The sequence below is a fragment of the Tenrec ecaudatus genome, chromosome 1 (assembly GCF_050624435.1).
Source record: "Tenrec ecaudatus isolate mTenEca1 chromosome 1, mTenEca1.hap1, whole genome shotgun sequence".
Lineage (NCBI taxonomy): Eukaryota > Metazoa > Chordata > Mammalia > Afrosoricida > Tenrecidae > Tenrec > Tenrec ecaudatus.
The window spans coordinates 143,120,709-143,376,678 of record NC_134530.1 but is presented as its reverse complement, the minus strand read 5'-3'; the positions used below and the strand labels follow the sequence as shown (position 1 = coordinate 143,376,678).

The following is a 255,970-nucleotide window of genomic DNA, read 5'->3' as shown; positions in this document are numbered from 1 at the left end:
AGGCACTGCACGCATGTACCGTAAGATGCGCAATAAAAACCACTTTAATGTGCATGAGATCGAGACATGTCCCTTATAGCTGACTCAGTAAGGAAGCATGGTGTTAGTCACAGCTTAGTGGAGAGAGTGCTTTCTTTCTTGGTGTAATGTGAAAATAGTGTGTCGGGACGGATGCATCCAGACAAGCTGATGCTTGGTCAGCTTGGTGCATCTCTATCTCTGGTTTCAGAAAGCTGCTGTTGTTCGGTGCGGTTGAGTTGCTCTGACCCCTAGCGACCCCATGTACAGCAGAAGGGAATGCCACCCGGGCCTGCGCCACCTCGCAGTGGTTCCTATGCCTGAGCCCATGAGTGCAGCCACCGTGCCAATCCATCATGCCCACAGCCTTCCTCTTTGTCGCTGCCCCTCCACATTACCAAGCACGATGTCCTTTTCCAGGGACTGGACTGTGCTTATAAAGGAACAATCTGAGAGCTCTGCTTTTGGTTGTTCCCTTTACTTTAGGGGCTTGTCAAGCGCACGTGGAATGTCCGCCACTTGGAGGGACTAGGTGTTGTTCTCTGTAGGGCTCTGGATAAGCCAGACGCACCATCCTAGAGCCAATTCCTAGTGACTCTTGATGACAGGGTACAACTGTCCCGTTGGTTTCTGAGACTATAGCTCTTTACAGGAGGAAAACGGCCTTTCTCAATCCCGAGGAGTGGCTGGTGGTTTCAAACTGCTGACCTTGTAGTTAGTAGCCTAACTCTACCACGCCCCAGGGATCCTGATGGCTAGGGGGTCTTTCCCTAAGCCACAGAAGGGAGAGCTTGGGGCATGTGAGCCTGACTTCTAGGAAGGAGTCCCTGTGTGGTGAAAGCAGTTAAAATGCCTAGCTGCCAGTGAAAAGGTCAGGGGTTCGAGCCTACCCGGGAGCCTGGGAAGCCAGGCCCGGCGAGGCACTCCGGTGAAATCAACCACAGAAAGCCCCATGAAGCACAGCTCTATGGGACACGCGTGGGTTCCCACATCGGGTTGGGGTCTTTTTGTACCCTGGGCTGCCAACTGTCTAGCCTAGTTTTTCTCCAAATCCCTGCCTTTTTAGTATCTCAGAAGGCTCTGCAGCTAAAGAAGGCAAGCTGACCCCAGTGTAAAGAGCATGTCAGTTCCCGGGTCAGGAGGATACTCTTCAAAGGGTCCTGTGAAACAATGAAAGGTCAACATGTACAATCTGTACATGAAATGGAGAATGGAGTGACCACGGCGGAAGGGAGGCCGTGTCCTGCCTGTGAGCATAATTACGCATGGAGCGTTTACAGTCCCCCAGCCCCATCTCAGTGGGTCTTCCCAACGCGCCGAGAGGAAAGCAGAGCAGAAGCTGTTCCTTTGGTTGCTCGGATAAGAAAATGGGAGAGTGACTTGTCCACGGTCTCCAGAGGCTAAGTCACTGAGTCAGCACCAGGTCCCAGCACGTGGCGTCCTCCTCCACCCCCCGACAGCCAATCCAACACACAGCCTCACACTGGGCCAAATCTAGCAGTCAAACCTAAAATTTAAATATGACAGTGCTCATTGTCTGCCAGCAGCCAGGCCCACGTGCGAGGCCTGAGGATTGGCACTAAAACAGCTATTCTGTTTGATCCGATGATTTCAGTTCAATAGCTAGACAGGCTATTGGAGGCGCATGGACCAAGTTCATTTCCTTTCATCTTTGTTCATTGGTGGGAGGTCCGCTGGGAACATGGTGGCTCCCAGTGTTAGAAAAGCCCCGTTTGAATGTGTGTTTATTTCCCCCGGCATCTGGGGATGCAGTCCTCGGCAGCTGGCTCGGGCAGCAGTTTCCGATCAGAACTACCCTCTTAGGTCTCACTGCATCAGACCTAAGCGTCCAGAGATGGTGAAATCAGATACAACCTCCAGGCATACTGAACTAGACTCAGGGTTCTCCAGCAGAACCGAGAGCGAGCACAGTGGCTGCTCTTTGGAAGGGTGTGGCTGTGTGGTACCCAGGGTCGCTGTAAGCTGAGCCTGCAGGTCACTGGAGTCTGCAGGTATGACCACGCCTCACTCTGTTGCGCCCGCTCCATCACTGGCAGCCGATATCTCGGCCTTGTTTGCTTGTTTTCCACAAACTGTGATGTGTGGCCACCCTGGCTGGAGCATGTTCACCAGCGCCACTTTCCCCAATAACACGCATTCACTTTGTGGCTCTGTGGCACATTTCTGGTCATTCTCAAAAATATTTAAAGCTTTTTAACAATGCGATTGCACAATTTTTCAAAAGGCAGCCTGAGAAGACAGAGGCGAAGCTTTCTAACGATACATGCAAAGACCTGGAGTTAAGACAACCCCAAGGGAAGAATGCACCGTGTGGATGGTGCAGGACCCAGCAGGGCTACCATCTGCTGAGCAGAAGGTCACTGGGAGCCCCAACCGACTCCGTACCCTCAGCAATGACATTCCCTCCTCACAGTACATGGTCTTGGTGGGAGTGCCAAGGGAGGAGGCCCAGGCTTCTCTGCCACGGGATGGATACACAGCCCACGGTCGGCCAAGCAGTTGTTCTCTCTGGATAAGTAGGGGCATTTAAGGATTAGGGAGGAGTGGGGCAGCAAGCTGGAAGATCTGGGGAATACACCCCCTTCCTTGGCAGCTCAACCTACCTGTCACACCACACCAACCCAAATCATAGGACTAATAAAAATGAAGGCGATAACTTAACAAGAAGACAAACAACCCACAAAAATCGTGGGTGAAAGACCTGCGCAGTCACTTCACCAAGGAGGATGTTCAAATGACTAACATGCACGAGTGATGGTCCGAAGCACTAGGCTGTAAAGCAATCTACATGCACCGCCACCAGCTGGTTTGGGCTTGCAACCACTCTCCAGGGCTGACAGGAGCAGAGAGCCTCGTCTTCCTCCCTCGGAGCAGCTTTGGACATTGGACAATGGCATTTAGACCTTGGACATGGTGGACATGTTCTCAGGAGGGACCTGTCCCTGGAGAAGGACACCATGCTTGGTAAACTAGAGGGGCAGCGGAAAAGAGGAAGGCTTTCGACGAGGCGGACTGACACAGCGGCGCCAACAAGGGGCTCACACGTGAGGACACTTGGAGGATGGCGCAGGACCGGCGGTGCTTTGCTCTGTTGCACATTCGGTCGATAGGAGGTGGGACCTACCTGAGAGCGCCTAACAACAACTAACAAATGAAACCAGGACAATGAAGGGTGACCAGAAAAGGGAGAGAGGAGAGGGAAGGACATTAGTTCCTCAGAGGGAACTTTTTATGAATGGTGGCAAGCATAGGGAAGGTAACCAATCGCTACATTATATCTACCAGTTGTTGAAAATATGAATGTTGCACCGTGTGATTTTTATCACCCTACAATAACAACAAATCAGTTATCCCACAAGTCCTGGAGAACATGTCCCATCTCTGAGTTCTCCTATCAGTATTTCAGACAGAAACTTAATGATCGTGGAGTATACACTTCAGAAAACGCTCCAAAATGGATTTCCCCCCACGTGCATTCTGTATTTTTATGCAAGTAACATAACACATGCATTCTACATACTTTTATCAACCTTCTCCTCTCCTCCACTCACACACTCCGACCACCTCTGTAGGTATTCTCACAAACACGCCATGCTAATTATTTTTACAGCAGCAAATTTTAAAACTAGGATAGTGCTATTACTAAAATACCTGGAAACGGGAGGGCAGAGTTGGCTCAATAAGCAGAGCCTGCACATCATTTGCATAAAAAGCATGATGTGCGTTTTCAATCTCTGATCCGGCGGATTGGTGACTGGGTTCCGGAGCCCCTGCTCCACAGGGGAGAGGAGGGGGTGGATGGGGGGTCAGGGCAGTCTCCCGGGTGTGTGCTGTTTAGATGATCTTCCTGTCTTTGCTATTAACAGCTGTCTGAAAGCCCTGAATTGCAGTTGTACAAATACGGATTAAGTACTAAAATTTTTCTCCAAATAGTTTTCTCCTTGGAGATAAAAATGCTTAAACTCTGGACATATCGTTAACTCAGATCACATGAGATCTTCTACATCCTAAGTAAATGATCTTCACTCTGTAATTAGCATTTGTGGAGGGCCCATTATTTAGGAGCCCTGGTGTGGGGGTCAGCAGTTCAAATCCACCAGCCACTCCTCGGGAGAAAGATGCGTCTTTCTACTCCCATAAAAGAGTTACAGTCTCAGAAACCCAGAGGCAGTTCTACTCTGTCCCATAAGGTCCCTGAAGAGTTACTATGAGTTAGACTAAAGTCAGTGGTGGTGAATTTTTGTTTTGTATTATCTGCTTCTTTAAAGATTAAAACAAAACATAAAAAGCCACCCCTAAAGCTCACCGCTATCAAATCGACTGTGACTCATAGACCCCTTACAGGAGCAGAGAGACCCCGCTTTCTTCCAAATAGGGGCTAGTGGGTGTGAACCACGGACTGTGGTTAGCAGTTCAATGCTTACCTGGCAGGGCCACCAGGTCTCCTCCTAGATCACTTAACCACTGCCGCCAAGAATGCCCTGAGGGGTTCAGTCTGCTCTGTACTGCAGGGGTCACCATGAGTTGGGTGGCCATGGACTTGGGGGGCTGGTTTACTGTAGGCTAGTTCTGGTGAAGCAGTGGTGTCTGGGACCAAGTGCCAGCTCTCCAGGAGCTTCCAGGTGTATGTGGGTGAGGGAGGGACTAGTAGAGGGGAGGGCCAGGGTTATTGGTCAGCATACTAACCAACAGCCAGAGTGGACTCTGACGCAATGTCTTTCAGGGTAGAACTGAGCTCCACTGGGCTTTCCAGTGGGCTTTTTGGGGGGAGGGGGATCACCAGGTCTTTCTTCTACCTTCTCTTTGTGCGGACTTGGACCACCATCCCTTTTGTCAGCTGCCAAGCACCTCCCTGTTTGCCAAATCTAGAAGTGGCATGGAGGAGGCAGATCTTAAACACACCACAAACAGACCCCTAGCTGCTGGTCCACGGTTTTCAACTTGTCGCTGTCAGGTGGTACTCCACCCCGTTTCCATGGACCGTCCTCATGTCTAAGGGCTCTCTCCTGACACCCATCCTCCAACTGCCCTGTTTCTCTTCAAAGCTTGTGTTCAGGGTTGTTGAGGGGACACACAGACTCCGCAGTTTCTACAGGAACAATGCGGCGACGCTGATTCTGCCCCCGCCAATTATGCAGCCATTCTTGCCCTCCTTCCCTGGATCACTCCGCTGCCGTTCACGTAAATTTGCTGCCCCCACATTTCATACCGTTGTCAATCGATCATCGCAAACAAACAGTTCTCGAAAGGGTGAGATGCTCAGGAGAATTGGCCTGTGTCTATTTCAACTGGTAGTTGTTTGAGGGCTGCAATAAACCAGTCCCCACAGACACTGAGCCGGGTTTCTTGGAAGTAACTTCGGCAGCAGCAGGGCTGAGACAGACAGACAGCTGGCCAGAGCGATCTCACGGAAAAGCACTGCGTGATCATGTGGCATAGCCTGGTATTGTCCCTCAGGCCTGTCCCTGCCATTTCTCCAGCCCAACTAGCAGATGACGTTGACAGCAGGTGGCCCCGACTGGCAAGGGAGTCAAAGGGCTGCTCCCCAGTTGGCGTCTCTGGAGCGACCATGGTTACCCCCGGGTTGCAAAGGATCTTGGGAGCAATGAGGGCTCAGGGGGCTCTGAAAGGAGCAACCTAGGAGACAGGGGGAGGAGTGGGAAGAACTCCTGCCCTCCGGACCACTCAACTTCTTTGGATCTCAGTCTTCTCGTTTATAAAACCAGAGTTGGACATAACAAAAAATCAAACAAACTCACTGCCATCGAGTCGATGGTGGCTCATAGCAACCCGCTAGGACAGGGGAGAACTGCCCCTGTGAGCCTCCCAGGTTGTAATTCTTTCAAAATAGCCTGGTGTAGTTTTGCTTTAAACCGTAGAAAAGATGGGACCTGCTTAGAACAAAGAAGCAAGGGCAGAGCTGACTGCGTCCGTTAGCAAAGATCACTGCTAACATGCTGATGGGTTCCCTCCAGGTTCTTTCCACGTGTGCACACACATGTCTAAGGACAAAGGGACGATCGTGGGCAGATACAGTTTTACAGCCTGACTTTTCTCTCCTTTCCTTCATGTGAAGCCCTCCCCCCGTCCATGTGAAGCCTTCCTTCATGTGAAGCCTTCCTTAAATTAACAAATCATTTTATTGGGGGCTCTTACAGCTCTTCTAACAATCCACACATTTGTACATATGTGGCCATCATCATTTTCAAAACATTTTCTTCCTGCTTGAGCCCTTGGTATCAGCTTTTTCCCCCTCCCCGCCCCCCAACCTCGTGGACCCGATAAATTATAAATTATTGTTATTTTCATCTCTTACACCATCTGCGGTCTCCCTTTGCCCACGTTTCTGTTGTTCCTCCCTGGTGTGTGTGTGTGTGTGTGTGTGTGTGTGTGTGTGTGTGTGTGTGTGTGTGTGTGAGATATCCATCATTGCAGTCGGTTCCCTGTTTCTCCCCCTTCTCCCCCGCACCTTCCCCCTACCCTCATGGAATCACTACTCTCATTACTGTGCCTGAGGGGTTTATCTTTCCTGGATTCCATGGTGTCCAGATCTCTTATCTGTAGCATTAGACATACTCTGGTCTAGTCAGATTTGTAATGTGGAACTGGGGTCTTGTTAGTTGAGCAGGGGGGGCGGGAAGGAGGCACAAAAGAACTAGAGAAATGTATGTTCCTTTGGTGATATGCTGCACCCTGGCTGACTCCTTCCTTCTTTGTGATCCTTCTGTGAGGGAATGTCCAATTGTCTACAGATGGGCTTTGGGTTTCCACTCCGACCCCCCATCATTTGCATCTCTGTATGTGTTTGTTTGGAGTCTTCTGATGCCTGAAACCTGATGCCTTGGGCACCTCGTGATCACACAGGCTGGTGTGCTTTTTCCATGTGGGCTTTGTTGCTTCCCTGCTAGATGGCTGCTTATTTAACTTCAAGCCTTTAAGACCCCAGATTCTGTATCTTTTAAAACTTCCAGGCACCATCAACTTTCCTCACCACATTTGCTTATGCACCCATTTTGACTTCAGCGATGTGTCAGGAAGGTGAGCATCTCAAAATGTCAGGTTATTAGAACAAAGTGTGCTTGCGCTGAGGGAGGACTTGAGTAGAGACCCACTGCCCTTCTGCCACCTTAATACATAGCATTTATATATATGTACATAGACTTATATCCCTATCATTATATATTAATATATTTACAAGTGTGTATGCCTGTGTTTATACCTCCATAAATCTTTTGTTTCCTAGTTTTTCCCTCTATTTCTTTTTACTTACCTCCTGTCCCATCATCATGTTCGAACTTCCTCCGACTCTCAGCACTTTCTCTCAGCTACCTTGCACTTTATCAAACCCCACCAGGCATTCTACACACTCCTTGCCATCGGTTTTAGATCTCTTGTTGTTCCCTTGTCTCTGGGTTTGTCATCTCAGTTTCTTTAGCCATTCTCCAGTTGTTAGCCATTGAGTTCCATCCAGTGTTTTGTTTTTTTTAATTTTAACTCGCACAGTGATAAAGCTTTCTGTGTACCTCTGATAACTTCCTCTGGATGGAGTCCCAGAAGTGGAATTTCTAAGTTAAAGACAAAGGTTCTTTTTTGTTTTGAATTCTTGGTCATCAAGAAAGATTTGGGAGAGAAAATCTTACATTGTGGAATTGGTTCTGACTCTTAGTGACCCTATAAACCAGAGTAGAACTGTCCCATAAGGTTTCCAAGGCTGTAAATCGTTATGGAAATAAATCACCACATCTTTCGCCTGTGGAGCGGCTGCAGGGTTTGAACCACTGACCTTTGGGTTAGCAGCCAAATGTTTAACCTCTGAACCACTGAGGCATGAGATGGCAAAACAAAATGCCCCTAAGTGCTTTCCCCCAAGTTACAGGAAATTCCATATATATAAAACAGAATAGTACAGTGAACCCCCAAACGCCCATCACCCCACTTCATTGCTTAACCACTTCAGCCATTCTTGTTTCATATCCTTCTCACCCCTCTCCTCAAATTATTTGATACTTCTTTACCTTTAGATTAAAAAGATATACATTGTTGAAATGCACAAATCTTCACTGTACAATTTTGACCGATGTTTATACTGAGTAAACCACTCACAGGGAGGTGGGGAGAATTAGTGCCCAGAGGCTGTTGGTGGGCGGGGGGTTAATCCTCCCCCCATGCTGTCCAGAGAAAGCCAAGCAGGTGTCTCAGTTCTGAGCCCTAAAATCCCTGAGGCTCCACGGCACCATGTCACAGCCACCCAAGGAAAACGTGCTGGTTTGTCTTGGCTGGGGCTTGGCCTGTGTCAAGAAACAGGTTCTTGGGTAAACTTGGATTTGGACTACAGACCGCGGGGTCTGCGGAAGGGTCTTCCTGTTCCTGCCAGCCCGCAGGCTCAGCCTGCTCTCCTGGGGAGGCTGTCAGAATGGAGGCAGCACAGCTGGGCTCCCTGAGGCTGGTGCCATACGGTCAGGAGGTATGTGTGGCTCCGTAGCACAGCTTCTCTGCTGGGGATGCCCCTGACTCGGCCTGACTCCTCCCAAACTGTCAGCAAAGCAGGGGCCAGCTCCGCTCAGGAAGGCGCATGGAGAACCCACCCAGAATCTGAACCACCACCAGCCCACATGAACAGAACAAACTGGTTTGGGGTTTATTTGATGTGTCCCCGCACAGGCTTTGGGTGGCTGACCGTGGAGACCCAGGGGCATAGCGACCTTACCCCATCATGAAGGATGGTCAGGAGGTACAGGAACTTCCTGACTATTCTCCTCTGGGCGGTCAGCAGGGCCCCTTCCTTCCCTCCCCAAGCTGCCCTCCTGGAGTACAGACCCCCATCGCTGTCTCCTGGTCCTAGGGCCTGGACTTAGCAGGCCTAGACCTCGGGTGCAGACCTTGTTCACGGTCTAAGGGTCTAAACTGCCTGGCTTTAGGAAGGGGTGTGTGCCTGTTTGAGGCGATGGGGACCTGGCAGCCCTGCTGGGTGGTCATTGACTGATAGACACCGTTGAGTTGACCCTACGTCGTTGCACTATGTACACTTCACAACCACAACAATGATTTTAAAACCATCTGGAGGTGTCGGGGGAGGTCAGACACTTTCAGACATCCTCCCTGAGGGCAGTTAGTCACCAGACTATAGGGTGGACAATAAATGATTTCTCCCTAAGGCCTGCGACCAAGCGTTCACACCCTACCAATAATGGTCTCTATCAGTTGAGCCAGGGAACAGGCCAAACTGGCTCTGTGACATCCAAAGTTAAGTTGCCATCCTAAATCTAGGATCTGCCCATCTTGCCACATGTATACCCCCAATCCCTCCTCTTCCTATTACATGGATACCCCTATTTCACCCCCTCCCATTACTGTATTACCTATAGCACAGCCCCTTCCTGTGTCGTATGTCCTCACCTGTAATGAGGGGGCTTGCATGTCCCCAGAGAAGATAAAAGCCTGGGTTAGCATTAAACTCTCTCTCCCTCCACGTGACCACCAAGTGGGACTGAGGTGAGCATGCTACCATGAATTGTGTCTGACTCAATTTATTTCTCTTCTATCGCTCATGCTCTCTATAGCTTTACTATGATCTTTACTTATTATCGCTGTACAATTGTGCCTACCGGACCCGTAATGATGTGTTAGGGGCTGGCTTCCCCTGACATGGCGGTCCTGTCAAAAACAGGCATTCCGGGGATTTCCTCTGGCTCTTTTTCTCCCCTTCCTCCTCTCAGAAAATGCTCTCCTGTCCCAGGTGAAAAACTATCCCACAAGCATCAGGGCTACTGGCCTCCTTGTCGATTCCGATTCACAGCCACCCCACGTCAAGGAGAAGACAGTTTTATGGACTGACATCTTACAGAACCAGATCACCAGGTCCTTGCTTCCATGGAGCCAAAGGGAGGTTCGAACCGAGAACCTGTGGGTTAGCCCCTAGTGCTTTACCATTTACACCTTCCCGCTGCCACCCACTGCACTCGGATCCATAAACCAAGGCCCCTCCCACAGGGCAGGGGGTCATTAACCAATACTCCGATGACCACCAAGTCAAAGGGGTCCACTTCTAAACAGGGGGCTGAAACAGTGATTTTCGAATTATGTTCCAGAGGCCATAGGTTTACAAACCCCTGGGAGGGACAGTGGGGATGCTGCTTCCAAGGGAGTTTTAGATTTTGGTGGGCTTTAAAAAAAATACTTTTATTGGGGGCTCTTACATCTCTTATCACAATCCATACATTCATCCAGTGTGTCGAGCACATTTGCACATATGCCGCCATCATCATTTTCAAAGCATTCTCTTCCCACTTGAGCCCGATATCAGCTCCCCATTTCCTCCCCCTCCTTCCCCACTCGCCCTCCTTCACGACCCCTTGACAAGTTATAGATTATTATTTTCATACCTTACATTGTCCTCCGTCGCCCCTCACTCACTTTTCTATTATTTGTCCCCTGAGAGGGGGTTATAGGTTGATCCTTGTGATCCATTCTCCCACTCCCTGCCCCATTCTCCCCTAATCCTCCTGGTATCTCTACTCTCATTGTCGGCCCTGGGGGGTTTATCTTGGGCTTTGTTTATGAAGTTATGAAGGTGTTTGCTTGAACCAACAGCTTCATACACGCAACGCTGCCAAGTCCCGGACATTCCTCTAGAGGTGACACTGCGGGCACTGAGGCTGGCTAGTGGCGCCCAGGATGTCTTTTCAATCACCCAGGCAGTCAGCTGGTGCAGAGGGCTCAGTGCTGGGCTGCTGGCCATAGAGCCGGTGGCCCCAGCCCGCCAGCACCTCTGGGGTGAGAGAGATCAGGCTGTCTGCCCCTGTGAGGCTCTACATTCTCAGAGACCCGAGTGGGCAGTTCTGCTATGTCCGACAGGGTCACTAGGAGTCAGAATGGACTCGAAGGTGTTGAGTTTTAATCATCCCCAATAGTCAGTTCCCTCCTCTATCTACAAGTAGATCTCCTCTCTCCCCAAGCAGGCACCAGAGCCAGCAGCAGCTAAAGAAAACAGAACCCCAGCAGGCTTGGCCCTTGCTGGCAGGCCTCTGCCTGTTGCCTAGCAACATGGGGACAGCAGAGCTGGGGCTCCCCATGTGTAGGCCAGTGGGGAGCCCTGGCCTCAACAGGATCCCTTCTTTCTGCATTTTCCAATTCTATCCTGGGCTTCCAGTTTGTATTTGATCAAAACAACAAGGTGGTGCCTTGGTTATCCCAACAAGGTCCAGATCTGCCAGTTTGGTTACAGCCACATCACACAAAACAGACTCAGGGTCCCCTGTGGGGACAGTCTGTGCCATGAGGCTCTGGGTCAGGCAGCACCCTGCCCCTGCTGCCCAGCCTGTTTATAAGTCAAGCTGCCTGTTCTTTGAGGCAGAGTCTTGAACTGCAGGCTGCGACCAGACACTGGCCAGCCTGAGGGGGAGCTTGTAATAAACACCACTGCCATTAGTGAGCACCCATGGGTACCCAAAGGAGTCCTGGTGGTGCAGCGGGATACTAGGTGGGCTACTAACCAGAAGGGCAGCAGTTTGAAACAACCAGCTTCTCCTTGGGAGAAAGATGAGGCGTTATACTTGTAAAAAGTTCCAGTCTTATGATGCCCCTCAGTGACTAAGGGTGATACAGGGGACAGCACCGGAGACACAGTGTGGGAATTGCACCTGACCTGATCCCACCACACCGAGGCAAAGCACTGGGGGAGTGCAGTGGAACAGCAAATGAATGGAGTGACAAGGTCCCCAGGGAATGCTGAAAGTGGACTTTGGGGCCAGGGCGTGGTGCCCCAACAGACTGGATTGGAAAACGCTCCTAAGGGCCAGCAAACAATCCTTGAACGAACTACAAGCCTTTCTTTTGTGAAGTGTTTTGTTTTGTTCTTTGTCAGTGGTTTGTTTTTGTTGTTTTATTGTCTGGTTGTATACTGTTGCTTTGTTTTCCTCTGTCTTGTTTTCGTGCATGTTAGTGTCTCCACAGGTCTGTCTGAATAGGACAGGCTGGATGAACTATCTGGAGGAAAAACAATAGGACAGACAGTTCAGGGAGGACAGACAGATCCGGGTGGGGGAGGGGGAGGAGGGTAAGGAAGTGGTGTTAATAAACACAGGGACAAGGGACAACATGGGACCCAAAATGGTAGCGAGGGGGGAGTGACAGGCCTGATGGGAAATGATCAAGGGTAAGGTTGCGTAGAGAAGAGGTATAGCTATAGCCCAGGTGGGGACGGAGCATGGTGGTGGGGCAGAAGGAAAGTCAAGGGAGAGGGAGGAAGGAGCTGGGAGTCAAGGGGCATTTATGGAGGTCTAGACAAAGACGTGTACATGCAAACATATATATGAGGATGGGGAAATAGATCTAATTGTCTACATTTATAGGTTTAATATTAAGGTGGCGGAAGGACCTTGGGCCTCTACTCAAGCACTCCCTCAATGCATGAATACTTTCGTTTATTAAATTGGTACTCTATGATGCTCACTCTCCTGACACAACTGCTGAAGCCAAAGTGGGTGAACAAGTAAATGTGGTGAAGAAAGCTGATGGTGCCCGGCTATCAAAAGAGATAGTGACTGGGGTCTTAAAGGCTTGAAGATAAACAAGCGCCCATCTAGCTCAGAAGCAAAAAAGCCCACATGGAAGAAGCACACCAGCCAGTGCGATCATGAGGTGCCAAAGGGACAAGGTGTAAGGCATCATGCAAAAAAAAAAAAAGAATATGAGTGTGTGTGTGTATATATATGTGTGTGTGTGTGTGTGTGTATGTATATGTGTATATATATATACCACATTGAATGAAGGGGGAAGTGCAGAGTGGAGACCCAAGGCCCAAGTGTCGGCCACTGGAGATCCCCTCATAGAGGGGTTTAGGAGAGGAGATGGGTCAGTCAGGGTGCAAGGTAGTACCGACGAAGAGCACAGCTTTCCCCCAGATCCTGGATGCTTCCTCCCCCCAACTACCATGATCCGAATTCTACCTTGCAGGGCTGGATAGGGCAGAGGTTGTACACTGGTACATATGAGGGCTGGAGGCACAGGGAATCCAGGGTGGATGATACCTTCAGGACCAAGGGTGTGAGGGACGATGCTGGGAGAGTGGAGGGTGAGTGGGTTGGAAAGGGGGAACTGATTACAGGGATCCACAGGTGACCTCCTCCCTGGGAGAGGGACGGCAGAGAAGGGGGGGAAGGGAGACTCCGGATAGAGCAAGATATGACAAAATAACGATGTATAAATTACAAAGGGCACATGAGGGAGGCGGGAGCGGGGAGGGAGGGGAAAAAAAAGAGGACCTGATGCAAAGGGCTTAAGTGGAGAGCAAATGCTTTGAGAATGATTGGGGTGGGGAATGTATGGATGTGCTTTATACAATTGATGTATGTATATGTATGGATTGTGATAAGAGTTGTATGAGTCCCTAATAAAATGTAAAAAAAGAAAAGGGGGAAAAAAAAGAAAGAAAGAAAAGAAAATGATTAGGGCAAAGAATGTATAGATGTGCTTTATACAATTGATGTATGTATATGTATGGACTGTGATAAGAGTTGTATGAGCCCCTAATAAAACGTTAAAAAAAAAAAAAGTTCCAGTCTTGGCAATCTACAAGGGCCAGTGCTACCAGGGTCCCTGTGAGATGAAATCGACTCCATGGCAGCGAGGTGAGTACCCACGTGCTGGGTGCTTTCCTTGCATCTCCCTCCTGTTCTCTGACCTTCGACTTCACAAGCATGATGTTCTTCAGGGACTGATCCCTCCTGATAACATGTCCAAAGTATGTAAAACGAAGTCTCACCGTCAGCAAGCAGCAATGGAGAGTTGTCGAAAGAATGAATGAACGAATGAATGGCGAAAAGACTAGAACAGCTCTGGATTGTGCAAAATCGTCTGGATTGGAGCCTAAAGAACTAGACTCAAATCTTGCCCTGCCACCATCGAGCTGTATGATCCAAAACACACAGCCATCGAGTTAATTTGACTCTTGGTGACCCTGCAGAATGGGGTACAACTGCCCCTTTGGATTTCTGAGATTGTAACTGGTTTTTTTAATAGTTTACTTAGATATAATGTACCTACCATACAATGCAACAGGTCAATCATATTAAGAAGAGTTGGGCAACCCTCACCACAGTCCACTTTAGACCATTTTCTTCTTTCCTGTACTCATTACTGCTGACTCCGCTTCCCTCCAACCCCCTCCGCTATGCAACTAAGAAACTACTAACCTGGTCACTGCCTCCATAGATTTACCCATCCTGAACTCCCCAGCCTCCACAGAAGAACACAAACAGAGGCAAACACCCAAAAGGGGCCCAACAAGAACAAAACAAAACAGAGCACACCTTCAATCAAGAAGGGAGATGATCAAATGTGCTTTGTTACAATGGATGTCTGGGATCTATAAGTGCTGTACGAGCCCCAATAAAACGACTTAAATAAATAAATATTTAAAATAAAAAACTGAAATATTAAAAAAACTGGAATAAATTTAAAACGGTCAAAAGGGAGATCTAGTGATAAGGTGCTACATTTTAGTCTAATACATCTACCCAAACCACTTTACATTGCTCTGCCTAATAGTAAGGAGTACGCTCATTGGAGACTGAGTCCACGTAGGGACCTTGAAAATGAATAATTGGCTTCCACGACCATCCATAGTTTTACGTAAACACAAACCGGGTCTTTAGAATTTAACCTGTAATACCGTTCCCTCCTCTGGATTTGGATTTTATTATTTAACTCTTTGGATCACACGGGCTGGCGTGCTTCTTCCATGTGGTCTTAGTTGGCTCCTCTCTTAGATGACCGCTTGTTTTGAGACAAGCCTTTAAGACCCCAGTCACTATTATTTTTTGGTAGTCAGGCACCATCTGGTTTCTTCATCATTGTTTGCTATAGTACCCACATCTTCAGTGATGTCTTCACAGGGTTGATACCCGGTAGGGCCATTCGACAGTAACTCTTTACAGGAGTAGGAAGCCCCACTTTTCTCTCACACAGCAGCTGCTGGTGATTTTGAACTCCTCTCCTTGAGGCTAGCAACTACGCATAAGACACTATGCCACCAGGCCTCCTGATCACGGCTCAGCTATTAAATCTGTTTTCTTATCTGGGGTGATTGCACCCCAGTAAGATGATTAAACAGATGCCCCTGCCCCTGAAAACTTAGTAATACCAGCCTCTTAGGATAATTCGTAGATTATGTTCAGGAAGTTCTTTATATGCTAGGAAGCATAGCACTAGGCAGACCCTGCCCAGAGCTGGGTGGAGGGGGCTCATGGTCCTTGGTGACATTTCTGACCTTTCAGCAATAATGACTACAGTGCTGATCCTCCTCCTCCTCCTCTCCCTCCTTGATGTTTACTGGGCGTCCTGACACACCCTCTTCTCTGATCCCCGTCTTCTCATCTCTATGGAACGACATCTGTCTTTTCTCCCCCAGCAACTCGCCCCTCCGCCTCTCCGCTGATCTCTCAAAGAGGAAGGCTAGTCATAGACATTTATGATATTCATTAACTGTATAACTGCGGACAGTTCACCAGGTACAGAGGGTTTCTTTGTGTTGTTTTTTTGCTTAGTATTGACTGTAAATATTCATTGAAATGGCTTTGTCACTAGGATACAAAATACCCTTTCAGTCCCTTTCTAATAGGTGAGAGTTAAGTGCACACATCTGTCTGTAAGGCAGGACTTGAGATCACATTTCAAAGATATAAGCCTCTGGCCTTTTTATGAGATTGAATTGTTCCAGTAAGTAGTTTTGCCTGAGCCTTTAGTCGGACTTATCAGAACCAAGTCAACTAGGCTGGCTTATGCAGAACTCCTCAAGGATCTGAGTTCACGGTGATGGCTGGGCATGTTACCATTGTGGTGGGACACTTGAACCTGTAGGGTGGACATACAGCCTGGAGAAGCGAGGCACCAGACAGGGCTTCTGCCTCTCCACTGGAGCAGACGGAACATAAACGCTGCACCACAATCCTCTAGGACACGGTCCCTCAAATTGGGGCCCGTGACCACTGAGGGTCGCTCATGTGCTCAAGGGCCCTCGAGTTCTCTAGGAGAAGTCTCAGTGTTGGCTTTAATTCTGATGCAATCCTAAGAAGAGGAGACGAGTCAGTCAGGGTGCAGTGGAGCAACGATGAAACATACAACTTTCCTCTAGTTCCTAAATGCTTCCTCCCCACCCCCTATCATGATCCCAATTCTACCTTATAAATCTGGCTAGACCAGAGGATGGACACTGGTACAGATAGGAACTGCAAACACAGGGAATCCAGGACAGATGCTCCCTTCATGACCAGTGCTGAGAGTGGTGATACCGAGAGGGTGGAGGAAGGTGGGGTAGAAAGGGGGAACTGATAATAAGCATCTACATATAACTTCCTCCCTGGGAATGGACAACAGAAAAGTGGGTGAAGGGAGATGTCAGACAGTGTAAGATATGACAATATAATAATAATTTATAAATTATCAAGGGTTCTTGAGGGAAGGGGGGCGGGGAAGGAGTGGAAAAATGAGGAGCTGTTACCGAGGGCTCAAGTAGAAAGCAAATGCTTTGAGAATGATGATGACAACAAATGTACAAATGTGCTTGACACAATGGATGGATGGATTGTGATAAACATTGTACAAGCCCCCAATAAAATTATTTTTAAAATAGCAATAGCAAAAATATATAATAATAAAAGAGGAATTTAGAGTTCTCCCTGATGGCCATTTTCCCTCAAGAGCAACCACAAGATATCGGTGCTTTTGTGTATCTGTGTCGACAATTTACGCCTCCTTCTGTGAGGCTGCAAATTCTTTCACATTGCTTCCTTTGACAGACAAAGGGTAGAGCTGCTGCCTGGAATAGCTGTGGTATGGTGGCCGCTTGGCTGGGCCAGGATTCTCAGTGGTTTGACAGTTAGGACCCAGTACCCCCCATGACAGATCTCCTTGGGGGTGTGGCCTGCTTCCAACCTAAATAGACGGTGTAGAAAAACATGCTGACCTTTGGTTCTTTAGACTTGAGACAACAGCCTGTTGTATTGCAAGCCAATACTGGGGGTCAGCAGCAGCCTGCCAGCTCATCTGCCGACCTTGGATTCATTGACCTCTACAAACACAATCTGGTAGGTTTCTTGCCAATCTTGGGTCCATCAGCCTCTACAGCTACATGAGTCAGGAGAAGCCTCCCACCTCACATCTGACCCACCGGACTTAGAACCTGTCCGCTTCTACAACTGGATGAGACGTTTTCTTGATAAACCTCTCTGTGCTTATACATTTAAAAGCTTCACTGACTTTGCCTCTCTAGAGGATCCAGCCTGAAGACACTGGCTACTCAGAAGCTGGGCAAAAATGTGACTGTCAATAGATGTGGTAAAACTAATACCTTGTAACTTGCAAGGCAAGGTCTCAGAGGGCCACAAAGCTCCCACATCTAAGCATAAACTTATTATTATTTCTGTTTTACCTAGCTAGCTGAGATTCTTGATTTTTCAATCTGCTGATTCATCTCTCCTTGTTTCTGAAAATATCTATGACTTTTTCCCTTAAAAAAATGCCCCTTTCCAGGTTTTATGATTCCTTCTCTCTGGAAGTATCATTGGCTATTAGTTAAATCATCCCCTTCTATTTTCATTTTCTGAGTCTTTGAATTTTTTTAATCCTGTTATTGGGGGCCCGTAAACTCTTATCACAATCCATCCATCCAACCATTGTGTCAAGCACATTTTTACATTTGTTGCCCTCATCATTCTCAAAACATTCACTTTCTACTTGAGCCCTTGGTATCAGCTCATTTTCCCCCTCCCTTCACCATGCTCCCTCCCTCCCCCTTGACAATTTATAGATTATTATTGTGGCATGTCTTACCCTGTCCGATGTCTCTATTCACCCACTAGTCTTTTGACTTTAAAACACGTTTCCCTACATTTGTCTTCCGTGCTGCATTCCAAGAAAATTTCCATTTCTTTAATTCCTTCTTCATCCCTGTCAAATCTGCAATCTAACTTAATGATCAATTGTACGTTTCAGTGATCACACACACACACACACAAACACACACACACACACACACCAATTTAGTATTGGTTGTTTATTTCCAGAAATTGTTTGGTCTTAAAGAAAACCAGAGAAAAGACAAACTATCATTAAAAGTACTAAATGAGACAGGCAGTAGACTTGCCGTGCTGTGAATTGCTTCTAGCTATAGTGTTTGTAATCCTATCAGCTAATATCTAAATGTGAGGTGGCTGTGGCCTTCCAAGAGCACCAGGCAGCTCGCTAATCGTGTAAATCGGTCGGGGCATCCCTGTGTGTGTGCCATCGGGGAGACATGCAGATAAGGTGTGTGGAGCCCTGAAGGAGGAACCAAGTCACGTTTGCCATCACACTAGGCTGAAAATGAGTCACCCCAGGGGCGAAAAGGGGGCTCTCACTGATATCAAGAAAGAAGACTCAGAACCGATCACAAGGATCTACATATACTCCCTCCCCGGGGGACGAACAACAGAAAAGTGTGTAAAGGGAGACATCGGTCAGTGTAAGACATGAAATAATAATAATCTATAAGTTATCAAGGGTTCATGAGGGAGGGGGGAGGGAGAGGAAAAGTGAGGAGCTGATACTCACTTGGCTCAAGTAGAAACAAAATGTTTTAAAATGATGACAGCAACAAATGTATACATGTGATCCACACCGTAGATGCATGGATGTACTTTGATAAGAGCTGTACGAGTCCCCTGTAAAATGATTTCTTTTAAAAAGAAGACTCAGAAGTGGAGCACATCCTTTGGACCCAAGAACCCTTTGCTGAACCTCCTCAGCCTAGGAGCCGGAGGGAGAGATGTGGCACGAGAAACCGCCGGAGACTGTGCGAAGCAGACGCTGCTGCGGAGACAGCAGCAGCAGCGGAGCCCAGGAGGAGACAGCGCGGCGGGCTCTCTACAGAACAAGAAAGGTAAGTGCTTCCACAGCAGGCCTGTTGGGGGCGTGGTGTGACAATGGGTACTTGGCTGGGGAGGGACGAGTGCCCACCCACAGAACTAAAGCTGAGCACCTGCTGGCTGAGGCCCAAGGGTGCAAGAGAGAGTACCTCTCAGCACCTAACTGACAGAACTGAGAGAGCTCTGGGACACTTGCCAAGCAGGGCTGAGGCCAGGGGGGATGATGCGTGGTTGAGGAGCCACTGGCCAGAGAGAGGCGTGGCTTTGGACTGAACTGAGCCTTTCTGATCCTAAATTGTATCCCTGAGCATCTCTGATGCTAAATTGTAACCTGATAACTTCCCTAATAAACCCCATTATGACAAGTCGTCTGTGAGTTCTGTGTGGAGAGCAGAGGGTGCTGTGGGAGGGACAGGTGGAGTTAGGAGTCGGGCAAAGCTCAGAGGGGTGCTGACCTCTGCTTCACCGGAATCAGCCTAGGACTGATGCTGACGGTGCCGCTGCTCCCCTTGAAGCTAGAGGAGGCCAGACACTTGGTGACACCCCCACACCACGTGTACAAATCGTTCCCAGGATACAAGTGCATTCAGTGGACAATGGAAAACGTCCTCAGCCTTAGCGCTCCATCCCCAGAGACACTTGGTCAAGAATGAGAGCAGCACAGGGGCGTTCCGGCTTCAGCGCTTTCCCCACCTTTCTTCCTTCGATTCTTCAGCCATTGCTGATTTAACGTTCCCCTCCCTCAAAGATACTTACTAGACCCAAATGCCCTCAAGGTTAAGTCCTCACTTGACAGCAAGCTGAATCTCACTTTGTTATTATTCTTTTAATTGAGGAATAATCCATACACTACAACACTCACTCTTAAAATGTCCAAGTCAGTGGGGTTCTTTTTATACGCTCACAAGATTGCACAACCCGCACTGCTACCTGACTCCAGGCCACCGGGCGAGCCAGGAACCAGCCCCGAAGGCCAAGGCCGCCTCGGCTCAACCGGATCTGGAGGCAAACAGAAGTCCTGCTTGTGTGTGAGCTGGCTCTGCTGTGGCCCGAATCTGAAGCCTGCCCTTGGGCAGGCGGCTGCAGAAAAGACTCCCAGCAATTGACAAAGTTTCTGAGCCGGAGGAATCCTGTCCCTGATCCATACAGCTGGAATACAGCCTTGCCGGGCCTCGGCCGGTTCGGCCTTCATTCTAGGAACAGCTAAGAAATCATCGAAGTATGAACCTTTGTGGAAAAGAATGCAAATTTCTCTCATATCTGCCCCCCCACCCCGCTCATTGAGTTCAATGACCCCTTCTGAATGGTATGGGTTTACAGTTGATCCTTTAAGGAAAAAGATCAGAAGAAACCACTTGTGCGCTCCAGAGAATGCCCACCTGATCCTCGTCACACTTCACATCTCCTGCCAGGCGGTCCTTTCCCGAAACCATTCTGGATCCTTCTAAAGGAGGGTGAGCAGGCCCTCCTCCACACCCCTCACTGGACAGTGACCACAGACTGCCTTGTTCTGTAAGGCAATTTCCCAGTGCTCTGGGTCCCCAGTCAGTTCTCTGACTCCTATGTCTGTGTTACAGCCCTAGCTCAGCGGTTCTCAACCTTCCTCATGCCGTGACCCTTTCATACGGTCCCTCAGGTTGTGGTGACAACACCCCAACTCTAAAATTACTTTTGTTGCTACTTCATCATTGCATTTTTGCTATTGTTATGAATCAGACGACCCTGTGAAAGGGTCGTTCAATCCCAAAGGGGTCTCTACCCACAGGTTGAGAACCGCTGCCCTAGATGGTGAGCTGGGTTTTGCCTGTCGCAGACCCACCGCAGATACTGTGGGGACCGTCAGTGTTTTAGAACTGGAGTGGGCTCTGCGGGTCCAAATTCTGAGTCGCTGTGGACTTCTTAAATAGGGCAGACAGATGGTTAGAGATGCTGGTTAACTAAGAGATTAAAAATAGCGAGTGGCACAGAAGTTCAATCTTTTCAGGGGATCGAGCAGGAATTATACGTACACTTAAAAATGTTTAAATTAGAAAGATGTTCATTAAACATGTAACCAATAAAGAGATGAATGGGTCCTGAAGGTGCCAGGTTAGTAACATGATGCTAAAACTCAGAGCAGGTGTCCCCAGGGGGCACAGATGCTCAAACCAAATGGTTGGCGGTTCGAATCCACCCGCAACTTGATGATCTACTTCTGAAGGTCACAGCCTTGACACCCCAGGGAGCAGGTCTATTCCGCACACACGGGGTATTCATGGGCTGCAATCGATTAAATGGCAACGGGTTTGAGTTTTGCTGCTGTTGGTATACAGCACTGCGCAGTGCCCACGCTTCAAAGTGTCTATCCAGGTAAGAAAAGAGTCATAACCACTATCAGCTCTCTGGCTGTGAAGTTTGAGAGCAGCTTTTTGGATCATATATATATATATGCACCAGGATCACGTGGCTGCCCGTCAGAAAAGAGAGCAGACGTTTGGGGTATCTCGCTTAGGCTCTGGTTCTGCACACTCTGCATCATGTAGCCTTCACGCTCATCTGCGGTCTGACGGTAGGGAAGCTTGGCCGTCACCCTCCTCCTGCTTAGATCCTGGTGCTGCAACCCTCACACAATTATCTGTACAAGCCATGAACGCTGGGGAGGGCAGGGTGAGTATCGTTTCTTCCTTTCTAAGGATGAAGAAACCCAGTCTGAGAGGTTCACTGGAAAACGTGGCCTCAAACCCCAGCCTGCTTTTCTTCAAAGCTCTTGCCTTTCCAGTGAACTTAAACCAGCGGTTCTCGGAGTACGATCCCAGGACTGTCTGACAGCTCTAGCAGCACCGAGGAACGTGTTAGAAGACGCTTGCTCGGAGGCCACTTGACCGACCCACTGACAGCAGAAGTTCTGGGGTGGGGGCCAGAAATCCTGGGCTGAACAAAGCCTGCAGGAAATACCTGTGATCACTCCCATTTAGGTATGTAACAAACCATGCTGGCTCAGAAAGCTGCCCAGGAGAAGTCCAGCGGGCCTGAGGATCAGGAAGTTGGGTGTGAGGTTGGTGGATTGAAGTTGCAGAAGTCTTGGGTGTTGCACGTGGCTAACATTCTTGGTTGGTAACTAAATGGTTGGGGATTTGAGTCTACCCAGAGGCACCATGGAAGTAAGGCCTGGCCATCCACTTCCTAGGAAACCAGCCCTGAAACCCCATGGAGACCATCCTCTGACCTTACGACTGGAAAGAGCATGTGAGCTGGGTCACTTGCAAGTCCTGGGCAGGTCTTGTGTGGTTGGAGTTATTTGGGAAGACGCTTGTTTTCCCCAGCGGCTTTTATGCTGGACTAGAGGCTGACTGTAGGCAACTGGAATTCAGCTCAGGACGGAGTGCTCTACAGATTCACCTCTGAGAGGCAGTCTCCATTCAGGCACATTACCTCTTAGATGCTAGTGGGCAAGACATTGGGGATGGCTTACACGCTGTTAGAAGACAGAACCAGAGCTTCCAACCTGGAAGGAGAAAGTTGGGGCCTGGACTTACGAAGGCCACTTGTAAATGCAAAGGGACACTGAACCAACACAACACTCATCTCCTCCTCCTCCTCCTGAGGAGGATTTAAACCACGTTAAACCCCACTGCCATCGAGTCCAGGCCGACACATAGCCACCCTACAGGACAGGGAAGATTCGCCCCTGTGAGTTTGGGAGACTGTGACTCTTCCAATGCTCCGGAAAAGCAGCTGGTGGTTTTGAACTGCTGACCTTGAAGCTCGCATCCCATTGCTTAACCATTGTGCCACCAGGGGTCCTTGAAATCACATTAGAATGCTAAAAGGAAGAATGGCCTCATTCTCTGGCCTAGACATCACTATCAGAGAGACGGATGGGAAAGCCAAGTCAGAAGAGGGGAAAGGGAGCAGACATGTCTGGGAGAACACACATGCATGTCTGTCGGTAGAATAAAGGAGACCAACTTCTAAGTGGGGAGGGGAGGAAAAAAAAAGACTTAACAATACTTTTAAGGGCCCTAAGTAGGGGAGTATGCGTGGTAATATGCACAAATAATCCATACTGACCCAAGTTTCTGTACACACCCTGGGGACCCGGGCCAAGTGCCATAGAACACTGGGGCACTGAGTCCTGGATCTTCAAGGCACACAACATGCTCTAAAGGCCACACCAGAGGGATCTGATGTGTCAACCTCACTGGGTGAACTGACCTCTACCTCAAACACACCTGTCACCTCAGGACTTAACACTAAAAGTCATGGTGTTTGAAGAAGCAGAAGCCGGAGATACTCAGGAGTATTGAACAATGTTTTGTGAACAAACAGTGACTTAATACATAAATGCCCCACTTGCTGTATTAAGATACGTATTACTCCAGCAGACCTGAGATCGTCTGTGAATACTACTGTAAATTTTGCTCAACAACCAACACCCATGGTATGCATAAACAGTGTTCGGCCATGTAGGGACTTACTGTGTACAGGTGAATAATTCAGGTATTGCGATATGTAGTTAGTAATATCCTTCCCTCAGCAGTTAAAAATTAGTTCCAGAGGTTAATCGATGACACTATTAACGCAAGATCCTTGTGTTCCAGGGAGAAGATTGATGAGACTCTCCACCATAAATTAACAATGAGGTCTCTAAGGGGAGTCAAAGGCAGGTTAAAAAACATAGATCCAGGAGGGAGTCAAGATGGCGTCCAGGTAGAATCACCTACCTGGTGCTCCTGCTGTCAGACCAGAAAACTAAGAGCATTGGGAGTGTGCCTGCAGACCTCACCACGGTGCACCAAACCTCGAGGGCAATGGAGCCAACATGGTGTAGCGCACGAACAGAGTGGGCCACAGGGCCAGCCCCAACCAGAGCCAAAATGACCCCCTCCCTAGACGTATGTGCTACAGAGAACAACACGAAACCTACAGGTCCGGGTGAGGGGTCGACATGCCACGCCACACGGAAGCAAACCAAGAAGAAAAAAGAGAGGCACAGTGTAGACCTCCTATCTATCGACACACCAAGCCCGGAGAACAACATCCCTGCATGGACCTGCTAAGGGACAGAAGACTGTGGGGGGACAACGGCTCAGACGTGAGTCCCTCACTGGAGCGCACCTCGACAGAGGACAACACTGGAGACACATGGTGGGAAGTTAGTCTAGTCTGAGCCCCACACAATGGAGCGAACCAAGGAGGGAACATAACAGATCAGCAAAGGGAGTAAAGCCCCTGAAAAGCCCCCAAAATAGATTTCAAGCTAGGATGGGCAGTTTCCAGAATTCCCCCAGGAGCAGTGAGGAGATAGTAAAAGGTCAGCGGCAGGCCTGGAATTGTGTATGCTTTGTTTGTTTGCTAGTTATTATTACCTTTATTTTTTCTTTTCTCTTTTTATGCAATCTTTTTGTCTGGTCTCTTTATTGATGATTTGCATGGGAAGCAAGCTTGAAAAGAACGCAGCAGGATCAACGGTTCTGGAGGGACGCAGGAGAAGGAGGAGGCAGGGGAAGGGAGCGGTGACCAAACACCACCATAGACAGGAAAATAAATCAACGACAAGGAGGAGGTAGAGATCCTGGGGATGTTGGAGCAAGAGCAATCTAGATGAGAGGCATTACTAAGAGGCGGAAAAAGGGTGAGCGTGATGGTGGGACAGGAGGAAGCTAAAGGGAAACAAAGGAAAGATCTAGGAAGCAAAGCTATGGATAAGGTGTAAGCATAGGTGTGCACATATGTAAATGCGTTAATTCATAAAAACAGCGGTATGGGCCTGTGTACAAATATGTATGAGGCAATACACTGAGGTAGCAGACAGACTTTGGGCCTCTTTCTGCTCAAGCCCAGCCATCAGAATAGCATCTGGGTCCGAAAGGCGTGTCTCCAAGCAGCCAGCTACGTGAGATGTCACTCAGTCCACATGGACGAAGCACACCAACATCTGTGACCCAAGGGTTGTAAATCTTATCATCCGAAGCCAACAGAGGCAATAATATGAGAGCCTAGATTGTAAGAATCTGTTTGCAGGAGGTTATGGTTGACAGTGGGAGCCCAGCATACATTTGCGAGATCCACACAGGAACTAAGCCCCTGTGGGTTCCCTCTATCTATCACACAGGGCTGGGAATGAACAGGTTACCAGACAGAGTGCATTGGAGGGAGCAAATGATCATAGGAAATCAGAATGATAAATCTGACTTGAAGGGTTAAAACCTTGTCACTGGATCTCCCCGCCACCCCCTTGCCCCCACCCCCTGGCTGCTGCTGATACACTTTGGGCCTGATCAGGTTTTCAATACTTCTTATGAGGTTTTTTTGTTTGTTTCATACTGGGGTTTATCTCTGATGTGTTTTGTCATTGTGGGCAGCCTCCTTGAATTGTTCTTCTGTTGTCAGCATATGAAACTCAGGATTGATGAAGTAGAATTAAGGGCTCCTGAGCTGGGGGTAGGGGTGGGTGGGTAAAGGGGACCGATGTCAAAGGGTCCCAGAAGGAAGGAAATGCTTTGAAACTGCTGCTGGGAACAATCGGACGACATGGCCTGCTGTGGTTGAACAATGGGCCGGATGATGTCTGGGTGTGCTCCCAATAAAAAGGTCTATTGGGGAAAGAAAGGGAGACCCAGGTCAAACCCTGGCGAGCATGATTCCCGCGAGGCGACTGGTTTGCTTTGGTTTATGCACTTGCCAGGTTTCCAGTGACCTGGCCTTTTCTTCCCAGCACTGTCCCGTTTTTCCAAATGCTGAAAGATTACCTGACCCCCCCCTGTGCTCAGAAGGCAGGGAGGAAGGAGCGCCCAGAGGTCATTACTCAATTCTGAAGGCTTCTTTCCCCTGCTGGGAATGACGAGACCCCCCTGGGGAAGCAGCCCGGGGACCAAGTTCACCTTCAGCGTGCTCCCCCGGAAGAGAGAGCTGCCGGTCCTCTCCAGGACTCGGCTGGCAAGATGCTCTGGAAGACGTCAAAGATGTCATCAGGCAACCAGAACAGTCACCTTCATGAAAGGAAAGAGCTGCAGGTGTGAGAGCCGACTCCTGGGCCAGCCCCTTCCTATCAGTGAACCAGCAGGGGCGGTCAGACCTACAGGGTGTTCTCTGCGCAGTTTGCTCTCTACTACACAGAGCGCCCATACTTGGGAAGCCCTGCAGGTTCTACAGGAGTCCCTTTTGTTCCAGATGGTGGGGGTGGGGGAGAAGGGTGTCAGCTGCCCAGGGCCTTGTGGGGTCAAGGAGGCCTGCGCAAGACCCAACCCAGGGCGTCCACCTGTTACTGGTTCAAAGAGACCTTCTTCACTGTCTCCACACGGAGCCCTGGTGGCAGAGCGGGTGACTCGTTGGGCTGCTAACCGCAAGGTCAGCTGTTCAAAAGCACCAGCTGCTCAGCGGGACAAAAATGAGGCTTTCTGCTCCTGTAAAGATTTGCAGCCTTGGAACCCACAGGGGCAGCCCTACTTGGCTCTGTGAGGTCACAATGAGTCGGAATCGAGTGGGTGGGTTTGAGTTTCTTGGTGCCCACAATGTCCTCCGCAGGTACTGGGAGATGATTCCCACCAAAAGGCAGTCTCAGAAACTGCTCGCAGTCGTCAGTGACTCCCCCTGGAACCCCTTCCTCTGACGGCCCTCTCATGCCACAGCGAGCCCCTCCGACTGTCCTTCCATCCCATGTGGCCCCTAAAGGATTTCCCCTCTGTCCCTGTGCTTCATGGGCTCTGCCTGGAGAAGGCCACTGAGGCTTCGAAGAGTAGACCCTGGAAAATCCCTAACTCGAAGGCCACTGGAGGCAACGAGGGCCCCGCTGGGCCTGCCACGTGCTCTTTAGGGACCTAACACTGTCCACTCTGCCCTGGACCGGGGCAGGAAAAGGACCCGGAGCAGAGAGTTCAACTTCCGTTCTCAAACAGCTTCGCCTACAAGGCAGGAGACACAACGCTCCCTCACATGAAACTAAAACTGGTACCACTGCTGCCCTGGGCTCTTTTACACCCGCCCCCTGCCCCATGGCCAGGAACCTGCCAGGGCCGGGGGCCCCAGGCAACCAAGGCCTCACATGACCCTCCTGCTTCTGCAGTCACAGAGGGAACGGGGCACTTTCCCCCAACTCTTATTTTTGTACCTACTGATAAACAAGCCACCTCATCTCTCCCTCCCACCCTGAGCAGTGCCAGGCTCTAATAACAGATAGTAATTAAACATCATGTCCCCTGCTGTTTCAGTTGGAGACGAAAGGAAATTACTTCGGCTTTAAAAATAAGTCCGATTCCGTGTGTGTGTGTGTGTGTGTGTGTGTGTGTGTGTGTGTGTGTGAAAGAGAGAGAGAGAGAGAGAGAGAGAGAGAGAGAGAGAGAGAGAGAATGAGAGGCAAACGATCTGTGATCAGCTAAACATTGGAGGCTCAACGTCACCCAGCAGTAAGTTCGAGAAAGACCGGCAATCTTTATCTGTGAAGAAGAAAGTCAAACCTGTTGCCAGGGAGTCAATTCTCACACACAGGGACCCTGTTGGACAGACTAAACTGTCTGATAGGGGTTTTAAAATTGTAATCCTTTTCAATGCAAGCAGACTGCCGCCTCACATCTTTTCCTATGGAATGGCTGGTGGGTCTAACACCCCACCCCACCCCTTCCAGTTAACAGCTGAGTGCTTGATCACTATGCCACCTTAGCTCCTGATTGTCCGGTAAAACCAGAAAAAACTATGGTCATGGAGCCAAGTCTGGCTCACAGTGACTCTATCGGACAGAGGAGAACTGCTCCCAGGGGTTTCTGAGATGGTAAAGTATCCCTGGAGCAGATCGCCTCGTCTTACTTCCGAGGAGCGGCTTGTGGGTTTGAACTGCAGACCTTGCAGTTAGCAGCCTGGTGCTTAATCCACTGTGGGACCAGGACTTCTCGGCCGTCGAATTGAAACAATAGAAATGCACTACCATCGAGCTGATTCCGACTCATAGCAACCTATATAGGGTTTCCGAGGCTGTTGACCTCTACAGGCGTAGATAACATTGTCTGACAGCCATCTAAAACTCACCATGTCTAATACTTGTTAATATTCCTACAAGGGGTAAAAGCAGCAAGGGCTTAACGAGGACAAAATGAATGCCAGAAAATGAGACTTCTGGGAGATCCTTTACGTTGTTTAACTGGTAAATGGTTTTATGTCTCAGAAGCAAAGATATATCCTTTCTCTGAATCAAAAATGTGGAAACTAGAGACCTTTGGGGGGTTTACACAACCCCTTCCACTCAACTGAGGATAATGTCTATCTGTGGGGTTTAAAAAGATGTCTGGTTCCACAGTGTAACAGTTACACGTCCTACTGCGACCTGAAAGATCAGCAGTTTGAAACCATCAGCCGCTCCTTGGGAGAAAGCGGAGGCATTCTACTCCTGTACAGAGGCTCAGTCTTGGAAACTCACAAGGGCAGCTCTACCCTGTCCTATAGGGTGACTATGAGTCAGCATTGTCTTGATGGCACTGGGTTTGATTTGCTTTGGTTTGGGTTATAAAAAACCATAATCTTTAAAGACACCGTTCTAGTGTCTTAAGGCTGCCTGGTGGTGCCGTGGTTATGCTCTGGGCTGCCATCCACAAGGTCGACAGTTCGAACCACCAGCAGCTCCTCGGGAGAAAGATGGGGCTTTTGACCCCAGTAACTAGTTACAGTCTTGGAAATTCACAAGGGCTAGTCCACCCTGTCCTTGGGGTCACTGTGAGTCGGTATTGACTGGATGGCAGTGTTTGCTTTTGTTTTTTTCCTCGTGTCTTACAGCGTTCACCCTGAGGCCTCAGGAAAATGACCCCCCAAACTTCATCTTATATTACTTTCTTAAATGCACCCCAAATTAAGCTTCAAGGAAGGTTTCCCTGAATGTTCAACGTCTAGATTGTAGGCCTGCCAAGCCTTTGAGAGACTGGTACTGCTCATATTGCACAGGTTGGGAAATCAAACCCCATGGGGTGATGCGTTGGTCTCGGCAACAGGCATCGGGCTGGCTAAGGGTGGACCGCAGGGCCTCCCTCGGACACGACTCAGACTGGCTCATTCTGAAGCAAGTGACATCTGAGAAGGGATGGTGAGTTTGGGTTGAACACACTGAAGAATTCCATAATGATTACAGTCTTTCAAAAACACGCACACCAAGTTTTCCTCCCAATGGCAAGGATGGCCTTTCTCTCACTGCCACTGAGTCAATTCTGACTCATAGCCTCCTATAGGGCAGAGTAGAACAGCCCACAGGCTGGAACTCTGGGAGTATGAAGCCCCATCTTATTCTCACAGACAGGCTTTGAAGGTTTTGAACTACTGACCTTGGGGTTAGCAGCCCAGTGTGTAACCACTATGCCACAGAAATCCTAGGGGTGGCCTTTAGGAATCATGAACGTCTCATTACAAGTTCAGGCTCAGCTGAGATTAAGCATTCGCCTAGGTATTGTAAGGATTAGTGAAGATGGCTTGAGATTTTTGACCACGAACATTTACAGTGTTATGGATTGAACTGGGCCTCCCCACCTCACCCCACCCCACCCCACCCAAAAGTTATAATCCTAACCCCTATCCCAGTAATTCATTTAGGAATAGAATTTCTTGCGTTTATGTTAACTGGCTATATCAATATGCAGTATGTGCTAGACCTAATCCCTTCGGAGCGACATGAGAAGTATCATAGACACAGGACAGAACACGGCAAGGTGGGCGCTATCTCATGAGGACAGAGGTGGATTCACCTACAGGTCCAGGAACACCAAGGACTGCCCACGGCTAGAGTGATGCTGCTGGTGAGTGTGGACTGCTGACTGCAAGGTGGGAGCTTTAACCCAAGCATTGCTCCTGGGGAGGAAGTCAGGCTGTCTGCTCCTGTAAAGACCCATCATCTCAGAAACCTATACAGGGGTCGGCTGAAAGGCGTGGTTTTAGATGCTGAAATAGAAGAGGAAAGCCACACTTCCTAGGGCCACACTCTGAATTTGAACTTCTAGTCTCCTGAACTGTAAGAAACTGAATTTCTGGTTTTTCAAAGCCAACCTATCAGTGGGAGCTCTGATGGCGTAGTGGTTACATGTTGGACTGCGATCCCCATGGTCAGCAGTTTGAAACCACCAGTAGCTCCAAGGGGGAAAGACTGAGGCTTTCTACTCCTGTACACAGTTACAGTCTCAGAAACCCACAGGGGGTACTATGAGTCAGCGCTGACTCAGTGGCAGGCAGTAAGGCTTTTGGTCATCGGTGGTGTGAGAGCCCGGGTGACTTGTCAGGTAAGCATTAACCTAGCAGCTGTTCATATCCAGGCTGCTCTGGGGGAGACAGTTGAGGCTGTCTGTCCCCATAACAATCTGTACTGCCTCATACACACTAGCTAGGGCCCCTATGAGTGAGAATCGACGCAATGGCAGTGAGTGTGGGTGTGGCTCCTGGTGAAAAACTCTAATCACAATTGTGTATCGGAGCACAAAGCGGTTCATTTTCCCTGGCCTCAGCTGCCTCCGCTCTCGAGATTTTACTAAGAACGGGAGGATGGTAAGGACTGCATAGGCCTTCGATGTTGTTGATCTCACACTGTCAAGTCCATGTGGACTCATGGTGACCCGACAGCACAGGGTAGAACTGACCCTTGTGGGTTTCAGAGAAGCTGACTCTTGCCGGGAGTAGAAAGCCTCCTCTCCCTGGTGGCTTCGAATCGCTGACCTTGTGGTTACAGCCGTGTGGTTACACACGTAACCCGCTGCGCCACCAGGGTCCTCCTTAGACAGCTGAGGCGTGTAACAGGGAAGAGACGTCCTGGACAGCGGTCTTCTCTTGCAGAGGCCCCCGGGTGGCACACACAGGGTGTGCTCAGCTGCTCATCTAAGGGCTGGAAGTTCAAACACACCCACGGGCTCATAGCAAAAGGCCCAATGATCATGTCTGTAGCAATCTGGCCAAGAAAACCCTGCAGGGCAGTTCTGTTCCACAGTACACGGAGTCAGAAATGACTTGAAGGCAGTGTGTTCGGCTTTTGTTTCTTCTCTTGTAGAGAAGCTTGTGGGAATTTCTTTGCACACTCCCAATGGTACCACCTTTATCTGCTTACACTCAGTCATGCCAAGTCCCCCACTAAATGATAATTCATCATCTCACGAAAATGGAAATGTGTAAGCAATGGCCTGAATTAAAGGCAGCCAACCACCCTGGCCATATTCACAAAGTCCCTCAAAGTCTTACATCAATCTATCGCAACACGGGAGAAGGTAACTGGGGAATACAAGAATTAGAGGGAACCAATCACAGTGATCGACACCTAACAACCCCCTCCCACCCAAAGGGGATGAACAACAGAAATGTGGGTGAAGAGAGACAGCAGTTAGTGTAAGATATAAAAATAACAATAATTTATAATTTATCAAAGGGTAATGAGGGTGGGAGGGGTGGAGGAAGGAGGGAAAAAAGAGGAGCTGATACCAAGGGCTCAAGTAGAAAGTAAATGTTTAGAAAATGGTGATGGCAACATATGCACAAATGTGCTCGATGCAACTGATGTATGGAATGCTATCAGACAAGTGGGCTTGACACAATCGATGTATGAACGGACTGTGGTAAGAGCTGCATGAGCCCCCAATAAAGTGATTTTTAAAAAGAGTTGTAAGGGCCCCCAATGACAGAGGACAATGTAAGACATGAAAATAATAATCTGTAACTTATCAAGGGCGCATAAGGGAGGGGGGCGGGAGAGGGAGAGGGAAAAAGTGAGGAGCTGATACCAGGGGCTCAAGTAGAAAGAAAATGCTTTAAAAATGATGATGGCAGCAAGGATGTTTAAGGGTCTCAGGAGCGGTGGGTGGCAAGCCTAAGAGGCCCCCTGCCATCAAGTAGACACTGACTCTCAGCAGCTCAAGAGCATGGGCTGGAAGTTTCCCGCTGGTTTTCTGAGACCGAAAGTCTTTACAGGAGTACAAGTCCCATCCTTCCCTCACGGAGCGGCTGGTGTTTTCAAACTGCTGACCTTGAGGTAGGCAGCCCAATGCATAACCACTACGCCACCAGGGACCCCTAATTCTCTTTTTCCCCTCTGTTTTCTTCCTCTTTTAAATCATTTTTCAAATTAAATACTTTTATTGGAGGCTCTTCCATCTCTTATCACAATCCATACATTCATCCTCTGCGCCAAGCACATTTGCACATATGCTGCCCTTTACTTTTTCACAGCAGTTCCTGATGTCCTCGTTCAGATTTGATATGGGCCCGGCCCCTCCACAGAGCACGTGCACAGCTTTATTACTGTTGGTGGGTGGAGGCTCTCACGTTAAGCTTTGACATGATTTTTACCAGGAAAATGACTTATCAAGCCAAAATCTTATTGAGCACCTGCTTATGGGCCCGAGCCTGACAAACCTGACTTTTTTCCTGGGCTGTTTTGCGCCAGAAGCACCCGTATGGACCCGCTGGGTCTCAGAGCCCTCGGGGCAGCGGCAGGCCCAGCAAGGTGAGGTGCGCAGAGAGACCGGATGCTCTCTGGTATCTTCTTCTCTGGGCTGCATACTAGCCACCTTGTTAGTTTCGCCTTATTGGGGTGGGAGGTGGGGGTAATCAAATTTGAAGTGGAAAATGAGCTGATTTCCATCCCCTTTCTAGTTCAGAGACAGCCTTCCTTCATTGTTGTGCCGGGTGAGGAGGGGCGGTCCAGTGAGCGCACGGGCTCACCCCATTACAGTGCAGCGCCCTCAGTCCCGCCTCTGCCTTCACTGGAGGAACCGCACTCGAGGCCTGGGAAGCACTGCATATCCAGGTTTTCATGCGGCATAGCTCTGTGGGTCTTCCGAAATGCCTGTCATGACTCATGACAGACCCAAGGTAGGCAGGAAATGCTAAGCTCCTATCAGGCTTTTCAGACTTAAAGGAATTTGGGGGAGTGGGGCAACGTAGAACCCAGGAAACACGAAAAACATTTCCTTTCGGCCCCTGTCAAGCATGAATTCTTAACGATCTGTTTGTCCTGTGTCCGGTCGGACGGAGAGATACTGAGAAAGACGCGAGACAAGCTGCACAGTTTGGATCACTTCCTGGAGGAACCAGACCAGCAAAGGAAGAGCGGGCCGTCTGAGCAGCCGGCTTTCGGGCGATCGGCAGAAGTAACCGCCAGGTCTGTCTGCCCTGACTCAGGCTGCAACCCAAGAGACCCGGGCTGTCCTTCAGCCGCCTTGCCTCTCTGGATCCCAAGGTTTCCACAGCCCCCAGGCCACAGGCTGCCCACGCCTGGGAGCTGCTTACAGGCGGAGAAGCCCGCCGCTGTGACACCCCGGAGGCTGAGCACGCTCGGCAAAATTTTAAAGTGGGGTTGCTCTTCATTCCCAAAACAGTGATACAAGGGGACTCCAGGAAGCTCGTGGGAGAATGGAGTTGAAAGGTCCTGCGCCTTTTCCCACAGGGCTTTGAAGTCTCCGCGCCTGTGTACATTGTGAAGGCCACCACAGAGCCACGGCCACATCGAGGGCCTTGTGCTCGTGACCCAGCTGCTGTCCAGCAGTCACTGAACTCCCAGCGCGGTGTCGGAGCATGGGGAGCTCCCTGGGTGTCTGCCAGCATTCCCAGGGAGGACTCACGGCCGCTTAGTCAATTTGGCCCCACAGGAAACCCATTTGCCCTTTGCCTTGGCCCTCCCGAGCAAACTGCCTTTTAAAGAGAGAGTCCCCGGTGTGAGGAAGGCCACCAGGTCTGTGCCCAGTTCATACTGGCTAACAAGGGTCCCTTGGCCCATTTCCTGGACCATCTCCTCTAAAAACAGGGATCTCACCCGGGGCATCAACTCAGTGCAGACCTAGTCTTTCACCAGGAGGATTATTAACTGCAGGCACCAGACACGATGCTTCTATTCAGGGCCTGGTCTTCCATCTTTAGGAGTCCACGCTTCCCACCAAGCAGCATCTGTGGAAGTGGTCAACACTTACACTCTCTAGCCCTTTCCTTCTAGCTGTAAAGAATTGGAGAATCCAATATGTCTGCGCCTGTAAAGACGTCAGTCTAGAAAACCCCAGGGACAGTTCTACTCTGTCAGATGGGGGCGCTGAGCCCCAAGAGAGCAAAGCAAAATAGAACCAAAACCCTGCCGCTGCCGACTCAGGGCTCACGCGTTATCTCCTTAACCACAATGCTTCACCATGATTCCACCGGGGCTCCTTACATTGTTCTCCCAGTCACTGTCACCAAGTCAATTCTGACTCACAGCCACCCTAATAGGGCAGAACGGAACCGCCCCTCTGCATCCCCAAGAGGAGAAAACCTCCTTTCTCTCCCTCACAACGACGGTGGCTTTGAACCGACAACTTTAGCAATCCAACGCTTAACTCACTAGACCACCAGCGCTCCTCTACAGCATTCTGGGTGGAATAAGCTCTGCTGCTTGGAAAATCAACTCCAGGGCACCTAGTCACAACAGCAAGACCATCGTGCACGTGTGCTGTGTTGCGGTTAGAGCCAGCGTTGGCTGTTTGGTGCATACATATGAATTCTTAGAACCCTGCGAAATGCTCAATTGTATATTCAAGTTGGTGCAAGGGAAAGGGCTTTGAACACAAGAAAGCAGAGGCAGGGGACGTGGAGGCAGCAAGTGACGCGGGATGCAGGGATTGCTTCCGAAAGCTACCTGAGGTCACGTAGAAGCACTAGGCAGGGTCCCTGTTGAAGTACATGAGGGCCCTCAGCTATGAACTCGGCTGAAATGAGAAGGGCGGTGGATGGGGCAGGCATTCACTTGTCAAAGTATTAAAAGACGGATGGCGCTGACAAGACTGGGAGGGAAGATGAGGAAAAGCAAGGCTAATTGAAAATAATATTGACAAATAATATGGAGTGAAGTGAAATAAACTATGAATGCCCTTAGAGCAAGCAATCCCCATTTGTAGGGACATACTTTATGGTGTTGACAGGACAATAGCCGAGCAAGTGCTTAATCATGTGCAGAGAGGTTCACTGTGGCACTGTGTATACTAACAGACGTGGGAGACTCTCTGAATTGGCTCAGCACATACATTAGATTATGTACAGGCTAAGTATTCCATGTAGTCTCGAAAATGAAGATAAAATGTGTTAACATAGAGAAATACCTCTGCATACTATGCTGTGAAAAGAACCGGTCACAAAACAGCATGTGCAGTATGCGCTCTTGATGAAGAATGATACAGGTGTCCATATATATCTACATATGTGCCTTTGAATTATGGTGGAAAAGATGGAAAGGTTGGGGGGTTGAACCCACCAGCTGCTTTGCTTCTCTAGATAATCCAGCCTAAGACTCCAACAACAAAAAGTCATTTAAAATCTACATGTTTTGCAAACTATTTCCAGAAAGCTCAGGAGTCCCAAATAGTCTCTAGATGAACCCACTTCCCTGTGGGATCCAAATATCAAATGGCATGTCAGAACCAAGTACAGGAGGTCATCTAAGAGTCTAGAAACCTTGGTGACACAGTGAAGCAGTGAGTCAGTCTTGGGATTTTTCCCACTTAGTACATGGGCAGGAACCTATATGGTGTATGTGTTAGGAATTAGGTTGCTAACCTCAAGGTTGGTGATTCAAAACCAGCCACTCCTTGGGAGAAAGATGAGGCTTTTTGTTCCCCTAAAGATTTAGAGTTTCAGAAACATACAGGGGGCAGTTTTACCCTGTCCCATGGGATCACTATGAGTCAGCATCAACTCCAAGACAGTGATTGTCTCTGCCTTTGTTTTTAGTACAGGGTGGCTCACAAGGAAGTAGGAGCTGCCCCCTAGAGCTCTGCTCTTGGCTAGAAGCTCCTCCTACTCTAAGATCCTTCACCTACACCCACTCAGTGCAAAATGTCCTGAGCTCTACCTTCAGCCCATTTGTCGTATCTATGTCTATGAAATTGTCGAGATTTCATTTTACTGGGATCCATAATCAATATGCATCAGTGAAAAAAACCAATGACTTACTACATTGGGAAAATCTGCTGCATAAGACTACTTTAAAGTGCTGAAAAGCTACTTTAAGGACTAAGGTGTGTGTACCTGACCCAAGCCAAGGTATTTTTAATCACCACATATACATATCAAAGGGAAGAGTGAAAAAGAATCATCGATGCATCTGAATTGCCGAAGAACCAGCACCTCTGTCTTGGAGGAAGTGCAGCCAGAGTGCCCCTCAGAAGTGAGAGAATTTGATACCAGTGATCGACGCATAAACACACAGGGGGATGAACAGCAGAAACCGTGGGGGAGGGAGACAGCGGTCAGTGAAGATATGAAAATAATAATAATGTACACTTTATCAAGGGACCACACGGGTGGGTGGGAGGGAGGAGGGAGGGAAAAGAAAAGAGCTGATACCAAGGGCTGGAATACAAAGTAAATGTTCACAAAATTATGATGGCAACATACATACAAACATGCTTGATACAATTGATGTCTGGATTGTTGCAAGAGCTGTAAGCCCCCAATAAAATGATCTTTTCATTTAAAAAAAGTAAAGTTAATGAGACTTCAAGGACCATAGACTTTCAAGGGCTTTGGACCTGTGGTTAGGAGAGACCCGTCTCTGGAAAAGGACATGCAAAATAGAGGAAGCCCCTTAAGGAGCTGGGTTGATTCAGTGGCTGCAACAATGGGCTCCAGCATAGCAACAGTGGCACCGGACGGGGCAGGGTGCCACACTCTACGTATGGGGACTGGTCGCTGGGGGCCAGAGCAGATGCAATGGCACCCAGCAATAACAACATGCTATCCCATTCGCCCACCAATGCGGCCCTTGTTAACATCCTCCTTGATCTCAGTGAAATCTAGCCTGGCTCCTAGCTTTCATTTGGCCCATCTCAACCAAGTTCAAGGCAGTCCACTCTGCGCAGGCCGCTGTCTCTGCCAGAAATTTGCGGAAGGCTCTCCCTTTGTGTTCTAGCTCCCAGCCGTATCTTCCATTTTACCCTACACTAACTCTACATTTCAGCCAACAGGGCGCCTTGCAGGTGTCCTCGTGGCATAGCAAGTCGGGCTGCTAACCTCAGGTCAGCAGTTTGAGGGTGAGCATGATGGTGGGACAGGAGGAAGGTGGAAGGAAATAGAGGAAAGAAATAGGAGGCAAAAGCTATGTATACAGGTATAGCTATAGGCATGTGTATATATGCACATTTATTAATTATAATGAAAGGGATAGAGGCCAATATACATATATTTATATGTTAAGTACTAAGATAGTAGACAGACTTTGGGACTCTATTCAAGGCCTCCCTAAACACAAGAACACTTTGTTCTGATAACCTGGCACTCTTTGATATTCACCTTCCCATCACGATTGCTGAAGACAAAAAGGGTACATTAGCAAATATGGTGAAGAAAGCAGATGGTGCCTGGCTATCAAAAGATATAGCATCTGGGGTCTTAAAGACTTAAAATTAAACAAGAAGCCATCTAGCAGGGAAGCAAATAAGCCCACATAGGAAAAGCACACCAGCCTGTGTGATCATGAGGTGTCAACAGGATCAGGTATCAGGTATCAACAGATCCAAAACAAACAATTATGTCGATATAAAAGAGGGGAGTTGGAGTGGAGACCCAAAGCCCAAACATAGACAATTGGACATCCCCCCACAAAAGGATTACGAGGAAGGGACAATTCAACCAGGGTGCAGTAGAGCACTGACGAAACACAGCATTCTTCGAGTCCCTGAATACTCCCCATCCCCACTACCAGGACCCAGTCCTACCTTACAAATCCAGCTAGACCAGAGTACACACATTGGTACAGACAAGAACTCTGGACACATGGAATTCAGGATAGATAAAACCCTCAGGAATAGTAATGGGAGTAGCGCTATAATGAGGTTAGGGGGATGGAGTAGGTGGGGGGAGGAGGGGGAGAAAGGTTGGATATATAGCCCCCAGGGGGACAAATAACAGAAATGTGGGTGAAGGGAGACAAAGAAAAGTGTAAGACACTAAATAACAGTACAAATCTGTCATTGATCAAGGATTCGTGAAGGAGGGAGGGTGGGCGGGGGAGGGAGGGAAAAAAGAGGAGCTGGTACCAAGGGCTCAAGTAGAAATAAAATGTTTTAGAAACATTGATGGCGACATATGTACAAATGTGCTTAATACAATTGAATGATGGATCGTTATAAGATTTGTAAGAGCCCCCCAATAAAATGATTAATAACAATTAAAAAGATTGACAGCCTTGAAAACCCCCAGGGGTAGTTCTTCTCTGTCCTAATGGACTCGAGGGCAGAACTGGGTGTTGCTTTGTGCTTTGGTCGACTTGCAGTCCACAGGACCCTTTGCACCGTTCCACCTGCGAACCTTTCCTCAGGTCCCTCCCTCCATCAGCAGAGCATCCTTCCTCCATCTCTGCGCAGCGAGATTCTGCTGATTATTCCAGAAGCAGGTCAAATGCCGACTGTTCAAATAAGGTTTCCTCCTGCTTGTCCTACCAGTGCCTACCCTGCCCTCCTGCTTAGTTTCCCCCATGCCGACTCATCTCCCATCCCTTTGCCGGCCTTTTCTGTCTATCAGCATCTCTGAAGTACCTAGGATATGCCACATGGACATAGTCGTCACTTTACACGGGCCATTTAGTTTAACCCTCATAACGCCCTGTGAGTCATTGGAGGGGGAAAGACCACCCTCCCCAGGCGGAGTCACCCAGCGGCTGCAACAATCGGCTCAAACACAGTGGGGCCACCGGCGAGGAAACGCAGGGCTGGGCAGCACGTCCATCTGCTGTACACAGGGAGGCTGACTTGACGGGACCCAACCACAATCTCCATTCGACAGACCCCAAAATCTGGGGCTGGCAGAGGTTAATGAACTCGCACAGAGCAGCACCCTTAGGAAGTGGCAGATCATCATTCGTTCAGTACATTCTATCCCAGGCCACATCTGCCAGATTACAAAGCTTTTCAATACAGACTAAGGGGTCCCTCCGGGGCCATTAGCAGGGGGCCACAGGTCAGGGCAGCTCGCTGAAAGGCAGTTTTCTGCTCGGCTCTTGTTTGATTTAGACTCTTTGTGCTTTGGAACTAACTCCTTCGGCACTTCACCTGGGCTAGCGAGGGGGCTGAAGAAATGATTCATGAAGACAATCACCATGCAGGATGTTTGGTTCTACTGGCGGCACCGGCACTGACTATTCCAAGACTGAAAGGAAAACCAAGCCCTAGCCAGCACGGAGCCAGGGATCTAGAACTCCCAGGTTCTCCCCACCTCACTGGATGCTTCAGGCTAAATCATTGTTTCAGAGTTGGATCCAGAGGGGTGGCTCAGCTTTCAAAAGCAAGGTGAAGCTCTGTGTCCTCACCACCAGGCAGGAACAGCTCTGCTGTCATTGGGGACAGCCTTGGCCTGATAACAGTCTCCACCCTTAATAGAGGCTCACAAGAAAGTAAATTTAGGGTTGGAGTGTCAGCAATTCACACAAGCAAATGAGGGGTATGCTAATAGTGAGGCTAATCTCTTCCTTATTGTTTCTGAGTTCAAGGGTTTCCAGCAGCCACTGTTTGTTCAAGGAAGAGTAAACAGGCCGCCAGGGGCCCATGATCTTTCCCTGAAGAAGTTATTTGCACCCTGGGGTGGGGTGTGGAGCTAATGGTGCAGATGCTGAGGAGGAAAAGGGTCAGGCAATTCTATTTTGTGTTCTCTTTGTCTTTCTTTCAGTCCTCAGCGCAATCCTTTTGGGGCAAGTATTCCTATAGTGCCCTGTTGAAGTAAGCACTTGACTGCTAACTGAAAGGTTGACAGTTCAAACCCACCCAGCAACCCTTTGGGGGAAAAACCTGGTGACCTGCTCCTGTAAAGATTATCATCTAGGAACCCTACGGGCAGCTTGACCCCATCACCCGGGATCGCTAGGATGCAGCACTGACCGGACAACACCCAACAGCCGTGGTCTGATTGTAATAGTCGTCATCCAGATCCAAGCGCCGGATGACATGGCCGCTAAGCATATCGGACTTCTCCGTTCCCCCTGCCCTCTGCTTGGGCAAATGTTGGTCACTGAGATAGCTCTAACGGCAAAATCGGCAAGCAACTTAGAGCTCTCAAATATCAATCTGACTTTCTCTCTTCAAGCCAGGATGAAACTAAGCAAGGCTTCCGTTTCTTAAATCTCGCCTCACATTTTCTGTAGGTGACAAAGGGTCTCTTTTTTAAAAAAAACATTTTATTAGGGGCTCATACAACTCCTATCACAATCCATACATATACATACATCCATTGTATAAAGCACATCTGTACATTCTTTGCCCTCATCATTTTCAAAGCATTTGCTCTCCACTTAAGCATCAGGTCCTCTTTTTTCCCCCTCCCTCCCGGCTCCCTCCTCCCTCATGAGCCCTTGATAATTTATAGATTATTATTTTGTCATATCTTGCCCTATCCGGTGTCTCCCTTCACCCTCTTCTCTGTTGTCTGTCCCCCAGGGAGGAGGTCACATGTAGATCCTTGTAATCAGTCCCCCCTTTCCAAACCACTCACCCCCTACTCTCCCAGTATCGCCCCTCACCCCCTGGTCCTGAACGTATCATCCACCCTGGATTCCCTGTGCCTCCAGCTCCTATATGCACCAGTGTACAACCTCTACTCTATCCAGACTTGCAAGGTAGAAGTCGGATCATGGTAGTTGGGGGGCGGGGGGGGGAGGGACAAAGGTTCTCAATGAGAATTCCTGGTTGGGCTGCCAGAGCCTTCCTTCCCACTCAGGAGACATCCACATTTATTCTCAGGCAAGTGGACCTGCCTGGACTGGCCAGATCCCAGGCCACCGAAGAAGCCAGTGAGCCTCCTCCACCAACAAATCACCCTCTTAAGGCAGGTCATAAAGTGTGTGAGTGGGCATGCTAAATGACCCAGGGCAGGTCCTCATCAGCACCAATAAAAGTTAGCAAATGTCCCAGGATGGGGGGTGGAGGGGGCACTTGTGTCACATTCATGAATGAAGTCATTCACACAAAAACTCTCTGCCTCTCCTTGCCCGCTTCTTCATCCTTTGCCTTGTTGTGGGCCCCCACCCCATGGGTAGAACACTTTCAAAATCACACAGCTCCCTGTGCCATGGGGTTGTTTTCACCGCCCCACGCCCCCAGTTACCACGTTTGCCATTTGGGGTTACTTTCCCTGTCCCAGGCTCTTGATGTATTATGAAGTCTCGAATTTCAGAGGTAAGAACACAGTGTTTGTGTTGCCTTCCTCAATGCAGTTCTTGTAAATAGTTTATAGCTGCCTCTGCCATATGGTTCCAAAGAAGTCACCCCAGCACAACCCAGAGCAACGCGTGGAGTAGTCTCTCTGATACCAGACGACTGAGATTTGTCCCTCCTGGTACCTTTGTAATGTCCCTCCAAAAAGAAGGTGCGAAAAGGCATTTTCCTTTGGAAGACGCTCACTTCCTATTGCCTGTGTCATGTCGCCAACAGAGTAGAAACACCTTAAAAAGAAGACTTGCGGCCTATGCCAGCCACAGGTCCAGAAGGAGAGTGGAGATTGGCAAAAATGAGGTGCTATGAGAGAGTGTGGAGAAAGATGGGCGGTGGGCCGCCAGGTGCACTCAGAAGTGTTCAGGAGGGAGGTGAAGCTATAAAGAGGGTCTACATCTGGCAGGCTGCAGGGGAACTCAGCGTCCAAGACGAATGACGGGCTCCTGAAGTTCCTCTCTCACCCCGCTGAGCCCGGGACGCCAGTCGCTGAAGGCGAGGGAAAGCCCACCAAGCACCCCACTTCTTTCGATGACCTGCCTAACTCCTTTCTGATCCCGCTTCTCCCCTCACTCGTTTTCTATGCTGGCCCCTCTGTGCTTCGTCTTTGGTTGGAACCACTTTTAAGGTCCTTTCCCCTCAGCTGGAAAAGAGCACCTTGTCTTCCACCCTCGTTCTCCCCCAAGCCCAGGTCCCTCCTCTCCTTGGGGCAACGCTCGCTCTGAGCCCTGAGGATGAGCTGTCTCTGGAGTCCTCCAGTGGGCTGGCCCTCCATGACGCCAGCCGGCTCCTCTGCCCTGCCCCCACCCCCCAAAGAATCCCAAACTCTGCGACCTCGCAAACTGTCAGCGCCCGGCTCCCCAAGATCCTCGCCCACAGTCAAGATTGTTCTGACCCAAGCCGAGGCAGGTCGTGGGGGACGTACCTCTTTGCAGGCGTGAAGCTCCGGTCCCGTTCCCTGGGTCACCTGGAAGGCGGTCCCAGCCCAGAGCAGCAGCCGGAGAAGCCGGGGTGCGCGCCGGGCAGGTGGTGCCCTGCCCCTGGCAGAGGGACGGGGGCTGCGCCCGGGCTCAGCCATAGCGCTGTCCTGGGCGAGCGGCGACAGCGGCTCAGGTGCCGCGGCTGCCCCTGCTGCTGGCAGAAGGCGGAAAAAAAATGGGGAGGGAGGTACACAGGGGGAGGATGCAAGGGGCTGGGCTCGCTTCAGTCACCTCCCCGCGGCTACGCCAAGGCCGCCCATCCTTCCTCCTCCCTTCTCCCTCTTCTCCTCCTACCCACGTCGCCTAGGCAACCGCCTCTTCTTCCCGTTCGCGCGGGTGGGGCTAGGACCACGCGCGCCTATGCCGCTCACCTGCCGGTCGCCATGGCAGCCGCCACCGCCGGCGCGCGCGCTGGTGGAAATGCGCGCGCCCGAGGCCGCAACCCGCCCACCAGATAGGGGAGGGGACCCCCCAGTCTGCGCCCTGGCTACCAAACCCAGGCTGCTCACTGCCCTTTAGGGCCTTGGGCTATTTGCTAGCATCTCGTTTTGCAAAGGGAGCCCGCTAACGATGCAAAGGTTACGCGCCAGGCTGCTGGCACACTCAGCAGCCCGGCGGGAGAAAGAGCTGGCGGTCTGCTTCCGGAAAGATTTTAGCCTTGAAAACCCTGTGGGGCAGTTCTGCTCTGTCACATGGGGTCCCTAGGAGTCAGCAATCGACTGGGTGACACCTAGCAAAAATGGTACTTATACAGCCCTGGGCAACCACTTCGGTAAGCAGCTCGTGTGTGGAGCGACAGCCTTCTAGGCGGCTCGGCCTACGAGAGCCGTTTGCCCAGGCTTGACACCTAGCCCACCGCCTCCGTCCGTCCGTACTTCGGCAGCCTCCGCGGGTTCAGCGCGCGGCCTCGCGGTTCCTGGAGGAAAACCGAGTTTAGACCACGGGAGTTGGCCTTCGCCAGCAGTTCCAGGCACCAACACGCCGGGTATTCCGTCTCGTTCTCCGCTGCTTTGAAAAGCGGAAAGCCTTTTTCTAGGCAAGAGGGAGAAAGAAACCCCCAAGTTCAAGGCCTTCTCTCCTCAGCGGACGCCCTTAGCGAGGTCCGGTTCCCGAGCGCGGGCGGTCGCCGCGCTGCCAGGACGGCCCCGCGGCGCCTCGCTCTGCGTTCCCTCCGCTCCCGCGCGCCTTCGCCGCCAGGGGGCGCCCTCCGCAAAGGGCATTCACCGCGGTCATAAATGGGGGCGCGGTTGCCTGGCAACCGGAGCCGGGCGTTCCAAACAATTGAGACCAGAGACCCGCCGCGAGCTAAGGTTGCGCGCGGCTGCGGAGGTCTCCCGTTCCTCTAAAGAGCGTCTCACTCGGCCTTTAGCCATGCCTCCCACCCGGGACCACTTTCCGCCCCCTCTGTTGGATAACGATAACTCCTACTTGGGAAAACGGCAGGCTTCCCAGGTATAATACTGCTTGGTTAGAGACGTTCTCTAATGAGATCACTTGAATCAGAGCAGTCCGCTTGCTCGGTGGTTCCAGGTTCCCACGTTCAGGTCGTTTTCAGCGGTGCTTTTGAGCAGAGGGACGCGGAGCCCACGTTTACAAGAGCAAGGCATTCTTGCATCCTAATCATGTAATGAATGTCTGTGTGCACACCATCTCTAGCTTCCAATTAATCCCAGGATGTGTCCGCGTGTGTGCCTGTACATGTGTTGCGTGAGTTTGGTCAAGGAGCTGGGATGTTAGACTACTTTTTTCCCCTCTGGTATAAGTGTTTCGATGTTTGAAGTGCAAAATAAGCTGGATGAAATAGTCGTTATTTATTTGACTTAAGAAAGTAAAAGAGTTTTCATATATTGAATAAACATTTCCTATATGTCATTCTGCAAAGCACTAGGCTATTTAGATAAATACAGCGTCTGACTTTAAGAGGAACCCTGATGGTGTAGTGGTTAAGCATTGGGCTTTGAACTGCAAGGTCAGGTCAGCAGTTCTAAACCAAATTCTACTCCTTGGAAGAAAGATGAGACTTTCTACTCTCGTAAAGTTACTGTCATATCAGAAACCCACAGGGGCAGTTCTATCCTATCCTATAGGGGCTATACATTTGGAATAGATTCAGTGGCAATGAATTTTTTTTCTGCTATCAAAGAACTCTAGTAGAAAAGATGAACCAACAACAGGGTCAGCAAAAATGTTTACAATAGCTCATGTGTGGTAGCCATAGCTCATGTGTGGTAGCAATAGCTCATGTGTGGTAGCAGAGTTGTACCAGTGGTGCCATGAGAGCCAGGACTTTCGAGGAAAAGCTTCCTTTCCCAAAGCAGGTGACGTCTCACATCTAAATATGAGCTGACTGGACCAGGTGAGCAAGAGGGTGAGATGTGAGTTAGGAGGAACAAGACATTCAAGGTAAAAGCAGCAGCAGGTGCATGTACATGCAGAGGGAGAGCAGGAGGCAGAATGGCTGAGGTGCAGGCCTGACGTGGAGAGAGTGAGGCTGGAGAAATGAGCTGAGGCTGCACCTTGGCAGGCTGGCTGCGCTGTGTATACCAGGCTAGTGAACTAGCCTTTCCTCCTGGGTGTGCTGGGGGACCCTGGGCCATTTTGAACGCTGGTGTGACTCCATGAGCTGAGTGCTTTAGAAAGCGCAGTGGCTTGAGTGGAATGGGAGTCAAGCCAGCAGGATCCACAAGCTCCAGGAAGAAGAATAAAAGCAGTGGCAGGGGTGGTGACAACAAGGAGTCAATAGAGAAACATGCACAGGGGAGGATGGTCTGATTGGATATGGACCTGAGGGAGAGGTAAGTCGAGGTAACTTACAAATATCTGAAGACCTGATGAGTAAGAGTCACTGAATTGAGGCATCCAAGGAAGAGTGGGGGTAGGAAAAACAAGCCAGAATACAGAAGAATGCCTCTTCTCCTCTGTTCTCGCTCTCTCTCTCACACACACATACACACTGGAGCACAGAAAGAAAGCAGAACTAAGAGGGCAGCTGAAAAGGAACACCGGAGGAAAACCGAGAGGAGCTGGATCCACAGAGGAGGGAGAGGGCAAGTGAGAGCTCCCCAGGCCACATCAAAAGATAGTCGAGCCAATGCGTACACGTCATCAGGATGGGAGGAAGGCTCATTAATAATCTGCAATGTGCTGGTGACACACGCTTTTTTGTAGAAACAGAACTTGAAGCACTTACTGCTGAAGACCAGAGTTCAGCCTTCAGTATGGATGGCAACTCAATGCAAAGCAAACAAAAATCCTCAAAGCTGGAACAATAGTTCACATCATGAGAAATGGAGAAAAGCCTGACGTGGTCAAGGATTTAATTTTACTTGGGTCCACACTTAATGATCATGGAAGCAGGAGTCTAGAGATCAAGTGACTTATTGTATTGGGACAATCTGCTGCACAAGACCTCTTTAACGTGTTAAAGAGCAAAGATGTCATTCTGCGGTGTGTGCCATTGTCTTTTCAATCCCCTCATATGCACACAAAAGCTGGCAACGTGTCAGGGAGACTGAAGAACGGAGACCTCTGAATGATGATGATGGTGACGGAAGTACCATGGACGCCCAGAGCAACCTAATGTTCTTGGAGGAAGTCAGCCAGAAGGCTGCTTAGAGGTTGAGACTTCGTCTTACATACTTTGGACTTGCTACCGGGTGAGACGAGGAAAAGGACATTATGCTTAAGAGAGGGACAGCAAAAAAGAGGGAGATGCTCAATGTGACCACCTGGCATAGTGGTACAACAATGATGCAGAAATGGTGCAGTGGGCACATCTGACTACACCAGGGAAGAGACCCCAGCTCCACATCTGTCCAAGGCAGAAATCTGACATCTCTCCACCTTCCAATTCGGACATGATATGCTACTTTTCTGTTGGGTTTGAGAATTCACTGCAATGGTCACACAGAACTCACAGACAATACGCACAGTTAAGGGGGTTTATTAGGGAAGCTAACAGGGTTTTACATATCAGGATCAGTAACAGTAAGGATACAGCCATTGGTCCACAGCAACACCTCTCCTCAGCCAGTAGACAAATCTCTGGTCTTCAGCTTCTTCACTATGTGGTCCCTTGGTCTCTGTCTCCATGTGCCAGAAAGCCAGCCTGGCCAGAAAGCCAGGGAGCACACACTCATTGTCTCATAGTGTGGTGGTTACATAATCTGTTGTCAATTTGAGATTTTAGAGTCTCAAGGGGTAGAGTTTAGCCTGTCAATCAGGTCGTAGCTTGATGACCTCATTTGGAGGCGCTAAAAAGATAAATAGCTCGCTGGAGGCGGGACACACACTCACTCCCTGAGAGACATTACTGATGATGAGCCTCATGGAGCTACACTGATGCAGCCAGAGCCTGGAGCTTGAGCAGCTACATGGAGACCCATCCCAGCACTGAGATGCTTCTACCACCACTGGATCCACAAGACTTCCCACCCACTGGCCTATGATCTTTTTGCATTCAGCATCATTGCATGTGTTGCGTTAGTCTGAAAAGAATTTATAGACTGGTATGGGACATATGGACTAATATTGGACTTATGAACTTGAACTGGACTGGGCTGAGATGCTTTCTTAATATACAATTACTCTTTTATATAAAACTCTTTCTTTTACACGTGAGTGTCCATGAATTTGTCTATAGTCTACCCAGACTAACACACACAGTCATGGTACTGTTCCTCTGTTTTATCTCATGGTCTCTATGCCTAAGCCGCTGGTCTTGGCCTGGCTTATTTGATCTGTCCTGTGGTCTCTGTGCTGCAGCATCTAGTGACATTGGTCTCAGCCTCCACCACTTCAGAGAGCTTCAATGTGCTCTGCTGGTGATTCTTCCGATGGTCCTGGGACTTCTGCTTTCAAGATGGCATTTATGAACAGAGGAATAACTTTGATACAGGTATAGTTTTTGTCTTTCAGTAGACCATATGGCCAAGGGAACAAAGGGTGATGACGTGGCTCACACCTTAGTGAGGTACAGACTCAACACATCCCATCTTAATCCTGCCTATTAGCATAGTGGAGAACTCCCTCTAAAATGGGATCATAACCACAGGCATGTTGTTGCTGTCAGGTGCCACAGAGCCAGCTCCAACCCATATTGACTCTATGCACAACAGAATGAAACACTGCAGGGTCGTGCGCCCTCCTCACAATGGTTCCTGTGCCTGAGCCCACTGATGTAGCCACGAGGTGAATCCATGTCATTAAGGGCTCTCCCCTTTTTCTTCTGCCTTACCAAACATGATGACCTTCTCTTGACAACATGTCCAAAGTATGTAACACAAAGCCTCGCTATCCTTGTGTCTAAGGATCACTCTGGCCGGCCTTCTTTCAATACAGTTTGGTTTGTCGTTTAAGCAGTCCATGGTACTTCTACTATTCTTCTCCAGCACCACAATTCAAGTGCATTGATTCTTCGTCAGTCTTCCTTATTCGATGTCCAACTTTTGCAAGCATATGATGTAATGAAGAATTCCAGGTGCAGCTTAGTCCTGAAAGGAACGTCCTTGCTCTTCAATACTCCAAAGAGGTCTTTTGCAGCAAATTTACCTTATACAATGCATCTTTTGATCTCTTGACTGCTGCTTCCGTGAGCATTGATTGTGATTCCAACTAAGACCAAATCCTTGACAACTTCAACCTTTTCTCCATTTATCATGAAGTTACCTATTGGTAACATGGTGAGGATTTTGGTTTTTCTTACACTGAGTTGTACGCTGACGGCTGCAATCCTTGATCTTCAGCAGCAAGTGCTTCAGATCCTCCTCGCCTGCAGCCAGCAAGCTTGTGTCATCTGCAGTCGCAGGTTGTTAAGAAGCCTTCTTCTAATCCTGATGCCACATTCTTCACGTAGTCCAGCTTCTCTGATGGTTTGTCCAGCACACAGATCGAGCTAGTATGGCGAGAAGTTACAACCCTGACGCACACCTTTCCTGATTTTAAACCATGCACTCTGTCCCAATTCTCTTCACATAACTGCCTGCTGGTCCATGTGCAAGTTCCTCATGAGGACAATGAAGTGTTCTGGATTTCCCGTTCTTCTCAAGGTCATCCATAGTTTATTATGGTCCACACCTATCTTTCTGGTATTCTCTGCTTTCAGCCAAGACCTATCTGACATCCGCAATGATATCTTTTGTTCCACATCTTCTTCTGAATCTGACTTGAACTTATGGCAGTTCCCTGTCAATGTACTGCTGCAAGTGTTGTTGGATGATCATAAGTAAAATGTTACTTGCATGTGAGTATCAATGATATTGTTCTATAGTTTCAGCATTGTTTTGGGGCACCTTTCTTTGGAATGGGCACACATATGGATCTCTTCAGCAGTCTTCCAAATTCCCTGGCAGAGCCGAGTGTGTTCTTCCAGTGCTTCTTCAGCTTGCTGGCACATTTCAGTGGGTAGTCTGTCAATTCCTGGAGTCTTGTTTGTGGCTAATAATCTCAGTGTAGTTTGAACTTCTGCCTTCAGCAACATTGGTTCTTGCTCATATGCTACCTTTGGAAATGACGGACTGTCCACTATTGCTTTTTGGTACATGGCTCTGTGCATTCTTTCCATCTTCTCATTATGCTTCCTGCATAATTCCATATTTTGCCTACAAAATCTTTCAAGATTGCAACTCAAGGCTTGGATTTTTTTCTTGAATTTTTTTTTCAATTTTAGATATGCTAGGTCCTTGCACATTTTCTTAAAATATTTGGCTTTGTCTTCTCAAGCTGTCCTTTAAAGTCTTCTATTCAGCTCCTTGACTTCATTCTTTCTTTCATTTGTTTTGGCTACTCTACTATTAAGAGCAAGTTTCAGAATCTCTTCTGACATCCACGTTGATATTTTCTTTCTTTCCTTTTTAATGACCTTTTCCTTCATGAATGATGATCAAACATGCAATCAAGACACACTGATAGTTACTGGTGATTAGAACGCAAAAGTTGGAAACAAAGAGGAAGGAACAATAGTTGGGAAATATAGACTTGGTGATAGAAATGGAGCTGGAGATCACAGGATAGAATTTTGCAAAACCAATGACTTGTTCATAGCAAACACCTCTTTTCAACAACAGAAAATACACATGGACTCTCCAGAGGGAATTCACAGAAATCAAATTGATTACATTTGTGGGAAGGCACAAAGGAGAAGCTCATTATCAGCAGCTAAAACGAGACCAGGTGCTGACTGTTGAACAGACCATCAATTACTCATTTGCAAGTTCATGTTAAAGAAAAGTAAAGCAAATCCACAAGAGCCAAACTATGACCTTGCGCCTATCCCACCTGAATGTCCAGAACATCGCAAGAACAGCTTTGATACACTGAACACTTGTGACAGAAGACCTAAATAGCTGTGGGAGGACATGAAGACTAATTTCTGATGGAAGTTGTTGGTAGAATTCAGTTGGGCCACAAGCAGAGACAAGAATTCACATCACATCAAGACTGAGGCCTGAAGGGCCAAACCGACTACAGCTGTAAAGGGCTCCAGCACAATTGTAAGGACCGGGCAAGGCCAGGCAGTGCTTTATTCCACCAGAGCTAATAGGTTTGTATTTGTTATTTTGGTTTAATTTTTTTCGTTTCTCATCTTCCTTGGTGACTAGCAGTGTCTGGCAGGTCTGGTTCAATTAAACAGTGAGTTGAATCACACCCAGCATTTTGCCATCTTTGGGTTACAATATTGGATAAGGTTGAGATTTCTGCTAGGTTGTAATTCTACTCTCTGGAATTCAGCCATTGATTGAATCAATATTTCGATTTTAACACATCCCCGTGCTAGGCCATGGTGTGAAGCACTGGGGAGACAGTGGCGAACCACCTGGCATTTTGAGTGTAATGAAGAAATCTATGTGCCTTCCCCACTCATGCTTGTGGGATTTAGACTTTTTAGTCCTGTGGATGATTTTCTTGGACTTTCCTGCTTTCTTTAATGACCTGCTGAATGAAATTCTCTTTCTCTATTCTGACATTGCGCTCTCCTAATCCTCCGGTCTCTGCCTGCCCCTTTTTGGAAATCCTCTCCCTTCCCCTCCCACCCCCAAGTATAATATGGCGCAATCCCTACAAACTAACTCTTCCCTTCTAGTCAAACTTGGCTATGGCATCCTGGGAACGGCCCTCGGGCCGAATGACTTGTTCTGGTTTTCCCCTAACAAGGCATCTCCTTCCAGCTTTCTCACTCAGTTGCAGCGGGACGTCTCCTCTTTACTTCTCAGCTGGTCTATCTGTTCCCCAAGGCATCAGCGTTCCTCCCTGCCCCTCTGCCCTGCCCCATGCAGCCCCTTTCCCTGTAGTCATTGCCAATTCAAAGACTGCAAACGCAGGATAATCAAAGGATTGGTGAGTGGTACCCACAGCTTGTTTCTCCTTGCAGGTCTCCCTCTGAGAATAAATCAAGTCAGATGAAGTAGAAGTGGACGTGACTGAGGTTACTGGATCAGCAAACCCTCTGGTAACCAGGTCTTGGATGTGATTCCTCTTTTGCAGAAATCCCCACATAAGACCCCGACTCACCTTGCTCAGCAACAGGAACCCTGGAGCCACCTCAGTTCAACTCCCACAGTCAGCTCCATAAGGCGGGACGTCTATTTTTATGATCCCAAGGTACCTAGCCTTGAAGTGTTGTCCATTTCCCCTACACTTAGGACCCAGTGATATCTTTTCTTGAAAGGTAGCCCATCCCTGACTGCTTTGGGATCTTTCGTCCCCACCATAATCCAAGATCCTACCAAATCCAATTCATCTGGCCTCTGGGAAGTCAGGAGCTTTAGGATTCGCTCCAGGCAGTTACCTGGCAAATTACTTCCTGGGCTGAACATAACTATCAGTGAGGTGAGATCTGTGAGCCCAAGTCAGGGGCAGTATGATTCCAGCGAGAGCTCCCCCCCCCCCCCTCCACCCTTAGCCCAGGAGAGAGACAACTCTGGATGGACACGTCCTCGTGTGAAAGCACGCGAGTAGCTCAGGGCTCCCTCTGCTTTGGGGGAGCGTAGAGTCCAACACCTGGCTAGAGCGGCGCAGAGGGCCAGCCCTCTGAGAAATCCTGCATGGAGTAGACAAGACTTAGGCCTGGTGAGTTACACCATGAGCTGCTCACCAGTCCGTGCTTTGAACGCACCCAGGTGCTCCTTGGGAGAAAGAGGACGCTGTGGTGATTTAAAGTCTCAGGAACCCAAAGAGGCTGCTGTTCCCTGTCTTCTAGGGTCCACTGAGTCTGAACGGAGCCCATAGCAGTGGGTTGGGTTTGGGTCATTCTAGCGTACCCACAGGTCCCTGGAAAGCTACCTCTGAGAAATGAGCTGCTGAAACCCCTGAGCACACCTCTAGTTTGACGCAAATGAGGCTGGCCTAAGTTGGACTCGACTCCATGGCGACTGGTTGGGTTTTTGGTTTGGCAGATACCAAAGGATGACCTGGATTTCCGCCTAACAGCCTTGTACAACCACCACACCGGGTCGTTCAAGAATAAGAGTGAGGTCCTGCTGCACCAGGAGACCACTCAGGAGACCCGCAGGTAAGTGCTGAGACCGGCGTTTTCCACCAAGAGCACAAAAGGTAAAGTGTTAGCCAGAGGCAGAAAATGGCAGTAAGTAGACAGGAGTTTGTATGCGAACTTTCATATATATTTTTTAAAACATCTATTTTCATTGCTTACCATCAGCAAAAATCCTCCAGTCATGCGTAGTGGTCGAAACAAATAAAACCTCCAATTCTTTCCAAAAAGGAGGGGAAAAGCCCCTTTGGCTCCTTTACTTTTGAGGTATCACAAGCAACTACCTTTCCTCCTCACCTTTCTGATGGATTCCTCCCAACCATCTTCTAGAACCTCCAAGATCGCAGAAGACTTCTTACGTTCTCCCCCACAGCCCCCGCCCACATCCATGATGAACATCAGACAGTGGATCAGCCCTAAGAAGGAGTCCATCTACAGCACTCAGGGTTCCATAGGTAAGCGTTTGTTAGCAGACTGGCTGGGCAGATGGGGGGACAAATGCTTTTAACTAGACCCCGGAGCTTGGGAGTTGAGGCCACCAGCTGGGATGGAGGAGCTTGTAACAATGGTGACTACACTGGAGTACCTAATACCAGAGAGTAGCAGAGCTAGGAAGTGGATCAGATGTTTCCGAGGCTTCTAACAAATTAGCCTTATGTCTAGGGGTCTAAAACTTCCAACAAGGGCAGACAAGGGCAGAAACTAGTGAGGGGAAGACCTACCGCCACCTCCTGTCCGTTTTATGAAGCCTTCCCAGAACCCTCTCTGTGGTGCCCCCAAATGGCAGTGATTAGTTTCCCGAAAAAGACTAAGGGTCTTTACTGCTTTCTCCTTTCTCCAGTGTCCCCCCATACCGCAGCCACCAATGGAGGCTACTCCCGAAAGAACGATGGGGGCTTCTTCTCTACCTAGCTTGGAGGCTTCTGGCGAATCCTAGTGGCACACCCTGCCTGCTGCCCCCCTCCATTAAACAGACTGGTGCAAGATGAGGCCTACTGTGTCTGTTAGCCCTGGACGAGTTGCCACTTGATTATCCTTTAAAATGTCAGGGAAATGTCTCAACTTCTAGAAACTAGTACTGTTGAGCCTGTTTGCACTTGGAAAGCTATAGTGCTAAGAATCGGGATGTAGTGCCATCTTTCCACCACTTTGACTGTCCGTTTGCCTTGTACCCTGGTGGTGTGTTGCTGATGACCATTTGCATGGCGTTTTGTATTTTGAAATAAGAGGATGAACGTTCACAGTCATACATTCACCAGTTGATACCAGTCTGATTCATCTACTGCAGTCTCCTCAGCGCTGCTGGCAATTAAGGGCCCTGCACGGGAGGAGTATCAGGAGGAAACTCGGCTGAATTAGCAATGCATAGGCGGCCCAAACTTCTTTAGAAGTAGGAATCCCTTGAACTGTCACTGGTATTTCAAATATAAGCAGAACCACCCAAAGGGGAAAAGATTTCAGCAGAGCTTACACACTAAGAACAGACTTCAAAGAACTTGGCTCCCCAAGTTTAGAGCTGCTCTAAACCTTGGCAGGAGACCTTTTGTAAAATGGAGCACTCTGTTGCTGTTGGAAAGGCCGGCAGTTCTAACCCACCAGCTGCTCCAGGGGAGCCGGCTTTCATCAAGGTTCACAGCCTTGGTACCACTATGATGCTCTTCAGTTCTTTCCTCCAGGGCCGCGGAGTCAGAGCAGATTGGGATTTGGGTCAGCTCAGATGGCAGGAATTGTGGTCTGAAACTGCATTTGCTTGCAACAAGGACTTAAACAAGAAGCTCATCAATATTCAAGTCTTTTAAGTCATATATTTCAAGTTTATAAAATGTTAAAATTACATCTCCTCAGAAGAGAAGACCTTAAATGATTTGAGAGGGGCAGGACTTTTTTTCCTTGTTTCACCAGATATTCCAAACCAGTTAGCTGGTCTCACGCCGAGAGCAGCTTTAGTCCTCTCAGGATGTCAAATACAAGCAGAAGCACACCCTTCAAACTCACCCGCGAGCAGAACAGCTAGTGCATTTGGACCACTGATCTTGTGGTTACTTCCCTTTCCCAGCTCAACACCAAAATGACAGGACTGAGAAAAGCCAAGGAAACAATTACCAAGTCATTATTTTATACTAACAAAAATATCCAAGCTCCACTGTAATCTCTTGAAAGCTGAAGGACAGAGCAGCACTGCCCCTGGGGGTTTCCATGGCTGTCCATCTCTAAGGGACGTGGACTGCCCCTAACAGCCTGTGTGTATGAACCACTCATCCTGTGCCCGCTGTGCCACTAGGGCTTCTTCCGAAGGAACCTTAAAGGCAATGCATTAATGGCGTTTGTAAGTCTAAAACCTGTGGTTAAAAAGAGAGGGGGGGTTGTTGGTAAAAAATGGCAGACCCTAATATTGTTCAACAAATTCCTATTTCTAATGAAGTTTGGGCAGGCAACACTGAGGAGACTGCAGTAGATGAACTACTAAATGTACAACTGTGATCTGCTCTGTGAAAGTTCACCCTCTTATTTCAAAATATAAAATGCCATGCAAATAGTTATCAGCTGCCAAGCAGCAATATGAAGTTGCAGTTCTTAGAATAGCTGAGGGTCACAGACTGACACTTGTATCAGTGCAATCTAAATCTCTAGACTTAAACAGGGGCGGGTCTATGGAGAACCAGGCCCAGCTCCCGCAGGCCGTGGACACTCGCTCGTCGACCTCTCCCGTCGTCGTCGGTTGGTGCCCAAGGCCGCAGGACATGGCCAGCGCGGCCCAGCCACCTGCACCCCGGCACCGTATCCTAGGGTCGGGCTCAGATCAGAATCGCCTCGATAATCAGCGGCCCAGGACAAGCCCGGCCTCGTCTATCTGATCAATTCATCATCTCTGAGCGCCGGGCCCGTCGGACCAGCTCCGGGACCTCGGGGACCACAGCGTTGCCGCCGCCCAACAGGCCTCGCTGCACAGCGCCCCGGAGGGCTTCGCAGGAGGGGATCATTTCATTTCGGGTGGGCCCGGCGGGGCTGGGGTCCGGCCCGATCAAATAAGATCAAGGTGTAGGTGGGGAGAGGGGCGCGGGGGCGGGCTCACACTCGTCTGGCACTCCCCACACGCGCCCACTCACACACAGACACACGCACACACTCGGGCCACACACGCCTTCCACGAGACACACACACAAACCCGACCCCGCGCCACTCTCCCGCTAAAGAGGGAGCGGAAATCCGCCCTTTCTTTTAAACCCTCCGCCCCTCCTCCACCTCGGAGGATTCTGGGAGGAACCACCGAGAGCTGGAGGGTGACTCCCACCAGGCCTGGAGGAGTGTGTGCTTTGCTGCCCCCTCGTGGACCGGAGGGGAACCCAGATTCCAGGGACTCAAGGAACAAATTCCCATAATCTTGAATCTCTGTGGTTGTCTTTGGATTTTCGGAACAGTTACAGATTTGTATTTATGTACATAATTTCCAAATCTTAATTTTGTTTTTATTTGTCTTAAATTAAATATATATAGATAGAGAGTCTGGTCCGAGATCGTTCAATCTCAAGTAGTTTATATGTGATTGGCTCCCTCTCCCTGGAAACTAGTAAACCTGCTAATACCAGGAAGAGCATCCGTTTTGGAGTTCCAGCTTGCGAGGGCGAACACAAACATCATTTTACCAAAGGGATAGGTAAGGGATGGATTATTTAACGCCAAGCGTAGGTATCAGGCTATTGGTGAAATGGGTAAAAGTAGGCAAGCATGCCCCCAAATAAAGAGTCAAAAATAATAAGCATATAGTGATTGCCTGTCACAGTAGCCAACACAGCATTAATATCACGGTTCCTTCAAACTTCTTTTTCAAGGGGCATAGGAATGCCTTAAACCAAACCCACTGCTGTGGAATCGATCCAAACTTATAGGCACCCGCTAGGACACGGTGAACTGCCCTATAGGGATCCCATCTTTATGGAAGCAGACCTTACAGCTTCATCCTTGTCTCATAGATCAGCGGGTGGGTTTGAACTTCCACCTTTGGGTTAGTAGTCAGTCCTTAACCATCGTCCCACCAGGCCAACTTGAAATAGGAGCAAACCAAACGCACTGCCGTTGAATTGGTTCGGTCCACAGCAACCCTATGGGGCAGGGTAGAACAGTCCCAGTGGGTCTCTGAGGCTGCACATGTTCGCAGGACCAGGAAGCCTCATCTTTTTCCCAAGTAGCTGATCCGAGTTTCAACTGTCAGCCTTGTGGTTAGTAGTCCCAAAAGAACTCAACACCAGAGCTCCTATTTAGGAAGAGGGGGAATGAATAAGAAGGAATAGGGAAAATTAGAAAATTTGTCCTGCTTTTCAGATTACAGGTATTTCTCATTTTATTGTATTGCACAGATTTGTTTGTTTAGCAAATTGAAGGTTTGTGGTGACCCTGAGCCAAACCTATTGGTGCAGTCTTCCAATATTGTATACTCACTTCATGTGTCTGGGACACATTTTAATAATACTCACAATATCTCAAACTTTTCATAATGCGATTGCACACTTTATTGCACAGTACAAACAAGAAACCCACTGCCTTCGAGTAGATTCCAACTAACGCGACCTTACTCCATTGGGTTCCAATACTGCAGATCTTTTCAGGAGCACACAGTGTCTTTCTCCAGCTGGGTGACTGGGGGGTTTGAACGCTGACCTTTTCGTTAGCATCCCAATGCTTAACCCAATGCACCCACCAGACCTCTGTTAATAGACGGCAGTATGGCACACACACACTTTATTTGCACTGGGAAATAAAAAACTGACGCACTGTATTGTGATATTTGCTTTATAGTGGTGACTTGGAACTTAACCCTCAGTATCTCTGGTGTTCTTGCACTAGAAAATGACTTTTGAAAGTGTAATCAGTAGTTGTGCCAGTGCCACTGGGTGTGCAGAATAGAGAAGGGAAAAGACCTGTTGATCAGGACAGACGTCCCATTGGCCCAAGGCTGCTCTGGCCCTGTTGGTGTCAGAGAGACTGACAACATAGTGGTAACTCCTTGGGCTGCTAACTACAAGGTCAGCCATTTGAAACCAGCTGCTCCTTGGGAGGAAAAGGGTTTCTACTCGTATAACGAGTTACAGTCTTGAAGACGCTGCCCTGAGTACATGAGTGTAAATGCCTGAAGCTAGGAACAGCATGCTAACCCCCGGAGGCGTGCAGACCACCCTGCAGCTGAACACTGTGGGACTGCTGCCTATTCGGTTAGGGACACACAGATGCCCGATCACTGCAACCACAGCCAGTAACATCTGGGCTGCCTATGACCGCATTGGGGACCAAGCGTTTAACAAAGACAGCCTCAAATTCATCCTCCCGGACTGCATGGAGGGTTGTGTGGCCATCACCCAAGAGGCCAACCTTCTGCCTCCGTGTGTATGCCAAGGAGAGAGTGGGCTTCGGCACGTTTCAGGACAAGACCCAGGTGTGGTGTGGTACCTGGAGAAGCGCCTCACCCAAGTAGTGGCTTCCTAATGGTAAAGGTGGAAGCTGGGGTCAGAAGAGAGAGGCCCATTTGAAGGGGCAGAGCCCCTAGGGAAGACCTTCCTGGGCTGTGCGGAGAGGATGAGGGTTGATTTTCCCAGAATAAACGTAAACTAACGTGAAAAAAATGAAAGAGTTACAGTCTCAGAAACCCGTTTTATCCTATCCTACCGACTCACTGTGAGAATTGGCTCAACAATGAGTTGTATCGACTTGCAGTGAGTTTGGTTTTTGGGTGTGGATAACCTGAAAGCCTCACTGGAATGAAGTTTATGGCTACCGATGGCAGATGATATTTGTGGTAATCATATTGGGAGGTGTTAATAGTAATGACAGGTAAAATACTTATTTAATAGGCCTAAAAACATCATTTATCACATGTAATATATTCAAGGTATCTTCAAGAAGTTATGGAAAATGTGTATTAAGAAAAAAAACTATGCATGAATTTCAACTTTTTTGCACCCAAATAAACTCATATCCGTGTACTTCATATTATACTCAATCTCTATCCTGAGTGAGTAATCTGAGCAGCTGGACAAGCTCGCAGCATGAGAATTCGAGGGAAGCCTATTAACAACCTGCAACATGCAGATGACACAAACTTGCTTGCTGAAAGAGAGGAGGATTTAAAGCACTTGATCATGAAAATAAAAAACTGTAGCTTTTAGTACGGATTGCAGCTAACTATAAAAAACACAAGGGAAAAAATCCTTACAACTAGATCAATAGACAACATCACGATAAACAGAAAGGATTGAGGGTGTCTAGGACTTCATTTTGCTTGGGTCTGTAATCCAGGCTCATGGAAGTGGAAGTCAAGAAATCAAATGACCCTGCTCGGAGCAGCCAGTGCACAGAGAGGACCGTGAGCCCTACCATGAGACGTGAAGTTCCCTCCCTGACCCACAGCGGTATGTGAACAGCACGGGAGACACTGCGGAAAGTGTGCCCGGTCTGCCACACACACAGTGGGTGAAACACGAAGGGAGTGCAACAGGGCAGCAAAGGGAGCAACGTAACTAACCAAGTCCCCAAGGAATCCTGAAAACAGACTTCAGACTCGGGGACAGGGCCTGGCACCTCATCAAACCCACTTGGAAAACACTCGTAAGGGTCAGCAGACAGACCTGGAACTATCATTTTGGCTTTTGTTTCTTTCGCCCTATGTCTATCTCTAAGAGAGGCAGCACAAACAATCCAGAGGAGAAAACAAGGGGACCGGTGGCCCTGGGGGGGAAATGGACAAGGACTAGGTGGGGAGGGGGAGAGGAGAGCCAACAAACTCAGGGATGAGGGAACAACAAGAGATCTAAAAATGATGATGAGGAGGCCTGGTGGGGTTTGATCAAGTGCAATGTATCCAAGAGGAATGACTAAGAACCTAGTGGAGGGTGAGCATGATAATGGGACAGAGGAAGTGAAAGGAAATAGAGGAAAGAAGTCAGAAGTAAAAGCTATTTATAGAGATCGCTATAGGCATGTATATTTGCAAACATTAATTTATACTAAAAGGGATAGAGGCTAATTTACATACATTTAGATGTTGAGTATTAAGATAGCAGACAAACTTTGGGCCCCTACTCAAGGCCTCCCTAAACACAAGAAAACTTTGTTCTAATAACCTGGTACTCTTTGATACCTTCCCAATGCGATCACTGGAAACAAAGTGGGTGCATAAGCAAATGTGGATGGTACCGGCTATCAAAAGATACAGCGTGTGGGGGTCTGAAAGGCTTGAAGGTGAACACGCAGTAGTCTAGCAGGGAAGCAAATAAGCCCACATGGAAGAAGCACACCAGCCTGTGTGACCACCAGGTGTTGGGTATCAGGTATCAGGTGCCAAGTATCAAAAGATCTAAAACAATTACATTGATGAGAATGAGGGGAGTAGGAGTGGTTCATTCCTCTAGTCCTGAAGGCTCCGCCCACTACCATGACCCAGTTCTACCTTACAAATCTGACTAGACCAGAGTACACACTTTGGTACAGATAAGAGCTTTCAACACATGCAGTTCAGGACAAACCCTCAGGAATAGGAGTACGGGGGCGGGGGTGGGGGAGGTGTCACCCATCACAAGGTTGGATATATAGCCCACCCCCCAGGGGGAAAAATAATAGAAATGTGGGTGAAGGGAGACAACGGACAGGGCAAGACATGAAATAACAATATGTAATAGATCAAGGACTCACCGGGGTGGGAAGGTGGAGAGGGAGAGGAAAAAGAGGAGCTGATGCTAAGGGCTCAAGCAGAAAGAACATGTTTTGAACTGTTGATGGCAACACATGTACAAGTGTGCTGAATATAATTGAATGATGGATTGTCATGAGATTTGTAATCCAATACAAGGATTAATAAAAAATAAAGAAATAAAATGACATCACACTGGAAAAATCTGCGGCACATGACCTCTTTAAAGTGTTGAAGAGCACAGAGGTCATTTTGAAGACTAAGGTGCACCTGGCTCCAGCTATGGCCTTTCCAGTGGCCTCGTAGGCATGGGAAAGCTGGATTTCCGATAAGGATGCCTGTAGAAGAATTAACTGAAGCCTCTGATGGTGCTGGTGGAAAATATTGAAAGTACTCTAAACTGCCAGAAGAACAAGCGAATCTGTGTTGGAAGAAGTACAGCCAAAATGCTTCTGGAATGGAGGGAAGAACTCATCTCACAGACTTTGGACATGTCGGGAGAGTCCTGGAAAAGGACCTCATGCTTGGAGAAGAAGGTCAGTGGAAAAGAGGCTGCCCTCGGAGACATGTACTGGCGGTGACTGCAACAATAGGCTCAAACATACAAGTGTGAGAAGGACACAAAAGAGCTCTGTTAGGGTAGTGTGTACACATCGAGCTGCTCACAAGATCAGCAGTTCGAAATCACCAGCCACTCAACGGAGGAAGTCGAGGTTTTTGAAGCCTGTAGAGTGTTAATTTTGGAAACCCACAGGGGCAGTTCCACGCTGTCCAGGAAGGTGACTGTCAGAATTGACACAATGACCGGGAGTCCGTGACCTGCTGTGTGTATAGGATGGCTAGAAGTATGGGCCACCCCATGGCACCTACAACTTGTTATAGCATGCATGAGCAGGGCTTGGTTGGAAGCATTACGAAAGCGAAGGCATCAGTTTGAGAAGAGGCCCTCTTAGAGCAACATAGGTTCTGCTAAAAGTGAAGCAGAAACAAACATCAAGTATATGGTGAAGCTTGGCTGTAAAAACGGTGGAGTCACTGGTGGTTTCTGAACAGTCTATGAGGCCAATGCGCCAAAGAAACCAGCAGCTTACAAGTGGCTGATTCTCTGAAAGAAGGGCTAGACGAAGCTGGTGCGGAAGCCCTCGTTAGCAGGCCATCTACACTGATTTTTGAGGGAACAATTGTTTCTACCCTCACCAAAGTGAATCAAGGATTAACAGCAGAAACAATGCCACCACCATGGATATCTCACTTGATTCCATTTATACAATTCCAACTGAAAAATTAAAGTTCAGCAAATGTTCTGCCTGATAGATGCTGCAAAACTGTTGGCCCTAGATCAGTTGCCACTGAGTGTAGAGCGTTCGATGGACATTTTAAACAAACGAGATCAAGATCCGAAGCATTTATGAATTGTAACAGGGGAAGCATGGTCTCTCCAACATAACCCTGAAGACAAAGCACAAAGGAGTCTGGCAAAAGCAAAACTGTTATGAGCAAAGGTCATGGTCTTGTTTTTTTAATCCTCAAGGAATTTAACTAGTTGGCCTTGTGGAGGGTCAAAGAAATGTTACCATGTGTTTGAGAGCGTTTTGAGCTAGTTAGCCAAGCTTTAGCAGGTAAGTGCCCAGGAAAAGATTCACCCAGTCTTCCTCTACCTACTCCTGCTTAGTCTCTCATCCAACAAGAGTGATTTGTAGTGTCGACTACGGGAATCACTAGGCCTCCACCTTGTAACCTGAAACTTGGCTTCGTGTGTCCTAATCTTGAACAATCTTAAAGGGCACCCCTTTTTCTTCAATTAATGATGTCAAGGACTGCTTTGACAGGGTTACATTGTCAGGCTCCTCAGTTCTTTACAGAACTACATGGTTGCTCTCGTTGCTTACAAGAGTGTTTTGACTTTACAGAGCTTATGCTGAGGAAAAGTTTATATTTTTACCTTTGAATTCCATTTCCCCCAGAACTTTTGGAAGACCCCTTGAATGTGTGTGTATAGACAAGAAGGCAAAAGCCAGGCCTCACGATGGTGACCCATATAATGTTTCTCAGGACCACACAGGGGACTGAAATGACAGGGTGCATGCAGAACCACGGGGCTATTCACCAGGGTTGTGACAAATAAAATGGACAAAGACTGTAGGGAAAGAAATTTTATTTTCAAGGATCTGTGCAGACAATGGCGAATAAAAAACTGTACCCGAACTACAAAAAAGGAGCTGACTTCAACCTACCCTGGCACACAGGGTTTGTGGTGAGGCCTGTTGGCTCTTCAGGCAATATTGCTGTGCCCATTCCTTCACCTCGGAAAGACTCCCCCAGAACAACATCCTACAACTGATCGTCAGAATTGCCTCAGACACATCCACCAAAGGGGCACAGTCGACACGTTGCTGCTTATCTGCTGACAAGAATCAACTGGCGGTTTCTTGCTGCAAGTTATCTTCACCCTGTGCACTTTCTGGTACTTCTGATATGAGAACATTTCAAAACAAACAAAAACAACTCAAGCGTGTAGGTCAGGATGCCCCATCCAGAAGGCTGTGGAAGCTGCTCTGACTAGAACTGTGCAATGAACCAAAATATGACGCCGTTCCAAGGGCCAACTCAGAGACGTCAGCCTTTAAGAGAACACCAGTCATTAAAGCTGCAAAATAACAAGTGCAAAATATGCTGAACCTGTTTCCAGAGCGACGTGCCCTTCGGTCAACAGGTTCCCAGCTCACACCCTCAAGGTGTAACTCTTCTTTCCAGTTCCACGAGATCTCAGCACTCAAATGGAAGGTCCTCAGAAATGACCATGGAAAACAAACAGAAATTTACCCTGTGGCCCAATTTCTGAACAGCCAAACTTCCGAGATGAGTACACATGTAGTGTTTACTTGATGGCTTTCGACTACTACAAGTCCTACATGGCCTATTTCAGAACTTAAAATTCCTAGCAGCTTTACTTCTTCTGGGAGGACAGAAGACAGAACTCCGCGCCACACAGGGGTCGACTACAGCTAAGTTGTCCACAGATCATCGGGGGATATCCCTCTTGTTTTCACCTTTCTGGGCAGTTTAACTGGTGGGACTATGTCTCTGCTTCTTTTGACAATATAATTTAAAAATCTACTCTCTCTTTTAACAAAGAAGTTCTCGGATGATAGGTGCAATGGCTGATCCTTCTGCCGTTGAGGAGGGAATGAAGAGACCTTCCCAGCAGATGTTGGGGCAGCTAAAATGGTCTGCCTCTGAATGACCACCTCCAAGAAAAGGCTATCAATCTCTATGGCAAGCCTGTTCTTTACTTCAGAAAATAAGAAAACACCTTCATTTGCTTCATGGAGTTTAGGCCCTGTCCAAATATGCTTATGGATATCAGCAGTCCTTATTCATTCAAATTTCTCAAATTCTTATAGTGAACAGAATTTCCTTGGAACAGTGAAAGAGTACTGGAAGAAGAAAATGAAGAGTTGAGCAGAAAAAACACATCATCAACTAAAGGTTGCCAGTTAGCAATCCACATGTAACCAAAGAAGAAATGTGCATCTTAGATAACATGACGAAACACCATTTAACATCATCGTAAACTCTTATACAAGATGATTTTACCAGTATATGAACTAAAAGACTAGATTCATTTCTTCTACCTTAACTGCAAATATATTATTAAACAATTCCTTCTTCAATAGCTTCCCTTTCCCCTAGGCATTTAAAACTGCTGGAGTAACAGTATTTAGCACTAAGTAATTTAGAAAATATAAAAGGCCTTAGGAAAGTAGCAACAGTTGGTTCACTCTCCAGACACCGTTCCACTGGGTGAAGTCTCCACGCGAGGCTACTGGTGCACAGAACATTTTTTTCAGGTTAAGTTACTCTTTTCTGGTCTCAGCACGCGCAGATTGTAATTTCTCAAATCTTAGGGAGGCCCAGGCTCTCTCGGCAAGCTCCCAAGCTGCCAGCACATAGCACGGCTACTGCATATGCTGTTTTTGCAGTGAGGCCGTGCCGCTCCCTCAAGTTCCAGACGGGCATATGAAAGATACATTTCCAAAGCCAAACCATTTCTTGGCGTCGCACCCAGGCCTCCCCCATGTTCCCAATTTGCCAAATGCAAATCCAGCAGAGGGAAAAAATAAGTCTTGAGAATTATGTCTTCCAGGAGGTCTGAACATAGCCTTCCCCACTGAGTCTTGGTTTGGAAAAGATCCTGATGAGGGCTGAAGAACAGAAGAGGTGACAGGTTTGTAAGCAGGAAGTATGGAATCTTATCTTGCAACGTATCTGGAAATCATATACTCTCTGCCAAAAACTGATTTACACTTAAAATCAAAAGAAGTGGCCTTCTGGAGTCCCCTGAAGCATAAACAATGTTTGTGACCATGAGGAGTTCTACCCCCACGTGAAAAGGGAGGGTGCTGTGGAGTCATTCTGGGGACTCTGGTGATTTCAGTTGAATTCTGCTATGCTGGGCCCAGGCTCCCGACAGGCTCTTCACCCTGGTCCCCTCTGTTGGCAGTTGATGAGCTGGATGCTTTGGAATTCATTTTATAAACAGGACATAAAAGGCCATGACAACACAGGCAATCGCCACTGCAGCATGCAGCCGGGTTCCAATCACAGCGGCTGGGGACACAAGTGAAAAGAGAAAAGAAAGACATGATCCTCAGCGCTTCATCCACGTCCTCATCTTTTACAGCGCAAGCCACAGATGAAGAGAGCTACCACAGACGGAGCGTCTCAGGGGCCTGGAAATGAAGCTGAACGCTACTCTGAAGCTCGAGGTGCTAGGTAAAGTATGTCCACTTTTGAAAAAGATACAGGTAGAAAAAAAATACATATATATATATACATACATACATACATACATACATATATATATATATATATATATACATGTAGGATTTCAGATGAATGTACCCAAAATGAAACGGATAAAACGCCTGAATTAAGTAGAAACTTTAAGAAGAGTCCAACTTATTCTTCACAAAAAATCAGAAAATCTTGTCAGGAAAATATTCACCCCAACACATTTTAGCCCAGAATAAAATGGCTTAATTTATATATGAGGCTTCACAGTGTTCATGGGAAAATTAGATGAAAAAATAATGTATTTTCCACAAACTTTTTGAGTTTCCCACACCCTCGTACTTTTACTCTGTGGAGAATAATGAAGTCCAAAACCCGGATAATGAAATAAGCAATCGTATTTTAAAATTCTAACACTTACTTTCCCCCTCAACTTTAGAAAACTTTTGTTCAACATACTCACAGGTTCAATATCAGGGATCTCTTTAAAGCCTGACCCCAATCTAACCTGAGCTCATTTGTGTGCCCCACGCCCTGCCCCCTCTGCCCTTTGTCACTTCTCACTGTCAAGAGCTGGAGATAGCCTCTCCCTGGAGAGAGAGGAGCTTACCTTTGTAAAACACGCCCCAAACGCCCTTCTTCTCTGACAGCAGCCAGGACTTAAGACGAGGTACTTTCTTGAAGTAGGCACAGGTACAAACAAAGAGCAGCCCAAACACCACAATCCCATCCAAAGAGTACACTGTGACAGAAAGAAGAGAAAAGTCTTTGGCTCTGACATCGCCTGGGCAGACAGGTGACCCCACCTGCAAACTCCAGGGACAGAGTGGAACGTCCTATCAAGATAACCTCAACTCGCAGTGCCAACCCTTGGCAAGAGGGAGCCACGGTCCTGGTTACCTTATTATCCTCGAGAAGGGCTTGCAGACACCTCTCTCATACCAATCTCACTGCTCCCTCCCCTCCGCCTCTTTCAAGACCTCCAGGTTCTAGGAGTTCCTGGGGAATCGGCCTGCTACAAGCGGACAGTGTTGGCAGCTGGTTGGGAGAACTATAAATATCTTTCCAGGCTGAGCAGGGAGAATACACAGGTTCTTATTTAAATCACTCAAGTGAGTTTTTTTTTTAAGTAAAGTTAGGATATATAGCCAAGTTTCAGATCTTCATCTGTTGGTGAAGAATGTGTTATGCAAAAAATAAAGTTGAACAGAAATTACAACAGTTGGGATCCATATGACTAACACATAAATACATTTTATGCACTGCATCTACTTACAAACCAAAATTTCTGCCAGGATAACAGATTCTTGCTTTAAAAAAAAAATGTAACTGACTCTTCGACACAGTGGAGACATTTACACCCTTAGTTTGGTTTCTTACATATGTAAACGGAGCTATTCCTTGCATACCTAAGCACAATATTTACTTTAAAAGGGGGGGGGAACCACAAGAGAGGTACTAAGACTTATTCTGTAAATATGTCAGACTAATCTCTTATTTCCTGGTTCAGATAATTTCTTTTTTCTTCTTCTTCAGATTATTTCTTGTCCTCAAACCTCTAACTGCCCAGGAAGCTCCAACAGGATGATTTGTAGAACCAGTATCTGCGAGTTATGGATTATTCTACTGGCCCCTCCACCCCCCATAAACTAGCCCACAGCTAAGTGTCACAGCAGACAAGGGCCCACACGTTAGCACAAACACTGAGCTGTTTATGATCAATGGTCCTTCTTTGTCTACTCTTTCCTACCTTCAGTTTTAACTGGCAATGCCAGAATTGATAAGGAGATGACATTTGAATCTTCAGTGCCTGGCCTGTGGCGAAGGGGCGGTGGAGGGGGAAAATGCTTTCCTGTGCCCTCGTAAAGTTCTTCCCTGAAAAGTTGACTAAGACCATCAAGGCCCTGCCTTTCCGGAGTTTGGAAGCCATGTCTATAAAACGTTTGAAGCAGCTTGGAAAATCTGGTCAGATGAGCAGGGTAGGACTGCCAAATGATTGGGGAGCCAGTGTCTACATCCAATCTTTGCAACCACCGCCAGCGTCCCTGTAAGGAATCACCTGGCCCGTATACAAACAAACAAGAAATGACCCCACCGGTGTGTTGTTTTGTTTCCCCCCACAAAGGACAACACTTTCAGGAACTTCTTCCTCGTCCCCTAACATTTCTGAGATCCTGTGACGTCTAGATGCTCCCAACGACAGACGGTCAGACGGTACGGGGCGAGGGCTTAGGGACTTGGAGAAGGGGACACTTCCCTGATGGTAGCGCATTTCCACCGGCGCTGGTCTCCCCAAGAGACTCCGAAGGGCCAAAATGAACTTCTAGGGGAGGGGAGAGTCTGGAAAGCGCCGGATCGGGACCGAGGACTTCAGGTGCGGGCACTGGAAGTGCTAGAGTGCACGGCTCGGGCGAACTTGCGAAGCAAGCGGGCAGGAGTTAGGGGCGCTCCGAGGCCAAGGGGGGCCGGGCCGAGAGGGGGCGGGGAGAACGGACACGTCAGTCCCAGCCCCGCCCGCCACGTTTCACCCTCACTCCCACTCCCCGCACTTCACACCGACTCTCACCGTTCGTCATGGTGGCTGGGCCCACGCCTGTTAGGGGCTCTGGGCTCAGCAGTGGTGGCGGCGAGGCGAAGGCGCTGGGGGAGCCGGCTCCCGCTTGACACTTCCCGATCCGGCCGCGGCGACGGGCAGGAGCCGCAGGACGCAAGCGCAAAGGCCGAGGGACGAGCGCCGAACCCTGTCAGGGGTGACTAGCCGATTACCGAGGGAGGGAGGGAGGGAGGACCCGGGCCTGCGTGCTTGGTGCTTGCGTGTTTCCGTTGAGCGCGGTTCAGGTGGCATCCTAGGCGACCACGGTTACCAGGTGGATTTCGGGTGCTCTTGCAGAGTTGGTGTTGGGGCTTAACCAGACTTGATCCTGGCGGCTTGGGAAGGCAGTTTTGCCGTGTATCTTGCCCTGTTGCAGCTGGTGTGATTGTGGGTGGCGGCGGTAATGGCGGGGGGGGGGGGGCGGGTGCGTGTGGGAGCTTTCGCTCCATGCTCTTCCACTACTCTCACCCGACGCTAGAGAATAAAGGGCGGCCCTTGCCGCGGTTCTTTACTCCAATGGACATCTGGATAGTCAAGGCCCATAAGAGTTTTCCTAATAGAAATAGGAACTTCAGCACTAAAACAGGCCGAACAAATCAGGTCCTATTCGGATCCCAGCTAAAAGCGTGATTTCGTCGGGAGTTCTCTGATGGTGTCTAGGGTTCAAGTCCGCTTAGGTTGTTGCTGCAGCGCCATCTGCTGGTTGCTGCTTGCTGCCCGCTTCCTTACTCGAAAGTGAAAACCACGCCCACGCCCCACTTTCCTACCATACCCTCCTGGCTGCCCGAGCTGCCTTGTAGAAACCGCAGAGGCATCAATCAGCAGGTCAGATTCCTTGTGAAATATACATAAATGGGCATAAATTCAGAAGCAGGAAAAATGATGAATAAACTGGTACATCCATATAGGGGACTATTACCTAGCAACAAAAACAACTATCAAAAAACAAAACAAATTAAAAAAAATAACTACCAAGCTGCAAAAATATATGGAGAAACCTTACAGGTACATTGTAAAGTGAAAAAACCCAGTCTGGAAAAGTTATATGATGTATGATGATTCTGATTATAAAACTGTAGAAAAGGCTAAAATATACAGTTAAAGATCATGGGTTGTCAATTTGGGGAGGACAGAGGTCATAAGGATACTTAGGTGGAACACAAAACTCAAAAAACAAAACAAAAAAACTCAGTGCCATCCAGTCAATTCTAACACGTAGCAACCCTATAGGACAGGGTAGAACTGCCTCTGTGGGTGTCTGAGACTGTAACCTCTGTGAGAATAGACAGCCTCATCTTTCTCTAGTGGAGTGGCTCGTGGTTTCGAACTGCTGACTATGTGGTTAGCAGTCTAATGCATAATCACTAGGCCACCAGGTAGAGCAGAGGACAATGAAATTATTCTGTATAATACTATAATGGTGGATACATGGCATTTTGCATTTATCATAACAAAATGTATAATACAAAGTGAACCAATAGTAATACATCAATATTAATTCATCAATTATAACAAAGATTTCACACCAGTACAAAATGTTAACAGTAGAGAAAACGGGGCCAGAAGAAAGGAAGCATATAGGCATGCTATACTTTCTGCTCAATTATTCTGCAGACCTAGCACTGCTTTACAAAATACAGCTAATTAAACAACAAACAGCAGAAATAAATGGAAGAAATATGTCACAAAATATAATACAAGGCCAACCATTCAGATTACACACCCATGTATATATATATGAACAAGCAAAGTATTGCTATAAAATTATCGAAACGTGAAGGGATTGTTTCTCAACATCGTCCATCTAGGTCGATACACTGCTGAAGGTAGCGTTTCCTCCGGTCCCTCCTCCAAGAGTCTGCGCTCTTTGACTTACGCCTTGTTGAAATGGCAACTTTGGCATTGTTGAGGGAGTGGCCCAAATCCTGGTCCTTTTAAGTGTTCTTTGAATTTGGGAAACAAAAAGAAGTCTGAAGGTGAAACAACTCTGGCTGCCTTTGAAGAAGAATGAGCAGGTGCATCGTCATGATGGAAAAATGTTCCTCGGTGTAAATTTCCTGGCCTTTTCCTCACCAATGCAGTTTTCATTTTCCTAATACATCCTTGTGAGCGCCCTGCATCCTTGAAAATATATCATTGGGATTCTTTTGGAGCACCCCCCACCTCTCAACCAAACAGTCACCATAGCCTTCTGAACTAAATTCTCTGCTTTGAATTGTACTGGCCCAGCAGCGTCCCTCAGAAGTCACTGTGTGTGTGTGTGTGTGTGTGTGTGTGTGTGTGTGTGTGTGTGTGTGTGTTAGGAACCCTGGTGAGACGTTAAGACAAGCGTATTACTGAAAGAACTTGTCTGCAGCCAAAAACTTGTCTGGCAGAGATATGTTTAAGCATAGGAAAGAGCTATGTTTAGAATAAACCCCTCCATGTATGAAGTAGAACCCTATCAGCAATGCTCCTTGACTTACCCTTGTTTGTATATACAAAGGCATTCCTCTGTACATACAAGCTGCCTAGGACCACCACAAAAAACATCCGAGTTGTCTTGGTCTTTGGACCTTTTGTCAGCCCTCTAAAACATGCAGCACTAATATCATTGCTAGCAACTGGCTGCTCCCTGACCCAAGGCTGACGAAAGGGGCAAGACCATTGTAACCAGGCCCTAAGCAGAATCTGAGAAGCTGGGTGATGTAAAGAAGAACAAATCATGATGAGGAAGACGCAGGACCAGCCTGCAATATGCGGACCACACAGCCTTGCTTGCTGAAAGAGAAGAAGCACTTACTGATGAAGATAAAGACTACAGCCTTCAGTATCGATCACATTGTAACATGAGAAAACAAATCCTCACCACCTGACCAATATATAACATGATAAACGGAGAAAAGACTGGCATTATCAGGGATCTCATTTTACTTGGATTCATAATCAACACTCATGGAAGCAGTAGTCAGGAAATAAAATGACATCCTGCCTGATACAAGTCTACTGCAAAAGATTTAAGGTGTTAAAATGTTTTTTTTTCATCTTTTTTTATTAAATCATTTTATTGGGGGCTCATACAATTCTTATCACTATGTCAAGCGCATATGTACATTTGTTGCCATCATCATTCTCAAAACATTTGCCTTCCACTTGAGCCCTTAATATCAGCTGCTCGTTTTCCCCCTCCCTCCCCACTCCCCCTACCTCATGAACCCTTCATAATTCATAAATTGTTATTATTTTGTCATATGTTACACTGTCCGACGTCTCCCCTTGCCCTCTTCTCTGCTGTCTATCCCCCAGGGAGGAGGCTATTCATAGATTCTTGTAATCAGTTTCCCCTTTCTACCCCACATTCCCTCCACCCTCCAGGCATCACCACTCTCACCACTGGTCCTCAAGGAGTCATCTGTCCTGGATTCCCTGTGTTTCCAATTGCTATCTGTACCAATGTACATCCTCTAGTCTAACCAGATTTGTAAGGTAGAATTGGGATCATGGTAGTGGGGGGGGGACGAGGGAAGTATTTAAAAACTAGAGGAAAGTTATGTTTCATCGTTGCTACCCTGCACCCTGACTGGCTCATTTCCTCCCCACAACCCTTCAGTAAGGGGGTGCCCGGTTGGCTGTTGTTGGGCTTTGAGTCTCCACTCTGCACTCACACATTTACAATGATGTGATTTTTTTTTTGTTCCTTGATGCTTGATACCTGGTCCCTTTGACAGCTCGTGGTCACACAAGCTGGTGTGTTTCTTCCATGTGGGCTTTGTCTCTTCTGAACTCTTCTGTCACTTGTTTATCTTCAAGCCTCCAAGACTCCAGTTGCTATATCTTTTGATAGCCGGGGACCATCAGCTTTCTTCACCACATTTGCTTATGCACTCATTTGTCTTCATTGATCATATCAGGAAGATGGGCACCCACTGATATTATTTTTAGTTCTTTGATGTCTGATAACTGGTCCCTTCTACAACTCGTGGTCAGACAGGCTGGTGTGCTTCTTCCATGTGGGCTTTGATGCTTCTCAGGTAGATGGCCGCTTGTTTATCTTCAAGCCTTTAGGACCCCAGACGTTATATCTTTTGATAGCTGGGCACCATCAGCTTTCTTCACCACATTTGCTTATGCACACATTTTTCTTCAGCAATCGTGTCGGGAAGGTGTGCATCCTGGAATGCTAATTTAATAGAACAACATGTTCTTGCATTGAGTAAGTGCTTACGTGGAGGCCCAATGTCCATCCACTGCCTTAATACTAAACCTATAAATATATGTACATAGATCTGTTTCCCCAAACTCTTATATAAATATATTTACATATACACATTCCAGTCGTTAGACTCCTGTAAATACTCTTTGTCACCTAGTTCTTTCCTCTATTTCCTTTTACTTTCCTCTTGTCCCACAATCATGCTCAGCCTTCATTTGGGTTTCAGCAATTTCTCTCGGTTACCATGCCCTTGCTGAATCCCTACCAGGCCTCTCACACCCTCCTTGCCACTGAATTTGGATCACTTGTTGCTCCCCTGTCTCTGGGTTGGCCTGCACCACCTCCTTATCCCCTCCTCCCCCTCTCCTGCGTCCCCCCGGAACCATTGGTCCCGTTGTTTTCTCCTCCAGACTATTCATCCAGTCTATCTTATCTAGATAAATCTGTAGAGATAATAATATGCACCAAAAACCAAGCCATAGCAAGATAGGCTATGGGTGAGAACACAGCGATGACAACAAAAGAGGAAACCAATTACCCATAGAAGAATAAATTAATTAAAAGGAAAGAATTTAAAAAGAAAGAAAAACCTGTAAATAGATCAAGGTCTGATTTTTTATCTCTAGGAGTGTCCTTCAGTCAGGTCCCATGAGGTACCATGCTTTGGCCCCAGAATCTGTCCTTTGTACTCCCTCGGGGGCTTCCTGCTCTGCTCCCACGTTGCTCTGCTGCATGCTTTTAGTGGTTTGCCTCGGTGGTACAGGGTTAGTTTGGTTCAGTCCTGACACTGAGTCTCCAGTGTTGTCCTCCTTAGGGTCCTAGGCCATCAAGGGACGGCGTGTCTCATAGTGGGATCAGCCATATTGTCCACTCTGTCACTTGGTTGTTCAGAGCGGGGATATTGTCCTCCAGGCCTGATGGGCCAGGATGTGCTCCACTCTCTCTTCCTCCCCCTTCATTTGCTCCCATTTGCTCTGATCAGACATGCCCCCTCCCCTAGCTACAGCTTCAGTGCCGTCCTCTAAAGTAAATTCTTCTGGGGCGAGGGGCGAAAAATGTTGTTGTTTTTTAAAATGTTTTTTTAAGAACCAAGGCATGCCTGATCCAAGCCATGGTATTTTCAATGGCTTCATATGCACTCAAAGGCTGGACAATCAATAAGGAAAACCAGAGAAGAATCGATGTCTTTAAATTGTAGTGTTGAGGGAAGAACATTACATATACTATGAATTGCCAGTGGAAGGAGGAAACCCTATTGGAAGAAGTACACGCAGAATGCTCCCTAGCAGTTAAGATGGTTCCTAAAACTTTGCACGTGTCCTCAGGAAGGATGACTCTGGAGAAGGACATCGTCCTTGGTGAGGTCGAGGGTCAGTAAGGAAGCAGCCCGTGAGGAGGTGGATGAACACGGTGGCTGCAACAGTGGGCCCAAGAGCAATGTTTGCGGAAAGCAAAGGCCGTCCCTAAGACCGAGCAGTCTCTTGGCAAGGCCCATTTCAAGCGCACCTAACAACAACATGCCATCCACACATTGACAGTCTGTAGATAATCTTTGAATCACTCAACTCTTTCTTCAGATTGTCTTGTTCCCTGGGACAACCATCGCCTTAGTGACGGTACCATTTTAGCATTCTTGAAGCATCAAGTGTGTCAGCACAATCATGAAAACTTAACAGGCAAAGCTCGTATAATGATCTCCCTTAAGCCTCGGAACAGCCTCATCTTCTTATCCTGACTTCAGAGAGAAAGAGGGAACTTTAGACGGCCTGATAGCACCCTGGCACTAGCCTTTGGCCTTGTACTGCAAGCCACAAGGGCTGTTTGCTTCCATTAACAATCGAGGGCCTACTTGTATGCCTGTCTGACTCCGTGGCCTGAAATTCCCCGTGCTCCCCTGGGTGGATGGTAAGCTTCAGCTAAAGAAACTGTTCCCCAAAAGGTGCTTATTAAATTATAAAAACATTTTACAAAGAGACCTGCTCCATGGCCTTCAAATACAGTCTTTGATCGCTCACGTTTGTGCTGTGAAGCCTGTGGGCAGCCAGCGGGACTCAATGGGGCTGCTTTGTTTGACTCTCCTCACAGTCCTGCTGCTCTCTTCCCACTTTTCTTCTGAGCTCTCTTAGGGGCACATACCCCTCTTCTTTTTCTCTGGTCGGGCTCCCCCTTTACACACACTCTGGCTTCCATGGGCTGATTGTACCTCCATTTTGTTCCCAGCTGAGAACTTCCACCCCGTCACTCTCAAAGTTGAAGGATAAAGAAATCATAGCGGACGAGTTAGAAAGAGCGGTCGGTCACCTGGCTAATTATTATCCTCATGGCAGGGATAGTCCATGATCTGATTCTGAATTCAGTGGTCTCTACTGTACTCAACCCTTACTCTCTTTCCCTCTTCCCTCCTCCTCCCTACTTTTTCTTTCCCCTCTTACATTAATTTCCATTTTCCCTTGCTTTTTTTTTCTTTCAGGATTTTTAAAGTATTTTTTGTTATTGTTGCTTGTTTGTTTGTTTATCTTTTCAGCAGAATAAAGTCAATTTCCCCAGATTTTTATATCCAAGTGAGGTGTTCTAAAAATTTATATTCTGAACAATTATATTCTGTCATTTCTTCTGTAAAATTATGTATCTCTCTCTCTCTCTCTCTCTCTCTCTCTCTCTCTCTCTCTCTCTCTCTCTCTCTCTCTCTCTGCTCACTCCATGCAAGATATCCCTGTGGAGAAGACATGTGAAGAGAGGCTGATGGAGCCAGACCTCTGGAGCTGGAGAAGCCATGTGGAGACCCCTGCCAGCACTGAGATGCTTACAATGCCACTGAATCCACAAGACTTCCCACCCACTGGCCTGTGAAAAAAAAAATTAGGTACCTCCTCTCTATGGTGGTTGAGGAAGAGATGAATTATAATTTACAGCAATACCTGGCTTGAAGGAAGTGCTCTGCAAAAGCTAGCTATTGTGGTTGTTCACTGGTTAACACATGTGCCAGTATCTACAATGTGCTGGGCACTGCACTCGGTTTTGCAGGCATAGAGGCCAAAGTGCCCTCCCGTTAGGAAAACAGCGCATACTGAGGCGGGCCCTCAGATAACACAGGCATTGGGCACAGGTTTCATGCTGGCTGTTTTTACACACAGCCTCTCTGGTTTTCAGAGCTATTTGGCAGGATGCTTTTAAACATGCAAACTCAGAGAGACTCGAAGGGATCACAACTAGCTGCAAACCCAGGCCAGTCTGACTGGTAATCTCCCTTCCTTATGTTACTGCCTGGCCTCCAGTTAGGATGCTTCCGACTGCTACTGCTCTTTGAGGATTTGGTCCCCCGGCATCAGTTATTTTGTCACCCTGGAAAACCCCCAAGCCTCACAGATCCCTTCGGGGTCACAGGCCCCTGTAGTCTGTCCAGCTCTCTGGACAGACAGAGCCCCATTGGCTGGCGACGCACAACTCAAACAGCACTCCCTTAGTTCATCAAGTCTGCACTTGAGAACCAGCGGGTGTTGCCAAAGGCCTGTCAGTCAAGAACAGTGGCCTGTTTGTTAGGGTTCCTGTGGTCCCTGGGAAGATGCAAATCATGGGGGTGGGGGTGTGCGCTGAGACGATTGCCTTCTGGTTTCACCAAAGACTGAGTTCAGTTCCAAAGGCATAGCTGGCAACAATCGCTTCATTGGAATTACAACACACTAGAAAAGGGCTGTCGGACAGTAATGCATGCTGCAAATATTTGGTCCCAGACTTTGAGATGTCAGGAATGTGTTAAGCTCTGGGAGAGCAGAGAACAATGGGAAAGACTGTCCGGAGTCAGTTTAAGGCTTAGCAGCAAAGAGAAACTGTGAGTAGCAATAGCCAGGAACCAGAGTCAGCAGTACGACCTGCCGATGGGAAATAAACACTGCATGCTGTGGGAGTCCCGAGGAGAAGGTGCTTTTAGCTGGCAGCTTGGTTTAGCTGGCCCTGAAAGGCATGCCAGGAGTCCTGGTGGCACAGCAGGTTAAACACTGGGCTGCCTCGTAGGTAGTATTCCAAACCCATCAGCCTCCTCCTGAGAAAGGCTGTCTGCTCCAGTCAAGATTCTCAGACTTGGAAATCCTAGGGAGCAGGTCTCCTCTGTCCTATGTGGTCACTGTGTGTCAGAACTACTAGCTCGGGGCAGTGGGTTTGGCTTGGGCTTTGGAAAGGTATGTAGCATTGCATGCAGACAAGCATCCTCAGGGGAAGGGATGGCGTGATTAAAGTAAAGGTGGGCCAGACAAGACAAGTTTGGTGATAGCACTCTTCCCCCTCGCCTTCACTAGCTACTTCACCGCTAACTTAGCTCTCAAAGCTCTCGTGTTCTGGTGGCTTCTGTCATAGCGATCTTGTGCTGCTGCAACTGAAACACAAGTGGGTGTCTTTAACACGCAGAATTTTATATTCTCACAGTTAAGGAGGCACTCTACTTCTCCGCTGGGTCCGATAATCTTACAGACAGTACTTACGATCATGGGATGTTTTAGGGAAGTTAACAGGTTACAAGTCAGAATCCAAAAAACATTAAGAATATAGCCCTTCTGTCCATGGCAATGCTTCTTCTCAGCCATGCTAGCAGTCTTGTCTGTCTCTGGTCCTCAGCCACTCAATGCTTTGGCTTCTGCCCTTCTTGGGTAAATGTTACAAAGCTCCTTTTGTTGTTGTTGCTGTTAGGTGGCACGCAGTCAGTTCTGATCTACAGCGACCCGGTGCACAACAGAAGGAAACACTGCACTGCCCTGTGCCATCCTCCCAGTTGTTCCCACGCTTGAGCTACTCTGTCAGTCCATCTTGTTGAGGGCCTTATTGTTTGATGCTCCTCCAATTTGCCAAGCATGACGTCCTTCTCCAGGGACTGATCTCTCCTGACAACGCGTCCACAGTATGTGAGACGACGTCTTGTCTCCTTGCCCCTAAGAAGCACTCTGCACTTCTTCAAAGACGCATGCATCAGTTTGTCCTTTCAGCAGCCCATGAAACTGTGTCTTCTTCTCCAGCACAATTCAAAGGCATTGATTCTTCTTTGGTTTTCCTGATTCACTGTCCAACTTTCACATGCATACGAAGCAACTGAAAATCTTATGGCTTGTTAGACAGGGGAACAACTAGGGAATTAAAATCAACAAGGAGGAGATGGAGATCCTGGGGGTATCAGAGCAACAGCAAACTAACTAAGAGGAAGAAGTAGAGTGAGCGTGATGGTGGGGCAGGAGGAAGGTAAAAGGAAACAGAGAAAGGAAGCAAAGCTATGGGTCGAGGTATAAGCAGAAGTGTGTACATATGTAAATACATTAATCCATAAAAATAGAGATATTGGCCTATGTACATCTATTCATATGGCAATACACTGAGGTAGTGTGTCAGGGGAAGCCAGCCCCTAACAGATCATTACGCATCCGGTAGGCGCAATTGTACAGCGATAATAAGTAAAGATCATAGTAAACTCATAGAGAGCATGAGAGATAGAAGTATTGAAATAAATGGAGTCAGACACGATTCATGGTAGCATGCTCACCTCAGCCCCGCCTGATGGTCCACGTGGAGGGAGAGAGAGTTCTTTAATGCTAGCCCAGGCTTTTTATATTCTCCGGGGACATGCAAGCCCCCTAATTACAGGTGAGGACATACGTCACAGGGAGGGGTTGTGCCATAGGTAATACCGTAATGAGAGGGGGTCTAGGGACATTCATGCAACAGTAAGAGGAGGGATTGGGGGTATACATGTGATAAGATGGGCGGATAACTTAACTTTGGATGTCACAGAGTCAGTTTGGCCTGTTCCCTGACTCAACTGATAGAGATTATTATTGGTAGGGTGAGAATGCTTGGTCACTTGGTCGCAGGCCTCAAGGAGGAATAGTTTATTGTCCCCAGTAGCAGGGAGTGAGGCCTGCCATATAGTCTGGTGACCTCCCCCCCACCCCCCAACCACAGTAGTGGATGGATTTTTGGCCTCTGCTCATACCCTCCCTCAATGCAAGAACACTTTGTTCTAACAAATTGCCATTCTGTAATGCTTACCTTCCCTGCAAGATTGCTGAAGACAAAATGGGTGCATAAGCAAATGTGGTGAAGAAGGCAGACGGTGCCTGGCTATTAAAAGATATAGCATCTGGAGTCTTAAAGGCTTGAAGTTAAACAAGTGGCCATCCAGCAGAGAAGCAAATAAGCTCAAATGGAAGAAGCACAGTAGCCTGTGTGATCATGAGGTGTCATCAGGACTGGGTAACAGGCATCAGAAGACCATAAGAAACAAAAACATATTGAACGAGTGGGCTTGGAGTAGAGACCCAAATCTTATCTGTAGACAATGGAACATTCCCCCACAGAGGGGTCACAGGGTATGGATGAGTCAATTCCTCTGGTTCCTTGAGGCTTCCTCACCCCCCACTATCAGGACCCCAGTGCTGCTGCTCAATTCAGACTAGACCAGAGCATGTACATAGGTATAGATGAGATGGGAGATCACAACACATGGAATCAAGGAACAGGAGTGGGAATAGCGATCCCAGAAGGATAGGGGAAGCAGGGACAGGAGAGGAGGACAGGACGGGGGAATCAATCTCAATGATCATTATATAACCACACACACACCCCTCCAGGGGGAAGAACAACAGAAATCGTGGGGGAGGGGAGACCGTGGTCAATGTGAGATATGAAAATAATAATTTATAATCTATCAATGGGTCATGAGGGTGGTGGTGGGGGGAGGGAGGGTAAAAAGGAGGAGCTGATATCAAGGGCTCAATAGAAAATAAATGTCTAGAAAAGAATAATGGCTACATATGTACAAATATTCCTTATGTGATTGATGTATGGATTGTAATAAGAGTTGTAAGAGACCCCAATACAATGATCTCTTAATTTAAAAAAATACTATGGCTTGATTCTGGCACCCCTTAGTCCTCAAAGTAACACCTTTGCTTTTCAATGCCCTCAAGAGGTCTTGTACATCAGATTTACTGAAAGTCATGTAACTCTTGACTGCTGTTCCCATCAGCATTGATTGTGGATCTAAGCAAGACAAAAATCCTTGATAACTTCATCTTTTCTCCAGTTATCATGATGTTACCTATTGGTCCAGCTGTGGGGATTTGGGTCTTTACACTGAATTGTCATTCACACTGAAGGTGGTGCTTCATCAATAAGTACTTCAATTACTCCTCACTTTCAGCAACCAGGGCTGTGTCATCTGCATATTATTTATTGCAGGTTGTTAACGAGCCTTCCTCCAATCCTGATGCCACATTCTTTTTCACCTGATCTAGCTTCTCTGGTTCTTTGTTCAGCATACAGATTGAACAAGTGTGGTGCGAGGCTACAACCTTTTCTGATTTTAAACCATACGGCATGCCCTTGTTCTGCCCTCACTGCCTCTTGATCCATGTACAAGTTTTGCATGAGCACAACAAAGCGTTCTGGAATTCTCTCTCTTCTCAAAGTCATCCAGAGTTTGTTATGATCCATCAACTGTGGTTGATGCCTTGGCATAACCAATAAAACACAATATCTTTCTGGTATTTTCTGCTTTGAGCCAAGACCCATCTGACACCAGCAATGGTATCCCTGGCTCCATGTCCTCTTCTGATTCTGGCAGCTGACAGCTCCTTGGCAATGTACTGCTGCAACTATTGTTGGATGATCTTCAGCAAAATTTTACTTGCATGTGTATATCAATGATATTGTTCTATAATTTGTGCATTCTGTTGGCTCACCTTTCTTTGGAACGGGCATAGATGGATCTCTTTCAGTCAGTTGGCCAAGTAGCTGTCTTCCAGATTTCCGCACGTAGACAAATGAGTGCTTCCATGCTTCACCAGCCTCTTGAAACATTTGATAGTCCATCAATTCCTAGAGCCTCGTTTTTGACTAATGCTTTCAGCGTAGCTTGAACATATTCCTTCAACACTACCTCAGTCCTTTTTTACTTCATAAAGCCCCTTCAGTACTGATAGATGCCCAAAGGGCACCCTACTCTGCAAACCAGCCTCCTGCCCAAAGGCACTCAGCTTTACTCATGCTGTGGGCTGGGCTATTCCCTGCCTAGTCTCATGGTCTTGGTTTGACTCCCTTGCTGTCTTTTGGGCTCAGCTGATTCCTCTGCTCTCTTTTCTTGGTTCCAGCGCTGTAGGCTCTGCTGCCCGTTGTCCCGACCACTTGTGGCAGGGATCTCACACCTGCTCCACTGGTGACTCCTTTCTTGATGGTTGTGGTTTGCCTTGTTCCTGATTCTGAAACAGCTCATTTTAAACCCAGTAGAATGGCAAACCTGACCCATCCCCAAGTTAGAGTACTCTACACCTGTTTTCATACTCCCACCAGTCATTGCAGGGGAAAGAGGAGGTTGTACACTCACAGGAGCAGATCTACTCTGTCCTACAGGGTCGCAGAGTCAGAACCGACTCAATGGCATTGAGTTTGAGTTTTTTGAGTTGAGACCCACTCATTAAGAGCCCTGATTGCAGCTTGAACCCACTAGTTGCTCTGCAGGAGAGAGATGAGGCTTTTTGTTTAAGTAAAGATTTAAAACCTTAGAATTTACACAGGTAGTTCTACTCTGTCCTATAGAGTTGTTATGAGTCGAAGTTGACTTGATGGCAGTGTGTGTATTTGCGCGTGTTTATTTTTGGCCCAGTCATTTTTTAGGGGCTATAAAAACTATGGATAAAATTTTTTTTAAGTATGGGTAGAAGAACCATATCAGGAAATTTCACTTTCCCAAACATGGCAACCTATTTCCTCCCATCTCTGCTTGCCTGCTTGTTTAATCTCTTATATCTCAAAAGAGATGGATCTAAGATATATACTACACTAATATCCTCACTAACATAACCAAGAAATCCATTTCCAAATGGGATTATAACCACAGCTACAGAGGTTAGGATCCACAGCCCATATTTGGGGAGGACACCATTCAATCTATCATAGGTTCTCTCTCAGCCTTGAGCTTCCCTTCTCCAGCATACACCCAAAGCACAATAACTGCTTCATGAATGTCCCCCTCACCTTGTAAAGTTCATGATCCATGGCTTATGTATTTGCATAGTTTACCATTTTAATGCAGAGCCCCCTAGCAAGTATGGAACATTCTACAAGTGCTTGATAAAATATTTATTGCTTGAATAATTGAATATAGTCATGTGGAGCTGGATCCGAGGGTTCATGAAGGAGAACAACAGAAGAAAATACTGAAAGGTAAGTTGTTGAAAAACAGTGAGCACTTAGGATATGTTTACTACATGCCAGGTACTATTCAAAATATTTTATAGGTATTAGCTCATTGAAGTCTCACAATACTCATAAGTTTATTACTATTAGTATCCTCATTTCACAGATGAAGAAATGGATATATTAAGAAGTCATTTCAAGATAACAGCTGGTAAGTAGTAGAGGTGGGATTTCAAAGCCAACCCATCTGACTTCTCATCCCGTATGCTCATCCAAGGAGCATGAGCATTACTGAGATGTAGATGGTTAGGACTTCTTACGATAACTGAGAAAATTCTAAAAAGCATTCAGAAGTCCATGAGACTACCTCACCAAGCCCAGGCATCTGTCAGTTTGTCAAACTGTGTGGACATACATGTTGGTACAAAGCTGGAAGCTGCTATTGGTATTTCTAATACCAGCAGAGCCACCCATGGTAGACAGAGTTCATCAGAACCTCCACAGGAAGACAAACTAAGGAAATCTGGCAATCAATTTCTAAAAGTTGGCCAGTGAAAAAACAGCATGAAAAAGACTATTGTCTGACATATGCTTGGAGCCCTCTAGCTTTGAAGGCGATTACACAGTGGCTACAAGAACGGACTTCCCATTCCAGTGACTGTGAAGAAGCTGCAGGCCTGGGCAGTGCTTCAGCTTGCTGTCCATGGGATCACCATGAGTTGGAGCTTACTCTCTGGCAACGAATATAATAACTAATAGCCAATACATGGACCAACTCAAACAACTGAAACATATATAATGCCTAGCTGTAACATAAGGGTTAAATATAGTAATGTACACTGAAACAACACATTTCAATATGCAAAAATGCTCAGGTATTAATAGACTGGTGGGTGTCATGATTTCAGGTGCTGGTACGTCTGTGTGGAGTCATCTTAAACACAGGAGCTAAGCATGCAGACCGACTCAGGTGAGTATTGGCTATTCCAATTATTACAAGGGATGTTGTTGCCTTTGGAAACATTATTTCCTGAAATAGTCCTCTCTTGGTAAATTTCACACAATGCAAAACACAATATGCAGCCCATTTTAAAGTACTTGCCTACCTAGAAAAGTCAATGTACATTAAAAGTGTACGGAAATCTTTTTGTATGTATGTTAGCAAAGCGAGATTCTAGGCTCTGATAACTATGCTTTTCACTCATAAATGTTCAGTGGGCATCCAGAAATCATTTCTATTGTGGAACAATTTTTGCAGGTTATCTCATATTCCTAGATCTAGCCTGCTAATGCTATCCCCCCCCCACAATCATTATGACAAAAAATTACTTAAACAGACCCCACATCTACTGTCATCGAGTGGATTCTGACTCCTAGCCACCCTATAGAACAGTGAGAACTGCCCCAGTGGGTTTCCATAGGCGGCAGAAAGCAGATCACTTCCCGGGAGGGACTGGTAGATTGAAACCATGGGCTTTCAAGTTAGCTGACCAGCGTTTAACCACTTCACACCACCATGGCTCCTTTTCTTTGTTTTAAGATCCTTTTATTGGGGGCTCTCACATCTCTTATCACAATCCATACATCAATTGCATCAAATATTTGTACATATTTGCCATCATTATTTTCTAAACATTCACATTCTATTTGAGCCTTTGGTTTCAGCTCCTCTTTTTACCCTTCTTCCCCCTCCCACCCTCGTGACTCCTTGATAAGTAATAAATTATTTATTATTTTCATATCTTACACTGACCACTGTCTCCCTTCCCCCGCAGTTTCTTTTTATTTATATTATTATAAATAATTTTATTGGGGATTCATACAACTCTCATCACAATCCATACATCCATCCATTGTATCAAGCACATTTGTACATGTTGACATCATCATTTTCAAAGCATTTTTTTTTCTACTTGAGCCCTTGGTATCAGTTCGTTTTTCCCCTCCCTCATGAGCCCATGATACTGTATAAATGATCATTTTTCATGTCTTGAACTGTCTGATGTTTCTCCTTACTCCCTCTTCTGTTGTCCCTGCCCCTGGGAGGGGGTTAGAGATAGATCATTGTGATCAGTTCTCCCCTTTCCCCCACCTTACCCTTATCCTTCTGGTATGACTACTGTCGATATTGGTCCTGAGTTTATCCGTCCTGGATTCCCTGTGTTTCCAGCTCTTATCTGTACCCATGTACACGCTCTGTTCTAGCCAGATCTGTAAGGTAGAATTAGGGCCATGACAGTGGGGAGAAGAAGCATTAAAGAACCAGAGGAAAGCTGTATGTTTCATCAGTGCTACACTGCACCCTGACTGACTGGACTTCTCCACAGGACCATTCTGTAAGGAATGTCCAATTGTCTACAGATCCGCTTTGGTCTCCACTCCGCACTCCCCGTCATTCACAATGATAATTTTTTTGTTCTGGATTTTTGATGCCTGATACCTGATCCCATCGACACCTGTGCTGGAGTGCTTCTTCCATGTGGGCTTTGTTGCTTCCGAGCTGGATGGCCGCTTGTTTACCTTCAAGCCACTGCTCCTTTTGAAGACCCAAAACATCCCCACAAAATTTTAAACCCTCTTGGCGAAGAGGTGGTGTCACCCCTTGGGAGGTGGTAGCGAAGCACCATAGACCCAATAGCTAACACTGACCTTGGCCATAAATAACAGCGGAACCGTACTTTGCCGAAATGGTCTAAGTACAGGCGTCGGTCATCCCAAGACCGCTGACTGGTCCTTTAAAGACCTATTGCTTCGCGGTTCCGAATCAGGAAAACTATGGTCATCCCACACGTTGAACCAAATTAAGGATGACGACGAAATGCACGCTACCTAGTCCACGACGTCCTTTTCTCAGCTAACTAAACTAAATTAATGTATTTATTTTCTCAGCTAATTTCAAATGGCTTCTGCTGGATGGCGGGATCCGCTTCTCCCGGCTTAGCGCTGGCTTTGGTTCAGCTGCCCGGGGGAGCGGCACTGGTCCTCGGACGCGGCGGAGAGCCAGTTGACCCCGCCCACGTGACGTCACCGGAAGTGACGCGGCGGAAGTGGCAAGCCTCTTTCCGAGAGCGAGCCGGTGGCGTCTTCTGGGTTTCGCGATCGATGGGATGGCAGATGAGGAAGAAGACCCCAACGTGAGTGGCGCCTGGGCCCCCGCCCTGTGGCCCCTGCGCGCTCCGGCCCGAAGCGGCGGCTGTCGAGGCCGAGACGAGGCCGTCTGTTGCCCGGGAGGCCCGGGGACGCTCCCGCCGCAGAGGCAGAGCGTGACGGGCGCCGAGGACGGTGGCCCTTTCCCCTTTGGATTGGGTTAACAGCTCCCATCCACCCCTTGGAACGTTTAGACTCCAGACTCAATACGTGGTTTCGAAAAGCTCGTGGAAAACGGGATTAGGACGGAATTTTTCCACAGTTTTTTTGGGAAGCCTCCGCGTAGTTTTACAACTGCTGCGGGAACTGTGGACTTCCTGTAAAGTAGTAGAAAGATAAGAGCTCGCAAAGTCTCTGCGAGCAACTTACGGAACCTTGAGCCTCGGTTTCCTTCGCATAAAATGGGCGTAAGGCTTCATAAGGAAAGCTCCTAGCCCTGTACTTGCTAAATAGTAGTTTTGCCGATTTACAATGAGGTTGGCTGTTAATTCATTACCTGCTCTCTTTACGCCTAGCAGGGGGTCAACTTAGTTGGTTAAAGGAAGAAGAAAAAGTTCACTACTTGATGTGATTGAAATTTGGTATGATGTGTGTATTAAATCTCAACTAATACCCCCCCTAATTTTTTTTCTTTCACTCATTGTAACTCTTTCAGGAGAGCCAGTTGGAGTATTTGTTAGGAGCAATGTAGAAAGTATTCCTCATGAGTCAGAAATTGGTCTAGTCTTAAAGACCCTCTACAGCAGCGGTTCTCAACCTGTGGGTCGTGACCCCTTTGGGGGTTGAACGACCTTTTTACAGGGGTCGCTTAAGACAATGTAATTGCATATTGTTTTGTGATTAATCATTGCATTATGTTCAATTATGTTCAGTTTGTAGCAATGAAAATACATCCTGCATATCAGATATTTACATGACGATTCATAACAGTAGCAAAATTACAGTTACGAAGTAGCAACAAAAATAATTTTATGGTTGGGGGTCAGCACAACATGAAGAAGTGTATTAAAAGGTCACAGCATTAAGAAGGTTGAGAACCACTGCTTTAAAGTTTCACGTTTGTTTTTTGCTTTTTTGCTTGCTTTAGAGTTTTGGGGCTGATATCAGTGTTTATAATAGGGAAAATAATGTTAATTAACACAAAAAAATAAAATGCAATGCAATCATTTGACATTTCAATGTATACATTTCACTCCTAGTTTGAGGAAGAAAATGAAGAAATTGGAGGAGGTGCAGAAGGTGGACAGGGCAAACGAAAGCGACTTTTTTCCAAAGAATGTAAGTTGTATTTGACAATGATTTGCCCTAGATTATACAAGCTTTTGGACCCAGTCACTCATCAAAGTCAGTTTATTGTTCTGAATGTGTCTCTGTAAGGGGGAAATATATATCTCTGTCTGTTTTTTTAACTTGCCTGTAAAATTTTGTTTAACATCTAAACTGCAGATAGCTCCCAACTCCAATTTGTGTATAATTTTGAAGTGAGGAAATGGGCCCATGTTTCCATTCAGGATGGAAAAACATGTATCTCCATGACTTTCCCTGTCCTTCCCTTTTGCAGTGCGAGGAGCAAGAACTCCTTTGAATTTGAGTTGCAGGCAAAGATGCATGCCTGACAGTAGGAACAGAGTTGGGGTTTGCGCTGAGGCCTTTCAGCCACGTGGTCTCTTGACATCTCCTGTCTCGGAGAAGACAGGAGTGTAGGTGAACCGCCTGAGGCATTGTCAGACCACTGAGATAAAATAAACTGGCCCTCTTTCCTGCTCCCTCTGTAGACAGGGCTGACCCTTTGGGGCTGTAGTGAGAGGAAAGGAGAGCTGCCATGACTGGGTCATCTGTCCTAGGTCCTAGCAGACCGCGCTCTTCGTCTTCCAGTTCAAGGTCTTTGTAATCCAGCTACAACTATGAGTTTGACAGCAACCCTGGTGCCATAGTGGGTTACATATTGGGCTTCTACCTGCAAGCCTGGCAGTTTGAACCCACCAGCCACTCTGGAGGGAGAAAGATGAGGCTTTCTTTCCCTATAAAGATTAACAGCCTCAGGAACACACAGAAGCAGTTCATCTCGGCCCTATAGGGTCTCTGAGTGAGAAATGACTGAATGGTGGTGAGATTTATGCTTTGTCAGATATGACCAGTTTCTTTTTTTAATTAATCATTTTGACCAGTTTCTTAACATTCTTGTAACCCAATGTGGCAGAGGCGTGGGCAACATTTGACATCCTCCCGCTTCAGTGGGAGGAGAAGCCAACTCCACATCGGCTCAAGGCTGCTTGCCACAAGGCAGAGGTCAGACATGCCTCCAGCCTCAGTCCTGTTAACCCTGTTCAGACACCAATCAGTTCTGATGTAGCTGTTCTTCCCATTATTATGCCCTCTGTTACTCTGCTGGGTTTGATAATCCATTGCAATGGCTACATAGAACTCACAGGCAATACTCATAAGTATGGGGGTTGATTCGTGAAGCTAACAAGTCAGGATCAGGAAGCATGAAGGATACAGCCTTTTGTTCACACTAGCTCCTCACCCCAGCCCCAGCCAAGTCTCTCTCTGATTCTCAGCCTTTCAGCCACGTGGTCTCTTGGCATCTGCCTTATTCTGTGGGCCCCAAAGCCTGGTCTCTGCTTCAGGATCTCAGCCCTGCTTTTCTACCCTGCCTCTTGGTCTCAGCTTGGTTCCTCTGCTCTGACTCAGGTTCTTGCTGTGGCCTCTGCTGACTGCCCCTTCAGGCAGGGACGTCACAAGTGCTCCACTCCTGGCTCTTCTTTCTTGGGATTTTCCTTCTTTCCTGCTTCTGAGATGACTCACTTATGTATAATCAGAGGAATGGTCGAATGGACCAATGCCCTTTAGTGTTTCCCATACCCTGTTTGCCCCGCTCCATTCTGTAAGGAAGTGATTAGAAGAGCCATTAAGTAGGTAATGCTCCTTCACAGTCAGTATGTTTTAAAAATAACCCCTCACATCTTTCTCTGGCGCTCTGTTCCTCCCCTAAAGCAGAGCTTGCTCAATCACTCCTCTGATGCTGTGTACCCCATTTGTATGTGGTTTTCATTTCTCTTGCGTCAGCATCAGGAGGGGCCCTGGGGTGACGATGCACAATCAGTTCTTAGCGATCTTTGTTCTACTCGGATTGCTTGATTTTCATGAAGACAAGAACTTGGAATCCTCACAGCCTTCTTGTCTTACCTTCATGTAGCTCACTGATCAAGACCTGTACTCCTAAACACTCTTTTTTTAAAAAAAGTTAATATATGTGTGAAGACATTCCCTGGAATTTGTTAATACCTTTACAGACCCTTCAATTAATATAATTTGCATACTTCTTCTCTAGTGAAAGTTATCCTATCTCAGTGAAAGATTTTGTTACTGATGAATTCTGCCCCTCAAAATGAGAGTGAGAAATAGTTCTCTCAATATATTTAAAGGAAATAGTATGTTTACAGGAGAGTTTTGTCAGTTACCACAAATTAATCACAACTAATGTCATCAGAAATACCCATTGACATTATTTAACTCCTGATAGCATACATTGAGAAGGGCAGGTGTCTTCCCCAGTAAAAAGTAACTTCAGTCCAATCACGGGAAAGTAAAGAAACAGCATGGGATCCCACCTGGCCTCTGCCAGCTTCCCCCAGCTCCCACGGTTGAGTGCCACAGTGCAGCGTTCCATCCTAGCCTTCTTAGCCCTATTCTGACACCAGCCGTTTCCTCCCACAACACTCTGCTTTCCCCATGCTCTACCATTTTGCAGAGTTCGATCATTTATTGCAATGACCATACAGAACTCACAGCCAGTGCTCATGATTATGGGGTTTATTACAAAAGTGAGCAAGTTCAAGTGAGAAATGCTCAGGATACAGTTCAACCAAAACAGTTTTCTCTCTGCCATGCCTACAGGTAACCCTTTACCTGCCCTCTTGACTTGGCCTCTGCCCTGCTCAGGCAATGCTACAAAGTTCTTTTAGGGCTGCCAGTAAATGCCTAAAGGGCATGCCACTCTATTATAACCCTCAACCCAAAGGCACTCACCTTCACGGGTCAGCAAACCCAGCTCCCACAGTTAGTGCCCACTGGCACCCGCTCCACAAGCCAGACTCCTGCCCCTAAGCATACAGCTTTATTTGCTCTGCCTCGTGTTTCTGCCTCCTGGTTCTACTGTTGCTGCTTCTCTGCTGGTCCTGTGGTGTGTCAAATCTGTTTCCTGGATTAAGGAGGTTCCGTGCACACGGATCTCAGGAGCAAAGGGGCATGCTCCACTCTGACTTTTCTCCCTTGCTAGTAGTGAGATGCTCCACTCTTCCTGCTTCTGAGTTGGATCATTTCATACCCAGCAGGTTGGCAATCACAATGAACTGTTTCAACACTGAACAGTGACTCACGGCTGAATTCTATCAGTGTCTTTCCCCACCTTCTCTTACCTGGACCCATTAGGAAAGGATCTCGTGGTGGGAGTTAAAGAGACTCTGGCTAGAAGAGCCACAGTAAATAATTCACTGCACTGCATGCAGAAAGCATCAGGCACACCCAGTGTTCTTCAAACGTGTCAAGGTAATGAGAGAGACCGAGAAACTGTCACAGATGGGCTGAACTTACAGAGGCATGACAGCTAAATGCAGTATGGGAGCCTACATTGGATCCTGGAACAAAGACATTCGTGGAAAGACTAGGATCTGAATAAGTTCTGTACTTGTATTATAACAAGGTTAATTGCTTGAATTTTAAAAAGTTTATGGTTTTATAAAACATTCTAAAGGAGAGCTAGATATATCCAACTATATGGGAATGCTGTGCTGTGTTTTTTTTTTTAAACAGTTTATTAGGGGCTCATACAACTCTTAACACAATCCATACATATACATACATCAATTGTATAAAGCACATCCACACATTCTTTTCCCTAATCATTTTCTTTCTTTTTTTTTCCTTTTCTTTTTTTACATTTTATTAGGGACTCATACAACACTTATCACAGTCCATAAATATACATTCATCAATTGCATAAAGCACATCTGTACATTCTTTGCCCTAATCATTTTCTTTTTTTTATCTCCTCTTTTCTTTTTTTACATTTTATTGCTGTACTTTTTTTAATACCTCTAGCTGTTTATGTTTTATACCAGTTTATGGTGGTATAGTGGTTACACATTGGATTGCTAACCTCAAGGTCAGCAGTTCAAAATCACTAGCCACTCCTTGAGAGAAAAACTAGACTTTGTACCCCCTTAAAGAGTTACAATCTTGGAAACCCACAGGAGCAGTTCTGGTCTGCCCTTCAGGGTCACTGTGTGTTGGAGTTCACTCTTCGGCGGTGAGTTTGAGACTGTTTTGGAAATGTTTCTTCAAATCTTAATTCCGCCCCCCTCAAAAAAAAGTGGGGGGGAAGGCAGGCAGGGGGACCAAAAAAGGAAATCAGAAAGGAGACAGAAATATTGCCTCTGTTTCTCTTCTTCCTCCTCTATCTTCCAAAATCCCTTTCCAAGAAAACCCTGGGCTTCTTCTCTGTCTCAGGCTGACCACTTCCACGTCACCCCTCTTCTTCCCTGTGACTCACCCACTGTCTTCTGTCTGCGCTCTACTAGCTTTGTTTTCCAAACACATCGGTTCTTCTTGTTGCGTCCATACTTGTCTGTAGAAATTTTCCAGGAGCTCCTTCCTCTTTTGATATAACACTTTCATAGTCATACAATGCTGTGTACTCTTCAAAGTGGTAAGGAAACAGCTGGATGAATTTTGTAACGAGCACACAGATGAAGATACAAGACGTCTCCAACATTAGGATCGTTTCTTAACATTTAAACAATTTACATACCCCTTGGAGAATCTGATCCAAAATTAAGCACTTATATAGATAATGTGTAAAAATTTTGTTCAAGAGGGCCCAGGGCCTTCTCAAAAACTATCCATGGACAAACTAAGAGGTTATGGAATCCACACTGGATCTCATGTGCTCTGAATTCCCGAGGAGCATGATATGCTGTGAGTGGACTATAGGAGCCGGACAGCTGGGTTCAAGTTCACATTCCTTCCCTTACTAGTGGTGTGACTGAATAAATCACTTAGCCCTTTGCATTAATTCTCTCACCTATAAATAAGGATAAAAGTAGTCCCTCTCTCCAAGAATTGAGAGGCTTACGTGAGCTACATGTGTTAGGGCGATATTCATGTATTCTGGGCTGTGCGAGTATTAAGGAGAGTCCCTGGCTGCAGCCACTGTGTTCTTCTACCTCACTGGTGGTTTTCCTGTTTGTCTCTAACCCTCTGCTTTCCCGAGCACAGTCCTCTCCTCCAGGACTCTGTCACTCCTAATAACATGCCCAAAGTACGTGAGACACAAAACCTGCCGTCCTAGCGTCTAAGGAGTATCCTGGCTGTCCTTCCTCTGAAACAGGTTTGTCCTTCTGGCAGTCCCTGGTGTATTCACTGTTCCTCACCAGCACCACAGTTCAAGTGTGTTAGTTCATGTTTGGTCTTCCTTTTTCACTGTCAAGCTCTGACAGGCATATGAAGCGATTTGAAATAGCATGTTGGAGGCTTCAGTAGGAACAGTTGGTCATAGGACTGTGATTAAAAGTTTTTATACCCTAGGAGCTCAAGTAGAAAGAAAATGTTTTGAAAAAGATGACAGCATATGTACAGATGTGTTTGACACAGTGGATATATATGTATGGATTGTGATAAGAGTTGTAAGAGCCCCCAATAAAATAAAAAAAGGAAAGAAAAGTGAATTACTTGCAGATGCAGCTAGTTTAAAATTGAACATAAAAAGTTTTTATACCAAATTCATACTTGGAGACAGTGAATATATGATGTAAATATATTCTTATAACAATATTATCTATAACTTGACTCAGTTCTCATTTACTTGGAAAAATCCATATTGTTATACATATTGTTGAGCTGATTAAAAAGTGCGTATTTGTTCTTGACACAGTAAGATGTATGATGTACGGGTTTGGGGACGACCAGAACCCTTACACGGAGTCAGTGGATATCCTTGAAGACCTTGTCGTGGAGTTCATCACGGAGATGGTAAGTCTCTGGTAACTGGCCTTAGTTCATTGACGGGCAGGTCTGAGATTATTTGATGGCAGTGAGTTTGGTTTTGAAGTGTACCTGAGTCTCTGTTGAATGGAATTACAGATTCTTCTTCTTTTTGTTTAATAGAACATTTATTAAGTCTTAAACAGGGGGCATATCATCAGATGAAGGAGACCCTTAGCCCAAGGTCATAATGGTATCCAAGGATTTGCTGGGATACGTAGCTTTGAAAGGGACATGAGAAGTCAGGAGATAGTCACATAAAGGTGATTGACAGCAGATCAGTGTAGCATCGTTACTGGTAGGAATCCTGGATCTGGGCCATGACAGAGGGGTTTGGTCAAGGGTTTCCTCATGGCCCCCAGTATGATACTCTCCTTCGTGGCCACACCCAGGTAAGTGTCTGAGGAAGACTGCTCCCTGGTACAGGTTGCTCTTCATTTAAAAAAACCAACTAATAGTTGCCATCCAGGCAGTTCTAACTCCTGGTGACCTCACGTGTCAGGGTTTTTACACATGAAAATCGGGTGGCTGGTTTTCCAGGAGTTGATTACTAGTCTTTTAAACCTCGAAACTTTGTTAGTAGCCAAGTATTAACTACTTGCATTATACAGGGACTTCATTTATCATAATGCATGACCGTGTTAGGCAGGGTTGTCTACAGAAACAAATCCAGTGACACTCATGTATATATATATTACAGAACTTTCTATCAAGCACCAAGTTCACATCAAGAAGGCATCCCAGCTCAGTGCACTTCAAGTCCACTGCTAACCCGTCCCCTCTTGAGACTCCCATAGCCAGTGAGTACAGATTCACATGCATCCAAGACTGATGGAAGCATGGCAGGACACTGACAGCTCTCAAGGTCCAGCGGCCCACATGGGGCTGCCCCTTGTGGCAGACAGAGTCCTAGTGAAGTCCCAGCAAGCGGAAAGGCAGAGTGGCAGAAGCGAGGCAGTTCCCAGAGTCCCTCACTTTCATATAAAAGACCACACCCCCACGGAGGTGTCATCTGGCTACCACTTGATTGACATGTTTGACTCCACCTCTAGCCAGGAGTGTCTAGTTGACGTAAAATCATCCAACTAGCACACTGGCTATATGTGTATTGTATAAACACACACACTTAGAAGGAGCCCTAGAGTGTAGTAGGGTTTGCTTTAGCTGCTAACCAGCAAATCAGCAGTTGTAACCCCTCCCCCCCACCCAACCACTTTGCAGAAACCCTATGGGGCAGTACCACTCTGTCCTATAAGGATGCTAGGATTTGGAATTAACTCCGTAGCAGTGAGTTTGGAAATTTGGGGATCTATGTAGTAGTAAGGATGTGTAGATGGAGTCCTGGTGGGTCAGTAATTAGAGTGCTTCATGGTTAACCAAAGATTACTGGTTCAAACCCACCAGTGTGCTCTATGGAAGGAGGCTGTGGTAGTCTGCTGCCTTACAAGATGCCAGCTGTGGTAACCCTGAGAGGCACGTGTGCACTGCCATTTGAGGGCGGTGGGTAGGGTATTTGTACATATTCTACCCCTTTCTCTGAGTTTTGTTTTATAAAGTCACAATGATAAAATCCTAAAACTATGTTCCATAATCTATTATTCAACACGGATGTTTTATTAAAAGGTATGTAGTATTTGACATAGTAGTGATCATTGTAAATATTCATGGTAAACATTTCACTCAGTTTTACAATATATAGTTTGAGTTTTTATCAGTTATTCTATTAGTGACAAAATTTATTCAAGTTATTTTCTAATTCATTAAGCCATTTTTCTATTGTATTATCTATAGGTTATTATGTTTTTTAACCAGTTCTTCAGTAACCATATTCATGAAATTTCTCCCCTTTAGATCTATTTTCAAGGTTAAGATGAACAAATTTGGCGTGTGTTTATTTTTTTAATGACTTTTTAGTCCTGTGTTTTGGATTATTAGTACAGAAGAATAATAAGAGCGATAATATTACAAGGTCAAAGAATGCAGTAAAAACTTTTTTCCTAATTTACAGTAGTAACTCCTTCATAGAAATGCAGGCTCTGAGACTATGCCATATGATCCAAACTTTATAGAAAATAAAAAGAATAAAAAGTAAAACTTTTATTTAAAAAAATACAAAAATATCAGTCTCTTTAGTGGAAGAATTACGGATTTTATTTTCTTCTTGGAGATTTTTATACTTTCTAAATTGAGACAATGATAGAGCATTTTCCCTGTATTGCTGTGGATTGCTCCAAATGTTACATAATAGATTCATAATATTAACTGAATGGGTGTTGTATTCAGCTTTTTTTTTTTTAAATTTTTTTTTGTATTCAGCTTTTTTTAACTTAGTTTTTTTTTCTTTTTAAACCTCTTTATTGCTTCATAATTAGTTCCTTTTTTGTCATAAGAACTAATGCTGTGATAAACCTTTTATATAGGACAAGTATATATTAAATAATAATCAAACCATCAGAGTTTCTGAGAGAGTATAACTTCATGGAGTTGAAAGCCCTGTCTTTATCCCCAAGTATTTGAGAATAGGGGATGAGATTTATTTGTTTAATTTTAAGGAAATCTACAAGTATTTATTAGCTATTGAGAAAGAAGAGGATTCAAAGCATAAAATGAAATGGATATTTGGGCAGAGAAAATTAGAAAATTATCTTTTGCAAATGAAGGCAATTAAAATATATATCAAAAGCAAAAAAGGCAACATCGAATTTGATTATTTTAATTGTCTTTATTTTTCAAGCCTATAAAGCATTAAAAACATTTGAAAATATTATCAATGACACTGAATTATACATGTGGAAGTTGTTGAATTAGAGAAAGTTTTTTATGTATATTTTTGCCACAATTTTAAAAAATACATAAAGAGCATGATTAGTGCCTTAGAAAAGGAACTAAGGACATGCCGGAAAGATGGTTCACATCTAATAGTACAGTGGTTAGTAGAATCTCCCGTCTCGCCTGTGGTTTTGTCATTGGAAATTAAAACATTGAACTCGTAGACTTTGAAAGTGTGGCTTTCCTGTGTTTACTTTTCACAGACTCACAAGGCAATGTCAACTGGAAGACAAGGTCGAGTACAAGTTGAAGATATTGTCTTTTTGATCCGAAAGGACCCGAGGAAGTTTGCTAGGGTTAAAGACCTGCTGACTATGAATGAAGAATTGAAAAGAGCTAGAAAAGCATTTGACGAAGCAAACTATGGATCATGACAGTGTTTTGTATTTTCTGAAGCTGCCTTGTCTCTCTCTGGTAACTGCGATTTCTACTGTAAGATTCTGATACTTAACCATGCAAATGAACCGTGGCAGAGCACAAAATTTTCAGCGTTTATTTTCATGTCTTTGATTATAGATTGGTATGTGAGCCTGCAATTACCTGCCTTTATTTATTATGTGCTTGAATTAACTATGGGGTTTTAATGACCCCACTTAAATGGCATGCTGTCTTTTGGCCATTAAATGACAAAGTAGTATGTACGTGCTCAGAGTCTTTGAGCCCTTGCCGTCTCTACCGTGACTAGTTTGTGTGTGAAATCTAAACTGAGAGGTGAACTGGATTTCAGGTATCTAGACAACAAGAGTCTAGGAAATTGTTAAAGATAGTGAACGGACTTAGATGTCTCTTCAGTAGAAGATGATGTAGGAAAATACAGGCCTTGTAAGAATGTTTATCTGACTTAACAGATCCTTTAATAGTCTTGAGATAGCAATGCTAACCTTTTGAGGACCAGTTTTCCTATGAATGTTTCAGTAAAGTTGGGAGATTTTTTTCTATTGAAAACCTGTGAGGTTTATACATGCTATTTGTCAAGTTTTTGGAGACCTTGATCTTCCAGATAAGTCTTAAAAAATAAATGCTTTCAGTATTAGGAATGGCATTGCTAAAGGCTGCTGTCAGGGTAAGCATTGGGGTAGTGGTTTATGACCACATTTGTTCTTTTTTCATTGTGGAAATGTATACTTAGCTAAACTCACAGGGCTGTGGAAATGGCTTTGTAGTTCAGGATAGACGGGTTTTGCATGTGTTTAGCTATATTGTATCAAATTGTTATTGCACTTACAATAAGCATTAAAGTTTTATGATCACTGAATGCTAAGTAAAACTGAACATTTGTGCACCACTTATAAACGTTCTCTATAAATCAGTATTTGGGAAATTTTTACTTTCTTAACCTCTTGATATAAGGAATAAAGTGTGACAAGTTTCACGGATTAATGCTTGAACTTGACTGGTTTCTGTCAGCCTTTTTGATCCTGGGATAGCGTGCAAACTACTGATGATGTGATAACTAGCTGCTGAGTCTTGCTTAAAATCTTTTTTCTAGCTTATTCTTGTAATACAGCTGAGTTGAAGATTCGTGACTGGGTTTGGTTTCTTTTTTCTTTTTTTTAAAGCAAAAACCAATGGCAAAGTGTCCACATCTAAAACCAGCTCAAATCAAGAATAGGAATGAAATAATTGCTGGTCAATATACCACTATTTGATTTTGCTAATCCAGGCCTGCTTCACCCGGAAGGGAAGGAACTGGCAGTAGGGGAGTTATACTGGGAGCCATTAACCTTTTAACAATTACCCTAGATGGAGAGCAGGGAGCCCTAGTAGCACAGTGGTTAAGCACATGAATACTAAAGAAAGGTCAGTGGTTCAAATCCACCAGTCTCTCATGAGACACTTTGCTTCCGTGAAGCTCGGAACCTCACAGGGGCAATTCTACTCTGTCCTGGAGGGTTGCTGTGAGTTGGCATTGGCTGGATGGTCCTAGGTGTGGGCTTTTGAGAGGTAGGGGGTGCCATGTGCTTAAGGACTGTTACTGTTAGATAATGGCCCTGGTATGTGAGGTTTTTTTAGCAGAGAATTAAATACTAAGGACAGCTTATTAGGCTTCTTTTAGGTTGTAAGTGATAGACTAACTCAAAACTCACAGATCAAAAAGAAGAATTTCATGTTTACTTGACTAAAACATGGTAAAGGAGGGGTGGAGCTGGCTTTAGCATTGACTGGCTCTCAGTACTTGCAGACTATCAAAATGCTACGTTTACCTCTCCTCCTAGTTGTGGTTCTGTTCTTAAGAGCAGCAGTGTGGTGAGCCTTTGGACAGACACATTGTCAGGAGAGCTCAGTCCCTGGTAAAGAACATGACGCTTGGTAAAGTAGATGGGCAGTGCGAAAGAAGGCGCGCTGGACCGGATGGATGGACACAGCAGCTGCAGCAGTGCGCTCAGACATCAGAAGAACTGGGAGGCTGACCCAGGCTCGGTTCTGTTGTACATGGGGTTGCCATGAGTCGGAACCAGTTCAATGGCACCTAACAAGAACATTATTTTAAAACATATCCCAGATATTGTGTCATTTCACTTGTAAATACTTCAGTATGTGTGTGTGTCTAACAAACAAGAGGATGTAAAAAAGCGGCTCAGTTCCAGGCCACAAAAAGGACCAGTTCCCCAGTATGCCGACTTCCATCTCATACCCAGTTCCTAGGTAAATCTTCCCGATTTTCTTCAAAATACTTAAAAAAAAAAAAAACTTGTGTATTTGTTTCCTACTGCTGTTCTAGCAAGTTGCCACAAGTCTCCTGGTTTAAAACAGCACACAGTTATGCAGCTCTGTAGGCCAGAGGTCTCAGGAGGCAGAAGTCAAGGTACTGGCTGAGCTCTGTTCCTGAAGGTTGTAAAAGGGAATCTGTTACTCTGTCTTCTCAGCTACCCACATTCCTTGGGTCATGATATCCTTTATCTGGCATTGTCAGACCTGGTCTAACTTCAGGAAGAGGGAAGGAAGCAAATCACTATCAACAGCAACAGCCCAAAGCAAGAAGAGGTCAGGCATCTCCACTTTCTGACCTTTTACCAATTCTGACATCAGCTGTCCCTCCCAGGGAACTCTCCTCTGCTGGGATCAACTATGTATTGCAATGGCTACACAAAGTTCACAGACCATACACACCGTGTGTGAGGTTTATGGGGAAGTAGCAGGTTACAATGTAGGATGAGGTATGACACAGGATACAGTTCTTTGGTCAGGATAGTGTTTCAGTTGTTATCACAGGAGAACCTCTCTCTTTCATGCCCATTATCCCCTTGCCCTGGCTTGTGGCCTCTTGAGGCAAGTGTTACAAATTCCTTAGCTCTGCCAATAAGTTCCCAGAGGCCCCCCACTCTGCCTGTAAGCCTAGGCCAGGAGGGGCTCAGCTCTCTTGCTCTGTGGGTCAGCAAGCTTAGCTCTGTCAACACTGCCCAGAAGATATAACCCACTTAAGCAAGTCACGTGCTTGAAGGTGTTCAGCTCTTGCTCCATGGGTCAGCACCCCATTGCAGCTACCTGCTGCATGTGTCAGTCTTCTGCCATTTTCCTGCCACCTCTTCTCCTCTAGCTTTGCCTCTGGCAGTACAGCTCTGACTCCTTGGTCTAGTAGGTTGTCAGCCCAGAGACCCTACGTGCAAAGCATAGAGTGCATCTAGCTCTTTTGTCTTGATCATAATGAGATTCTCTCTCTGCTCTGGGACTGACTTCTTTTAAAGCCTAGCAGGATGATGTGTTAGTCTGGGTTGACTAGGGAAACAAATTCATAGACACTCATGTGTATAAGAAAGCTGTATATTGCCAAAAGGGATCAGTTATTAGGCATCAAAGAAAAAAATGTATCATTGTGTGCTCTCCTCCCTGACACGATTGCTGAAAACAAATCGGTTCATAAGCAAATGTGAAGAAAGCCAATGGTGCCCGGTTATCAAAAGATATAGCACCTGGGGTCTTAAAGACTTGAAGGTAAACAAGCGGTCATCTAGCTCAGAAGCAACAAAGCCCACATGGAAGAAGCACACAGCCTGTGCGATCATGAGGTGTCAAAGGGATCAGGTATCAGGCATCAAAGAACAAAAAATATCATAGTGAATGAGGGGAGTGCAGAATGGAGACAAAACGCCCATTTGTAGGCCACTGGAGATCCCTTTACAAAAGGGTCTCAGGGAGGAGATGATCCAGGGTGCAGTGTCGCAACGATGAAACACAACTTTCCTCTAGTTCCTAAATGCTTCCCACCCACTATCACGATCCAAATTCTATCTTACATATCTGACTAGACCAGAGGATGTACACTGGTACAGATAGGAACTGGAAACAGGGAATCCAGGTTGGATGATCCCTTCAGGACCAGTGGTGTGAGTGGCAATACTGGGAGTGTGGGGTGGAAAGGGGGAACTGATTACAAGGATCTGTATGTGACCTCCTCCCTGGGGGACGGACAACAGAAAAGTGGGTAAACGGAGAAGTCGGACAGGGAAAAATATGACAAAATAATAATTATAAATTATCAAGAGTTCATGAGGGAAGGAGGAGTGGGGAGGGAGGGAAAAAATGAGCTGATGCCAGGGGCTTAGGTGGAGAGCAAATGTTTTGAGAATGATGAGGACAATGAATGTACAAACAGTGTTTTACACAATTGCTGTATGTGTAGATTGTAATGAGTTGTATGTGCCCCTAATAAAATGATTTCAAGAAAAATCTTTATATATAAGAGCAATTGTGTATTAAGTAGCCCAGTCCATAAGACTGGTAAGTCTGATATTAGCCTCTATGTCCTGTACCAGTCAATAAATTACTTTTCAGATTCAACATGCAATGATGCCGAATGCAGGAAGATCACAGGCCAGTGGGGGAAAAGTCGTGTGGATCCAGTGAAGGTAGAAGCATCTCTTCATTGGCAGGGGACTCCACGTGGTCCGCCATCTCAGGACACTAGCATGGTTCCATGAGTCTTGTCAGCTGCAATGCCTCCAGGGAATGAGCTGAGAGAGAGAGTCTCCTGCCTCTAAGGAATACAAGAGTTCCCAGAATCCTCAGGAGAAGGCCATGCCCACACAGAGGCCTTACTGGCTATGACCTGCTTGACAGGCGAGACTCCACCCCTTGACTGTTCATTCTCTCAAGTTGACAGATGATTATATAACTACCACAGATGGCAAAATTGACGAGTCCTTTACAAGGATCTCATAAGCAGTTTCTGTTAGGCAGGGTGCTCTAGAGAAAAGTGACTAGGACACATGACTTTATATATAAATAAGAGGATATATTTATACAGCAAGAAGGAATATAACATAATTAGTCCACAAAGCAGTACAGAGTTCAGTTTAACTCACTTCTGTGAAACAGTTAATAAACTGGAAGTCCTTCAACTCACGTGGGTTGCCAGAGACAAGGTCAAGGTAGCAGACAGCAGAGTCCTTCCTGGAGCAAGGCAAGCAGCAGGGTGGGTCAGCAACAGACAATAGCTCGGGAGCTCAGGCCCAGATGGGATGTCAAACGCAAGGCAACAGAATCCACCAGCCTCAAGCTCAAGTGATTGTACGCACCAGCAGTATGGCAAAGCGGGTCTCGAAGGAGCTTCAGGCTCTAGCAACAACACGATGCACAGTCTGGCCTAACCCGCAGGTGGTGTAGCTCCCAGGTTGAGGTGGAGAACTTAGCTACAGCAGCAGCATGGACGCTCCAGCGCTCTCCAATCACAAGAGAGCGAAAGAAAGGGATGGATCTTCCAGAGCCATTTATCTCTGCCTTCCAATCAAATTGCAACCTGACTAATCTCATGTTCCTATTGGCCAGGTTGGCACAATTAACCTAACTATCACACAGTTTCTTTGCATTGTAGGCAGGCTTACCCAATACCCTTGGTAGGTCATGGACACCTTATTTCTATAGTTCCATCCAATCACTGTGCCAGAGTCGCAAAGACTGGCTAGAAGTACCATATCAAGTAATTCATTAGCCAGCACTAAGCAATGCTGAGTCTCTGATCATTCTTTCATAGTTACAATTCCTTCTGGTCACAACTGGGAAAGGTCCTTTGCTTTTAAAGAACCAAGAAATTATATTGGGGTCCACTTGGAAAATCCATGATAATTTTTGGAAGAACTTATAAGCACTCCAGCGAAATCCTTTTTTTTCCCCGTAAGGTAACAATACTCGTATAGCTAAAGATTCCAAGGATTGGACTGTGGACGTCATTGGGAATCATGAGTCTGCATACCACTCAAAACACCTCCGTGGAGTCAATTCCAATTCAGTGACGTTATATAGGGTTTGTATGCCTGTAAATCTTTAAGGGAACAGAGAGTGCCATCTTTCTCCCACAGAGTAGCTGGTAAGTTTGAACGACTTACCTTGTGGTTTGTAGTTCAGTGCTTACTCAGTGCCACCGGGCCTGCCACAGTTGTTTGAAGAAGATTAAGGAAGTGTCATTCATTGTCTCTAGTTAGGTATATCTGAATTTCTTTTACTTTATAATACAATGGGGGTACCTCAAAACACTGGAATTGGCTGGGCAGAGCAAAGCTTTTGCAGTATGCATTTTTCTCTCTAGGTGAGCATCAAGCAACTCGCTCTTGAGTTTGTGCACCCAGTGGTGTCACCTGGGAAGGTTCTGTCTGGTCAGTGAAGTTTTTCATAAAAGCAGGTTCCCTTGAACCTCGTTTTTTTGTGATGGGCAATTTAAGAGAACAGTATGTGCCTGTGAAATTTGGCTTCCTCCTCAGGGAAACGCCACAGGAACTGTTACGATGTTGAACACAGCTTACAAGGACCAGTAATATCAGGAAAACTCAAGTGTATGAGTAGTTTTCTCATTTCAAAAAAGGTGAAATGTGACTAGATGACAAACTTCATTCTGGACGTCTGTCAGCTTCCTGAAAGAATGAAAATGTCTACTCTTCGTGCATTTGGAGTTTGTCCCACCAGGTCAGACTGTTAATCAAGCTTTCTATTAGCAGGTTCTGAAAAGATTGTGTCACAGTGTGGGACAAAAAAAGGCCTGATTTGTGGCAGACGGGACTGGTTTTGCCACCACGACAACACACCTGCTCACGCAGGCATCTCAGTACACCAGTTTTTAGCAAAAAACAGCATGCCTCTCTTGCCCCACACATCTGACTCACCTGACATTGAACCATGTGAATTCTTTTTGTTTCTGAGAATGCAGAGGGACATGAAAGGACAGAAATTTAACAACTTAGAAGAGGTGAAGAAAAAAATGAGGGAAGTGCTGTCAGCCATCTAAACAATTGAGTTTGAAAAATGTTTCCAAGTGTGGAATCACAGATTTGACAGGTGTATTGTGTAATCGAGAGTACTTTGAAGGTGATAAGGTGGTTTTGTAAAAAAAATTAAATACACATCTTTGAAAAAAAATTCCTTTTTGGGGGAGGGGTACCTCCTCATGGTTCCCTTTCCTACTTTGGTTTAAGTGAATAATTTTTAAAAATTGTACCTTTTATATTTAGCTAATTTATTTGATGCTCAAGCAGAGTGTCATGTCTACTATATGTCCTCTGATTGCTCTTGGAATATTTGGTTTTATTGTTACAGCTGGTGTTCTCGAGTAAAAACGTAACATTAATTCTAAGTGTGCACATCTTAAAATGGAGGACATGGCTCACTTGGCCTCTGAACAGCAGAGAAGCGTGTTGCCTGGAGAGCACTTGGCTGCCTTCCAAAAAGACTCAGCAAGTTGCCTCACTTGGGTGTATGTGATGGGGTTGGCACGATGATGTCATTATGTGGGTGCTCATAGGTGGGTGTATCTGCATGTGGGTGGGCCTGCCTGGAGATGGAGAGAGGAGCCATGTCTGGATTCCTAAGACCACTGGAAACCCTGTGAAAGGGTCATTTGACCCCAAAAGGAGTTGCAACCCACAGGTTGAGAACCGCTGAGTGAGAGTCTCTGAAACCCACAGGGGCAGTTCTACCTTGTCCTATAGGGTTGCTTTAAGTGCCATTGACTTAATGGCAGAGAGAGAGAGAGAGAGAGAGAGAGAGAACTGCCTATAGGTTTCCAAGGCTGTAAAACTTAACAGAAGCATATTGCCACCTCCTCCACTTGAATCACTGGCCTTTCAGTGAGTAGCTGAGTGGATTTAGCCTCTGCATACCAAGGCTTAGTAACCATGGATACTTATCTATAATTTAAGCTTTTGTTAAGTGGTTTAAAAAGAATCTGGTTAGACCCAAGTTATTTCAGCCTATTTAAAACTGCTCAGCTGCTAACCAGAAGGTTGGCAGTGTGGATCCACAGGAGAAAGATGCTTCTATGTAGATCGCAGTCTTGGAAATTCTTCAGGATAGTTCTACTCTGTCCTATAGGATTGTTATGAGTGAGAATTGTCCCAAGGGTAGTGGACTAATCCTTGTACCTATCTGAAAGCCATGCAGTCGTGCTAGTACTTTGCCCTCCCAGAACTATGGTACTCTCTACTGGTAAAATGCAACACTATTTTGGGGGCATGCATATGTATTATGTATGTGTATTTAAGGGTGTGTATTTTAATAATGAGAGTGGAGCTTTTTTTTTGCTCTGCCTAGCAGCATATTTATTAGCATTAAAACACAAAATCCACAAGACAGCCTCCACACCCTTCCACACTTATTAGCATCAAAATACAAGATACAGAAGACACCCCTTTCACTACCTTTCGTACACACACACACACACACACACACACACACACACACACTCACACTCACTCACTTCTGGGCCCTGCTCATTTCTGTGGCTGAAGCCTTGGCAGTGGCCTGAGTGGCTCCCAGAGCGGGAGCTGCGGGATCTCCTGGCTCGTCATCTCCATGGCAGCCTGTTTCTCGGCGTGCTTCTCTCGCAGGGCTGGCTGGAGTTCCTCCATCTGCTTGGTGAGGAAGTCGATCTTCCTCTTGAAGGCGTCCTTGGCATCCTCGGCTGTCTTCTCTGCATAGTTGCCTGTCCGCACATCGATGAGCACATGGTCCACGGCATGGAGCTTCCCAGACACACATAGAACTCGTCAAGGGGACGAGCAATTCTTTCCCCTCCTTGGTGCCGTTTAGCATGTTCAGACAGACCTTGGCTTCCACATCCCACCTTGAACTGGGCGGTGGACGTGGACAAGACCTCCATTCCTGGTCCGACAGGTTTTTGAGCATGTCTAGCTGCGGCAGGTTCAGCTCCGTGATGTTAACTGACCGTGCCGTGCTGGGAAGGAGGACTAAGAGGGAAAGGTGGCTCGGCGAGTGAGAGTGGAGCTTTTAAAAATAAGTTCTTCTTCCCTGAACTCCTCAAGGTAAGACGTCCTAGTTTGCGACTATGGACAGATTCCTCTCTGCTCTTTGGGGAAAACCAACAACACCTATACCTCTTGTTTAAAGGTGAAATTTGAAGATCATAGTAAAAGATCCACCTTAGCTTACAGGCATTTAAGTCATCAGGCACCGTGAAGTGAATCATTCTTTCAAGTTAGAACTTGCATTTTCAAATAACGCCTAACCTAGTTCCTGACTGAGAGTAGGCACTCAACAAATATTTGGTGACTGGCTGAAGCTGTGCCTCAGGATCTAAGGACAGTCCTTCATCTAAGAAAGCCTTGTCCTTTCTGAACAATTCTCTATTGCAGCAACTAGAGCGAAAATCAAGAAGATCTAATCTGACCACTGTGGCTGAGTCTAGAAGGGAAGGTGATACTTTACGGGAACAGCTATTAAGACTGTAGTGTAAAACCTGATGTTACATTAGGAAGCAAATACACAATAGTCAACACATTTATCAGTGTACAAGTGATAAGATGTACTAGATGTCTTGTATTTCAGTGCCTGGTTCCTTCTCTCCTCCCATCCCCCCCCTTCTTTTCTTCAGGAAACAAAATGGCTCTGTATTTTTCAGGCAATACTATTGCAAACTTAGATGCAAATGGCACTGTGCTATAATGTATGGGGAACATAAACATTAACAAGGCATTTTATCCATTCTACCTTGTCAGAATAAGGCCCATTTTCTTCCCACTGAATCTTCCAATTGATGCACAGTGAAGTTAAATGGAAAAAAATTGAATCCTGGCTTTGCTGTAATACCATCAGTGAGCAAATTGTTGCCCTTAATTTCTCAAATGGGAATCATCTATAGAAATTTTTTTTCGGCCCCCGCCCATAGAAATTTTAAAGGAGATTGTGAAGCTTAAATAAAAACAGTTGACACGCTTTATTTTGTGCTGCTTACTGAATGTTAAGACTAATCTGGCATCAGAATTACAGGTCTCCCCACCTTTTTTTTTTTTTAAGCACTGTGTACATAATAGGTGCTTGAATGTTTGTTAGGTTGTCCCTTGTTAACTTTTTCTAGGTCTGGTTGAAGATTTAAGTATTTAAATAATGTGGTCTTAGGACCAAGATTCTGGCCAAGAATCAAGATTAAAGGGTAGGTTCTTGGAAGAGCTATTCTAACAAAGTAATTGAAAGATTATTAGCTGTTAAACTCATTTCTCACTTTAAATATTTTTCAATCCCCCCACTCCCCAATATCAAGATCTGCATACCATTGATAGGCTCTTACACTGAGGTGGCTTAAATGCGCCTGTGACGCTGGAAGCTATGTTACTAGTATTCCAAATATCAGCTGGGTCAGCTGTGGTGCAAAAATTTCAGCAGAAATTCCAGACTGAGACTAGGAAGAAGGACCTGGCAATCTCCTACTAAAAATGTGGCCAGTGAAAGCCTTGTGCGTAGCAGCAGCAGAACATTGTCCAATATGGCGCCAAAGGTGAGCCTCTCAGGTTGGAAGGCACTCAACCTACGATGAGGGGAGCGGTGCCTCCTCCAAGGAGGGTCAGCCTTAATGGCACGGGTGGAACAAATCCTTCAGGGTCTTCATTTGCTGATGCGTCAGCATGAGAAGGAGGAAAAACCCGCAAACAGCCATGAGGAATTGGAACATGGAATGTAGGAAATATGAATCTAGGAAAATTGGAAGTTGTCAAAAATGGAATGCTTGCAGATAGGTATTTCAGGCATTAATGAGTTACAATTGACTAGAATCGCCCATTTTGAATGGAAAAGTTAAATGGCCTACTATGCAGGACTGAAAATTAGAAGAGGAACGGCATCACATTCTTTGTCAGAAGAACATTTCAAGATTTAATGTGAAGTACAATGATGATAGACATAGGATATATTCAGACTTATAGCAAAATATTCAATCAGTACGATTACTTAAATTTACACACCAACTACAAATACCAAATATGAAGAAATTGAAGATTTTTACCAACTTCTTCAGTCTGAAATTGATCAAACATGCAGTTAAAATGCATCGATAATTACTGATAATTGGAATGCGGAACATGGAAACTAGTAAAGTGTTATCTCAATAGGGTTCAGGAGCCCTGGTGGGGTATTGGTTACAAGTTGGGCTGCTCATGGCAAGGTCAGCAGTTTGAAACCACCTGCCACTTCTTGGGAGAAAGACAAGGCTTTCTACTTCCGTAAAGAGTTACTTCAAAAAAAAAAAAAAAAGAGGACCTGATGCAAAGGGCTTTAGTGGAGAGCAAATGCTTTGAAAATGATTAGGGCAAAGAATACACGGATATGCTTTATACAATTGATGTATGTATATGTATGGATTGTGGTAAGAGTTATAAGAGCCCCTAATAAAATGTAAAAAAAAAAAAAAAAGAAGAACAGAAGAAAGCAGGATGGTCTCAACCTTGCATAAAGTTCAGCATAACCAAATGTTAAGGCATTATACACATATAGTTTATACTGGGTGAAATAAAATCAATGGTGATATTCTAACAAAAAAAACCAAGAGTTACTTCTTGGCAACCGACAGGACCAGTCCTACAGGCTCACTATGAGTTGGAATTGACTTGATGGCAGTGAATTTGTTTTGTTTTTAATCTATGTCTCTGTAACTCCCACCAATGATCTGGCGGGACTCTGCAAACAGGGTGTGTGAAACCTTAATAGAGGGGATGAGTCAGTTTTGGTTGCTATTCATCTGGCTATAGAGAGCCACTTCAGAAGCAAGAACAAAGAGAAGTCCCAGAACCATCAAGGAAGAAGAGGCCACAGTGGAGCATGTTTGAGATCCCTCCCTGTCTGAAGTGGCAGAGGCAATGCCATGCTAAGACCAGAGGAGCAGCCCTAAAACGACGAGACTCAGGCAGAGCAGCAATGGCTTCCAGGTCCACAGAACCAGAGGCTAAGGGACCATGTGACTGAGAGGCTGAGGACAGAGAGAGACTTGGCTTGCTGGCTGAGGAGAGGTGCTGCTGTGGGCCAATGACTATATCCTGTCAGGGGAAGCCAGCCCCTAACACATCATTACGGGTCCGGTAGGCGCAATTGTACAGCGATAATAAGTAAAGATCATAGTAAAGTTATAGAGAGCATGAGAGATAGAAGTGAAGTATGGAAATAAATGGGAGTCAGACACGTTTCATGGTAGCATGCTCACCTCTGCCCCGCTGATGGTCCACGTGGAGGGCGAGAGAGATTTAATGCTAGCCTAGGCTATTTATCTTCTCTGGGGACATGCAAGCCCCCTAAATACAGGTGAGGACATATGTCACAGGAAGGGACTGTACTATAGGTAATACAGTAATCAGAAGGAATGGTCTAGGGACATCCATGCAATAGGAAGAGGGATTGGGGGTATACCTGTGACAAGATGGGCGGATCCTAGATCCAAGATGGCGACCTAACCTTGATCATCCTTGGGCGGGTTTGACCTCTCTGGGGTCTCCTACAAGGAAACAGACAACTACTATCCTTATCAGAAGGGAGAGGGCCCTACTTCTAGGATAAACAGTGGTGACTACTTGCTCTAGATGGTTGATAGCTCTCAGGGAGAATAACCCCTGACCTACTTCTGATGACCTCCAAGTATAGTCATTCCCAAGTAGCTGTCTGGCATATGTTTGGGGGAGACAGCTTGGGAGAAATCCTTCTGTATCCCACAATATCCTTAATGTTTATGATCCTCAATGTTTTTATGATCCTGGCTTTTGTAACCTGTTAGCGTCCTTAATAAACCCTGTTATCATGAGTGTTGTCTGTGCGTTGGCTGTTTGCAACAAATTATTGAGCCCAGCAGAAAAGTAGACTGCTGTGGGAGGAACAGTTGATGTGAACATAGGATAAAAGAAGGATGGAAGGTGGAACTATTTTTGACCTCTGCGTCATGGCACTTATTCTTGGGCAGCCATGGAGATGGATTCTCCTTCCTACCGAAGCCAGGGTTGATCCTTGCTGCTTGGCAGGATTGGTACTTGGAAGATAAGGCCTTTTTGATTGCAATGAGACTAGAAAGTGAATTTGGCAAGACCAACAATTTATTCATTGCAGATACCATTTCCCCCTGAATAATGTAGGAGGCAATTATACACAAATATATAAACCTTTCCAGGTGAAATGAAATGGATGACAACTGTGGAAAGAGATGTTGGAGAAGCACAGAATCATCCTTTAGAATAAGTCCAGGATCCAACTATGGAATAGACCATCGCTTGCTTCTATGCAACTTCAAGTTGAAGCTGAGTAAAACGCAAACAAATCTGCAAGATCCAAATTCCAACTTGAATTTAGAAATCATCTCAACAGATTTAACATATGGAACACTAAAGAGAGAAGATCCAATGAATTGTGGGATGTGGGATGACATCATAGATGAAGAAACCAGAAAGTACAGACAGGTAAGAAAGTAAAGAAAGAACAAAAGACCAAAACGACTGTCAGGAAAGACTCTAAAGCTTGAATAGTGCAACCAAATGAGAGATGACAGAGTAAAAGAGCTGAACAGACGGGCTCAATGGGTGACTTGAGAAGACCAAGTAAAATATAATGAAGTGTGCAAAGACTTGGAGTTTCAAAACCCAAATGGGAGAACACACTTGGCATTTCCCAAGCGGACAGAACTGAAAAAAATTCAGGCCTGAAATTGTCATATGGAGACATGGGCAAAATATTGAATAACCCAGAAAGCATTCAAAGAAGATGGAAGGAATACAGAGGCACTGAAGATCATCCAAGAACAGTAGCAGCAGTACATTGACAAGGACCTGCTAGAGGTTCAAGCCAGATTTAGAAGATAATGTGGAATAACGGATATCATTGCTTATGTCAGATGACTTTTGACTGAAAGCAGAAAATGCCAGAAAAATGTTCACTTGTACTTTCTGGACTATGCCAAGGCAAATATGACAGTGTGAATCATAAACTGTGAGTAACATTGAGAAGAAAGGGAATTCCAGAACATTTCATTGTGCTCATATGGAACTTGAACATGGATCAGGAGGCAGTAGTGCAAATGGAACAAGGGGTTACCATTGTTAGTTGCCATCAAGTTGGCTCCGACCCATAGCAACCCTATGCACAACAGAACGAAACACTGCACGGTTCTGTGCCAACCTCACAATTGTTCCTCTGCCTGAGACCATTGATGCAGCTACTGGGTCAACCCATCTCAAGGAGGGCCTTTCCCTTTTTTTACTGCCCTTCCATTTTATGAAATACGATGTCCTTCTCCAGGGACTCGTCTCTCCTGACAATATGTCCAAATTATGTAAAAGTTTTGCCATCCTTGCCTCTAAGGCGCACTCTGGTCTTACTTCATCCAACACAGATGGGTTTGTCCTTTTAGAAGCCATGGTACTTTCAATATTCTCCAGCATTACAAGTGCTTTCATTCTTCTAGCTTCCTTATTCAATGTCCAACTTTCACAAGCATAGGAGGCAATTGAAAATACCATGATTTTGGTTAGGTGCCTCTTAGTCTTCAAAGGAACATCCTTGTTCTTGAGTACTTTAAAGAGGTCTGTGTACCAGATTTATCTAATACAACTAGTCTTTTGCTCTTCTGACTGCTCCTTCCAGGAGCATTGATTGTGGATCCAAATTAGGCTGTGTTAACTAGAAAAATGCGAGATCCTCAAGGACGCAAAGGCGAATGGTCATACTGAGTTGGGCACCCAAAGATTAGGTCAAGGAGGATTCACTGCTTGGGGAGACCAAGTTTTTTGTTAATGGTGACGGAATGATTTGGAAAGGCACAGCATTAATTTAGCCTGTTAGCCTGGTTCAGTAGGCACGGATTTATTGTTTGGAATGCTACTGCGCCACCGATGAGGGCGTGGGAAGTAGTAGGTTTTTGCTGTCATGGGGTTACAACCGAAACGTGTTGACAGACACAGACAAAAAGTAAATATGCTGAAAGGTAAGTAACTGAAAAATTATTACACGTAGATCAGCTCTAGAAAATGAGAAATCAGGCGGGGGGGGGCGGTAACTAAGTGGCCGGAATGCTCTGGAGGTGCGGCATGAATAGAGGGAGAAGAGGCAGGCAGCAAGCCTTCCTTCAGTTTGTATTACGTTATCGAGGAGGAGTATTCAGAGCCAATTCTGGTCCGTAGACAACTTCCTGGATTGGAGGCAACAACGCCCTCGGGACTATTTCAAGACACAGGGCCACCCGACGTCGACGAGCCTGCGTCCTGGCGGCCGATCTCTCTCGCAGCGGCCGCGCCTGCTGCCCCTCCGAGTCCCTGCAGCGCTGGGAGTGCGGAGAGAAGCGGGTCCTTCCGCACAGTCGCCACCTCGCCCGGGTCCGCCCCGGCTTGCGCCGGCCCGCCCGCGGCTTGCGCCCGCCCAGAAGCCTCTCCTTCGGCTCAGGCACCTGCCTGGCCGCCCCGCGCGGCGGGGTCCTCAGGCGGCTTGCCGAAGCGCCGTGATTGGCCGGGGCTCGCGGCCGGGGCTCGGCTTCAGCATCGCTTGACAACCGCAGTCTGCAAGAGGCTGGGTCGAGCTGCCGCCGGCCGGGAGGGGCGGCTGGAAGGAAGGACTGACGAGCCGATGGACTGACGCGCGGGTCGCAGGAGGGAGGACCGACGCCGAGCCCGCACTGCCGCCGCCCTCGCGTCCCCACCGCAGCCCGGAGCCGACCGCTTTGGGGCTCCCGTCGCCCGCCTCTCGGCCGCCTTTTCCTCTGCAGCGTCTCCGGGCTCGGCCGGAGCCTTCAGGTGAGCGCCTCGGAGAGTGGAGGCGGGGTCGGGCCGAGCCGCCCCTCGGGTTGCCATGGCCACCATCTGTCAGCTCCTGACGGGGCTCGGCCCCCAGCGACTCCCAGGGCTGCGGTCGGTGTCCAGCAGGGTCTTAGGTGCAGACTGGGTGGGGACTCGGGGCCGCAGGATGAGGAGCTGGAGCTGCGGGCTCCATCCGAGGCCGACGCGCCGGGACCACACCTTGTGCACGTTCGGAGCACAAGCGACGCCCCTCGCCCTGGCCCTGCCGACCCTGACCACTGGAGCCCGCGCAGGGCTGGAGCCCGCTGGCCGCTGCGAGGGGCGGAGGGCGCCGACCACGCTCGGGTTTGCTTTCCTCCCCGCCCCGCTGCGAGCCCGTCCGCGGGAGACCCCGGAGCGCGCTGCCCTGCCTTCCTGGGCCGGGGGTGGGGGTGGGCGAGGGGCGCGCTCCGGGGCCGGGGCTGGCCTTTCTTAACGTCCAGGGTCAATGCGAGCAGGCCTTTAGGAGTCTGGACGCAGCGGGGCAGAGGAGCCGCTACTGGATTTGGAGAAGGGAATTGTGCGGGGCGCTTGGGTACAATACACCGGAGGGAGTAGGGTTAAGCGGTGTGAAGACACATTAGGGAGACAGAGATCGGGGCCGTGGCTGTGGGGCGAGGTCTTCAACAAGAGGGGCGGGGGGCAGAGACGGCGCGACCGGACGGTTTTTCTTCTAGGACTCCGACGTGCTGGGAGCCACCACGCATTGTTTCGGAGGAGAGCGTGCTTTTTTTTTTTTTTTTTTTTTGCAACTTGGTCCTTTTTGCATAATGCAAGATGTCTTTGTTCCACCCCTGATTCAAAGGTTGTGATGCTAACTCCGATTTCCCTCTCTTTGTTGTAGACTTCATAGGCTGCTTCAATAAGTTAATGGCACGGAAATTAACATGTAGATTTTTAATCTGTTAATTCCCCCCCCACCAGTAAAACCAAGTAAAATGTTTTTGTTCCCAATTCTGCGTGTGCAAACAGCATGGAAATTTAACTAGAAAGGAGAAATGCCTACATCCCATTCTTATATTCTGGAGGTCTCATTTAGGAGGCTGATGTAAGGAGTAATTTTATCTTAGTTTTGAGAAATGGGTTGCTTCTGTAGGAAAGCAGTGTTAGAAAAGACAACGACAGCACGGTGTTAGATAAAAAGCAAAACACTTGAATTTGGGTGCCATTAGGAATGTGTAAATCTTTTTTCGGGTGAGGGATTTTTAGCATGTGGTTGGTTATTTCTCACCCTCCCACAGTCTCGTTCTTTCTTCCTTTTTATAAAAGCCAGTACTAGGAATGTGTCCTAAGAGAACAGGGTTACCATCCTAGTTCAATGGTGTGTCTGGCCCCTTCTATTTGTGAAATATAGATTATTAGTCACTTAGTGAGTGGACAACATGTGATGTGCCTGATATATATACTGTGACTAGAGAAACACTTAAAATGAATACACAAAGAAGTGCAATTGTCCTTAGTAGATCAGTAACCTGGAAATCAGAACGTTTCCCTTGGCGACTGATTCCAGTCTTGGAAGACCCACTCTGCTTTCTTGATCTATAAAAGGGTCATACATAATACCTGCTATTGATTTAGTCTGGGAGTAGGCTCTGAAGTTGAATAAAACAATGCATTTGAAAGCACTTGGGGCTGGGGTATTGGAGGAATTGGTTGATTACCTTTTAATACAGGGAAGCATTGACAAGGATAATTAAAACATTTCTGCATTATCTATTAGCATTTCTAGATTTAGGGCTTTTTTCCTTAAATGGCTTTAAAGACTATTGGGGTGTATCCCTTCTCCCTGAAGACTACGGGGGACAGAGCAGACAGAGCAAAGAATGCTTCTCCTCTACAAAGGCTGGTGGTTTAAGGTTGCTCTCCTGGATAAGGCAATGGCCCATAGCTTTGACTTGTGTTACCTTTAGAGCTAACTAACCCTGTGGATCATAAGCTCTTGAAAACTTATTTTATCCCCTCTGATTTATGCTTTTCAAATTGGAGTAGTTGAGCTCTTGGAGATATATGCTGCCATATAGTCACATAATACCGCTGTCATCAATTTCACCTGAAGATTTGGGTACAAAGCACTGCTCTCTTTCTTTTTAAAATGAACAAAAAGGTGATATGAAGAATGCAGTATTCACACAATTTCTGAGGTAAAATTCAGAGACTTTAAAGAAATTTTATGCTTAAGGGCCCCCTGTGGAGGTGTTGAGCGGAAAGGTTTAAGAAGCATTGCCCTAGACTTACGGCCCTAATGACTGCCAGATGGCTACCCAGCAAAGAAAGAAGCTGAGTTCTAGTTTCTACAACTCTGGCCTGAGGTTTAAGGGTCCTTGAGTCCTAATGATTCCTTCTAGTTTTCACCCCTGTGAAAGCCAGGATGTTGCAGTGGAAAGGTCGGGGAATTTCAGTCTGTGAGACCAGGTAGTTTTCATGCTTGGCTCCACCTTTCCCTTCCTATATCCACATATTAGGATATTAATGATCTTTCAGAGCTGTCTTTTGCAGGAAACCTCACTACAAGTCTGGACTTCCACAGACCTTGTAATCCTCTTAAAACAATCTTGGCTGACATTTTACATGTAGTACATTTGCACAGGTGTTAGTCTCTTGGACTGTAAGACCGCTCCTCCTTCTGGATCCATTCTTAAGCACCCCCCCCCCCATGGTGGCAGTACAATGCTTTGCACACAGATTCTTAATAAATATGTGTTGAAATCATGAAATAAGTAGACAAATGGTTTGTAAAATGCTGATAAAGTGAAGGAAATGAGAGAATTTAATGGGTAGTCACGTTAGGCAGGAAAAGGCAGGTTCAGGCTGGAGATCCCGCTTGGACAGGAGTGTCTTAGAGCCTATTTAGTAGGCTCTCGTGCCAGAACTTGCCCTTTTAATGTTTAAGTCACTGGAAGATTGGAAATGATTTGGGAGTTTTGCTTGATTTGAATTCGAAGGGAAGACATAAATAATAGAACTCCCCACCTCTCTTTCTACTTAGGTTATGGGGATGTTTTAAAATTATTCCTACTTGAAAAAAGTTAGTACAAACAGTAATAGGATGTAAAAGTTTTACAGAATATAATTCAAATACTGCTTTTTCCCTGTGGCTCTGTAACATATATTATGACTCTTGATGTATTGAAAAAGAAAATGGAACCTTATATAAAACCTTTGAGAACATTGAGACAACCCAGCTAAAATTGAAGGCTAAATGTCTATTTTTAGTTTAGTTTTTTTGCACAATTTTAGAAACTTGGAAATTCAGTTGGGTTGGTTTTTACTTTAAGAATGGAAAAAGCAAAACGGAAATGAAATTCTGAGACGTGCAAAAGCAATATTTCACAGGGTAGAGGATTTAATGCAACTTCAGGTACATTCATTGTACAGTGCATATATCATTAAATGTGTCACTTCACTGTATATAATTGCCGATTAGACCACACCTACAAAGTTATGATGTATGTTAGTTGCTTTAGGAGGGAGATTGATAAATGTACACACACCAGAGGGCTTCAAAACGTTTGTGGACAAAATGGAGTGAAAAGATAACGGAATTTTCTAGGAATTTTTGCAACTCATGGATGCGCACGCACGTGCGTATGTACATTTCCTTTCCTCTGCTCCTTTTTGCTACCGGGTTGACTGGGGTACTTCAAAAACATTTTCTTTGTTGCTGTTGACACAGATGCTGATAGCAGATGTACATTCAATACCAGCTCCTCGTGAAATATGTAATGAGCCCGTTTATTTTTCAAATTGTGAATTAGGTAGCGATCTACATATCAGATCATCCTTATTTCTTTCACCATTCTAAACAGCGTATCAAACCTCTCAATTACTTGCTCTGCCCTTGACACCCTCCCCCCCCTTTATTCCCTCCATCTCCCTCTCGCAGCATATTACCTTTCCCTACAGCGTAGGGTGCACCAGGTTAAAAGCCTATCGGCTGATTTCTTAACCTCACTGAACTGTAATGTGCTTCAGCTGTAAATTTGGGATGAAATCGCCTGTCTCATCGGGTTGTTGTAAGATTCAATTAAACGATGGATGTTTAGAATAGTACATGGTAGTTTAAAATTCTAAATATGATCTTTTGATTAAACCCTGGCTGGTACCTTGATGTAGAAGAGAGAACCTTTGAGATAAAATTTTATAAATTGTGGGTGTTTTCATTTTCATAGCCATTTCCCCGTTTAAATGAATAATTATCTTAAAATAGAAATGCCTGATCATATATGCAAGCATGGTGTGGATATACTACTTGTAAACCATTCAGATAATACAAATTATGGGGAAGAAACACCCTTCCCCTTCCTAGATTCCTGCCCTCTATTCCATTTCTTTTTCTCTTTAGGATAAGCACAATTCATAGTTATGTACATTTCCAGTTTTCTTTGTGTATTTATTTAGAGAAAGACATATCATGACTTACCCCCATTTTAAAAAATGAGCCTGTTTTGTAAATTCATTCATCTAACAAATATTTATGGATAGTAGTATTATTTTGTAATGCTCTTTCTGGGATATTTCTATTTTAGGTTGAGTAGATCCATGTTACTGTACTAATATTCTGCAATATGAATATACTACCAGTTAATTATTCTTTCTTGACCAGCATTCAGTTTATTTCCAATCTTCCTGTATACAAATAAATTTTCAAGGAACACTTTATATAGGTACATTTATGGATATTTACAAATATTTTTGCAGGATAGATTCTTAGAAGCAGAATTGAAATTGAGTCAAAATAAAAAATTTAATATTTAAAATTTTCCTAAGTAAAACTTTCATGCTTTCAAATTCTCTGTCCCAAACACTGCCCCAATTTGCATTCTTAGCAATACTTGTATGGAAATTTTTACACACTCATGCCAACACTAGATATTAGCAGGTCTTTAAAACTTTTCTAAAACTGATAGACCATAAATGCTATCATGTTTAAATATGACTAAAACTCCAAAACCCGCTGCCATCAAGTAAATTCTGACTCAGCAACCCTGTGTAGGGTTTTTGAGACTGTTAATCTTCATTGGAGCAGGATAGCCTCATCTTTCTCCTGAAAAGCAGCTGGTGGATTTGAACTATAGACCTTCTGGTTAGCAGTTCATTGTTGACCCAGCAGCACCACCTGAGTACCTTTTAATATCAATAGTGAGGTTGAATATATTTTTAAAGATTTATTGGTAATTTATAGTTCTGTGAGTTTTATTTATACCCTTTGACCATTTTTCAGTTTTATGTGTGTGTATCAATTTGAAGATGATACATAGGTTTTAGAAGGTAACTATTTAACTCTATATAATAACAGTATTTAAGTCGAGTTTGTCACTTGTGTTTTAACTTTGTTTATGGCACCCTCTTTGGAATGGAAGATTTACATTTATATTCTTAGGTAAAATCTGATAATCTTTTTCCTTTTTGCTGCCCAGGTTGTGATATATCTAAACAATGTGGGTCAAAAAAATAGTTTTAATTTTGTAAACGTTCACTATTTCAGTAATTCTAATTAAATTAATTAATTAATTGAACATTTTATTGTGGTTTTGGTTGTCAGGGGAAGCCAGGCCCTAATACATCATTACGGGTCCGGTAGGCGCAATTGTACAGCGATAATAAGTAAAGATCATAGTAAACTCATAGAGAGCATGAGAGATAGAAGAGAAGTATTGAAATAAATGGAGGCAGACACGATTCATAGTAGCATGCTCACCTCAGCCCCTCCTGATGGTCCACGTGGAGGGAGAGAGTTCTTTAATGCTAGCCCAGGCTTTTTATATTCTCTGGGGACATGCAAGCCCCCTAATTACAGGTGAGGACATACATCACAGGGAGGGGTTGTGCCATAGGTAATACCGTAATGAGAGGGGGTCTAGGGACATACATGCAATACATGTGATAAGATGGGCGGATAACTTAACTTTGGATGTTACAGAGTCAATTTGGCCTGTTCCCTGACTCAACTGATAGAGATCATTATTGGTAGGGTGAGAATGCTTGGTCGCAGGCCTCAGGGAGGAATAGTTTATTGTCCCCAGTAGCAGGGAGTGAGGCCTGCCATATAGTCTGGTGACTAACTGCTCTCGGGATGATGTCTGTAAGCATCTGACCTCCCCCCACATTTGGTGACTTGTTTACAGAACATATTAGTCCCACCCATTCACACATGATGTTTTGTGACAATAGTTACAATCCCCACCATGTAACAATACTCTTCCCACTTCCTCTCTGGGGTTCCCTTTTCCATTCATCTTCCTTCCTTCTTTCCTGTCCCTTCTTGCCTTCTGAGCATTGTTTTGGGAGCAGACAACTCCCTTTTGGTTGCCTGTGGTTGATTTTTCTGAGAGTGTTCCTCATGGGTGTTACTGTCCACTCTATAGGCCTAGCCATTGTTGGGCTGAAAGGTCACTGGGTGGGGGCGGGGTGGAGAATGGGGGCATGAGTTTAGTTCCAGGTTTGAAGGGTTCCTAATGGTCATAGTCTTTGGGGGGGGTGTGGTCAGATTCCACCAGTCTTTATCAGACCAATAAGCTTGCTATTTTTTACGATAATGAATTTTACTCTATATTTTTCTCCCATTTTGTCCAGAACCTTGTCTTGTGATCCTGATCAGAGATTGGTAGTGTTAGCCAGAGATCATCTGGCTCTTCTGGTCTTGGATGAGTGGAGGCTGTTTTCTGTATGGTTCATTAGACCTTTGAACTAATTATTTCCATGAGTCTTAGGTTTTCTTCACTTTTTTTTTTTTTTTTGCTGTAGATGAGGAGAGGTCTGTAGTCGCATCTAGATGGCCACGAGCAGCTTTTAAGCTCCCAGTGGGTACTCACTGAAGTAGGTTGTAGGACATTGTTTTTGTGGTCTGTGTTTGTCACCTGACCTAGATGTCCCCCAAGTCGTTGGTCCTAGTACCCAAGCTGTGTGGGTGTATGGTTAAGATGTTTTCATTTTTGCTGTATGCTCTACTCTGTTGTTGCTGCCAGGACTACCAAGCTCTCTTCATAGCAGTCCCTAATATGGCAGAACAAGACACTTGGTCCTGCACCATCCTCAAAATTGTTCCGTTGAGCCCATTGCTGCAGCCACTGTATCAGTCTGTCTTATTGAGGACCTTCTGCTTTTATGCTGACTCTACTTTGCCAAGCATGATATCCTTTTTCAGGAACTAGTCTCTGAGAGCATGTCCAAAGTACATGGGATCTCACCGTCCTTACTTCTACAAGAGTACTTCTTCCAAGACAGATTTGTTTGCTCTGGCAGTCCATGGTACTTCAGTATTCTTCACCAGCACCAGAATTCAAAAGCATAAGTTCTTGTGTTGTCTTCCTTATTCATTGTCCAACTTCCACATGCATACGAGATGATTGACAGGCCATGGCTTTGATTAGGAGCACCTCAGTCCTCAAAGGAGATGACATCCTTGCTCTTTACTACTTTAAAGAGGTCTGGGGCAGCAGATTTGCCCAATGTAGTCCATCGTTTAATTTCTTGATCATAATGAGCATTGATCATGGTTTCAGGTAAACTGACATTTTTGAAAATGTCATTCCTTTTGTAGCACATGCAAAAATGTATCTCTAAATAGCCTCTGCCAAAGCTAAACATATGAGAGAGCTTTAAAACATTATGGGGAAATTAGAATGACAACATAATGGAATTTCCCACGAATCTGTTGAAGCCACTTCTTACACTCATAGTTGTATTTACATGTGACACCCCACACTTGTTCATCTTGCTTATCTACCTACATGCACACTTGCCAATTATTGCCATTACTGTTACTATAGGATTATAGTTATTACTGTTATTACAGGATTATGTATGTAATAGTCGTAACTGTTGTTACTTTCATTCCTGTGTACCTCCCCGTTTCTGTCTTTGCTTTGGTCATGTTACACTGACTCTCTCTTACTGTGTTTTGCCTTTCCCAGGTTGGTCCATGGCTGTGCTCTAGTTAGTAGTGCTTCCTCCCTGCCCTTCCTATCCCTAGAAACCATTGGAGAATGTTTCTGTGTGTAAACCTTTCCTTAAAATTTTAACTGTAGTGGCCTCATATGATATTTGTCTTTTTGTGATTGATTTATTTCACTAGGATAGTATCCTCTGTCCAGGTTCATCCATGTAATGAGATATTTTGCAAATTCATCATTATTTAACATTGCATAATGTTCCACTGTGGGTATGTACTGTAGTTTATCCATTCATGTGTCGATAGATACCTAAGTGTTTTTCATCTTTTTGCTATTGTGAACAGTGCTGTGATGAACGTGAGTATATATCCATATTTGTGTGTATGTATATAATATTTTCATGTCACAGCTCTTCTCTATATGAAGCTTGGTCAAAAAATATTGCTTCTAGAGTTATAGTTCATACATGCATGGGCTTATACCAAATAAAATGTGTTTAAATACATCTGATTAGTGGATGGTTACGGACAAGTTCTCTCAGTAATGTGCTTGTGTTGGTTTCATGAGAATACCTTTAAAAACCAGGTCCAATCTAAACCAGTATGGTCAGCAATGTATTGAGTCAGTTCAATTCATGACAGAAATGTCAGTTCAGAAGGTTATGTCAACTAGGTTTGGAGAACTCCAAAGGAGTAATCTTGATTTTCTCAAAAAACACAGAATGAAAGGATGCTTTATTAGGAAGAAGTTCTGAGGAAATGGAAAACTGCATTAGTGAGAAAAAGACCAAGAAGTTGTGCCGAGGAATTTTCTTCCATCACAACAATGTACCACTCATTCATCAAGGCTAGTAGGGGCAGTCTTAGAAGAATTTCCCTTGGAAACCTTACTCTGTTCACGCTACAATTGTGAACGGGCCTCTGTAGGTTGCTTTTTGCTCCCCAAACAAAGGACATTTGAAAGGAACACAGTCCGAGTCCCTCAAATATGTCCAAAGTGGGTTTTGATATGGTGTAAATTGAAGAGTAGAATTCTTTGAGAAGGGCTTCTTGTTATTAGGTGCCCCGGAGTCGGTTCTGACTCATATCGCCCCCGTGTACAACAAAGTCAACACTGCCCGGCCTGAGCCGTCCTCACGATTGTTCTTATGCCTGAGCCCGTAGTGGCAGCCACTGTGTCCGTCCATTTGCAGGGCCTTTCGCTTTTTAGCTGCCCCTCTCTCTTACCAATCGTGGTTCCCTTCTCCAGGGACAAGGTATCCAAAGTATGAGACAAAGCCTCACCTTCCTTGCCTTGACCGCCTTCAGAACTATACAGACCTACATGGAAGATACACTGAGAGATAATAGCCTCCTATTTTGAGATTTTTGTTTACTAAAGGTTTCCGATTTTGTGGTAATGCTTTTTGAGTTACATACCTAGTGTGGAATTATTAGATCACATGTTTTTTTTCTATTTCTAACTTTTAAAAGGAAGCGCCATTACTATTTTCCAAAGGGGTTGTGTCCCACCAGCAGAGTATGAGAAGTTCAAATCTTTTAGCATTTTGTCTTTTTAAAAATTTGCATCTCTTTAATAGCTAATGGGACCTCGGGTGGCACAGTGAATTAAGCATGGTTCTGCACCAGCTGCGACGTGGCAGAAAGATGAGGCGGCCTGCTTCCATGATTTCTGTAGCTTTGGGACCTGTCCCACTCTGTCCGATAGAATTGTGTGGTTTGGAACGCACTCTTTGGCATTCACTTGGCTTGATTGGGATGCTAATGGCAACAGGCATTTCTTCATGTATTTGGTGGTCACCTGAATGTCTCTTTTTGGTGAAGTATATATCCTTCACCTTTCTTTTTTTGTTGTTGTTGCTAATCTTCTCTGTATCGTTCCAATTTTTTAGTATATGTGCTGCCGAAGCGAGCACATATCCTTCACCTTTCTAAAAACTTGCTTTGTCTTTGTGTGGTTGAGGTATTGATATTTTCTATAAATTTTAGAGATAAGTCCCCTGTTGAATATGTTGTTGGTCACATTTTTACCCCAGTCTGTAAGCACTTTTTTTTTTTAACTCTTTTGGAGAAGTGATGGGCATAAGGACTTAATTTTTAAGGAGGTCCCATTTATCTAGTTAATCATTTGCTGTGTGTACATTTTTCGTTAATGTCTGGTATTCTCTTTATACCACACATTAGGCCTTCTAGTCTTGTGTTTGTGGGTTGTAATTGACTTGATGGCAGTGGGTACGTGTACCTTCTTTTTTCTTCCCTGATATTTTTCGTCTTAGGTTTTACATTTTGGTCTTTGGTTCATTTTGAGTTCATTTAATGTAAGGTATTTGCCCTGTGTTATTTTTCTGCAGAAGACATTGTTTGACAGAGCATGTGTAAGAGACTCCTCCAACCTAATGGACTCTGGCCTTTGTCAGAGATCACCTGTCCATAGGTAGGTAGATAGCTTTGGGTAATACTGACATTTTTACAACGTTATCTTACTTCCCATAAGTATGGTATGTTTTCCCATGTATAAGGGGACTTCAAAGTCTTTGTGGAAAATTATGTTACATTTTAATGTCATTTTCCATAAACTTTTTAAAGTTCTTTATAGATCTCTTTTGGTTTCTTACACTAGTGTTTTTAATATGTAGTGTTTTATAGTTTACTTCCTATAGGTCTTTTATGTCCCTGGTTATAATTATTCCTAACAGTTTTATCTTTTTAATATGTTTTCAAATACTTATATTGATTTAAGTATGGAAAGCATATAAAATACTTTAGTACAGTATAGAAAAATTGAAATAATATTTTAATCAAATCTGAGAAGAGGTTTTGGAATACAAATAAACCACAAGTCACCCTGTTTAAAATTCGACTACTTCATTATGTGCGTATCCCTTTCAGGATTAATGCAATGACTAACAGTAGAGAGTCTTCACACAAGAAAACTAATTTGCAAAGGGAAATTAGCTGCTTGTTTCATTGAAAAATTTTCATGCTTTGAATACTTAAAAATATTATATATTCTCCCCACTCCCAGCCAGTGCTGGGGCTTTGGGGCTCAGCTCAAGGGGAGTCCCTCTGGGACATGGGAATACAGTGAATGGTGTGACTCTTTGCTGGGCATGCCTACACAGTAGGGTATGCTGGGCCCTTCTAGGGTTTCCTGTATGGACTCCAATAAATTTCTTTGCTTTTGCTTAAAAAAAATGCATTCAAAATACTCTGCACATGGTACAAAAGTCAAAAGATAAAAACCCACATTTTAAAAAGTTTTCATCTAATTCCTATTTTTTAATTATCTAGTTTTCCTTCTTGGAGGCAACCATTATCACTGTTTGTTTTTCCCCATCAGTACATACTACATTTTATTATCACCATTTTTAATGGAAATGTTTTGTGCATATACATAATATATAGTTTATGTGACAGAGAACAGCTGCCGGCAGTAAGACGTGACACGCATTGCATCCAAGTTACACACTTTGGCTGAATAGCAGACATGACAGAAGTTTACAACTGGGAGGATCCTTGTTTTGTTTGTTTGCTTACATAATCTAAAGTCTATTTTCTTCCTCATAAAACTTACAGACCAGAGACTTTGGCTTATCCCATCAGACTTGTGAGTTAAAGCAAACTGGAAAACATGAAGGGAAATCATAGAAATAAATCACACTAACCCTCTTACTTAATGTATGAAGAAACTGAGGTCCAAGGAAGAGGAGTGGCTTGTCAGCAGCATATTCATGTTCTTGAAGGACAAGATACTGGCCATTTAGAGACCTGGTAGCAGCATAAGTTTTTGGAATGTCATTTTATGAAAGGATTGGTAGCAAAATTTTCTCCACTTAAAAAGGCTTTATTTTTAAGTTTTTATTGTGATTTGAATGACAGTCTATAGAGCATGTTGCGTTTCCTCCCTGCTTTTTAAAACGGCACGAGGAGGTACATCAGGCCTTTGTAGTCTGGCATTTTCTTGAAAAATTTCATAGTACTTCATCTCCATGTCTGTGTTTTGCCTGTTCACTGGAATTGTAAAACATTATGTTCAGTCTTAGGTTCTCTGTGATACTTGAAGACTAAAGGGAGCAGTTAGTACTGTGTGGGATGGGGTTGTGGAGTAATGAGACCTTTCTGAAGCACGTTTTTCCTGACTACAAAATATATGGGACTCCGCCTTAATTCCCTTAACTTTACACTTGTGAATCATTCTTAGCTTTGCATATTTTCTTCCTTCCTAATATGTATTTCAAGTAGTCTCATTGCAAAAGAACATCTAAATAGTAACTACTTATATTTGGTTAGAAAGTTAACACTGATATTTTTTCATGAAACTTTTCTATTAACAATGTATAAAATATAAATAAAAATTAATTCATTTCTACTAAATTTTTTCTTCCCTATTATCATTTTGCCTTTCATCTAAAAGCACAAATCATTAAAACAATGTAAACATATATTGATAGTGCTGGTTAACCCATTCTTATTGTTTCACTACATAGTAATTACTTGGAGTCCACATTCTTGCTAGAATTTCATTTCTGTACATTCTAATTGGATCTAAACACTAAAATACTACCTTCTATCTGATTTACAATGTACCTATTGTCAAAGAAAATTCTTGTTTCATCATCTCACCTAGTCCACATGTTGACTGTAAGTAAACATCTATTTCTGAAAGAAAACTCCAGAGTTTTTGTCATTACTTGTTGTTTTAACAGTTTATTTAAAAAATATTTAATTTTGAAACAGTGAGTCATTTTGATATTTTTCCATTTTGTTTTTATTTTTAGTTGCTTAAATCCTACTTTGGCCCTGCGTAATCTCTGCCTGGTGAATAAGTGTTTGTTAACACATCCCACTGACTGACAGGTTGCAGTCTGTCCTAAGATGCTATTAAGGTTGACTTGGACTCAGTAATTGGATTGAAGGATCCAGAGCTTTATCCTTTTGCGTGCCTTGAGGTACAGTTGGAAACAAAGACATCTGTTTACACATTTGTGGAGACAGTACTTCATGGATTTTTGTGTTTCATGTTAATTCAGCTAACATTTATAAAGCATATATACTATGTATAGTGTCGTTTTATTTATTTATTTAAAAATCATTTTATTGGGGGCTCGTACAACTCTTATCATAATCCATACATACATCAATTGTGTAAAGCACATTTGTATATTCATTGCCCTCATCATTCTCAAAACATTTGCTCTCCACTTAAGCCCCTGACATCAGCTCCTCATTTTTCCCCTCCCTCCCCGCTCCCCCATCCCTCATGAACCCTTGATAATTTATAAATTATTATTTTGTCATATATTACACTGTCTGATGCCTCCCTTCACCCACTTTTCTGTTGTCCATCTCCCAGGGATGAGGTTATATGTAGATCTTTGTAATCTGTTTCCCCTTTCCACCCCACTCTCTCTCCACCACCCTCCCGGTACCGCCACCCTCATCACTGGTCCTGAAGGGATCATCTGCCCTGAATTCCTTGTTTCCAGTTCCCATCTGTACCAGTGTACATCATCTGGCCTAGCTGGATTTGTAAGGTAGAATTGGGATCATGAGAGTGGGGGAGAGGAAGCATTTAGGAACTAGAGGAAAGTTGTATATTTCATCATTGCTACACTGCACCCTGACTGGCTCGTCTCCTCCCTGAGGTGTGTGTTTCTATACTTGTTTTTAAAGATAACAAAACTAAAAAATAATTTTAGTAGTCTAAAAAAACTAAAAGATAATTTTAGTAGTCGCTAACCTAGTTTGAATGGGGCTTTGGTGGCGTAGTGAGTTACCCATTGGGCTGCTAACCTCAAAGTCATCAGTTCAAAACCAACAGGGGCTTTGTGAAAGAAAGATGAAGCTTTCTACTCTTAAGAGTTCCAGTCTCGGAAGCCCACAAGATCGCTGTGAGTCGGAATCAATTTGATGGAAGTGAATTGGAACCTTCGTAGTTTGAAAGGAGTCCTGATTGACACAGTGGGTTAAGTGTTGGGCTGCTAACCACAAGTGTGGTGATTCAAACCCACTGTCCATGGGAAAAAGATGAGGCAGTCTGTTCTTTAAAGATTTACAGTCTTGAAAACTGTAAGCAGTTCTGCTTAGTCCTGTAGGATTTTTATGAATTGGAATTAACTTGATGGTAGTGGCTAAGTGAATTTTACTTTTTTGAGAGTTGGGGAGAAAACATCTATTATTGAGTCCCACTACTCAGTACAGAAAAATTCTAACTTTGTAGTGATGAAGTTTGAAGTTTAAAAAATGTTTCTGAATTATTTATTTAGTGTTATCTATAAAAATAATTGTACATACACATAATTTCTAAAGTAACTATTATTTTGTAAGGTTATATAAATGTTTTAATAATACAGAGTAGTTCTAAGGCTGACGTCATCAAAAATGCCTGTGCTTATATCCAGCAATAGTGACATTTATAAGAATTAAAATTCTACATTGGGTTATTAGAATACCATAGTTTTCTATGGGACAGTCATAATAGATTATTAAAATGTGTTGTCTTTTTTAACTATTAAAAAGTGAATCGTTTCTAGATGGATTAGGATATATACTTACTCCTTATTGACTGTTTCATTATCTGACATTGTGCATTTATGACAGCAGTAAAAAGTCTATCCAGTGGTATTGTACATTAATGATCTATGTCTGGCAGTCATGGTTAAGGTTATGTGTCAACTTGGTCATGATTCTCAGTGGGTTGGCAGTTAGGTATTGATGTAATTTGGTACTTTTATAGCAATGTAGTCATTTCCTATTTTGTGATTTGATGTAGTCATTGTATATTTTTATATAATACTAATGTTTGCTTAATGACTTGGTCTTTGGAACCTAACTATGTTTATAAATGAAGTGGATGATTTTCTGGTATCTACTCAAATTTTCTCTGCTCTCAGCTGAAAGCAGAGACTACCAGAAAGATGCTTTATTGATTTTGCAAAGGCTTCCAACTGTCTGGATCATAACAATTCCTGGATAAGATTGAGAAGAATGGGAATTTTAGAATACTTCATTGTGCTCATGTAGAACCTATAGATGGACGAAGAGGCAGTCATTTAAACAGGACAAGGGAATACTGCTTGGTTTAGAATAAGTAAAGGTGTGTTTCAGGGTTGTCTCCTTTCTCCACACTTACTTAATTTATTTTCCCAGCAAATAAGCTAAGAAGCTGTACTACATGAATTGGAATAAGGCATCAGAATTGGTGGAAGCCTTATTAACAACCTTCGATATACAGCTGACACGGTCTTGCTTGCTGGAAGTGAGGATGAATGTGAGGTACTTGCTGATGAAGATCAAAACCTGAGTGTTCAGAATGGATCACAAATCAATAGAAAGAAAACCAAAACACCTGGGCAATAGATAAACACCACATGATAAACAGAAAAGATTGGAGTTCTCGAGAATTTCCTTTTGTTTGGGACCCATAATCAATGCTCATGGAAGTAGTAGTCAAGAAACCAAATGACATACTGGATTGGATAAATCTGCATAAGACCACTTTAAAGTGTTAAAGATAAAAATGCCCCTTTGAGGCATTCATGGAGGTCTAGACAAAGACATGTACATGCAAATATATATAGGAGGATGGGGAAATAGATCTATATGTCTATATTTATAGGTCAAGTTTTAAGGTGGCAGAAGGACCTTGGCCCTCTACTCAAACACTCCCTCAATGCATGAATACCTTCTTTTATTAAATTGGAACTCTATGATGCTCACTCTCCTGACACAACGGCTGGAGCCAAAGTGGGTGAACAAGTAAATGTGGTGAAGAAAGCTGATGGTGCCCGGCTATCAAAAGAGATAGTGACTGGGGTCTTAAAGGCTTGAAGATAAACAAGCGGCCATCTAGCTCAGAAGCAACAAAGTCCACATGGAAGAACACACCAGCCTGTGTGATCGAGGGGTCCCGAAGGGATTAGTTACCAGGCATCAAAGAACAAAAAATCATATCATTGACTGCACACCTCCATGATAGGATCGCTGAAGACAAATGGGTGCATAAGCAAATGTGGTGAAGAAAGCTGATGGTGCCTGGCTATCAAAAGAGATAGTGTCTGGGGTCTTAAAGGCTTGAAGGTGAACAAGCGGCCATCTAGCTCAGAAGCAAAAAAGCCCACATGGAAGAAGCACACCAGCCAGTGCGATCACGAGGTGCCAAGGGACCAGGTATAAGGCATCATGCAAAAAAAAAAAGATATAAGTGTGTGTATGTATGTGTATATGTATATATGTATATATATATATATATACCATATTAAATGAAGGGGGAAGTGCAGAGTGGAGACCCAAGGCCCAAGTGTCAGCCAATGGAGATCCCCTCATAGAGGGGTTTAGGAGAGGAGATGGGTTAATTAGGGTGCGAGGTAGTACCGATGAAGAACACAGCTTTCCCTCAGATCCTGGATGCTTCCTCCCCCCAACTACCATGATCCGAATTCTACCTTGCAGGGCTGGATAGGACAGAGGCTGTACACTGGTACATATGAGGGCTGGAGGTACAGGGAATCCAGGGTGGATGATACCTTCAGGACCAAGGGTGTGAGGGACGATGCTGGGAGAGTGGAGGGTGAGTGGGTTGGAAAGGGGGAACTGATTACAAGGATCCACATGTGACCTCTTCCCTGGGAGAGGGACAGCAGAGAAGGGGGGAAGGGAGACTCCGGATAGGGCAAGATATGACAAAAAGTTAACGATGTATAAATTACCAAGGGCACATGAGGGAGGGGGGAAAGGAGAGGGAGGGGAAAAAAAATGAGGACCTGATGCAAGGGGCTTAAGTGGAGAGCAAATGCCTTGAGAATGATTGGGGCAGGGAATGTATGGATGTGCTTTATACAATTGATGTATGTATATGTATGGATTGCAATAAGAGTTGTATGAGTCCCTAATAAAATGTAAAAAAAGAAAAAAAAAGAAATTAAAAAAAAATGCCCCTTTGAGGGTTGAGTGCACCTGACCCAATCCATGGTGTTTCCAGGTGCCCCCTATGCTCGTGAAAGCTGAGCAAGTAATAAGGACGCCTGAAGAGGAATTGAGACATTGAATTATGGTGGTGGTGAAGGAACTGCCAGAACAAACAAATCTGTCTTGGTAGTACAGCCAGAATGCTCTTTAGAATGGAGCATGGCAAAGCCAGCCCCCATCACTTTGAAGATGCTCTCAGGAGAGACCAGTCTCTGGAAAAGGACCTCATGCTTGGTAAAGTAGCAGGGCAGTGAGAAGAGGAAGGCCTTCGACAAGCTAGACGGACACGGTGGCTGTGACAAGGGGCTCAGACATAACGCTTGTGAGGATGCTTCAGGATCAGGCAGCGCTGCCTTCTGATGTACACAGGTTTCTGTGAGTCAGTCGGGACCTGACAACACCATTCACATTTTAAGTGTAAAGTGTGCATTTGTGGGAAAATGGTTTTTTTTTCCACTTCAATTTTCTTATTAGAAATGGCAGTAGTATTAAATTTGTATTTGAATTTGAAGTGGGATGAATACCATAGATTCCACTTCAGAGTTATTTAATACATAGGCTAATATCTAGATTTGATGTTTAATACTATGACACCAGTAAATTGTTTAATGTTATTTGTTTACTGAATTGGGCATTAGAAAATTGTGGGGGGAGGTCAGATGCTCACAGGCATCCTCCCTGAGGGCGATTAGTCACCAGACTACAGGGTAGGCCCCTAGGGCAGTTAGTCACCAGACTATATGGCAGGCCTCACTCCCTGCCACTGGGGACAATAAACTATTCCTCCCTGAGGCCTGGGACCAAGCATTCTCACCCTACCAATAATGGTCTCTATCAACTGAGTCAGGGAACAGGCCAAACTGACTCTGTGACATCCAAAGTTAAATTATCCGCCCATCTTATCACATGTATACCCCCAATCCCTCCTCTTACTGTTGCATGAATGTCCCTAGATCACCCCCTCTTCATTACTGTATTACCTATGGCACAACCCCTCCCTGGGACGTATGTCCTCACCTGTAATTAGGGGGCTTGCATGTCCCCGGAGAATACAAAAGCTTGGGCTAGCATTAAAATCTTTCTCTCTCCCCCTCCACGTGGACCACCAAGCGGGGCTGAGGTGAGCATGCTACCATGAATCGTGACTGACTCCATTTATTTCAGTACTTCTATCTCTCATGCTCTCTATAACTTTACTATGATCTTTACTTATTATCGCTGTACAACTGCGCCTACCGGACCCGTAATGATGTGTTAGGGGCTGGCTTCCCGTGACAGAAAATTATAATCAGAGTTCTGCCAATAAATTGTATAGGACAGCGGTTCTCAACCTGTGGGTCGTGACCCCTCTGGGACTCGAACAACACTTTCACAGGGGTCGCCCAATTCATAACAGTAGCAAAATTACAGTGATGAAGTAGCAACGAAAATAATTTTATGGTTGGGAGATTGACCACAACTTGAGGAGCTGTCTTAAAGGGTTGCGGCATTTGGAAGGTCGAAAACCACTGGTCTTGGAGGTACATAATGGTCTTGTGAAATGCCATCTAAGAACTTGGAGATGGAAGGTAATGAAGTTATTTTGCTGAGAGTTATATTAGTGAACATTACTCTTTTGATAGTAAGAATTATCTGAAGATTTGCATACTAAGATAAGCAGCTCTAGGAGACTCTCAGAAGACAAATCTACGTGTAATTAGATTTCAGTGTGTGGAGATCTCATTAATTTAACTATATTCTCTTTTGGGCAAAGTCTGTCAACAGAGAGGACAGACCCTGTCATCAGAAGACTGCACAGGGAAACCCACAGCATGAGTAAATGGGTGACTGGCCTGCTGGGGATAGATTTATCACTTGTCAGTTAACTGAGACTGGTGTATCCTCCTTGTGTCTATCATGGCTGAGAACCAGAGCGTGGATTGTGAGCACACCAAGATAAATGCCATTTGGTGAAGTTTCTCTGCAGCTAGTCCACTAGATTGATCGCCTTTTGCATTACTCTGAACCTTAACATTTAAAACTGAAACACTTAGCCCATTTAACTTGTGTGAGTCCCATCTGTAAAATTAGGATGTTGGTCTAATGGCCTCCAGAATCCTGCCCAAATCTTTAAGTATATGTGAATTCATAGCTTTCGTTCTCAATTGTACTGGCCACCACTTAAGAGGTTAGAGTTAGACAGGATTTTGAGTGTTGAAATCATTGATAGACTGATAGTACCGATGTGACTCCCAGTTGCACACTTTAACCAGCCTTGCTTTATCTTGTTCCAGAGTACGGGGCCGTGCCTTGGCTGTTCCACTTAAACTACAGGCTTCTTACGGACTGTCAGTGTCTTTTCTGTGTATTGACTAGGACAGTACCTATCACATAGAGAAGGCAAAAAGTACTTATTCAATCAGTGCATTAGGATAATATATAGAGCATTATGGTGTGGTATTAATGATTAAAAATGCTCTTTATTATGGGAAAATTTAAATATACACGAGTAGTCAATATAGATAGCCCTGGTGGTGTAATGAGTTATGCATTGAACTGTGAACTACTAGGTCAGAGGTTTGAAACCACCAACTGCTCCGAGGGAAAAAGAGGAGACCTCCTGCTCTTGTAGAGATTTACAACCTTGGAAACTCACAGAGGTAGTTCTACCTAGTCTTGTAGGGTCACAGTGAGTTGGAATTGACCCAATGGCAAAAGTGATTTGAGGTAGAATATGAAGGGGCTTCAGAAAGTTTGCGGAAAAACATCCATTATCTTTTAATTCCATCTTCCATGAACTTTTGAAGCCCCTTTGTAATAAAATGAGCTCCTGCTTACTCATTGATTATTGTTATTTTATCTTTACCTTCCGCTTTACCTCCTCTTGTATTATTTTGAAACAGTCAGACTATGTATGCTTTGTGTGATTTCATTTGTAGCAATTTTGATAATGCATATTTAAAAGATAGTACTTAAAAATCATAGCCATTCTTTTATCTTTACATTATAGAATGACTTGGTTTTTATATATATTAAATTAATTTTATTTAAGTGCTCCTATACTAAAAATTCCCAAGGAACCAGTTAGATAGAGTTTCTAGGGAATTGAACTTAGAAACAAAACAATTGGACTAACATTTTTGTTGTTTTTCTTTAACATTTAGGCTTTCAACATGACGGCTGAAGAAACAGTGAATGTAAAAGAAGTTGAAATCATTAAGTTAATTTTGGACTTCCTGAATTCAAAGAAGCTTCACATTAGTATGTTGGCCCTTGAGAAAGAAAGTGGAGTCATAAATGGCCTATTTTCAGATGATATGCTTTTTTTGAGGTATGATTCCATTAATATGATGAGGTTTGTAGCTCCCGCAAAGAAGTTAATAAGGTAACAGGTACAGGTAGAATTTTATAATCATGAAATGTACAATTTAAAAATTATTTAAAAAATAATCCGTAGATGAATGATTTCAGTGGTAAGAGTCTGATTTATTTAACTTAGCATAATTCGCCATGTTGCCAAAGGACAAATGCTGTGTGATCCCACTTAGATGAAATAGCAAATGCATAGAGACCCAAATATATTAGTGGTTTCCAGGGTGAGAGGGATGGGGAAAGGAGGAGTCTTTGCTCAGGAGTTTCCGTTAATGGTAGTGGAATAATTTGAAATTGAATAACGGTGGTGATCGTTGTACAAAATAATGAATACCGAATTCTATTAAAATGATGAATCAGTGCATGTTTTGTTGTCTGTATAGTCACCAGAATAACGTAACAATAGCAAAAAAAGAAAACTAGAGGTCAGACTCAGTAGACTGGGAAAGAACACTAGTGGCACCAAAAGCCATGCCTTGATGGTTCCTCACTTGCCAAATGAGTGATCTTTATGCTTTGCTATCGTTCTGAATGCCCTTTATTAAGGCAAATTATATTTGCCTTTCATTAAGGTGAGTGGGCACAGTTGGTCTTTTCAGCTACCTGAAGTGAAATAGGTAATCATTACGTAATATTAAAAAACAACAAGCAGACCTAATGCTCACAACTGCATCATGACTGTGGCACCAAGAAAGAGAAAACAAGCGGCAGACTCTTGTAAGACAAGGAAAATATTTCTGAAAACCCTCTGTTTGGACCATAGAAATGAAGCACGCTCATAGAAAAATACTCATAATAGAAAATTTAAAAAGAAGCGATAGGAAATGCAGACAAGAGAAACCACCTCACTACTCAGGCACACTGATATTTCTTTTTCTGTGGACCTGCAGAAAATAATAGGAATTCTTATGACTATATAATCTAGTATCCTATTTTATTTATTAACATCAAAGGGATTTTCAATTTGATTACAAATTTATAAATATTAAAATTTTTTTACTTAATTTCTTAAAGGCTCACCTATTTTTAGGTAATTAAATTATTTGTTTCTTAAATATAATGCACTGTGGAGCATCTTGAGCATTTTAAAAAAATCATTTTTTGGGGGGGCTCTTACAGCTCTTAGAACATTACATACATCAATTGTATCAAGCACACCTGCACATTTATTGCCATCATCACTTCTAAAACATTTTCTTTGTACTTGAGCCTCTGGTATAAGCTCCTAGTTTTTCCCCTCCTTCTCTCACCTTTCCACCCTTGTGAATCCTTGATCAATTACATATTGTTATTATTTTGTATCTTACACTGTCCGTTGTCTCCCTTCCCCACTATTTTTGTTATTTGTCCTCTTTGGGGTGGGTGTGGCTGTATATGCATCTTTTATACATGCAAATTTTTCTTTGTTCTGGATGATTTCCTTAGGATAGATTTTAGATGTGGAATTGCAGCATCAAAGGGAATTAATATGTATGCCAAAATGGAAAGCTAAATATATCCTAACTTGAGTTGGATGAAAAAAAGAAAAACTCACAATTCCAAGCATAAATGTCGTTTCTGCTTGTTTGATACCAAATATCTTTGACGAAGAGAACAGATTCTTTAGACATGTGGCATTTTGTGACTTTGAAAGCCTTAAGAAATGAAGTGTTTCTTAGTAATGAGAAAGGATTTTTAAAAGCTTTATTTTATAAAGGGAGTTTTAACAATTCATTATTGACCTCCTGTGGTTTGTATTATGAATGCCATACATCATCCAGCTCCAGGAACCGCAGTTAGGAACTAGTACTGAGAGTATCTGTTGGCCTGCTACTCCTGGGATTTGTTACTCACTCACTGCTTTCAAGTCGAGTCCAACTCTTGGAGACGCTGTGAGGCAGGGTAAAATGGCTCCTGTGGATTTCTGAGACTTCAGGAGTAGAAACACTCATCTTTTTCCTGTGGAGTGGCTGATGATTTTGAACTGCTGACTTTAAGGTTAGCAGCCCGATGTGTAATCTACACCACTGGAATTTGGTAGTGGCTCTCTAATTACCTGATTTCTATAATTTTAATGCTATGTTGTCATCTGCTCTTTTAATCAATGTGATAGTCTGCTTTCATGCAACAGGCGTAACTCAAGTTCTTCTTTTTGTAGGCAGTTAATTCTTGATGGCCAGTGGGATGAAGTTCTTCAGTTCATTCAGCCTCTGGAATGTATGGAAAAATTTGACAAGAAAAGGTGAGATTTCATCTGAAGTTTTTGGGGTCTTTATGATTGGTATAAATTTAGTGCAACAAAACACTAAACAAAAAGTTTAAATCAAGACTTAGTGTTTTTTATGTGTGCACATTCAAGTCCATTGAGTTGGTGCACTTGCAGAGGACAGTTAAGAATCTTATATGCAGACCTTCTTAGTAAACAGAGCTGATGATGTTCAAAATGTCCCCTGGGCCACATCTGAACCAGCTTTCTTCCTACTGACACCAAAGCTTCAAAGATGCCTTCTGACCATTGTCTTCTGACCTCCTTGTTTCTGATACCTGCTCTCATTTATATCCTTTTACTAACCCATTGCCATGATGTCAATTTTGACCAGAACTTGCCGGTCGTTGGGTTTCTGAAACTGTAGCCCCTTGCGGGAGCAGATACCTCATCTTCTTCCATGGAGTGGCTGACAAGCTTGAGCTACCAACCTCGAGTTTGCACCCCTGTTCTTAGCCCACAGTGTCCCCAGGGATGCTTACTATGAGTATATATTTGGCCCACTCGTTTTTTTAAGGAATGGTGACTCAGTGGATAATGCACATGGCTGCTAGTCAAAAGATTGGTGGCTCAAATTCACCAGCTGCTATGCAGAAGAAAGTTGTCATAGTCTGCTCTCATGCAGCAAGCTTTGGTGTTTTATCGCTACGTACGGCTTCCTCCCTTTTTAAAAAAATTACCTCCCTTTCCACTTCCTCTGGGACTCCCAAACCTTTTGCTGACATCTCAAGCTAATAAAATGTCAACTTTCTGCCCTTGCTCAACAGTGTTTTAAATTCTATACCACTGGCTAAATTAATGGCACCATCAATAGAATTACTTTATGCCTGAGGATGATGATTGATAATGATCTCTAATATAAAAATGACAGTGATTTCTCCAAGGTGAACCAGAGACAAATACAAACCACTTAAGCTATATGAATGGGTTTGGGGCTTGCACTTAATTCTAGTCCCAACCTAAGAACAATCAGTTGTTACAACATGGCCCTGCTTGACTCACCCTCATGAAGAGATCGCTGAAAATATGGGTGCTGTAGCAAAGTGTAGTGAAGAAACTAGATGGTGCCTGGCTATCAGAAAGAATAGCATCTGGGGTCTTCAAGACGTGTTGAAACAAGTGGCTAGCTAAGTGAGGCATCAACTAAGTCTGCATGAAAGAAGTATACCAGCCTGTGTGATCCAAAGATTGTAAATAATAAAATCCAAATCTGAAGGAGGGAATGGGGGATCAGATCTTAAATTGCGAACACCTGGTTTGTAGAAGGCTATGGTTGACAGTGGAAACTCAAAGTCCATTTGCAGGGTCCACACGTGGAGTAAGCTTCTGGTGATTCCCCACCGATCATGGTTGATAGATGTGAGTAGCCTTGGTCTCTCCTTTTTGACTCCTTTTACATTTGTTTCAGTTTTAATATTTTCTCATTTCTTTGTGATTGAGGTTTTTCTGTTTTACTTTGGTATTGTTGTTAGTCTTTAAAAAAAATCTTTTCTGTAAATGGAATCCAGCTTAGGTAAAGCTATAGAGACAGTAACTGAATTAATTATGACAATTATAATTGGAGGAGGTTGGGGGGAAAGTGAGAGCTAATAACAATAAGGCAAGAAGAAGCAAATGTTGTAAAACTGATCTTTAAATGACTGAACTATTGAATTGTATAATTTGTGAATTATATGCCAGTAATATTACTAAATTAAAATAAAATAAAGTAAAAACATTAAAAAAAACTTTCTGATTGAGTTTTTGTTCACAATATGTGGATGGTAGCATGCTCTCAGATCAGAAACCATATTTTGAATATCATGCCCCGAAAATCTGATTCTTCTAGTATTGACTTAGTTTTCCTAGCTTTTGGTTGCTCACCAGTGCTTTTAAATAGTGGTTGTTTTATTTTTTATCCTTGGTTTATAATTGTCATCTGCAGGAAAATCAGCCAGAGAACAAGTTTCTGCACTGTTACCATCACCATCATAACTTGCTATTTCCTTTTGGTTCTGTATTTATACCAGGCTATTTGAATATCTCTTTCCTTTTGTCCATTTTGTTTGTCTGGAAATAGTCCTTCTTTCACCACCCTTTATTTGGAGCTTTTGTTGGCACACTCTCGTCATTTTCTAACAACAATTCTTCTCATCCCTTCTCATAGAATTAGTTCTGAACTCCTTTGATGCCTTTCTTCATCCCACACACATTTCCCCCTAATTTTCTAGATAACGCTTTTCCTGAAAGCAGAAACTTAATTTTATTGAGTACATATTTTCTACTGCAAAAATTTTTGAAAGAATTTCCCCCTTTCAACCCTTAGACTCATTATGTGTTGAAAGTGCTTCATGCACTACCAGTGTTTTAGGTCTTAGGCCATGGAAGCCGTTTGCTGTCCTCCAACCCACTCTGAGAAGCTCCTGTTAAGAACTTCTGTGTTTTCTTTTAAAACAGCTTTATTGGCACTTCATCCACATGTCATACAATTCAATAATTCAGTCATATCAAGAACAGTTGTACAATTATCACCACCATCAATTCTAGAACATTCTCTTACTCCTTGTACTCATATTCATGTAAGTATTTTATCTAGTTGTGGCAGAAATAAAAAAAAACATTTTCTAATTCCATGACATCTGTGAGTATAATTCCGTGCCATTGGTTATGTACTCTTCATGGTGTGCAACCATTACTGAGATCTTTTTCCACATTTTTCCTCCACTAGTAACATAAACTCAGCGCCCTAAACAACAAAGAAGTTTTGAGTTTATTGCTGTTTCGTTACTTTTTAGGGATGCTGTCCATTTCTTTCTTACCCCTCCAACCTTGTCTTTAATAGATCTTTGCTATTAACAACAAACAAACAAAAAATGATGTATTTGGGGATAAAAATCCATTTTAAATCTAACAGATATTGATTTCTTTTTCAGTTGACCTTTTGCACCTTCCCAAAAAATTGCCTTGTTAAGCAGAATACCAGAACTCAAAATCCTTCCTATGTGTTCAAGTGTCACACTTTGCTACTGAAATTACTTGAACTATATCTTCAATGTAATAAGCTAGCAAACGTTCTTAATAATTTAAAAAGGAATGCTTTGTAAATATATGTATTAGACATTGCAAAAATACTAGCATTAAAAGGCCTTTTTAAATAATAATTATTTAGTCCACTAAACTTCATCTGTTTTGCCTCAAAACTGGTTTCATTTCCACTCTTTGAGATTGTGGCCATTCAGCTTTTTAATATTTTGTCTTTTCGTTTTTTACAGGTTTCGCTATATTATCCTAAAGCAGAAATTTCTAGAAGCGTTATGCGTTAACAATGCAATGTCGGCGGAAGATGAGCCCCAGCATGTAAGATTTTTATTCCTGAAGGTTTGCGCCACAGTCTTGTTTTCAGCCATAAATATTTTCTTCGCTAAAACAGGATGAGTACCATGAATTAAAAAAGTTTTCCTCATCAAGTACGGGCCAGGTTGGCTGTGGTGCAAATGTAGAGCTTTCAGTGTGTATGATTTCCACACTTGCTCAGTAATGATTCCTGGCTGGTTGCATAGTGTGTGCTCCGTTCTTTGGTTTATGGAGCAGTAGATGTCTCGATGACTCTTCATTAATGCCTCTAATCTCAGAATTGAGTTTCTCTGTCTTCACAATACTTTCTTTGATCCAAGAGATAGTTTTTGTAATTGTTTTTCTTTATTACAATATAAATGTTGTTGTTAGGTACCATCAGATACGTTGTTACTCTAAGAGACTGTGTACAACAGAAAGAAAAGCACTGCCTTACTTTGCACCATTTTTACATTTTATATTTTGCCGTGTTTGAGGCCCATCGCTGCAGCGAATGTGTCAGTCTCTCTTGTTGTGGTTCTTTCCCCCTTTTGCTGACCCTCCTAAGTATGTCCACAGTACATGGGATGAAGTCTCACCATCATCACCGCCAAGCAGCATTCTGACTGTGCTTCTGTTGGGATAGATTTGTTCATTCTTCTGACAGCTAATTTAATCTAATCGTCAGCACCATAATTCAGAGCCACTGGTTCTTCTGCCTTCTTTGTTAATTGTCCAGCTTTCTTATGCATATGAGCCACTTTAAAATACCTAGGCTTGGGTCAGACTCACCTTAGTTCTCTAAGTGAAATCTGTTTTTAACACTGAGGAATTCTTGGACAGCAGGGTGTGCAATGCAATCTGTTCTTTGATTTCTTGACTGCTGCTTGCATAACCAGTCGTTGTGGGTCCAAGGAAAATGAAATCCTCGATAACGTTGATCTTTTCTGTTTCTCGCGATGTTGCTTACTGTTTCAGTTGTGAAGTTTTTTGTTTTCTTCATATAGAGGTGTAGTTGCTACTGAAGGCTGCAGTCTTTGATAGTCACCAGTAACTAGTTGAAGTCGACTTTACTTTCTGCAAACAGGGTTGTGCCCCCTGCATGTTGAGTGTAGTTCATGAGTCTTGCTCTAATCGTGATGCTGCAGTCCAGCTTTAGGACTAGGTGAAGAAGATGCACACTTTCCCAGATTTTAAACTGGAAATATCGCTTGTCCTGTGCAAACAACTGCCTCTCAGTCTATCCACAGGTTTCATGGGAGTACAATGAAATGTTTTGGAAATCTCATTCTTTGCGATGTTACCCATGATTTGTTTTCATCCACACTGTCAAATACCTTTGCATAAAACATAAATAAAAATCTCTTTGGAATTCTCTGCTTTCAGCAAAGATCCAGCTGATAACAACAATCTCCCATTCCATGTCTTCTTTGTGTGTGCTACCAATGATATTGTTTGGTCATGTCTGCATCCTGTTGGCACACCTCTCTCTGGATCTCTTCCAGTCAGTTGGCTAGGTAACTGACTTCTCCATTTCTTGGCACAGACGTGTGAATTCTTCGTTGGCTGAAGCATCTCAGTTGGCATCGCCATCAGTTCTGGGAACCTCGTTTCATTGCGGATGTCTTCATTGCCACCTGCATGTCTTACTTCAATCTGTGACTTTGATGAACTTTCCACAGTGTGTTAACCTTGTTTGTGTTTTAGCTTAGTCCCTCCCCAGTGTTCTGGTGTCCTTGCGCTCTCTTCTTGGTTTTTGAGTAGTTTTTGACCTTCTGGTTTCATAGCGATGGTTTTTAAGTAGTATACCAATCCTAGGGATAACAACCTTTATTTTTACTGACATTCTGCTGTGTCATTAAAAGTTGATCTTTTATTTTTCCCATCATTTTATTTGGGGCTCATACAATAAATGGTGATCTTGATAGGTTTGGGTTTTTGTTGTTGTTGTTTAAATAGTGTCTCATTAGAGTGCATTGGAAAGCAGAGTAACACAGACGTAGTTAGATTAAAATTTAGAACCTTACTGTTGTTCTCCTTTTGACGCATTTAAAATTTCTTCTACTTTATTATTTTCAGCTTTCGTTTTGATTGAGGCTTTTCTCGCTTGTATTTTGTGTGCATGTTTTCCTTCATATTAAATCTAGCTTAGGTAAGTCTGTAGAGACAGTAACTGGATCACTAGGTTCTCAAGATTATGGCGGAAAGGTTGGAGAGAAACGGTGAGTTAATAATAATGAGTACAAGGAAGAAGAAAATCTAAAATGGATTGTGGTGGGGATTCTACAATTCTTTTTAATGTTTAACCATTGCATTATATGACATGCAAATTATATGTCAATAAAACTGCTAAAAAAAAAGATATCTCAGAACCAGCCAGTGTTTTGTTCTGTTGTACTTGGGGTCACCATGAGCTAGAACAGATGGGATGGTCCCTGACAACAATACCGAGGCAGTCTCTCTTAGGGATATTATCTCTTGTTATTATCCCTAGATTTTATCCTATTCTCTACTATTCAGTTTATCTGGATGTTTTCCCCCTTCTGAAGTTCTGAAGTAAGAATTTTAGTTCTTGGCGGAGCCGTGGAGCCGCCGGAGGAGGAGAGAAAAAAAAAAAAAGAATTTTAGTTCTAGTCCATATGTTTTTCCTGCTCTAACTTGGACCAGATACTGTGGCTCTGAGTGGTCTGTGGTAGTCTCTCTGTAATACTATTGGTTCTTGATCTCTTTTTTTTCCCTTTAAAATTATTTTATTTTCTTAATCATTTTATTGGAGGCTCATCCAACTCTTATCACAATTCATGCATACATCCATTGTGTCAAGCACATTTATACATTTGTTGTTATCATTATTCTCAAAGCATTTGCTTTCTACTTGAGTCCTTGGTATCAGCTCCTCATTTTTCCCCCTCCCTCCCTCATGAACCCTTGGAAATTTATAAAGTATTATGGGAACCAATTACAAGGATTTACATATAACCTCCTCCCTGGGGGACGAACAACAGAAAAGTGGGTGAAGGGAGATGTCAGACTGTGCAAGATATGACAAAATAATAATTTATAAATTATCAAGGGTTCATGAGGGAGCGGGGAGGGAGGGAAAAATGAGGAGCTGATGCCAGGGGCTTAAGTGGAGATCAAATGTTTTGAGAATGATGAGGGCAATGAATGTACAAATGTGTTTTACATAATTGATGTATGAATGGATTGTGATAAGAATTATATGAGCCCCTAATAAAATGATTTAAAAATTATTATTATTTTGGTTCTTGATCTTCTGCTACCTCCTGAAATGATGGAATGTTAACTATTTCTCTCTTTGGTTAAGTGACTGTGTATGAGGGGTCTTCAAAACATTCATGGAAAAACTGAGTTAAAATATGTAAATAAAAATAGAATATTTTTCTTTTGAGAAAATAGTTTATTTATATTGGTTATAAATCCAAATTTTCTCATTGTAACCATGCTGTATTGTTGATCCTGACCCATGGTAACCCCATGTGTGCAGAGTAGGGTCTTTGAGGTTGTGGATTTGTTTTATTTGTGTTTATTGGGATTTGTGTGAAGATTTGCAGAGCAGACCAGTTTTCCATTTAATAACATACACATTTTGTTTCATAGCATTGCCTACAATTCCCCCAGTGTACCATCGCTTATCCTACTTCCTCCTTATGCTTCCTGTTTCCCTTCCTCCTCCTTTCTTACCTTTTCAGAACTTTGCCCATTTACTTGGATAGGTGCTGCCTTTTTTAAAAATTAATAAATCTTTTTATTGGGGCTCATAAAGCTCTTATCACAATCCATATATACATCAATTGAGCAAAGCACCCTTATACATTCGTTGCACTCGTCATTCTCATAATTCACCTTCCACTTGGGTTCCTGGAATCAGCTCGGTTTCCCTTTTTTCCCCCTCCTCCTCCCTCCCCGCTCTCCCCTCCCCCCGGTCCCTTGATAGTTTATAAATAATTATTATATCTTATCTTATACTCCCCTGCGTCTCCCCTCACCCACCTCTCCATTGCCCATATCCCAGAGAGGAGGTTACACATAGATCTCCAAGATCGGGTCTCCCTTTCTACACCCCCTTCCATCCTGGTGTCGCCACTCCTACCGTGGGTGTTGAAGGGTTATCTGTCCTAGATTCCCTGTGTTTCCAGATCCCTACTGCACCGCTGTACATCCTCTGGTATAACCAGGTCCACAAGGTAGAATTGGGGTCATGATAATTGGGAGGGAGGAAGTGTTCAAGAACTAGAGGAAGGTTTTAAGTTTCATTGTTGCTATGCTGAACCCTGAGTGACTCATCTCCTCCCCACTACCCGTCTGGAAGGGGTGTCCAGCTGTCTACAGATGGGCATTGGGTCCCCATCACGCACTCCCCCTCATTCACGGTGATGTGATTCCCACCACCCCGCCTTTGTTGTTTGAGACCTGGTCTCCTCTGCTCTTCACGGTCACCTATGTTGGTGTGATGCTTCCGTGTGGGCTTTGGTGCTGCCTTTTTAATTTTTATTCTAAGATGTATGTGCTTGCTTCCCTTGTGTTATTGTTCCCTTATAGACTTGTCTGTTGTGTAGCTGAAAATTGAGCTATGGGGTTGAACTCTTTTTTAGACCTAAAGGAATGACTAAGAAGCCTAGCTAGTTTCATGGGTTCTACCAATTTGTTTGACCAGTCAGCCTGGTCTATTTTGGTTGTTGATGGTTTTGTGTTTCATCCCACATTTTCCTCCCACTTTATCTAGGACCTTCTAATGTGATCTTTTTCAGAGCAGTTAGTGAGGGTAGCCAGACACCATCTACTTCTCTGGCCTGCATGTCATGGAGACTTACATTCAGGTGATCCTTAAGTCCACTGGACTAATTGTTTCCATGCTCCTTCTATTTTCCCAACTCTTTTTCTCCAGACAGGGAGACACCAGTAGTTGCACCTTATATGGCTGCTCATGAGCTTTTGAAACCTCAATTGCTGCTCACCAAAGTAGGATGTAGAGCATTGTTTGTGTGGACTACATAACACCAATTAACCTTGGTGTTTCCTGACACCATGGTCTTGAACCCACAGACCCAGCATTTTCTCCCCTGAAGGTGTTTGGTTATATCTAACAAGTTTTCATAACTTTGCCTCCTCTTTATTCTGTCATGTTCACAGATATATTTGTAGCAAAGGTAAATGCAAATGTGTGAATATCCTATATTTGCCCTTTCATAATTGACTTACTTATCCTAATGCTCTTTGTGTTTATCCGTGTTATGAAGTGCTTTGCACATTCCTGTTACTCTGTAATGTGTGCGGTGTTCCATTGTGTGTAGGTACCACAGTTTGTGTATTCGTCCTTTTGCGGGCTTTTCTGGTGGTTTTTATCCTTTTCTTTTGTGAATCGTGCTGCTGTGAACCTGGTGTGCATATATCTCTCTGTTCATCTCAAGGCTTTTGTTTGCTTAGGACATGTACCAACTCGAGGGATTACTAGGTCACTTGGTATTTCTGTTCCCAATTTTTAAAAATGACCCTATTTTTCTATTTTAAAAAAGTTTCATATGTAACCACACACATGAAAGCATTGTCATACAAAGTATTAACAGGGTTATCTTTAGGCAATAGATTTACACACCAAAACCAAACCCACTGCCTTGGTGTTCCTTCCAACTCACAGCAGCCCCGAGGGCAGAATAGACCACTTCATCAGATGTGAGCTGGACTTCCTTGTTTTTTATTATTACATCATTTTACTGGGGGCTTGTTCAGCTCTCAACACAATCCATGATTACATCCATGGTGTCAAGTACATTTGTACATAAGTTGCCATCCTTTTCAAAACATTTTCTTTCTACTTGAGCCCTTGGTATCAACTCATTTCCCCCCACTGTCCCCCTCCCTCATGTCATTCCCAATTTTTTACAGACGTGCCATACCTTTATCTAAAGTGGTTGTACCATCCCTTCACATGCTCACCAGCATTTGTTGTTTTCTGTTTTTTTTAACTTTCTGTTAATGCTGTGGTGAGATAATAGCTTATGTTTTGATTTGCATCTCTGTAATGGCTAATGATCACAAGCTTTTCTTCATGTAGTTATTAGCTGCCTGAATGTGTTCTTTGGTGAAGTCTATTCCTCTGCCTATTTCAAAACTGGATTATATATCTTTTTCTTATTGAAATGCTAATTTAAAATGAATTTTAGAGAGTAGCCTGTTGTCCAATGTTTCTGTCATTGGCAAAAAGTTTCATACTGATGTCTTTTCCTTCTTAATGCCTCAAAAGTTAGTATGTTTATTTTGAAGCACAAAAAATAAAATTCATGCCTAGGTTTTTCATTATGCACAAAATTTTTAAAGATCTCTCATTGTGGGGGGAGGTCCGATGCTTACAGACATCCTCCCTGAAGGCATTCAGTCTCCAGGCTAAGGTAGGCCCTGCTCCTGGGCACAGTGGGCTAAGGCTTGTCACCATTAGCTTGGTTCCTGTAGGTGGGGTTTGCACCCTACTGATAGTAGTTCCTATGGAGATCCAGAGAACAGATCAAACCCACTCTGGGACATACAAAGTTAAACTGCCATCCTGACTCTAGGATCCGCCCATCTTGTCACATGTATACCCCAAACCCCTCCTCTTCCCATTGAGTGTGTGTCCCTAGATTGTCCCCCTCTCATTGCTGTATAACCTGTAGTACAACCCCTTCCTGTGATGTATGTATTTACTTGTGGTTAGTGGGCTTGCATGCCCCCAAAGGTATATAGGCCTGGGTTAGCAATAGAGCCCCTTCTGGCTTGGCTCCTAGCCTTGGCCTCTCCTCAGCTCCCTCTCCTCCCCTGTTCCCTTTTCCCTTGTCCTCCTTCCTTTCCTCCTCTTTCCACGTGGACCACCACGCAGGACTGAGGTGAGCGTGCTACCATGAAATGTGTCACCCCATTATTTGACTCTCTCTTCTATCGTATTCTCTATGACTTTACTATAATCTTTACTCATTATCACTGTACAATTTTGCCTACTGAACCTGTGATTAGTGGTGAGGGGCTGACTTCCCCCCAGTTCAAACCATATCTCATATTCTTTCAGTGTTTTGCCCAAAGAATCCTTCAGTGTTGTAAGTCAAGACATGAGTGTTTTCTTAAGACTTGAGTTTTAACATTTCAGCTTCAGAAATGCCGTGTGTGCTCCTGTCTTTCAGTTTTGTACCTCCAGCTCTTCATACGTTTCATGGTGATGTTTACTTTGTCTTCTTGAACTGCCCTGTGGAAGGCTCTCGCCAGCCCTTTCACGTGGTTCTCTTTGGCTGCTCCACGATCAAGAAGACAGCTGCACAGTCGCGCCTGACCTCCACGGTGCTCTTTATTCCTTTCCTCCGTCTCCTTAACGGCCTCCTATTCTTGATGTCAGTCCACAGTTCACCTGGTCCTTGGTCATTAGTGTTCAGTGCATCTGTTCTGGATACAGTTTCTAAATTCAGGTGGGGTATACTCAGTGTCCTTCCTTGGCTCTCAGGGACTTAACTTTTTTTTTTCCTTCTGCTTGAAGTTACGTAAGGGCAGTTGATTGTCAATTTGTAATCAGCTCGTGCCCTTGTTCTAACTGAAGTATTGAGGTTTTCCATAGTTTCTTTACACGGAGAGTCTTATTTCCATTTAATATATCCTGTGAGAGCCATGCTTGTAGTTGCCACATACATTGCTGAGAAAAGGTTTTTCCAGGTTCTGCAAAATCCTATAATGTAATTTCAGGCACCAGGGCAACTAATGATCCTTATTTGTTTCCACCTCTTGCCTTCCAATCACTAGTAATGATCACTACATCCACAAGCTGCTGTTACTTGACAGCATAGTATTTGAACTTAAATTTGAGCAGATTTCTGCCCATTATATGTTACTAATATGTCCATCCACCCTGCTGTGTGGACAACTTTTTGCACCTTGAAGTAAAAGAGAGCTTAGGTATGATTAAAGGATTGAAGTTTGTATCTAGTTTAGTTTTTTGTTTGATTTTACCTGTTAATTCTAGACTTGACAGCCCTAGTATAAATTTATCTAAATTATAGCAAACTCCAACTAGCCTGATCAATGACTTGCCAGAAGAAATTGTAAAATACTGTGGAAAATTCTGACATCATGAAACATTAATTCAGGCAGGAAATCACAGCTTCAGAGATGCTGGTGAAGCCATGGAGATTCAGAGACACAAATCGATCTGTTGAGCATCTTCTCATGTGCTTGTTGGCTTCTTTGTTGAACAGTCTGTTCGTCTTTGCCTATTGTTTAGATTGAGATGTCTTTTTGTTGTTACATTGTAGAAGTTTTTTGTATATATATCAACATGAATATGCATATCACTATATGAAGATTAATATCTTGTTAGTTTACATATATTTTTCAACGTGATATATATATTTATTTGATATAGAGTCTTATCTAAAAATGCTCTCCCAATCTGTAAGTTGCCTTTGTTTTACAAAAATATTTACTTTTTTTGAGGACCTATTTATTTTGTCCTTTGCTGCTGAGCTTTTGTCATAAGAATTTAATTATTCGCATCCTAAAAATACGATTCATTTGAAAATGATACAGTTTTAACTCTGAACCAGAACACTATTTGTACATAAGTAAGTTTAATGTGTAAATTAACCAATGCTATGTCCTTTTAATTTTACTAGTGGAAATGTTTTGTGTCTTGATTTGAAAGTTGTTACATATTTTACAAATTACATGGATTTTCTTTGGTGCCAGAGTGTATCATTTCACAACTGAGTTCAAAATAAAAGTTTGTGAAGTGCCACTGTATTTGAATAAAACGATCCTGTATCGTTTGTTATCCCTCAACATTTCTCTTCTTGGTGATGCTGTGTTCTTGTTCCAGCTGGAATTCACCATGCAGGAAGCGGTGCAATGCTTACATGCCCTGGAAGAGTACTGCCCTTCTAAGGATGACTACAGCAAGCTCTGCCTGCTCTTGACGCTGCCTCGCCTGACCAACCACGCCGAGTTCAAGGACTGGAACCCCAGCACCGCACGGGTTCACTGCTTTGAAGAGGCCTGTGTCATGGTGGCAGAATTTATTCCAGCTGATAGGAAGCTTAGTGAAGCTGGCTTTAAAGCAAGTAATAATCGTCTATTTCAGCTTGTAATGAAGGGTCTGCTCTATGAATGTTGTGTGGAATTTTGTCAAAGTAAAGCAACCGGAGAAGAAATTACAGAAAGTGAAGTGCTTCTTGGCATTGATCTCTTATGTGGTAATGGTTGTGATGACTTGGATCTCAGTTTATTGTCATGGCTTCAGAATCTTCCATCTTCTGTGTTCTCTTGTGCATTTGAACAGAAAATGCTTAATATTCATGTTGATAAACTTCTGAAACCTACAAAAGCTGCATACGCTGATCTTTTGACTCCTCTTATCAGCAAGCTCTCTCCCTACCCGTCATCCCCAATGAGAAGACCTCAGTCAGCTGATGCCTATATGACCCGCTCTCTAAACCCTGCTTTAGATGGGCTCACCTGCGGACTGACCAATGACAAGAGGATCTCGGACCTTGGGAGCAAAACTTCTCCAATGTCACACTCCTTTGCTAACTTCCACTACCCTGGGGTGCAGAACCTTAGTAGAAGTCTCATGCTTGAGAATACAGAATGCCACAGTATCTATGAAGAGTCCCCTGAGCAGTGAGTATATGCTTATGGAAGTGAGGATTCGCCACATCCGTGAGATAATCCTGTGCGCGCGTGTGTGTGCGTGTGTGTGGGGGGTTGTGTGCTAAAGCTCAAGCACGTGTAGTTGAAAGTTCTTAAATGTGGAAACATATTTCTCAGTCACTTAGGAAAAGAGTTTTAAAATTTTAATTGTTAAATCCTATGAATTTAAATCCACTGAAGGCAGTGAGCCCTGCTGGCTCAGAGATGACAATGCTGGGGCACCAGTGAGAGTCAGCTTTGAAATGCGCAGAGTCCGCATGAGAGGAGGAGATCGCATCCTGCTCCCATGAAGCTCCCAGCCTGGGAAAACTATGGGGCAGGTCTCCTCTGTCCTGTGGGGTCACTATTACTCAAAGGTGGTGGGCGTAGTTTAGGATATTATTCTTTAGCTAGTTTAAAGGTGATACAGGTACATTGAAGAAAGTTATTAAAAATAGGAGATTATAGGATAAAATTAAAGTCTTACGTAATCTTGCAGTTAAATGACCATTTTTTTTCATAAGTTTTAAGAATTTGGAATAATGCTTTATATATTTTCACATAATCTGCTTTTTCCATTTGGTAAATCATAGATATTTCCCTGTATTAAAATATTGTGAAATTTTTTGAGATCAGTGATGACTAGTCAGTGTGAAATATTCTGCTGCTTGTGTGAGAGTACCCTAATTTTAATCAATTATTGTAGGAAATCAGGTAATTTACAGTTCTTTTTGCCTTGTACATAGTACTATAATGAAAAATCCTGTGTATAAAAATCTCTGGTACTTTCTGCATATCTTTAAAAAATCATTTTATTGGGGGCTTTCATAGCGCTTAGCACTATCCATGCATTCACCTGTGTGTCAATCACATTTGTACATTTGTTGCCATCATCATTCTCAAACATTTTCTTTGTACTTGAGCCCTTGGTATCAGCTCCTCCTCCCCCACCCTCTCTACCTCATGAACCCTTGATAGTTTGTATATATTTTCTTTATGTCTTACATTGACCACACTCTCTCTTCACCCACTTTTCTCTTGTCCATCCACCTGGGAGGGGGTTATATGCCTATCATTGTGATTGGTTCCCCCTTTCTCCTTCCACCTTCCTCGGCCCCTCCTGGCATCAGTACTCTCATTATTGGCTCTGAGGGGTTTATCTGTCCTGGATTCCCTGTGTTGTGAGCTCTTATCTGTACCTTTGTACATGCTCTGATCTGGCCAGATTCGCAAGGTAGAATTGAGGTCATGATAGTGGAGGGAGGAGGCATTAAAGAGCTAGAGGAAAGTTGTATGGTTCATTGGTGCTTTTCTGCACCCTGGCTGGCTGGCTTCTTCCTTGTGACCCTTCTGTAAGGGGATGTCCATTTGTCTACAGATGCTTCCCCTCATTCACACTGATAAGCTTTGTGTGCTGGTTCGTTGACTGCGTGCCTTTCTCCAGTAGTCCTTTACGTACATGAAGGGAATAAATGTTGTAGCTCCCACTCAACTTTCCTTCAAACCCTCCTGATTAGCACTTCTGTAAACCTTTCTGTCCTTTATTTACTCTTCGGGATATGACTGCTTTCCTGTTACTCAGAGGCACCATAGGAAGTTTTAGTGTTGACTTTAATAAATTTATTTCAGTACAAAAGCCAAACCTTTTCAGTCACAGAGCAAGCATAGTTCAGTCTATCCTGTGCTAAAGAAGAGGCACTGGATATAAAATTTCTGTTTATAATTAACGGAAGGAGAGATCTTTAATTAATATATATAAGAACTGCAGTTGCATATATGGGGACACATTTTCTGTGAAGAGTATAGGGAATTTGTGACACGTTCTTTAATGAGAGTGGAGGATGCTACATCTGTCAAGTAAGGAACTTACTGAAAGGTAAGACATAAGGAGACTTCTTTGAGGTACTTTATTACTCCATATTTGCGATTTCAAATCTAGAGATAACCAGTGATGAAAATGGATTGATATTTCCTATAGGAGCATGTCATCTAAATCTCAATGGAATAGGGGGTTTTTAGCATTGATTGAACTTTCCAATCCTTTGGGGGAAAATCCTCATTATCTAAGATGCTGGATTTCATTCTTGGGGGAAACTATTTTTTTTTTAATTTTAATTTTAATGGGGGAAACTATTGACATTCTTCTGTGTGTATGTAAAAGGAGAATTTCTCAGCTAGTATGTGAAGTCCTGTTTGGACTTGTGCATCGTTAGGAAAGTCTTTACAAAGAAAAAAGATGCAGCAAGTGTCACCAAATCTGACTGCACGTGTGCTGTTGCCCATGTAAAGAGAGTAGTAGACGTTGAGAAAGACATGCATAATGACGACTTTTTGTCCGTCTGTTTTCATCCCTTTATCTAAGAAGTGGAATATGTTGGGCCATTAAGAATAAGCAGAAAGGTAAAGCATGATGTGAGAAAACAAATCCACGTGTATTATCAGCTAAGCAGTAGCAGTACTCCAGGCAACATGAAAATGGGCAATTTATGAGGCAGGACAGTGTGGAATAATGAAAAGAAGTTTGTCTTTGTTGAACTTGAACTTGATCACTGGTATTGCAGTTTACCAGCTGTGTGACCTTGGGAAAGTCATTTAATCTCTCTGAGGCTCAGTAACTCTTCTATAAAAAAGCAATAGTTTAACTCACTTGCAAAATGAGTTGAAGCTCGGAACAGAGGCAGGCATGTTCCTGGTGCTTAATAAATGAAAATCTCTCCCCTTTGAAGTTCAAGCCCTTGGTTAATTAAGTACAGTGTGTCCAAGGGGCTGCAAATAAAGAGTCCTTTGGCAAAGCAGTGGCTTAGGTGTTGAGCTGCTGATCACAAGCTCAGCAGTTCAAATGGTGGGAGAAAGCTGCTCTGTGGCAGAAAGGTGAGGCTGTCTGCTCCCATAGTGATGGACAGTCTTGAAAACCCTATATTGGGTCACTCTGATTCAGAATCATTGCAGTCACAGCAGGTTGGGTTTGGGCATATGGCAGAGTTACTGTGTTGTGAATAATAAACACTAGTTACTTTGGAAAAACTGTGCCTGGTTTTAAAAACACTTTAGGTATAATTTAGGAGCCCTGGTATGGTGTAGTGGTTACTCACTGGGCTGCGAGCTTCAGGATCGACAGTTCAAAAACACCAGCAGCTCGCTCCATGAAAGACTGAGCTTTCTACTCCCATAAACAACTGCAATCTTAGAAACCCACCGTGAGTATGTATGAGTCAGCATTGACTCTGTGGCAGTGAGTTTGGTTTTTGGAAGGTATAATTTTAAAAATACTGAGAGGTTTACTTAGATTAATTATGTTAAAGATGCCATGTATAAGCTCCTATTTATAATAATACAAGTTTGAAATCAGTCTTCATTTAAAATATGTTGGCATCTTTAGTGTATGCTAGCTAACACAATGCTTCATTGCTGTGTGCTTGGGACACAAGGATTGAATTACTATGGTGAATGAGAAGATAAAATAGGAAAGGTTTATAAGAGGATATGTAGTGTTTTGTAAGGATATTTTTCATTTAGACAGAAATAGACACAAAGCAAAAGAAAGATAGATCAGTTCACTAGTAAGCTTGGCTATTCAGCATAATGGTTTCAAAATTATACTTCGGCATGGACTGGCCCTCGATTTGGAGTCTGAAGAAATGGGTTCTACGTAATGCAGTTGTAGGAAAATCACTGAAGTCTGTTTCTTCATCAGGGAAATGAGGGGAGTAATAACTTAATCCACAGGTGACTTCGTTTTCTACTATTGCCATATCAGAAATACCAGAAATGGATGACTTTAGCAGACAGACATTAATTCTAGTGGAAGATTGTTGACTTTGGAAGGAATTCCTCGTTTCCTGTCTACATCGGTGAGCACAGTGTTCCTTGGATGGCTATGACTTGGTATCAACCTTCCCTTGTGTCTAGGAGGTTCTGAGCACCGGGACCCCACGTCCAAAAAATGTACTCCACTCCCAGTTTTTCTCTTGTGGTAATAGCGAGGTCCCCAGATCTCTGCTCCTTTGTTTAATTTATTTTATATCTCAAAAGACATTGACTCAAGGTAGAACATAATGCTGTCAATTGTCTCATCTCATTAACATAATGCATCTAATCACCTCATTATCCATCATACAGGTTAGGATTTACAATACCGTATATACTCGTGTATAAGCCACAGAGTTTTTCCAGCACACTTTGTATTCAGTTTCTGTGGCAAAATTAGGTACTTTGGCTGATACTCAGCTTATGCTCGAGCGTCTATGGAAGTATAATTTTATATGATGACAAAATGAAGAATAATTTCATCAGACCACAAAATGGAGGAAAATGAGAATCATTGTCTAGCCAAGTGGAAGCATATTTTTGGGTAACACAGTTCAATACATGATAGCAGGTTCTTTATCGTACATTGAAGTGAGATGCTAGGCATTGTATATAGTGTAAAATTAAATTAAATAATACTTTTTAATGTAATTTTTTTCTATCCATGTAATTATTAACTCTTAAAAATTCTTTGTGATGGTCTTAAAAGAGAGACTTCTTATAGTTAGTAGCTGCTTAAAACATAATGTGATAGTTGAAAACTCTTATTAGGTCTTTCTGCCTTTTCTTTGGAGTGGGTGCATGTATATGTCTCTGTGTTTAGGCACTTAGAGATTGCATATTACTTGTAATGTCTCTTCTAACCGGTATCCCCAGCCATCTTGTTCATTCAGTAAATATGTGAGTGCTTGTGTGTGGCTGAAGGAGCCCTGACGGTGTGGTGGTTGTATGTGGGGCCGCTGACTGTGAGCTCAGCAGCTTGAAGCCACCAGCTGATCCCGGGGGCAAAATGAGGGTTTCTGCTCCTATGAAGAAACCCACGGGGACACTTCTACTCTGTCCTGTAGGCTTGCCATGAATCAGATTTGACTTGAAGGCAGTGAGTTTGGCGTTTGGTTATCCCTGGAGATGCAGTGGTGAACACTCCTGGTCGAGGATATTTCTGCATAAACAGCATTACAGGACAGGTGCTAAGTTCTGTAATAGGTGATCTAAGGGATGCTAAGGGGACATTTAGGAGGGGACCTCACATACATTTAGGAGAGAGAGCGCAATATAGGCCTGTGGGAAGTGAAAGATGGGACTTTGGAGGGCGGGGAAGGGGGGGTTAAGAGGGAAGGAGTGATTCACGGAGTGGGTTGGCGCGTCCAGAGGCCAAGAAGTGAGAGAGAGAACTTGGATGCCATTTCTTTCCCTGAGAAGGGGTTCCATCCACCACAGTGGAAACATAATGGACTTACATTCGGAGTTAATTTAAAAACGTTAATTTTCAAATATTTAATAGAAATACATTTGTCTATATATTAACTTCAGAGTTTACTCTTGTTTTCGTAAGAAATAATGAGACTTTTAGCAAAGCAAAAGCTTATTTTAAAAGTCTAATTGCCAAGTCTCAGTTGTAAAACAGTTAAGCTATCAGATCATGTTTACATTAAGTATACAAACAAATTATTAGGTCCATTTTATAAAGCGCACATTGTCTTTGTACTATTTATGTTGCCTGTTGATATGAGTGGATTCAAGGGCAACTGGTCTTTTTGTATTACCTGCGAGTAATATTTCTGAGTGCTGCTGTTTCACTTGTCTGTGGAAGCTTCAACGACATCCAGCAGTCATCAGGATAGATTTGACGTTTGGGGTTCTGACTTGGATAAGATCACGTGTTCCATTTGCTCCCAAAGGAGCGCTGGTCACGGTGTCATGGGTTACGCATTGGGCTGCTAGCCACGAGGTCAGCACCTGGAAGCCACCAGTCTCCCCTCAAGAGAGACGAGCCTTTCTGCTCGCTCAAAGATAGACAGCATGGAAAAGCAAAGGGACAGTTACGCTCTGTCCAGTAGGGTCAGTCTGAGTGGGAATTGACTTCCATGGCATGGGGTTTGTTTCCTCTGTGACTTCTCCTTTTCATGGTGTGTGTGTGTGTGTGTGTGTGTAGAATATACATTTTTATATATAATATATTTAAAATTCATATTATGTGCAAGGGACACTGGGGATGTACTGGCGAATATGAGAAAATTAAAAAGAGAGAGAGAGAAACAATCTTTTCCCTCACTGTGTTTCTATATAATGAGACAGATTATCTAACTATAGTTGTGTGGGTTACGCTGAGATCCTAGAACTTGCCTCAGGTTAGCAGATTTTCCCAAAGAAATGATGCTTAAGCTGGAAATCATGAGGCAAAGGAGAAGGGGGCGGGGGTCAGGAAAAGGGAATGAGAGGAGACCAGAGTCTGGAGGGGAAAGGAAGCCGGGCCATGTGGCGGCAGCAGAGAAAACAGCGTCAGGAGTGGCTGGCGGTGAGAACGGGGGCCACACCATTGCTGCGTTCCTCTGAGGAGAGCAGCCAGCCGTTTCAAGTATGCTCAGTGAAGCGGAGGAATGAAATACGTTTAAAGGAATGACATGTATTTCAAGGAGTAATTTCCATGTCCTATCCATGCTGGCTAGTGGCAAGGTGAGCCAAGACAGTGGAGTAAGTACGGTTTCTGAGAAGACCCACTGGGATGAGAGGAGAGATGATGGTAGTGGCTTTGATGAATCTGGTGGCGGCACGAGTGGAGAGGGGATGGTGAGTCGGAGGGAGCTCCTGGGCAGTGTTAAATGACTGATGTGGTGGGCGGGTGGGGCCCCTGGGGAGGAGGGGATCATGTCCAGAATAACTGCCAGAGACATTTCTGGGGGTTGGCTTGTCTCCGACTTCCTCCTTTCTTAGGCAGTTTCTTCCCCTGACAAAGTCTCTGACGAACAAGGTCCCTGTTGAAGATGACCATCTAGCTTTGCTGTTCTGAACCCTAGACCCTCGTGTCCGAGAGGCTGTTTGTCGTGAAGCCACCTCAAAATCAGATTCCTTTTCAGTTCCCATGGTGTCTTAGACCAATGGGTAATAAGTGGGTGACGTTCATCATCATTACATGGAGTTAGTTACTAAACATTTTGAACAAAGTAGTTATGACAGCTTTCTAATTGCTCATTTCTAATTAGCAAAGAATATTAGGAACAACCCGACTTAAGATCTCAGTGTTACTAGTTTAGATACATTAAAAAATACTGTAAAGGGGTAAGTTTAGCTTTTATGTGAAATGAAAATAGACTTTTTCTTTGTACAAATAAGCTTTTAAAAACAGTTTTATTGGCATTTAATTTATGTACCATCCAATTCAATGGTCAAAATAGTTTTAAGAGGTGTACAATCATCACCGCAATCAATTTTAGAGTGCAAACAGAGTTTTAATAAAGTCTCAAAACATGTAAAATTTTATAAAACCATACTAGAGAAGGAAAAGGTGTGACTAACAAATCCCAGATTGAGAGTTCAGAAAGAGCATCTGGGCATCAGTTATCCAGCCTCCTATCCAGTTTGTAGATGAAGCTGAGCTACAGAGGATGGAAGTGACTTTCCAAGCCACAGGTGGCCCTTAGTCTGGAGCTCCTCCCTCTTTACTTAAGAATCTAGTCCTTCTCCACCGTGTGCCCATTTTGTTTGGTTCATGAAAATGGAAATTTTATATTTTTGCATTTGAGAAACACTAGATTTTTTAAAAATAAAATTTCTCTAGAATGTGTACCCCTCCACCTCAACTCTCTGCCTTTCCCCCCTCACTACCTTTCTGAAAGAAGCGATACGCCTGTCGATGCACAGAGGCCCATAAGCAGTGAACAGGTGGGCCAGAGTTCAGGTTCAGAAAAAGAACCTGCAAATGGAGCACAGAACCCAGGACCAGCCAAGCAAGACAAAAACGAGGTAATGTTTACGATACTCGTGCCTTTTGACCTCTTGTAAGATCCAATTCTGAGATTTAGGAGTAAGGGCGTGAACAGTCAGAATTTCTTAATATTGGTTCATTTTCCCGTCCTCCCACAGAAATACGGTATGGTAGCTTTAGCTGTAATTGTATATTTGGGGGCCATTTTCAACAGATGAATTTAAACAGTGTAACATGCTGACATTCACTTTAAGCTCTTACAGATGCATATTTTAGGTCTTACACAAACCTTAGCATGCATTTTTTAACATGTAGATTCTATATTTTACTGATTAGATTTATTGAACAAGAAATGAGGAAGTTTATAATGTAGAAAATACTTTTGTCTACGCTTTTAGAGCTCTAGATTATTTTCTGTGGTATTTTAAAAAGAAAATCAGGTAGAAAAGGAGGGTAAAAGTTTATTTTAGATAGTATGCTGTGCAGAAAAATTTATTTTCGACAGCATGCTTTTAATAAGTTGATTAAGTCTTTGTTTTCAAGTACATATTATAAATAAAGTGGAAAATCACTGTTGAAAGTACATACAATTCCATCTTTAAAGTTGTTACTGTAAGTTATGAAATCAGAGGACGGTTACTCGTCCCTAGAGAGTGGGACCGCTGGGGCTGTAGTCAACTCTCCAAGACTTAGGTGAGTCAGTGACTTTAAAAGATGGTTGACTAGTTCTAGGGCCTCCGCAGCATCACCAGGCCCCGCTTGGCAAGGCCGTCTTCCTCGGCCCTGTGGCTTGCGTGCCATACGTTTCTTTTAGAACGGTGAAGTAGGAATGTTGAGATATCCGAGTTTAACTCCTTTTTATTCGGCTTTTGTATGAGAGGGACATTGAAATCTAGACTAAAGATTCAATTTAAAGTAATTGTTCCTCTAAAGAAAGCTTTCAAACTTAAATTAAGCCTGTAGAACAAGGCTAAAATGTTTTTATAAAAAATATATTAATACAGTCCTTCAGTAAGACTTTACTCCCCACCCCCCGCACATAATACAGTCCATTAAGATTCTTCCCCCCTCCAAATAATGAAGATAGATTTGTATTAGTCATTATCTACATTCATGTTCATGTTCTTTGATTAGAGCCCCTTATGGCTACTGTAATCCTCTTTTTAATTGGAGCCAGGATGGCCATTCAGTTTGGTCTGTTGCTATGGAATAAAGCAAATGATCTGATCTATTTGCATATTAAAACTTAGGGCAATATATCAAGTATTTTATAACTGTTAATATAGTTAGCCATAGGCTTTACTCATTATTTACTGTAATTGATGTTGAGTGAAGACATACATTCACTCATAGCCTGCCCTTACATATTCTTTTATTCTAATATTTCTAAGCTTCGAGATTCAACCGACCAATTTCAAGAATATTATAGACAAAGATTACGCTACCAACAGCACTTGGAGCAGAAGGAGCAGCAGCGGCAAATATACCAGCAGATGCTGCTTGAAGGAGGTGTGAATCAGGAGGACGGCCCCGATCAGACGCAGAATCTCACGGAACAATTCCTTAATAGGTTGGTCTCCAAGTCATTTTAAATTATAAAGGTTGTTTAGAAGCTATTTGAAAATTTTAAGGCTGTTCTCTTCTAATGCCTTTCCAATAACAGGTAAATAATTTCTTCCAGTCACATCGTGCTCATCTGGTTCTGTTATTCTCGCTTTAAATGTCCTCTTTTACATTTATGCTCCAATTGCAGAAGAACAAGGTAGCTGAGCTACGGGCTGGATCTGACCCCAGGGTGGGGCTAACTCAGCGCCATGGCAGCCAGGGAGGGCTGGAGCAAGAGGACTAGCCTCTTTCCTCACGGACTGCACTGGGATGGCTGGATGAGTCCATCAGTTAATTTATGTAACGTACTCAGAACCACATCTGACACCTAGCAAGCAATATATTAGGTGTTAGCTGCTATTTATATTGTTATTCTCAGTGCTTAAACCTACTAGGTTCTTGTGAATTCAGTGAGTTAAAGTGATCCTTCTTGATCATTTTGCACAAACAGTATGAAATGATACTGTTTTTAAATTATAGAAGGAAAAAAGGCAATACCCTTTAAAAAAATCATTAAACAAGAATCAGCATGGTTACATGAACAAGGGTTGTTGGGAAATTGAATCCATTAAAACATGTAAACAATACATGCAACCTCCTCTCTGGGTGATGGGCAACAGGAAGGTGGGTGAGGGGAGATGCCGGGCAGTGTAAGATAAGATAAAATAATTATTTATAAATTATTAAGGGTTCATGAGGGAGGGGGAGGGAAAAAAGGAAAATAAGCTGATTCCAGGAACCCAAGTGGAAAGCAAATTTTGAGAATGATGAGGGCAACGAATGTATAAGGGTGCTTTACTCAATTGATGTATGTATGGATTGTGATAAGAGTTGTATGAGCCCCAATAAAATGACTTATTAAAAAAACATGTAAACACACTTGGAACTATTTCTAGTGTGCTTGGCTCATTTGTGTTGTCAGTCGTCATGAGTATGATTAGGATTAGGTAGCTGCAGGGCTGCATGCCACTTCATTGACTGGCGCAGTAATACTCAGAGTGATGTGCTTAACAGGTTGTGCAAGTCAGTGATCCCAGCGGATCACCCAAGAAGTGTTTATAGTGATGCTCTGAAGAGCCTAAGTCCTCAGAACACTCCCTTTCAATATGAGGATTTTTTTTTTTTGAGGATCATTTTCTCAACACTTCTGCTCAAGTCACACTGGCTTATGAGAATATTCTAATGTAATGACGTATCACTCAGGTAATTTAGTTAAAGCACACTACTGCTAACTGAAAGGTTGGTAGTTTGAACCCCTAAGCCACTCTGAGGGAGCAAGCTGTGACGGTCTGCTCTGTAAAGATTACAGCCCTAGGAGCTCAGTGGGGGCAGTTCTCCTCTGTCCCATACAGTTGCTGCGAGTTATAATTGAATTGACAGCAGTAGGTTTTGTGGGTTGAGTCTTCAAATTCTTGAAAGTCACAGATGCAACTTGACTTCCTGACCAATCTGTTATTAGTGAGAGCAGGAGATACACTATTAGATGATGTATTGCTATTTTTAAGGCTCTTTAGACTTAGCATTTCTAACTCTATGCTTAATCACCCCACATTTCACAGACCCACTCCCACAGGAGAGGATCAAAGCCTTTATTATGGGAGCAGTTCACAGAACATCGTTGGAGCAGTGCTTCCCATTGAAATAATTTGACTTAAACATTTTGCCATGGCTGCTAGTTACCTAAAAACCTTTTAACTTAAAGAAGAGTCTTTTTAAGGCCACTCTCGCGCACGCACACACACACAGAGCAATGTGTAAGGTAGCACAATTAGAAAGTCTTCCAGAGTATGACCCCTCTAGGTGGTCACACCCTCTGTGTAGTCTTTTTTTTTTTTTTTCTGTGTAGTCTTCTCACATTGAATCTAGGCTGGGGAAAGGGAGACTGTGCCAGGTATGGGTCTAAATCCTTAGAAGGTCTTTCACCTTCTTCTTTGCCTGTCAGACCCCGAACACAACCTCATCAGTCAGGCCAACGTGGTTTTATCTCCTTGGAGCATAAATCCAAGCCTGGCAAATACTACTTGAGCAAATAGAATGCATTAAGGCAGTGGTTCTCAACCTGTGGGTCAAGACCCCTTTGGGGGTCAAATGACACTTTAAACGGGGTCGGCCGATTCATAACAGTAGCAAAATTAGTTATGAAGTAGCAATGAAAATAATTTTGTGGCTGGGAGGGGGTCACCACAACAGGAACTGTATGAAAGGGTCGTGGCATTCGGAAGGTTGAGAACCACTCACTGCATTAAGGCACGCATGAATAATACGGATGCCAGCACCTGGCTTTTGCCTCCTGGTGATCTTTGGTAGTAATTTGTTTTCTAATGGGCACAATGTTATTAAAGAGAGATGGAATGAAAATAGTTTTATTTCATTGGTGAGAAACCTTTCTGGTGGTGAGACTGTTACTATTTTTAGAAATTACATTTCAAATTGGAAACTTAACCAAAGTTAAGCTGATGAAGAAACAAGACAAGGTGCTTTTGTGATACACCTTAGACCCAGCCCCTTTGCAGGGTAGTATTGTGGAAAGGGGAGCCCAGCTGGTATAGTGGGTTACAAGTTGGGCTGTGATCTTCAAGGTCAGCAGTTTGAAACCACCAACTGCTCCCAGGGAGACAGAGTTCCACTCCCGGAAAGAGGGACAGTCTTGGAAACTCACAGGGACAGTTCTACCTGCCCTTTAGGACACTAGGAGCCAGCATGGACTCAATGATGGGGAGATGGTGGGAACATTTGGACTTACTTTCAATATCTGAATTATACCGTGAGTTGATAATTTTTTAGTAGTCACCCTTGTCATTGATTTTATATTGTGTGTGTTTACTTTCTCAAACTTTTGCTCATCTATATTATTAGGAATGGTTCCTTTTTGAAATAATTATGTTGTTTTATTTCATAGGTCCATTCAAAAGCTTGGTGAATTAAATATTGGAATGGACAGTCTTGGTAATGACGTGTCAGTGCTCAGCCAGGAATGTAATGGGAGCAAGGGCAATGGATCGAGCAGTTCCTCCATGACTTGTTTTTCTACGCCACCCCAAGACGCTAGCCAGAGGTTAGCACCTGATCCTGCTGCTGTCCTTTCAAGCACTCCTCACAACCCCGGGTCAACAAATCACATACCTTTTCTTGAGGAATCTCCTTGTGGAAACCAAATGTAAGTGTGTAACTTTGTAACATTTAGAAATACTAAGTGTCTACGGAAAGAAAAGTTGAATTTCTGGTTGGAACCTTACAAACAAGTTTTTGAAGGTTACTGTCCATCAACGTTTTGCTAGTTTGTCTTTATCTATATTCTCTATTTTTTAAGGTTCTCAGTTTTCATTTTCTTTCTTGTTGTTTTTCTTTCCTTCTTCCTCTTCACTACCCAGGCAGTTGTGTTTTCACAGGATGTGTAACAGAGATCACACTGTTTGGGGCTTTATCTGCTTGCCTTCTTCCCAAAGGCACCTATCAGCAAACATCTTTAGACCCCACCCTTTCCAGGCACATCGACTTATATATAGTGGTGTTATTGCCGTAGGACAGTGTAGCAGTCTGACGACTACGGGGTTGCTGAACAATGTTTTCATCTTTCTTCCTGAGTACCTGAAAAAAATAAAAAGTCACTATCATTAGTAAAAGGATGTTAATTCATGCAACGGGAACAGTTCAGGAATAGTTTCCTTCATTTATTTTCACTATAAAACACCTTTGAATGGGTTGGAGCCAAATGGCAAACTCTGTGGAGGCTCTGAATCAAAGCAAGCACAGACTGAGGTCTCAGAACTTTGGGCAGCAGCTGAAGTGCTGGCGAGTTGGTACGAGAGTTGGTACCTTCCAAAACATTGGCATTGTTTTTTCCCCAAAGCCATGTATTTAAATTTTTTACAAAACAACCTTATCACCTTCAAAGTGTACTTCCCATTACACTTAATACATTTGTCAATTCTGATTCCCTTCTTGGAAACATTTTTCAAACTCATCCGTTTGGAAGGCTTACTGCACCTCTCTCGTTTGTATTTCTTCACCTCTTCTACATCCTCAAATCGCTGCCCTTTCATCTCTTAATTCACAGAAACAAAAAGAAGTCGCACAGAGCGAGGTCAGGTGAGCCAAGTGCTGGGGGCAAGAGAGGCATGTTGTTTTTTGTCAGAAACTGATGCACTGAAATAGCTTTGTAAGCAGGCGCATTTTTGTGGTGGCAAAACCAGTCCCCAGTCTGCACAAATCAGGCCTTTTTGTCACGCACCGTTACACAAACTTTTCAGAACTTCTAAATAGCTCGATTAACAGTCTGACCTGGTGGAATGAACTCCAAATGCACTATCACATCAAAAAAAAAAAAAAAGGAGCATTGTCTTGATCTTTGATTTCACTTGCCTATCTCTTTTTTGGGCAAGGTGACGATGGCATCTTCCACTGGCTTGATTGATGTTTGGTTCGGGGTCCTAAAAATAGGACCCTGTCTCACCTCCAGTAATGACCTTGGAAAAAGCATTTGGGTCGTTTCAGAGCTGTTCTTTCAGAGCACAACATGTTTCCAGTTGATGCTCTTTCCTGGTCAGTCAAAAACCGAGGTATAAATTTCACAGTGCCCCATCTCATTCCCAAATCTTTTGTTAAAACTCTGAACCGAGCTCCAAGCAAGTGCAGTTAACTCCCTCATCTCTTCAGTGGTCCGTCCTCAGTCTTTGAGCTCATGTGCATGGATTTTGTCGACATTTTTGTCTGTTTGGGAAGTTGGTGGGCTTCCAGAATGAGGTTTGCCATCAATCGACATTTCACCTTTTTGAAATCAGAAAGCCACTTGTACACAAGAGTTTTTACCAAAGCGCTGTCCTTGTGAGCTCTCTTAAACATCACACTCGTTTCTGTGGCATTTTCTCAAGCAGGAAACAAATTTCACAGCAGCAAAACTGCTTTTACAAAAAAAATTCACTGTCACTAGAGGGAACCTTCCCAGCTGAAGTCACTGTGTGTACTGACTTACAGCAAGTTGCATGGTGGTCATCTAGCTGGGAAGAGGGGATGCCTTCTATGATAGCTCCGCCCAACAGAGCTTTTGCCATTTTTTTTGAGGCGGGGATACCCATTGTGGGTGGATTTATTCCCCTGATGATCTTAAAAATGAGTTACTAGGTGATAAAAGAAAAAGAAAATCTTTTGTTGAGGAATCCTCAGTTTTCAACATCTTTTAGCCCTTTCTCTTGGGCCCCAAAGTTTTGCTAGAGAACAGTCTCCGGGCCCTAGCTTGGGTAGGGTTTAAGCATTGCATCCAGGATTCAGGAACAGCCAGGGAAGGAGGGTACTTACTACATGTGGACTTGGTCTTAATTTCCTTTCCAAAATGCTTCCTACCCCTCATTACAACTATGCTGGATGCCTTTGGGTCCAGAGCCTCATGATAAACTTCTCTAGAGAAAAACTTTGCCAGGGGTTGTGAGGGTTGTTTGCTAATGAATGAATAATTTTTAAAAATGAGATTGAAATGATAAATTAATTTGTGCTGTGCTATAAGGGTCAACTTTACTTGAATTTCTACTTACCTAGCTCCTCAGAACATTCGATCATTCAGCCACCTCTTGGAGATTCTTCAGGGATACTATCAAGGACAAGAGGGGAAGAGGTAACACTTTGGGGGGAGGAGGTCTCATTGTTTCTATATATGCTTGCTGAGTTCACTAGAGAATTCTCAATTAAAAGAAACCATTTTGGAATAATTATGAATTGTTAATGCTAATAGTCATCTCAAGGTAGTTGAATTTTCCCTCCCAGCCATGACCTTGGCTTGAGAGTTGGGGCTGTGCACTTCTCTGAATGCTGGTTAATTTGTTCAGCGAGTACTTACTTAGACTCCATTTAGATTTCTTAATCCATGTCTTTGCTTTGGAACCTAATGTATTTTCCTAAGTAGTGTGTCGTTCATTCTGTCTTGTTTGTTTCCTAATTCACGTTTTAGCCCTTTAAATAGGGACCTTATCTGAAATGCTTAGAAGGGCCAAATAACAAATTAGTAGTCAGCAATTTTCATGATAAGCACATAGGACTATTTGTCCCTTGCACAAAGAAATTTGCAGGCCCAGCTTTCCTAGTTCTTTAGGTTTTCAAGAAACTAGAAATATAGGCATTTGAGTGAAAATTATTTAAACATAGCAACATGTTTTCAAATTATTGTTACTGTGCACAGGCCGTTCCTCCCTCTGTCTCCGATCCATACTGTGCTGTTTGTTTGGCAGACAATTTTATTGTATATGGAGTCATGGAATGTTTATTACTTTTAGACAAATCCATACAAAGAACTTAAAGAATTCTGTTCCCCAAGACAAGCATAATTTGATACATGGGGTTTTCCCTCTACCCCACAATGCGAATGTGTTGCATGAATATGCAGATAAAAGCTTGGATAGGGAAAGGCATTATGTTTTTGTGGGTCTATGGATTGTAAAACCCTCACAGCAGAATCCGAGCCAAAGTGCTCTCGCTGTGTGTGCATCCTTGACACGCGTTGGTCTTTAAAGGGTGGCCTACAGGGCAGTTTGTGGCCTACAGGGCAGTTGCAGATGACACCAGTAGCAGGCATCACCCACACTTCACACAGAAATGCTGTGATTTGTCCTCCTCAGAAAAAGGCTGTCAACAGCCAGGGTAGGGTCACAGTTTAAGATGAAGCTCAAATTAAATGTTTATTTTTACAGTATGGTAATTCACCATTTCAGTCTGAAATGCTGAAATAGTGGTTGCTGGAGAAAATGATAAACATTTTTTAATACAAAATTGATTAAATAATAGTTCCTTATATTTTCTGCAGTTACAAACAGTGATTTTTGTTTCTGTTGTTGTTTATATATGTGGCCTATTTTGTTTTCTTGACAGCTAAAAGAAAACAATATGATAATGCCTATTATATAAGGGGCCTTCAAAAATTTGTAGAAAAGTGGATTTAAAAGATAATGGGATTTTTCCACAAACTTTTCAAAGCCCCCTTGTAATTTTACCATAGATCAAACACTTGAATGTCTAATACTTACCTGGAAGGGGAGATACCATGATCAGGAAGGTGGTTTTCCCAGGGAGAGGCTCACCCATTGCATTCCGGATGTGCTGACCCCAGCGATTTCCCCAAACGTGGGAAACTTGATTGCATCATTGGTGGTAGTGGGGACTGCGTTCTCGAAAGAAAAACTTGAATGTTTATTTGAACTTAGTTTAGCAATGCATAGCAAAAAATTGGAGTTTGGATACACTACTTAAAAGAATATCTGGGACTAGCAGTTATTCAAGGAGGAATGCTATATAGTCTGATGAATGTAAATGGGGTAAAGATGAAGTCTCTAAGACTTTCACTTTTTATAGGATGACTTTCCTCTTTTATAGGCCGACAGATCACAAAAGCAGTTTGTTTGCATCAATACTCTAGAAGACACACAAGCTGTGCGAGCTGTGGCTTTTCATCCAGCGGGGCGGGTGTACGCTGTCGGCTCCAACTCAAAAACTCTGAGAGTGTGTGCCTATCCAGAAGTGCTTGACCCCAGGTGAGGACGGGTGCCTCTTTCAGCCTGGCCGCCTGTTGCTGTCAGAGTAGAATTGCCTCCTAGGGTCTTGAAGGCTGCAGATCTTTCCCTGTGGAGCACCAGCCTCGGGCAGCTGAGCCCTGAACCCCTCCACCGCGGGGCTCCGAGTGTTGTTATGCCTGCAGGGACTCCACGGCCATCCAGTCGCTTCTGACTCAGAGGCCCCGATAGCTTACGTAGTGGTGACTTAGACTCTCTGCTTTTAAAAGCAAGTGATTTTTGAGTATTTTTGTCATATACATGGCCTATTTTATTTTCCAGGCTTCCGAAGCTGTAAATATTTAAAGGAGCAGATAATGGGCGGGTGTGAACCGATGGCCTCTAACAGCGCCATCAGGCTCCTTAGTATTCCGATGTTTTTGTTGTTGTTGTTCCGTGCCATCGAGTCAGTTCTGAGTCATGGTGACTCCATGCACCCCAGAACCAAACACTGTTCGTTCCGTCCTGGGCCATCCTCGCAGCCATTCCCAGGCCTGAACCCCTTGTTGCAGCCACCATTCATTCAACTACTCTCCTCGAGGGCCTGCTTCATTTGCTGCCCTCGACTTGACCAACCATGATGTCCTTCTCCAGGGACTGGTCTCTGCATGACGTGTCTCGCCTTGCTCGCCTTGAAGGAGCACACTGGCCGTACTTACTCCGAGACAGCAGTTAGTCCTTCCAATAGTCCATGGGACTTTCAGTAGCTTTCTGCAGCACCACAATGCAAACGCATGGATTCTTTTTTTGTCTTCCTTATTCATTGCCCAACTTTCTTATGCATATGAGGCGATGGAAAATACCTTGTTTTGAGGCAGGCACACCTTAGAAAAACATCCTTGTTTTTCAACACTCTAAAAAGCTCCTGTGCAGCAGATTTACCTAACTAGCAACATGTCTTTCAACTCTTCACCGCTGCTTCTATGAGCATTGATTGTGGATCCACGCAAGATAACAATCCTTGACAACTTCATCCTTTCCCCATTTATGTTGATGCTGCCTGTTGTTTCGGCTGTGAGGATTTTGGTCTACGTTACATTGAGTTGCAGTCCATACTGAAGGCTGCAATCTCTCATCTTCTGTCTGCACGTGCTTCAGTTCCTCCTCACTTTCAGCAAGCTAGGTGTGTCATCTGCATATTCCAAGCTGTTACTAGCCTTCCTCCAATCCTGAGGCTGCATTCTTCATCTGTTCCAGACTCTGATTATTTTCTCCTCATACAGATTAAACAAGTGTGGTAAGAGGATACAACCTGCCGCACACCTGTAGTGATTCTAAAACATACAGTATGCCCTCGTTATAGTCTTACAACTGCCTCTTGATCCATGTGTGAGTTCCGCATGAGCACAATGAAGTGTTCTGGAATTCCCATTCTTCTCAAGGTTATCCGTAGTTTGTCATCATCTGCACAGTCGGATGTCTAGTCCATGAAACACAAACATCTTTCTGGTAGTCTCAGCTTTGAGCCAAGATCTAGCTACTTGACATCAGCAGTGATATCCTTCGTTCTACATCCTCTTCTGAATCTGGCCTGCACCTCTGGCAGTCCTGTCCATTCTAATGGTCAGTTCTAACGAATGGGTGCAGATTCGGATCTCTTCCAGTCAGTGAAGAGCCCTGGTGGTGTCGCGGTTACATGATGGGCTGCAATCCAGATTGTTGGCTCTTCAAAACACCTGCAGCTGTCCTGGAGAGACTGGGCTTTCTACTCCCGGAAACAGTTACAGTCTCAGACCCCCCACGGGGGGTTGCTATGAGTCAGCCCTGACTCAATGGCAGTCAGATTTTCTGGTCCAGTGGGCCAAGTAGCTTGTCTTCCAAATTTCCTGGCACAGATAAGTAAGTGTTTCCAATAGTTCGTGAGCTTGTTGAAACAGTTCAGCTGGTATTTCATCATTCCTGGAGCCTTGTTTTTGTCGAATGCATTCAGTACAGCTTGAACTGCCTTCATCGCCATTACTTCTTGCTCCTGTGCAAGAATCTGAAATGGTGGACGTCAACTCATGTCTTTTTGGTAAAGTGACTGTGTATTCCTGCATCATTCAGTATTTTGCCCATAGAGTCAGTCTTTCAACATTACAGGATTGCAACTCGAGGTTTCAGTTTTTCTTGGGTTCTCTCACTTTAAGACAGGCCGAGCGTGCTCTTCCTTCTTGGTTTTCTAACTCTAGGTTTTTGCCTCTTTCCTTACAATGTTTGACTTTGTCTTCTTGATCTGCCCTTTGAACTCTTCTATTCAGCTCTTCGACTCCTTCTTTTCTTCCATTTGCTTAAGCTACTCTATGATTTCGAGCAAGTTGCAGAGTCTCTTCTGACCTCTACTCTGATTTACCTTTCTTTCCTGTCTCTCTAGTGACGTTTTGCTTTCTTCATGAATGACGTCCTTGATGCCTCCCATGCCCCTCAGTTCTTCTCCCATCAGTGTCCAGCGCCTCGAATCTGTTCCTGGAATGCAAGCAGGATAGACTCAAGGTCTTCGTTTGGCTCTCACGGCCTTACTGTAGTTTTCTTCTGCTTTAACCTGAACTCCCATATGGGCACTCGGTGGACTGCTCCACAGTCAGCCCCTGGCCTGTTTCAGCTGCTCATAATGAGCTTCCTCTTCATCTCTCCCCAGGGACAGTCTGCTTGATTTCTGTGTATTCCATGTGGAGAAGTCCATTTGTGTAGTTGCTGTTTATGTTGTTGAAAAAGGTATTTGCTATGAAGAAGTTGTTGGTCTTGAAAACTTCAGTTACATGGTGAGCTCCACTTCATTTCTGTCATCAAGACCATATTTTCCTAGTACTGCTCTTCCTCTTTGTTTCCAACTTCTGCATTTCAATCGCCCTAATTATCAATACATCTTGATTATATGGTTGGTCAGTTTCTGACTGAAGATGTTGGTGGAATTCTTCAATTTCTTCATCACTAACTTTTGTGTTGGGTGCATAAATTTGAGTAACAGTTGCATTGATTGGGTTTCTCTGAAAGCAGACAGGCATCATCCTATCACAGACAGCATGTCCTCCACGATAGACCTGGAATGCCCTTTCCCACAGAGTGCAAGATTTCTCTTGACTGTGTCATTCCTGGCACAGGAAACATATGATTTTCAGATTCAGAATTTCTAGTGGCGGCCCGTCTCACCTCACTGAGGCCTGGGATATCAATATGTATGCATTCCATTCCATTTTTGATGACTTCCAATTTTCCTAGCTTCATACTTAACTCATACCTTCCCCTCTGTTGTCTTTTCCTCAACTGTACTATATCTTCATTGTGCTTATCGCTTTATCTTTTTCTGTAGAAATCCTCCCCGCTGTACCCCGTCCAGTACTCCCTTTCAGGTGGCACCTCTGCACCGGCCTTACTGACCGTGGCAGAAGGTAACACCTACCCCGCCAGATTTCCAATTCTGGACTGCATTTTAACTCTTCTTCTCTACTTCTCTGCCCTTAAATGGATATTGTTCATGCTAAATGTTCACCAAATGTTTATTAGACTTTTTGAAAGTAGAAGCATTTTGAGGTTTTTCTAAAAAATTAATTTGTTTTTTTTCTGGGTTAAAATCCATAAGGAATATGTGGAAAAGATATATTTGGTTTTCACTTATGGATCTTATTTCATTTGTAATCTAAAATGAGAGTTAGATTAGTGTGATAATGGTTAATAATTTTTGAAAGTTTTATTGTGAACATATATTAAATATTTTTCCTAAGATTAAAAAATATGGTTATTATTGTCTGATATGTTCTTTGCTCCTTCAGGATCAACCTTAATACAAAATGTCATGATTGATTAATTTTAGCGAGCAAGAAATTGAAATAACCTTTCTGCAACTTTGCTCTTGTAGTGCTCATGATGCTCCCAAGCAGCCAGTGGTCCGTTTCAAACGGAATAAACATCACAAAGGATCCATTTACTGTGTGGCGTGGAGTCCTTGCGGGCAGTTACTAGCAACTGGATCCAATGACAAATACGTCAAAGTTCTGCCCTTTAACGCAGAGACTTGCAATGCAACAGGTAGGGCCGTCTGTAAGCAGTAGCTTCCCAGCGCGTTAGACTTGCCCCATGGTCTAGCTCTACATAGGTCTGTTTTCTCTTTCTTTCTTTTGCTCCCCTCCCTCACCCTCCCTGCCCCACGGTCTGGTCTGTTTTCTTTTTAATGAAATCTAAGAATATGACCTTATAGAAAACTTTCTTAAAGACACACGGCAATTGCTTGGTCACACTCATAAAACATCCTGTCTCGTCAGTTTTTACAGCTGGCACGGTTATGTCTCAGTCATAGAAATGTATTGTTATCAGAAAAATAACTTTGCAACAATGACCAGGATCTCTGTAGGGATTGTGTTCTAGCGTATACCGGTCTTCTGTTTTCCTTGGGTGAAGACTGACTGCTTTAGGGATGATGCTAACCGAGTCACTGAGCTCTGTAAAGTGGAATGGGCTATAATGCTTCATCCTGGAGCGAGAAGGTAAACCACGCCACTCGCCATTACTCTTGGTCAGTTTGGCAGTCTCAAATGATCGGGCAGTTGAGCAGCATCTTTCTTTTAAATTCTTATTGCTGTTTCAGGACCGGATCTGGAATTCAGCATGCATGATGGGACAATTAGAGACTTGGCATTTATGGAAGGCCCAGAGAGCGGTGGAGCAATTTTGATAAGCGCTGGAGCAGGGGATTGTAACATTTACACAACAGACTGTCAAAGAGGACAGGGCCTCCATGCTCTGAGTGGACATACTGGTAGGTGTTAGGCCCAAAGGCTCTTTTTCTTTGTGTTCAACCCCTGTTTTTTCATTAATGGAGTGTGTTTCATCAAAAGAGATTCAAGACTGGACTTTTTTTTTTTCAAGACAGGAAATTTTTATTTAAAAAATGGTGAGCTTTGAATAATATTGCAGACTGTTAACATTGCTGCTTCCCAGTGGACTCTTGTTCTTGTACATGTACTTCCATAAATTAACCCCAACAAGCTCCATAAGGGAGGCAATGTTAGCCCCATTTTGTACACAAATAAAATGAAGCTCAAAGAATAAAACGACTTGCCTAGTTAGTTTACTATGTGGCAGACGGAGGTTCCAGAACTGGTGCTCCAGCCCCACAGTTCCGTGCTTCCTCCGTGGACAAACTGCAGTGATTTCAAATGATTTTTTTTTTCAGTTCTACCTATGATGTCCTGAAATACCGATGAGCCTACTGTATTAATGGAATCACAAGAGGAGATTTGAGTTTGTTCGGTCCAATTTGTATGTTATACATCTTAAAAAGAAAGTTTATCAGCATATAATTCACAAATCATGCAGTTCAATTGCTCAGTCATGTTGTTATGCATCCTACTGAATTTTAATTATTTGAAAATTGCCAATCTGGTGGATACATCTGGAAAATCCCCGTCACATAGTATATTTGATTAGCCAGAGTCCCATGCCCAATCAGGAGTACTTTGCTCTAAACGTGTGTGTTCTCTCACAGTTAGAGCTGAGCGCCTTGTCTTTCACAGGGCATATTTTAGCACTTTATACCTGGAGTGGCTGGATGATTGCATCTGGGTCTCAAGATAAGACTGTCAGATTCTGGGATCTTCGAGTACCAAGCTGTGTTCGTGTTGTTGGTACAACATTCCATGGAACTGGTAGGCTTTTCTGCAATTTAAGTGAATGTATGTGAGAAAGAAACTGTACTACACTAAAAGTAGTCATACACTAGCATACTGACAGTGAAATAGTAGTTTTGAGAGTTTACTGATTACTTTAAATTCTTTAAAAATACTGTCATCTGTTACCTTACATGTAAAAAACATTCAGTCTAAGAAACTGAGGTCTAGGAAAATTAAGTCAGAAGGAATAGGTTCATTTTAGAACTTAGAGCTTTAAAACTCATTAAAAAGTACATTCACCTGATAAAATCTCTAATTGTAAGAGAAAAAAGCACATCTCATTTTCTTCCTACTCTTTTAAAAAAATTATTTTATTGGGGGCTCGTGCAGCTCTTATCACAATCCATCCATCCATCCATTGTGTCGAGCACATTTGTACATTTGCCGTCCTCGTCATTCTCAAAACATTTGCCTTCTACTTGAGCCCTTAATATCCACTGCTCATTTCCCCTCTCCCTCCCCACTTCCCCTACCTCATGAACCCTTCATCTTTGTCATATGCTACACTGTCGACATCTCTTATTCCTACTCTTACTCTTTTGTCTTTTCCCATAAGATACCAGTTTCAGACTTAATCTTCTAAAAACATTTTGTAAATAGAGAAACAAAAAGTTTATATATACGATAACTTCCTTGTCCTTTAAACAGACCAACACACACACAGGAACACAGAACACACGCTTGGGTTTTTAAACTTCCTTCCTGTCTCTTGGGTTCTATGTAAGCCCATGTTGACGCTCTGCACTGTATCACCTTTAAAGCACTGGTATTTTCCTACCAGCATCCAGGGTCCTGCCATTGCAGTGCTTTTGTTTCGGGCGACCTCTGCCTTTTCTAGTGTTTAGTAGCAACTTTAAGGTAGTATTCCAAGTGTAAATATTTGTTTTAAATTCTTAATTTTTAACTGCCTTTTCTTTTGGCTTTTATGGACATGTTCCTGCACTTTGGTTCAAAATAGAAATGATTTGGTACGGAAAGCTTGAGTTTGAGATGCACACACATGTATGTCTACACATGGATGTGTGTCTGTGTATGTACACGTATTTATGTCATCATTGACTTGTTGAAAGGTAAGCTTGTATATGGTCAAAGCTAATGCATAACATATGCACGCTGGTGGCCTGGCGGTTTTCACTTTGGGCTACAAACTGCAAGCCCAGCCTTGCAGAGAGGGGAGGCTTTCTGCTCCTGTCAAGAATGACAGTGCTAGTCTGTCCTGTCGGGTTGCTTTGAGTTGGAATTGACTCGGTGGCAGTGAGTTTGATTGTTTTGGTTTTAATGTAACAAGATTTATTTAAAGAGCCAAACATGTCCAAAGGACTTATTAAGAAAAACAACCTTGCTCTGGGCGTCCCAGCCTCTGCCTTCCAAGCCCCTCTCATTTCCTTTCCTCAGAGGCAGCCATTTTAACCTTCGTAGCAGGTCTTCTTTGGCATTTATTTCCTTTATTTCTAAGTAGCATGCCCATAATCTTATTTTTAAAGATTATGATTGACTTCTCACAACAGAAGATGAAGATTTAACTCTTTAATGTCCCTTTCCAATGCCTACTATCTCCCACCCACCTTCCTGCTTGCCCCCCCTCTGATCTTTGGATGTAGTCATATCAGTGTTGACTAGGTCACTCACTACTCAGTGTTTACATCATGACTTACATTTTAATCATGTACAGTCATCCCTTAGTACCTGTTGAGGATTGGTTCCAGGACCCCTTTGGATTTGAATGCTCAAGCCCCTTATTAAAAAATGGGCAGTATTTGTATATAATCTGCATATCCTCTTGTGTAAATCATCTTGAGCTACTTGAATTAATAAGTAGCCTTGGTGGTGTAGTGGTTATGTGTTAGGTGCTGATGGCAAGGTCAGCAGTTTGAAAGACTAGGCTTCTTACTCCTTATAGTGTTATATTCCTCTTTTTTTTAATTTTTAGTTTTTATTGTATTGGGGGCTCTTACAGCCTCATCACAATCCATACACGTATCCATTATGTCAAACATCTGGACATATGTTGTCATCATCTTTTTCAAAACATTTCTTTCTACTTGAGTCTTTGGTATCAGTACCTCGTTTTTCCCCCTCCCTCTCCCATGTCCCCTTGATAATTTATAAATTATTCTTATTTTTCCTTCATGTCTTACACTGACCACTGTCTCCTTTTACCCACTTTTCTGTTGTCCGTCCCCCTAGGAGGGGGACCATACGTCGATTATTGTGATTGGTTCCCCCATACATCCCCCTTCCTCCAAGAGTTACACTCTTCTTTGTTTTGTTTGTTTTTTACGTCAATCTTTTTGTTTAATAAAACTTTCTACAGCTTTATAAAGCAATACTTTTTTTGGTTATTATTATTGTTTGAGTTACACTCTTAAAGCAACGAAGTCCCCGAGGAATTCTGCAAATAGACTGGGACTCGGGGGGCAGTGCTTGGCGCGGCATCAGACCCGATCGGAAAACATTCATGAGGGTCAGCACACAGACCTGGACCTATTCATAGGTTGTTTTTATCTTCTTCATATCTGTATAAGATAGTCAGGATAAACAATCCCAAGGAGAAACAACGGACCGACAGTTCCCGGGGGTCAGGGTAGAGGAGGAGGTGGGGGAAAGAGAGGGGACAAGGGAATAGGAAGAGATCTAAGATCGATGGTGAGGAGGGTATAGACTGCCTGGTGAGGGTCGAGAAACGTGCAATGTAGCCGAGAGGACGTACAGAGGGCTGAATGAAGGTTAAACTTGATAGTGGGACAGGAGGAAAGTAAAAGGAAGTAGAGGAATGAACTAGGAGGCAAAAGACATAGAGGTATAAACATAGGCATTATAGAGGTATAAACACAGGCATTTACATATGTAAATATATTACACATATGTAAATATATAACAATAGGGAAATAGGTCTATGTACATATATTTATAGGTTAAGTATTAAGGTAGCAGACAGACGTTGGGCCTCTACTCAAGTCCACCCTCAACACAAGAACACTTTGTTCTAAGAACCTGGCATTCTGTGATGCTCACCTTCCCATGATTGCTGAAGACAAAATGGGTGCCCAAAGCCAATGTAGTGAAGAAAGCTGATGGTGCCCAGCTATTACAAGATAAGCGTTTGGGATATTAAAGGCTTGAAGTTAAATAAGTGGCCATTTAACAGGGAAACAACAACGTTCACATGGAAGAAGCACACCAACCTGTGTGATCACGGTGACAGGATCAGGTATCAGGCATCAGAAGACCCAAGACAAACAACCATTTCTATGCAAACGAGGGGGATTGGAGTGGAGACCCAAAGCTCATCTGTAGACAATTGGACATCCGTCACAGAAGGGTCACAAGGAAGGGAGTGCCTGCCAGAGTGCAGTATAGCACTGATGAAACATACAACTTTTCTCTAGTTCTTTAATGCTTCCTGCCCCCCACTGTCATGACCTCAGTTCTACCTTACAAATCCGGCTAGATCAGAGCATGTACACTGGTACAGATAAGAGCTCTCGACACACGGAATCCAGGACAGATAAACCCTTCAGAACTAATAATGAGAGTAGCAATACTATCAGGATAGGGGAAGATGGAGGGAGAAAAGGGGAGCTGATTTCAATGATTGAAGTATAACCCCAGGAGGACGAACTGCAGAGACATGGGTGAAGGGAGACAGCGGATATGAAAATAAAAATAATTTATCAATTAAAAAAAGGTGGGGTGTCACAGCTTTGGAAATTCAGAGAGGCAGTTCTACCCTTCCTGTGGGGTCACTGTGAGTTTGCGTGGACTTGATGGCAGTGAGATTTTGGTTTAATTCTTTATAAAACAGTATATAATGGAAATGCTGAGTAAATAGCACTTTACTCTTAGCCTTTGAGGGATTACTTTGACCACTAATTGCTTTTTAGTCGTCTCCTCCCAAGGCCCCAGCCCCGTGGATACTCAGGGCCTGCTGTAAATGCTGCTCATCCCCTTACTGTTTTGTCTTGCCTATTTTCCCACTTAGTAGCTCTATTTATTTCACTTATTTTCTGCCTCCCTATCATTAATTTGACTCTCCACCGGCTATCCAAATTATTCTCAGCTCCTTTTCTCTCCTTTCAGAAACATCAGTTTCTGGGTCATCTCTTCTCTCGCAGTATTAGCCTCCCCTGTACTGGGTCATGCCCGTCCTGACATGTATAATAATTGTATAGAACTGGCCCTGCAAAAAAATTCCCTCTCTCGACCTCCTTTCTCTTCCGGCTCTCACTCCCATGTTCATGCTCCTCCTCTTGCCCTTACTGGAGCCTTGGTGGCCTCGTTGGCTGAATCTGGGTTCGGCTTTGGCTAGGGTTTTCTCCAAGGGAGAAAGGTGAGACTTTCTACTCCTACATAGAATTAAACCACAGGATCGTTCTGAGTCGGAATCAGCTACATGGCAATGAGTTTGTGTTTGAGTTTTCTTATCCAACTTTGTACAGTCTTCTCCTTAACCTGAAGTGGCCTCCTTGTTGTTAGCTCTTAGCTTTTTGACTCTCCTCAGTGGAATCTCACCATTATTTTCTCCCACCGAATCTCCTCTCTTCCGTTCATAAGCCATCACTCCTAGAAAGTTATGTATTGCATGTAGTATTTGCATCCTCCAGTAAATGTTAAGTTCCACAAAGGCAGCAGTAGATACAGTGCTATCATGGGGTATTAGAGCTGGACTGAAGAATTGAAAATGGATTTCTGTTGCTATCAGAATTGTGCATGTGTAAAACTAGCCTCGTTTTCCCTTCCAAGTCGGTTCTTCTGCCTGTCAGGGGAGCCAGCCCCTAACAAATCATCACAGGCCTGGCAGGCGCAATTGTACAGTGATAATATGTAAAGATTATAGTAAAGTCTTAGAGAATAAGAGAGAAGAGAGTGAAATAAAGGAGGCAGACACATTTCATGGTAGCGTGCTCCCCTCAGCCCTGCTTGGTAGTCCACGTGGAGATGTGGAAGATGGAAATGGTAGGGGAGAGAGTGACTGGGGGAGAGGGGCGAGGGCCGGGGAGAGAGGAACCAGGGACTAGGGGAGAGAGACAGATTTATTACTAACCAAGGCTTAGTATATCTTTTGGGGGCATGCAAGCCCCCTAAATACAGATAAAGACATATGTCACAGGAAGGGGTTATACTATAGGTAATACAGTAATAAGAGGGGGAGATCTAAGGGTATACACAATAGGAAGGGGAGGAATTGGGGGTACACATGTGACAAGATGGTTGGCTCCTGGATTCAGGAAGGCCACCTAACTTTGGATGTCACTGAGCAGGTTTGACCACTTTGGCTCTCCATGGAAACAATTACTATCCTTATCAGTAGGGAGTGAGCCCCACCTACAGCGGACCAGACGCCTTCAGGGAGAATATCTCTAAGCATATGAATTCCCACCAGGTGCTGGCAAACAGTCTGATGTTGGCACATCTTTTGGGGAGACAAAGATGAGGAGAGGTCTGTTGACAGCCCACATCTGCCCACCTTCCCTCCTTTTGGCAATGGTTCCCATAGTTCTCATTCAACCAGGCTGGAAATCTGGGACTCCTTTTTCACTTCCTTTTTGGTTTCCACCCACGTAGTTAATTGCTAAACCCATAGATTTTGTTTGTGTGTGTGTGTGAAACTTACACCCCCTGAAAGTTTTCTGTGTGTCCTCATTCAGGCCCCTTTTATCTCATTGTTTTATTGCCCCATCGTATCTTTTAGTTCTCCTTTCTGGTCTGTCCGTTAGTTTCACATTCCCTTAATCTGCCCAGGGTGTCCTTTGGATCAGAACATCCCCTTGCTTTCAAATCTGCAATGATGCCTCAGTGTCCACAAGAGGAGCAAGTTCAAAGTCTGCAGTGTGGGGTGCCAGGTACTCGATGGCTGGCCCTAACCTGCCTTTCATGTCAGGACTGTTAACTGGTTAAACCAAGTGACTCCAGCCAAACGGATTACCTGCCCTTAGACATTAGTTGTAAAAAACATTTGTTAGAGTTTTTCCTGAGCATAATTGCTGGTCTTTACCTGGCACTCCACCAGGGCTCCTCTGCCAGCAGCCCTCTTCTGACCTCTGTCAACATTTCAGGGAAATAACATTCTCTTACGCGCGCACACACTTTGTCTACAGCAGCGTTTCTCAACTTTGTTTTCATAGTTGCCCTCCCCAGAAGAAAAGTTAACTTCGTGTTTTCCTAATGAGATAAATCTAGTTCTAAGAAACAAGATTTGTTGCGTAGGATTGAACTTTGAAATGCTTACTATTGTTTTCTCTCCTGAGAGCCGTCGTTTTCCTGCCCACTTGAGGCACTTGTCACCCCACTGAGAGCACGTGCACGACAGTGTGGCTCCAGCCTTCAGACTCCGCTTCCTCGCGTCTGTTCATGCTGGCAGTGAATCACATGTTGCTTTGGGGACATTTTCTTCTTTTTTTAAAGTCATTTTATTGGGGGCTCTTACATCTCTTATAACAATTCATACATCCATCCATTGCGTCAAGCACATTTGTACATTCGTTGCCCTCATCATTCTCAAAACATTTGCTCTTCACCTAAGCCCCTGGCATCAGGCCTCTTTTCCCCCTCTCCCTCCCCATTCTCCCCTCCGTCATGAGCCCTTGATAATTTATAAATTATTATTTTGTCATATCTTGCCCTGTCTGACGTCTCCCTTTACCCACTTTTCTGTTGTCTGTCCCCCAGGGAGGAGCTCATATGTAGATCCTTGTAATCGGTTCCCCCTTTCTACCCCACCCTTCCGGTATCACCACTCTCACCACTGGTCCTGAAGGGCTCATCCATCTTGGATTTCTGGTATGGGAGTGTTTTTAGACACTTTACCAGCAGTGAAACAATTAGACTAGCAAAGATGTTTTTCTGGTGTGGTTCACCTGCTATAGTACAGTCACACAATTTAGGAGGGTGTTTCTCCAAACCCCTCCCCGCAAAGGGCTTTCTCCCCAGAGGCTTTCCTCTGAAGAAGCACGTGCGTATCGCCGTTAGTTTGCGTTTTCTCATAACTGGAACCATATTGAGAGGCGACATTAAATTACTCCTGTATGCATGATTCAGCGATTGTAATTAGCGGTGTTTCATCTTACCTACTGATGTTTCCACATTGAAACCTACATCCCTCCTGCCACAGGCAGCGCAGTGGCGTCGGTAGCCGTAGACCCCAGTGGCCGTCTCCTAGCCACAGGCCAAGAAGACTCTAGCTGCATGCTGTATGACATACGAGGAGGAAGAATGGTGCAGAGTTATCATCCTCACTCCAGTGACGTTCGCTCTGTTCGGTTCTCTCCTGGAGCTCACTACCTGCTAACGGGGTCTTATGATATGAAGATAAAGGTGACAGACCTGCAAGGTAATTTAGATCAACCTCCCACCTGTTTCCAGTCCCTTGCTTGCTATTTGGAATCCTGCTTCTTGTTAATCTAGTACAATTGACTTTGACATTTTGTAATTTTAATTTTATAATATTGATTACACAGATTATTTATTGCCCAGTTTATATAGGATGTTGATAATCTGGGTTATGGCAAATATAAAGAGTAAATAATCTTATTTTTTGTTAAATGTTCTTAAAATATTTTAAAAATCCACATTTGTTAACAGTGAGTCATTTTATTATGTTATTATTATATGTTATTTATTATGATAACAGATGCTAAAATATATTTATGCACTTTCTTGCTTTTACTTCAAGCAACTCATTAATGTGCAATCTGTGTCATTGTTTTGAATATCTAGTTTTATTTTTAAACATTCATCAAGCAAATACTTAAGTTGTACCAAGTAGGAACAGCAGAGAGAGGAACCGGACTGATACCCCCTCCTTGGTGGAGCCTACACTTAGGGAATTGTGAGGTTCCGGCTACTGGCGAGTACTCTAAAGAGGGCCTAGGTAGCTGAGCTCCTGGGGAGGTGATACTGGGAAGGCAATTTTAGAGAGGATGGAGAGTTAGGGCAGGTGCCTCTGGGAAGTGCCATCCGAAGAGAGACCTGAATGGTGAGAACGAGCAAGCCATGCCAGGATCCTAGGTGAAGAGCCTGGCAAAGAGAGAGATGCTGCGGCAGGAAGGCACTCGGCATGCTCATGACAGTGCCGGAAGCCAGTGCGGCTGGAACTTAGTGACTCGGGGAAGAGAGGTGGGGAAGAACAAACAGAGATTGGCTCTGGAATGGGAAGCCTTTGGAGGAGTCTAAGCAGAGGAGTGACAGGGAGGGTCTGGGTTATTGTTTAAAACGGCCCTCTTGAGTTGTGCAGCAAGAATGAAGCATAATGGAGCCATATAGAAGTGTCAGTGAAGGATCTGTTAGAATGGCCCAGCAAGAGAAGATGGCGTGGACTAGAATGCTAGAGGTGGAGGTGGTGACGTGATTGAAATTGAGATCTAGTTCCATTTATGAGGGGAAAAGAAACCAAAGATGATCCTAGTTTTGGCATAAGCTTCTAGAACAGTGGTTCTCAACCATCGTGATGCTGTGACCTTTTAATACAGTTCCTCATGTTGTGGTGCCCCCCAACCATAAAATGATTTTCACTCCTACTTCATAACTGTCATTTTGCTACTGTTATGAATGGGGTGACCCCTGTGAAAGGGTCATTCGGCCCCCAAAGGGGTCGTGACCCACAGGTTGAGAGCCCCTGTTCTAGAAGATGGTACCATTAATTGAGGTGAGAGAGACGGTGGTGGAGGAGCAGGTTTAGGCAAGAAAATCAACTTTGGACACGTGACATTGAAGATGACTAGCAGATCCTCAGGGGATCTGGTGCTGCAGTCATTGAGCACTTGGCTGCCCACCAGTCAGTCACTCAAGATCTGCTCCCATCGAAACTAGAGCCCAGGACACCCCAGAGGGCAGGCTCTGAGTCAAAATCAACAGCCACAGAACAATACCATTAGGTAACGAAATGAGATATGAAATAACATTTGGATACTAGTCTGAGCTCTACCTCCCCAAGACTGGGAATTGTAAGCACGCCAATGACCATGTGAGGTAGAAAGGGAACAGAGGAAATCTGAGGGCTGACTCCTGGGAACCACCAAGCTTGCTGACTAAAATCAGCGAGAGAAGGAAAGCCAACAAAGGAGATAGAGATGTTGTCGTCGTTGTTAGGTGCCGGTGACTTGGTCTGGCACTTTGACAGAGACCGAGTGGCACTGCAGTAACGAGAAGCCAAGATGAGCAAGACTTTGGGGACAGGGAGTGGGCAGCTGTGTCACACGTTGCTGTGTTTCTGCCACCAAACACTGGTAACGCAGCTAGGTATCCAGTAATTGATCCCTGTTCAGACTTCCCTGTTTATTAATGCAGTGTAGGATATCTCACGTTGTAATGTCATGAAGGACCAGGAGTCTGTAAAATCTATACATGTACTTACTGTGTACAATAATCAACATCTCTTCTCGTTTTTAATCTAGGCGACCTCACTAAGCAGCTTCCTATCATGGTGGTCGGGGAGCACAAGGACAAAGTGATTCAGTGTAGATGGCACACCCAGGATCTGTCCTTCCTGTCATCTTCTGCAGACAGAACTGTCACCCTCTGGACTTACAATGGCTAGAGGACACCCAAGTCAGTCTGTGCAGTGAAAGCACACACACTGAAGACTACTGAGATGGGAAAGGCAGGTTTGCAGACCGTAGACTGACCAGGAAGTGGCTCAGCACGAGGAAGCCCCTCGTGAGCAGGTGCCCCGTTGCTAGGTGTTGGGTGGTGGTGGTCTGCAGTGCTTCTGTGTGAGCGTGTGACCAGCTGTGTGTTGTCTTGTTGCCAAAGTCTGCGGAAGAGCTCTCCCGTTTTCAGCGTGCACGCCATGCCATGGTGAATGACGCGCTTACGGTTTAGTATTAAATGCATTCCTTTGTCTTTGCCTAATGACAGTTTTGTATACACACTGAAATGGGTCTATACTCTAAGTATATTATCGTATGTAACGCAGCCAAGTTCTACACAGATAAACTAGGTGTTCAGAAATTTACTTTCACTCCCCACAGTCCCATGCTATTGTATCACTTGTCAGCTAGAGGTGAGGATTTTTACAGTTATATGGTTGTTTTCACTGAGGATCATTAAGGAGTTTCAGGATGGAGAGAAAACTGCTTCAGAGTTGTTGTTTTTTTAATTAGGCCAGAGCTATGACTATTATTTGATGACATTATTTTGTTTCATGCTAAAAGGCACCTGTTTGCTTTTGAGCCTTGTCAGTTTCCATTTCTTGGCTCCACCAAGCTAAATGGCCCTGTGGAAGCAGAGGGCAGCAGTTCGTGGTGCAGTACTGGGTGGCACGATGAATTTACTGGCTGGCATTTATCCTCCTTAAAAGAAATGAAAAATTTTTGCCATAAACCGGAGCATGACTTGAAATGCTATTCTGCATGATAATTTGAAATGGGAAATTAAAATTTTGCACTCCAAAAACTTACTTGAGTTTTTGCCCTTGTACTGTTTTATGTAATGCAGAGTAATGATTTATTGCTACAGCATTGTAGATCCTAACATTTATGTATTTTTATTTTCATACGGTACAGTAATTTTACTTTAAATTATTAAATAGCCTATTTTATTTATTTTAAATGCATTTGAGTTGGTTCTAATTATTGAACTGTCTGTACACTGTATGTAGCCAGCGTTTTTAATCTATTGTATACACGTGGAAAGGGGATTAGAAGTGTAACTGTGCTATTATTTCAATAAAGACCTCTTGACACCTAAACTGGCCTGTTTCTCAGTGTATAGCGTTGCTGATGCATGGAGCCACACGCACAGCAGATGACTTGAAAGAACAGATACCCAGTTACAGTCTGGATACACCAATTCATCTGTCATCCGGGCACACGCTTTCTGTGCGTCTCTTGCCATCAACCCTTGAGGGTCCTCGGAACTCTGTGGCCTTCCTTGACATCTGCCTTCCCCGAGGGGGCTCTGTCCTTTCTCCTCTTTTTATAACTCAAGAATGACATGCTTGAGGACTGATCCTACTCCACTCTGACTCACTAACACAACAGAGGCAAAATCCTAACTGCAAACAGGATCATACACATGGGTACAGGGGTCACACTCACTGTCTCTGGCTATTAATGTAGGGTGATATTTTTCAAATTTACCTGGAGGTAATACGGCCCAGTACACCTCATGTGCAATTTGTTTCTTTTCAACTTCTTCCAGGACCTTACTTATTACTTATTACTTGACGAATCCATAACACTTTCTACTTAATCATGTAAGATTTATAGAAAAACTGTATCCAGCTGCATCATGAAAATGGATTAATACACAACACTTATGTTGAATTCAGTGGTTTAGAGAGAAATGAAATCCAGTTTGCTTGTGGGAGGTTGATAGTCACCTAGTTTCCCTACATCTCAAGTATAAAAAAGGGACCTCCGCTAAAAGTAATTTCTTTTTATTCTCAACTTCACATTTCAGTTATCAGCAGACCATTAATGCTTAGTTTAAAAGTAGGAGAAAGGGCAATTGCTTGATGCAGACCAGCTCAACTTAGGGTAAAAAAGTTAATAAATAATGTATTCTACCTTCATAACTGTCAGAAAACTTTTATGGTCCGCCAGGCTATGGGGTATGCAATTAATTGGTTTTACTGTAGTATATTAGATAATAAACACTAGAAATTGTCCAGTTTACTTCAATAAATATCTATATTGTCTAATAAATGTCTTCCTCATGCTTTCCACACTACCTTCTGCATGTGTTAGTCACCTTGGAGTGGATTGGCTGGGCGACCCCTTCTATGCAAAAGGACCTTTTGGCTAAGGTCCTCTGGGTGGGTGGGAACCACCGACCTTTGAGCCAATAATTAAGTTCTGAACTGTTTGTGCCACCCAGGGATTCCCCTTCTGAGTGTAGCAATGTTGAATTAATTTTTTTTGGAAGTAATCTTTTATTCTCAATGCTCAGATTTCTGCCCATTGATAATTTGGATTCCATCACAGGATCATCTAGCCCTAACTTGTGATCTAGTTCTAATGAGTTGAGAACCCTCCACTCTTTTCCTGAATTGTCATCCCCAATTTTTATCTTTTTTAAAAAAACATTTTATTAGGGGCTCATACAACTCTTATCACAATCCATACATATACATACATCAATTGTATAAAACACATCTGTACATTCTTTGCCCTAATTTTTTTTAATGTTGAATTAATTTAAAATGAAAATATGCACATTATGATAGTAAAAATATACACAAGTCAGCATTTGCCAACTGAATGCTTTTTCAGGTGTACAATTCAATGAGATCACTTACATTAACCAGCTTGTGTAATCATCACCCACCCATGACCATTGTAAATTTCCCATCCCCATACACACTGCTTCCCAAACAATGGCTCTCCCTTTCTCGCTCCTGCCCCTGGTAACCATTAATGCGCTTTGATCTTCCATTGGCACATTCTTGTTTCAGATCTGTGAGCGCATATTTGTCTCCGTGACTGACTGGCCTCACTCAACATCACGCTTTCCGTGTTCACTCATGCTGTACTTGTCAGGACTTCGTTTCTCTTTTTGTGAATCGACTCTTGCAGGTGTGGGTAAAGTCACAGGAGGAATGAAATGCTCACTCTGGAACCCTTTGCAGTGGGGTTGTGGGAGGTGGGGGAGGCTAGATTGTAGAGGGACACTGCAGAGGTTAACTTTTGGCAGATTCAGATGTCTGCTTCCAATTTTATTTTTCCTAACATTCATGTTTTAAAAACAATTACATTAAACAACATGTGCAACACTTAAATGTACTGAATTATTTGCCAGATACGAATGCTTAAAAAGGTTGTTAGCGAGCGTCCATGCTAGTTACTTTACCCCGGACAAGTTTGCTGCTTTCCTCCTCTGCAGATTCACAATTCCAGCCCCAAATTGAAAACCCAAAATGGTTGACCTCACCCAAGCAGCCGAGAACGAAGTATTCATGGCCTTTGCCTCCTAGTCTTTCGAAAATGATGCTATGAGGACTACAACTGCATTCTAGAGGAACAAAAAAGGTTTTAGCAAACCCAGAATCCTGTGCACAATTTGGCAAAGGGGAAAATGCTGAGAAGTATCTTCAGACAGATGACAAAGTGGAATGACTCTGAAAATATTGTGCCCTTCCCTGGCATGGGCCCCCTCTGTTCCTTGGGTGACCCAGATCTGTCTACAGCACTCCTGCATGTCAGTGTCACACTCTTGGCTGTAGCACAGATCTGCTACACAAGTGCATATTGAACGCCCCTTCCCCAGCCAGTCACAGGTTTGGCTTTTTAAAATATTGGATATGGGGTTATAGTTTGTTTCTTTTTTTATTTAATCATTTTATTGGGGGCTCATATAACTATTATCACAATCCATACATACATCTATTGTATCCAGCACCTTTGTACATTTGTTGCCATCATCATTCTCAAAACATTTGCTTTCTATTTGAGCCCTTGGTATCAGCTCCTTTTTTCTCTCTCCGTGCCCACTCCCCCCTCACTCATGAACCCTTAGTAATTTATAAATTATTATTTTGTCATATCTTACACTGTCTGACACCTCCCTTCACCCACTTTTCTGCTGTCCATCCCCACAGGGAGGTCACAGCAGATCCTTGTAATGAGTTCCCCCTTTCCAACCCACCTTCCCTCCACCCTCCCGGTATCACCACTCACCACTGGTCCTGAAGGGATCATCCGCCCTGGATTCCCTGTTTCCAGTTCCTATCGGCACCAGTGTACATCCTCTGGTCTAGCTGGATTTGTAAGGTAGAATTGGGATCATGATAGTGGGGGAAGGAAGCATTTAGGAACTAAAGGAAAGTTGTATTTTTCATTGTTGCTACACTGCACCCTGACTGGCTCATCATCTCCCAGCAACCCTTCTGTAAGGGGATGTCCAGTTGCCTACAGATGGGTCTTGGGTCTGGGGTTACATTTTCAATGGCGTTATGGATTGCTGAAAAGTAGATTGTATTTGTAAGGAGACTCATATGACAACGTCTCGTTTGTTTTTGTTAAGAGTTCTGTGCTTCCAACTTATAATGAATACTTTCTTTTTAAGAATTGTGCAAAACACATTTTTAATATTAACATCAACAATGTTTATTTTGATTCTTATAATTTGTAACTTATATGCAACATTTCATATTAACCTATAGAAAGAATGAGTAATGTGTGCTAAAATCTGTATTTCTTAATTGTTGAACTGAGCAAGTGAAATAAAAGTATTTAAATACTTCAAAAAATTGTTGTGTTAACTTTTGTGTACACATCTGAGTAAGACATTGTCATCTCTGACGTTTCCTGAGTGCAAGACCAGCTGTTAAAGACGCAACTCTGCCCTATGCAATCTGTGTCCCACCCTTCCACCCAAATATAAAACTTGTTACCATTCCATATACTCAAAATGTGAGGTTTCTCAAGTGGGTAATACCTCGGGTGCTTGGCTTCCCCAGAGAAAGAATTATAAAACACTGCAGCCTGTTTAGTAATCCAAGTGAGTTTCAGGTTTTACTCTCAAAAGAGTACATGCTAAAAACAGAAAGTACATGCTAGTCCAGGAAAGTGTGCCAAAGTGCGCAGCAGCCATGAGGAAGTTCACAACTGAACAGGAGCAACACCCTGAAGCAGCACACCCACAAGGCGGAATTGAGGCCAGAGAGAGCTCGGCAAGGCACAGGCATAGAGAGACTGGCCTTCCTGCTGGCAGGGGAGGTGTGGTTGAAGGTCTTGGTTGACCCCATTGGCTGAATTAAGCCCACCAGGTGGGGTCATGAGCCTGAGCCTAGTTTGGGCTGCCCAGGTGTATGGCCCACCTGGCTCAGGGGCCTGAATTGGGGCATGCCCAGTACTGAGGTGGGGGTGGGTTCTTCATGGGTGGCTAATGCTCGCCTGATTCCTTCCCAACCTCCTCTAGGCCTGTACAGGCATGGGAGCGACACCCCATGTCTCTTGTCTCTAGCTACCTACCTTCATTGCCAATGCTCCCCAAATCAAACTCTGCCCCTGAATCGATGCCGACTCACAACGACCCCATAGGACAGGGTAGAACTGCTCCTGCTAGTTTCTGAGGCTATTTACAGGAGTAGAAAGCCGTTTCTCTGAAGGGTGGTTTTGAACTGCTGACCTTGCAGTGAATAGTGCAACATATAGTCACTACACTACCAAGGCTCCTGTTGTAACTGATGCTACACACCTGAATTTATGAAATACGAATAAAAACTCCCTCCGTATCAGTTTTGTGCAACTTATTTAGTATGTATGTACTAAAGATTTCATCTAGAGAGGGTTCTCTGGCCCTAAACAAGTATCACCCCACAGACCAGTCACTGGAGAAACATTTCATGCTTGGTAGAGGCGCAGCGACCAGGAGGGAGGCCCTCGACAAGGTGGATTGAAACATGCTGCAACAATGGGCTTAAACATAAGAACAACTGAAGAGCGTGCGGGATCGGGCGGTGATTCATTGTTACACACAGTGTTGCAGAGACTCAGAAACACTGGGAAGGCAGAGCAACAAATGAGTAAGCAGAAGCTGGCCCCGCCTCCGAGCCCGCCCGAGCCCCGCCATTGGCCCCGCCCAGGGCCCCGCCCCGGGCCCCGCGCCCCGCGGACCAATCAGCCGCGCTCCCGGGAAGGGCGCGCAGCCGCGGGCCGAGCGAGTCGATGGTCCGCGCTGGATGAAAGCCGGCTCGCCATCTTTTCTTGCCAGCCTGCGCGGCTGTCTTCCAGGAGAGGTTCGCGGGCGACTGGAGGCGTGAGTCTGCGTGGTGGGTGTGTGGTTCGCCTGCGGAGCAGCGGGGCGGGGCGTCAGGCTCTGGCGGGCCCTGCGTGTTCAAGGTCGGGCGCCAGTCGGGGTTACGGGCGCTGACCGACGCGGGCCGCGCTCCCGGGCCTTTCGGATCGGTGAGGTGCTTCGGAACTGCTGGCTCCCTGGACTGGGCGGGAGAGACCTGCCCCCCTTCCCCGGGGCCGTGTCCCCCTTTCTGCCTTCTCTCAGGCTGCGGCGGGGGGAGAGGTGCAAAGCCATAGCAGAACGAACGTTGACTTTTGTTACCGGTTATCCGGGCATCGGCCATCTGAACACTGTAGCATAATTTGAGCACAGACGGCCAGCACAGTAGTTGTAGTTATATATCTCTTTCAAAACTCAAGTCCAGCTTGGCTGCAAAAAGCTAAGAGTTTTGGAAAACTACTCTTGAGCCTGTGCATGGTGAAAAACCCATGCAGTTTTCCCCTGAGACAGTGGTGCTCCTCAGAGTAGCATCCTCACCCGTAAGGGAACGTGCTAGAAATGCACACTCTACATCCCGGTTGGGGCCTAGCAGTCTTAGTAATGTCACCAGGTGTGCAGGAGTCTCGGTAGCAGAGTTGATGACACGCTGGGTTGTGAACTGCAAGTTCATCCTGAACTTTCAGTCCCTCTTGGAGAGAAGATAGGGCTGTTTGCTCCGGTAAAGATTGCAGACAGGGAAACTCCAGGGTTCAGTTACACTTGGCCTTTCTAAGGCTTGCTTTGAGTGAGAACCTACTAGGTGGCAGTGCTTAACTTGATGATTTAGTAAGGACGCAGGGGAACCTAATTGCAGAGCCCTGGGGTCGGAGTGCTTACGCGTTCGTCTTCCACCCACAAGGTCAGCTGTTTGAAACCACCAGCCCCTCCTCGGAATAAAGATGGAGCGTTAGTATACTCTGTTAAAGACTTACAGCCTCGGAAACTCACGGGGGCAGTTGTACCCTGCCCTAAAAGGGTCTCTATGAGTCTGCATCCGCTCGATGGCAGCGAGTTTGGTTGGTTTGTGTTTGTTTTGCCAGTTGCTTACTCTCCAACTTAAACACGTTGCCCCTGAGACGACCTTGACCTATGGGGACCCTATGCATGTCAGAGTGGAACTGTACTCCACAGCACTTTCAACGGCAGATTTTTCAGCAGATTACGAGGTCTTCCAAGGCACCTCTCAAAAAGCCAAACTCACTGCCAGCCCTTGTGGGTTTCTGAGACTAACTTTACAGGCTCAGAAAGCTTCATTAGTGTGCCCGAGTGGCTGGTGGGTTCAAACCGCTTACCTTGTTAGCAGCCCAACGCGTAGCCACAGTGCCACTAGAGCTAACCTTTTAATCAGCAGCCGAGTGTGTTAGCTGTTTGCCATGCCCAGAGACTGTGTTACATGTAGGTGGTTCCAACCTTGGCATTATACACATAGTCTTGCCTTCCCCACCAGAAGTGCAAATTAGTTGGGTTTAGACTTTCCTGTTCTGCTGTTTTCTACGCCCTGGGAGGCAGTCTACCTGGAGGTCTGTCTTCCCTGGTGGCTTTCCATGCTGGCGACTCCTGAAACCACTCCCACTCTCCCCCCTCACCTGCCGAGACCCGGTGCCATCTCCGAGTTAGCCCCTCAGTGCCATTAGCACCGTGCTTTGAATAGACAGCTTAAATCAGAAGTAGGAGCAGGGCCCTGCAGCCCGTTTGGGCGCCCCTACAAACTGGGTGACCTTAGCCAAGTTACTTGCTTTCCTGATAATTTATAAATTTATAAAATGCAGATAAACTTGTACTTCTTCCTGTGGTTATTACTGCATGTAACTACTCAAGTGTTAGCTATTATAAGGAGCCCTGAGCTAGATGTTGAGCTGGTAACCACAAGGTTGGTGGTTCAGATCCAACAGCCGCTTCAAGGGAGAACGGTGAGGTGGTCTGCTTCTATAAAGATTTACTGCCTTGGAAACCAAACCCTGTACCAGGTTACAATGGGTCGCTAAGAGTCGGAACCAACTCGATGGCACCTAACAACAGTACTATATGAGTTGGAATCGACTTGATGGCACTGGGTTCGGGCAATTATTAGAAACCAAGCCTGAGATAAGTGAGAAAAATGATAAAAATAGTAGGAACTAGGAAGGGAGACCTAGTATGCATTGGTAAGTAGTAGCACAACAGGTGTCACTGTGAAATGAAACCAACCAAGACTAGTTACTTCTAAACACGCTGCTATTTGGAGTATGGCTTGTGGGCCACCCTCTCCAGCATCCCCAGCAGCTTCTCAGACATAGACTGGACCTACTGAATCTGTTTTTCAGCAAGATCACCAGCAGGGGCAATTGCAGCTTTATTTGGAGGGAATGTGCCATCAGCTGAAAGATTTATTTTAAGGAGGTGCAGCTTCAAATCAGTGATGCTGGAGATCTGGTAGGAGGGCTTGTCATTTCAGGTGATTCTACTTTTCCACCTCATCCCCCTGCTCTTCGGAAATGCATCCCACACCTTCACTCCCTCACTTCCATCGAGTAAATTCTGACTCGTAGCAACCCTCTCTTTAAAAAAATTAAAAAAATTTTTCTTTAGGTGAAAGTTTGCACAGCAAATTAATTCCCATTGAACAGTTCATACACTAATTGTTCTGTGGCGTTGGTTATAGCCCCCAAAGTGCATACCACACCATTTCCATCCTGCTTGCCCTGATTCCCCAGCCCCGGTAAGCATTATTGGACTGGGACCACAAAGTTGGTGCTTCAAACGTATACCAGCTGCTCTCCAGGAGAAAGATAAGGGTGTCTCCTGTAAATATTTACCATCTCAGTCTCTACGGAGTGGTTCGACTCTGCCCTAATAGGGTCACTGTGATGTAGAACGGACTAGGTGGCAGTGGGTTAGTGGCTGATAATCATGAGCGTCTCTTCATGTTTGTTGGCCACTGGAATATTCTCTTTGGTGAAGTGTCAGTTTGTGTCCTTTGTGTAAGGTAGATTTGGCAACAAAAAAAGAAAAGGCAGAAAACAGTTTCAAAGGTTTATTTCAGAGCTCCAGGGAAAGGCTCAAGGGTCCCTAGTTGGGGACCAGAGTAGTCCCACCGCCCAGGACTTGGGAGGGGAGAGCAGAGAAAGGGATGGGAGCATCCTGAGCTCCCAGGAGAGGGCAGGCGAGGTTCATGGGTCCCCAGCTGGGGCCCAGGAAGTCTTGCCTTCCAGGCAAGAGGTGGAGAGTTTTACAGCCCAGGTCTGGGGAGAGGAGTAGCGTGGGAATTTTCTACTGCAACTTTGTTGTTTGCAGATCCAGGGCTAAGCAACAGTGTTCAAAGTTATCTGTACCAGTAGCCTTCTTCACCTGGGCCTGGAAGGCCAGTGAAAGGGGGTGGGGGTGAGCGGCTGGTGTGTGTATGTGTGGGGGGTGTCGCTGGCCTCTCGCAGAGTCCTTGCAGTGTTTTCACCAGCTCTGGGATCTCTTCACACTTGCCTGCCCTGCTAACTCCTGCTTCTGCCTGACAGTTTGCCCTTTTTTGGATGGATCATTTGCCTTTTGTTAGCTGATGAAGTTTCCTGTGTATTTTGGAAGTTAGATCATGGTAAGATAGGTCATTCACCAAAGTGGGTTCCCCAGTCTGTAGGTTCTCTTTTTGCACATTTTGTTAAAGTATTTAATTTTTAGGAAGTTCCAGTTAGCTATTTTATCTTCTGTTGTTCATGCATTTTTCATGTGTTTGAAATTGTGTGTATGCCCCAAATGAGGCATTTTTGCCTCTGTGTTCTCTCCCAGAAGTCTGTAACTTTAGCTGTACCATTTAGGTCCGTGATGCATGTTGACTTAATTTTTGAGGAATGGTGTAAGATATGAATCCTGCCACCTTTTTTTCCCCAAATGGATATCCATTTTGCTCACGCCAGTTATTATTTCTCCCTTCTAATGAGTTTCAACCTTTGTCAGAGATCATCTGGGTTCTCAGTTCTGTTCCATTGGTCTGTGTGTGTGTCATTGTACCCATAGCAGACTGGTTCACACGGCTGAATAGTGAGTTCTGAGATCAGAAAGTGTCAGCTCAGCTTCCTACTTTGTTCTTCACTGTTGCGTTAGTTATTTGGGGTGGGCCCTGTTTCCTTTTCATAGAAAGTTGGAGGTTTTCATGTTATTTGGGAAGCCAGGATTTGAATCAGGATTGCAATCTATCTCTGGATAGCTTTGGATAGTATTGACATGTTCATGCTACAAAGGCTTTCCATCCATGAGCATGGGATGTTTCCCCATATATGTGCATCTCTCTTGGTTATTTTTAATAGTGCTTTGTAGTTTTCCTTGCATACGTTTTTACCTCCCTGGGTAGATCTATTCCTGGGTATTTCATCCTTCTGGAGACTAGTGTAAGTGATTCTGTTCCCTTGACTTCCTTTTCGGAGTTCTCCTTGTTAGTGAAGAAGTCACCTGGGTTTTATATGTTGCTCTTGTATCCCGCTGCTTTGCTGAGCGCTCCTACTAGTTTCCGCAACTTTCTTGTGGCATCTCTAGGATTTTCTCTGTTGTGGGATCCTGTGTCTGAAAGTAGGGATGACTTAACCACTTTCTTCCTGACAGTTTCGGGTAGGCATGCTTTTTCTGTCTTATCTTTTTGCCCTGGTTGAGACTCTAGAACAATGTTGAATGAGAGCAATGGTAACCGGCATGGTCATCTTGTTCCCACTCGGCCATCATATCCACATTGCTAATCTCTGTTCTCATGTGCCACGCAGTCAGTTCTGACTCAGTGCATAGGTCGGTAGAACTGCCCTGGGGTCCCTAGGCTGCAGTCCTTACAGGAGCAGGTCACCAGGTCTCCCCCTCACTTCCAGTGTGCGGCCACTGTGCCCCAAGGTGCCGTTGCTAACCTCTAGCCCTGGACCATGCCCAGTCTCCTGTTTCTCCCTGGGTCTGCCAGCCTCAGTGGAGAGAGCGCACAGCTGCCCGGAGCCTGACTTTGGTGGGGATCATGATCCAGATGCAGCTGCTGGATTCGATTCATCGCCCTTTCCATTCCAGATCTCGGTCCCCCACCCTCCCTCCGCCTCCCTCTAGCCGAGTGCTTTACTTCCTGCAATAGGATGGGAGCGCTTTCTTTCTTTTCTCCTGTAGAAACTTCACCTTCATCCCTCCTCATTCATTTCGATCTGCAAAGCAGAGTGTAAAGGGGCTTGAGAAAGTTTGTGAGGATGCCACGGTCTTTTCTATTCCATTTCCCACAGACGCTTTGAAGTCTCTTGTGTACACGTGTTGCTTTTGGAAAGTCTTTTGCGTAGCCTCGACTCCACACCCTCCCCTCCCCCACTTTATCACTTTCATCTGGCTTCTTCATTTTAACGCTCCTTGTTGGCGTTTGTCCACAGGACCTGACGAAACCTGCACCAGTGGAGGCCCGGCTACCCGACATGTCAGCAGCTGGGGACACATGTCTGCTCTCTCATTTCTTCCCACCTCTCACTGCTGTGCTCCTGCTTCACTGACTGCTCTCGACTGGTTCTCGCCAACTCTGCTCTTCTGTCTGACCCCTAAATGGTGGTGCGTCCTAGGACTTGGTCTTTTGTCCTTATAATAGGTCATTTTGGGTGGTGGCATCCAGTCCCGGGCTTTACCCATCCTCACATGCATTGACTCGCCAAGGGGGTTCTGTGGCCACTTCTCCTGAGTTCCATCATGCCTCCTGGACATCTCAGCCTGGCTGGCTGCTGGACAGTGCAGATGCACTGTGTCCAGTCGGACTCTGTCTCTTTCAGAGCTCACTGCCCCCCTCTTCCCCTCAGCCTCCCACAGCCCTCCCTTTCTTCTCTGTGGCTCAGACCACAAACCACAAACTCATCCTGAGTACTCTCGGATCTTTCTTGACATCCATTTTGTCAGCAGTTTCTGCAGAGCCCAAATCTCAGCGACTTTCCATTTTTAAAAGACATTTACTTTTGTCCACATGAGACTCAGATGTGTTCCCACCTAGTGTGCCATCTCCTCAGGTGGCCAGTTGAGGGCCCAGGCAGGCTCTTTCCACGGGGTGGCTCTGCCCCCTTCGAGGCCCAGTGTGCTCTGCATCCCCTGGTGGGTGGAGAGCTGCCTTCTAGGCCACACCTGGGTGTGGTGCCTTATCCCTTCCACTCCAGTTGCCCTGGCCGGATCTTCGTTTCCACATGGCCGCCCATGTCTGGAAGAGAGGCTGGCCTGTGTAGTTGGCAGGTCTCCCGAAAGACCTTCTGTTCTTGCGGATCTAATAGGCTGATCATAGTGATCATGGGCTGATCTAGTGGGGCCACCTATAAAACCTTCAGATGTTCTGACTTCTCACCTTTGCTGGAATCTTAGTTGATGCTGCTTTCGTGTCTCCACTGCACTGCCATCCTCTCTGCTGGTCGGTCTGTCTTCTTATACTCCAGTCTCCGCCTGGAGGCCAGAGTAATTTCTTCACGTCCCCGGGTAGTAGTCTCTAGTAGCTTCCTGTTAGGCGCAGTGTTGTCTAGTGTCCTAGTATTCTCATAGTACACGAGGATTCAAGGGTACTGGGGTTCTCTAGTAGCTTCCTGCTACACATAGTATACTAGGATTCTCTAGTACAGCGGTTCTCAACCTTCCTAATGCTGAGACCCTTTCAGACAGTTCCTCATGTTGTGGTGACCTCCCTATCATAAATTATTTTTGTTGCTACTTCATAACTAATGTTGCCACTGTTATGAATTGGGCGACCCCCGTGAAAGGATCGTGAAAGGGTTGTTGGACCCCCAGGTTGAACACCACTGCTCTAGTAGCTTCTTCAGAGCCCGCTCATCATCGCACGTGGCCTCCCATACCGTGCGCTCCTTCATGAGACCTTTCTGGCCTTGGCTGTCTTTGGAATGCTTCAGCCTTCACCCCTCCGGGTCCTCTGCAAACGTCTCCCACATCTCTACGTTGTTGGCTTCTCTGCTGAGTTTTCTGCTTGAGTAATGTTGTGGTTGTGTATTGCTGTGTAACACACAGCCCAAGTTGTTTCCAGTTAGGCTCCCTGTGCAACCATTTAACTGTCTCTTGCCTCTGAGAGTTGATGGGGCTGGACTGGGCCCAGGTGGTTCCAGGAGACATTGGCTGGGTTTGCCGGCCGTGGGCACCGGTTGCCAGCTGGGACCTTGGTGGAGCACCTCTACATGCCTTTTGCATGTGGCTTGGCCATCTCACAGGGTGACATTTGGGTATCAAGAGGGGGTGTGCCAGGTGTAAATATTCCGAAAGGATCCAGTAGAAGCCACAGTCCTCCCCGAGGCTAGACTCAACCAGCGCGGCAGCACTTCTGCCGAGTTACTTTGGGCCGAGGAGCCCTGGTGGAGCTGTGGGTTAGGCGTTGGACTGCAGTTCAAACCCACCAGCTGCTCCACGGAGCAAGATGAGGCTGGCTGCTCAGTGAAGGTCACCATGAATTAGATTCAAGATGGCAGTGGGTTTAGTGGGTTTGAGGTTACTCTCAGAGCCCTTCCTTACAATACCCACTATCACTCCAGGGTCTTTCCCATTGCCTGGCTTTATTTTCTTTGTAGAATTCAGCACAACCGGAAATGACGTTATTTGCCAGTTTATACCCTCCAGAAGGCGGGCTTCTTGAAGTCCTGGCTGGACCTGCTTCGTGTGCCCCTCTCACTCTGGGGCCTCGAGCCAGGCAGTCAGTGCCTGGAGCCCCGAGCTTCCCCAGCCGCGCGCTCACTCAGAGACAGCGTCGCATTCAGGTCACTGAGTGGGATCGCCTGGAGCCGTGTGTTCGCCATCGCCCTTTCCCTTCCCCACTCGTGCACCCGGCCGAGGCTGGGGCGCGCCTCTTCCACGAGCTCTGCGCACGCCCTTTCTGTTCTCACACCACCTTCTTCTACCTCCTTGTGGGACCCTCCTCTCCGCATACGGTTTTTCCTCGGTGCAGAATGTGCGCTTGACCTTTCTAAAATGCGCACTTGGTTTGAACTCTAAAACGAAGCTCCCACTGTTACCCCTCTTTTCACTAAAGAACAACCAAAACACTTGAAATCACAGTTTCATTGTGAAGACTACAAATCAGGACGCGTGTGAAGCCGAGATTCACAGGGCGTGGTCTTCAGTAACCACTCATCTCCTTTCTAATCTCCAGATTGGCCTTCACGTCAGCGGATCCGAAGGGGGTGGGCTTTTGCGCAAGCTTGGTCCACTGGGCGGTGCGGTCAGCGGCACCTGTGGGGCAGTGTGACTCAGGACGTCGTCGTGGTGGCTCGGAATCCCGCGTGGGCACAAAGGAGCCCTCGCTGGTTTACGGGCTTTAATGAGTGGGGCTGCCGGGAGCAGCGTGCGCACCCGTTTGTGCTCCGTACGAGGCGTCAAGAGCGTGGGAAATGAAATGACGAGGACGGGGCTTGCCCACTGCCTGGGAAAAGACCCTCGCGCGTGGGTCGCGCTTGCATACGTACTCCCTAGGAGCAGAACTTCTGGGTCATGGGGGCCGGCCCCGCCCCGGAAGAACGTGTGCGCATCTCCGTGCCACACCACTGCCTAATTTTATGTGCTCGCCGTAATTAGCATTCGGGAGAAAAGCGTGGACTTAACGGCAGAAAGCAGTAGGTCGATCCAGTTTTAATACACAACAGTTCACCTAAAACCCGATTCTGTTTCCGTTGTGTGTGCCGCGAACGGGCCCAGGCTCGGGCAGGATGCGGGGGCCCCTGCTCCTTTGCGGGTGTCTGCTGCTGGCCGCCGGCGGTGCGCACGACGACGACTGGATCGACCCCACCGACATGCTGAACTACGACGCCGCGTCGGGGACCATGCGCAGGTCTCCGCAGGTACGCGGCCAAGGCCTGCCCGTCACGTCAGGTCTGCTTTTCCCCTCCCTCATGAACCCTTGATAATTTATAAATTATCATTTAGTCGTATCTTGCTCTGTCCCACGTCTCCCTTCCCCCACTTTTCTGTTGTCCGTCCCCCAGGGAGGAGGTCACATGTAGATCCTTGAAATAGGTTCCGAACTTTTTTGAGCCCCTTCTCATAAACCCAAGCCATTTTGGTGGGTGCTAGGTGAGCACAGTGAGCGGTTTCCGTGTGAAGCGAGCGCGGCTGAGGAGGAGGTCCCCACCTCGTTTCAGGCGCTGCACGGCGCGCCCGCGAAGAAGGACGCCGGTGCCGACGCCGACCGGGCTTGTGCCGAAGAGATGACCGAGTGTCACCGCGCGCTCGATTCCCTCACTCATCAGGTGAGAGGTTTTCTCCCATGAGTTTTATCTTTGTTGTGATGGTTATATTATGCTAAATTGCTCCCCATTTGCCTGCCTTTATAAATATCCTTTTGTTTCTGTCTACTTTGTAAGTTTGTGGAAGACTTTCACCATGGTTTTTTTTCATGCCCTTTTTATACAAACTTTCTTTATTACACGACTTTGCATTACAGCGACAGTTCCCCTTACAGGAGTTTCTGCATGTGCGACTCGCTGGTGGGTGTGGGTGATGTTCTTCAAGCTGCGCAAACATCTCTAACATCTTTTACCGACTCACGGTCCCCAGGGCTGCTCCTCCAGCCTTTCCAGGGGCTGCGGCTACTTTTACTGCACAGGGTGCATTCCTTAAAGAGCAGATCGCTCGAGGCAGACATACTTATTAAGATAAAGCTGTCTTAATTCAAAGAAGACTTCAAATGATAGTTTGGCTTAGGATTTAAAATTTAAATTGTCTATCTCAGGCAATACTTTTGGGGTTCATCCAGCCTCAACCCCAGAAAGTCTGGCTTCCTTTAGAATTTGGAATTCTAGTTTACATTCTTCTAATTTTGATCATGATTCTTGTATAGAATATTTGATGGAAGCAACCAGTACTTTTGCATAGTCTTCTGCTCTTCAAGATCCAACTGTATAAGCACCCGCCCCGCAGTCCCTCTGCCCCCATCACTGTCATGCTTGTCTGCATGGCCCACCGCCCGTATAGGATCACAAGTCTGTCGCTGTCCTTACTTGGGCCCCGGCTGCTGGGGTAGGGCCAGAGGACGTGAGCTCCAAGGGCTGTCAGGTGGGGGGCTGCCGGGGTCCCTGCCTTCCTGAAGCAGAACGTGGAGCAGGGGAGGGCTGGTCATTGACCCACAGAATTAACAGAGGCCAAAAGTCATGTGCACCTTTGGGACGTCCTTTGCTCTGTCCCTAACCTGAATTCATCCTGTGTGTTGTCTTGTTTATCTCCTGTGTATCCACTTACACATAATGAATATGCATTAAAATTTTTTCTTAAGAGTCTTGGCTCTGGAACTTGGAAGGGGCAGATTGATGTAGCAATTCTGCTGCTTCATGGTCCGGAAGCCTGGTCCTCCTGTGAGGGTCCTGGGAGACAAAGTCTGTCCGGCCAGGGCTCGGTGTTGCTGGCCAGACTCGCTGTCCGAAGCCACCGCCTTGCCCTTTGCAGAGAGAGCCCGGGGCCTCCGGGCTGCAGGCTCGCCACTGTGTGTCACCGGCCGGTGCAGCTGATCCTCACCGTGAGGTTGGGACTGCTTGCCCCAACACTGACCCTCACATCAGACTGATGCTTACCCACCTGCATGCGTTTTGTGGTTTCAGATCGGCGAGTGTGAAAAGAGAAAGAGGGAGGACTATGAAAGTCAGAGCAACCCTGTCTTTAGGAGATACCTAAATAAGATTTTGATCGAAGCCGGGAAGCTGGGACTTGTGAGTACATACGTGATGGGGTGTGTGTGATGCTGAGTTGAGGACTTGTTTTCAATGTGCTGTTTTGAGCATCCTAAACAGTTGTAAATGTAATAAACCCGCTCCTGACCTGTATTACTCTCTTCCACGTCCACAGTTTCTCAGTCACGTGTGTTTTCAGTAGTGGTCGTTCTTCCCCTGGTGCTGGCCTGTGGCAGGTGCTTGTGTGTGGACTGTACCCGGTGCGCGTGCTGCTCAAACACCCGCTGCCCTCGAGTGGGCTGTGACCCCGAGCGAAGCTGCAGCACAGGCTGGAGCTGCCCATGGGGTTTGTGGCAAGAGACTGCCCCAGCCTCTGCTGTGGGTCTGACCCAGCCGAGCACTTGAACCACTGTGACTGAGCTCCTGGCAGCGCTCACGCTCGGTGCTTCTTAGCCATGGCTTTCTTGATGTGTTAGGGGGCAAGACTCTGCTTCGTCCCCTGTGATTCCTGGTGGTGAGAAAGCCCGTTCAGATGCACAGAGCGCAGGCCCCCCCCCCCCCCCCCCCCCCCCCCCCCCCGCGAGGGCCGCCAGCAGGGAGGGCTCTGTTGAGCAGAGGCGGGGTCTCTCTCCGTCTGGCCATTGGCGCCAACCGCCAGGAAGAGCAGACCCTGATTTGAAAGGGGCTTCCACAGGGCAGGCCAAGCTGCCCCACTCTGCTCTCCCTGGACGGTGACATGGGCCGAGGCAAGGACCCGAGGTGTCAGCCAGGTGAGTCCTGGATGATCACCCCTTCTTTGGGAAGGGTCAAGGAGTGGCTGTTCTCGTGCCCCCATCTCTTGGAGTCTTCACTGTGTGCAGGGAAGAGAAGAGCCCGGTTATAGATGGAGCCAAAGAGTGCTCAAGAGCAGGATAAACCAAAAGCTGCTCATGCCGCCGTCGAGTTTGAGAAGACAGGGATGCATGCGAATACTCACCCCAAGCTGACATCCCCTAGTAACGGCTGTCTAGGCGTATGGATGATTTTTATGTTTTGTGACCACTTTGTATTTTGGTTTTTCCCTTTTTCCTACTTTTATATTTACACTGTTATAAAGAGACCTTCGTTTACTCTTGAACAAGAAATAGACGTTTATTGGTATGAACTGGCGGGTGCTGTAAAGTGCTGTGTGATGTGGTTTTGCGCAGGCAAGCCCACCCGGCAAACTAGTTTGAATCTCGTGCCCGTTCATGGAGACCCACATTTTGCTGCCATTTGTCTGTCTTGTTTGTGTAAAATGTAAGCTATCTGAGAGCTGTCAGTAGATTAAAACAAATTTAATAATAAAATAGTATACCGTCAGCGCAATTACAGCATCTTATTTGCACAGAGCTTTGCCGTTTCAAAAGTGCTTTTCATGTGTATTTTCTTTGGTTTTTATGTTCGTCTCTGAGACATCCAACTGGATATTACTACATCTACTCCTTATTCTCTCGTTGTCTGAAAGTGTGCATTGACAACACTAGTGAAAAATAAATCTGAGAATGGTGCACATAAGCAGCCAACGTGTGTCTGGTGCTGAGGCGTGAGCGAGAACAGCATTGGCTGTGGTGTGTCAGACTGACTGGGCCTGAGCGTCGGGGTTTGACCACGATGTGATCAGGCAGCAATGTGGCCAGCCTCCATGGCTGTGTGACAGCTTGGCCTTTGGAACATAGCTATGTGGATAACTGAGGAGTGGGTGTACTTTGATTTCATGTGGAAGAAGATTTGCAAACGAATCCTGTGTTTAGTTCCAAATGACGTTCGTGTAGCGTGGCTTCTCTCAGCAATGTGACAATGGCTTTCTCTTTCGTTTGCTTGCTTCTGGCCAGCCCGATGAGAACGAAGACGGTCGGCATTATGATGCCGAGGTTATCCTGAAGAGACAGACCTTGCTGGAAATACAGAAGTTTCTCAATGGGGAAGACTGGAAGTCTGGAGCCTTGGACGATGCACTAAGTGATATTTTAATTAACTTTAAGTTTCACAATTTCGAAACATGGAAGTGGCGATTTGAAGATGCCTTTGGAGTGGATCCATATAATATGTTCATGGTAGGATGGGCTGAGCGGGTACTAAGAGGCTTCCCTTTGAAAATTCACTCAAAAACTCCCCTCTCATTATGTGAAGAACATGCCCAAGATCTCCCGTCTTTGGGGACTGTGAGCACTTCCTTGGAGAGCACAGCGCAGGCGGGGCCCTGGACCTGTGCCGTCTCTGTCCCCAGGTGCTGCTGTGTCTCCTCTGCGTGATGATGTTAGTGGCCACCGAGCTGTGGACCTACGTGCGCTGGTACACGCAGCTGCGGCGGATCTTCATCATCAGCTTCCTTGTCAGCTTGGCGTGGAATTGGATGTATCTATACAAGGTATTAGCTCGGCGGAAGGCCTTAACAGTTTTAATGTTGACTTACTCATAGTAAAAGAAGACTTTTGCCCATGTAGACAAAGTGCCGGGTGCACGGCAAGATTGGAGGTGTGTGGGGGTCAGGGTCGCTGCTGGCCCACGAGTTGGTGGGGTGAGTGCTTGTCCAGCTCCTGGGAGGAGGTGTGCAAGGTCCCGGTATAGCTAGCGAAGCTCCTCCTCATGGGTCGGGAGGCTGAGCCATATTGGAGCTAGGTTGATACATTTTACAAAGCGCTTATGTAGGTTAAGTTTGTGGGTGGGTCCTTTAATTCTTTGCCAAAAATACCAAAGGATTTTTACAATCCAGGCTTGTGTGTGAGAGAGTGTGTGTGTGTTTGTGAATGCAAAAGTGGTGTGTTGGTGAGAGAGAATTTAATAAGACAAAGATCCAAAGAAATTAAAATCATTCTGCCCAGTCTCTTTTCTAAATTGTAACTATCCTTACAAAGTTGAGGTCATATTGAAATCTTGTGGGGTTCCCGGTGGTCAGTGCCTCCCTGGGGAGCAGAGGCCTGGTGGTGGACGTCCGCCCTGTGGTTCGCAGTGAGAGGGGGGTAGAGGATGCTGGAGGGCAGTTGACAGCCACAACATGTGGAGGTGAGACGGCACGCTGCTGCTCCTGCTCCTGCCACATAACAGTCTGCAATCTGCCAAGACGACACTCTGGCTAGAAAAGCAAGTCCGGTGGTCCAGGCGGTTTGGATTTAGAAAATCCCACCTCCTTCACCCTGGTCAGGCCGCCCTGCGCTCCCTGCAGCCCTTGCACACAGCTCTTCCTGGCCGGGCGCTGGCCTGGGGACCGACTGCAGAGCTCCCTGTCGTGACCACTCAGGCGTCTGACCGAGAACCAGCTGTTCCCCAAACTCATTAGATCACAAACTCCCTGTGATGTGTGAGTGTTGCTCTTGATGCTTACCTGCTAACAGGCCCCCTGCTTCCTTTGTTGAGAGTTTCCCAGGCCCCCAGGGCTGTGACGGGTAATGGAACATCTATCAGAGGCGGTAATACCTATTTCTTAGCCCAAGAAGCTGACAGCGTAGTGTGGCAAACGTTATTACTGTTAAAAACCAAGGCTTACATTTTACAAAAAACACAGGAGAGAGCTTGAACACTTTTATAAACTAGAATTAAAAGATAATGGGATTTTCCCAGAAACTTTGAAAGCCCTCCCCACACATATTTTGCAGCATGGTCTAAACTAGTGATTCTCAACCTGTGGGTCACGACCCCTTTGGGGGCTGAACAACCCTTTCACAGGGTCGCCGATTCATAACAGTAGCAAAATGACAGTGAAGAAGTAGCAACAAAAATCATCTTATGGTTGGGGGTGGGGGGGTGGTCACCACCACAGGAGGAACTGTATGAAAGGGTCACGGCATGAGGAAGGTGGAGAACCACTGGTCTGAACTACATGAAAACATTTCACAGCAGACTTCTCAGTGAAAAGGCTGCCTTTATGTTGTTGGGCGTCGAGTCGGCCCTGCCTCTTAGCGACTCTGTGCCCCACGGAAGGGAACCCCGCGTGGCCCTCATGTGGCTGCAGCCCCTGTGCCAGTCTGTGCCCTCCACCGCCCCTCACTGCCCCAAGCATTCCAGAGAAGGCTGCTGCCTAATGTTAATCTTTCATCCTCCCCCCCCCCCCCCCCCCAGCCATAGGGTAACATGCATCTCTTTCTAGTTGTCTTGTTCTTTATTTTAAAGCACGTCTCGAGTGAGTGGTCATGGCTCACGGAGCTTGCTCGGTGGCTGGGGGTGGGGGGCGTAGCCGGCCTCGGCGACAGCCTCACGGCCCCCTCTGTGTTGTCAGCTAGCGTTCGCCCAGCATCAGGCGGAAGTCGCCAAGATGGAACCGTTAAACAACGCCTGTGCTGAGAAGATAGACTGGGCGGGAAGCATCTGGGGTAAGCTGTCCATTTGCTCGGGTGTATTTTGAATAGAATTTCCAGGAATGAGAGAAAATGAAAGGCATTATGGGAAACTGGTGAACTACCAGGAGGAGTCTTCACACAGTTGGAATTTGAAATGTGAAAGACTGCAAAATTACTCGTTGTTTGATCCAAGGATTCACCAATCTTAGCCAGAGTTTCCCAGCGTTACTCCTATTACTTTATGCATGTAGATGGGTTTTACTTAACTACCTTTTAGGAAACATAAATTGTTTTACCTGCATGAGACTTGAATAATTTGGTAGAGTTTTAAGTGTTCGATAGAGGACATGAAATAAACCACCTAAAAATCACTAGTATCTGAAAAACAACCTAAAACTGACTGTTAGGTGGAGGAAGAGAAAACTCAAATCTCATTTTACTTGGGAATGAAATGAAACCTTAAAAAAATGACAGTGTTTGTCTGTCTCTCTGAATAGAGTGGTTTAGAAGCTCAATGACCCTCCAAGATGACCCGTGCCAAAAGTACTACGAGCTTGTCGTTGTCAACCCCATCTGGCTGGTTCCACCCACAAAGGTACAGAATCCGTTTGTAAAAATCACTTCTGCAGAGTAAGTGAAAAACCCCTGTGTATCTACCAAAAGCTTGTTAACATGTTTCCTTCACTTGGAACTAATAGTGGTTTTTCACATTACAGTTGGCCCGTGCCCCTTCTTCTCATTGCGTGCCATAAGGCTAGCCTCCTGCGCTCCTTTGAGCAAACAGCCGCGCTGTCTGTGTTTGGTTCTAGGCCCTGGCAGTCACCTTCACCAACTTTGTGACGGAGCCTTTGAAGCACATTGGCAAAGGGGCTGGGGAGTTCATCAAAGCGTTCCTGAAGGAGATCCCCGTGCTCCTGCACGTCCCCGTGCTCGCCGTCATGGCCTTGGCCGTCCTGGTTAGTAGAAAGCACTCTCGAAAGCTCTTAGGTTTCTTTGATGTTGTAAAAGTAGGCGCCATCAATGCTTCACGGGGATATAAAAAAACAAAAATAAAAATGCAAGCTCACTGCCATCAAGTCGATTCCGACTCACAGTGGCCCAATTTCTGAGACTGACTTTCCAGGCGGAGGTAGCCTCTTCTGCCAAGGAGCGGCTGGTGGTTTCGAACGGTTGACCCTGTGGTTAGCGGTTCAACATACAACCAATAGGCCACCAGGGCTCCCATATGGTGGCATAGGAAGGTGACTTTTAAGCTATATGGATTGATGTATATGTACATGTTATCAGGTGATGGGAAAGCACTTGGCAGCAAACCAGAGGGCAGCAGTTCAAACTCAGCAGCCATCCTGCGGGAGAGAGATGCGGCGGTCTGCTTCTGTTGGGGTTACAACCTTGGAAGCCAGATGGGGCGGTTGTGCTCAGTGTCGTGGGTTGCTAGGCGACGATCTGGCTTGGTGCTAACTAACCCATGTGTGGTTTGCCTTTGGACATGCTTTTTCCTCAAAGCAGCATGAGTTCTCGGACGTGGCCGTCACCGCAGGGAACGAGAGAGAATAACCTTTCTCAACTTGCCCTTTAGCCCTAGTGAACCAGCACACACCAAAGAAGCTGCATGCTTCCTCTCTCAAGCAGGGAAGCAGTCGGTTGCAGCCAAGTGTTTGCAGCACCGAGGGACAGACATGGTGACAGAGTTGGAGTGGGTGGGGAGGGAGCGGGGTACAGCAGCTAGACAGTTTGGGGACTCGGGCAGACATGTATTACTCAACATCCATTCACGGTGTGCTCAGGTTTGTTGTTGACTTTGGGCACTTGCCCAGCTGGAACGGTGACCGCAGACACCAAAACATCGGGAACGCAGACGAGCCCTGTGAAGGCCGTTCTCCCCAAGGATGGAGAAGTCGCTGTGCCGGCCGCTATGAAATTGTGCCCTTCTCGGCTGTTTTGCTTCAGGCTGTGCAGAGGGGGTCTGGTACCTTAGCAGAGGGTGTTTGGTTAGACTCGCCAGTGGTTGCTAGGAGTCAGGGTTGACTCCATGGCAGTGAGGTCTTTTTAAAAAAATTTTTATGGTATTTGTTTAGGAACAGAAACTGCAAGCAGAAAACCCCCCTCATGTCACTTCGAAGACTTGCTCCTCTGGGACTTTTTCTGCCTGCCTGCCTTCACGTGCTACCTTCTCTATGGTGGAAGCTCTCCAACTCTGTGGTCTCGGGACCCACTTGTACTCCTAAAAATGAGACTGGCGCGCAGAACTTGTTACGTGGCTGTGCTGATCATGGTGCACTGTGTAAAGAACCAGCACGCCATGTCTAGAACTCGCAGGCACATGTCCGTGCCTCCCCAGTGAGGCACCTCGCTCGCCGTGCAGCCTCTGCTCGGCCCTCAGGAGGCTGCAAAGGACCCCTGATGCCTCCCTCCCTCCCTGTGTGACGAGACGCTTTGATCTCACGGATCCTGAGTCACGGATCCTGAGTCAGGGCCCCTGGGACCATACCCCAAGTGCCTCCCTCTGACCATCAGTAAAGAAAGCTGCTGAATTTTGGCCGTAGCTTACGGAAGAGCTTTTGTAAAGAAACAAGCCCACAGCGGAATTAACGTTCTGATGTACAGCTCTGAAGGGGTTCCAGCCCGTGCTGGGTGTGATGATTGCGCATGTGGATGAGAGCAAGTGTGGGGGAACTAGAATCACATGTCAGTGTCTGAGTCTCCGCAGAACTGTACTTGTTGTATTCCCATCAAATTGTGCCTAGCTCATTGAGCTGTCAAGTTCATGTCGAGAGATTTCTTAAAGTGGATTGACTACCTACCTGCCTTGTACCAATCTAAGGAACACACACACACACACACACTCTCTCTCTCTCTCTCTCTGTCTCTGTCTCTGTCTCTGTCTCTGTCTCTGTCTCTCTCTCTCTCTGTCTCTCTCTCTCTCTCTGTCTCTCTCTCTGTCTCTCTCTCTCTCTGTCTGTCTCTCTCTCTCTGTCTCTCTGTCTGTCTCTCTCTCTCTCTCTCTCTCTCTCCGTGTTAGTTCTGTTACCCTGAGTAGAACACCTCGCTGTGAGTCAGGGAACTGTCTCTCTTCCTTTCAGGGCTTCTGCTACGGTGCTGGAAAATCCATGGGGGTGCTGATGTGCTCAAGAGGCCCTGAGAGAGACCCTCCCCGGGCCCTGCACCCCAGGGACAGAAGACGCCAGGAAGAAATTGATTATAGACTCCGTGGCGGAGCAGGTGATGCAGATTTCTATCATCGGGGCCGAATCGGCCCCAGGGAGAAAGCAGATGAGGGTAGAAGAGATGCTTTGAGAGAGAGAGATGTGCACTTGACATTTCAGACTGGCAGCAAGAGCCCTGAAGTGCTGCGGGCATTTGACTGCGCAGACGCAGAGGCGCCGGAGCAGCCCGAGGTGGGTGGTTCCCAGTGTACGTCCGCCGCTTGGTTCGCTGCTCTTCGCCCCAGGCCTGCGGGCCTCCTGTCCCTGCAGACTGCCCCTCCCTCCCTGTGAGTGATGTCATGCTTTCTGGTCAGAATTCCTCCTCCGAGGACGTCCCGCGAGCTCTTGGCGTTTGTGCAGAATAGGATCTGGTAGTCCGTGGTTTCTAGGAAACCTGGCCGTGAGCACGAGTGAGGTGCTCTCGCCGCCGGGCCGAGTCCTGCATGGAGCCTTCACTTGGTCGCGGTCGAGGGCTCGGGAGGGAAACGACGACGTCAGGTTCCCCAGAGCCTCATTGTCCCTAGACTGCTTGTTACCTGAAGCGTGGTTACGGATTGTACTTCTCCCACCCTTATTGACCATTTGAAGGGTTCCCTCTATTTTCCATTTGAGAGAGGAATTTTTATTGTTATTTGCAGAGTTTAAGTTACCAAAGAGCCTGTGTGGGACAGAATTCCAACCCCGGGGGTTCCCCTTACAAGAAGGCTCAGCATAGCTTCATGTAACTAAGAGAAACTGCACCAGTCAGTGCCCCCGGCCCCCCAATCCTGCCAGCTCCTGGGCCTCCTGTCCCGGTGCCTGCCTGCCCCAGCCCCGCGGGTCTCCTCCCTGTCTGCAAGCACTTGCTGTTCCCACTGTCTAGGACTCCCTCTCCCCAGGGAGTCGCAGGTCTTCCATGCAGGGTTACACTTTGGCAGACTCCCCGATGGTTCTCCTCTGTCCTGAAGGGTGCTCCAAGTCGGCATCTACTCGCTGACACTCAGTGTGGTTGGGGTTTGTTTTCACCCATATGTTCACTTTCCAGGCCATCCTAATTTCACCTGCAGCCTGACCCCTCCCATCTCCCTGCCCCTCCGGCCTTCTCTATAGTATGTGACAACACACCAGCAAAGTGAGAAATACAGTAAAATTTGCATATTACCCTTGTCTGTTGCCCAAGTCCCACAGCCTAAGTGGAAATCGCACTGAAGACAGGCAAGTGCTTCCCAGGGACTTCAGCAGAGAGCATAGCATGCGTTCAGAGCTTGCTTGGGTTCTTGCCAGCCCAGGAGTCAGCAGTGCCGGTCACTGGTCCTCTGACGCCCCTCCACTCAACTAGCCCACCCCTCAGGCATGTCCCACCCTGATTACACATAATTACAGACCAACTTTGGAACCAGATTTGAGATTTCCTACAACAGATTTGGATAGAAAAATCTAATACTTCTATTTATTAACTTTAATTAGCTTAATTAAAAAATTAAAACAAAGCATCATTCTCTCTTTTACAGCATAAAGCACCTGTTTTGGACACTAAGCCAGAGACTGGGAAAGGCCCCAGCACCCACAGTGTGGTCGAAAGTAGTCCACCATGCAACCAGCAGGCTGAGCCAGACTCTGGGCAGAAGTTGATCCCTGCTGAAGGAGGTCCCTCTGCTGTCCCGAAGGTGGAGCAGGGCAGGGACAGGATGGCCACAGAGGGCAGCTCTGGGCCAGGCAGCGGGGCCAGTGCTGCAGGCACCTCGACAACCGGGGATCCCGGGAGGCCCTGAGGTCTTGGTAGGTTTGCCAAAGTCTACTCGGTACCAACCCCCTTTACTCTTCACTGCTAACATCTGGTATTGACCATGAAGTTGCCAACTTGTCCACGTTACTGACAAGTAATCAGGATGACATGTCTGTAAAGGCTTCCATTTAATTTCATCTTCTCTTTGGTACGAAGACATATCCCACCTTTCCCCCCCGTGTTTCCACGCTGAAGTACCTTCATAAGTGTACTGAGTGCGTCGATTGTTGCAGTGGATGGTTTGTCCGACTCCTCGCTGACGTCCTCCTCGTTAGTTGGATACGAGCTCCCCGCCGTCAGCGTCTTCTCACGAAGTGCTCTCTCCCAGGAAGGAGGCTGTGGAACTACTTCCTCAACTCCATCGCACAGCTGGGAGTGGTTCAGTTCCTTGGTTGATTTGTAATCTTTAACGACCCATCCAGCTCACGTGAATTCGCAGCCTCACATAAACTGGGAAACCTGACAGGAGCCAATTCGCCATGCCCGCCCGCGATCCACCGGGCTTGGCTCTCCCCCATGCTCGAGCCCGCGGTGCTCTGAGTGGACTGTCTCCTGTCCCTGCCCTGTTAACCATCCTGGACCCCCTGCTCGCTGGGGCTGTCGTGGGCAAGGACATGTACCTTGCGCTGACTCTGCACAACTTGAACAAACTGATTTTGTTGTGGCTTCCTGGTGGTGTCATACATCACGTCTAGGGCAAATTTAACAGTGCGATTTGATATTTCGGGGTGATTCTGAAGTGGACCCGACCCCAATCCAGGTCCCCCATCTTTGTGGGCCACGCCTCTTGGACTGGATCCACGGGTGGCATCACTGAGTAGTTTGTGCAGTGGAGGGGAACACGAGCACGCATAGAGTGACAGTGACCATCGACCACCTAGAGTGAAGGGCGTTCCCCGCGGAGCAGGGGATCCCTTACTGGCAGGTAGCGCTGCTCGACCACCTCGGGCCCTGCCTCCACTGGGGCTGCCATGGTGTCCCCCGCCGGGCTTCTAAGTGAAAATTTCGGAAAAGGGTCTCAGAGGATTTGTCGTAAGATGAACTTGGATGACCAAGGAGGCCGCAGCTAGCGAGGGGACAAGGAAAAGTTTTGTTTACAAGCCTATCAAAGAGCCTGCTGCCTAGGGGAAGCCCTGTCACACCTGCTTTGGTGAACTGAGAGTCGGATGTGCGTGGGGCTCAGTGTTTGCAAAGTGACTAAGTGTATCCAGAAGTAGTCTGTAAGAGGCCTGCATGGCCACGTGGACACACGCCAGCAGTCGCCAAGTCTGCAATAATGCACACCCTACTTTCTTCCCACTGGGCGCCGGCCCCTGCCACCCGTCAGTTTCCTTATAGCCCCTCTCACTGTGTGTCCCGCCAGGCTACGGAGGAGGTCAGGGCAATTCAAGTCCAGCAGACTTTGAGGGGGGATTTCCTCTTTCCCACCAGGGAGGGACACAGGCTTTCGGGAGCTTACTCTCCTTCCTCTGGAGAACCCCCAGTGACGGTGGCTGGGCATCACTCCCATCTGTCGTGGCCACGGAATTTCAGGGGTTGAAAGTTCCACACACAGGAGGAGACCAAATTAAGGCAAATTGAGAAGAGAACAGAATGTCAAGAATGTTAGTTTTTACAAATTTTGCATTTAGCTGGAAGCAAATGCCACATGCATTTAGGTGTCTAATGATATTCACACTAGAATTATGTTTGGCTGCTTACTAAAACGTTACCCGACAACACTAGTCAACCATTCTCAGGCAGGTGTTTGTTTCAAAGTATGTGCTTTTTTGCAACTTTTTTCCTAATGTTTCTACATGAGGTACCAAGTGTCCCTTTGGGCTTCCTAAAGTTATTGGGTGCCTGCAGTAACCAGTTTTACACATTAGCATTATTTTTCAGCTTAATAGAGCACACCTCTTCAGTGCTTTGCCAGACAGGCTGTCATCCTTCCAAAAGCTACAAGAGGACTTAACATCCAGGCAAGTACCAAATGCATGAAGGCTGCCTGCAGGGAGGAATAGCTGTGTGTACAGGAAGGGATTTTAACTTAGATTCAGTGCATAGAGAAGCACACAAATAAATCCCTGCAGAGAAAGTAGTCCTCTGGGGCAGAATCCGTGCCAGTGACTGAGGCATACACTCAAAGTGGAATCTGATTCGGAAGAGAAATGAACGCCGAAGCTTTTGGGAGCAGAGCTAATGCCAATTCTCCCATTCCCACCTGCTGCTGCAGACCAATGCCGACTGACCCCCACCCTTGAATTGACTATCTTGGTATGCCTTTATTACAGACAGCCACGGGGGGGGGGGGGGGGGGGGGACTGACTGGAGGCCACATGCAACTGTTGCTGAGCGAGGACTGCAATTCAGAGAGCAGACCGAGGCCAGTGCTTTGAGAGCTGATACTTGTCATTTAAAATTCAGGCTTATACTGACATTTGTAGGAAAACCAGGATGGGGTGAACAGCGTTTACAGCAACTTTTAAATGAAACAATGTTTACAGACTTCATGGCTGTCTGCACAAAATAAACACTTATTTTTACAATATGTTTGGTGAGCTGTTTTTGCTTATTAGATACTCTTATAAAAGCCCAGGACACCTACCTGCAAGTAACAAAAAGTTTCGTGGAATATATACGACCCACACACACAGTCCAGGTTCATTGAGGATTTTCGTAGGTCAAGAATTCGGGGCTTTGGTTTGCCAAGCCCTACTTTGTAGGAGCCCAGGGCTGTATCACCGAAAGGGCTTTGTTGTTTTACCTTCTTACATATATTTTTTACACTGGCCATTCAGAGAGAAGTGGTTCTCAATCTTATTTGCCCATGAGGATCACCTTGGGGCACTTTGTTGGTCTTTTGCTGCACGGGGCTGATGTGCCCGTGTTTTGTGATGTGGCCTACACACTACCCTGAGTCTTGGACATGGAGGTGAGGCCTAATGACAGCAAATCGTAGTCTACAGCGCTCATGCTAAACCCTGGTGAGCTTTCATCTGGTTTCCGGTTAGTCTGTTGTTAATTACTTTTTGTATTCGAGGAAGGCCGCTGGGTGGCAGGTGTTTGCACTGGACGATGAGCAGCTGACAGCTCCTGTCCCCTCGGTGCACCAGGAGAGAGGCCTGGCAACTGGCTCCTGTGAGGTCACAGCCGAGTGGCAGCTCTGCTCGGCAGTAGCACAGGGGCCGCTGGGAGTCACAGCAACAGGGCCTTTGTTTTGATTTTGCAACAAAAGAGACCATACGTGAGGAGCGTCCATAAACTTTTTGAAGCACCCTTTTACATAATTAAACTGTAAAAAAAAACACTTCTAAATAGCTTGAGACATTCTAAATTTATTAAGAATTTCTCACTGGTTCTGATCTAAAATATATTGAATACACAGGTTTTTTTAGAAAAAGAATCTAGATTTTTTTTACATTCGTCAAGTAGTACATCATTTTTACTACACAGCACAATTTTTCACTACATTCATGGTTAAGTGAAAAAGTTCTGTTAAGATGAAGAAATGTCACAATGAGAGGATTAATTCTAGTTGAGGATTCATTTAATTTTCTAGTTCATGGAGCCCAGGGGAAAGAATAGTTTAACCAGGGAAATGAGTTGCCAGGGATACAACCCCAAGCAGTAATGAGAAAGGTGACACAGCACCTGACTTGGCTCCTTGCCTCGGGAGCAAGAGTGTCAAAGAAATGTTGGTCCCATCACCACTATCAAAGGTTAAAATATTTACAGCATTCTAAAATCGTTTCAAGCTGTTAACAGTGCTATAAATTTCCCTTTCAAGGGAAAAAGTAAGATTAAATCCCCTGCAGTGTCCTGAAAGGAACTATGATTAAAATTGCCTTTAAAAAAGAAAAACCCATAGTTATTAGTGGCTTGCTGATTTTTGTTCGGAAGTTTTAGATTGCAACGAAGTATTACTTTGCAAAAGGTCCTTTAGCCCAAAGTCAGCGCCTCTGTTTTGATCTGTTGTTTGTAAAAGGACTCTCTGCTCATCCATTCTTTTTGCCTGAGACCGTAAAACAAGGCTGAAAAAGTCCTCGTCCGGAACTGTTGACGCCTTGGTGGCAGCAGGCGGCGGAGCACATCTCTGATCGTCCAGCCTGGAGCCCTGCAGGGAGGAGAGGGAGCTTAACACGCGCAACTGCAGGAATGGAAGCAAAGCGCCAAGTACATTATGTCTTCAGAACAGTAGGCAGCAGCAAACATCTTTTTGCGTGGGTGCCTGCCACTTCTAGAAATCGGTAGAGACCTGAGACCTAGTAAAAATGCTTTGTATAACAAGTACTCAAAAGTAGAGCCATCGTTTTATGCCTATTAAGTGGCCCCACAGAACTCAGGACTCTGAAACCAGCAGACCCTGACCGTCAGGGGAGTCCGTCCCTGTCCGCCAACTGCCGGCTGCCATTGCTGTGTGCTTGGAAGCAGGCAGCTTTAGGGAAGGCTTACCACACAGGCTCTGTAAGCAGCAATCAAGCCGGGGGGGGGAGGGGGGGGTCTGTGTGGGGTGTGACTACCCCTCTCCAGCTGAAAACTGCCAGTTCCTCTATAGTGGAGTCTGGTGGTTCACCTAACACATTGGTTCTCAACCTTCCTAATGCCATGACCCTTCAGTACAGTTCATCAGGTTGTGGTGACTCCCCAACCATAACATTTTTGCTGCTACGTCATAACTAATTTTGCTTCTTTTATGAATCAGATGATCCCTGTGAAAGGGTTATTTGACCCCAAGGGGTCGCGACCCACAGGTTGAGAACTGCTGGCCTAGCTAGTATGTTCTCTCATGTTTTGGAGGGAGAAAGCTGAAAAGCAAGATCTGGAACTTTCTAATCCCAATTACACCAGAGAGGGAGAGGAAATGGTCAGCAGTCTGCCAGCAAAAGGAGTGTAGATAAAAGCACCCAGTAATGGGGAAAGTTGACACTCTCAAAGATGCCAAATCACAAGACCTACAAAGAACAAACCGTGGCCCACTCAAAGGAACGCAACAAAGGATGGGAAGGCCCATCTAAAGGTGGACAGATAATGAAAAGATGGGCAGTAGGACCGTCAACAAGTAGCTAAAGACAGTAAATAGAAAGCAGCCTCCTAAATAGGAAAATCATGTAAGATCAAAATAAACACCTACAAAGATATCCCAACTGAAAGGGGCAACAGCGGAAACGAGAGATACAATGGGAAGATTTACAGATTTAATGAGGCAGAAGAATTAGCAAGTTGGAAAACAAGACCTTGAAAACTACACACCAAAGAGCGGCGACTGGAGGCTCAAGACGCTGAGCACAGTTTAATGGAATTATGGGACAACAAGGCGCCTAATGTAAAATCGTGAATTTCAGGAGATAAGAGCAAGGGTCAGAAGGAATATTTGAAGGAATGACAAATTCCCTCAATCTGACAAAGGAGATGAAGGTACCAATCCAAGAAGTTCAAAGGGATCTACACCAAGACACATGGTGGTCAGCCTTTCCAAAATTAAAGGTAAAGGAAGAATCCTGAAAATAGAGGAAATAGTCGCATACAAAGGATCCCAAGTAAAATTATATGCCATGTTTTCCTTCAGACATTGGGAGCCAGAAAGCAACGAGTTGATATTTTAAATGCTGAAGGAAAACAACTGTCAGACAAGGAAGTGACACAACATTATCCTCAGTGAGGATGAAATGAAACATCCCCAAACCGCAGCTGGGACTGCTCAGAGCACTGCACAGCTTTCAAACACCACGGGAGCTCCGTAGAGGGAAGCACTGGAAGCTGAGCCACCGCTACCCCTAGAAAGAAAGATCCCTAATAAAGGAAACACACGGACCAGGGCTGGTGGGCGGGCTTTTCATATGTGATGTTAAGTGTCTTGTGTTTCATGTTTTTTAAGAGAGTAAATGCATGAGAGGCAAAGGTAAAAGTGCTACAAGTTAAATGAAATACAAGGGGATTTCAAAAGATTTGTGGGGAAAGCCCGTTATCTTTTATTTCCCTTTTTCAACAAACAGTGAAGTCCTTAAAGACATAATTGGTGCTAAAGTAGGGGGCAGAGAAGTGAAGCAACTGTAGCATTTCTTGTATGCTCATGGAGCTGGTGTCAACTCACCTCGCCAAACAAACAAACTCACTGCTATAGAGCTGATTGTGACTCAGTGGCCCTCTGACAGGATAGAGCTACCTTTGTGGGTCTCTAAACCCAGACATCTTTATGGGAGTGGAGAGCCCCATTTTCCTCCCTTGGAGTGGCTGATGGTTTTGAGAGAAAGTCGTTTTCCATAAAGATTTATAATCTTGGAAACTGTTCCATTCTGTTCTACAGGGTTGCTATCAGAATCAACAGTGGCAGTAGGTTGTTTTTTTTAAGGTAGTATTTTCTAGCTAAATATAAACACACACGAAGGCAGGAAGGGGATGAAGATGGCTCACTATAATAAACCAACAACACACAATCCAGTCATAATGAAGAGCAAGGACGTAAAGGGTGTAACACACCTGCACAAACAGTAAAATCGCAGAAGTCACTTCAGGAACAACAATTTACGTAAGGTGCTAAGTGCTCCAATCAAAAGGCAGAGGGAGACAGGATAGATTTAAAAAAACAATCCAACTCTATGTTGTTTACAAGACCTTAAGCCAAAGGACACAAATCGGTTGAAAGCGAAAGGCCTGGGGTATCCGATGCCCAGAACAACTCACAGAGCGAGCGGGTGGTCCTGTCACTATCAGACAGAGTGGACTTGAAAACACAACTTGGCAGAAAAGATGGTTATTTACATTATTTCGTGACTGAAGGATCAATTAAGAAAGTTCATTAAATGTATATGAAACAATTGAAGGGAGAAGTAAAATTAATGATATAACAGGGCTTCAAAAACTTCCTAGAAAAATGTAATGGAAGGAAATGGAATTTTCCTACAAGCTTGAAGCACCCTAGTCTATGAAGCAGTCAACACCAACACAATCTGAGGAGCCATCAAAAAGTTTGGAAAAATGAAAAAAGATTTTTCTACAAATTCTCTGAAGCAGCCTTGTTCAAATTCTGCCTCAGTCACATGGGTCAGTTTCCAGGAGAGACACATTTTATGTCATAAAGCAAGTCTTGATATATTTTAAAATGTTGAAATCATAAAGTATTTTCTTTTTGACTACAGCAGATTGAAATTAGAAATCAATACAGGAAAAAGAAACCCTGGAAAATACACAACCACAAAAATTAAACAACACACTATACCAGTAGGTCAAGGAAGAGGAGTCAGATGTAGTCGAGTGAAAATGAAAGCAGGGCTCTCAGGAGGAAGAGCAAAGGCAGGGATTATGGCAAAGTAGTGAGATTTCATGTCCACTTTGTATCAGAGTATTGGTGGAGCCCAGCCTACCCACCAGCCCGCAGCCTCATGACCCCTCCTGGGAGGCGGGGCCTTTTCATAAGAGTGCCTCTCCTCCGCTCTTCCACCTTCCTGCTTATTGCAACTCGGTGTCTGCCTCCAGGGGTGTGGGCCACCGACCCTGGCAGCTGTGTTTCCACTGACCCTGGATCCACGTGCCTCTGCCCTTGGCCTGTGCTCTTCCTGCTCCCCACGTGATCTTTCTGCATCACTGCCCTGCAGCTAAGCGAGTCTGAAGAGGGCTCTGGCCAGCTGAACCGGGCTGGGGCGCCTTCTGATAGGTGATTACTTCTTCATATGAAGCTATTTCTTAACATATTTGAGAGGAACTGGTTTTGTTTTGCTAGACAACCCAGCCTCACAGATGCCAACATAAAACATTTTTAAAGCCCGGGGGGGGGGGGGGGGAACGAACAACAGAAACGTGGATGAAGGGAGATAGCGGACGGTGCAAGATTAAAATAAATAAATAAATGTATAATTTATCAGGGGTTCACAAGGGAGGGTAAAAAGAGCTGATACCAAGGGCTCAATCAGAAGAAATTGTTTTGAAAATGATGGCAGCATATGTACAAATGTGCTTGATTCAGTTGATTGTGGATTGTTATAAGAGCCCCCAATAAAATGATTTATTAATTTAAAAAAAAGATCTCAAATGGTCTGACCAGACAACTGCTGGGACCAGAAGGAGAAAAGCTACCAGAAGAAGAAATAACAAAGATCAGAGAAGAAATAAGATTGAGAATAGAAAACAATTGGGAGGATCAATAAAACCAGAAGCTGGCAATAAAATCGTCAGATCGTTAGCTAGATTAACAAAGGAGAAATGCAAATAAAAGTGAAAGGGGACATTACAAACACCTGATTAGGGCAGGCACTGGGCTGCTAAGTCAGAGGCTCAAACCTGCCCGCTTTGGGCAGTTAGCTTCTGTGAAGAAGGGTTACAGAACATACAAAGCTATCTGGCAGCACACTGGTAACCTTGATGGAATGGGCCACTTCGTCAAGAGCACATACCCGTACCCTAACTGACTCAGAAGGAAACCAAATCAAACCCACTGCCACCGTGCCGATGGCATAGTGACTACAGGACAGGCGAACTGCCATTGTGAGTTCCCAAGACCGTATCCGCTACAGAGACTACTTACTCCCTTTAAAGGCCCACCTTTCTCTTAGGTGCGAATGGTGGTTTCAAACTGCTGACCTCCCGGATCACAGCCCAGCTTGTAAACACTGTGCTACCGGGGTTCTCAGGGATTCAAAGGAAACTAGTCCCATAAGTGACGAGATTGAATCTGTGACTAAAAACCTCCCAACAACAAAAGCCCAAACCTGAAGTCTTCACTGGGAAACATTTAGAGAATTGACAAGAGTACAGTTGAAACCCTCCCAAAAGACACAGTCGGGTGAATACTCCCTAATTCATTCCGTGAAACAGACATAACCCTGAGACCCAAACCAAATCAACACCAGAAAAGTAGACTACAGGCCAATACGTCTTATGAACACAGACGCAAAAATTCTCACCCAGATACTGGGAAGTGAAACCAAACAGCACATTAAAAGATTCTAATAGCATAACCAAGTAGCAATTACTCCAGGAAGCCTGGATCGTGCAACACAGAAATGAAGCAACACACATGCCACCACCACAGAACAAGGTACAAGGACCACATGATTATCTATGGTGCAGAAGCAAACATGATAAAGCCCAACACCTTTTCTTGATGAAAATCTTAGCGAAGACTGCAATAGGGAATTCCTTAATATGATCCAGGGCATGTAAGATAAGGCAATAGCCAAAATACTTACTAGGAAATTACCTGAGAACTTTCTCCTTGAAATTGGCAACAAGACTAGGGTGCCCACCTACATCACTTCTATTCAATATTTGTCTTAGAAATTCTAACTCGTGCAGTAAGACAAGGAAAAGAAATAAAATGTATTCAGATAAGAAAAGATATAATAAAATTATCTTTAATTGCAAATAACACAATCATATGTATAGAAAAATCCCTAAGAATCTACAGGAAAACTTTTAGGGCTAATAGAAGAACTTAGCAAAGTTGCGGGGAACTTCCTAAGCAGTTCTACTACACGTGGACTATGGAGACCTAGAGGCATAGGGTTACGAGTTGGGCAGCTAACCACAAGGTTAGCAGTTCAAAACCACCAGCCATTCTTCAGGAGAGAGTTGAGGCTTTCTACTCCTGTAAAGAGTTACAGCCTTGGAAACCCACAGGGGTAGTACTACCCTGTCCTAGCGGTCACTAGGAGTCAACATGAACTCAGTGGAGTGAGCATGAAATGCTCTTTTACTAGATACTCACTGCAGTAAGGTATCGTTCAAATGTCACTTCAGAAAGGTTTTCCTTAAACACCTTTCTCTAAAATGGATGCACTATAACTACCCCCCCCCCGCCACGATACCCATTTTCCCTTTAGCCTGCTTTATTTTCCATATCATTACTTGATGTATACTATATATAAATTTGTTCACCAATCTCTCCCATGGCAATGTAGGTTTCCTTAAAACACTTGTCTATTTCCGGTAGCACATGGAACATCATAGGTTCTCAGTAATATTTTAACACGCTCTTGTTGAACGAATGGCAGGTAGGGCCCACCTGGCTCACCTTTTTATGAATGAGGAAACAGAAAGAACTAGGGTCAGGCCAAGGAAATGCCACTTGTAGTGACACCAAGCATTGCTGCTCACAGGACATTCTGTCCACGTCACCTGAGATCGTCCTTAGCCACTTCAGTTAATAACAGTGAAAAGAGTTATGTGGGAAAAAATGAGGAGCTGATACCAAGGGCTCAAGTAGAAAGCAAATGTTTTGAGAATGATGAGGGCAACAAATGTACAAATGTGCTTGACACAATGGATGGATGTATGGATTGTGATAAGAGTTGTACAAGCCCTCGATAAAATGATAAAAAATAAAAAGTTAAGAAAGCTATCTCAATATTCTAATGATAAACTGGCAGCTAGGCCCTGTCCACATTAGTCAGACACCTCCTGAGACTTGGGAAAGCACAGCGCTTCCTAGGTTCCATCCCACATTCCCTGTAATTCCCGCTGCCCCACAGCTTGGAGGCAGCAGCATCCTTTCACTCCCCAGGGGAAGGAGCACCTTACAAGGAGCAGCCCTACCAAGCGGCGGCCCCCTTACGCAAAGCGAGCCCTCTGGAGCCTCAGTAACAAAGAAGTGCAACTCCCAAGCGCTCCAGGGCACCCGCGCCTACATATGGAATGAAAATACCGGCCGACGCACTTGACATTTCACAAGGATGTCGAAGAAGTCCTCATCAGGCTCCTTACTGTCACCCGTCATCAGGTGGCCCAGGACAGATGACGTGTTGCTTTGTGTCAGATGAAGTCCTGGCAAGTGACCGAAGGTGGCCCTCTGGTCATCCAGGCGGCGGCTCTGAGAGCTGGCAAGAAGATCCAAAAATTCATCTGTGTTGGGGGATACCACTGAAACAGGTGGTGCTGTGAAGAAATAGAAAACAACAGCAAAATCAAACAACAGAAAACACAAATCCAAAGTATCATTAGAAATGTCTTATTTATTTCCCAAACTATTTTATTTTTACTCGGAGTGAATCCAGACATCATACCATTCCACAGTTCAATCATACAGCAGTGCTGTACAGCCGCTACCACAATCAGTTTCAAAACATTTCTTCTTTCTTGTACTCCTTGCTAGCAGCTCTCCCTTACCGTGCCCCCTGCCCCTCCCCACACCGCCCCTGCTGTATCCACCAGGAACCTCACTCTAGTTACTGTCCCCATAGATTCGCCTAATCTGGTTTCATAGGCTGAAAACGTAGAAAAATACTTCAGAGAGTCAAGAAGGCTACCAACAATGACAAAATACAAATGAAACAAACAAACAGAAAATATTGAAAAGCAGATCAGGCACACAGTGCCTGTAGTGGGAGATCAAGTGACAAGGTTTTAACCATTCAAGTCAGATTCATCATTGCAATCTATTGTCTCTCCGATCCTGCCTGTATCCCACCCCTCAAGCCCGGCTCGATGGAAGTCACCCAGGCTTCTTTGCTGGGCAGATCCTGCAACTGCACTTTGGGTTTCCACTGTCATCTACGCGTGGCCTTCTGTAACCAGAAACTCACAATTTAAGCTCTATGCTATTCCTGCCTTCGGATTTGGATTATTATAATTTACCATCCTTGGATCCCAAATGTTCCTGTGCTTCCCCATGTGGACTTGATGTCTCACTTAGATAGCTGCTTGCTTGGAAACAAGCCTTTAAAGACCCAAGACACTATTCTTTCCGACAGCGGGCACCATCTATTTTCTTCACCACACTTGCTATAGCACCTTTATCTCGGCGTCTCCTTCATCAGGCGAGTATTGAGCAGGGCCACGATGTAAGGACTAGTTGTTTCTAGACTGGAGCTAGGATTAAGTGTGAGCCCCAAATCCATTGCTGAGTCTGTGGTTTCTGTCTGTCTGGTTCACCGTAGAGACGTCTTTGTCTTCTTTTTTACACAGATACAGCTCTTCTTCCCTGTTCGGCCCCCACACTTGCTCTGCCCCTTGGTTTGGCTCTGTGTGGACAGTCGCTTACAGGCCGGGGATGACTAGATAGCCCTGTGGTTTTTGTTTGGGGGCGGAGTGAGGGGTGGAAATGAACTGAAGAGTACTTCAAATGTTCCACTTGGAGGTTACTTAGTTCTCTATCTAGGGCCCGCCCAACATGAAATTCTGCAAGACCTGGCGTTAGATTGGGGAAGGTGAATAAAATGTGTCTTTACAGTATCTTAAACTAGAGTGACTGGGACAGTGTTTTATATTTCAAATCCTGGGTATGATTTCTTTAGTAAGCTAAACTGAGCATTAATTGATAGTGCCAAGTCTTGGGTTTTGGTAGAAGAAACCTACTGGTGGCTGAAGAGAAAACTTCCAGGGACCTGTGTGAGATCTGTGTAAGGCTCAGGCAGGTGGAGCCGGCTCCGGCCACAGCAAGCCAATGGTGCAGAGCAGGGCTCGTGCTCGGCTTCTGTGGCCGGGTCTCCGGGGAAGCAGGACACCAGGCCTCTTTCACGGGGCGGGGGGCCTCACACCGCCAACCTTCAGCTTAGCGGCTGAGCTCAAACTGTTTGCACACCTATTTCTTCAGCCCCTCTTGTCTTGTTTTCAGTCAGATAATGAACCATTTACATTTTATAAACAATTATAAGTACATGTGGTGATCATTTTTTAATATTTAGAGACACCTGGATTCGGGCTTATTAGTTTATCTCATGAGAAATTGTCAAGAGTCAAAAAAAAAAAAATCAAGTATTCAAAAACCCAAATCACTTCCCTGGAGTCGACGTTGACTCGGGACCAGGAGGAACTGCCCTGGAAGCTTCTGAGACTGTAACTTTCTGTGAGTGGAGGGCTGGCTGGTTTTTAAGCTGCCGAGCCTGCAGACCACAGCCCCTCGCCTCGCCAAAGAACCAACGGAAGCCATTCAAGTTACAGGAGGGCAGACTCTTACTTTTCAGCACCATCCTGTGGGGAGTGGAAGCGGACGTGGTTGAGGTGGTTCGGCAGTTCTTTTCTTGTAAGCAGCACCGTTGGTCATCCATCCTATTGCTTTGAAATCGGCTCAGTAAGTCAAAGAAGCCTTCATCTCCAATAGTATCTGCGCTGATTTCCTGAGACATTGAGAGAAAAATCGATTACACTCAATGCACTACCTGTAGGACTCTGGTAGAACAACATGGTGTGCGCAGATGCAAACAGTGAACGAGAAAAGACGAAAAAAGAAATAGTGACATTGATTTTTAAAAGGAATACAAGATGGAAACATTGGTGATAAAAAGACTATATATCACTTAAACCCAACTTTTAACTGAAAGAACTTTGTTGTCTTTGACCGTATGACTCTTGCACTTCGAAGGCTAAAGAAACCTGCCTCAGACTAAGGAGCTGCCACAGGAAATGGCCTGGGAATCCCATAATACAGCGATGCAGCTCAGTGCTAAGATTCTACAGCAACCACCTTAACTAAGGAAGCAAGTGTCTTTACCTAGTGTAGTGATTGCAAAGACCTTTTATTATAAATATTTGAAGATGCAGAAAAATACAAACTTCAAATAAATGAATATTTTGGAAAGTAAAATAAGCAGTTAAAAATTTATATGGAAGATTAAAAACTAAAATTAATGCAATGATTAATACAATCAAATTATTTGCACAATGATATAAGTATTACAACAGGGTACGCACACAAATGTTACAGGATTGAGAAAGCTGAGCAAAGCTTAATGAAACTACGCAATGCTATCAGCGGAACCGATACATACATCATGGGAATGTCAGAGAAGAAAAAAGAAAGCAAGAAAAGGAACTGAAGACAAATTTCCAAATTTGATGAAGACTAAAACTGTACACATGGATGATGGCTAACAAGATCCAAAAGGATATATCCAAAAATACTCACACCGAGATACATCACACTCAAACTCTTAAAATCGAAAAAGAATCCGGGAAAGCAGTGAGAGAGTGGAAATTTCACAAACAAGAGATCTTTGCAGAAGGCGGTGGAAAGGCAAATTTATAAAGTGCCGTAGCTAGAGAGCTCACCTTCCCGGTGCCAGTACCCCGGAATTTGGACTTCTAGTCCACCTAAATTGTGAGGAAATAGATTTCTGCTCTTTAAAAACAAACATAAAAGAACAGAGCTATTGACCAAGACTTTGATACATTCTAAAACTGCTTTACAAGAACGTACAGAGACACCTTTGTGCGATTTGTTATTGTTTCCTGTTGGGTGTCGCAGCTGCGGTACACAGGGTTGGCTCCATGACGATAACTGGATGTAGGCAAAACAGGGCTGAGGGAAAGGGGATTCCGGGAGTCAGTGATGAAGGCGGGAGGGGCGGGAGCATGAGAACGATTGTGCTCCTTTGAGAGGCAATTTCACATGGTGGGGGGGGGAACCCCTCTACAAGCCCTGTGATGAGGAGTGTACCATTCTCCGTGATGTGACCGAACAACTGAATTGCATTATATGTAAATTATGTGCCCATAAAACTGATGGGAAAAAGGGTGGGTAGAATTAAGATATTTCTCAGATTAAAAAAATATAGAGGGAGGACTAGACTTTACTACAAAAAAGTGCGAGAAAGTTCTTCAGATAGAAATGGAAGGATATTGGACAGAAGCTCAATAAATATGTAGACAAAAATTTACACTAATATTTCATGGCCAATTCTAAGAGCCAATTTATGGCATTACTGGTTTGTAACTTTAGGAGTTATATCTGACATGATTTCAAAAGACAAATACATACATCATAATAAGATGTAATATAAGCACATAAGACTTAACTTATGACAACTTCATAAGAGAGGAAGCAGTGCAGGAACAGAGCTTTTGTATCTTACTGGATTAAGTTGGTAAGAATTTAAATTTAAACTAGGTAAATATAGATAAAAGGGCAGGAATCAAAATGGTTCCCTACAAAAATTTAGCCAAACAGAAATGAGGGAAGTTATTCTAGGAAATGAAGGCCAAAGACAGGCTAGTAAAGGAACAAAAACAACAACAATCACCCCACTAAACTCACTACCACTGACTCAAGTCTGACTCACAGGCCCCACAGGTCCAGGGACAACTGCTCCATACCCTGCCCAGACTGCGTCTCTGTGGGCAGGCAGCCTCGTCTTCCTCCCACACAGGGGCTAGTGGGTTTGAAACACTAACTTTGGGTTGGTCATCCACTGCTCAACCCACTACATCACCAAGGTTCCTTAGGAAGGTCTCTCTCTCTCTCTCTCTCTCTCTCTCTCTCTCTCTCACACACACACACACACACACACACACACACACACACACACAAACAATGATAAAAGAGTCAAGTAAGTAATGGTGCTTTTGCAAACAACAGTACACAGATCACTGCTTTCCAAAATAATAGGTAAGTTATCTGGGTGTAGAATACTTACTGTTTCTAGCTTTGAAGATTTTTTTTTTTAAAGCAGGAAATAAGAAAGATTTCTTTGCCTAACAAACACTTTTACATTAAATGTATACTGTAAACTATAAAACTTCAGTATAAATACAAAAATAGTCAACAATAACATCTAGGTACTTGTGGTAGTCAGGTGGCTCCCATGGAAACATGTGGGCAGAGTTTAGCCTGTCAGTCAGGTCACAGCTTGATTGGAGGGCAACCAAGGTAAGTGCTTGCTGCAGGTGGGCCGCTTCACCTTCCAGTTGACAAGCCACGTGGAGCCGGCCCAGTGATTCAGCCACTGCCATTGGGTCCACAAGACTCTGCACCCACTGGCTTGTGATCTCCCTGCATTCTGCATCTTTGCATGCGGCTGTGCTGAGTCTGAAGAGGGACTTATGGACTAGTGTCAGACATATGAACTAGTTATCAGACTTACGGACTTGATCTGAACTGGACTGGGATGTTTGCTTGATATACAATTACTTCTTGATATAAAGCTCTCACTTATGAGTGGCACTGGATTTGCTTCTCTAGTCAACCCCACCTAACAGTACTCAGAACAAAACACAATGCTCACAAACTGATTTAAACATACCCTCTGGGTACTTGGAAGTCGGTGATCCATGGAATTGCTGGCATCTTGAAGAACTTTTGCGGAAGAATTAGTCTTGTGTTTTTTCCCCTTCAGTCTATTAACAAAGAGTAGCTTCGCAGAGGGTTTGGCAATAAGAGGTTTTTGCTTAGCGAGAAGTTCACTGTTCCAGCTTTGCACCTACATAATTAGAAACACAAACAGAAAGGAGACATGGAAAGAGCCCCAAGCTCTCTCTGAGGTCCTAGAATACAGAACCTTCCCCTCCACTCAAGTATGCTTTGGGGGCTAGAGTGGTGGCGGATTTTCAACGAATCCCTGTTTCCAGTGTATCTCAATATTCTCAATAAAAGACACCAAAGGCACACTCTAAATTTCTCTATCAAAATGATGATCACCTTTTAGAATCTAAGAAAAAGATAAAAGAGTTTGACAAAAGTCAGTAAAAAGAAAGTTTCATATACACACACACACACACACACACACACACACACACACACACACACACACCAGCCCTGAGGGGGACAAACAATCAAAACATGGGTGAAGGGAGACAACAGATGTCTAAGATATGAAAATAATAATTTATCATTTATCAAGAGTTCACTAGGGTGGGAGGATGGGGAGGGAGGGGACAAAGAGGAGCTGATACCAAGAGCTCAAGTAGAAAGAAAATGATTTGAAAATGATGATGGCAACATATGTACAAATGTGCTTGATACAATGGATGTATAGATCATTGTAAGAGTTGTAAGAGCCCCCAATAAAATGATTTATAAAAAAATTTTTTTTTGAAGTTTCAGAGGAGTCTGTTTGATTCTAAATGGGTACTTTCAAATTGGTTACAGCTGATCATTTGGGCTATACATAGAATGTTTGAATAACATTTAAAACATAGCAACTACAATTTTTATGTTGATAAAACTCTGGTGCTTTTTCACTAACATCATACTAAATTCTCAACCTACAAAACATTGCATGAGCAATATCTATTGGTCTAGATCAGTGGTTCTCAATCACGGGTCGCCCAATTCATAACATTAGCAAAATTACAGTGATGAAGTAGCAATGAAAGTAATATTATGGTTGGGGCGTCACCACCACCTGAGGAACTGTATTGAAAGGGCCGTGACATTGGGAAGTTTGAGAAGCCCTGCCCGAGACCTAGCTTTGAGGAGCCCTGGTGGCAGTGCGGTTGAGAATCCTGGGAAAAGAGGTGGTGCTCCGTCTGTGTCCGTGAAGATACAGCCTCAGAAACCCCACGAGGTAGCTCTGCTCTGTCCTGTCAGGTTGTTAGGAGTCGGGATCCACTGATGGCAAGGCGTTTGGTGGACTAAAATCTGGTTTAAATCTAGGACGACATCTGCTGGACTCAAGGTGGCAGCCCTGGTGGTGCAGTGATTACGGGACGGGCTGGGAGCTGCGCGATCAGCAGTTTGAACCCACCAGCCCCTCCAGGGCAGAAAGGCTGGGCTTTCTACACCTGCAAACAATTAGACATTTGGAAACCCACAGGGGTGGCTATGAGTCGTCACTGCTTGATGGCAGTTTGGTTTCTCTGCGGAGTGCTAGGAACAGCAGCAGTAATGGCAGGCCATGGGCGGCGGCTATCACTGTGCTAAGCATTTGCAAGTCACCACACAGCACAGGAGAAATTGGCAACTTCAGTGAGGAACATCTTGCCATAAGTAAGATTTACACACAGTCAGATGCACAGATTTTAAACATGTTGGAAACCATGTAACTCCTACACCAGCCGAATTCTAGAGCATGTCCATCAACCCAGCATATTTTCCTAGGAGGCACGGATTAGAATGACCCTGTCCCAAGGCTGAGAAGCAGGGCAGGGGCTTAATGAGAGAACTGAAACCAGTTATCCAACATCTATTTCTGTATTACAAGGTAGCTTTCCCCCTTTCCCTCCTCCCTCTCCCATGCAGATTATGGGGAAAGTTCTAGTCCTCTTAGTTGGGCTGCAGGGCCTTTGGATTAGAGAAGGGAAATGGCACTTAATGCTAGAACATAAAACTATGCCCCAATTCGAAGTAGAAAGGTACAAAAATTTAACTGTTTTCTATATGATTATTTGGACTTTTCTTGAACTAATTTCACTTAACCACGTTTTAAGTTTGTGAGCAAATTTCAGCATTATTAACTCTTAAAACACGACAAGATTAATGTGGTCAGTTTCCTATGGAATTTACTTAGTTATCACTGCAGTGGTCAGGCGATGGAGCAAATGTCAGAAGTTCCTACAAGGAACTGAGTGGCCTCAAAGTTTTGATGTTTTTGTTTTGATTTATGGATTTGACAGTCATATTCAAGAATTATTGACAAAATAAGAGCTGGATGCTTTGACTATATGGCAAAGTTGGTCAAAAGCAACCAGGGCATTTTAGCAACTGTGTGAAAGTTTGGAATAAAAGATATTTTGGAATAAACAAGTCCAAGACATTTAAATGTTTGTTTTATGAAGGTTATTCCCAGACAAAGAAGCATCAATGTTCAAGAGTCATTGTAAGGGTGGGGCAGAATATTTAATATATGAGTCTATTGAACTATGATAATATTTATATGAAAATACATATGAGTAGATACTAAAATACTAAGTGTAGTTATCACAGGGAGGCAGGATTACTTATTATTTTAATTTATTTGTTGGAGTTTTCTAAAGATGCTATATGTATTTAAAAAGCATTAGAAAGTTTTATATCACAAAGGAACGAGGGAAAAGTTATGGAGGTAAAAGAAATCAGCTTGTGTGGTTCTGTACATGTGGTTCACTGGATGTTAATATTCTTTTTCCCATTCATCAAGTCCCTTCTGCTACCAAAGAACACAGCCTAGAAAACATACATCCTGAATATAATTTATCCAGGAACTGCTTTTCAAAACTATAGCTAAAAAGTATATATCTAAAAAATTGGGGCTCTTGATCATATTACTAGTTATTAACATGCCACATAAAGGAACCCTAGTGGTGAAATGCTGCCGATCAAAAGGTCGGCAGTTCAAACCCCCTCCTGGGTTCTGCAGGAGACAGGTGTGGCAGACCGCTTCCACAAAGATTTACAACAGCCTATGGGCGCAGTCCTACCGAGTGCTTTAGGGGTGCTCTATAGGCACAGGCTAGACAGCAAAGGATCTGATTTTTTTTAGCTTGGTGAGACAGTAACTCTTTGATTCCTGAAAAATCTTGGCCATAATGTTGCTGGCATTAGGTAGACAAACATAAAAAACAAACAAATAAATGAAAACGAGAGAGAGAGAGAAAAGGAAAACAAACAAACAATAAAATTTCCTGACCCTTTTTCTAACTTTCTTGGTTTTTTTGTTTTTTTTTTTTTAATTAAATGGGAAAAAGTAATACATGCACCTGGTAAAATATTCAAACAGTTCAACAAATGGATGATCAGAGAATTCGAGACCAGGTCCTCTGCCCAGAAGCATCATTGTTGCACCCCCTTCCTCCAGGGGTGCTGGTGCCTCTGCAGAGGGTACATCTGCATAGATATTTTCCTTAAACAGATGGCAGCATATCGAACACAGTCCTTTGCAATGTACTTTGTATCATTTTTGATTCTTTTAAAAGGCAGATTTTTAAGTGCTGCCCATACAGGAACAAAGCGTTACAGTGAAAAAAGCATTTTATAAACACTCAAGACAATTTAAAACATAAAGATTCCCAACCTTTTCTGGTGTTAGCTTCATAAGTTCCATATTTTCCATACTGTGTCGGCGTCCCAACTTGGGGCGTGCACCTGTGTTTAAAAAAAAAATAAATCAAATAAGCCAAAAAGCGCCAGCGATGATAAATTCAGTATTACTGTTAGTAAGTCCTAACGACCGACACTGAAACTCCTGTGGAATTGGGGAAAATGTGCAAAGCGGAATCAAACAATTCTTATTCTTCCAATTTGGAACTCTTAAGAATCATCATTTACCATAATACCAGGGACATAAAAATAGAATGTCCACTCCCTCTAAAGTGCTTTGATTTAAGGAAGTTACATTTTGGTTAGAAACTAACATTGGTTACTAACCTTACTCCTTAATTTAGAAAAGGCATTTTACAATAACTGGTTTTATACTACATATGGTCCCTTTTTTAATTGTAGAGTGCTTTTTAAGTAAGTGAAAACAGAAGGAGATGGTTTCACGCCATCAATTTTGAGAAAAGCAAAAAGAATTACAAATAATATCCCTACTACTATGTTGTTACTTTTTTCTAAGTTACTCCTTCCTATTTTTATATCTTACAAGATGATAATGTTAACTTCCAGTCAGGGAAAAAATAAAAAGTAGCGTCCTAAATTAAAATTTTTTTTCTGAGAGGTTTCATTAAATGAAAAGAATTTTTGGATCTATTCAATCTTAACAAAATAAAATAAAAAAATCAAACTATTTAAGAAGATATGTTGGCTACATAATACCCGGTTTAAGCAATGAAACATTACCAACATGCTAGATCCTCCTTGTGCCAGGGCCCTCAAAACCTCCCACCTTTCCTGTGGGCAGGTTTTCAAATTTAGATTCTGAGGGATATTTTTCTCTACTCTGGAGTCAACCAAAGAAACAGACAAGCTTTCTTGCAGCTCCTTTAGCCAGTGGGATGCCCGGCCCTGGGTGCACAGCACTGAACAAAGAACCAAACATTACTGCTCTCATGGATCAGTAAGGCACATGAAAGAAATGATGAAGTCAAGGACCTGAGCAGAACATTTCAAAGGGCAGCTCGAGAAGACACAATAAAATATTACAATGGAATGTGCAACCAAGCTCCTAGAGGTAGAAAACTAAAAAAGGAAGACCAGGCTCAGCACATCTTACATGGAACGAACGCTCGAGAGAAAAATAAAATCAAGCCTCGAGTTGCAATACTGAAAGATTCTGCGGGCAAAACATTGGATGCAGGAAGCATCGGACGAATATAGAAAGAAGACACAGAGTCACTGTACCAAAGAGTGGGTCAACATTCCAACACATCCGCAAGACACGATGGTCCTGAAGGAAGACGTTCAGGCTGGGGACACGTGGCTGAAGATCTAGTTACAGTGAGAACTGATGCCGAGGGTCTCGGTATGAAGGGAAATCAATGGAGGGTCTCAAGCAGGCGAGCGATGACACAATCTGACTTACATTTTACAAGTTTCCTTTGGGCATTATGCGGAAAAGCCAGCGGGAGGGCTCAGAAGGAAGCCGAGAGCATCGGGAGGTGGGCTAGCACGCCACAGAAAGACACTGATGGGCACCTAGACTATGGTTGCTGCAGTCAAGGTTGTAGGAGAGGTTATGGATACAGATCTGAGGGCAGGGTTTCCGCGCCGGAACACCTGAGTGCACGATGGTATCACCTCTTGATGATGAAGACGGAGAATCACTTTGGGGAGCGGATAAATGAAGGGTTCTCTTTGAAAATCATCTATAGTGACAAAAGCCAACATCTAGCTGTCATCTAGATCCGTGCTGTGCAATATGGCAGCCACTAGCTACATGTAATTTACAAATTTAAATAAAAGAAAAAGCCCACTTGTTTCATATTAACCACACTGAAAGCAATCAAAAGTCATAAAATGATTTCAAAACCCATCAAAACTGGGGATTCAGTTCCTTTGTTGCACTAGACATATTGTTTACATAATAAAATCAAATTAAAAAATTTTAAAGCAATCAATAGTCATATGTGGTAGCACATATTATATCAGATAGCACAAACATGACCTATTTCCAGCATCACAAAAAGTTCTATTGGGCAGTACCAATGTCGACTATCGAAGAAGGGGAAGGAAGGCAACATACCAGAAAGGAGGAATGGATGGATAAAAATGGAGAGGGAGGAAAAGAGGCCCAAGGACTGACCCCTGGGGGTTAGACATGTACAAGAGGGAAAGCGGGAGGGCAGTGAAGATTGTATGACACGATTCAGCGGTAAATGAGTGCCATCCTGCTGGTATAAAGCAAGCCACCTCCGAAGGAGTGAGCCAGGAGTGGAGTGTGTCCTTTGGATCCCGAGGTCCCTGCACAGTGAACCTCTTTGATCCAGGAGGACAGCTTTGACCCCAGAGGAGGGACACTGGGGCAGCAGCAGCAGAACCAGAGTGTGAGACAGTCCACAGATCAAGTAAAGCTGAGTGTTTGGGGCCAGGAGATTGCGCTGTGGAGTGGGGTGCCTCTGGGCTTGTTTCAGGGAGCTGGGTTTGCTGACCCACAGAGCTGGAAGGCTGAGTGCTTCTAGCTGAAGCTTAGAGTGCAGCGGCAGGCCCTTCTGGAACTTGTTAGCAGCCCTGAAAGGACTTAGTGACAAGTCCTGACTCAACAACTGTATCCTAAGCATCTCTCACCTGACTTGTAACCTGTCAGCTTCCATCATAAAACCCATAATCCTGAGCATGCTTATGAGCTCTCTGCGGCCACTGCAATGAATTCTAGAACCTGTTGAAAAGGAGCGAGTGCTGTGGGCGACCGAGCTGCTACAGTAGAGAGTGCGTGAGAGAAGGTCTTTAATCAAGAGCAAACTCTGTTCACGTAGAAAGAGAGGCATCTGAGCGTTTTCTCTGGTACCAGTGTCAAAGCAAGCATCTCTAGAGAGTCTCCTAGGGAGTCTGAATAACGAGATGAAACAATTCTGGGATTGCACGTGAGAGAAACACAGAGATGGAGAGAGAAGAGAGCTGAGCAAAAAGTAAATGTATGATTATATTTTATGTGGATAAACTAACAGGACTCTGCATAAAACAAAAGAGGGGTAAAAGTGGAAAATGCCTATGCCGGATACTCTCTCTGATATGGCCATAGGCAGGTATGACAAGTGAATGAAAGTCTTATGGATTAAAAGTTGGGTTTTAGAAGACCTATTACTTACCATGCAAAGTGTTATCAATTTCAATACTTTCAGACATTATGGAGTTATTTGTGCTGTAGCTCAGACCAAGAACCATTTGGAGATCTGAGAGATTCAGGCGTGCTGTTAGTTCACCACTTCTATCCCCGACCTACAACCACAAGCAGGGGTATTTTAAATAAAGGCAAAGAATGGTGACGATTAGTTAAAAACGTTGTGAATCTAGGAGTGGAAGCACATACAGTAAAATGAAAATAGTTATGGGACTGTGAAATGATGTTTTTATTAATAGTTGTTTGTTTTTAGAGTACAGAAAGGAAAGGGCATATTTGTAAAATATAGCAGTTTGTAACAGCTAATTATAATCTATCACTGTATTCCTTTTTAAATACTGGATTGCTAGAATGACAATAAATGAGAATCTAGGTTTACCCCATGATGTATTACGTAACAGCACACAGATGAAACTTCTTTATAGTATTCTATTTCTATATGACAATAGTGGCATTCATTAAGCCAGTGCTACATATTATTAGGTCCAGTACTTTTATAAATATCATTTTATAGATTTTTAAAGATACATTACCCTTAATCCTTAAAATAATTATTATTCTAATTTTACATATAGAAAAATGAGGCTCAGAAAATATTTCCAATCTCAAAGCCAGCAAATGAAAGAACTGTAATAGGAAGGTCTTGAGTCTGCAAGCCATGATATCTCTTCAGACCAGGCTATCTACCGTAAGGTTGCGGGGAGGGCGGGCGCATACTTTAGTGACACCCCTCCATGGCACCGCACGCCCAGCCTTGACGTCCTGTTCTCCTCAGCCAAGGTCAGTGCAAACACATCTGACTGTATCTCAAAATGTTTCTCCAGTTCTTATGCCAAGAGAACGGCATTCAAATTCATTCAGCCGGGGAGGAGCAACCTGGAGAAGTCATAGCATTCCACCCCCGACTGATTTTTAAGTCAAAGAGCCCTGGGGGAACTGTCAAGTAAGCATTTGATTGCTGCTTAGCCACAGGTCAGTGGTTCAAACCCACTCGCCACTTGCAAAAGAAAGGTGAGGCCATCTGCTACTGTCAGGATGGACGGCCTCAGCATGAGGTGAAGCTGACTCAGAATGACAGTGGGCTTGGGCTTGGGCTTGGGCTTGGGCTTGGGCTTGGTCTGGGAGAACACAGGCAGTTTAGTTTCATACCTCTCTTGAAATGTCCAAGTGCTTTTCAGCAAAATGCATCGCTTGATCATGATTTCCTAGTGCTGTGTACGCATTTCCTAAGCTCCAACAGGCTCTCCCTTCACCAATTCTGCAACACAATCCAGAGCTCTCATCATGCAGTCATCTCAGAAGAGGTCTATGTGTCGAATAAAAGCTACTGAGCATTAATTAAAGACAGACAGTGCTTTGGGTGTATCTAGTTTTTCACATAAAGCACAGACTATCAAGATACTAGAATAGCCAGGTAATCCTGAGCACGGAATCAAGTGTTGAAATACAGAAAGCGTCTTTTTCAAAACGATGCAGAGCATTATAAAAACTCAGGGAGAGGTGTACCCCACTCCCCCACTCCACACCCAATTCAATCTGTGTGGATGACACCAAAGAGAAGAACTCACTGCCTCTGGAGGCAGCTTATTTCATTTTGAAAAACTGTATCAAAAAAAAAACTGTATCAAAACTTTCTTTCTTATACTGAGGTAAAATTCTGTCTTCCTAACAGAATTTGCAAACAGCAAGGGACTAAAGGTCTACAGAGACATGCTGTGTTTCCAGATGGTTAGAGAAAGAATGAGCCCCCACCACTCATCAGCCAGAGATTGCACACGAAACTCAGGAATTCCAGCTTTTCTTGGGAAAATGGAGCTTTGTTCCTGCCTGGCACTGATTACCTCTAAGACCCTTCAGGGAGCTGAGTTTGTGACCTTGGTCTTGATCTTCGACAACATAGGGATAGAGGCTGTCTAACTCTCCATCATAAGACAGCCTACAAACAATAATTTAAAAAGGATTTTCTTGAAATGGAAGAAATTCCTTTAAAAGAATGAAAGCAAAAAAATAAAAGACAGGAAACAAAAGACAAAGAAGCTATGAAAAACAAAGCCTGGAGAGATTCAATAATGCATCTTTTATTTTAACTACAGTCTAAAGGTTAGTAACTTACCTATCATCCAGCTCTCGAGCGATTGCTAGGTGCTTCAGGTGATAATCAATGGCCTTCTCATAGTCTTGAAGTAAGGTGTACGTGTTTCCAAGACTGTAACAAGACTGTGCTTCTACAGCTCTGTCTTTAAGCTGTCGAGCCAAAAGTAGTGTCTTTCTGGAGGAAGAAATTAATTCTTACATAACCATCACTTTTATTTTAAGCTGTAATGATCAGAAAACTCCCTTTTCCCTCCCAGCTTCTTTCTGCTGCCTTCCAGAGAAAGGTGTTGCAGAGCCTGATGTCCTGACGTTTTTGGAACACAAGACAAAGTCTGACTCTTCAATAAATGAGAGAGCCCCGACAATTCATTGAAGAAAAAGGACATGCGAACATTGAGATCAAGTGCCTCTAAAGATGAGGTATTACAACATTCTCCCTCACATTGGCGATTATCTGACTGAGAGGGGCTTACCCATGTGACTTCTCTTTTCAATCGTACCATTGGGCTGACACTTTGTCAACATTTCAACGCTGTAACAGTCAGTGTTCTTTATGCACAGGCCGTCGGTCACTCATTCTAGAGCCATACTGGAAATGGCATTTCAACATCAACTAAATTCCAGCTAACACATGGCACTGGCAAGGAGAAGCCAGCATACTGCTGACAAGCATGTACCCTGAGGTCAGACTGCCTAGGTTGAAACCCCAACTTCGCCAAGCTGTGCCAGCTGGGGCAAGGCAGGCAAACGCTCGATGCGTCGACTTCTTGGTCCGTAAAACGGGGAGCAGGCCTCCCAGGGTGCTTGTGAGGACCGGCTTCATCAGTATGTGTCAAATGCTTAGAATAACATCCTGCTCAAAGTCGAGCTCATGTGAGGAAAACGGTGGCTGTTACCAGGGCTTACATCCACAGGTGCTGTGGGGTCTGATGTCTAAATGGATCGGGCTATTCCTGCCAACTAGCATCCACACTGTCATCACTTATAGCAACATAAGAAATGACTGCATGCTTGGTGCAGGGAGGTGCTGAAGGAAAACTGAAAATGACAAATGTAATGACGACATCTTCAAAACAGTCACCGTGGGAAACAAACACACTTGAATGCTGCCTGACCTCCAGTTATTTGGGGAAGGCTTTTGAATTGCTTCCCGCATCCTGGGGCACGGCCCCTTCTAACGCATCATTCCTGCAGAGGAGAGTGGACTTGTGAATGATCCGAAGCCTTTCTGGAATCAGATTTAATGACTCAGGTAGGTGGGTCGCTCCAGCAGCTCTGTGTCCTGAAGGGCACGGAGCTGTAACGGTAAGGGGATTGTTTGCGTGTAGCAATCTGAAAACCACTCCAAAGGAAAGGGCCGCAGTATTTTTGTTTTTGCTAGATGACTTCTTTGCTTTGTTACTGGAAAGCAACTATTTATTTATTACATTTTATTAGGGGCTCATACAACTCTTATCACAATCCACACATATACATACATCCGTTGTATAAAGCACATCCGCACATTCCCTGCCCCAATCATTCTCAAAGCATTTGCTCTCCACTTAAGCCCTTTGCATCAGGTCCTCTTTTTTTTCCCCTTCCTCCCCGCTCCCCTCTCCCTCATGAGCCGTTGATAATTTATACATTGTTATTTTGTCATATCGGCCACAAGTATTTTTAACCAGTACATTCGTAACTGCGTCCCCATGGAACCGTCGCATCCACTCTGACGCAGAGTGGCCTGAGAGGGCAGAGGAGGACCGTCCCTGGGTCCCTTGGGCTCACTCTAATGGGAGCAGGCAGCCATATCTTTCTCCTGTGGAGCAACGGGTGGTTCTGAATCACCGACCTTGTGGTCAGCAGCCAAAGGCTTAATCCACTAGGCCCCAGAATTCCTCTCCAGTCTGTTTATTGGGGAGAAGAGTCAGCTACCTTTACTTTCTACTCATGCTTTAGTCCAACCGTCAGCACTCACTTTACAAGAGAACTTTTTCATATTTAACACAGGCAAACCCCTTCTCTATGTCTTTCGAATTTAAAATGTAAGAAACTTTGATATTAAAAATACTAAATTTATAGTGATGTATTTTATTAGGGAGAGTATTCCATACGAGTCAACCAACAAATGCTAGCTAGTCATCAGTCGAAGGTGAAAGCTGGGGAGACGCCGTTCTAATTTTGAAACAGACTGACAGCAAATGGATTCTTTTTTTAAGGTGGCAAACTATGGAGAACTCTCTCACAGTGAACTTGCCACAAATAACAGATACATTTCAGGTCTTTGTCTTTGGTGCAGTCTGACTGGCTTCTGTCTGAGGGATGGAGGCAAGGAGGGGGAAGGATTTAGAAGGCCCAGGCCAGGCAATCCAAAGTCACTGACTTTGCTGACCCGTGTTTCTGTCCACTGAGAGACTGGGAAGACTGCTGCCGAAGAGGCTGCCGGGGTCTCTGCTCTCAGGGAGAGTCACAGGTGGGCAGAGAGAACTCAGTGACCACTGGTGGAAACCAGGGGGTGTTCTACGTTATCGGCCTTTCTTCTGGTCTCCCTTCAGTTTCACATCGGAGTGAAACGGACACACAGGTCAAACAGCTTTAAGAGAGCAAGAATTTAAGAGAGCAAGAATTCCATCTTAAAGGCGTAAAACTAGGGGACAGGTAAAGGAATCTAGACTGCTGCTGGAGCTCTGGTGGCTTAATGGGTTATCTGTTGAGCTGCTAACTGTAAAGCCAGAGGTTCAAACCGCCTAGCTGCTCTGTTGGCGAAAGGTGAGGCTGTCTCTTCCTGTTACAATTTCCAGTCTTCGGGGTCTCCCTAGAGCAGCTCTACTCTGTCCTACAGAGTCTCCAAGAGTCAGAATGGACTTGATGGCAGTGGGTCTAGGTCTGGGTGCACTACTACTAGGTACCCTGGGGCACAATGGCTGTCATCCGTAAGGTCTGTAGTTCAAGCCTACCAGGCTGCTCCAGCAGAGGAAAGACCTGGTGATCTGCTTCCATAGAAACCGCAGCCTAGGAATCCTGCTTCCTCACGTAGGGGATTGCTATGAGCCAGGATGGACTGCTACATACTGCTACCAATTCTTCCTTCCTCGGTACGATATTGGTGAACACTGTGTGCTAAGTGAGAGAGCCGTGGTGGCGTCAGAGTTACGCATAAGGCTGCAATCCCCACCGTCAGCGGTCGGCAAGCACCACAGCTCGGCGGGAGAGGGCCTGGGTGGGCTTTCTACTCTCATACACAGTTACAGTCTCAGGAACCCACAGGGGGTCGCCATGAGTCAACACTGACTTCATGGCAGTGAGTTTGGCTTTTTTGAGGGTGCTAAGTAAGTGTTTAATATATTCTTTAATCCTCCCAAGAACTCTAAGCTCAAGGTATCCTTATGTTAGGTAACAGAGGTCTAGAAGCCTAGGGTGGTATTGCAGGTATGCAGCAAAACCAGGTCGTAGACCCAAAGCTGGTGATTCACTAGGACCGTATGACTGCTCATTTTACAAATGGATCTACAGCAAGCTTGGACTCACTTGTAGTACTCGGAGGCAGTTTCAAATTCACCAAGAAATATGTATGCATTTCCAAGGTTGCTATATGCTCTTCTTTCAGCTGCTTTATCTCCAAATTCTTTTGCAATGAGGAGACGCTGAAATAGAAAATCCCCGTTAGGCATCGCCATGATAAAAACAAATGGAAGCGCAAGCCGATGGCTGCTCGGAACTCTGCGGGAGAAGCGGAGCTGGCTCCCAGGCTGCCCGCCATACCTGCTCGTGAGCGATGACCGCGTCCCGGAAGCTGCCAAGGAGGTAATGCGTGTTCCCAAGATTCCCAAAGGCACGTCCCTGGGCTGCTCGGTCACCCAGAACAGTCACCAATGAGAGGTTTTCCCTAAGTGATGGCAAAGGGGTGTGGACAATGAAGGTTGGGAAAAAATGTTACTTGATTTACAAATTTAATTCTTTTCATCAGAAAAACAATGGGTTGTTTTACAGCCTGAATGGACCCCTTTTTATGGAGCACACATATGCTGGAGGGTGTGTCTAGGACACAACGTGGCCACTTCATGAAACTACTCTGGAACCCTCAGCCCAGAGTCCCCAAGGGTGGATTTGATCCCAGAATCCCTATAGCTCAGAATTTCTACAAAATTCTAAAATGACTGCACGTAATTGAGACTAAGCTGGGCTAATTCCGGTTCTCACCACTAAGTGGCACTGGTCTGCAGTTCAGAGGACAATTTCCTCTGGAGGGGAATGATACACCAACACTAACATTTTAGCAACCGAGTCCATTCAGGTTTACCATTTAAACTGGAGTATAAGCCGACTGGAGTATCAGCCGAGGCACCTAATTTTACCACAAAACTGCATTAAAAAATGTGCTGCAAAACTCAGCTTATACTCAAGTATATACAGCACTTTGACGGGCCAGCTCCTCTCTCAAAACCCGTCAGATGTAGAGTTGCTAGTGGGTACCGCTGGGCAGGAGGTGCACTGCTCCGTAGGGCCGAACGGCTGTGCCAGGCCTACTCACTCGTAATAATCCACGGCCGCCTGCAGCGCCTCCCGCACTTCTTCTGGAAACTCGCCTGTGTCCTGAGGACCAGGGTAGCCAAAACTCTTCCCTTTGGCGTGGTACACATTTCCAAGATTGTACAGTGCTCTTGCTTCTCCCACCTGGATGGACATCGGCAGGGGGTACACTTAGAAATTGGAAGCCACGTGCATTTGCAATCTGCTGACTACTGGTCCAGGGGGGGAGACCCAGGACACCCTTTCCTGACCATTGACATAGAATGAAATAAATGACCCAGGAGTATAAGAAGGACTTCTTTTTCTTCTCTAGTTAAAAACAATGTCACTACCGTTTCTTTTTCTTCTCTTGGTCATGGACTCTTAGGTAAACTACAGAATAATTAAATAGTATGAAAACACAAAGTCATTTCCATGAAAACACACTTGGCCTACCTTGTCATTGAGCTCTCTGGAAATATCTAGGTGTCGTTGACAACAAACAATAGCTTCCTCAAAATTCCCAAGCACTTTTAAGGTGTTTCCCAAATTACCACTAGCTTTCGCTTCCCCCAACTGGTCTCCGATGGTCCTAGGAAGGGGAAAGAAGACGGCATTCAAACACAAAGCAGCCAGAGGGCACTCGGTTTCCCCGACAGAGGGTCAGTGATACACCTCTAGGGTAAGTAAGACCCATTTGCCTTGAAACCTACTTTAAATTAAATATTAAAACGTATCCTCTTTTTAAACATTTAATTAATTTTCAGTCCTCTAGTTACACTCTAGGGTCATTTTCTCACTATTCACTCATTTAATTAAACTCTGTGTTCAGCCTAAAGATGAGTTTTTTTTAAAAAAATCACTAAATTTAAGACACTCCTAAATTAGAACTCATTAAGTGCATTTCATTTTCTTAATTGAATGAAGGCATCTTACAGTGGTTACTTTGGGGAGGAAGAATGTTAACAAGCTTAATTTCATTACCTTGCGAGAGTTAAATCGTGATGATGGTATTCTAATGCTTTGGCATAATCATGCAAGTAGAAATATGCGTTGCCCAGCTGGCTGTAAATCGCGCTGAGCGTTTTTAGGTCTTCCGTTCCAACCTGAACAGCAGCTTCGAAGAACGACACGCCCGCCCGGCAGTCTCCCAACTTGCACAGCCGCTCGCCTTCCAAGGCCAGTTCGAGGCAAGAAGCTTCCATTCTGTGAAGTGACACGAGGCAGACATTTACGAGAGCGCACTGTGACCGCATCTAGATGGCTGTTAACTTCTGGTGACACAAATTCTGGTCTTGCTTGGACAGCGGCCTCTGTAACTGGAGCATATGCGAGAATCTGCTGATCACAAACAAGCAAGAGCAATTTCAATGTGCCTTTTCAGATTTTTCGGAGCCTTGGGGGCTGCCGAAAGAACTTTCTATGGGGCCCACGGCAACGCACTATTCATATTGCTGTGTGTTATTTTACAACAAATCTCCTTGTCTTACCCAAGTGGAAACATTTTAGAATTGCATTTTGCAAATAGGTTTTTGTTTTGTTTTGTTTTAATTCAGAGCATTTACTAAAGAAGTTGTCTTTACTTCTGGCGGTCTCTACATTGTGTGTGTGAAGAGAATGAGTGGGTCAAGCTGGACATTCTGACTCGCGGCTGAGCCTCCAGCAGGGCGCCAGGGCTGCCTTCCCCAGGCCCTCGGCCGGGTCCGAACACCACCCTTCCAGCTTGTAGTCAAGGGCTTCACCTTTCCACCACCTAGTGACGCACTGAGGGGGATTTCAAACACTTCGGGAGCAACTCCATTATCTTTCAATTCCACCTTCCACAAACTTTTAAAGCCTTTTCCCATGTCCTACTGCACCGCTAGGAATTGATCATAAGGTTGTATTGATCCAAGTTAAAAGCGGGGCTTATGAAAGGGTATTCACTGCAGCACAACACCAAGCCCTCCCAACACCTTCCGTGTTCATCAATCGAGTGATGCTTACGAACTTACATGTTCCTCTACAGTGGAACACCAGTGAGTGATGGGCAGAGGGCTAGCCCGCCACACGGCAAGCAGCACCGTCCACTAAGGGTGATTGCGCTGCTGGCCCGCGAGTCAGCGCTTCAGTGCCACTGGCCATTTCTAGCTGGCGCAGGGAAACTAGACGTCATCACAGTGTTGCCTACGTTCATAGAAGGCAGGGAGGGGCTTCTTCAAATAAGTGACCGTGCCACACGTTTCTCCCCCTCTGGATTTGAACTTAGACAACAACACTGTATTGAAATCATCCATCCAAATGAGGCTGTGTCCCACAAAACTTAACTATAGGCTTCATTGTGTCCTAAGAGCTATACATTTTTTAAAAAAGGAGTTGTACGTAATTATCATTAGCCACAGTGATAACAAGCCTGCGGCTTTGTGGCCATGGAGCAGGGCTGCACCATAGGAGAAAAATACCTTAAGACAGTTATTTCAGTGACAAGTGCTCTGAATAAAGTTCCAAGCTTCATGATTAATTCGGAACTACATGGTGGCTCTGATATATCCTATAGATATGAAATCAATAATTCAGGTAAAAGCCCTCAGTACCTCAATCAAATAATATGCCTCATAGCAAAACTATTAACAGCTAATCAGGGCAAGAGGCACTCTGGTGATGTCCGAGGTTACACACGGACCGTCTAACTGCCAGGTCATCGAGTCAAACCCCAGTTACTCCTCAGGAGCAGGCTGAGGCGGTCTGCTCTGGTAAAGGCTGAAAGCCCCAGAGCCTTATGGGACAGTTCTTCTCGGTCCTACGGGGCTGCTAAGAGTTGGAATCGACTCGATGGCAGTGGGTTTCTTTTTTACTCAGGGCAGGTTAGTTTATAAAGTTTTCGGAAGGTCAGCAAAGAGTGACAGAGAGTCATTTCCGATCCGCTTTGCTCCATGAGAGAACAGAAATACTTCACGTGTATTTCCCACTCTGGTTGGAACAAAGAACACCCAGATGCAGGGCAGGGACCAGGAGAATCTCTCCCTTTCAAAATGAAATGTATCCCCCACAGAAAGCCTCTTTGAGCCTCCCTAATGGCCGGTCTAGCTGGGTGATTAAGGGAGTGCTCTTCTACTAACTCTGGATAAAGAGCGCCTCTCCTGACTGAATCCTTCTCGTGTCTACTCCTGATGGATGGAACTTTTTAACTGAGTCCTCATGTTCTCACAAACTCAGGTTGCTTCAGTTTATTTTAGTGTTTATCTATTTCCTGTTTTCTGCTGCACTAGATTTTGACTTTCCTTTTTTAAATTTAGTTTCTTTGTGTTCACAGTACATAAGTCAAAGCGAAAGAGAGGTAAAACCTTAATGTGGCCCCATTTTACATGAGGTAAGAAGTGTTGGCTGCTAGCCGCCAAGACAGGTGGTTCAAACCCACAGTCGCTCTGAGGAAGATGCGGGCTGGCTGTTCTGAAAAAGGGTTAGTCTCTGAAAGCCTCAGGAGCTCTAGCCTGTCCTTTGAGACAGCATGAGTTGGATCTACTCAATCGAAGTAGGGATTGTGTCCTACTTAATAAAGGCGTGGTGGTGCCGTGGGATGGACATTGCACTGAGAGCCACAGAGTCAGTAGTTCAAACCCACCAGTCACTTGGAAGAAGAAGGATGTGCCTCTCAGAAGACTGAGCACTTCTACTCTGTGCTGTGCGGTTGCTGTGAGCCAGAACAGACGCTACAGCCGTGGGGCTCTTCTGGTTTCTGTTTTAAATGATTGTTCTGTCCAAGTCAGTAACTCAGGGCCTTAGAGTTCAAAGTGAGGGGCCACTCTCCATCTTTCATGGGGAGGAAGCTTGCTCCAACTCTAGCTCAACTCTCTCCCGTTCTCCCCGTCACAGACCTTTCCTCTCATCAGTCCAGACCCAATAAACACTTGTCCTTTCAGTCTACCACATACATCTTGTAAAAGGAAACTTCGTTAAAGGGTGACTTGAACACCGGCAGTGAAAGCCAGCGGGAGCTGGAACCAATCACAGGCCCGTCGTTCTCCACCTCTGCCACGGTGCAGCCCAGTTCAGTATTCTAGGCCGCCCCTAGCTGTCTTTTGAAATTGGTAGGTAAGGTGAACGTTTGCACTTGGCCTTCCTTTACCGCTTTCCACAGGAAAAGGAACCCGGTGGTGTGGCAGGTTGGGCGTCCACTGCGAGGTCGGCGGTTTCAAACTAAGCCGCTCCGAGGGAGAGAGAGCCGGCTTCCTGATCCCATAAAGAGTTCCCGTCTGGAAACCCACAGGGGCAGGTCTATCTTGTCCCACGGGCTTGGGAGGAGTTGAAATTAACTTGATGGCCAAGAGTGGTCAGCAAATTAGATGTTCACAACATGGGACCTGTACTTTTATACTACTTTTTCAGGCAAGAATATGATTAACGATCTGTCTGGTACAATAGAAGAATTTAACACCAGAATTGTATTCCCTTCAAGTTTGTGAGGGTAGGTGGAAAAGCACTGCTACTGTGGTCTAGTGCCTACTCGCATCCGGTTATTCCCAACGGTGGTAAAGCACATCTCTGCAACTCAAGGAGGGCTGCGGACCAGTCCCTCAGAATCACACTTGTCTTAGAGTCTCCCAAAAAGTCCACTGAAAACAATGGCTAGGAGACCTGCCGGTTAAAATCGAGGCAGGTCAGTTCAGAAGGTCATGACGACCGTGTGTCTGAATCCCCAAGGGGTTAATCTTGATCGATTCTCTTCAAGGACAAAGGATGAGCATAGGGCCTTATTGTGAAGAAGTTTTAAGAAAAGAGAAGACCAATGGGAGAGAAAAAGGCCAGGAAAGTGGAGCCAGGGAGTATTTCTCCCATCTCGACAATGCACCCGTTCCTTCTTCCAGGGCAGCAAGGGTTGTCCCAGGAGAATTTCAGAGGGCTTCATCTACTTGACAGCTCTGATTAGGCTCTTTAAGGCCTCTTTTTGTTCCCCAGATTCAAAAAACATTCACGAGAAGAAGAGCTGAGTCCCGAGGATGGGCAAACTGCTGTTTGACAGACCGTGCAGACTTCTTCAGGGAAAGGTCAGAGAGATGGAGATGGAGTTTTCAGCAGCTGGGTACATCTACCTAGAGGATCCGTTGGGAAACAATAGCTGCACATTTTAATATTTTTGTTTAGTGAAGAGTTCAATGATTTTGTAGTTACTCTCATATCTGTAATGGTCGAAATTTCATAAGCAGTACGTTTTCAGAAAGACTTAGACACGAACTCCATTTCGCTATACTTCTCCATCTCCCTCTACCTTCCCAAGTATTCCCAAAAGCTTTCTGAAATCCCTCAAAAATTTCCTTCATGTCCAAAGAAAATATTCCATTTCAAAATTATATAAAGTCACTGTGGCACAGAAAAAGAAACTCTTCCAGGGATAAATGAGAACTTTCTCAATGGAAGAACCAGATGTTTAAAATATGCTAAAAATTTACCAGAGCAGAAAACTTAGTCTAGGTCATGGGACAGCAAGCCAATCAATGCAGAATTCTTAGAGAACCGATGAAGCCAGGTGCAATCTTGCCAACTGCAGCTACAGGATATTACAGCTTCACTTGGTGAAGTCCTCAACCAATGTAGGATCATGCTTGACCTGTACTGTGTCGTGGAAAAAGGACAGATCTAAGATTTTCCTCCAGGCAGAGGTACAATCATTCCTCCTTACCCACTGCTCTTACTGCATTAGGAAGCTTACCACGCTTCAGAAGGTTTGGCAAGACAGACAAACACTCATTAGGGTCACTTGATGGTTCTATTTATGTCCACTGATGTTCAACAAGCCTTCTCCATCACGGTGGGCTATGTACCAAATAGAATACTGGATGTGGCGGCTGCCCCATCGGAGCTTGTGGTCCAGGAAGAGAGAGGTAAGGGTGTGATAACAGCCATGCACACAGGCCTCTGAATTTTAACATAGTGTGAGTGGTTTCTTGGAAAATTTGTGGAAAATGTATATTATGAAAATGCATATTATGCATGGGTTTCCTGTTTATTTTTTAATAAACTCATGCTAACTTGTTATAACAAGTCTGCACAGGATCTAATTTGAGGCACTAGAAAGCGCAAGTTATCAGTTGGAAAAGAGTCCCTACCAGAGCAATAGGAAATGGATTTTGCTAATACTGAAGCAAAAGAAGACTATAAATTTATGGCGAAGGTTGGCTGGAAGAATGGTGAAATCACGGATGCTTTACAACAACCTGATGGAAACGATGCTGCAAAGAAATCATCAGCTTACGAACAGATAGCGGACTTAAAGAAGGGATGAGCTGCTGGTCAAGATGACGCCTATAGTTGAAGGCCACCCAAATCCACTTCAAGGACAAAACCAATCTTGCTTGAGGACCGATGGCCAGTAGCAGAAACAACCGCCATTACCACAGACCTCTCAGTCGGCTCAGTTTGTACAATTCCGACAGAAAAATTCAAGTTGAGCAAATTGTTGCGTTCTGATTGGGTGCGGTCAAGAGCAGAGCAGTGAATTTTTCAAACAAGTGGGATCAAGATGCTGAGCATTTCTTCAAGGAGTTATAACACGAGCTGAAGCTTTATCAGTATGAATTTAAAAATAACACACAGTCAAAACAATGGTTACCTCAGGGTAGAAAACAATCCAGCCAAAGCAACATATTTTGAGGATGCTAAAGGCGTTTTGTGTGTTGACTTCTGGAGGGCACTGAATAGTCACATCTGCTTATTTTTGAAAGTGTTTTGAGAAAGGTAACCAAAGCTTTAGCAAAACAACAACAACAACAAGAAATCCTAGCCAGGCATGCTTTACCGGAGAGCCCCTTGCCAGCACCGCGCTCTGGCTCATTCCTCTCCTCACACAGGGTAAGCTGGCAAGAGTTTCGATGGAAAACCACTAGGCATCCACCTTCCAGTCCTGATTTGGCTCCTTCAGATTTTGTTTTCTAATCCTTAAAAAAAAAAAATCTTCAAAAGACAGATTTCTTCACTAATAATGTAAAAATTAATCTGTTGAAATGGTTAAAACCCCAGGATGCTCAGTCTTTTAAGGCTGGATTAACTGGCTGGCATTACTGAACTTGATGGTGTTTATGCTATGAAATAAAGTTTACATTTTTAAAATTTATCTTTTAACCTCTTTTTTCCCACTTTTTTGGGGATGATGTCTTGTAAGTGCTGAAAAAAGATATATGTACAGGATGCTATGTGAGTACAGAGTCTACAAGAAGCAATCTATGAAGTTTAAAAACAGCTTCCAGCGGGCGATCATATCTGAGTTGGAACTTAAACACTGAGTAGAATTATTGAAGCCAAGGAAGCGAGCAGGGCAGCCAAGGCAGCAGGGATGGCAGAGCGTGACACATGCAGGGACCTGAGCTCAAATGACAAGGTCAAGAAGACTGGCAGCAGGTTAAGCTGAAAGAACAGGCAGAACTCGAATAATGGAAGGTCTCGTGTGCTGCGTTAAGCCTGGCTTTGCCTTCCTGAGGCACTAGACAGAAGGTTTCATGGTTAGTCTTTGGCTTACACTGAGTCGATCAGTAACCAGTTTCAAAGGGGGGAGGGGGCTCAAGAGACTGAGAACGGAGAGTGGAAGTGACTGCCACAGTCTGGGGGAAACAGGACGGGGTCTGAACTACAGACAGTCTGGGGGAAACAGGACAGGGGCCTGAACCACCATCACAATGGGGAGGATCCAAAGGAGAAACTTGATTTGAGAAAAATGTAGGAAGATCTGGCAGGGCTTTATTAGGATGAGGCTATTGTATATGTTAACAGTCCATTTTAACTATGTTTAATGTTTTCATTTTCTTCCACCTAAAATAACATTTTTAATGGAAATGGAACACCTTTGGTACCATGCCCTATGGACCAGCTCTTCCACAAGATGACAGACCTCCTATTGCCTAAGGGTCGTAGGATCTCTAAGATTTAACAGCAAATACCTCCACTCATCGAAGATTTCGAATTCTACTCAAGTGTTATGAAGGTCTGTGTGTTTAATAACTAATTCACAACAGTTTGATAAATCATCTTAGTATCTCATCATCTACAAATAATTGTCTCCCATTCTACTATTATGATTACTGATAGTACAATGACCACGTCTAGATTAAATATCAAGTAATAGGGTGACACAGAGATCCTGCTTTCTTCCTACTTCTGTCAGAAATGCCACCAATATTTTAATCATTAAACCTTGAAGTGGATACTGCCTTCTGTTTAGAACATACCTGCACATTCACACTTCATTTAGTACCCAATCTTTCAAAAGCTCACTTATAATCGGTTTACAAATGAACATGTGAAAGTCAGATCATACAGGTGGTCATATTTTTTAAAAAATCTATTTTTTAATCCCTAAAGACTTTGAAATTGCCTTCTACTTTTACATTTTCATGAATGAATATAGTTACAAGACATCAAGGAACATTTCACAGAAATTCTTCCAGTGAACAATGATAAATAAGCCATGGTATATAATTGGTCTTGATTACCATTTTCCTATTGAAAAAGTGCAGACCATCACCAACAGCAGCACAAAGAGCAAACACTGTCACAGAGGTCCTTGGGGCTAGCACACTGTGAACGACTTTCACATTTTAATCTGGAATAGTTAGCATTGAACACATGTTCAAATAATGGTTAAAAACTACCAACTAATAAAGCAATAGTCTTACCTGTAACGAACATGAAAAGAATGGTCTTCCCTCATGCTTATCAAATTCTCCTCCATTGAGTCATAGTATTAGCTGAGTGAAATATGGATGATCCTATTTTGTTCCCGTCCAGTTCGTTACAATGTAGAATTACGGGAACACCGTCCAGTTAGTATGTTACTGAGTTGGTGTTAATGTCACCTAAACTCCCGCTTCTTCTTTATCAATTAGCAAAGGAGGTCAATGCCCGACAGCTTTAAAGGTTCAAAATGTGTCCCAAATCCTCGCTTCTCTGGCCCTTTCAGCAGCACCTCAGCAACATTTCTGCAAAAGGAATACAAGATGCTTTGCTCGAAGTTCTAATTCCAGAGTGTAAAACCTGCAGTAACCCGACGCAGCACAGCATCACACGGCTAACTCCCCAGCCTGCTGTCGCATCGCCACTGGAGAGAAGCGGCACAGGGCTGAACCACCGCCAGGGAGCTTCGAAATACAGATGCAGCTACATGCCACCGTGGCTTAATTTTTAAATTGGGATCGAAGTAAAATCATTATATGTAATCTCTTCTATTACAGAGAGTCTCTGAGAGAACCATGCATCGTATTAGCATCTACAACCAACATTGCTACGTAAACCTCTGAGTGCTGAAAATTCAATAATTATTTGACCAAGTCAGTGCTAACCTCCCTAAGTTGATTTCTTCAAAGGAGCCATATGCTGACAAGTAGGCTGTAATTCCATTAACCACTCCTAAAGGTGGGGGGTCTTTAAGATGCCTTTCTATATTGAGTAGGCGCGAAAAAAATTTAGGAAAAATTAGGGGCTTAAAAAAGTTCATGGGAGAATGGAATAGAAAGATAACAATATTTTCAAAGTTAAAAAAAGCCCTTTGTATGTGCCAAGTACAAACAATAAAGACACAACATTTCTATACCACCATCCAGTTTATGATTTTTAAAAAGCATTACCTGTGTCTTTAGAGTCACCTGGCTGCTACAATCTAATTGACCACTTTCCTTTGGCCTCAAAATTATTCTTTGAACTGAATCCCATTCATCAGTCCCTTGGTTATCTTTAAAACTTTACCTCAAATGTTTGTATACCAATTGGCCAACCCATGGTCATAAAGCCAGTTCTGACTCAGAGCCACCTGTTGGGTAGAGTAGAACAGCTCCCTAGGTTTTCCTTGGATGTACATCTTTTCAGAACCAGACTGCCACATCTTTCGCCCACAGAGCAGCTGGCTCAAACTGCCAACCTCTCAGTTATTAGTTCAAAACTTAACCCACTGTACCACCAGGGCTCCTTAAATGTGTGTTGTGGTAATACATAATCTGATGTCAATTTAGGACTTGAGAGGATTAAGAGTGAAGGGGAGGAGTCTAGTCTGTCAACAGGCCTCTGTGTGGACATGGCCTTCTGGGAATTCTGAGAACTCTTGGATTTCCTCCTTGAAGGAGAGAGACACACACTCTCTGTCTCTACACTGAATCCCTGAGAGATTCTACTGACAAGACACATGGCACTACACTGATAAAGCCCAGGCCCTGGGAGCTGGAGAAGCCACGTGGAGACCCCTGTCAGCACTGTGATGCTTACAAAGTCACTGGATCTACAAGACTTCCCACCCCCTGGCCTGTGACCTTCCTGCATCGGCATCATTGCATGTGTTTTGTGAGTCTGAAGAGGACTTTAAAGCTCTTTCTCATACACATGAGTGTCTATGGCTTTGTTTCTCTAGTCTACCCAGACTAACACATGTGTGTAGTCCTAGATAATATATTGTTTAGTTGAGATTACATAACTGGAGTAATATTATAGTTACTTCCATAATTTATTTTTACTCATTTCTCTCATTTTGTTGCATGCAGCTACAATTCATTCTTTTTTGTTTTCCTTTTGAATCTCATTTTGTTGTTGTGGGCAAAGTGCACAGCAAGACACACACCCACAGTCTCTACCTTTACATTCAGTGACCCTCATGAACATGACGTCATGCAACCACTCTCACTCCCCTTTCTGAGCTGTCCCTCTCTCGTTGGCACACACCCACGGCCCTCTAATGTTCTAGCTGCTCTTGCGAGTTGTGTTGCCAATTTAATCCCCTACAGTCCTTGAAGGAGCGCAATGATCAAAGCAGGCCTTTTTTACTGGTTAAGCTAAACTACTGTTTATTGTGAAGAAGACATATTTTTGGTTGAAGATGTAAAGGCTATCTCGGTGCAGTAATTTTACAAGTTCATCCATAGCAACAGAAAGTCTCGAGCCAAAAATTCTGTTCTGCATTCCCCTCTTTTGATCAGAATTCTTCTGCAGATCAAAATGTTTAGGAGTTAAAGTTGGGCCCTATCCCGTTCCTGGCCTCTTGATAGAGGAGGAAGATGCTCGTTTAGGCAGTAACTGCACAGCCTGCATCTTCTCCTTCCTCTGTTGCTCCAGGTGAGGAGAGACAAATTGTGCGATTCGTTCATTTTTAATGTTGCTCGGATTCCATTGTACACTTATTTTTAGTTCTGCTGTGGAGGGGCATGCATTTGGGTTATTTCTAGGTTTGCTTGTTTTTCCCTCATCGTTAAAAGAACTGCAGTGTGCACTGGAATCAAGAACTTGGTGTCCTGGTCCCACCTCGGGGCAGAGCCGGAAGAACACATGAAGAGGTCATTCAGAACATGCACAGATAAAGACACGGGAACTAGTAAGAGGACTCAGTAAAGGCATACTAGCGCCAGAAGAAAACATGAAAAGACGAGTGAAGGCAAACTCTCTAGTGATAAAGGCCAGACATTTTTCAACATTGAAGAAAAATAAGAATCAGTAGAGTGAAGAGACACACTAATTTCCGAACAAGATCAATGGAAATGAGCCCATGTCCAGAGAAACAAGGAAACACCAGATATAAACTCTCATCTTTAAGGAGACAGTTCAAAGACAAACACATGAAATCCGATACCTGGTAGAGATACACACACAAAATCCTGGAACCCTACAAATCAGCCAGTCCCGCACCTTGCTGCCTTCCCGGGAAGGGCCTGCGGCAGATAACGCTCATCGGAATCGTTCTTTTACACCGCTGTTCATCACTCCATCTGTTTCATCTGCCCCGGCTCACCCTTCTACTGCCACATGCAGTAAAGCTCAACTCGGCTTCCACACACATCCTCGCCAGTACTGCAGCTCTCCCCTAACGTCCCCTAACGGACATCCCGGCTCTGGTAAATGGGAGCGCAGCAGAGCAGAGCAGAGCAGAAGGGAGCAGGAATAAGGAGGAAGGTGAAAAGGACCAGTTTTGGAAACACTGACAAAGCCTCCTGGAAAAAAAAAAATCAAGTTTTCTTATCGCTAACCACTCTGGCACACATAAAACGCAAACTGTGATTCCCCGGTCCCTCCCAGTGGCCAGCAAACGAAGCAGTGTCCTGAGAGAAGATGAGAAGTAACAGCTCTCCATTCACACCTCTCTTCTTCTCGTGTCCACTGTCTCTTTTTCCCTTAATAAAAACAGGATCAAAGGGATTTGGTATAGATATTCACAGCAACTGGGCCGGTGGGCAGTTTAGTTATACAACAGCTAAACTGTGAGTTAAACTCTCTACCTATATTCACTATGAGGCATGTGTAGGCAGAAGGACAGGTATGGCCATTATGCTAGAATGTAAACATTTCTCCCTGCCATGAGAACATAATGAAATTGCAATGATGCAATTCATAAATACAATCATAAGTACACTCATTAAAATGTAAACATGTAGTTAGATTAACATATGTCTATAAAATGAATTTGTGCGCATGTTCCCAAGGTCTGTGGCTAGTGTGGCCATCTGATCTCCAACTGCATGCAAGAGCAACGTGGAGATACTTTGACAGCTCAGGTCAGCAAAGTATCTGTAGCTGCCACTCGCCTTTCCTATAAAATTCTCCAGGATCTGGACAAGTCCGGTCATCCATCAGCTTCCATTTAGGTGGGTGTACTGGATTGATTTGGACTTTGTACTTTTTCCCTCTCCTGCAGGATGTCCTTGCTTTTCCTGGCTGTTAAAGAAATTTGAAGATGTAGCTGTGGTTTTAAAAAATTTTAGTAGTAAAACAGCCTTGAAATGTGATGAAGCACAAAATACCGAGTTTTGAACACTGAAGAACTGAACTTCAAGCAAGCTATTTTATATGCAGAAAATATTTTAAATGTGCCTGGTTTAATAAATTAAAAGACTGGGAGTGATAAAAAATAAAATAAAAAATAAAATGAATTTGCAAAATTAAGCATGTACAAAGAACAATTTTTTTACACAATTAGAGCAAGCAGAAAGACAGAAAGAATACTATTCCGTATTTTACTAGGGACAATTTACAATCTGGTTTATTCTCAAAAGGAGAGTATCTAAAGAAGGTTATTTCTACATTGTAATTTCCATATCTATTATTAAATAGTATTTCTTAAAGTTAGTCACTGAACAAACAAGCAATTCTTGATTCAATGATTCACCTTCTAAGAACTCTATAATCAATTTAGTTACTGTGGATTCACTGCACACTGTTCAGGATGCACAACATCCTGCACATTGTTGCCGTTTTCATTAAGCTGCCTTCCAACCAGCTCCTCCAGGCCCTTCAAGGCTGATGGCCAGGTCTTTCTTCCTAGTTTGTCTTCAACAGAAAGCGCTGGTGATGCCTATCAGTTTCAAAGTAGCACCCAAACCTCTGCTGACAGACAAGATGGCTGCACTTGACGTACACTGGACAGGTATCAAATCCTGGTCTTCCCATTTGGAAGGGAAGAATTCTCCCACTGACACCACTACGCCCATTATAGGAGCCCCAGTGGTGTAAACGCCAGCTAGATCACAGCGGTTCTCAACCTGTGGGTCGCGACCCCTTTGGGGGGTTGAACTACCCTTTCACAGGGGTTACCCGATTCATAACAGTAGCAAAATTACAGTGATTAAGTAGCAATGAAAATACTTTTATGGTTGGGGGTCACAACAACATGAGGAACTGTATTAACGGGTTGAGGCATTAGGAAGGTTGAGAACCACTGAGCTAGAAGAACTCGTATCAGTTGGGGTTATGAGCTGAAGCTACTAACCACAGGTCAGTGGGTCAAACCCATGAGCCACTCTGTGGGAGAAGATGAAGCTTTCTACTCCATTAGAGATTTGCAGCCTGGGGAACCCACAGGGGCAGGGCAGCTCTGCTCTGCACTAGACGTGGCTGTGAGCCGCCCTGTGGGAGAAGATGAAGCTTTCTACTCCATTAGAGATTTGCAGCCTGGGAAACCCACAGGGGCGGCTCTGCTCTGCACTAGATGTGGCTGTGAGCCACTCTGTGGCACTGCGTTTGTGGAAGCCTTCATTATACGAAATTAACAAATGTGCCGTATATTTAACACAGAGCACATGTATTACTGCCACAACATGAATAACATTTGCAGGAAATACACAAATAGGAATTTTCTAATTAGGATAAGAAAATGTCATGACAGAACTGTGAACTGGAATACAAAATACAGGTTTCCATGGATACTGAGAGGTCATCAAGTTAAACCTCCCACCTCCAGAGAGACGGAACTGCAATGTACAAGGAACGCATACTCTCTGCTAACAAATTGCCACTTCACGACTTCTTGTGGTCTGACCATTGAGAAATGAAGCAAACCCAGTATTTCTTGCCATATTCCAGAAAGTGACAGAAGCTACAGAGCTAATGGACAGGCGCTCCACACTACATAACTCGGATTGCCTCACCTTTAATTAACAGATTAGAAATTCAAATAGGCAGGCTCTGCTATACAGGTGGGTGGACTTGTACGGATTGTCCAAAGTATATATTCAGAATCGACAAGAAAGTCATGTTTGTTTGTTTGTTTTTTTCCCTTTTAAAAATCATTTCATTGGGGGTTTGTACACCCTCATCAGAATCCACACATATATCCATTGTGTCAAGCACATTTGTACATTTATTGCCATCATCATTCTGAGAACACTTTTTTACTTGAGCCCTTGGTATCAGCTCCTCACTTCCTCCCCTCCCTCCCCGCCATCCCTCACTCATGAACCCTCGATAATTTATAAATTATTATTTTGTCATGTCTTACACTGTCCGATGTCTCCCTTCACCCACTTCTCTGCTGTCGTCCCACAGAAGGGGGTCATATGCAGATCAGTTATTGCCTCCCTTCCCTCTACCCCACCCTTCCCCTACCCACCTGGCTTCACCGCTCTCATCATTGGTCCTGGGGGGATCATCATCCGTCCTGGACTCCCTGTGTTTCCAGTTCTTATCTGTACCAGTGTATATCCTCTGGTCTAGCCAGATTTGTAAGGTAGAATTCAGATCATGATAGTGGGGGTGGGGGAGGGGGTAAGGAGCTGGGAAAGAAGCATTAAAGAACTAGAGGAAAGTTGTATGTTTCATCATTGCTATACTGCATCCTGACTGGCCCACCTCCTTCCCACGACCCCTCCATAAGGGGTTGTCCAGTTGCCTACAGATGGGCTTTGGGTCTCTACCCTCCACACTCCCCCTCATTCACAATGAAATGATTTTTTGTTCTGGGTCTTTGATGCCTGATACCTGATCCTATCAAAACTTCATGATCACACAGACTGGTATGCTTCTTCCATGTGGCCTGTGCTACTTCTCAGCTAGATGGCTGCTTGTCCATCCTCAAGCCTCCAAGATGCCAGGTGCTACACCTTTTGATAGCCGGGCACCATCAGCTCTCCTCACCACACTTGCTTATGCACCCGCTTTGTCTTCAGCGATCGTGTCAGGAAGGTGAGCATCATGGAATGCCAGTTTAATAAAACAAAGTATTCTTGCATTGAGGGAGTACATGAGTGGAGGCCCAATGTCCATGTGTGACCTTAATACTAAACCTATAAATATATGCACATAGATCTATTTCCCCATCATCGTATATAAATATATTTACATAAAAAGGCAATGTTCTTAATCAAAGAAATGCAGGCTGTTTTCCACTTGCAATAAAAAGGATGCAAACCAGAGAATGGGGAAAATGAAGGATATAGTTAAATTTATATTTTCTGTCCCTCTTTCAGTTTATCTATACTATTTGTGACTTAAAAGCCAAGCAGACAATAAAGTGTGTTTTACTTCTAGGTTAGATCACTTAGAGTCATTAAATTCCGTATTCTAGTACTGCCCTTTAGGAGTCCCTGATGACACAGTGGGTAATGCATTGGCTGCTAACGCGGTTGGCAGTTCAAAATCATAGGTTGCTACTCGGGAGAAAGACGAGGCTTACTACTCCTGTAAAGAGTGACAGTCTTGGAAGCCCATGGGGCAGTTCTCCCCTGTCCTAGAGGGTCACTAAGAATTAGCATCAACTCGATGGTAGTGTGTGTTTTTTTTGTTTTTTTGAGAATAAAGTTCTCTGATGCATAGCACTCACAATCTCCAAATCCCTGTCAGTTGTAATGTTTCAAGTCAGGAACAAATATCAAGGGAGGCTCAAGAGCACATTGAAAATACATTTTGAATAAAGTTTTGTTATGTTAGAATTCAATTGTAGGGTAAAGGTAAATATGTAGCCCATGCTTATGAGGGCATTTCTAGAATACACTCACATGATTGCTCTCGGCCATCTGTTTTCCTCTCAAAGTATGTCTGAGTATGTTGTTGCTGTTGTTGTTGGATGCCGCCGAACAGTTCCCACTCAGAGACCTGATGCACAACGGAAGGAAGCACTGTCCGGTCCGGCACCCTCCACACAATTGTGCTTATGGCTGAGCCCACAGGTGCGGTCACTCTGTCAACCTGTCTCACGGAGGGCCTTCCTCTTTCCCCTGTCCCTCTACTTTATCCAACATGATATCCTTCTTCAGGGACTGGTCTCTCCTGACAACATTTTCAAAGTATGTCAGTCTCTGTACAGACACAGATTTATTTTTAGATGGATGAAATAAGGATGTCACTTCATCCAAACTCCTACTTCTAATAACGCTTTATCATAAGACAAAGTGGAAACAGGACAGAGAGCGATGATGGCAAGTTCAAGAATGCCTCAAAAGTTCATGGGAAATTTTCCATTATCTTTCAATTCTATTTTTCCACAAACTTTTTGCAGCTCCACTGTATACGGAACAACACATGCAAAATTGAGAGTGGAACAATAGAAGTAGGAAGTTAATACAGAAAAAGTGTATGAGAAGAAAAATGGTAAGCCCTCCAACCTCATGGCAATCATGTCAACTCCGACTCCAGCTCACCCCGCAGGACGGAGTAGAACTGCCTCTGTGGGTTTCCAAGGTCATTGTATCCATGAAAGCAGACCACCACATCGCTCTTCCCATGGACTGCCTGGTGGGTTCAAACCACTGACCTTTGAGTGAGCAGGTGAGTGCTTTAACCACCATGTAACCAGGACTCCCTTCGGAAGAAGCCAGACATTCACAGAGAGGACTCAGATCTTGAACACGGAACTGATTCACAAACATCCTAAGAGTCATTCTGAATAAGGGACAGGGAGACATTTTCCTTCCCCACAAGGTATAATACATCCACAAAGACAAATGCTCTTTTACATTCAAGTTTGGTGAGTAGTAATGGGGTCTTAAAGGCTTGCCATGCAAGGTGAAAATATGGGTTTCTCCTTATCCACGGGGATGATGAGTGAAGAGCATCAAAGATGCGTAGAAACGTCAGTCCAACAGACTATTAATGGACCACGCGAACATCAGCTTCCACCCGGCAACCACTACTCAGAAGGGTCACATTGGGTCCTGAATAGTGGGAGAAGATGTGGCACAAAACTCACAACGATAAGAAAGAGCTAGCGTACTGGTCAGATGGAAACCGGTAGACACCCCACCCCCCCCAAATATTACCTTTAGCCATCCTTCAAGTCTGAACTGAACTCATCCGCCCCCGGCTCAATCCTCAGTCAAACGACAATCTATCAGAAGACTAAAAGCAGCAGGGAGGTATGTGCACCTTGGACTCGTCAGCCACTGGAGACTGATGAGACCGACGGGCCGTGGCTCCCCTAGGACAGACAGAGTTCAGAAAGGGCGGGAAAGGAGGACTAGAAAGTGGAAAAAGCACAGGCGTCCCTCCCACCAATTCTCAAAAGATTCATCAAAGCCATGTGGGAAGCTTCAAATTCGATAACTACTAAGCTTCATCTCAGCACTGCAATTCCTGAGCAATGACAGAGGGCCAAGTGGGCAAGTCTACTTAGGAAAGGATCCGCGTTTGCAGCTCCTCACTAGTTTCACGCAACCCTGACATGCCCACCGCTGTCACACTGATTCAGATTCTCAGCAGCACCACGGGGCAGCGAAAAATTCCCCCTCAGGGTTTCCAAGGCTGTAATTTTTGTAGAAGCCCGCTGCTATATCCTTCTTCCACGGAGTCTATTTGAGATCTTCTGGTTAGCTGGTGAGCACTTTAACCGCTGTGGCCCAGGGCTTCTAGGCTACTTAGACTTATTCCTAACCAAAAAACTCCAACCTGAAGCCTTCGCATGAGACCAACTCACGCTGACCCTACAGAACAGAATTAAATCCCATCACAAGCTTTCTAAGGCTGTCAATCTTCACAGAATCACAGCCGGCCCATCTTTTCCCTGCCAAGTGATTGTTTGGTTTCAACCAATGATCTTTTGGTTAGCAGCTGGATGCTGAACAACTGTGCCCCCACAGTTCCCACAGAGGAACGTAATAATTACTGCACAAGCAGCCCCTTAGTGTCTCCCCGTTGGGCTACTCAACATAAGTCTGGAAGATGTTGACTACTTAAGATTTTTCCAGAGGGTGATAAACTAGACAAGGACTCTATTTTTAATTATACAAAGAGTCATTCTGAATTATGCTACTGATTACACTAAACACTAAAACTGCTGGTGTGCCTTCCATGACCTGCTTTCTTTCACATATGTGAGCAGTATTACTTTTTATGTACTATGCAAATAATTGAAGGTTCATTAGAAGTATAACCAAATCACAATGTCACGATTACAATAATGTTGTGGAGAACAGAGCAGCGGCTTAAAAATGTCAAAGGCAAAAGGAAGATTACGTCTATATAATGTTCCTAATCTTAGTTACCTTCTTCGCCAGCAAAGCAGTTATCGATTCAAGAGTCTTGCTATAACAAATGTTTATTTTTTACTTAAGAATATAAATATTTAAAAACAAACTCACTGCCATCGAGTAGATTTTGACTCCTGGCAGCCCTATAGAGCCGTGAAGAACTGCCCCTGTGGGTTTCTGAGACTACAACTCTTTACAGGCGCAGAAAGCCTCCTCTGCCTCCTGCAGAGTGGCTGGTGGTTTCAAACTGCTGACCCTGCAGTTAGTAGGCCAACAGCCCATGACAGCATCCTAACAAGGAGGATACAATTAATAGGATATATCGCATATAATTAAGTTCATGATACATATAATCATATAAAGACGTCACTAAGCCAGAAAAAAAAAACAACTTATTAGTAACAATAGGCGATAAACACCTTGGAGAAAAACTGATTACAAGTCACCAGAGAACATGACTAAGTGACATTTGTTACTACCAATGTTGGTCAGTCAAGAGTTTAAAACAATTAATATATATTAATTGCAACTCAGCAGTGACATACCATAGGAGTCATCCTTGTATGGAGCACTGCTCTCGAGTCCATAAATCAGACTCTCCCTTTTCGGTTCATATGCTTCAAATCATTACAAGTTCACATGGCAAATGCAATTTGTAAAGGTCAAATCAAGTAAAATTTGATTTTTCCTTCGGATGTAAAATGAGCAGCACAGCAGCGTGAAAACAGATTTCTTCACAGAAGGACTTTGAAAGGTGAAGTCCGCCGCAATCACATTTTTAGGCAGAAATAAAACCCAAATATAAAAAGGATTAGAGATGTCTAGAAAAGGCCAGGGCGCTTGGATTTAGAATTTGTAGGAAGATATATTAAATATGATTGTCTTCTCATTCCCCAAACGACCACTGTCCTTTGGGGGAACGTTTTCATTCTCTGCAATGTTGTGGGGTGGCATGGAGAGAACAAACAAACTCTAACTCAAAAGTATCAGGGGAAGAAGCTCACTGGAGCAGGGCCATCTGCGCTGCATCCTGAAGGATGGATAGATATTCGGCAAACGGAGAGAGGCATTGCAGTCTGGGGAAATAGGTCAAGCTAAAAGCAAGGAGGTGGAGTGCACGGCTTTTGTTGCAAGCGTACTAGGTTAGCAGCTGCGAGAGCGGTCTTGAGACGTGGAACGGTACCAAGTTGAGGGGGGCTGGGAGTAGGTGGCTCAAGCACATATTGAGTCATGTAGTTAGTAACAAGGAGCCTTGTAGCTTTGGTTTTTATAACACACAAATAGCAAACGTTTGGACCTATTAGGTGCCACATCTAGGGCGGAATGAGGAGACAGAGAAACAAGTGGACAGAAAGTATCTAGAAAGACTATTAACTAGGAAGTCTCTTGTCCTCCCTCAGTTCCAGGCACAATGCTTTGCACATAAAAGGCTTCCAATAAGCTTTCTGAGTTCTTGCCTGAAAAGAAAATAGGGACTTTGAAGCAATCTAGAATTCTGTAACAGAAAGAAAACTGTGCTTTAATAGATTACTGATGTATAGAAAAGAGTAATTCATATTTGTGTAAGTAGCTCAAATGAGATTTACTCTTAATCTACATTTTCATAAATATTATTAAACAGATAAAAATGCTACATGAATTATAAAGTAATAAAATCAAGACATAACTCCTAAAAGAAGGACTGAGTTCTGCATAGTTCACAAAAACACAGAACCCGCAGGCATTTGATAAGGAAGATTATATCCCTGCAAGAGAAATGCAGAAACATGGAGATTTCAACACACATGGAAGCAACACAGCAAATGCTTTGGACTCCGACAGACCATTAGTTTGAATCCCAGCAGTGACTTATTCATGAAATGATCTCAGTTATCTAGACTCTGAGAGTTGGTGGGGCACAAGATAAGCAGTATGACTGAAGATATGATTTATAAAGTACTGAACACAGTGTCTGGCTCTTCTAGGTCACAAAAGTACTCAACAAAGTACCAAAAGTCATACTGATAATAGCCCTTGCTATCATTACAAAATAGAACACAAGTCTGAATCTATGTCAGACTTCCATTTAACAAAAAAAATTGCGGAGAGCGAATTATAAAACTTTGAGAGAGTCCTCATGGCAGAGGGTTGACGCGGCGGGCTGCTCACCCGAGGTCCCTTTGAGAGCACCAGCTGCTCTTCTCCAAGAAGAGGAGGCTTTCCATTGCCCTACAGACTGAGTGCCAGTGAATCGACATCAACCTGATGGCAATGAAAGTTATACAACTTCACCTGTACCACGAGACTGGATAAACTTGGTGGGGCCCAACTACCATCACAAATATGTTGATCAAAGATTTCACAGAAGACTGATTAAAAGGTGGGAGAGTGTAGAACAGGATTTCAAATTCCCTTGGGCTCTAGACTTTCTGGAGTCTTGGAAGGATGAATCCCTCAAACTATTGTCTTGAGATAATCTTTAAACCGACATTGGGGCTCAAGGAGAAAGCAAATGTTTTGGGAATGATGATGGCAACAAATGTACAAATGTGCTTGACACAATGGATGGATGTAGGGATTGTGATAAGAGTTGTACATGCGAGTCCCCAATAAAATGATTTTAAAAGCCTGTAAATGTCTCCTGGAGTCATCTTAAAAACAAATAATAGCTTAGCTGAACTAGTAAAAAAGATACCTGCTTTGAGCATATAACCAAATTAACATCAGCAACCTGAACGATTTGATAGGAATGCCAGGGGACAGTGAGTTTATGGTAACAAGAGGATGGAAATGGTCGCACAACCTGAATGTCATGAATGTCATTAAATTGTGCATCTACGAACTATTGGATTGGTGTCTATTCTCAACAAATAAATAAAACAGAACAAGAAAAAAATGCATGTCCTCTCCTAAAAAATCTTTTTTTTCCCTTTTTTTTTTTTTAACAATTTATTGGGGTAAAAAATCTTTTAAAATATTAGAATAAAAACTTAGAAATGATGTATGCTGAAGAACAGGGCCACTTCAAAAACTTTAAATCCTAGCATCGTTAAAATTTGCCTACTACCAAGTCTCAGATCTATTTTAAAATCATTTGTAACAATGCATGCCTGATTGACAACGGGGAAAACACACAAGTAAGCTGCTTACCTAGCCAAAGAGGATTTGGGGAAATGCTTCTGTAACAGTATCACACAACTTAATACTTTGTAGCCACTCCTTAGAAATAATAGCTAGCGAACAGCTTTGCCAAACCAGTCCGGAGAAAGGTATAGAGTAGGTCTGACACTGCCCGGAGCGGGATCCCACGAACCTACACACCCATTCTTTTCTCCTTGCCTATTCATTTCAAGATCACTCAAGGGAAGCTGCTTGTGAGTGCGGAGAACCCCCGCAGAAGGGGTCTTTCCAGAGGTCACCACACTGGCGGCTACCGGGCGGGAATCTTTTGTGCGCTCCTCTCTTGAAAGTTCGGCTCCCTTGTTTGGTTAAGGAACTGAAAGGAAAGCCAAGAACCTACTCGGTTTAAGTCTACAGACGGCCGAGGGTTTAAATTATGCATTAAGGCAGAGAAAATTTCCATCCTTCCTTACTCGTTTTCCTTAACAGACTTCAAACGATACTAGTTACATTATCTAACTGGTTACTAGTAGAGCATAACATAAAGCAGCTATAGATGTTTCACTTTTTACGACTTGAAGAAATCCTATACGCTTTGGGGAAAGAGCTTTTTTAAAAAGATTCTACGCTTACTAAAACTTCTCAGCAATGCCCGATTCCTACAGTGAGCGGACAAGACCGTGCAAAACAAAAAGGAAACAGAAATAAACAACACGAAGACAACGCACGAATTAAAATATGACAACCGCTGGTATTCGGTTCAAAGTGCGGTTACCGAGCGCAGGTTCTAAAAACGAACGCACAGTGCTTCGGGGTGAATTCCACGGGAATGCCTTTGCCACCCGAGCCGCCGAGCTGCTGGACTTTTGACGGACGCGGCGACAGCGGGGAGTGGAGCGCTCGTTCTCCCGGCGTGAGCAGGCGGCCGGCGACAGGTCGCGGCGGTGCGAGCAGGTTCCCCCCGGCAGGCTTGCTGCACTCGCGCAGGTCCCGAACTCGCCGCCCGCCGCCCGCGGGCCGGGCCAGCCGGGGACCCCGCCTCCTCGCGCCCGCACCCCGCAGGGCCCGCCGGACAAAGGAGAGCGCCCCAGGTCCCTGGGTCGGAGCCCAGCACACACTCGCACACTCGCACCCCCACCGCCCCCGGCCTCCCAGCTCCGCGGCAGAGCTCACCTCCCGCGGGCCGGCGATTCCGGGGTGCACGGAGTAGCTGCGGGAGCGGCCGCCCGGGGAAACCGGAGAGTGGCCGCGGCCCCTCCCCCAGGCGGGTCCTCGCGCCGCGGGCGCCACTCCAGGCAGGGGCACCGCAGGGGGCCGGCGCGCCCCCTTCCCCGCCCCCGGCAGGTCACGTGGGCCAGAGCTCCGGGGGCTCTCTGCCCTCGCTCGCTGTCCCACAGCCGTCCCGCCGCGCCGCCCGCACGCAACGTCTACCCTCCTCTGCGCCTGCGCCGCAGCCCCAGTCGTTCCATTCAAACCGACACCGCCCCGCGTCTTTCGGACCAGCCAATGGCAGGCGAGTGGGGCGGGGTCGGGGCGGGGCCCAGGGCGGGGCCGGGCGGTCCTTCGCTCCTCGCCTCTCCCTCGGGCCCCGGACCTTCAAGTCCTAGGGGAACTTGAGGGACGTTGTCCTGCGCCTGGATGGGTCCTTACCGCCGCATTGGAGTGACTTCCCTGTCTTTTTCTTCTTCAAACACTGAAAGGGGGAGCAGTTCCAGAATCAAAACAGACTCTGCCATCGGGTCGGTTGCGACGCCGAACAACCCTGTGGGACCTGGCAGAACGACCCCCGTGGGCTTCCCAGGCTGTGAATCATTTCAATCATTTCAACTGCCTCTGGGGGCCGCTTAATGCCCTTTACAAGCTGGGACCTTCAGGCTCCGTCTGGCTTTGGAGAGAGTATCCCTAGAGGCTGCTGAGGGATGTTTAAGAAAAAGGGGGCTCTGTGGAAGGAACAGAGGGACCCGTGTGAGAGTCGGAACAAGGCTGCCTCAGTTTGGAGACTGTCACAGTTCTGGCGTTTCCAGCTGTTCAAAAGCAAACTGTGCTGACGGCAGAATCTTTAGTTCTTAGAAAAACTGGGTCCCAGTTTTGCTCGGTCTCAGGCCGCTTCATTCCAAATACGCTTGGAGGAGTACGCTTTATTACCATTCCTTCCCCCTACATCATATTGACCCCCCCCCGCAAAAAAAATAGATTTCAGACTGTTCTCCTTCCCACGTATCAAGACTACAATAAGTATCTGGGTGAAATTCAAATTAGATTATTT

The 255,970-nt window shown here is 44.9% G+C and overlaps 6 protein-coding genes, 2 non-coding genes and 3 pseudogenes across 18 annotated transcripts; 7 read left to right on the top strand and 4 right to left on the bottom strand.

Annotated features, from left to right (window-relative positions):
- Positions 1-43,431: 43,431 nt before the first annotated feature.
- Positions 43,432-52,576, top strand: CFAP276 (cilia and flagella associated protein 276). 2 transcript variants are annotated; one of them, XM_075540282.1, is made up of 5 exons: positions 43,432-43,512; positions 50,542-50,658; positions 51,453-51,568; positions 51,878-52,002; positions 52,389-52,576. In XM_075540282.1, the coding sequence occupies exons 1-5, from the start codon at positions 43,432-43,434 to the stop codon at positions 52,457-52,459; spliced, it is 510 nt and encodes a 169-aa protein (XP_075396397.1). In that variant the 3' UTR covers positions 52,460-52,576. The 2 variants fall into 2 exon arrangements, with proteins under 2 accessions (XP_075396397.1, XP_075396398.1); XM_075540283.1 differs by lacking the exon at positions 50,542-50,658.
- Positions 52,577-54,342: 1,766 nt separating this feature from the next.
- On the bottom strand, positions 54,343-54,744 carry LOC142437930 (small Cajal body-specific RNA 2). Its single transcript, XR_012782429.1, has one exon.
- A 6,619-nt stretch (positions 54,745-61,363) lies between these two features.
- Positions 61,364-66,743, bottom strand: TMEM167B (transmembrane protein 167B). The gene is made up of 3 exons (XM_075559017.1): positions 66,586-66,743; positions 64,630-64,761; positions 61,364-63,836 (listed from the first exon to the last, which is right to left on the bottom strand). Exons 1-3 carry the CDS (start codon positions 66,593-66,595, stop codon positions 63,754-63,756), a joined length of 225 nt encoding a protein of 74 aa, XP_075415132.1. The 5' UTR covers positions 66,596-66,743; the 3' UTR covers positions 61,364-63,753.
- Positions 66,744-77,563: 10,820 nt separating this feature from the next.
- Positions 77,564-94,517, top strand: TAF13 (TATA-box binding protein associated factor 13). Of its 2 annotated transcripts, XM_075559006.1 has the most exons (6): positions 77,564-80,948; positions 82,868-83,112; positions 84,325-84,403; positions 90,060-90,157; positions 90,870-90,969; positions 93,202-93,342. In XM_075559006.1, exons 2-6 carry the CDS (start codon positions 83,086-83,088, stop codon positions 93,246-93,248), a joined length of 351 nt encoding a protein of 116 aa, XP_075415121.1. In that variant the 5' UTR covers positions 77,564-80,948; positions 82,868-83,085; the 3' UTR covers positions 93,249-93,342. The 2 variants fall into 2 exon arrangements, with proteins under 2 accessions (XP_075415121.1, XP_075415115.1); XM_075559000.1 differs by lacking the exon at positions 90,870-90,969 and having other exon boundaries at positions 80,374-80,948; positions 93,202-94,517.
- Positions 94,518-101,677: 7,160 nt separating this feature from the next.
- Positions 101,678-102,410, bottom strand: LOC142436985 (prefoldin subunit 5 pseudogene; annotated as a pseudogene).
- A 6,255-nt stretch (positions 102,411-108,665) lies between these two features.
- On the top strand, positions 108,666-178,066 carry WDR47 (WD repeat domain 47). 4 transcript variants are annotated; one of them, XM_075558981.1, is made up of 17 exons: positions 108,669-108,969; positions 119,254-119,336; positions 121,681-121,851; positions 129,013-129,179; positions 131,358-131,441; positions 134,717-134,801; positions 143,629-144,428; positions 152,081-152,207; positions 153,561-153,739; positions 156,674-156,931; positions 159,307-159,382; positions 161,131-161,288; positions 165,142-165,311; positions 165,868-166,038; positions 166,796-166,927; positions 174,063-174,281; positions 176,344-178,064. In XM_075558981.1, the coding sequence occupies exons 4-17, from the start codon at positions 129,022-129,024 to the stop codon at positions 176,484-176,486; spliced, it is 2,760 nt and encodes a 919-aa protein (XP_075415096.1). In that variant the 5' UTR covers positions 108,669-108,969; positions 119,254-119,336; positions 121,681-121,851; positions 129,013-129,021; the 3' UTR covers positions 176,487-178,064. The 4 variants fall into 4 exon arrangements, with proteins under 4 accessions (XP_075415105.1, XP_075415096.1, XP_075415099.1 ...); XM_075558984.1 differs by lacking the exon at positions 121,681-121,851; XM_075558990.1 differs by lacking the exons at positions 119,254-119,336; positions 121,681-121,851 and having other exon boundaries at positions 108,666-108,969; positions 152,084-152,207; positions 176,344-178,066.
- Positions 160,777-160,929, top strand: LOC142438008 (U1 spliceosomal RNA; annotated as a pseudogene).
- A 1,093-nt stretch (positions 178,067-179,159) lies between the features above and the next one.
- On the top strand, positions 179,160-180,912 carry LOC142436963 (microsomal glutathione S-transferase 1 pseudogene; annotated as a pseudogene).
- A 1,610-nt stretch (positions 180,913-182,522) lies between these two features.
- Positions 182,523-205,062, top strand: CLCC1 (chloride channel CLIC like 1). 2 transcript variants are annotated; one of them, XM_075558962.1, is made up of 11 exons: positions 182,523-182,650; positions 191,303-191,445; positions 191,746-191,853; positions 193,198-193,305; positions 195,120-195,341; positions 195,515-195,655; positions 197,501-197,594; positions 198,059-198,156; positions 198,371-198,517; positions 200,645-200,959; positions 202,258-205,062. In XM_075558962.1, exons 2-11 carry the CDS (start codon positions 191,314-191,316, stop codon positions 202,516-202,518), a joined length of 1,626 nt encoding a protein of 541 aa, XP_075415077.1. In that variant the 5' UTR covers positions 182,523-182,650; positions 191,303-191,313; the 3' UTR covers positions 202,519-205,062. The 2 variants fall into 2 exon arrangements, with proteins under 2 accessions (XP_075415077.1, XP_075415081.1); XM_075558966.1 differs by having other exon boundaries at positions 182,541-182,663.
- A 784-nt stretch (positions 205,063-205,846) lies between these two features.
- Positions 205,847-255,129, bottom strand: GPSM2 (G protein signaling modulator 2). Of its 5 annotated transcripts, none has more exons than XM_075558944.1 (15): positions 254,878-255,107; positions 240,577-240,879; positions 232,919-233,253; positions 232,391-232,526; positions 231,957-232,099; positions 231,188-231,311; positions 230,954-231,069; positions 227,466-227,621; positions 226,502-226,610; positions 225,321-225,450; positions 222,149-222,219; positions 218,462-218,638; positions 215,401-215,560; positions 213,163-213,380; positions 205,848-206,628 (listed from the first exon to the last, which is right to left on the bottom strand). In XM_075558944.1, the coding sequence occupies exons 3-15, from the start codon at positions 233,188-233,190 to the stop codon at positions 206,386-206,388; spliced, it is 2,055 nt and encodes a 684-aa protein (XP_075415059.1). In that variant the 5' UTR covers positions 233,191-233,253; positions 240,577-240,879; positions 254,878-255,107; the 3' UTR covers positions 205,848-206,385. The 5 variants fall into 5 exon arrangements, with proteins under 5 accessions (XP_075415067.1, XP_075415059.1, XP_075415043.1 ...); XM_075558928.1 differs by having other exon boundaries at positions 232,919-233,140; XM_075558936.1 differs by lacking the exon at positions 254,878-255,107 and adding an exon at positions 254,508-254,671 and having other exon boundaries at positions 232,919-233,140.
- On the top strand, positions 244,339-244,468 carry LOC142437710 (small nucleolar RNA SNORA44). The gene has a single exon (XR_012782240.1). It is a non-coding gene; the product is annotated as a small nucleolar RNA SNORA44 (small nucleolar RNA).
- Positions 255,130-255,970: the final 841 nt, after the last annotated feature.

Excerpts from the sequence above, each read along its gene's own strand:
- CFAP276 (XM_075540282.1), top strand. The coding sequence starts at position 43,432 with ATGCCTCCCACCCGGGACCACTTTCCGCCCCCTCTGTTGGATAACGAT. Across the intron at positions 51,569-51,877 it reads ACCACTCAGGAGACCCGCAG|AACCTCCAAGATCGCAGAAG; the intron begins GTAAGTGCTGAG and ends ACCATCTTCTAG. Across the intron at positions 52,003-52,388 it reads CAGCACTCAGGGTTCCATAG|TGTCCCCCCATACCGCAGCC; the intron begins GTAAGCGTTTGT and ends TCCTTTCTCCAG.
- TMEM167B (XM_075559017.1), bottom strand. Across the intron at positions 63,837-64,629 it reads TTGGGGCGTGTTTTACAAAG|CCGCTGTGATTGGAACCCGG; the intron begins GTAAGCTCCTCT and ends TTGTGTCCCCAG.
- TAF13 (XM_075559000.1), top strand. The coding sequence starts at position 83,086 with ATGGCAGATGAGGAAGAAGACCCCAAC. Across the intron at positions 83,113-84,324 it reads ATGAGGAAGAAGACCCCAAC|TTTGAGGAAGAAAATGAAGA; the intron begins GTGAGTGGCGCC and ends TTTCACTCCTAG. Across the intron at positions 84,404-90,059 it reads GCGACTTTTTTCCAAAGAAT|TAAGATGTATGATGTACGGG; the intron begins GTAAGTTGTATT and ends TTCTTGACACAG.
- WDR47 (XM_075558984.1), top strand. The coding sequence starts at position 129,022 with ATGACGGCTGAAGAAACAGTGAATGTAAAAGAAGTTGAAATCATTAAG. Across the intron at positions 156,932-159,306 it reads TCTCCTTGTGGAAACCAAAT|CTCCTCAGAACATTCGATCA; the intron begins GTAAGTGTGTAA and ends CTACTTACCTAG. Across the intron at positions 161,289-165,141 it reads CCAGAAGTGCTTGACCCCAG|TGCTCATGATGCTCCCAAGC; the intron begins GTGAGGACGGGT and ends TTGCTCTTGTAG.
- CLCC1 (XM_075558962.1), top strand. The coding sequence starts at position 191,314 with ATGCGGGGGCCCCTGCTCCTTTGCGGGTGTCTGCTGCTGGCCGCCGGC. Across the intron at positions 191,854-193,197 it reads TCGATTCCCTCACTCATCAG|ATCGGCGAGTGTGAAAAGAG; the intron begins GTGAGAGGTTTT and ends TTGTGGTTTCAG. Across the intron at positions 195,656-197,500 it reads ATTGGATGTATCTATACAAG|CTAGCGTTCGCCCAGCATCA; the intron begins GTATTAGCTCGG and ends CTGTGTTGTCAG.
- GPSM2 (XM_075558928.1), bottom strand. The coding sequence starts at position 240,632 with ATGGAGGAGAATTTGATAAGCATGAGGGAAGACCATTCTTTTCATGTT. Across the intron at positions 227,622-230,953 it reads ACTGCCTCCGAGTACTACAA|AAAGACACTACTTTTGGCTC; the intron begins GTGAGTCCAAGC and ends TTCTTCCTCCAG. Across the intron at positions 218,639-222,148 it reads TGAAGCTAACACCAGAAAAG|GTGCAAAGCTGGAACAGTGA; the intron begins GTTGGGAATCTT and ends CTAATTATGTAG.